General features: G+C 43.7%; 3 protein-coding genes and 1 long non-coding RNA gene across 6 annotated transcripts; 1 reads left to right on the top strand and 3 right to left on the bottom strand.

Moving 5' to 3' along the window:
* Positions 1–16,474: 16,474 nt before the first annotated feature.
* On the bottom strand, positions 16,475–17,570 carry LOC306806050. The gene is made up of 2 exons (XR_013775375.1): positions 17,426–17,570; positions 16,475–16,738 (listed from the first exon to the last, which is right to left on the bottom strand). It is a non-coding gene; the product is annotated as an uncharacterized lncRNA (long non-coding RNA).
* Positions 17,571–17,825: 255 nt separating this feature from the next.
* Positions 17,826–111,563, top strand: LOC306806153 (uncharacterized protein C1orf21). Of its 2 annotated transcripts, none has more exons than XM_079314620.1 (6): positions 17,826–17,963; positions 57,990–58,193; positions 72,964–73,058; positions 99,567–99,643; positions 103,068–103,128; positions 110,796–111,563. In XM_079314620.1, the coding sequence occupies exons 2-6, from the start codon at positions 58,100–58,102 to the stop codon at positions 110,832–110,834; spliced, it is 366 nt and encodes a 121-aa protein (XP_079170746.1). In that variant the 5' UTR covers positions 17,826–17,963; positions 57,990–58,099; the 3' UTR covers positions 110,835–111,563. The 2 variants fall into 2 exon arrangements, with proteins under 2 accessions (XP_079170746.1, XP_079170747.1); XM_079314621.1 differs by lacking the exon at positions 17,826–17,963 and adding an exon at positions 24,417–24,434.
* A 5,911-nt stretch (positions 111,564–117,474) lies between these two features.
* Positions 117,475–142,431, bottom strand: EDEM3 (ER degradation enhancing alpha-mannosidase like protein 3). Its single transcript, XM_079314596.1, has 20 exons — positions 142,150–142,431; positions 140,401–140,446; positions 137,376–137,476; positions 135,049–135,088; positions 134,487–134,599; positions 133,715–133,868; positions 133,098–133,232; positions 132,296–132,401; positions 131,692–131,789; positions 130,495–130,620; positions 129,703–129,786; positions 128,671–128,754; positions 128,359–128,483; positions 127,678–127,843; positions 125,335–125,489; positions 124,572–124,725; positions 123,895–124,089; positions 122,991–123,156; positions 122,419–122,604; positions 117,475–120,950 (listed from the first exon to the last, which is right to left on the bottom strand). The coding sequence occupies exons 1-20, from the start codon at positions 142,308–142,310 to the stop codon at positions 120,541–120,543; spliced, it is 2,805 nt and encodes a 934-aa protein (XP_079170722.1). The 5' UTR covers positions 142,311–142,431; the 3' UTR covers positions 117,475–120,540.
* A 1,488-nt stretch (positions 142,432–143,919) lies between these two features.
* NIBAN1 (niban apoptosis regulator 1) lies at positions 143,920–197,723 on the bottom strand. Of its 2 annotated transcripts, XM_079314594.1 has the most exons (14): positions 197,598–197,723; positions 172,121–172,251; positions 170,197–170,328; positions 169,357–169,471; positions 167,817–167,981; positions 156,233–156,348; positions 154,087–154,191; positions 153,831–153,993; positions 152,864–153,051; positions 152,455–152,616; positions 150,366–150,476; positions 149,694–149,801; positions 148,108–148,219; positions 143,920–147,152 (listed from the first exon to the last, which is right to left on the bottom strand). In XM_079314594.1, exons 1-14 carry the CDS (start codon positions 197,650–197,652, stop codon positions 145,531–145,533), a joined length of 3,285 nt encoding a protein of 1,094 aa, XP_079170720.1. In that variant the 5' UTR covers positions 197,653–197,723; the 3' UTR covers positions 143,920–145,530. The 2 variants fall into 2 exon arrangements, with proteins under 2 accessions (XP_079170720.1, XP_079170721.1); XM_079314595.1 differs by lacking the exon at positions 167,817–167,981 and having other exon boundaries at positions 197,598–197,719.
* Positions 197,724–217,447: the final 19,724 nt, after the last annotated feature.

Raw genomic sequence — 217,447 nt, forward strand, 5'->3', positions numbered from 1 at the left:
TTTATGATTCCTGCTTACCAGGCTTAGCCACAGGGACTAAGTGCCATGTTTGGAGTGCAGACTCTTCTGGCTGGTAGCCATGACTCCCACCAAGTATAATTTCTGACCATGTAATTCATCCTCCCTGAACAAAGTCAAAACCCAGTGAAGCAGGAAGGAATAGGAAGTGAATTGCAAAGCATTTTTGTGCACTCAGGCTTTGGTGTCCAGTGAGACCCTTGTTATGGTGTGATGAAATTTGCCAAGGGGTTTTCTGATGATGGAATATCTGTGGATGATAAAGCTGAAAGCCCCAACACACCAGAGGAGCTGTGTTTGTGTATGGACAGTGAAAACAGGTTTGCCACTTATTTTGCCTTGGTCTAAATGAAATCAAAATTAATGACATGGTCTCATCTCACCCTAAACTGGCTCCTAGTTAGCAGCTCTGAAAAATTCAGGAGAAAGTCTCTCTTCTGCCAATTACTGCTGCAGACAGCACCTCCAGCCCCTTCAATGTGCACAGCCCTAGCTCTTTGCTCCTCTGGCAGACACTGCCCACCCTGGACATTGCTGTGTAAAAATGAGATTTCTGTCTGCTGTATTGGTTAGATGCTTCCATGTGATAAAGGGAAAAGGCAAAATCCAGATCTCTTCATCATAGGAATAAACTGCTGGTTAGTGCCACGTGTAGCTTTAATAAATTCATTGCTGCAGTTAAAAATCTCTCCAACTGAGTGAGTTTGTGGTTAACAAGTTAAATTATAAAAATCTGTGCATTTCCACAGATGCAAATCAATAGTGGGACACTCTCCTGCTCCATGCTGCTCCTTGAGCACCTCTTGTGACAAAGAAGCTTTCTGCAGAGTTGCAAGAGCATATTGGGATGGACTGAAACATCCTCACTCACATTTTGTACTGGTGCCTGACAACAGTCAGGTCTTCAGCCATTTCATCCTCTCTCACACACTGCCTCAGCCTCCAATAAGAAAATATTGAAACCCTGGGATTTTTCAGACTTCTGTAGGCACTGAGAAATTGATCTCCCCAGGGTTCTGAGCACTGTGATTTCACCGTCCCAGAGAGACATCATGGAAAAAATGGTGCATGTCCCATCTCTGAATGGATTAAAATAGGCTTGGAGATACAAGGTAGGAGCAGAAGGTGGTGAACAGGCTCATGCACAAGTTCTTGGGTTTCCATTGGCACCCCTTGAGCAGAAGCCTTCCACAGCACAAGGAACTTCATGCCAAGCTCTTGCAATGACTGTTTTAACATCTCTCCACGCTGATCTGCACAAATGCAGGCAGTCAGAGCTGCTGGCAGGAAGGCATCCCTGCTCCCCTCACTGGGACCCAAGCAGGGCACCCCAGCCAGGATATGGGGAAGCCAGGGAAGGGTTTCTGCCAAGCTGTTTGCCAGCTGGTTGGCCCCCAGCACCTTCTAGAGCCTGGAGCTGCTGCTCCAGAGGGGCAGGACCTTGTACTTCTCGTGGAAACTTGTGTGACTCCTGCCAGCCCCTTTCTCCAGGCTGTTGAGGTGCCCATGGATGGCAGCACATCCATCTGAGCCCATCAGCCATTCCTCCCAGCTTTGGGCCACCTGCAGACTTGCTGAGGGTGCTCTCTGTCCCACCATCCACCACTCAGGTCAGGAAGGCAGAGCTCTGTGCAGCACATTGAAGGATTTCAGCATTCTTGGTGGCCCAGGTTGGTTCTGATGAGCCCAAGGTGGGGTTTCTGGATTTCTGGATTTCAGGAGCTCATCTTCCTTTCAAAAAGCTGCAGCAGGGGTAATGGGCACTAAACTGCCCTCACCAGCTGGTCAGGGACTTCCTTTGCACCACAGTGTCTTGTCCTCAGGTGGTGCCAGGAAAACTCCAGGCTATCAGGCACTTGTGGACATTATCAGTAACAAGGAAGGAGCAGCCTGCTGTGTTGACTTGGCATTAAGTGCTCCTCTACAGATTAAAGTAAGGGTTCCACTCAAAAACTGGATGAACTTGCAAGGGAACTGAAGCTGAAATAAAGTTGTGATAAGCCATGCCTTTGTCTAACTTTTGAGTGGGTGACTTTTTTCGGAGCTGCTAATAAAAGTAAGTTCAATGGCCTGTGGCTCACTTTCGGTGACTCCACTTAGGGACCAGTTAGCAACAGATCAATGTCAGGAGCAGCCAGCATGTGTCATTCCAGACACTTCATCCCCATGGAGATATCCTGCCAATGCCTTGTTTGCAGTGAGATCAATGACCTGGCAGCTCACCTTTAGGCTCCATGGGGAAGCAATTGCAGGAGGAAGCAGGGAAAGGCTGCTTTTGTCAAACAGGTTCTGGCAGCTTCCAAGTGCAGGTGAGAAGAAGGCTTTTCGCCTGTTTTCCTGTGGAAATGAGGCTGTTACCATCAGGCTGTGATCAACTTAATCCAAGGGAGCAACCAGGCTGCAGTAAAGAGCTTAAAAAAATAATAAAGTCCTCTAAACTGCATAAGAATAGAGAAGCACATAGAGAAAAGTGATGTTATTGGTGCTGCCAGAGAGGGGAAGACAGGGAGAACTCTTCTCCTAGACATTGCCTTCAGCAGATGCTGCTGGCCATGGATGTACTCACCAACTAATCCATGGGAATGAAACTCAAGGGAACAGCTTGTGCAGCCCTCTGGCTGGGTGAAGAGAGAACATTTTCTGTGTGGTCATGGGTGACATGAGAGAGAAACTGATGAAAAGAAAGATCCTGGAGAGGAGGAGAGCAGAACTGAAGCTGTTCTGAAGAGAGCAAAGCTCTGTATTTTAGGGCTTTGCTGGACCTGGGGCTATAGCAGTGCAAGAGGTGCAGAAGTGTGTGACTGTCTGCAAGAAACCAGGCTACATGAATTCCTTTTTATCATCTTGATGGCTTCCACAATAATTTTTGAGCCATAGATTAATGTTTTTGCAGAGAAAAGGATCAGAAAGCTGGGTGACTTGTTCATGGGTCTTCCTGAATCAGCAGAAATACATCTCACATCCAGTCCCACTTGGCAAACCAAGTTGTGTTTAGCCTGTAGCTAGAAATGTTTATAATTTGTTTTAATATTTATAATTTGTCCCTGAAAACTGCACTGTGCACGCCATGGGAAGTGTTCAGCTGGTGTCAGCTGAATTAAGGGAGATGGGCAATTATCCTGCAAGGAGCCTGTGGACTCAGGTATTGAAACACCCACCACTGATGCATGTGGCAGGCCCATGTGAAAGGCTCAGCTGCTTTTCAGTCTATTTTTACAACTCCTTGGGGTCAAATCATCCCTGCAAAGGAGGATTTAATGAGAAGAACTGACCCGTTCTGCTGCTCCTGCTGTTAGCAATGACATTTCATCCAGCTTGTCTTCTCCTCAGCAGACAGGTCAGGCCCATTTTGTGTAATGGGTGTTTCCATGAGATTGCCATGGCACCTCTGGGGGTTTCAAAGGCCTCTCAAGGAGAAGGATTTGCCTGGCACTTGTGTTCCCTGGCTAGCCAGCCTTGTCCCCTAATGGCATCAGTGCAACCAATCCACCAGCCACCCTTCTCTGCCTCAGCAGCCTGTGCCAGGAGAGGAGAGCAGGAACATTTCACCCAGCAAAACATGCCCAATTCAGCAAGTTCACCAGGTGGAGGTTTGCCAGCAGCTGGGTTTGTGGCAGCTTCTCAGGATCCCCAGCAGACAACTCAGTCTGAACCCAGTGATCCAAAACCCCAGGAGGAGTGAGAACATGCAGGCAGTGTCAGTCTGCCTTCAGCAGTGCCTAAGCCTTGGTCTGAGAGCTCTGGGGCTCCTCTTACAGCCAAGCATTTTGCAGCCACCACAGAAAAAGGATGGGGAGAAACAGGTTGTGATTCCAGCAAGCCCATGAACTTCTCCAGTCAACCACAGATAGGAGCATTTTTGACTCAGAGCTCCGAGCATCTGGAGGTATCCCTCCTTCTTCTGCCAGGAGAAAGATGTGCTTGTTAATAATGGGGGCTGGGGTAGGGTACACAGAATCACAATATCTTACAATCATTTAGCTTGGGAAAGACCTTTGAGCCCACCCAAACCAGCAGCTGCCCCAGCACTACCTGTCCACAATTAAAACATGTCCCCAAGTGCCACATCCATGGCTTTGAAATCTCTCCAGGGATGGAGACCCAGTAACTGCCCTGGGCAGACTGTACCAGTGCTTGACAAGTGTTTGGGCAAAGAAAATTATCCAATATCCAACCTAAAACTTTCCTGATGCAGCATGATCTATTTTCTCTTGTCCTATTGCTTCTTACTTGAGAGAAGAGATCAACACCCCCAAAATTGCCCCTAAGAACCTTCTAACCTTTCAGGACACTTGCATTTGAACCTCAGATGCATCTTGAGTTAAAAGGAGAATGTCCAGCACAAACCTTGAAACAGCTTGGCTTCCCTCAAATTCTGAGCTGAATTTTCCTACAACTGTGACTGATGCCATCAGCTCTCCATTTCAAATAGTTAATTTTGCTTTATGACATCAATCCCTTCAGTAATTTGTTTTCTGCCATTACTCCAAACAGCAATGATCAGAATATTTAAAATATTACACTGCTGCCTTTCTGTAATGGCCAACAAAAATTAAATCTGGGATACCAGAAGGTAATGACAAGGTTGGATGTTAGGGTCTTTTTGTGGTAGGCAGAGTTCTTATTCTTGGCCATGATTTGGTTTATATTAAGCAGAGAAAATGAAGTTTTATTATAAAGTTTGAAGGACTTGTGGTCCTGAAAGCTGAAAAGTTTCTTCTCCACCCTGAGAAAAGATTTTCTCCCCCAGTGTTTTGTGTTCCCTGCCCAAGCAGACGAATCTGAAGTTACCCAGACTGTGATCTTAGTGGGAGCAGATGGCAGCCCAAAAGCAACACTCATCCAGGGAGATGCACCTGAATAATTCCATTTTCTTTGGTACTATCTTTGCATTGCAAAATCGTCCAGTCTCATCTATCTGTGGTCTATGGCTTTACATGGCCCAGGTTTGTATCCTCTGAGTAATTACCAGGATTTGCTCTGTGAAGCAGAGGAGTTCTGGGCAGACATTTTAATTTCCATCAGCTGTCATACCCTGGGAAGATAATTAAGCACTCTTCATTTTCCATTTAAAATGATATACAAACGCCAGACATTAAACCCAGAGAGCTTTCCAAAAGGGAACATGTGGGTAGCTTCAAACTTTCCTTTGGCACCCAGCCACCAGCCAGGGTCAGCCCAAGTTCACTATTTCCCATTGTGTAAGGCTATTTGTTTAACATTTCTTTTGTCTGAAGTGGCCTTGTCAAATGATTTTCATTTTCATTTGGCCCTTCACTCCTATCTGAGCTGTCACTCCCATGGAAGCAGTTTGACTTTGACTTTAACAGGAGTGTAGGCATAAGTAGGCAAAGTTTTGAGAAACTCACATAATTTTGCAGCTTGAACATAAAGGTATCCCTAAAAAAATGGAATAGGCAGCCTCAGAATCTCATTGTGTAAAAATCCAAAGACACCTCCCAGGACCAAGGTTCAATAACATGCTTCACTCTGCTGTTGTAGACAGGCTGGCCCAGGTTCTGCAGCCAAACTTCAATCTCTGATTAAAGAAACAAGCCCCACATTGTTTGGAGTGAGGGACACATCCTTGTTCACATCCTGCCCTGCATGGCCCTGCTGAGTGGGGCTGGGACTCCCCCTCCTCCAGCACATGTGGTGGGTGCACGTCATCCCCGTGCCCTGGGGGCCCTGTGACACACAGCATCCCTGTGTCTGCTCTCTGGGATGCAAGGACATCCCCCAAAACAAATCAGTGTCATCTCCTGGCAGGTCTGTGCCCCGGGTTGTAGCTGCTGTTGCCATTCTGATTAATCCTCCTCTGCTGCAGCTGTATACAAGATTTCCAGCTGGCCACATGTGCTTGCTCACCAAGCTGATATTCAACCAGAATGGTGGCATTTTCTCTTATTTTAAACCTAAATTAAACACAATATGGAAAGGTGTAACGGGGTGGTGTTTTTTGCACCACTTAATTAGTGGCTTCTGTCTTCACTCAGAGCCAGGATTAAAAAACACACGAAGGAAACAAATTTTCTCATGTTCAGGCTTGGTTGTTTATTAAATCTTATCTAAAGTACAGAAAGTTCAGCAACACTTCTAGCCACCAGCTAAAAGTGAGCAAAATGTAGGAGAATCCAGTAGCTACAAGGTCTCTTAAAGCCAAGCAGTCCAATAGAGAATTAACACCCATATTATTTATATTTTTACCCAATAACCAAGCTCCTGTGACCCATAGTGCAGCACTAATTATCCAACCAGAAACTACCACCTGAAATCATGAAGAAGAAGGAGGAAGAACACCAAAAGGAGACACCACCCAAAATCCTCCATTTTGCCCCATACTTATTGCTAGATTATAAAACCTTGAATTTAAAACCCTTTACCATGTGAACTCACACACTTCTATTTAGCTACACACCCATGATTTTAACGCCATCACTCAAATTTGGAAGCCTTCTCCAAGGCCTTAGGTCAAAATAGTGTTCTCCAGCACAGAAAGCTCAAAAACCCCAGGTTCCTGGGATCCAACAGAAAAGAATGCTGTTAAGCACCTCAAAATTTCTGCTTCCTCCTTAGCATTTTCCCACTGCTAACAAAATTACATTTCTCTAATCATCTCCACTGTCCATACACCCCATTTGTGTCCTGGAAGCTGCCAAGGCTGTGTCTCATTTCAATTTCTTGATGGCCTTGCTCAAAGGCCAGTTGCCATTGTATGGAAGCCCAGTGTATTTAAAATAACCAATTACAGAAAATGACACGGTCCCAGCTGCCTTGCAGAAGGCTCCTTTGGCAGGAGTTAAACACTGCAGCAGGGGCTCACACAGGGCTGTCTTCTCATGGGCAAATGCACAGAACTTGAACTGATGCATGGGATGTAAACACCCCCAGTGGGATCCCCTGCCAGCCCTACACTACACACTGAAAGAATTAACAGCACTGAACGTGTCTCCAGGAGGCTCCAGGCAAGGGCCTGATCAGCACAGACATTCCATGAGCTGCTCTTTGCCTCAATATTGTCATCTCTGATATCCTTAGTGAACAGAAAATAATGCAAATTGCTTATAACCTTGCTTTACAATAAGGATGCTTTAGTTCTTTCCTGTTCCTATGTCACTGTCCAAATGATACATACCTAGCTATACAGTATAAATAAGAAAATTACTATCTTTGGCACCTATAATTGGAAATCCTCTTCCTCTAACAAAATGAGAAAATTCTGAAATGATACTCCATTATGTTAAAGAGATGTTGTTTCTACATTGCTGCAGTGGAAGACACTGGGAATTTCAAATTTGAGACTTAAATCAGGAATACATATTATTTCAATGAGATTTTTAAAAGACTTTTTTTAGTTACTCATGACACTGTGGAAGAGATTTGAACAATCCCTTCCCCACTCCAAATCCCAGTCACACCTTCCAGACATGATGTGGACTAACAAGGACGATTCAGATTTCAAAAAATGTGAAGATATCAGAAATTGTCATTGAAAATGAAAGGTTTTCTTCACTTTTTAACGGTGAAAATGAGATAATATGCTAAAGCAAATCTTTAATGTAGCACATTTTTCATATAACAATAAAAAACAGGCAGTAGTTTCCATCCCAGTGGAAGAAGTGCAGCTCTTTACACGGTGCTCTCCAGCAGGCTCCCTCTGTGTTAGCATGCACCACAAGCTGTTTTAATGCTTCTTAGCTTCAGCATTCCTACAAGGCACTGAAAACATCCAGCTTTCCATGAAACAAGTCTGTATTTTATGGAGGTAGCTCTCTGGAATATCCATTCTCCCCCTGCTATCAGGTAGGAAGTTTGGAAACCTCACCCTGCAAATGAGCCATAGCTGCTTTCAGACTCAGCCTGAGGTGCCCTGTCCTGAGGATTTACCCCTCACTTTCTGCTCTGCAACTCAGAAGAGCTGCTGTGAGGAGCATGGGTAAGTTCTTCCAGTGCTGGGTGATCCAAGCTTGGAGTTTTATTTTATTAAACATTCTTCATTTCTTCATTTCACTGTGAAATCCTGACACCAGCAAGATAACAGTTGCTGAATGAAGTCATTGCTGACAGGGAATTTTCATCCTGTGCCTAAGACATGGATTTTTCTTTAATTTAGAAATAAAGTTTTTCCACTATGTCTTTTTCACTAGCTCTTTCACTATGATGTCTTTCATGACATCAGTGTGGCTATTATCTAAAGAACTGAGTAGGACCATCAGATGCAGAGGTCAAAGTGTGTTTTGGTGGTTGAATACAAAGTTTGGAGTTAAGAGCTGAAATAATCTTCCTGGGAATTATTTGCCTGGGAAATATTTGAAAAGTGAAAAACTACCACAGAGGACTGATAAACTTGGTCCAGTGTAGATTAGCTTTCTGAAATTCATATGAATAATTTCTTTCTGCAGTTTTAGATTTCACCTAAATCTCTGCCACTATGCAAAAAAACTGAATGATAAAATCACTTAGGAGCACGACAGAGGACTATTTTGCCATCACTTTTAAAGATAAAAAGTATTAAAATATGTGAAGTAACATGAGCTTAAGCCCAGTAACATACAACAGACAGAGAATGGCAATGGTTACTGGCAGGAAATTGAGAATTTTCAGTACAAGAAGAACAACTTCTTTCTTGTGACCCTGTCTAGCAACCTCTGCAGTGAACAGAACTATTGATCCAGGGAGGATGTTTTGCTCAGAGGCTGGAATTCAGCTCTGCTCCTAGCCTGCTGCCCAGCAGGGCTCTAGCCAAGTGGAGATGATCTTGTTCAGTCTCTGTTTTCTGACAGATAAGCCCTGGCCCAGCCCAGGCATTGGTTTCCCTTTCAGCTGCACATGTACAGGGGCCTTTTTCTGCATCATTTCAAAAATGCAGTTCCTCTTTCTCACATTGATCCAGATTTCAGGCCAGCTTTCAGTTGCCTTTCAACCTCCTTATCATCTGCAGCTGAGTCATCTCCCATGCTTCCTGTAGTCTAGATTAATTCCTTCTTTGGCAGATGGGATTTCCACTCCCACTCTTCCTCCACAGTCATCTTGCTTTTCTGCCCTAGCTTTTCCGTCTCTAGCATGGCAATCAGGACACTTTTCTTCCTTGGACCAATTCTGAGAACAAATCCACTTCTGTTTACAGAATGCTGTGATGACTGCCACTGAAAACTGCAGTGTAACCAGCATAATCTATGATGTGCTCTCATCCACAAATAAAGAAATCCATTGTATTCCTCTTCCCAGCTAACTACACCCTAGGAATGGAGAATTACAGTCACACCAAAATTATGGCACAGATGCTGAAGGACAAGTATCAACTGTACCACACACAGGAGTGGTGTGGCAGGAAAAGGACAAAAATTGAGGTGTCCACATGGAGCTGAGGATTTGTGGGGCTCAACCTGAGCCCATGGAGAAGGAGGAGGAAGAGAAGGTGCTTAATGGACCAAGCACAGACATCTGGTTTCTGGGACAGAAGTACCAGTGATGGAGAATAAAGCTTGGAGGCTCTTTTAGCATCATTCAGGAAACAGCCTGAGATTTTAGTAGACAGCCCTGTAAGTGCCCTTCTCCACAGCCTTGGTCACACTTTGATGACAGAAAACAAACTCCTGGGGAAATCCACAGAGCTGTAGAGTGCTGAAGTTAATGAAAACATCATCCAGCTCTCCACCTGGCAATATTGACCCAATGGCTGATGGTGTTAAATAGACTCCTTTTCATTTGAAATGCAAACAGGTAAATATTAGTGCTGCCTCTAATAAGACTTGGAGAATGCACACTCCAACCCCTGCTCATCACTCCTAGGCACAGCCTGAGGGTACAGAGCAATAAAGAGGCTGTGCTCTGTCCCAGCTAACTTAGACCCAACTGGAAGAAAGCTGAAAACAGAAAGAGCTCTCAGCTTATGCTGGACACGAGCTCGTGCACTGGAAATTATTCCAGAATGCTCTGTATTCACATTTCATCTGTATTTTCTCAGCTCAGAGTAGGGCCTGAACAGCTCTTCCTGCAGTCACAGGCGAGTGAGGACACTGCAAGATGGATGTGCCTGAGGAACCTCCCTGTCCCTCCCTGTGGAGAATGGGACCAAAGGACACCTGAACTCCCTTGGCTTCCAGTGATGCTTTAATTTATTTTCACACCCACGCCAAACTCAAGAGGACAAAGTTCTGCACACTCTTTGTATACATTCTTTGCTATGAGTATGGACTCCTTCTTTGGAGAGCAAATAAAATATTTACAGTCTATAAATCTGGAAAAATTGTTTCTCGTTCAGCAGCCAGCAGATTGACTTCCCTAGCCTGCTGCAGGGCAAATTGAGTACCAGTCTCCAACTAATCTCCAAGCCTACAAGATTTATGTATTTTTAGAGTAAAGATTTTTGTGATTTACATATGATTTTTTTTTTTTCCAGAGAGGATACTGGGGGCTTCTCTTACAATGCAAACTATATTCTGCAACTATTGTTATGAGAGTCTTTTGTAATACAGCTCTGTAGGATGCAGACTTTCTTTTGTTTGCTTTATTTACATCTGCTGTGTTTTATGGGCTCTGCACCACTCACGTTTCTGAATCATTTGCAATGCTCCTCATGCCATTTTGGCTGAGAGGAGTGCTGGGTTTTACACAGAACCTTTACAAGCAGGACATGCATGTTGAGACAAATCATAAGGCTTGGGATTTGTATCTTCAAAGTCTTCTTCAAATCCTGTGAACCTGTCCTGGTGAATTTTGTGATAACAAATAATACAGGACTGCATATTGCTACTGCCCTTCACGTTTGAGAGTGGCCAGAATGTTTTTATACCATTTTAACCAGCCTCTCTATAGCCTCTCAATGGGAGGTATACATTTTTGAACTGGACATTGAACCTGAATTTCTAAGTCCACAACAGTCTCTATTGACCAGACATTATGATGGAAAGCACATTTTTTTCATTCTGCTTAAACAGGCATAAATAACACACGAACAATGTGCCACATATTAACACATTTCAATGGAAACTTATTTTGACTTGTCCCCAAACCACCTAAACTTACCTGGAATGAACTCCTAAGTGATTTGCAACTTTAAATCACCTTGAGTTTCTATTATGACTTTGTGGAAGACTTGCCTTTTAATGCCTCCTATTGCCATCCCAGTTCCTCTCTGTGTCTAACCTACAGAGATGATTAAGACAAAACTGCTGGCGATGCTGTTCCTGCCTTTTTGTAGGGAACATCCTTCATTCTACTAACTTTTTCCTTCTTCCTCACAGAGAAAACCTTTTGAACAGCCTAGGGAGGAAGGGAGTTTGTTCTGATAACCAACCAGAAAACCCTTTTTTTCAGTAGGTACTGCTGAAGTGGGAGCATTTCCACAGATCTGTAAGTTGAAAATTACAAGAAGGAAGAAGGACAGATAGACAATAACACAAGAGAGAAAGAAAGGCAAGACTTTTAATATGTTTATTGAGAGGAAGCTCCCAAAAATGGTGAGGAAATTATTGTCTTCCTAAACACCATCATATTGCCCCAAGGGTGGATTCACCTGATACATCAGGACATAGGTGCCTGTGCTTGTGCCAGTTATCCCAGCAAAACACAAACTTCTGGAAGGTCATTCACATAATTTCAACACAAACCAGCCTATGGAGGTTCTTATTTCCCTTCTCTGACTCTAAAGGGACCCATGGAGGACTTGCTGCAGCACAGGTATCTGACTCTGAGATCCTAACCACAGCTCTGCATCACCACCTATATGTAAAAGCTGTGATGAAAATGCATTTGTGATTAATCACATATCCTTAAAAGTTGTGAAATCCCATGAAATAGTTCCCTTATGAACCATAACCCACACTTCCTGCCAGCTTAATGTGTTCTGTAAAGGTGTGCAGCAGCAATTGCTCCAGAAGAGAGAGCTCAGTGTTTTGGAACAAGTTACTGTTTCTAAGGGAATCATAACTTTGCCTCGATTTGAATGCAATTAAATTCTCTGCCATAAGAGCAGCATAATGGCAAGAATATTTTTTCTTTATTTGCTCTGTTTGGAAATTAAAAGAGAATAACACACATTGGTGCACAAGGAAATAGACCTTCAATTCCATACAGGCAGCAGTACTATCAAGCCAGAGTGTTCTCCTTTTTGGTATGAGAAGGGATACAGGACAACCCTATTGTATATTTCTTTTTAATGCCCACTTCCAGTGCATAAAGAGGGGGAAGTTGTGGCAGAAGTTAGAACATGGACTCAGCCATGGCTTGTAGTTTTTCTTCTCAGCCCACTCTGGGCTTTAGGCTACTTATTGAGTCCCTTTTTGCCTGCCTGAGATGCTGAGACCTGAGACTTGATCTGATAAAAGCTGTGCACAGGTTTAACTTTGCACATGGCACACAGTATCTCGCTGTGATGCAGATAAATGCCCTGGGTAAAGCACAAATGATGACTTCATCCATGTCAGTTTTACTGCTCAAAGCCATCCTTCAACTAGTTATGAACTTAGAATGTTTGTTGGGGTTTTTTTTTGTGCATAAAATACATGGAAAAAAATCCCCAAATTCTTCATTACTGTTATAGTCACCATTTTTTTCTTTATGTTCTTGCAGGCATTGTTTTTATGGCCCCCTGAAAGAATGATTTACATAAAATTTAACAGTGTTTATCTCCTAATGTAGGAGATACAGTTGAGATCTTATCACAACAAGTAAGCTGCTGTTATTGTACTCTAGCACCCTGCCAAGGAACCATTACACAGCCAATCTCATCACCTATCACACCAACCCAATCCTTCCCAAATGACCAGAGAGCAAAGTGCAGCATCCCTGTAGGAAGGGTGGCTTCCCAGAAACACTTCCCAGTGGAGCAGGATCCCTGGAGGCATTTGCACACCCACACAGATGTGGTCTGTGACCACCAGCAGCTGCAGGGCTTGGCAGTGCAGAGCCCAAAGCAGCGTGGGACAGAGGGTGTCTGGCTGGGACAGGTTCTCCTTCTGTCACTTAAAACTGGGTTTTAACTTAAAACTATGTATATTCCCGAGGGAGGTGAGGAGTGAAAGTGGTTTGCAATCACCAGTGAGCAGTGTCCCTCCCAAAAGGAGATGCCCACCTTCCCCAGGAGGAAAAGGAGCAGCTCACACAAGGGATCTCTGTGTCATTTAGTGTCAGAATGAGCTGTGTTGAAGTATGAGAGGCTCAAAGAGAAAGTCGTGCAAGCCTTTCTGGTACAGAGAAACAAATGTGCAACCCAGGAGAAAATGTTCTTGTCTTTTTTGGTGCTAACTCAGCAATGAGCATAACTCAGCCTGTGCTTTGGATCCAATTCTGCACCTTGAAAGCCAGAGGGACCTTCTGCTGGTGGCCTGAGCAGGACCACAGTACCCAATCCTCACTTGCCACTCACTTCCCTGGGTTTTCAGACATATATTGTCTGTTTAGAGAAGTGGCATAATAAAAGGGGGAAGGGTTCTGGCAAACTGGACCTTCAGGCACAAGACAAATGAAAGTTGGTTTGGGAGTTGGATTTGATGATCCTTGTGGGCCTCTTCCAACTCGTGGTGTGGCATGATTCTGTGATTCTGTGATCTTTGCTGATTTATCTTATTACAGCACAGGCAGATGCCCTATGGTTCCAGTCCCAGCACAAAGCACACTTCAGGCTAAACCCCAGTGTACTGACTTTGGCAGTGTCTGTGCTGCATCCAAATGTTGAACAGATGACAATTAAAGTTCCTGCTTATTCTTGCCTCTCTCAGCCCTTGCCTGAAATTAACAGACAGCTTTGCTAAATTGTTAACCTGGAATTAGGACCTCAGGATTGCATGCTCTGCCATGGACCTTTTCTTCTTGTTTATATGGCTTCCAAAATGTGGGTGGTTTATTGGAGGGCTTATCTACCTATTCTGTCTAATCTTTCCTAATTGCAAGCTCAGGTATAAAGAGAATAATTGAATCTGCAGAGTAAATAAACAAGCACTGCACATAGTACTGGTATCAGTAAAGATTGCCTGAAAATTCCCAGCTGTATTTGTAGGTTTCTCCTACAGCTGGGCTTGCTTTGTGTCCCAGGGTTTTAATGTAGGCCCTGCTCTGTGATAATGAAATTGTGAAACAGAAAACTCTGGAGAAATATGCAGTGTTAAGTGATGCAGAATAATCTTTAACTCTTTTTAAATATTTAATTCCCCTTTTTGCCCTCTGAACAGGTGTAGTGTTGGGTGAGGTGAATGAGTGCAGTTCCTACTTCCAAGAGCATTATTTATTCAGACATAATTATTTATTGGTTAAAATGCATTCTCTTATATGCCCAGAATTTGCAATCCATGTTTTTCTATATTGCAGATTAACATCCATTTCCATTTTAATAATGACAGTGAATGCAACAAGCAGGGCCAGACTGCAAAACAAACATCAGCTAATTTGTAGTCTTTTAAATATGTAAAGCTACTCTTTGATGTTAATACACCATTAAAAAGGAGCTGGGATGTTCACAGTCTGTTCCTGTGTCACTTGTCAAGCAGCAGAACAGCTCAAAGAGCAGCTTGTTGGTTTGCAGCATCAAACTCACCTCAACAACTTTGGTATCCTGTAAAAAATGTTGGTACCTGACATCTTCAAATTTTATAGAACATGCAAAATCCATGGGAGAAAACTGCATCTGCAGAGCTTGTGCTCTTCTGTGTCCATTCTTCTTTCTCCAGTCCCTGGGGATGGAGGAATAACTACATCACCCTGGCACTGAGAGTCTATGCACAGTGACCACAGTTTCCAATTCTGGGAATTATGTTTAAAAAATCTTTGAATATCAGCACACTTAGGAAATAGTTCAATGTTTTGGGACTGCAATACTTAAAGTGAAAATGAATTTGTCATTGTGGGCTTTACTTTAGTCAGGATCGAGGTGATAACAATTAATCAAAATCCTTCAACTGTTCCTGGCAGCAGCTTGTGCAGCATTTTAGTTTTTCTTCTGGACTCCTGTTAATTGGGCAAAAATATGCAGCAATTTCACTTATTCTTCTATAGGGTGAGCAATTGTTTCTCCCATTTCAGAAGTGAAGAGCTTCACTGAAGTATGAGGAAATCATCAGTGCCTTTCAGAAAATAAAACAGGTAGCTTAGGAATTTGAAAGTTTTCAGCTTGAAACATAGACATTTGTGCTGACAGCAGCTACCTGATCCAAATAATGGTCCATTTTTCACCCATAACAAGTAGGACACAGGTACAATATGTACACTTTTGGCATAGGCAAGTGAACTGCATTCCCATTTTTAGGTGAAGGCAGACAGATTCTCATTAGCACTGCTGTATTGATATAACTGAGGCAACATGTGAGGCATGCACACACTGATTACACTGCAGTACTGTGATGAAAGCCAAATTTTTTCCCCCTCATAAATAGGTCAAATTGGTGCCTTTATACCACTATTTTACTTTCTATCTTAGGAGGCTTGTTCTTTTCTTTTGGCACAGAGGTGGAGCTACTTTCAAAAGAAAACAACCAGGTACAAGCCATTGACTTTTCATACTCAATTATATCCTCATCTTTCCTCTCTCCAGAGTTTTGAGGTGCTTATTATTACAAAAATAATGATAGTTTTATCTTTGCAGATATTTGTCTCTGGCTACTTTTAGTCCATGACTCTCCCAGATCCAAGTCAATTCATTCCCACATCAGCAGGTAAACCAATTTCTCTTCTCGTGTACAAAAAAGTCAGGGTGAAATTTGTCCTCTTCTTACAGGAGCAACACCCAACACTTGGTTTTGATATTAAACCCATAATTTATTTGTGAGTTAATAAAATAACACCTAGTTTGAGCATCACTAGGCAGGGACAGAGCAATAGGCACAGCTGATGGGTGCTACTCTTAGCACCAAAATTGTCCTAGATATCAGAAATTGTTTACACTGTTTATAATTTTTCAGCTTCTAAAAATAACTCTCGAGTAGGCACTGTCTCATCTCAGAAATGAGTAAAACAAACACCAGAAATCAGGCAAATAACTATTTTCTGCTTTTAGACATATCGTTAACTACATGAGAGTGGCAGACAATTACTCCATCAACAAATTTGTGCATAAGGAAATGGATTTTCATGTAAATAATTATTATGAATGTTAACTAGCTGCACACGTCATCAGGAAAACATCAGGGAGGTTTGTTTGTGGAGGCTAAACAAAATATGTTTGCTTCATGCTGTTCTTTTACAGTCATTTTTATTGGAAGCTTAGTTTACAGAGGCATAGCAATCATATATGCTTCACTAAAAGCACCAGGTTTCTTTGGAAACAGTATCAGGCTCTCTGCAGAAAAGCAAAGTTGGCCAAACTTCATAGTTATTAAGCTAGAGTTGAAAATATTCCCTCCTCTGGAATGTCTTGATGTTGTTGATGTGCACCTTTCTGGTAGTAATTTCCAGTGCAGTGAAAAATAATTAATTGCTATAAAGTTGAAGGTAGAAATGACTTCAAATGGGATCTTGCCAAGGATTTGGCAAACAAACTGTTATTTATTCCAACATTTTCATCATGATGAAGGAAAAATGTCCTTAGGTGAAAATGTATCTGCCTGGATTATTGGATGATACTAAAACTCTAAGTGATAAAAAGGATGTAGGCTTGCTGAAATCTTTCTAGTTCACATGGTGGCATTTCCTGGCAGGAACAGTCTGAAACAGCTTTTATAACTCAATCTTCAAAGAGGCCTCACCTTCATCTCCAGTTTTTCAGTTGTTTTCATGAAAAATTCTGCCTCTAAAAACAGAAAAACACGCGTTTCCAGTGAAAATTTGGGTGCATGGTGCCATAGAGCTGATAGGCATTGCATTCCTGGGAGAACAACTTCCATGCAAAGGAAGAGAAGCACTCTGCTGTCCCCCTGCAGAGTGGCAGGACACCAAAGGCACAGGGGGCTGTGTTTGAGATCCACATAAATACCCCCAAGGCAGGTGCCAAGAGGATGGTGCCAGACTCTTTTTGGTGGTGCTCAGTGACAGGATGAGGAGCAATGGACAAAAACTAAATCACAACAAGTTTAACAACATGGAACCATGGAATATCCTGAGTGGGAAGGGACCCACAGGGTTCATGGAGTCCAACCCTGTCCCTGCACAGACACCCCATCAATCCCACCCTGTGCATCCCTGGCAGTGCTGTCCAAACTCTCCTGGAGCTCTGGCAGCCTCGGGGCTGTGCCCATTCCCAGGGGAGCCTGGGCAGCTCCAAACACCCTCTGGGGCAGAACCTTTCCCTGATCTCCAGCCTGACCCTGCCCTGCCCAGCTCCAGCCATTCCCTGGGTCCTGTCCCTGGGCACAGAAAGCAGAGATTGGAGCTGCCTGTCCACTTTTATGGGGAAGAACTTCTTTCCACGGAGGGTGGCAGAGCCCTGAACAGCTGCCCAGGGAATGTTTGGAGCATCCGGCTCTGAAATACCCCAAACCCCCTGTGCCACCTGCAGGGTGACCCTGCCGTGGGGAGGGGTGGGACTGCATCATCTCCAGAGGCCGCTCCGAACCGATTCCAGATTTTGTGTTTGTGCATCTGTGACCTCACCGGGCATCTGGTGCCTCCCCGCTCAGAGCCCCTGACATCCCTGCGACACCGGGCATCCGTGCGGGGATGAGCAGTACCGGTACCGCCGGGATCCGTGTGCGGACGAGCAGTACCGGTACCGCCGGGATCCGTGTGCGGACGGGTAGCACCGGTCCCGCCGGGCCCGTGCGCGGATGAGCAGCACCAGCACCAGCACCGGTACCGGTACCGGCACCCCCGCAGCCCGCGGGACCGGCGGGCGGGCGGGCGGCTCCTCCCCGCGGTGACGGCCCCGCTCCGCCCCGCCTCGCCCCGCCCGCTCCCCGAGAGGCCGCTCGGCCCCGCTCGGCTCCGCTCCGCGCCCGCCGCTCGGCTCCGCTCCGCGCACCGCCGGGAGCCGCAGCCGCCCGCCCGGCCCGGGGGCCGCTCCGAGCACGGCTGCCGAGGTGAGCGCCCGGGGCAGCGGCCGGGGGAGGCTCCCATCGTCCGCGGGGCCGCTCCCGCCGCCGCCCCCCGCTCCCCTTTCCATCCCCTTATTTCTCGCATCCCGCCCCCCCCTCGCCGCCGGGCGATGTTTTATTCATGGCCCGGCGCGCTTTGTGCGGAGCGGGCCGGCGGGGAAATGGCTGCGGGTGGGCGGCTCGGAGCGCCCCCGGCCCGGCAGCGGCTCCGCGGGTCCTGCGAGCCGCTCTCCGGCGGGTGTGATGTGCGTGGCTGTATGTCGGTATTTGTGTCTGTTTATCCGCGTTCCCTTTCGATGTTCGGCAGCAGCGTATTGCAACACCGCCCGCTCGTTCGTCGGGCGGCACTTACACCGTCTCCGAGTTAACTGTAGATGTCAGGCTGTGCTTGCTCTGGGGTGATGTCACATCGGTAATAAGGCGCAGAAACGGGGATTCGGTGCGGGCAGAGCGTGATGGAGCCGGCCCGGAGGCAGCTGGCGCGGCAGAGCCGCGGAGCCGCTCCGCTGCCGGTGCGGGCCTGCTGCGGGGGCAGTGCCCGGCGCGGGCGGAGCGGGGCGGCACTGCCAGCCTTAGCCATTATTTGTGGGCAGCTGCCGACTCGGAGCTCCACGTATTTATGCCTGGAGCAGAGATACTTGGCTGGTTTTGCCTTACGAAGGTATTCAGGTGTGTTTTGGTTGGAGAGTTGGCTGATGCCTGTCTTGTCTGCTAGTTGTTCCATAAGGCAACCTCCCTGGGCATCATCGGTCCAGAGGAGGAATTCTGTTGTGTGCTCTGGAAAGCTGACTGTGATCAATAGGCAGTGTCACGTTAGCTCCTGATACCGCCTCTTGATCTCTCCCAAGCTGATCATGGACCAGTGAACTAAAGCTGAGAGATGCTGAAACACGTCCCTTGCCTTGTTCATTTCGCCAGTCGCCTGCCCTTCACTTTCTCTATGCCCTGGTTAGTTGCATTTCAGTGGAAAAATTCTGGTTCTCAGCCTGTTCAAAGAAATCTGTGTGTTTTGATTTTGCTTGTCTAACTTGCTGTTTAATAACAGCTGTGAAGGGGCTGGGGGTGTTTGCCCTTCCATACAAGTGAAGTTAACCGACACTGCTTGATGCTGTTTAACCTTATATTATCTTAGGTGTCATATGATGAGGCAGCTTGATTTGTTACAGGCTTTGTCATGATGCAATGCAATAATTATAAATCTTCTCATTGTCTGAAGAATCTTTAAATACTACTCTGTCTTGGGAGGTACATCATGCGTGTTTATTCCCAAGAGGCGCGGGCATGGATGAGCAGGGTTTGATATTAATCATCTTCATTTTGGGGTGGGAGGGTGGGAGCAGCTTGGCACAGGTGCTTCAGGTTGTAATTTATGGGTGTGATGTCATGTGCTAGATAAGCTTTCATAGGATCTGCCGTGTAAATTACGGCCTTTGTTTATAAGTGTGCACTGACATGTTTTGAAGATCCACGCTGTAGAGTTTGCTGGCGAGCTGCGAGCGAGATCCAGCAGGATGTGCTTCGGCTGCGCAGTGAGCTCGGTGTTGGGAACGTTCTGCTCTGCCTTGTGCTCGCAGCTCCAGGTGCCAGTGTGCTCCGAGCCATCCGCATGCGGCGATGTGCCTGCCTGCCAAAGCTGTGCCCTCGTGCTTTGCTTATTTTCTTCTGCCTCCGTGGTCTGGTTTGTTCCGATTTTTAGAAGGAGCGGGGTGCTGAAATGACTGATTTCAACTAATGTGTGCTGGAGGGAGCAGCTTGGTTATTTCAGGCTGCTGTTGTTATGCAATCAGATTAACAAAGGTTGAAATGATCATTCAGCTTTGGGTAAACACGATCTATAGAGCAGCGTGGATTAGGGCAGCTGTTTACATCGGGCAGATCTGCTGCACTTGGTCTGTTGCAAATACTGGATGGAAACACAAGGAGTGGACACAGTAATATACTAAGTAAATTTCTGGCAGTCTCTTTGGGATTATGATGTACTTGCTATCGATTGTCTGTGCTCCAGGAGTTCTGCAGTGCCTTAGGTGCTTCCTGCACACGTGGGCAAACTTACTTTGGGCTTCATTTAGTTGGCAATCCAAGACTTCATCAAAGGTCTGTGCACAGCTGGGGTGTCTGGGGTGCTGTGTGGGCTCTGGGCTACTGAAGCCCAGGGTTGGCTCCAGCAAGATGACCAGTGCTCAACTGGAAGCTTCCTAAATTAAACAAAAATACAATTCCAACCACATTTGCTGGAGCTGGCAGCCCCTCAGGCGGTCCATTATTAGTTGGCCATCTCTTGCTGTGGAGGTAGCGGTGCTGCAGGGGAGGTTTTCAGGGCTTGTCTCCCCGAATCTGCTTGTCTGTGCTGCAAAGGTTGGCACAGGCATCGCCACCGTGCTGGAGCTGAGACTGGGAGAGACAGAGCTGAGAGGGGAAGAGCAGGCTGGGATGTGGGGGAGCATCCCGAGTTTGGGGAGCAGAGGGAGGTGTTGGGCATGGACCTCTGTGTGTGTGTGTGCAGTGACTCACTGGGACCCCCGTGTGCAGCTGCTCTGGCAGTGCAGAGCACACACACGTGCTTGTTCTGCAAATGCAGCGTGTGATGGCATCCAGTGTTTGGGAAAGGAGGAATAAGGAGCTCCTGCAGTCAGTTCTTCAGAGGCCTTTGTGTTGGTGTGGAGCCTGAGCCTTCCAGTCTTCCTCTCATTCAGGGATAGGTAAGGGACCCTTGAGGGTGCTGCTTCTCCATCCTCTAGCAGGGGATGGAGCAAGACTACATTTTGAATACAAAACCACTCTGGATAGAGTTTATTGTTATTGTTGTTTATTTCCTCGCTGGCTGTGCTTAACTCTATATAAGCAGATACGTAATTGCAAAGGGATTTCACAGAAACTTGCAAATGTCTATCACTGTGCTACTGGCTGCTCTGTGTGCTGATTAACGTTTGTGATAAATATACACAAGCACATTTTGGGTACACTGGAATCTAAAGAGGTACTTCAGGGAACAGGTAATATTATTCAGGCTGTGGATGTTCAGAGGAGGCAGTGTGGAATGTGATATGCAATCAGTGATGTTAAGACTATTTCTTTTACTGGTACAGGTTTACTTCAGCTCTGATTTATTAGCAGGTTGGTCTATCATCTTCAATCTTGTGGATGAGGTAAGAGCAGTTATTCTGCGTCAGGTCTGTCTAGCTCAGTAGCTCTTCTGATGGGACACAGGTGCACAGGAAAACTGGACAGTGAAGTTCTGCTAAACCCTTGTAGCAGTCACCACTTTAGGAGACCTTTGGGCTGGCAGGTCCAGGGAGGCTTATGTGTCTAATAGCTTCTGAGAGATTATTTTCTCAAAAAAAGTCTTAATTAGTTTTGAAAAACTTCATGGCATTAGTGTTCATAACCTCCTGTGCTGGTGAACTTCTGGTAGAATTGTCGAGTCTGAGAAGGATTTTATTTTTTTCAGTTTGCCATTTGAAGTGCTTGTGATTTTATCTGAATCCTAGAAGAATATATTTATTTCTAGATTTTCATACAGAAATGAACTATATATGGAGATGTTAAGTGGTTTAGGAGGTACATGAAGATAGCTGCTTTATATTTGTAGTGAGGTATGATCCCAGCCTTGTTTGCAGTCACCTTTCATGCATAGGTACCATTATGGCTGTCATATTTAGGTGTCTGCATGCAAAAAAATGTTCAAATACAAGAAATGATTTCTGCAGCTGTGCATCCTGGACGTGGATTGGGGTGAGTCTTGATTCAGAAACACTCAGATGACAAAAGAGTTGCTGCAAACCAAGAAGCAACTTCAGCAACCTTGTTGGAAGATTTACCAAAGTAAATCTTAGCAGGGAGTCTGGTGCAGCATTTTTGGGGATGCATAAGAATGTGGAAAACAGAATTTGAAAGTTGTGTTAAAGAGCTTGAAGTGTAATACAGATTCCAGCAAGTGCCACATGATACAGAAAAAAGCAGTTCTGTACTGCTGAACTGTTCTATGGGTTGGCTTCTACCACCCCATCCTCGACCATTTCAGGAATAGATGGGATGTAACAAAGTTGTGGTTTAAATTCCATTTTTCTTTGTCTGGCAGGGAAGCAGGATCCTTTGGCTGTGAATTAACCTACAGTATTTGCTTTTGTGCTGGTGATTCAGGAGTCTGGATTACAGGAGCCCTCTGTGTCAGAGACTTCTGTATAATGGTGTTAAAGCCATGTTTGATTTATTAAAAGAAGCTCTTCAAAGGTTGGCAATTTAGAATCATACAATAAAAGAGTATCCCAAGCTGGAAGAAACCCATCAGGATCATTGAGTCCAAGCCTGTCCCTGCACAGACACCCCAGCAATCCCACCCTGTGCATCCCTGGGAGCATTGTCCAAATGCTCCTGGAGCTCTGGTAGCCTCAGGGCTGTGCCCATTCCCTTGGGAGCCTGGTCAGTGTCCTTATTGTGGTGGCTTCTGAAATCCTGATGATAAAAATGGGTAGAACTTTTGTGTTTTTAAAGCAAATAGAAATTCTTCGTCTTGTCATTTCTGCTGCTATTCCACCCTTAGGCCTGTAAACTTATGATTAAAGTGGGTGGAATTTCAGCCTGATGGTTTACGGGTGGGATAATAGTACAGACTGACCAGACAAACGTTTTGTTTTAAAAATAGAGAGGCTCACATAATGATGCTATACACAACAACAGTATATGGGTATGGTTGAGATCTCTGAAACACTGTTAATCCAACAGCATCCCTTGGTGTTACTTGCTTCAAAGAAAGATAATTGTGGAGTGAAGAGATGCCAGTGCCAAGTGAGTTAACTGGAGTATTGATCCAGTTTTGAGCAGACTTTAGGCAGGGCTCTGAGTTAGAAATTTGGAGAAATGGGTTTTTAAACCATTGTGAGATCCTAATTTGTTATCTGAATAAGAGAAAACCATTCTTCCTCCTTTTTTTTTTTTTTTTTTTTTTTTTGTGCGTGTGTATTTTGAGTTGTTTACAGAGATTCACGTCTTAATGTGTGGTATGTGCTTAGGAAATCTGAGGCCCCATTTTGGAGAATAAATAAAACAAACCAGTGAATGTGTCTGAAAGCGTCAGGATGAGATCAGAGGCTTTCTTCTTGCTATGAAAGTGGCCTCAGTTTCTTTCGCTTCTGTCTGTATCTCTAAGAGAAAAACACAGACTTCATCTGTCAAGTTAGGAAAAAGATAAAGAGCAAGTTCACTTCAAATATGCATTTAATAGGGAAAATTTCCCAGGATCTATATATACAGGTGGGCATTTTCCCAAAAGTATGTTAGGTGTTGAGGCCATAAAAATGCTGCTGCTAACCAAAATTCTAGCCCTGAATATATCTATAAATACCATAGCCTCACCCCTTTGGCTCTGTGAAATTATATGTAGCTGGAATAATTTCATACATCAGGACATAAAAGGACCTTGAGCTTGTGCTTTTATAATAAACAAGGAGAAGTTTATCTAGGTAGCCCAGTTTATTCACACAAAGACAGCTCTTTACTCTGGGAGGGGGAGGTTCTTACCTCTTAGACTTTCCTCCTTAGGATTTTTATCTCATCCTGTCTCAAGATTTTATTAATAAAAGCAAAACAACTTCTATGTTTATGCATTTAGGCAGACAGAGCTCTGCGTTTTGGAGTCGTGGCTAATTAGATTTGTGGAGCCTGTGCAGTTTTGGGTATTGGGCAGGGAGATTGTTTTTGCAGGAAGACACAGAGGAAGGAACACATTGCTCGTGTTCCTTTCTTACAGCGGCCGCAGCAGTTTTCATGCCCTGTGCACATTCATGATGTTAGTGTGCTGTTCCTGGGGAAGCAGGCTTGCTGAAGTTCACCTTTGTGCTTGGAGAATTCCTTTTAAATCGCTATTCAGTCAAGATCTGAGTAGCAGACATTTGCACTCCTTCAGTGGAAAACAGTCTGAGGGAAGAATCGGCTGGTAAAACAAAACAAATGCTTTCTTTCTAAGGGCTGGGAATGGGCTGTAAGCCCATATCTGCTTCAGTTTTGAGGCATGACTAAGATGTTTCTCTGTTCTGGCAATATCCACTTTGCATCCTGCTGCTCAATTTCATCTGGAGGCCTGCTCAGCCGGGCTGCATGTCGGAGGGAGCACAGCTGAGTGCAGGAGATGCAGTAAATGCACTGGCAGGCTGTGCAGGAGCTGCCCTTTTGTTCCTGCTGCCTGTGCCTGGCTCCAGGGCATTCTTTGGGTGTTCAGGATGTGCTTTGGGCTGCTGAGCATGGCCAGCCATGTGATGCTGAAGGACAGGCTGCTGCTCCTCTGCCTCCTCTGTGTGTGCAGTGCTTGTGGTCTGCTGGGTGCCCAGAGGCTCAGCTTTCCCTTCCCAGGCTTTATTTGTGCAGGAATCTGAAGCTGCTGAATAAGCCAGAGTGAATCCAGGGGAGCAGATCTGGCTCTCCCCTTTGTCTGCCACAAAAATGTGGAGAGGAGAAACTCCTGTGAGTACTTCAGGGAATTGTTTGATTAGTGGGTGAAAGGAAAGCCTGCCAGGATTTTATAATCCCATCTCTGTTCATTTTACCACTCAAAGGTCTAATGGATATAATTGTTTTTTCTTATGATATATGTTTATAAATTACTCCCTAGTTTTCAGGTGTGGAAGTCTACCAGCTTCTGAAATTGAAACCAAAAACTCATGATGAACAAACTCCTGAGATGATCTCTGTTTGATAGTAAGAGGGAGCTGTATTCTCAGCAGGACAGGCACTGGGGTGAGCAGCCCAGAATGTGGGGATGCTCTGCTCTGCTTCCCCAACAGGGACAGCACTCTGAGCTGCATTTTCCTCCAACCACTATTCTGCATCTTTGGTATTTTGGCAAGAGAAAAACTGTTTTCTGAAAAACAAACCTTAAAACATGGATTAAGAGATCTCAAGCTTAGTAACAGCATTTAGGAGAATAATAAATCTTCAGCCTTGTGAGGCTGCACTTAGTTGTACATTTATTTGGGGATTTTTTACAAGCATCATGGAAAATTATGCACTTGACTCTTCTCAGAGTTGCCGTGGGATTCAGGGGACCTAATTTCCCTAAGACTATGAAAATCCCAGGCTTTGCTGTGTAATTTTTGTTTGCCTTTACACTTCTTTGCTAGTCTCTTCTAGTGCCTTCTTTCATCCACAGCAAATGCTTGGGTGCTGCAACAGAAATAGTTTAAAAGCCAATGATTTGAGAGAAAAAGAGCTGGAGCTTCTTAGATGTCTGGGGACTGGATGAAGTAGGATTAATCTGGCATTAAGGCAGAAATTTGTGAGAGAAGCTCGGTCAAGTGACTGGCTGGAGAGAGGGGGGATTCATGAAGTCAAAGTCACTTGTTCAGCCAAAGGGGGATCAGGCTGATGTATTTCTGACAGGATGCTTTGCCTGGCCTCTCCCACAGACTCTGGGTAGCTGTCACATACTTTCTCTGCAATTGCTTGGCATTCTGAGAGATCATGCCTTAAAAACAGACTCTCAGAGTGAGCAGCTTTCCAGAAGGTCATTGGAAATTTAATGCTACAGTGTAATGAGGTTTGTGAGTCACCTGTAAAGAAAATAACAGTGCTGACGAGTTGCTTTTCAATTATTAATTCTTGTATAGTAAGTTGTTGGCCATTATGATGGGTTGTCTATGTAAAGTGGTTCCATAAAATGCAAATTATTAGCTTCTATGTGGGTCAGAAAACATTGCATACTTGGTGTAACTCTTGTAGTTAAATAGACTCCTTTGCTAAGCAAATAATTTAAGCACTGGTTACTCTCAACATTGTCAAAAACATACATGAGATCTTGCTGAATGTAAATAAAAGGGTTTCAGCTTCGAATGATGGCTGCAGGATTTGGCTTAAAAGCTATTTTTGGGCCAGGGGCACAGCCCAGAGCCGGGAGTAGTCTGTGGCTCTGCTCTGGAATGGCGTCAGGAGGGAGGGTGACTGAGTCAGGCCGGTGGCTCCAGAAGGGCGCTGATGATGGCAGCGGTGTGTCAGCAGCGCCCGGCCGTGCCCCCGCGCTGATTCAGCCCGGCTGGAGTGCGGGCTGTGCCCTCGCCCGTCCTCGCCTGGCCCGTCCCTGGGGCCCCGGGCTTGGGATCGCCTTCCTGCCACAGCCGCGGGGCTGGGGATGCGGGAGCCCAGTCAGCACACAGGGATGCTGCTGCCTGCTGAAAAGTTGGTCCAAGCCCTTGCAGGCCCTGCCCTGGCTTGGCTTTGTAGGCAGAACAGGTTGGGCAGCACAGGGGTAGGGAGGCTGCATGGAACAAAGGGGAGCTCACTGAAGATCTTACGTGTAACATGTCCAGGAGTCCTGTTTTTGTGGGATTTGTGATGCCCTCAGTGCATGAGGACACATTTCTTTGCTCCTGTTGTGATGAGTAAGGCGAGTAGTTATTTACTGCTGCTTTTTCCCTCCTACCTTCCCTCCAAAAGAAAGCCCAGGGTGCAAAGCCCCACAACTCTAAAGACCTGATTTTGGAGTAAAACACTAGATTCCAGGTGAAGGAATGATCTGGCTGTGATGGAGACTGATGACAATGCCTGCTCTCCTCTCTTCCCCCTGCTCTCCCAAGAGCTGCTGCTGTCCTGGGAGAGCACATGAAGAACCCACTTGCTCCTCTTGTCGTCACAGCCCTTATCTCTTTAGTGGAGTGCAAATAACCAGGATAATCGTCCTGTTCTCTATGTTTTGTGCCCTAAGCCAAATGCAGAAGAAACAACTCTTTTCTGGGGCATTTTTGCATCATCCTGTGCTTTGAAAAGGCACAAACAGGCTGTTGTTGGCCATGATCATCAGCTGCTTCCCAGTGCTGTCTGGCCAAACAAGTTCTGATGCAGTCCTGGCCAGAGGCAGAGGTGGGAGGGAAGATCCCAGGTGCATGTCATAGGGATAAGGAAATTATCCCCCAAAATCTATGGGCTTTCCTGGCATGTGTGGTCAGCTCTGCTTTTGATCTTGGTTGTGACTGAATATCCTCAGGAATAAAAACTACAAGTAAGAGTGGAGGCACCCCTGAAGACTTTTGGATTTCTGCTTCATGGTTGGTACCTAGTGAATGGCACTGTCTGGTTTGCTGATTAATTCTTTTAAGGGGTAAATTGGTCACCTCTCTGCTTTTTTAAGTGTTCAATTTCCCATTCTTCTTATCTATAATTTCCCATTCCTTACCTGCTGCCATCTCCCCTGACATGTCATGAACATGGCTGAATTTTTGTGTCAAAATAGTTTTATTGCCTTCAAAATACTAAGTGTGACTGGGTGTAAAAATGAAAGTAGCATGTGAGCTTCAGCCTGCTGCTTCAGTGCCAGTGAAATAATCCCTGTGACCTAGCATCCTTATCCATAAGGTCTTTTCCAAGTGCTGACTAAGCTGAGGTGCTGACTGTGAGAATGCTGACCAGAGTTGAGGTAGAAAAACCCCATCACTGGAGGAGTGCAGGGACCTTTCTGTATCATCAGACTGCAGGACTGGTTTTGGGCCTTGATTTAAATGTCAAAGGAGTGATGGAAGGCAGAAGATGGGAGTGACTTTGGCCCTTTAGGCAGAGTGTGCCTCTTGATGGTAGGGGCTGGAAGCTGTCTCCAGTTCCTCATCCCTACCTGGTCATTAGCCATGAGGTTGAGTAGATTGAAGGATTTGAGGTGCTCTAGGACTAAGTTTAATACTGATGGAAATTGCAGTGGGCTCAGGGGCAGCACCTTAGACTTTCAATTGTTTGTACTTACCTGGAAGCACAGGACTGCTGTGTGCATCTGTCTTGGCACTTCCCTGGTTTCTGTCCTGTTTGCTGCTTTGTTTTAGGGACTTTTGGGGAAAAAAGAGAACAAGCATACCCTGATAAAATGGCTTCAAAGGCTGTGATAAGGAGGAGAAAATGTAGGTGCTTCCAGATATTGCTGGAATAGTTGAAAAACGACGTGGGGTAGGGAATGGTGCCCTGGGATGGGATTTGGGAGCCCACAGCTGTTTTTCCCAGGGGACTGTGGAGCTGCTCTGATGGGAGTTGCCCATCCAGGCTCTCTGCACCCACAGCAGTGGCTTTGTGGTAAGACTGAGCTTGTTCTGTGCTTTGCTATCACAAAAATAAAATCAGGTCCTTTTTCTTGCTTTTGAAGCGGTTTTCGGTTTTGTTTTTGGTTTTTTGGTTTTTTTTTTTTTTTTTTCTTTTCCTGTGTGCATGGGTGGGTTTTTTTGTTTTGTTTGTGGGTTTTTTTGTTTTTTTTTTAAATCCAGAGTGAAATCTGGATTATTTTTCAAAATCCTTTGATCAACTTGAACCTCAGTAGCTTAATTCTGTTCTCATAACAGATTTGCTTGTCAAATGCTATTTTAAAGTTCAGAATTATGACAGAGTATTACTTCTTGCTGTCTCTGACAAGCACTAATGCTCAGAGTGCAGTCCTGAGGCTGGGGTGTGCATCCCTGTTTCCTGATGTTTTCCAGAGCTTCACCTGCCCCTGCAGGGTGAAGGCAGTGCTGATGGACTGCAGGGTTGTATTGCTAATAACTGTAAACAGCAATTCTGACTCATTGGTCATGGAAGACTAAACTGCAATCAAATATTGTGGCCGTGTTAATTTGCTTACAAATAGGAAAATTTGTGTAAATATCATTGCAGATGAGATTTATTTAGCACATGTCTTTCTGGTTGCCCTCTTTAGAAGGTGTATGGCTCCCCTGCACATCTGGCCTTTGGTTGTTTCCCAACTTCAGGTCCCCAGCACCTTCCTGCAGTCCCTGCCTACCTCATACAGACTTCTTTAGGTACCTTGGGCTCAGCATGCATTAAAAAATAGCTTCTAGGAAGAAGTAATGGTTGGGTTGGCCACCATGGTCCAGCAAAGGAGGTATTCACAGATATTCAGAGCATGGCCTGGGTTGGAGGGCACCTTCAAGACTTTATCATTCCAGCCCCTGGAATGGCACTAGATCAGGCTGCTCCAAGCCTCATCCAGCCTGGCCTTGGGTATTTCATGTTGGCTGGTTCTTCATTTTGGGGTAAAGGCAGAGCCTGAGCATGTTGTGTCTGGGTTGTCACCATCCAGAGCTGGTGTCAATAACCAGAAGAATGACATGGAGAGTGGGAGTATCATGTTTGTAAATGTAATAAGCAAGGATGTGGCAAGGTGGAGAGCTGAGATGAAATGTGAAGAGATAAACAGCTGATGGCATGAGGCTGGAAATGTGAGCAGGAGAAACTGAGGCATGGCTAACAGACCCAAAAAAAGGCTCTTGCTGTTGGAAAGGAAATTGTGTAAGGGCACACGTGTGCTTTGCATTGCTGTCTCAAGGTGTGTGGTTGGGGCAGAAGTGATGAAGTGCTTCTATCTCCTGTCCTTTATGCAGTGTGTGTTATGAATAAAAACTCTGAGTGAGTGCTCGGGGCCAGAGCTGATTTCTGTGCCATGGCTTTGTGTTGCTCTTCTTCACTGTGCCCCCTTCTCTTGTAATGAGTGACATACAGTTGGACTGGATCCAGACAGAAAATTTGTCACTCAAATTGTGCTGAACAGCACTATTAAGTATGGGCAAGGCAGAAGAGGAAAGATTCAGTTAGGGTTTTTCTTAAATTCTGAAATATTAAAGATCAGCCAAAAAGCTTGTAAATATTCCAGTTGTGAACTGCAGCGATTCTGCTTAATGTGCTTTACTGATCTTCCTGTCATCTCTTCCAGGGGGAAATGTTAATATTCCACTTAGGAGCAGTATTTCTTTTGATCTCTGGATGCACCCCTTGTTTGTTCCCTAAACCTTCTCTCTTTCTACCACAAACCACTTAGATAACTGGTATTACAGCAAAATAATCACCTCTTGTGTTAGTTCCCTGATTCTCAGTGGTGCTGGTTTGTTTTCTGGGATTTGATTGCAAGACAGACAAGTAAATCAGTAAGTAAAAGGCAAAACAACAGCAACAAGAAAAGGAAGAAATTGTATTTAATTAAAATCCATTTTACTCTGGCACCTTAACTGTAGCTAATGGAGTGTGTGTGTTTGGGAGAGAAGTGAGGGTATAGATGAAGTTTAATGGATGAGCCTTCCTTGTTAAACTTGGAATGGGGCTTGATGGAGGAAATCAGTCTCATTGTGGCATGGACACGTGTTGGGAAGGAGGGAGCACTGTGGGAATACAGTGATTGTGATCCCAGTAGCTTTGGATGGTTCAAGGCCCTGCTCTGCAGATGGAGGCTTGTTGTGGTTCCTGTTTTATGTCCCCAGCCGTGCTGTGTGGTGTTGCAGTGACCTGCCAAAGCAGAGCAGCATGAATTTCTGCAGGGTTTCGTGTTGCCACTTGTGCTGGCACAGGGGATGTTGGGCAGGAGAGGTGCTGGCAGGACACCAAGGAGCAAGAGCTGGCTTGTCAGCAGAGGTGATGGAGGGGAGCTGCTGCAGCAGGGCCTCGTGCCCAGGACACAGAGCCCCAGGGCTGCTTTGGGCAGGGAAGCTCGTGCACGTGGTATCTGCCAGGTCTTGGGCAACATCAAGTTGTTCCATGGGGGTCTTCTTTATTGGCTTAAAATTCAGAGGTGTTGCTAAAAAACTCTTAAGAAATTCCTCGGTTAATTTTGCTTCCAAGTCAAAAGGATGTTCTTCTGGAGATTCCTCTCACCAGCACTGGCATAATTTCCTGTTTCCTCTTCTTAAATTTCCCCTCACCACATTGCCAGTTGTGTTATGTTGGTACAAGGAAACCCCTGATGAGATCAAATGTTGTTCTGGGAGGTGCAGTCACGCCTTTCAGCAAGGAGATTGGTTTTCCAAAGCTCACAAGATGGGGAGAAGGGAAGGAACAAGGAGATGTATGGGAGAGCCCAGCAGTGGTGATGGTCAGTCCATGCTGACTTGCTGTGTTGCACTTCCTACAACTTTACTCTTGGAAGAGAAAGGAGTTGCCCCTGTACTTGAGTTGGAGGAGGAGGGATGTAACTCACATGGTTTCTGTGTTCCTACACATTTTCCCATGTGTCTGCTCTTGGTTTCCCTTGGGTAGAGGATGAAATGGACTTTGTGCACCAGATGTACTTGGGAATAACTGCACTGTCAACTCATCATTAAAGTCTTGGGTGGGCTTGTGGGGTCTGTGTAGGATGGCTGGAGGGATTGGAGGATTCCTCTGAAGGCTTCCTGAAGAAGGAATTGCTTCTTTGTTTTTGTACATCCCCAGCTGAGCTTTTTGGATAACTACAATTAGGGAAGGCAAAGGAATATAATGAAAGTTTGCTGTCAAATTTCAAAATTAAAAAGGCCTAAGAGCAGAGGGATGGAAAGGTGGAGCTTTTTTTCCTCAGCTGTGCTCCTTGTCCTTTGCTTTACTGTCTGTGAAATGGTGTAAAAATGCCAACCATCCCTGCTCAGCACAGGGGAATGAAGGGGCAAAGTGCCTTTCCCATTCATGAAAAGGAGCAACTCTTGGTTTGGGGGGAGGCTGCCTTTCATTTCTTTTGCATTGTTTTCTCATCTTCCTCTCCACTGTGTGCTGAAGGAAGTGCTGGTATTCCTGTAGTCTCTGAGGAATGATGGATTATCATCTGTTAAGGGACTGGCAGTCTAATTGAAATGGTGAATTTTGAGCAGGCTGTGGGTGCACTTGTTCCTTGTGTGCTGTTACTCAGGGTCTGTGGTGTACAAATGTTTGCCAGTAACAAAACTCATTTTCGTTTTTATAGACTTAATGATTTGTTTTGGTAAAACCCCCTTATTTTTAGTCTCCTTGAAACCACTATAAAAATTAATTTGCTTTTAGATTTGTCACTTTTTTCAAGATTGCATTTTTTCCCTCCAAAACCTGCAAGTAGCATTTTTCCTAGTGTTTTCTGCCTACTCAACAATGCACAACCAATCAGAATGTTTTTAGTCCTACTATAATTTGTATGGTAAATAAGCAGTTTATTCTGCTGTCCATCAGGTTCCTGCCTTAGGAGGACAGTATAAAATGACTGAAGTAATTGGGCAGTGACTCTGAGAGCAAAGGGTTTTTCATCTCCAGTCTCCTGAAGTGCCTCTGTGCAGATGTGGGAGCAGGGATGGAAGGAATGCACCAAAGGATCCCTAATCAGAGGTGCAAGTGACTGTACTGAAGATATATTTGTAACATTGGTATAATAATCTTTACCATAGCTTTTAAGTGCAATTGTAGAGTCAATAAAGTTTGAAAAGATGCCTAAGATAGTCCTGCTTCCCCCAGCACTGCCAAGCCCACCACTAACCTGTGTCCCCAAGTGTCACCTCTGCAAGTCTTGTGAATCCCCCCAGGGGTGGTGACTCCATCTCTGCCCTGGACAGCCTGTTCCAGTGCTTGACCACCCTTTGAGTAAAGAAATTTTCCCTAGTACTCAATCCAGTATTCCCAATCTGAGCCTCCCCTGGCACAGCTTGAGGCTGTTCCCCCTCATCCTGTCCCTGTTCCCTGGGAGCAGAGCCTGACCCCACCCAGCTGCATCCTCCTGCCAGGGGGTTTGCAGACCAGAAGGTAATAAGGGAAAATAAGAAAGCAATAGGGATAAATAAGAAGGTAATAGGGATAAGTAAGTAGCAGGAGCGTGCAGAGGCAGTAGGGCAGATTGCAGCATAGGGCAGGGCCCAGGTAAGTGCCCAGTGTTCCCTGATGACCCTGAAATTAGTTTTGGTGACAGACAGGGACATTATCTGTGATTCTGGGTTGGGTGCCTTCTGCAGGTTCTGAGTTAATTAGTGATTTGTGTGCAGATTGAATTGGCTGGCAGTAATTACAGTGGTGCCTGTGCTGAAGGAGAGTGTACAGGTCTGTCAGGATTTTGGGAGGGTGGATGTTGTGCAGACAGACCATGGCAGCAGGAAGCACTGGGTTTGGGTTGAGGTTTCTGCTTGGCACCAAAGCCTCACTTGCCCTACCTTACACTCTCCCCCCATTTTACATGTGTTAATTGGCTTTAGCCAAAGGATGTTGCTGCCAACATGTTACAAGTGGAAGCCAATGTAAACCACTCTGTAGCATTGTACATATTCAGGCACTTAGTCTGAAACACAACACAACAGTAGCAAATGTGCTGGAGCTCTCTCTGAAATTGTGGAAATCTGTCCTGGCTGTGGGTTTGGTGTCAGCTGTCACCCTGCTCTTGGTGGCTTTCTATTCTCCTTTGTCAGCTTTGTGAGGAAGCAAACTTGAAGCAGGAGGAGAAGGTAGGTGGAGACTGAGATTATTATTAAGCATTTCTAGATTAATTTCACTGACAAAATCGCTGCTTTATTTCTGTGGGAAGAACATTTGCCAGAACCTTGTCAAATTCTCCCAGAAAGGAGCTAGAGAATGTTAAGTAGAAACCCCACAGCATTTCACAGGAGTTTATTCTGTTGTTTCAGTAGTGACTCATCTCCAGAATGATCCATCCTCTTTGCCATGTATATGGGGAAAAAAAAAACCACTGACAAAGGTCTCAGAGCCATCTCGGAGCTATACAAAATGCAGTGTCCTGTTCAATTATTAGTTAAAGCATCTGAGTGTCTCAAGCTCTTAGTCAATTTTGGGAGTTATCCTGGCAAAAGATGGTTGCAGTCAAACCTGGTTCACCTTTTGCTAAACATGCCGAATTTTTAAATTTTAAGAGTGTGGGATGAGATAGAAGTGTTAAGTATAGACAGAGAAAGAAGTGGTAGATATGATTCTCTGAATGGACAGCATAGTTGTTTGTGAAACCTCAGGGATTGTTGGAACATCTCTTTTTGCTTTCTGCATATCCCATTTTTGGCTAAATGACCTGAAAATTAAAGATCAGCATTCCAGTGTGTTTGTTAAATGCTTTGCTTCCTGAGGTTGCTGTTCAGAAAGCTGAGGGCTCTCATCTCGATTTTCCTCCTGCCCCTACTCAGCATCCTCAAAAGGCAGCAGTGAGTACAAAAACAGGAAAGGGGAATGATAAAGTGTGGGAATCAAGGGAGTGCTGAGTTAGCAATGCCAGGAGGAAACAGCTCTAACAACAGTCTTGCTGCTGGTGAAAAATAAATGGAGGTGAACTGACTTAAAATACTTCTGAAAATGGGAGTTCTCTTTCTGGTCACATTTTTCTGTGACTTCTAACAATTTTTAATACAATAAAGTAGCAAGCACACCCGTTGTAGTGACTGGATGCTGGCATTAGTGTTTTAGCAAACACCTACACAGCATATATATGGACTAAATTATCTAAAGGGCTTGTTAGCATATCATCTGCATGCAGAAGAAAGTGGTGATGGTGATGGATGCTGCCTAGAAATTGTGTGAAGGACTCTGGCTCCTTCTTGCTTTCCTTTTTCTCTTCCTTGTTTTCTCCACAATAAAAATGCCCACTGCATTTGAGGAGGACTTTTTCTCTCTGTCATTTTTGTTGTTGTTTTGAAGGCCTTGAGACATCTCCCTGTATTTTATCATAGGAAAATTTTGTAAGGCATACAGCCAGTGCTTTTGTGAGGCAAAAAGCAAAACAGTGAAATAGTGGAGAGCAAAACCATCCAGCAGTGACAGTATTTGATCTACAGAACAAGCTATTTCTGAGAAAAGCTGGGTAATGCTTGACTTGGTTTTGTTTTGTTTTGCTTTGGTTTCTTGGCTTCCGAATCAGTGTTGAAAAATACCTGCCAACTGTAATTATTTTACTGGAAGTTTAATGCAAGGTCTAATTTTACTGGAAGCCTGGAGGAGAGGAGGAGACAGAGCTGCAGAATGGCATCTGATGTTAAGCAATGGTGATAGCAGGCTTATTTAAGATAAGTGAACTTGCTGTTAATAAAATAAACACACAGTGCTGCTTTTGGCCCACTGTGGGCCATGGAAGTGCTTGTGGCCAGCTGGTCACTTCACTACTGGACCAAAAGTCTTTGGTTATCTTTCCCCAGACCCTCTTGGCATGTGTGTAACTTTGAGCCCTCAAGCTTGTTGTGGTTGAAGTATGTGTGTGTTTGAAGTGGTTTGGCTGAAAAAATCAGTACTGTTCTGATAAGGAGATGGGAAATATTAAATTGCTTAAAATAGTAACTTTTCTCATGGGATTCAGGTTTTCTGTTAAAAACTCACTATTGTGCTGGTATTTCTCCAGGGATCAGGGAGCCTTTGAAGCAATTTCACAATTTAGGATGGGTTTGTTAAAGCTTTCTGGTCCAGCTTTTCTCTTAAGAAGGACAGAAAGTGAAGAGAAGAGAGAAAAAAGTGAATTTTCAGGTGGAATCAACATAAAGAGCAAACTGTCTGGGGGGGATCCAATTTCTTCCACATTGTGATGTTCCATGGTAGAGATTCCCTGATGTGCAGACACTGACATGTAGCTGTGTGAGACAGGTGAGTTACACCTGATGGCTTTGCATCCAGCAGAAACCCAGTGATTTATCTCTGGTCCCAAAAGGAATGATTTGAGAGAAAACATCTGGTGCTCTTAGAACTTGAGGTTGTTTGATACAATCCTGGTCATTCCTCTGGAGTTCTCCTCCCTCTGTTCAGGGTGAGCTGCATTCATCTTGTGTGTCACTCATTTATTTGTTTATTTATTGAATGGAAGATCAAATCCTCTTTTCAGGCCCCCCAAATCTTTCATTTAACTTTACTTGGCAGGTTATGTAGTATACTACTAACTTCTGGTTTTGCAACCCATCAAAAAGCATGTGAAGAGTTTTAACTGCAGAACTGATACATTTCTGAGATTGGAAAAGTGATAAAGGATTGGTGGTTCATATGTGCTTTATGGGAAGTGTTGTAAACCCCTGTTTACAACAGGGGTTGTGGCAGGAGCAGTTCACTTTGCTTTTTAATAGTTTAGGCAAAGTATTTGGGAAGAACTCAGTGGAAACTATTTTCATGTTGTTCTCAAAGGGAAAATAGAATCCATCCTGTGAGAATTGGGCAGGACAGTCACAGTGTTGGGCACAATGCAGTTTGTGAAAATGAAGAAGAATGAAGGGAAAGGATGAAGAGAAAAGGGGCTCTTCTCCCTCACCCACTTTCTCTTCAGGGAAAAAAGCCACCCAGACCCATAGGTTTTCTCAATATACTCATTGAGAATGAACTTGTAAAGCTGTCTATAAACCACAGGGTTTATGTGATTTGTCTGGTTAAGCAAATCAGCAGAATCTGCTGAGGCAGGGAGCCAGGGAGGGTATTGCTACCTTTCTTTTAAATTTCAGGTAGAACCTTAAAATTAGAGGTTGCTACAAGTCCTGCCAGCATGTTTCATATAATTTGATATTTACACAGAAAGCCTGTCTAGACTCTTCCCAGTTGTGTTTATTATGCACATTATCAATCCCTGCATATTTCTCCTTGTCACTTTGTGTATGTTAGGTTCTTCCTGATTTATCTTCATCTCCCTTTTCCCCATAAAACTCCCCTCAAAAGGCTTACTCCCCCTTTTCCATAAAACTGCTCCCATCAGGAGCCCAGCAGTGTCCTGAGCATTGGTTTAGTCTATGAGCATGGAATGTTGTAGCTGATGCTGCAGACTTGCTGCAGAGACCTCAGCTGAGTGGATCTGCTTCTGGAAACCATCTGGCATGGTCTGACAGATGTTGGGGGAATGGGAGAAGAATCAGATGAAGGTAAAACCTGTGGGTTGGGATAAGAATGGTTTAATACTTGAATTAAGCAATAACGATATTATTTGGATTATTATTGTTATGATGCAAAGGGAGGCCATTAAAGAAGGGAGTAAAGCCAGACAGATGAGTGATCCCAGTGCAGTCCCTCCCCACCCACCCACTGATGCCCAGCCTGTCCCCCAGCAGCCTCCATCTGCCCCTGTTCTCACAGTGGCTGTGACATCCCTTGGTGTGGAATGTCCCTCTGGCCAGGGGATCTGCTGTGCTGGCCATGCTCCATCCCAGCTTCTGGTGCAGCTCCTCGCTGGGACACTGCAGAGTCCTTGACTTGGGGTGAGCTCTGCTCAGCAACAGCTGAAGCAGCAGCATTATTCTCAGAATAATGAATCCAAACCTCAGCACTGTACCAGCTACACTGGGGAGAAAATTAACTCTCTCCCAGCCTAAAGCATCTTTCAAGCTGAGGGTGATTCATTGTGTTCACAGGCTGAGGGCTGGTCTATTTTAATCTGGAACCCACTGCAATTATGTTTAGCTGTCTCTTTGCATGTGTGTAAGATGGGAATTGTGGTACCCTCCATCTTCTGTGTGGTTCCCACAATGTTCTGAAAATTTGGCCTGGTTGCTGGAATGAGCAACATTTTATAGGGACCGGATGATAGTAGTTAGTGTTTATGGTTAAACCCAGTTTGAATTTTTTGTGCATATAGAAGTAACATTAGTTTGAGTAGGAATTGCAAATTTTCTCCTGTGTGACCTTCTGCTAGTGTTTGTTATTTTCTGTTTTCTGCTTTAATCACAGCCTTTTTGGGGGAGCCTGCTCTTGCTCCATGTTTGCAGTGTCCAGCACAGTGGGATTCTTTCTTGTGCTGCTCCTATGTACTACAGAAGTTGAAGTAATAATGAAATTGCATGCAGCTCTCTTTCCTCTCCTCCACAAGCTGCTTTAAATCGTTCAACTCCTCCTTTCTGATCTGCAGCCCTGTGAATTCTGCCTAGAATTGTTCTGAGCTTGTCACAGCTCTCTGCTGCCTGTTTGGTAACAAGGGACACTGTTTACTTACACACTGGTAAACCCTTTATGTTAAACAGGAGCAGAAGCTGTTTGCTGTGTTCTGAGGAATTCAAGAAATCCTGAACAGCAAGCAGCTTTAACTGTTTCTTTTCTAAATCCTGAAATATTTATTTACTTCTTGTTTTAATCTTGTAGAGACATCCTTCACAGAACATGTGTTTGAAAAAGAAGCAAATTTGAAATCTGTAGACAAGAGATTAGAAAGTCAAATCACAGTTTGGAAGGTAGATATATTTATTCTCTCTGTTCACACTTGTTTACAGTAGATGCAGCATTTGGTTTTGTTTTGGTTTCTTTCCCTATCCCTTGCTGCTTCTGGAAGTATTTTGCATATTTAATTAGCAGTTTCACATTTGAATGATTCCCTACCAAATTTTTGCTTCCTATTACCAGTCTCTTCTCTTCTGCTGTCATAGCCTTGGGTGCATTTTTTGTGGTCCTTGATGCCTTTGAAAGTCCTGGTTCCATCTGTGTAGGGACAGGTAGTTTATGGTAACTTGTTTATATTTATATATACTTGTTTATATGGTATTCTTGTTTATACCAGGGTGAGGATGCTTGGAGCATGAATCCATGTTCTCAGCTGTTCTGGTATTAAGATTTCCCAGTGCAGAGTGATAAATGTGTCATTGTGACCTGGATGTGCATCTCTGCATCTTCACCTGGAATCACAGCTCATGAAACTGAACTCATTGGTTTTAAAATGTATGTAATATATGGGGTGAGGAGTTGGTAAAGGATCCAACAAAATGTTTCCCCAGCTCTCTGCAGGAAAGGCATCTTCATAGTCATGGAAAATGTCTTGGTCAAAGCTGTCTTGTGTTTCTAGAGAAAAATTCCTGCAGAGGATGCAGAAACCTTCCTCTAATCCAAATCATCAGGATTCTGGATTTTAATTGTTATTTATCAGCAGGAGTACCCTGCAATAAAATCCTTCTGTAGATTTTAAGTTCATAAAAGGCAGACCACAGAGTTAAGATTGGCATTTTTCTCCTCCCTTGGATTTTAATGTTGCTGAATGATAATGGGATCCATTTTTAAACCTGCTTTTGCAGCCTGAAGCCATTTTTTTCCATTGAATTTCATGCAGGTAGACTACCTATAAATGCAATACTGTCATTAACGATATGAGTGGTGCCCTAAATATCTTCATACACAGTGTTTGCATGTCAGAAATGGTTAACCTTCATTTCAGAGGTCTGATGTTTCCTCAGCAAGAAAATAATTGAATATTATGGGAACATGCTCCTGCTAAATGCTGAAGGATGCCCTGTTGTAAGAGAAACTCAAGTGCATGTTAAACAACTGTAGGCAGCTCTATTTTGTAATTTAATAGAGGAGCTCATTTGAATGTTTTCCTGAGGGAATGCCACTTCAGTGAGTGTGTTGGTTTAGTAAGAGCTAAACCACTTGGATCAGAAGGGGAGCCCTGTGGGATGTTGTGCTGAGAGGGGATGTTGAACAGGGTGTGCGAGTATTTGAATTTTCTGGGTATGGATTTGCTGTCACAATCAAGTTTTGAATGAGGCAGAAGGTGAAGGTAATCCTTGGTTATGCCCAAAGCCCCTCTCCAGCTCTCCCTTAGGCACTGGGAAGCACTTTCCCCATTGAACTACTTCTTCTTTTCTTGCTTTTGCTTCTCTGAGCATTTGGGATACAGGAAATAATCAGCAACAAAATTTTTTTTTTGTTTGTTTTTTTTTCAAGCAAGTTAGAAAGTTATTAGCATTTTCCCCCTGTGCTTCATTGCCTGCAATCCAAATGCTGCTGTGGCAGATCATCCTGAATGGGCTCCTACCCCAGATTTGAAGGTGGCTCCAGGAATCTGAGATGTTAAATTTGCAATTTCAATTATCCTTGTCTGCACACAGCTTTTATTCTGTAGTTTGTCTAGCTGCTTCCTTTTTACAACTTGAACCTCTCTGGCTCTGCAGTTGAAGTTAAGGTGGTTTGGTAAAGGAGGTGAGAGTTGGTTTTGTGTTGGCTTTTTTCCTGAAATACAAATTATTTTAAAAAGTGGATGATGTGCTGGAAAGTGCTTGTATACCTCATGTACAATTGTATCTGTTTAAAGGACAGGTTAGTAATCTTTGCAGAATGACAGCTCACTACCTCAGCTCTGAAATAATTATTTCCTGTAAAAGTGCTTTTTTATTGCATTAGGAGGTTGTGCCCTTGCTTGTCAGCAGTGACCAGCCTTTCCATCATGGCACTCATGGCAGTTGTTGACTACATGATCTTTTGGTACCTTTTGGTTTATGTGAGATTATTCATGAGGCACAGTGAATGAACTGTGCTATTGTGATGCCTGGCAGGTATAATTTTTTTAAGATGTTATGTTAAAATGTATTTTACTGAGTCTGCTAAAATTTCTTTTTGTAATGGTTTACTATTTGCATTGCAGTAGCATTAAAACCTTTAACTGATGCTCCCAAATCTTTGCTTGCCTTCAGGAATATTCAGGATTGTACAAACTGAATAGGACATGATGCTTTTTCCCTGAAAAAATTCTGCTGCAAGCTTGTTTCTTGGCAGATAGCCAGCTTTTTCTTAAAATTTATACCTGCACTTAAACAGTGAAAAAAGTGACAAATCTTTCTTGATCTTTTTATCCAAGTACTTATTATATATTTTGTATAAAGCCCTTAGACTTCAAATGCAGCATATCTCCATTTTGAAGGATAAACCTCAGGTACTGTTTTTCCAAGTGCCATTAAAAGGAGCCATAAGTGAAGGCACCAGACATGCATAGAGTTCTGTAAGTACACCATCCCAAGGATAGCCAAATCCTTAGAGCTTTAAGCTCCTCTTTGATCCCAGGGATTAGTGGAGGTTTCTACTTCTGCATGGCAGATTTCTGGGCTGTTAGGGATGCCCAGAGGAGCTGTGTTTTCCAGGGAGATGAACCAAGTGGGATCAATATTGCTCCCAGTCCTCTCCAGTGGTTGGCAGAGCAGCTCCAGAGAGGTTTGAACATTCCAAGGTTTGAACATTGCACCTGTATCTGTTAATGCCAAGGGTTTATGATGCAGCTGTTGGTGGGGTTAATGACACTTTCAGGTGGCATTGATCAGATGTCACAGTCTTGGAGCAGAGGCTCTCTGAGAAAAACAGAGCTCTTCTTCACCTTGGGTGAAACATTTACAGGCTTTTTGGGTAATAAAAGGGAATACACAGTGAATGTTTAAGTCCTGGTGGAGTGATTCTCTTGCCCATGCAACAATAACCACATAATAACCACATCATAACTCATGCTGGGATAGGTGTGGTTAGTCTCACCTGTGAGGATGTTTCTAGAACAGGCTGATAATGAGGAAAGCTACAGAGAGAAAGGTTGCAGAGACACCAAAAGGGGATTTTCAGGTGGAAGGAGAAAGCTCAAAGGTGAAATAGTAAGAGATATTAGTGATATTTAGAAGGTAGATAGATGTTCTGTAGGCCAGTAACATCTGTATGTAAAAGAAGGACTGATTTGTATCATCCATTTACAGTCTAAAATCAGTATTTACAGTATAAATACTATAATGTACTTGTAGCATCTCTTCTGGTCACAGTCCTGAGCACTGCTGGTGTCATGTTTAGTGGAGTCAGGGTTCAGCTGTCTGGGTGAACTGTGCCTTCTCTCAAGCCAGAATATTTCAAATTGAAACCTTAACAATAAAATAGCATCAGGCTAAAGAAAAGCTCAAAGAATGGGAACTGTCTCAAAGGATTATCAAAAGCATCATGCAGTGTTGTCATGAGTCCTTTAGGAGCTTCAGAAGCAGTATGGATGTGCTCAGCTGTGGCAGGGCTGTGATGCCAGGCTGCCTCCATTCTCCTGGGCTGGCTGTGTGAGGATGAGCCAGGTAGGTTTCGTTACACAGGAGTTTTCATTTGGTCTCATTCAATGCTACAGTCACTCTTCATCTTCACTGCTCACCCCCAAGTCAGCATCCTTTGTCAGACACTTACTGGTGCTGTGGCTGCTGAAATGAGACAAGTTCCTCTGACAGCTGTGCCTGTTAAAACCCAGTTTTGTAAATAATTCACCTCTGCCAGAGCCTTACAGCCTGAGCAGCTACAGGTGTGAATCAAGGAGGCCCTTGGTGAGTATTTCAGCATTCTTCAGAAGGGCTGTTTTTGGCAGGGACTAAAGCAAAGGAAATCAAGGTTGTAAAGTATTATAACATATATAACAAATACTATAAAATGTTATAAAATATTATAACAATATATGACAATATTTGTACTTTGTCCTGCTTTAAAGTTTTTTTGTAGCGTGCAGCGTGAAAAGCTTTGCTTTGCATAATAAGAATATTGTCAGTGCATAACAAATGCATTGCTTTTAGTGAAAAACCCCAAGCCCACCCTGAACAAAACAATTTCCAAGTGATGTATTTTCATTGCAGATATGAAACTGATGCTCCTGGAGAGCTGTGTTTAAATTAAAACCTGTATTATTATTTGTTGCAGCCAAAGATGTTTGCTCTGTTGCAGGACACTTTGCTGTGACGTGGGAATCTGCTGCTCAGCCAGACACTGAAATCTTAACAATCCTTTGTATTTGTCATCTCCTGTTTGGAAAGACATGGAGAGCAGAGCCCCAGTAGGGTGCAGCCATTTCTTTGCTTGGCATCTGGAATTGTGCTGTGATTTCATGGCTTATTCTTAACCTGAGCCATCAGCACACAGCTCAGCAGAGGCTGCTGCTTGTTGCTGGGCATGGAGGAGAAATTAGTAAATCTGGATGCTGGGGCTGTTCCTGTCAGAAATGGAGTTGCCCAGGATTGCTGAAAATCCATCAGGAGTCATTGTGAATGCCTGGGCATGGTGTGTGTCACAAGGGTTATGGACCCTTCCTCTCCTGGGGCAGCTCTTCCCAGCTGCTTGGAGCCACAGAATACACTGCTTTAATTTAGATGTTCCACACAGTGTTGTTATTTAGTTATTTAGAGGGGGAGATCTCATTTGGATTAATATTAATCAAGACCACTTGAGGTTTAGGTTAAAGGCAATAAATAAATGCAGCTTTGCAAATACTTCCCGTGATTATCAACGGTTTTGGAAAATATTTTAAAAACCAGTGTTGGGATAATTAACTGGAAAGTAGTTTTAAAGCTTGCCTTGCAGCCTCTCTGGAAAGCAAATTTGATGTTTAAGAGGATGAGAGATTTTTCTGTGCTGGAAACCAGTTGGCAGAAGCTCTAGCACAAAGTGCTCTTAAATCTGTTTGAGCTGGGAGAGCCTGGCACCATGGGAGGACAAGGAGGCAAGGACTGGCATTTTTAGGAATCCTGGTTTTGAAATGCAAAGATGTGTGTATTGTTGCCTTCTAGATTATTTGTTTGGCTTTATAAGATATACATACATATATTTATATATATGTGTGTGTGTGTACACATACTTTTTAATATCTATCTGTAGGGGCAGATATACCTTTGTGACATTTCCATGCCAGAGGGAAGATGTAGGGGAGAACAGCAGCACATATTCAGAGGTACCCACAGCCTCTGCTCACTTGCTCATTCATGACTTTTCCTAGATTTGCCTCATTTACCTTGGGGAGTTGGGAGATACAAATTTTGCTCTCTGAACCAAGAAGGTATCTAGAGGAGCTGAAGGTGGTTGGGCTTTTCTCTATAGTAATTTGTTTGAAACATCTAATGAATTTCCATAAAATGTCTAAGGAGAGAGAGAAAAAAAGATCATGTAGGGTTTTACTCCAGAGGTTTTCTAGGCTAAAAAAGCAGTCCAAAAATACTCACTGAAAAAAGGAAATTCAAGTAACTCTTACTGTGAGATGAGTGAAACCTCAGCGTGTGGGACAACAGGAAATGATCCAAGTGGGAAGAGTGCATTGCCCTGAGTCTGGCGAGTGCAGGAAATGTGCCAGTCAGGGCTGTTTTTCAGCTCCCCTTGCTCTGCTGTTTTGATTGAGCCTCCTTGTACAAAATTCAATGCTGCTTTAGAGGGAAAGCACCCATTGACAGGGCAGCTCATGGAATGGGATGCTTGGGGTTGAGTTGAAGGCTCAATGAGGGGCTGTTGGCAAGGAGCTGTCAGGGAGCACAAGCTGACTGTGATGCTGCTCAGGAATACAAATGCTCCCCTCTTAGAGGTGCATGTGGAATCTCTCATGCTGAGCATGAAAATTTAATCTGGGTAAACAACATCCCCTGGTTGGTGGAAATGAGGGAAGAGGAGCTGGAGCTCATGGCTCTGTTAATAGTGCCCAAGCAGGGAGGGGTTCATGGGGCTTTCAGCAGAGATTGTGTGGGACAGGCATAATCTGCAGGAACTGCCTGGCAGGATATGCTGCCACATCATGACACCTCTCCAGAGTGTTTTCCAGACTGTTACAGCTCATCTTGCTACACAAATCTGTACAAATGTTTTGATGTAGTTGTTTCTTTTTAAGTGTTTTAACTCAGTATTCAGAATATCCTATGGTAAATAATGAAATTAAGAAATAAAGTATCACAGCGCTGATCTAGTTTTCTGTGTTATTTCTTGTCAGGTTTTCACAGAGTTTTCTGAATCCCAATGCAACATTGTCATTGAGTTCTCTACAGTAAAGCACACATCACAGTTGTACATTATTCCTTCTAATCTGTGTTACCTTGTGCTTGTCAAGATAAGTTTATTTCAAGTTCATGCAGCTTAATTGTCTGGCTGTTCTCCGTCCCCTTGGGATTTTGTCATGTTCTCTAGTCTTGCTGAATTTGCAGTTTATTACCACCTATCATCTATAGCTCTTCCTTGGCCACTCCTAGCAGAAAATGTGTTTTAGCCTGTATTCAAGGATGAGTGCTGGTGTAGGGTTTGGGGTGTTTTTTGGTCACTGCAGTTGATTGGAGTGGGATTAATGAGCACTAAACAGTGGCAGGGAGCTGTAGGACCACTCAGTCCCAGGTCAGGCTCTGGCTCTGGAGTGTTCCCAGAGGAGTTCTTTGCTTACACTGACATTCAGTGAAGCCTTTTGAGGGTGAACTTGCTCTTGTGAAGATTTCCCTCTTCCCTCTGGCAGGCCAGGTAACATTCTGAGGTTCCTTCCAAGCCACTTCCCAGACATCTCCAATAAAGCTCCTTCAAGCCACTGCCCCTGGCTTTTGAATGTTCAAGTAACATGACATTTTCTTTATCAAGCACACTGACTTCCCTGACTGAAACTTAAAATTTCTTGATTTAACGTCTTCCTCTAGTTGCTTTGAAACACTTACAATTAATTAATTCTGATTTCAAACAACATGTAAGGCAAATCAATCTGCAATTTTCAATATTTTTCTGGAGTGTTTCCCACTCTAGCTGGTTTGGATGGAAAATGAAATATTTTTCCCAGGTAAATTGTGAGTAAATCAATCATTTATGGCTTTATATCAGTCAATCAACCATGTTCTTGCTAAGTGGAGAGCAGGAAATTGTCAGGGGCACACCATGCACCTTGAGCTCTGTTTGTAATGCACCCATTAACTCCTCAGTGTGCACTGGGTGAGAAGTGACCAGGGCAGTGTATTTACCTCCTGTCTTTAGTTTGATTTGCTAAAATAAACAGAATTAATTGCTGCACTGAGCTGGCCTGTTCTGGAGCCACTTGGTTTGGTTCCCAGTTGTCTCATCCCATGTCATTGATATTCTGTGAGGGTGTGTGGTGGCTTGCAGGGAGAGAAAGAAGTTCTGGGGGAAATTGTCAGCCTGGGAAGCTAAGTTCCATGGTAAAAATACAAAAGTTTAGGATTTTATCATGTAAAATTGGATTACCTGCTCCTCTCCTTATGAATAAGTCTGCTGTGCTCTGAAATACTGGTCTTGGTTTTTGTACACTGATAAAAAAATCTGTTAGTGTCTCTCTCTGAGGCTGTACTTTGGCTTATATAAAATCAGATCCTTCCCTCCCCCATAAGGCACTTAAACAACCCTGAATGAAGATTAATGTTTCATTATACTTTTATCAGCTATTTTATAGACTGAAATGCAATAGTCACATGCAGACTGATCTTCTGTGTCAAGTAATAGCAAAAATCAATACTTGTGTTTTTCTTTTTAAACCAGTGTATCTACAGAAACACTCATTTGCATCGAGTAACCCCCTTGTTCTGTGGGGGGATCTGTGTGTAGCCCAGGCTGGAAATCCCAGCTTTAAGCCCTGGCATCTGTGAGCACCCACATCATTCCTCCTCCCACATTTTAACTTTGCATTATCATTTTTTCTTAGAATTCAGAGGCCTGTACAAGATCTTTTTATTGCCTAAAAAGAGAGGATTAACAGAGCTGTTGGGGTTGCAGCCTCTGTTCCAGCTGGTGCTGGCTGGCAAATACCCCAGGAATTGCTGGTCCTGATTTGGCATCTTGGCTGTATTTAAAGTTTGATCCCTGGGGCTTGCTTGGAAACTCACTTTTGGGAATGATTGGGAGGAGGTTGTTGGCTTTTGGGTGTGAAGGTCCAAGTGACTGCTTTGTGTAGATCCTGATGGTGATCAAGTCTGCCTTCCCCAGGTTTCTGCTGCTTTATTTCTTCTTTGGGTAGCTGCTGATTCCTATTATTTTTGCCTTGCATCCACAGCTGGCACAGGCTTAGCCCATCAAAAACCATCTGAGTAATGTGACTTAGATCAGCTGAGGACCATGGAGAAGACAAAGTTTTTATGTTTAATTTTTTTCCCCTTTATCCTTTCAACTTCTTTCACCCAACTGGAGGTCAGAATGAGGGAGTTGCTGGGCAATTTCTTCCCTTCTTCCATGGCATTTCTTTCCTTCCCAGGTGTTTTGGTGGGCTTTAGAGGGCCAGTCAGAGTGTTCCTGTCCTTGTTCTTTTTTAGCTTCAGGCTCTCACAATGACATTCTGGATTTAGCCTTTGGAGTTTTGAGGATGTCAACTTCACCTGGATGCAGTAAGGGTTTTTTATGGGCACTGACATATGTATTAAATGATTCACTGGAGATGAGAAAATAGTGTCTCTCTGTTATGTAATTTTTAATTATAAAACATGTAACTGAAGAGAAACAGAGTCAAGAGAGAATAATCCAGTTACTATTCCTGGGATGGATACTTCTCTGCTGTTGCTGTCATGAGGATTTTTTTTGCAGTGGAGTAAAGACACCTTTAAGTAGTCTGTTTAAAATATAATTGGTACATGCTCAGCTACAGATTTATAATTCAGTTGCACAGAATTTGCATGTAACATGGGGATGGAAAAATACAACAATAGTGACTGAAGGATTTATGGTATTTTGGTGCAATAGCTCTGGTTTATCAGTTGTCTGGCAGTGGATGATTTACAGGTGCTATAAATGACACCAGCATTTACAATTGTGTTGTTTTGAGTTAAATGCTGTTCCAGGGAACTGGCCACAGATAAATGGTTTTTCTTGCAAATAACATTGAATCAGTTTCCAGCTATGGGTTTGGGAGGGAGGTGCACAGTCTGCAGACCTTGCACAGGCACTGGTTTATACCTGGGGCCCTGCAGCTGCACTGTTACAGAGCTGGGTTTGTGTGGTACAATCACATTGCACAATTGACTCTCCCATTTTTCTTTTTATTCCTTCTTCTTAATATCCAATTCAATTTTTTTTTAACTTAGTCTCAGTATTGCTTTCCTAACATAATAAAACTGTATCTAAGAGAGCCAGCTAGATTCATAAACTTGTCTCTTTTTTCTAATTTTAAAAAGGAATCCTCCTCACACTTGACCCTAAAAGGGGAGGAGAAAGCCCATGAAGATACTGCAGAATTGACTCTCAGGAAAGCAGCTGCTATTTTCATGTGCAGAAAGCAGAATGTGGGAGTAAAGGGACCTTTGAGCTCCAGAGTGTCCAGCTGCTGGATGGCTGCCTTTAAACATGGGATGCAGATGTGTCCAAGTGTCTCTGTCCTGGGGAATCACAGACCCTGGACAGTGGAATAGCCCTGAGGAAGCTGCAGAGCTGGACATGGAGACTTCAAATTACTGCAGTTAGTCCTTGCTGGACATAAGGAGGGGAAAAACAACAAAATGAACGAATGGAGTTTAAGCAACACTGCATCACTTCCCAATTTAATAAATGTGACAGGGTTAAAAAAAGAGAGAGACAAGTCCCTGGGGAAGATCATAAAACCTTGACAGCTCTTTAGGGAGGTTTTCAGAAATACTGAGCTGATGCTGTGCTGTTGAATCACAGAATCAGAATGGTTTGTGTTGTAAGAGACTTTAAAGCTGATCTCATTCCATGCCCTGCCATGGGCAGGGACACCTTCCACTCTCCCAGGTGCTCAGAACCCATCCAGCCTGGCCTTTGAGTATAAGCACCTTTGAAATGTGATGGTTTTCATGCAGTTTCTGCCCAAATGATCAGCAGGTCAAAGTATGTGGAGTTTGAAGGCTGTTGAAGGTGTTAGCAGTTCTTGGTGGCTGTGAGTGGCTCACAGAGGTTCATGTGGCACTGTGTGATGACTGACACTGTATATTAGCTAAGGCCCTGATGTGTGGACATTGAATTGGAAAAAGAGGAGTGTAACAAAGTAATTGTAAGGTGAATCCTTGTGGGCAGAAGGAGGAGGACTCAGCTCCTAGAAGTTTGGCTCCATTGATCCCCATGAAACACGTGCACTCATGTTATCCTTGCTTTTCAAGTTGTCTTAGTCTATTGCAATCCATATTTCTGATTTCTTCAGGGGCCTTGTATTATTTTGTCCCACTCTCACAAATTGAACAGTGTTGCATTAACTCTTCTCCCCATCAGTTTTCATGAGAAAACTGCACAAGCATCTGCAGAGCTTCAGCATGTTTGGATGCCTGCTCTGGCCTATTTTGACCCGGGTTTTCCACATGAATTATGATCCTGCAGTCATTTGTATTGTTCTGACAGTACAATTCTTTAAAAAAAAATCCTATTACATTTCAATTCCTGCTGATTGTATTCAATAGTCTTTGGAAGCCTTTTCAATTATTTATAATACATTTTTTCTCTGCTCCTACAGCTGAGCAGAATGTGTATTTTTCCCTGCTCTGTATGGGTTTTCTCCTTGCTTTGACTGCTGTGAGGCTGTTTCCAGCTGGGCTTTCCCCCCCTGCTATTCATGTGTGGATTTGGCAGGAAAATGCCAGTGTGATCTGGCCAGGGGCTGTGAGAGGGCGTGGGAGAGCTCTCCACTTGTCCTTTCAGGACAAATTTCAGGATTGTTTGCTCCAGCCTGGCCCTGCTCAGTGATGCACCTTTCACCACTGCAGGACACAAGCCAGCAGTTCATGATCCTGCATCCACAGCTGGACTGGCCTGTGACCCCTGCTCCTTCCTCAGTGGTGACACTCCATGTGCTGTCTACAGGGGGTTGGAAGCAGGACTCTGAATAGTTTTGGGTGGTTCCTGGTTGCCAGGTCAGCTCCAGTTTCAGTTTTTTGGTGGTGAACAGCACAGATAAGTTTATACCCTTCATATATATATATGTAAGTTTATACCCTTCACTGTTCCTGCAGAGATGTGAAGACACACACTCTTTGCAAGGATGACTTGCATTATTTAATATCTTCTGCAGTTCCTGCAACCCTGCTGTGCATGCAGGAAACACTGGCCTGGTGTTTGCATGCATTGGTGCTGAATCTAACTCAATATCCTGCCAATATCTAACAACCTTTCCAAAAGGATGCTGTGTCCCTTTGCTTCAGGTCTGCAAGGGTTTTGCTGGGCTGGGATTTATGGGTGGGGTGTAATGCTGTCAGGGTGGTTCTTAAACCTCTTCATGTTCCAAAATTTGCTTTATCATTACTATTCTGCATGGTATTTGGTTTAAATAAATTCAAGTGGTATCCAGGAAAAGTTTGTACCATGAAACAGAAAGTTGTGCTTTATATACAGTTATTTTTAAATGATGGCTTTTGAGTTCAAACAGGTGCTTAAACCATGGCTCAAAGCTGAAGAGCACTATACAGGAGTATGAAATGCAGAGTAGAACCCAGCTCCCTATACACAGAAATTACTGTGGTCTCTTCTGGGAAATGTAACATTAAGTCAAAATACAGAGACAGGATGCTACCAGCTGGGATAAGATGTAGGCAATTGAAAAAAGATAGCAGCTGGTTTCTGTGTTTTAAATCCTAGCGAGGTCTGTTGCTGACTTGGCTGCTCCTTGTCATCAGTGGGAGGGGAGCTGTGCAGCCCTCCCTGCTCCTGTGCCATTGATCCACTTCTGCCCGAGCTGGTTGGGTGTGAGTTATAACTGTGATAACATGAACTGAAAATACTGCAATTGGTTTTGGCTAGTCTGCTGCTCATTTATTTATTTCATAGGCTGAAACATGATTTAGATGTTATTTTGTGAATGTCTAGGCTGGGTTATGGATGTATCTATTCAACATCTCACCATGGAATTGTAACTAGATGTTCTAAGACTTTTTTTTAAATAAAAAAAACAAAAACAAAAATGAGAAAGCCACTGTCCAAAGCTGGGACTGGAATAAACTCCTAAATCTGTGTTGAACATCAGAGATGTCCAGAAGCTCTCATGCCTGAGTACTGCATGGGGAGGTGGGATGAAGGTAGGGAATGGATCACTGCAGGTTTTGCAAGAGCAGAACCTGGCTCCTCTCTCTCCTGTGTTTTTCCAGCTCCCTGTTGTGGGCTGGAGGTTTCTGAAGCTGTGCTGCTCAGCTCAGAGCACTGTCTGCTTTCTCAGCTCCCCTCCCAGCTGGGGATTCTCAGGGATAACCTGTGGGATAGGGTATGAGATGGAATAGCACAGGCTCTTGGATTAAACCATACCAGCACACAGAAATCCTGTGTCTCCTCCTTGATGCTGAGGAGTTATCCTGCAAAGCAGGAGGGACAGTCAGTAGTGTCATTTTGGAAATGCAGATTGCAGTGTGCATCCCTTTCATTCCTGTTTGTGCCATTTCCTTGGGACTACAAACCCAGTAGAAATACTGAGCCCTATGCAGTTATTCAGAAGAGCCAAGAGTGAAGTGAGTGCTTTGTTAGCTCTCACCCTGAATTTTACCTGCTGATTTTTAGCCATATTTCAGCTGCTGGTTCAGCCATAGAGGAGGCAGACGTGCATGGAATGGGTGCCTGAGCTGGGATTGCTCTCAGAGCCTGGATGAGTCACCTCCTGTGGCTTTGAGCAGCATCTCTGCACTTACTCTGTCATTTAAGTGTTATCAGGTTAGTGAAGAAGGATTTCTTATTTCTCTAGCTCATCTGCAAGAAGAGGAGGCCCCTTGAAACTGCTCCATCCCCTAATTGCACAGCAGCAGCAGCAGCAGTGCATATGGCAAATGTTTCCTTGCTGACACATTAGCAGCAGGTCCCCAGCATCTCACCCCCTTGGCTGCTGCAGAGCTCACTTCTTCTGTGTTAAGTTTATCCTCAGTGGCACATAAAGTAGCTGCTGCTGTAGCTCTTGGGATGAGAAATGCCTTGGAAGTGAGGTGGGGGCAGGCTGTGGGCTCTGTGAGGATGCAGGGACATCCAGGGACATCCAGCCACCCCTCTCCAGCTTGCAGCTGTGTTCTTCCTCTCTGGGCAGCAATTTGCTCCAAACATGCTGTTTTGGCCAGGATGCAAGGAAAGGTCTCCAGGTGGAAGCTGGGAGCTCCCAGCATAACTGGAGAGTGTGTATTCAAGGCAGAGTCAAAGCAGGTGAGGTGGGATAATTCTGTGCTGGATTTTTGAGCAGAGAGCTGAGTTGCTGCTGTGTATGTATTCATCATTCACTGATGGAGCTGGAGATGCCAGGGTCTGTCATCTCATTTGTGGATATTTTTAAGGATTTTCTAGGGAATAACCAGTCATCTGACTGTGGGGCTTTTGGTTGTAGAGCTGTTAGGAAAATCAGTGGGTCTAAAGGGAGGTGAGACCCTGCAAATGTGCAATTACAGATAATTGCATTAGGACCCATCTCAGTGTGGTTATTTCTTTATGGTGGCACATAGAAAAGATTTAGAAGTAGTTTGGGAAGGAAATCAAAGGGAGAAAGAGCAAAAAATTAAGATTAGACATTCAAGTCTTAAAATTTCAGGTCTTTGCTACCACACTAGTGGGTGGTATTAGATCCTTGATGATTTTCCTGTTGAAATAAAGAAGTGTGTGCTTCACATTTTTAGGAGAGAGTTGTAAAACCACTGCTTTTTCTGGGAGAGGGACAGAGCTCAGCTCCAGGCCAGAGTCAGCATTGACATTTGGAGATGTATCCCCCAGCCCTGGTGGGAAAAGGAGAGGAATTCAGGAGAACAAGGCTGTTTTATCAGTGTGGTAATTACCCCTCAAGATTTTCCTCCAAAGCAGTGGGTCTTGTTGATGAAGTCTCTGCAGCTTCTACATCAATTATTTTAGTCTGATTTGACATGATGGTGGTGACTGCCTAGGTGCAGTGGTTTTATCTTTAAATTATTTTATGAAGGCAGAGCAAGGGGAGTGGGTCTTCAGAAGGGAAATGATGCTCAGAGCTGTGCTTAGAACATGCTAAATATTGTATAAATCTCTGTTCCTCTACCTCAAGGCCTTTTACTGTGTCCTGTGTCCTGCCTGTCTGTTAATTCTCATAGAAAGTGGTGGGGGAAGTAATTAAATATTAGAACTGCATTCTGTAATGGTGGTGGCAATGTTTGTATCACTACTCCTAAAGCATTTGAGGGTAAAAGAAATTCAGAATGAAATGTAATTAATTTTCTTTGAAAACAGCAAAAATGATAAGTTGTATGACTGACATCTCATGTGTGCTGGGCTTTTCATACTGATTTTATTTTAACTCCACCCTGTGTGAATGAAGAGGATGATTGCAATGCAAATCCCTTTCCCTTCCATATTTGTGTTTTTACTCTGTGATATTTGAAATATTTTTCTGTGGATTTACTGGTGGTATTTTTCCTAAGGAGTCTGAGGAAGGAGAAGATGCTCCTGGGAAGTATCATGTTGCTGTTGAGAGCTTTTCTGTTTGGAAATCACTTGTTGCTTTAACATATCAAAACCCTGTGTATTGGATCAGCAGAAATCCTGATTGCAAGCAAAAGAATTCTCATTCTGCTGTTCATTTAGCCCTTCTTGCTTAGCAAGTCAGTGGGATAATTTTCAATATAACTGCACTATTCATGCCAATTTGAATAATTTGAAAAAGGAAAAAGAGACCTTATATGAATTTTTTTTTTTTTTTTAGTATTTTTTCCTTTTGTCCTTAGGCCATTGGTGCACTTCAAAGGCAAAAGTGATATCTTTTTGTCTCCAAAATTGCCTTTTGGCTGTTGAATAAAACCCAAAGATCAATCTTTTTTGGTGGAGGGTAGTTGAGAAGAGATGTCACAGTGGAGAAGTCCCAGCAGCCTGTGTGCAGGACAAGTTTGGAATTAATTTCTGCATTCTTCTTTTTGTGAACAAAACCAAAATGGAAATCAAGCAGACTTACTTCTTATAGGAAAGAAATGTAATTAATAGCAGTAAGTCAAATCCTCAAGTTCTGCCTGGAACAGGTTGTTCATAGGAAAAGCCAGTGTGTTTTTTCTTTGTAGATTAGGGGTTTTTCATGGTTGCATGAAACTCATTGCTTTGATCTCTTGAGCATTGCGAAATTTTAACCTGATTTCCTGTGTGGTCAACATGGAAAGAAATTTGTAGATTTATCTGCAGCCTGAAGATGATGAAAGATCAGTTATCTCAATGCAATAAAGATGAAAACAAATACACCTGTTGTAATAGAAGAATTAGCATGCATTTGTTGTAGAACACTGGAAGTCCTCCATTTGTATGAAGTGTTTGTGAAAGCAAAAGGTGTTTTGTCAAGGATGCAGCCTTTGACCATCAGGAATAAGAGGTGAGGGCATAATGAGTGGATTAACAAAGTGTTGAAAGAGTTGGTAAAAGAAAAAACACATCATAGACATTGCTCAGAAGAAAGAAGAAAGGAATTGCTTAAAGTCTCCAAAGGTATTTTCTATTCCAAGAGCTGAGCTCCCCTGCTTTTAGCTTAGAAGAAACCTGGGGTACAAAGTACAGCATCTGAGAGTGTCTCCAGTGTTCTTCTGCCCCCCGTGCAAGATGTTAATCCTCAGCCTGCTGCATTGCACTTGGGGGTGGTGTAGACACTTTTGATCTGCCTCAGAGATTTTTCTCACTAGGTTTTTGCAGATTGGATCCTGCAAATTGCCTCTCAAATCTTGATAATTAGTGGTGGTGGGTGGTGAACGTGAACTGCAAATGGTTTGAGGTTTTCTTCTTTTTATTTTTGGCTTCTGAAAATCCGCGTGCCCCCAAAACGCTGTGGAAGACAAAAGGGAAAATTGCATTTGTGCAGAAGTGGGGGAGGAGGAGGAGGAACGGATGTGTTGCTCTGCTGCCATGTGAAGTGCTGTGTTTCACATCCCCAGAGCTTTGCCAGCCATCCCACCAAGTGAGGACCAGCACCTCTCTTCTGAGTGATTTCCAGACCTCATCCCTGGGAGCTCTGCTCCTCAGGCAGGGCAGGGTTCCCAGGCTGGAGAGCAGCGTGCTGCCCTGTACCTCCAATTTAATTTCATGAATGCTGCTTTACTCCCACTCTGTTCTCTGTTACATCCTGCACTGTCCCTGGGCTGTGTTTAGTTTTCTGTGTCCCACAGCACTGTGTTAGCAGCAGTCCAAGGAACATGCCTGGAAGTGTGTCACACTCACCTTGGAGTCAGTTTTCAGTAGCTTTCTCAGCCCAGTTTAAGGAGAAGTTTGCTGTCATAATCCAGCTATTAAATTGTATGGCTTTTTCAGGTGCTGCTGTGATTGTGGTTCTTTAATGTAAAAGGTGAAACTTCCAGTTCTTGTATCCCCATCTGTTTCCTTTAATCACAGCATGCCTTCAAATGTGACCATATTTTTAGAGGTTGATGTGTGCTACCAAAATGCTGCAGGAGAGATCCGACTGTGGATATTTTTTTCCTTTTCTCCCCCAAAGAGCTTTATCATTCTGCATTCCTGTTCTGTATCTCCTTGCTCCTGAATATTCCTGCAGCTCAATGGTCCTGGGACCATCACTGTCCTGGGCACAAATCAGTAATTAAGTATTTTGCAATTTGTTGTGCTGCATGTTGGCTGTATAAGGCTTCACAAAAAAAATCTCCTTCCTAAACCCAACCCACTGCTCCTTTGTGAAATACATTTGGGTTTTAATACTGAGCAGCTGTTTTCCCTTTTGTAAATGGTCCCTGCTGAGAGACGGAAAAAGAAACAGGAGAAATAATTGAAGATGGCAGGAGCATAATTCATTCAACAGGTACTTCTGTGCCTGCACTTCTGCTGCTCAGAGGTTCTGAGCTGTGGTAGGCATTAATTCCCCCACAACAGCCTCTCACCCAGGTCTCACCAAACACCTCCACATCCTTCCCAGGGTTACATCAAGCCTTCCCTTGCTCCTTTTCCCATAGCTGGCCACACCCTTTCCCCAGGAATAACACTACTGGTTGTATTTTAAATCAGAAATCAGGGTTTTCAGGCTCTGTCTACCTGGAGGCTCCTGCTTTTTTCTGAAGTCTGAAGCAAGGACTCTGTTGGTCATGTTTACCCCCTCATTTGCTTCAGCTGGTCCATTAAAAGCTCTTGTCTTTACATTTATGTCCTCTGGGAAAACAAGTCCCCCTTTCAGTTCCAGTCCAGTTCCCTCTCCCAGTCTGCTGTTTCTCCTCCATCTCCCACACCCCTGTGTGTCTTTACCTCTCTCCAAGCACAGCATGGCTGATGCTGTAAATCCCTTTGGATCCTTGTTTTCCCCAGCAGTGAGATGAAGATCTTAGTGCAGGACACAAGAGAGGATGAACTGTCAGTTGTGACCCTCTCTGAACTACAAACATTGAGGAATTTCCCTGGCTTTATACTGACTTTTCCTGTAAAATTTAGGTTTTTCTGGACGGGGGATGGGGGAGGAGTGGGATGTCATGTAACCATATAGGGTTAAAAAAATAGTTCCAGACAGGTGTGCTCAGTCCCTTCCCCTGACAGCATCAATGCCTGTGTAAGTTGCCCAAAACAGTGGCTGCCCCACCCCTGGAAGTGTCCATGGCTGGGTTGGATGGGGCTTGGAGCAGCCTGGGTTAGTGGAAGGTGTCCCTGCCCATGGCAGAGGTTGTAATAAGGTGAGCTTAAAGTTCCTTCCAAACCAAGCTTTTCTATGATTCTATACAATCCTGTGTTTTGGGGTGAGTAATTAGCTTTGTCTAAGGGGGAGGAGAAGGATGGGACAATGAGAAATTCAGGCTCAGGTGTGCATGTATAGGAGAAGGAAAAAGGAGCAGAGCATGTTGGAGGATGCACTGACCATAAAACTCTGCAGGGGTGACAGGGAGGGGTGACTGCTGGGAACAGGGATTATTAGCAGATGTACACTGTGTGTTCTGAACACCCTCTCCAAGTGGAGAGAAGCCCTGCTCCGTGCAGAGAAGGGGGAAGCTGGCTGTGAGTAGGAGTTAGAGGGGGTTCTGCATGCAGAGTCCTTCCCCTTGCCTGGTGAAAGCCACGGTCTGCTGTAGCTTTGGAATCCCTCTGGGCCTGGCTGCCACATCCTCATGTCTGTGGCTTTGGGGATGGGCAGGAAACTCCCTCTGGAGGCAGGAGCAGACCCCTCCTAGACCATGTGCAGCTGTGTCACTGAGCTGCCCTGGCATGGGGCAGGTGTGCTGAGTGCTCAGGGAAAGGAAACTCAGCATTTCCCTTGGAATTACACATTTCTGCTGGAGTGGATACTGCTGTGTCATAGAATAATTTGGGTTGGAAGGGACCTTAAGGATCATTTTGCTCCAGCACTCCTTATCCTAGGTAAGAGTGCTTGTCTGGTGTTACACAGAAACTTGGGGTCAGCGTGGAGCAAAATGAGCCACAGCCTTGTAAAGTACAGCTCAGAAGTAATGAATTAAGAAATTGTGTGTATGATCTTATACTATAGCTAAACTAAAAGAACTTGGCAAAAGGGGGAGTTTCTCACTTTTCTTTCTCCTGAAAAGTTTGTCTTGGTGGAAAGGCAAACCAGGTCATCTCACCAAACTTTGAGGTAGCTTTTGTTCCAGTGTAGAACCATTTAGCAATAAACAGTTCATGAATTTGAATTTCTTTTTGACCTAAAATATTGCAGTTCTTGATTAGATTTTTCATTCACCTTTTGTTTTATGTGACATCTGGAATGTTCAGGGAGTGTTATTCCATCCTAAAATGAGGATAATTGTCTTTTTGAGCAGTGGAGGTTTTATGGGTCGAGTAGCATAATGAATACATAGAGAAAAGATAATGCAGCTGACTATTGCCTTTCACATCTGGGAACATAAGATATTTAATTGATTCAGAGAGATTATTTTGTCCCAACATCTGCAATTAGCAGCTCTTAATCAGTAAAATGCTTTGTAAGAGATCTGGCTTGATGGATAGACTGGTAAAAGGAGCAGGAGGAGCAGATATTGACGGTTTCTTATCTCCTCTCCCAAAACCTTCTGTGTTCTGTGAGAATAGCTGGGTGGGAAACAGATCTGCATGCTGCTTTCTTCAAAGCATGGATTAAAGAATCAGGCTGGAGGAGGCTTTGAGTTCTACTGCTGTGCTCTGTCCCAGGGCAGGGTGGAGGTGCTTCATCCTGGTTTAAAGGACAGGTATCTGCCAATAAAGGCAGGAGCTTCTCTTTGAAATGGAGAATATAAACCCCCTCCCTCCAAATTATTATAATTTTGAAATCATGGGGCTCTCAGGCAAAGATATGGGAATTAGGAATAACAGTTCTTTACTAGGGAAATTAAAATAGAAATACAGTATTACAAAGAACAATCCCAACCCTGGCAGAGTCAGAATCCAAGCTGACACCCGTCAGTCAGTCAGGGTGGTGGCAGCAGTCCCATTCCATGGTGGCTGCATCCTCCTGCAGGGGCAGATGTGGTTCAGCTGGAGCAGTGCTCCTGGAGAAGGTGCAGTTTCCTCTGAAGGTCCAGGGATGATGTGGAAAGGTCTGGCTTTCCTCTGGAATCCAGTGTTAAGAAGGTACCTTGGTGTCCGAAATCTCATTTTTTCTCTGGGTAGGAAAGGCTTGGCTGCTCCCCCTGGCTGGAACATCTCCCAGTGGGATGATGGAATTTTATCAGTCATGCAGTGGGACTGAATGGGCCAGCAGCAGATGATATCTGCCTGGAGGGAGGATGGGCTGTGGAAAGATAAAGATGATTGCCCCAGCTGGTTTAAAGCTGGCCCATTAGCAGATAATATGTGCCAGGAGATCAGGGTCACTGCCCCACCAGCTCATCAGATGGGGACAGAATGCACATTGCTGGTTACATCCTGAATTGTATCCCAAGACATACCTTTATCATAACCTGCCTGTACCTGATGTTATGGAATATGGTTTTAGCAGCCTCAAGCCACAGAGGCTGTGCCCTTGTGCTCCTCCTGACAAACTCCATTTTTTATCTCCTTGAAGCTCCCCGTGTCGAGGGCACTTTGTGTGAATGTTTTCCTCTCTTTGGCTGTGTTTAGGTGGAAGGGCCGTGAGAGCTGAGCAGGAAGGTGGATTATTTCTGCAAGGATGAGCGGGCGTTGCTAGAGATGACCTGTGCTTCTCCAGCTGGAGCTGTCTGAATGAAGCTATGGGCTGTGCCTCCGCCAAGCATGTGTCTACTGTTCAAAACGAAGAGGAAACTCAGAAGGGCAAGAACTACCAGAACGGAGATGTGTTTGGGGGTGAGTGTTGCAGGATTGTCTTTCTCCCAGCACCAGGAATGTTCTGGAAGGTGTGTGAGGAAGTCTTAAACTTCCATGAAATATAAAGCAAAATGTGTGTTAAAATATATGACAGAGCAGTTGGCTCATCCAGGGGAGGGTAACGTGACACTTGAAACAGAAATTAAATCCGTGGTGAAAAAATAAAAATTTAAGTGATGTACAGTACTACACTGTCTTCACCTCCTCAAATCCTAGAATAATTCAAAGACAACAAGTTGCACAACCCCATTATGTATTAATATATGTGTCTCTGTTACATGTTTGTCATTGGGTACCAACATAGTTGACTCATTTCCTAAAAATAAAAATCTGTTCGGTAAGAAAAGGAAATCTTCACTTCTCTTGTCAATAAAACATTAGTTCTGAAGTCCTGTAGCAAACAGGGTTTGAAGGTTTGAAACTGGAAACAGGGATTCTGTGGTGCTGGGAAACTGGGAACATGGGATGAAAACTTCTGTTCCACTGTGAAGACTGGTCTGTCATCCAGCTCACGTGCATCAGGAGAGGTAAAGTGATAGGAGATAAAGTCATGGTCAGCTTCATGTTTTTTTGGGTTTTTTTTCCCCCCAGATTCTGTTAGTATACACAAAGTGCTTTTTACATAAAGATGTAGATGTTTAAATACAGATTTTTCAAATGCCAGGAATTATCTGAAAGACTGTTCAGAAATGAAAGTTTTAGATCTGCCCAGCTACCTGTCTGGAAGTTATGCCAGCTGTGAATAAGCTGCCTTGGTACTGAGTACACCAAACCTCCCTGGTGCTTTTTCCAGTTTTCTTGAGGGCTAGCTTGCTTTCCCAGTGGGTCCCAGAGTAAGAATTCCCAGAGGTGTTACCTGAAGAGAAAGTAGTTGTTGAAGAAACTTCAGGACTGTTCAGTATTCCTTCTAATCCCTGGGAGATGCTGGGCTTGGAATTGTGAGCTTTTGTTTAAAATAGGCTTTCAGTGCTGCCATAAGCAGAAAGAGGAATTTGAGGTTAAATTTTAGCTAATACTTAGTGAGGGAGCAATTTTTGGCAAAATGTGAGTCTCAGTCTCTTTTTTGTTTTTTTGGTGGTGGTTTAACCACGTGCTGTGGGCCAAAGACTGTAACTTTAACACAAGAAACTTAAAGTAGCTTCCGGAGTCAGAGGATCAAGAAGATTGAAGGGATTTTAAAAGGCTCCCATTTATAGAGCTGGACTGGTGTCAGCAGTATCATTTAGTTATTCTGGGATCCATTTGAGGGCTGTTAATGTTCCATATTTTGCTGTTGGGAGTAGTACCTGCTGTTAACCCTTTTCTGGCCCATTTTTCAGTTTAGGTGCAGGATTTGTCATTCCTAAAGATCTGAGTTGATGTTAATTTGAAACCCTGGTGTTCAAAATCGAGAAACTCATCATGAAACCCATGAATTCTGTAAGGACAGATCCTGGTAAATAAAACCAAAACATAAAATTTTCCACTCTATCCCAAACTGTGGAAGTCGTGCTGCATTTTGCTGTAATATATATTTAAATAATTGAGTTAGCAGGCCAATCAAAGGAGATGTTCTAGAGAAGATTGAATATAATATGATTATTATGTCTGTTGGTTTCTAATGACTTTAAAATCCCTCTAATAAGGATAGTCATAATAAATCTTCATTTATTCATCATTCCACTTCAAAGCTGATTTCCAGAGCAATACATAAGAAGTATAATATGTAAATACCAATGAAGAACAAAATGCCATGACAGAGCCTTGAGCATTGTTGATTTCATCATGTTTTAATAATATAACATCTCTTGTAGATTAATTTTATTTGTGCCTTTATAAAAAATTATGGGACGTTCATTTGGGGAGGAGGTTATTGAAGTAATTCTCTGTAAGAAAGTAAGTGGTAATGTGATTTGGGAAAAAAATATTCTGGAATCTGTTCATTAATCTGAGAAGCCTAATCCAGATGTTTCCATGGAGCTCCTGGATGCTTTGCAAGAGGGAGAGCAAACATGTCAGGCAGTAATTTTCTGACAAAATGGGAATATCATGGTGGGATTTCTGTTATTAGGAGCAGCTCCAGTTGCTAAACCTGTCTGAATAAAGTTGAATGCAAAGCACAATAGTTTATCAACCAGTTTATCTCAGAAGAGCTGGGAGAAGGCTAGGAAAGGAAATCTTCAGCAGTAAAGTATTGTAGTGAGGCTGAATAATTGATTGATGCACAAGGACAAGCTGAATGTGGTTCTTGGAGCAGGCTGGGCTGGTGGAGGGTGTGGAACTGGATGGGCTGTAAGGTCCCTCCCAGTCCCATTCTGGGATTCTGTATAGTATCTGATTGCTTCCCAAACTCTAGGGCAGTTTTCTTTCTCACAGTGATGTTTTCTTTCTTCCTGTGTGTTTTATGGGATTGTCTCCCTTCTGTTCATCCCTGTTTTGTGACAGGTGTTTCCTTCCTTGTCTCTGTCAAAGACAGCAGAACCCTGACTTAGTTTGAAGTAAATGCCAAATTGCTAAAATAACTGAAACCTTTAAAATATGTCTACTCTGTGCAGAAGGAGAACAGCAAGGAAGAATTTGGACTATGATTTACCATTCCTAAATATGCATTGTCGTCTCCAAAAATAGTGTGTCCAAACCTTTGTAGGGATTAGTTTGCTTTGAAGGCTCTTTCCTTAACAGGCCAGAAGTCAGACTGAAAACTTCAGTCTTGGGATGTTGCTCAGGACAATTCAAAATATCTCTAGGCTGGCAAGACTGTTCAGATGTTCTTAGTTAATATGAGGTAACTTCTGAACCCATCTTGTTCTGGCATGCAGAATTCTGGAGGTCATTTGGCCATTTCAAGTGGGGAAGTTTTCAGTTAAAATTTTCAGTCAGAAAAACACCTGAGAAGTGTTTCCAGTGAATAGCACCTGGCTGTTGTTCCACCATTATAACCCCTCTCCCTTCCCCTCAATTTTCAAGGGGGGGAAAAAAGCTAAAATTGGAAATGAGAATTTCTTTATTCCAGGAGTCAGTGTGGCTGTCCTCAGTGAACTGAAGCTGTTGGAATGCTGTAGCCTAGGCAGTGGAGCTTGTATCCTGTCAAGTGTGGATGTGTGCTGGGATCAGAAGGTCTCACTGCACCCAAGCACACATTTCCTTGGCCTGGCATGGAAGTGAGTGACCTGTAGGCACCCACTCTCTGAAAACTCAACCTAAAACCAAATATCACAGTGAGTTTCAAAGGAGGAGATTTTCATTGCTTAAATTCAAACTCTGGCTGAGCTCCTGAAAGGGAGAAAGGGGAAAGGGTTTCATGTTGTTCATGGTTTCAGCAGCTCATGTTGTAAGGTGGGTCTTGTTCCAGTGCTTGAAAGCTTGAGAAAAGCAGATGGGTGAGTGAGTGCCTTGCAGCAGAGGGTTGAGGTGCACGAGCATCTTCCAGACTGCCAGAGGGCAGGTTTAGATTGGGGTTTGTGAAGAAATCCTGCCCTGTGAGGATGGGCCCTGGCACAGGGTGCCCAGAGAAGCTGTGGCTGCCCCTGGATCCCTGGCAGTGTCCCAGGCCAGGCTGGACGGGGCTTGGAGCAACCTGGGACAGTGGAAGGTGTCCCTGCCATGGCAGGGGGGCACTGGATGGGCTTTAAGATCCCTTCCAACCCAAACCATTCTGAGATTCTCCTTCCTTGCCTTATTTAGCAATTTGTTGATAGCCTGCTTCTTATCTAAGTAAACAGGGGGCAGTCCTAAACAATTGTTTCAGGAAGTGAGAGAAACTAATAGAACCAAACCCTACCTACCCTGGTTATATTAATGTGGGAAATATAAAAAATTGCATGTGTAATCTGGGTTTATGATGTATTTGTGTAACTCAGAGAACATCCTTGGTAAGTCAATAATTTACTGGTTTTATTACCATAAGGAAGCAATAGAGTTTAAAGAAAATCAAAACAAAACCAAACCACGCCCTCAGGTTTTGTCTAGTTATGTATTCATGATCAATATGTGCAAAGAAAGTGTTTTCCACATGAATTAAAACTGTTTATTTTTACTTTTTGTGTATAGAAGTAGCTCATCTTTATAGCTCTTGGAAGAGGATGCTCTGGACTATGGGTTGGCTCTGAGTAGTAGCAAAACCAGCTCTTCCTCCCTCTCCAGCAAGGAAATATTTGATTGAAATAGTTCTCCCTTCTCCTACTCTTTTCCCCATTTTTTCCCCCCTTGGAAGTGCAGAAACACTGATCTGGTGCTCCTTGACTGTGGAAAGGCTCCTGCAGGCTCCAAGGGGGTCCCTTGCCTCTTTTGGCAAGATTGTTTTCAGTGTCTATATTCACTGATCCAGCAGTGAAGAAAACTAGTTCAGAAGTGATGGCAGAGTAGCTTTTTAGCTACCTGGGTGCTGGAAAATTACTTAATTGTAATGGTCCAGGCAGTAGAGTGTTTGAAGATATTTTTTAGTGCCTATTTGAAAAAAATAATCAGACCAAAAATGAGATACCTTTCCTGAATGGATTGAAGATCTTTGCCATGGAAAGGTTGCTGAGATATTCCTACCTCAAAGAGAGTTGGACTTGGGACAGGTGTCCATAAATTAATTAAACAGCCCTCACACTTTATAGTGACCTTCTTCTGTTGGTTAATCTTCTTGTACTGTTTTTACAACCCTTTGTCATGGTATTATATGAGGAAATTATTCTGCAAAGTAATTTTTCTTACTGGAAAGGAGCTGTTTTTATCCAGATCTTTGCAGTGCTGGGTTTGGAATGATATACACACAGCTGGACTTGGCACTTGGAGTGCCAAGGGGGGTTTTACAGTACAGAGACAGATGAGCCAAGGTGGAGAAACAGTTGCTATCCCTGGTTTAGGAGCAGAAATTAAGGATGGGCAGGTCATCACTTCCTTGCTACTTATTTTCATGTGAGCTTTCCCCTTCTGCCAGCTCTGTGTTGTCATCAGAGCACCCAGAGAGCTCCAGGGGACCCCAGATCTCTGCAGCCTGTGGAATGTGACAGACAGAAGGTGGTGTTATTCTCAGCAGTGACCTTTCCTCTCAGCTCAGCCCTGCAGAGCCCATCCCAGCCCTTGCAGATGCAGTGCAGGGGGTTTGCATTTCACAATTGCATTAGTGGGCTATAAATAGGGCCATGCATCCGCCTCTGGCACTGGCTAGAGAGGAGCCAGGATGTGTTTTCTGGCAGCCTTGGTGCTAAAGGAAATCCGTTTATTTTATGGCACAGGCGCACTCGCTTTCTCACTTAATCTTTTAAAGACAATCTCTGCCCTTCATTGCCTCTCTGTAGGTGCAAATGAGGAGAAACCATGGTCAAAATGCCATATACTTTCAATTACTGCAGTGTTCCCTTAGCCCTTTATTACTGGGCCACAAATTTGGAGAAATAAGAAACCAAGAGAAGACCCCAAAGTCTGAAATTTGGCCGGAAGAGACTCACTCTGGGGAATAATTCCCAATTCCCCAGGTAAGCCTGGTGTAGCTGTATGGGTGTGTATTCATTTCAGGCTGAAATTTTTAAGGCTGTAATTTTATAATAGGAAATATGTACTGTTAGAAATAGCTGTTAAATACAAAGAAATAGAAATAGCTGTTAGAGAAAAGGTACCTGACCAATAAGTATTTGTGTATCTTTGGCATACTCAGCCAAAGGTGCCTTTATAGGACAAAGTAAACACAGAAGGCATTTTTCCAGTAGGTAATTCTCCAAAACACTGTGCCATAGTGGGTATTTTAAATAATTATCACAACCAAGTGGTCTCTTTAGTCAGAGGCCCAAGACTGACAGTGCTCTGCCTGGAGCTAGCACCAGAAAAAAATGGGAAAAAATAGAAAATGTTAAGACTTCTGCCTCGTGTGCTTCTGGCTGAGTGGGTGTCATTATGCCCTGCCATGCACTTCTTCTCCTTACCTGTGTGAGTGGGGACTGTCACAGAAAGGATCAGGTTTAGGGTAGATTTAAATTCTGTCTTTCCTAAATGGAGGAACTGGGTGCATCTTGAGATCTTCTTAGGGTAAAAGTACATGTCTAATACAAGTGCTCTAAGCACATATTAATTAATTAATTTATTTAATCTATTAACAAGCTCTTCTGTTTTTTCAGATCATGAGTATTTTGTTGTTTTTTTTTTTTTTTTTTAATTGTGGCCCAAAGGGAAGAAAAAATGGCATGGAAAGTCTGCAACCAGAGTAAAATATTAATCTTTCCAATGGGTTAGTTTGGGAGCTGCTAGATGGTCTGTAAATAAAATAATGTTATTAACTTCTGTATCTTTTGCATCTGGAAATGTCTGCTGTATTTTATAAATCAAGTTTTTGTTAGATCTTCCCCTCTTGGTTTAAAGAAATACTGCCAGTGAGGAGATGTTACTGGTTCTGGGTTTTTATCCAGTCCCTTCCATATTGAAATTAATAAGAATGAAATAGCTGCTGATTTACAAACACTCTTTGAGGTTCATGAGCAGGGAAAATTTGATAGCATAATATTAATAGAAAAAAGTTACTATGCCAGAAAGGGTATGAAAATCCATTTCAAGTCATATGTTGCATGGCAACAATCTCATTTAATAGCTGACTGATTGAGAATGGCATTGCTTGTTAAGGAAAGAGGAATTGGCTTTTTTATTGACAGGGAAACTGAAGGCACCTCATCCTGTGTTTGCAGTAATAGGATGTGTGTAATTTCGAGGGTGTGGAGTGGCAATGATTCTTTTCCAGGGAGCACTTGGGGTGGCTCTGTTCAGGAGTGGTTTTGGGTGGGTGGGGCTGTGACTCCAGTGCTGCACCAGGGATGCTCACAGAAATGCCCAGTTGGGTATTTTTCCTGGAACTGAGTGGTCCCTGACAGGTTCTGTGCCAAAGTGAGGAATACAAGTGAGGAACACAGACAGATGGGGTCAGGGGGAGGGTCAGCAGAGACTGGGAGTTTCATTAATGACACTGAAAAACCTGCAAAGAATTAAATATGTTGTGCTTGGTGGTTTGTTTTTTTTTAACTTTCTGAGGGAGGATTTCAAACCAGAGCAGTGAAATGCAGTTGAAGGAGCCTTTCCAAGCTGGCTGTGCTGTGTTCAAGGCAGCCTGGATCCAGACACCCACCTGGAGGCTTCATATGAACAGTCATATTTTCAAGGCACAGACTCTTTGTTTTCCTCCTGTCCATTCCTTTAATTAATCTCTCTGCTGCTTGTTTCCTCTCCTGCTTTCATTTCTCAGTTTCATCTTTTTAGTGGGCTAGATAATTGCATTTGCTGGGTATCCTTCCTGCCAAGCTCTGTGGCTGTAATCTCCCCCACCTGAGAAATGGTTTCCTTTGAACAACCTGGAGTCTGCCTCAAAGTTATGTGTTAATTAAATGAAAACAAAAAAAGTAAAAAAAAGTGTCTGTGTGTGTATATATATTTATATATGTATATATGAATTATATAGTTTCAACAAGCAGAAATCTGGGTAGCTGAAAGATAGTTCTGAGTGCACACCACCAGCACTGTTCTTTGGCTTTGTAATTACAGAGGAGTGCACAAAAGTCTTTAATTATATGATCACATGGCAGGTTTTTTCAATACCATCTCACATATGGTGTTTCCTCAGATCTGGAACACAAAGACAGCATGAGCAAGGCAGAAATAGTGGGTTTAGCATTAACTGGATTTGGGGATGTTGAGGTTGTATTTTAAAATATTTCCTGAGATAATGAAATGGTCTCTGAGGCTGTGGTTCCTCTGACCTACCTACAGCCAAGGCAGACCTGGCAGATGCAGAGCAGTGAGCTTCTACCCCTGGTGTAAGTTTAATTAAAACAATATTTAATTCATAATGTGATAGAAAATTGTTTGTACAACTCCAGTTTCACGGGGCTTGCACTGTATGACAGCTCAAGTAGTCCTGGGGAACTTTTTGACCAAGAAGAAATCAAGTAGTAGAAGGAACCAAGAAGAAAAAACAAGTAGAGGAAACTAAGAAGAAACCAAGTAAATGATTTGGGCCTGCAGGAGGGAGGTTTGACAAAGTAGAAGGGAAGTTGCTAAATTTTTCCAGGTAGGCATCCCCCTTGAGGGAGTTAGTTTCATGGAGCCCTGGATATGCCATAGGGCTGCTGGATAGCTTAGAAAAGAGTGTCACTGAATGTCCTTCCAGTTGTGCAGGAATCCTCCATTTGGGGACTGATTTTTGTTACTCAAATGTCTCAATCCCTTTTTTCCCTCCAAAATCCAGCCCCAGTGGTCACACCTGCCTTAGGCAGAAGCAGTTGTTGGCATTCCTTGGGTACATGTAGGAAGAAGAAAAAGTGCTTGGGAGTTGTCTCTGCAGATGTGCTGTGATCTGTGTGATGTGTTGGTTTTTAAAGAGCTGTTCTATCAGAGAATTTGGATTTTGTTGGCAGAATTGGTGTGTTGTTCATGCACCTGTTTTCTGTTTAGTATCTGGTGGTGTCCACTGCCTTGACTCCCAGCAGTGGCTGTACTTTTAGATTGGATTAGGGTAAAGTAAATTAATTTGGGAAATCTGAGTGAGCATTTTCAGATAATCCTTTGAGAAAAATGGGTTGGCTTATTTCCTAAGCTATTTTTATTATTCTGTTCATGTTAGTAAAACCATGATCACTTGGATCACGAATTGCCTGTGGATTGATATCTTTGAGGGTTGGTAACAGAGAAAGACAACAGGCTGCTCACACAACACTGCATTACCTCCAGTGAAATTTCACTCCCAGCCCACATCCAAGTGGATCAGAAACCCACCCCCACAGCTGAGCAAATTCTTTAACCCTGTAGAACCAAATGAACCATAGAGCTGCTGCTTTCTGTGAGTACTTGAAGCTGGACCTAAGAAGATAACTTAGATTATTTTTTTTTTCTTCATTTTTTACTATTTAGTTCAAGAAATATTCACTTACAGGATTTTGCAACTACTTTCTCTGACTGGTGACGTTTTTGGGGATTATTTACATACATAACAGAGATGGAATAACCTAAGTAGCTCATCCCAGCCTTCCAGTCTTCCAGAGCAGCTGGACATGAACCAGTGGCACTCAGGTGTTGGGAACTGCAGCCACCCAAACAATTCCATTCTGCTCCTTGACTGTCCTGGTGCTCTGTGGTTTTGTTTTTTCCCCTGATGTGCAGCCTGGCTCTTTGATGATTTTTAAGTTCCCTTCCCACCCAAACCATTCTGGGATGTTTGGCATGTTCTGTACTCAGCATTTAAGTGACTCACCTGCTGTTCTATGTTTCAGTTAAATTGCATCAAAATCTCTTATGGTTCTTAACAAATATTTTTAGAAAAAGCAGTTCAGTCCTTCATCTAAATATAGATTTGAGCTTTCAAGCCTTTGGGAGAGGGGAGCACGTGAAGCTTTGATCCGTGGCATTCACAGCAGTAGCAGCACTTTGTGCACCTGGCAGAACTAAGTGCAGTGCAGAGGAATTTGTTAGACAGAAAGCTGCTATTTTACAGAACAGACCTGTGGTTCAGTATGGATGAAGGATAAATCTTGGCATGTGGTGTGATAGAAAGGCAAGAGAAACTGCAGAAGAATACGTGGCACAGGAAAATGAAGGTTGGTTTAGAAACTTCCCTCTTGGTACTATGACTAAAGTACCACTCACCTCCTGCCTGATACTTGATATCTTGCTAAAAATAGAGAAGAAGCTCACCCATCGTCCCTCTTGATGACAGGGGAACCAAATCTGGTCATCCTTAAATGTCTGAATTGGGAATGCAGAGTAAATCAGCATTCTGTTTATTTACTTATTTAAAGGCTTGCTGTTTAACCAGATATTTCTCTGAAAGTCACAGTGACTCTAGATATAGTTGACAAAGTTTTGCTTTTTTCTGGTGCTGTTCTGTGCTTTAAACTGAGCTAGAATTAGTGCATTGCCCATGTTCCTGTGCTAAAGGCACTCACAGCCGTGTCTGGAATTTCTGGAGACATTTCCTCATGGGAACCACCACAGGTTTGCACCCCCACCCAGTAATTGTTTCAATATTCTAAGTTGATACGCTCATTTATCACTGAAATTGTTATTAATGAGAGCTGTTTTTCTTTGTCACATTGCCATGGCAACTGGGTGACATGTTTGAGTGGAATTATCTGTTTCCAGATGGAGATCTTCATTCATAAGATTTGCCTGCTGAGAATTTTTTGCAGCATATTCAACTTCAAAATTCTTCCTCCCTATGCCTTTCTACAGTTTGGAGCTAGAAACATTCCTGCTTTCTGGTTTCTATCCTGTGATTTTGTGGTGGGTGTTATGCTTGCAATATTTCTGTCTTTTGTGGTTCATTTATGTTGTTTTTCTTTCCATTTAATTGAGTTGCTTTTCTTCAACTCAGGATTTGCTGTGACAGTCCTGTAAAGCCATTCCTCCCCCATATGAGTTACTGGAAATTTTCTCTTTTTATGTAATACGCCACACAATAGAAGATGAGACTTGATTTTGTTTTTACTCCTGAAAGGAGCATAAGGATGTATTTCTCTTTACATATGATATCTCACATTCTGAGTGATAGTGCCCTATTCTTTGTATCATATTCACTACTTGATTTTTGGTTCTGTACAAGAAAGAAGCATGAAAATGTTTCACTTTTCTTTTTGATATAAACTGTATTTAGAAAAAAGACCAAGGTAGATATACATAGAATACAGATTTTCTTTATCCTGAACTTCTTACAGTTTTAAAGATCTTGTTGGCTGCCAGACTTCATGAGATCCTACTGGATCTCAGTCAACATTTCAGGATTTCTCTGGATTTGTTTCTGATCACTTATACCAAAATGCTGAGTTTACTTCAGTAGAAATCAGAAGATAAAACTTAAAAGATGGTATCTGTCATCCTTTACTTCTTCAATTCTAGGTCACTCTTACCTTCCTGAGCAAAAGCAGGTCAGCAGTTTTTTGCACATACCTGCAGGAAAGGCATTAAGGGCCCATTCATCCAGCCTATCTTTAATCTAATTTTCATATTCACCTAAAACTATTAATGACCATACACCTCATGATCTGCTTCAAGCTCTGTGTGTTGCATAAACATTCCTTTTGCACTTGCAGTGCTTTCATCCTGCCAGTAACTTTAGAACAAGAGCAAGCTCATAAATAGCTCAGAATCTGTAGTTTCTGAACACCTTACCTTATGTGTAAGGTATCTATAGAAGACAAATTTTGTCTTCACCTAGTTAAAAAAGTGTATATATCATTGTGCCTTCCCAAAAATAGCATAATGCATTGCAATACCCATCTTCTGCAGGTAATGATTTATATTTAGTATATTTGAAATAAAGGATGTCTCACCTGTGAATAAGGTGTTACTTCTCTGTTACACCAGCAAGCAGTGTCCTCCCTAGCTATGTAATTCTGTATAATTACTTAGCTGTTCTTTTCCTTTGCAAAGTGGGATCACATCTATTTATATCTCCTTCTAGCAAGAGATTACTCAATACTAACAAATGTTACCAGTGTATTATATCATGTATATTATGCTCCTTGTTTTAAGGAAAGTATTTTGCCTGTGATAGGGAACTAGGAGAGCTTATGAGTAATGATGTTGCTTCAAACATAATGAATCTCTGATCTGCTCCATTTCTGTGTGTAGCTGATGAAGCAGTTGCTGATGGCTCAGTTATTAACCAGATGAAGCTGGTCCCTGCCTTTCCACAGCCCAGTGCTGCAATTCCTTTTGCTCTGCTGGTGGTGCTTGCTCAGAGCCCCTGGCATTGCTGGAGCTGGGAGCTGCCTGGCACTCTGGGCTGTTCATCACTCCTGGAGGCCCTGGAGCCTGAGTGCCAGCCCCTCAACCCCTTCCCCAGTGTCTCATCCCAGGAGATAACCTCCTGGCCTTTAAAGAGATCCTCACTTTAGATTGTGTCACAGCTTTATTGCTTTTCCAGATACAAGCAGAGATTTCTTCTGCTCCAACACATACAACCTATTAGAGCCAGGACATTTGTATTAATTTTGTAGGACACTTTCCATTACTAGGCTGGTTCTGCCAGCATCTTATGGGGCTTCCTAATTTTTTTTTAAATCTGTATCCACAGAATCACAGAATGGTTTGGATTGAAAGGGATCTTAAAAGCCCATCCAGTCCCACTCCTGCCATGGGCAGGGACACCTTCCACTAGCCCAGGTTGCTCCAAGCCCCATCCAACCTGCCTTTGGACACTGCCAGGGATCCAGGGGCAGCCACAGCTTCTCTGGGCACCCTGTGCCAGGGCCTCCCATCCTCTTCCCAATATCCCATCTCTTTCTTCATAACCTCTTTCTTCTCAATAATCCCTCTAGCCCTGCCCTCTGGCAGTGGGAAGCCATTCTCCTAAGGAGAAGTTGGATTTCTCCAAAGTAAGACTTGCTGTTTGCTGTGGTGCATTTAACTTGTCCAAAAAATGTTCTGAAAAAATAACAGGTTTATTTTTGGGAACTTTCTTGCTGCTGCATATCTTAGGCATAAATGCTCCAAGTGTCTGCACTTCTACAGTTGGTAGGATGGAGGGCAGAGTAACACCAGCTGTGCCAGAAATAATTAAATATTTATTGTATCATCAGGAAAGTATTGAAGTTAACTAACACTGGAGGAAATATCTCTAGAAATGTCATAAGAAATCTGTGCGAAGATTCAAACTGTGCAAACCAGTTCAGAGATACTTGATGCATCTGGCAAATGATACAGCATTTGAAGGATCTGTGCCCATGTCCCTTGTGATTTTAAAATTTTTGATCTCTAGGAAGACTCTGTCCTATGCACGTGTATGAAAATTTCACATGTCAGTGTGATTATTCTAACTGTCAGTCAGGGACTCTGGCTGCCCTGGCTGACTTGCTCCAAGAGATGATGTGTCCAAGGGAGCATCCCTCAGCTGCTGCCTGGATGTGTGTTTGATCACAATTAATCTCTTGGAATAAGCAGCAGACACATTTCAGGGTTATTTTTGCCGTGGAACACCAGCCCCTCCATACCTTCCTCATTGTCCACGAGGCTGGGCTGAGCTTCCTCTCTCCTGCAGTGCCCATGGACTGGCTGTGGGTTGGGAAATGCCCTTTGTGCTGCTTTCTCTTGCTCATCTGTTTCCCCATTCACTTCCTTGCATGCCTCTGTGGGAGTTTGATGCTTTTTCTGTGTGTGGGTTTTGTTGCTAATCACAACAGAGAGCACTGAGGAAGGGAGGAAAATATAAGTTAGGTAATTGCAGTCAATCAGCTACTTCTAATTCTCAGGTTTTATTGTGTTCAGCCCTTTTGGTCTTATGAATTGTCACCTCCAGACTGACTGAATTACACTGGAAAGAAAGAAAATAAAACCACCTCAGAGTTGTTCAGATTTACCAATCTGATAATATTGTCTTAAATTCTTCCACCTGATTTGAGGCTTTGCATCTGAGCTTCTATTTGATGGATTCAGTTTATTTGATCTCTATAATGTGAAAATATATAGATGTGGACTAGACCAAATGCAAAACCATGATGTATTTTTAAAAATAAGGCTTATTTTAAAAACAAGCCTTACTTTTCAAATCAAGGCTTATTTAACTTTTAGACTCAGTGGTTAACAGTTTCCTGAAAAAAAACTTTATCTAAATAGATTGATTCTTTTTTTTTTTAACAATACAGTAACCCAGAAAAATCTGTTTGTGCTTTGTTTTTGCCTTAGTATAAGTGAAATTGCTTGAAAACCCAAAGGAAAAGAGGAAAGTTTGTGCAGTGTCTTCTATTTTGCCATGGTTTTGCCCTTTATTCTGAGTGTACTGTGTCTCATTTCACTTTGTATTAATGTTTTCCACTTTTGTGGGATGAAGTTACCCTTCTGCATTTGTTTATTCTGGCTGGAGGAGGGTGGATGCACAAATCTGGGTGTTTTTCCCAATAGATTCACATGCTACAAAGATAACCAGAGCAAAATGTGACTGAGCAAGGGCAAGAACTGGATTCACAGGCTGCAGGGAAGAATAATTTTTCCTGAAATCCCATCTTGTCCTACCAAGGAAAAAATCCCTTGTTGAGCTTTGAGTTTACTGTACAGCACCTGGATGTTAGATAACATTTCCATACTGTCATTAGAGCTGGGAATTCTAGTATTTGAAGAGCTGATAAATACTAAGGACAAACCAAGAGTTTTACTTTTCTTTCTTATTTTCAGGCTGAATTTCTGTCTGGATAACATTTGTGTGCAGGAAAAATGTTGGTTGATGGGGAAAGTGGGAAGAGGAAGATAGTCAACATGGGGCCTTTTCTCCAGAAATCATTCTATGACTGTGCATTGTGTCAGTAGGAAAAACAAAATTTAAAAAAAGACAAAGTGGTTGTGATTTGGGTTGGGTTTTTTCCAGCTTCTAGTCTACATTTTCAGTAGCCTCCATCAGCTTTGGTGTCCAAGGAACACCCATGAGCAGCCTTCCCTCGAGTCACCACTGTACAGAGCTTGTTGGTCCACTGAGAATGAAAATCCAGGGAGGGTGCAGGAGCAAAGAACTTGTTTATATTGGACAGAAAACTAGGATTTGGGAGAGAGTACACACCAAACATCCCTGTTTCCTGGTGCCATAGCTATACTAGACCAGAGAGCTACTGAAATTCTTATTGAAGCTTCAGGCAGGAGAAAGTCCCTTTGTATAGTCACATGTAAGCCTTTGAAAAGATATACATGTAATTTTTAGTTGCTTTGCTTAACTAGGGTCTATTCTAGTCAGCTGTTTTGGTTTTAGTTTGGTTTTTATCCCAGCTGCTGAACTACACTGGTTCAAAAAATTTTTTTTTTCTTTTTTTTTTTTCTTGGTGCTCAGATGAGTATAGGATCAAACCAGTGGAAGAGGTCAAATACATGAAAAATGGGGGAGAAGATGATCAGAAAATAGCAGCCAGGAACCAAGAAAACTTGGTAAGGATTGAACTTATCACTTCTCTAATGAACTAACGTGGCTCTGCTTTTGTGATGGAACATGCAGCACCCTCCAGCTCCGGCTGATGCGTGGCAAGAGGATTTTCTCCAAAATGTCACAACTCCCTGCAAAGCTGTCATTGAAGGTGCAAAACACGACCTTTTCCTGCTTGTCTTTCTGAATTAGGCTCTACTTTATCTTGGAATGAGTGCCACCATGATTAAAAGTCACTCCCCTCCCTTGCAGATCCCAAAATACTCTTCATTTGGAAATGTGTGTGTCTGTGTTACAAACGAGCTGGAGTAAAACAGCCCTTCCCTGCCATTAAGAAAATGACCTACTTATGTAGATATTATTTGCTCTACACTTGCTGGTTTTCTGTATTTTGAAATTCCTAGGGAAGGCAATTTGGAACAGAAAAAAACAATACATTCATAACACAGCTGTCACCAAAATTGTGTGTGTTTCTTCTGCCCCGATTTGAGCACTTTGCCAGCTCATCCTTCCACTTAAGGGAAGGCAATCACAGGTAAACTCTTAAAACTACTTGAAATAGCTAAAATGCTGTTGAAGCAGCTTAAAAGTCACAGTTGAGTCACTTCTGGCATTTCTGAGAGTTTGTTTCTTCTCTTCTAGAGCTGAAGGACTGTAGGTTTTGTTAGTGGCTGGCTGGGGCTTTGCCCAGTCAAAGTGTTTGAAGACATCCCACAATTCTTGTAGCTGGCTGCAAGTTTTCACATCTGGTTCCACTCCTTCAGTGCAGCTTTTCTTCACATAGAATGGTTGGGTTTTCCTCCCTCCATCTGTAGGTCCAGAGGGGAAACAGCAGCAGCAGATTCCAGTGGAACCATGACCATTATCAGCAGCTGAGGATTTGCCTTTTGCCATTATTGGACACGCTGTTTGGGATTTTTTTACTTTTTGTGAAGATGTGAGCTCCAGCAGCCTGCCTACTTTATATTTCCTCTCCTAGACACACATACTTCACTCAGCTGCAGGTGGATTCCTGTAGCAAATGGGTTTATTTTGCTGCCCTGTCCTGTGGCTGAGCAGCAGGCAGGAAGATTTCTTCTTCAACCTCCAGGTCAGCTATTTGCTACCTGCAATTTTTGGGGTGGTGCAACTTCAGCTTGGAGCAGGATTTAGAGGGGTTTTTTGGAGGTTTTTAACAGATTGTTGGGGAGTCCTCTGAAGGGCCAGGAGTTGGAGTCAGTGATCCCTGAGAGTCCCTTTCAACTCTGGATATACTGTGATTCTACATTAGATTTTCAACTGGCCTTCAGCTGTAGTTAAATGAGAGTATTTGCAGGAGGTACCATGTCACTGGGATGACATTGAGGGAGAGCTCAGGAAAGCTCAGGTCTGCTGGAGTGACACACTTGCTGAAGGTCTATTCAAAACTAGCCCAAGCTGTTTTGCACTTTGGTTGGTGTAGCTGTCTTATAGCAGCCAAGTGTTCACCTGATTAAATGTAGGAAGAGCACAGTGCTTCTTGTTTCATTGTTGGTGGGTCATGTTTGATGGGAGCAGTGAGTTTGTTGGAAAATGGAACAATAAGGATTTGGAAGGCTGGTGTAGCTCTTCTATGTCATTTATCAGGAGAAAAAGAAAAGTCAGTAACACAAGAAAGTCCCCAGCCAGACAGGATGGATATGCATTAAAACAAAAACTGTCTTGCCCACGAAAAAGGCTTTATTTTCCTTTTCCTCATCTTACTATAAGGAGATTACCTTGTCTGTAATATATGCAGCTATTTAATCCTGGGAATTGTCAAGTCCTCATCACTTCTGGTTTTTTTTAAGGGGTTTCACTGTTTGAGTTCTCCTTAGTAAACATGTTTTAGCTTACTGCTTAGAAGATGGGTTAAGCCACCCATCACTGAGGCTTTAATTTCCTTAACGAGTGAGGAGTTGGCAAGCACTGACATAATCCCATCTTCTCATCAGCCATTTCCAGGCAACTGAAACTTTAGGAACCAGAAAAGGCTGTGGGAGAATGGCCTGGCCCTTTTTCCTCCTCTCTTGTTTCCTAATCCCACATTTCTTTATTGTCACAGGGCTGCAGATTCACATCCCCTTCAGACACAGAGCCCAGATGAGATGTGTAACCTCAGTGTCTGGGAGCTGCTCTGGGTGGGTTATCTTATCCCCTGATACTGGTGCTTGAATTATGTTATTCAGGTACTATTGAATTTTTCGATCCCTTTATCATCTCTGTTACTTTTTAAAGGTATTTTGAAGTCTTACTTAAAAAAAAAAAGATCTCAGCTCAAGTGAGATCTTTGCAGTTTAGGCTATTTGATGTGCTGCCATCTCTGCCTTGGGGGTGCAGTATTTCTGAGTCAGGGGGAAGGGAGGTCACCTGAGTAGATAAAGAGAATGGGAGGACGTGGCAGGACATTTTCTGGTGGAATTAGACAAGGGGAAAAAAAAAAACAAAATAAGAAAAGATAAACTAAGCTTTTTTTCCTCTGTATCCACAGGCCTGATTCACTTCTTTAGTCAGATTGTTTCTCCAGTTCTCCACCTGCCACTGGGTTCTCTCTGCTCCCAGTTTCAATCCATTTCGCCACATTCCTGGGGAAGGTTTTATGATAAGCCTTCTCCAAAACAAAGGGAGTTTTGCCAGTGTTGAATTTGCCACTCAGCAGATCTGGATGGGGTATTTTTGGTCCTAAGTATTAGCCAGAGCTAATGGTGGCTAGTCACATGGATTTGTCCCTTTGAAAGTTAAAATGCCAAAACTCAACAGTATTGATACTTTACAAGCAGGTATGACCAAAATAAATAACTCATTAATACAAACCTACTAACTTTTTTTTTTTGGAAAGGACTGTTTAGCTTTACCACCATGTGTTAAATATACAGAGTGCAATTATATAACAGCCTTATTAATACTCATAATAGGCAGATTTAATTGCCCTCATTTCCATACTCTCTCAGCACTCCTGGATTTCTATTGAAAAATATTTTTGCCAGAAAAGGTAAAATGAGAAGGTGTGTGGTATTCCTGCAGCTTAGCATTGCTTGGGCAAACTTCAGGATCTGGATTAATTTTCCTCTGAACTGGGCTGTCATAGTACAGATATCCCTGAAAATACCAAATCCCTAAAGCTTCATTTATTTTCTGTTGGGTGGTTATCTTGATATTTATTGCAGTTCAGGTTCTGGATATTTTTATAACTTTTATTCATCCTTTTCTCAGCTGCACTGGCACAAAAGGCCACTTACTGGAATTTTTATGCTTTGTTATCCAAACCCCAAAACAATTAGATATAATCCTGCATTTCATCGTGCAGCTCTGTAGTGAAATTGCATGTTAGAGCTTGAGATGAATTCCTGCTGGAGCTGGGAGAAAATTGCCTCTCTGTTGCTCTTGCTGCCTCTCACTCCACCTTTAATAACAATGTTTTGCTTTTTGTTTTACCCAATTTCCACAAATTTCCACTCCACTTACCTGCAAATGTGATTTTTGTCTCTCTTGAGCTTCTCAGCCCAGCTGCTGTTCTCCATTTATCACCCAGCTCCACATTACTTGGAATTGCAAACCCTCTCCTCTGTGACTCTGTATTCAACACCAGCTATCATTTTCTGTAGTGATGTGTTTAAAGTAGACAGTAATATCTGATAGATGAAGTGTGTGAAATTAAAAGCCTGGCAGAAAATGCAGAATGGAACACCCTAATAACCATATAAAATGTAATATGTGAAAGGGAAGACTCCTATTTAAATATATGTATTATACACAAGATGTAAAATGTGTGTTATAGATACATCAATCATAAATATTTTTGATTTGCAGTGCAAAGATTGGTATATGTCAAATTCCACATCAATTTAGGAAAATGCATTTTAATTCTATTACCATCCTGCCCAATCTAGGTGCTTAAAAAGCTAAGTAAACAAGGAATAAGCCAGCTGAAAGGGATAGAGTAGCCACCACTAAGTTTATTAGGGGTATTTGTGGTGTTTGCCTTTCTACAGATGTAAAATACCACAAGGGCAAATTCAAGCATAGAAATATAATTAATTTGGTACTTTAAAATACTTAAAGACTGTGCTGCATATTATTGCTAGGTAAGCTTTGAATTGCAGTGTTTTAAATGCATAACTGCATTTTTATTTCAGCACTGGTGCAGTACATTAGTGAAGAGCTTTGTTAAAACTGGAGTTAGCATGTATTAATGCATATTCCAGTGTGGAGATTTCTCTCTCTAATGTCCTAATTATTTATTTTAAACCATTGTGCCATGGCAGTGTTTCAGAACACACAATTTCAGGATAGAACTTGCTCATGCTCTACTTATAAGGGGAAAGAAACTAAAAATGCCTGAGAGCCTTCAAGCCCTTAGAGGAGGTTTTCCTGGGTTTTGTCTATGCTGGAGAGTTTGGGTGTGTTAAATCCATCACTGGCCCCTTGTTTGCTTTCCTTGCTGTGTGTGACATTTTCCAGGAGCCCTGTTCTACCAGCCCAGGGTCAGCTCCAGTACAAGTGCTGGGTAAACTTCATCATGTTGGTTCATTATCCATTGTAAAGGATGGGTATCTAGAAATGTATTTTCTGTATATGAAGGAGAGGCTATTAATTTCTCTGTATCTTGCCCCTCTATTTTCCCTTCTGCTTTCAGATCACAGAATCCCAGGTTGGTTTGGGTTGGAAGGACATTAAAACTCATCCAGGGCCACCCCCTGCCATGGGAGCACCTTCCACTATCCCACATTGCTCCAAGCCCCATCCAAACTGGCCTTGGGCATTTCCTGGGGTGGGACAACCTTTGCCAGGGCCTCATCACCCTCACAGGGAGGAGATTGTGCTCAGTAGCTCACCTAGCCCTGCCCTCTGTGAGTTTGAGGCCATTCCTCCTTGTCCAAATTCCCATCTCCACCTCTCTTGGAGCCTCTTTAGGTATGGAATACTAGTACACACAGATTTAGCATATATATATATATATAGTCTCAGCAAAATGCAGCTTGGGTCATTGTGGGAGGGGAAGAAGAAATAAAAGAAATTGAGATGCCCTTTCTCTTTGGTTCCTGGGGCATAGGAGTGCTGAAAGGACAAAGTGGGCATGACCAGAAGTGCATGGAGATGGGATAATGTGCAGAGATTCCTGTGCTGCTGGGAGCTGGGATGGAGCAGGGCTGCACAGCCAGCCTGCTCTCCCACGTTTTCCCACAGGGACAGGCATCCCCTTTGCCCAGATCTGTGTCAGCCAAACCCCAGGGCCCGGGGCAGCTCTGGGGAAACAGGTCCCACAGGTTCCTCATGTGCAGCTGCTCCACATCTGGACTCTTGAAGAAACAAACCACAAACAGAAGCTGCCACCGCAGAAAATGCAGCTCCAAAATGAGGGATGAGTGAAGCCAGGGATTAAAACTCAGCAGTAAGTAGGTGAGGAGGGGAGGGGCAGTACCCAGCTCCTTCTGCCCAGGGGGCAGGGTTCACTCTGGATAAAGCAGGTGGATGGGCTGGGCCCCCCTGGCCCCAGGCACCTGAGAGGGCAAACGTGGGGCTCCTCCATCAGAGCTGCTCTGAGCACTGCTGGAGAGAGAGAGCAAAGCAGGGCTGGGCCCCACCATGGGGGAAAACACCTGTATAGCTCTGGGTGCCTGCCACCCCATCCCTGGCACTGTCCAAGGCCAGGCTGGATTGCACCCAGGACAGTGGAAGGTGTCCCTGCCCATGGCAGGGGTGGCACTGGGGTGAGCTGTAAGGTCCTTTCCAGCCCAAACCTTTGTAGGATAATTAGAGAAATTTCACATTCTGCTTTTATAAGATGATACCTAGAAAACCCTCTGGGAATATATCTATTTTCTTCCAGTCTTTGTTGACAGGGCCAGGGTTGGCAGATTTCCTGCTGCATGCCATCTGAGGTTCCCTGTCTCAGAGAAATGAGAATTACAGAATCATCCTTTGGATTTCTCTTTTTTCCCCAAGAGTCTTGAGATCCTAAATGAATGCTGCCCTACCACTATCAGTACTAAGTAATTACAGCATTTCAATTTTCATAAGTCTGCCTTTCCAGTGTTTTTTGCAGCAGAAATAGAGGTGCACAGAAAGGACATTGTTACTGGAGCCAGTTATTTTAAACACTGTGCAATTAGCTAATTTCCATAATGCCCATTTCATTTCAAATTTGCATTGATATTCTTCAAAGATTGGTTTCTCATAATGAATTTATGACAGTTTTAGCTCATTCCACTAACGGGTCACTGCATATTATATAGACATCAAAGTAAACAACTGCACTGGATATTAATATTTTTCTTCTGGATTCAATTAATCTGGTTCTGGTGAATTCATTTTTCCTCCAGTATTTAATTCTGAAAATTTAGAAGATAAATGAACACCATTAATAAATATTTTTAGCAAGTCAGAAAAGCATACAAAAGTTGTTGTGCTCCAGGTGCATTTCTTCAAACCAGACCTTATTTCCTTGTCCCCCTTTGCTGAATAAATCTGCACAGTGCCCTATGGAGAGGTAGAATGATACAATTTTTCCAGTTCTTGATGAATGTGATTTTAAAGTAGAAAGCTTAAAAATATATTTTTCTTTCAAAGTGTATTAAAATCAATGTCTAGGAGCAGCATGAATTGTGGGTTTGATGGTGGAGAAAATGTAGCAGTGATGGGCAGCTCTCAGGAACAGCCCACATTGTTGGTGGAAAGGGTTCTTGCAAACCCTGCAGAGACATTCCCACTGTCACTGGTGGAAGGAGGTCATTTTCCATACAGGTTGTGTTATTTCCATGCCTGTGTCATTTTAACAGTGAGTTTTTGCCTGGGATTTCTCCCCCTCTCAGGGAAAGCTGAAGCTGTTGAGGAGGATGGACACAGAGCTGTTGGAACAGAGGAGTCAGCAGTCATGGCCAGGTGGCAAGTTCTTAGTTTGAGTTTCTTCCACAACTGTGAGGGCCAGGAACCTTCAGATTCTTTTTTATTCTTTCTATTTTATTTTATTTTTTAAAGAACACGAGCATCTCCACACTTGTGAAGCTTTAAGAAAGATGAGCTGTAAGTGTTGCAAGCTGTTGGCAAGAGAAGCTCTGCATCCTCTGTTTTGGTACTTGCTATTCTGCAATTGCCGTGTAGATATTAATAATTAATTCTGCTGTTTTGGAGCAGAGGATGAGGCAAGATACAGGCAGAATGGATAATGCAGAAATACCTGAAATCATCAGATAGAGACTAAAGCTGTAAATGCAGCTGCTGTGGCCTGAGAGTCCCAGTTTGGAGAGCTCCTGACCACTGGTGGGCTGTGACCTCCTGACCTCCTTGTGATAGAGGCAAAGGAGTTCAGCCTTTCATCTGTTCACATTTAATTATAGATAATTATGTGGGTCTGCTCACTCTGCTCAGGGACTCCTTGAGTCAAAGTGGTTGTGGAGGAAATGAAGGGTCTGGGATTTTCATATCTGCTGAGGTGCTAATTTCAGATTGTTGTGGAGCATGGAGATAACAACAAATTAATCCATAGGTACTTCATGAGATGTTTACCTGTACAGCCTTTGTGATCTCTCAGTTTTAGTCTGAATGCAGTATTGCATCTGGAAATTGGGGGAGGGATGTGCTGTTTTATAGACCCCAAACCAATACAAATGTGCTGTGGGAGGTGGTTAGTGGTGGCCTTGGCAGTGCTGAGTCAGTGGTTGGGTTAGTGAACTTAGGGGCATCTTCCAACCTTTGTGATTCTATGAATTTATTAATTTTGATGTTTTGAAGTTGAGGGGAAGCTCTTGGAGGGATGTGACTTTTGGGGCTGGTTTCAGGCAGATTCTTTATACAGTCGATGTGTTTTGGCTGGAACTTTTATTTTATTATTTTTATTATTGGCATTTTTTTCAGTAGAAAGTGTTTTCTTTTGCAAATTTCCCTAACTGATGTCTTTGAAGAGCAGTTAGAGGTGGTGAATTTGAAGCTGGTCAAATGAAAAATGGGAAGATCTCCAGCACCCAGTTTTGGGGATTTAACCATAAAATCTCAGAAGATTTGAGTTAAAGCAGTCCAGAACTGAGTCCAGCTGAGCTGGAAGTGCTTCATCCACCTCCAGGAATAAAGCTGAGTGTATCCATCCTTCTGCACTGTGTATTCCTACCCCAGGGTGGGAAGGGGCTCAGCCTCATCTGTTTTTTTTAGTATAATTGAGCTTCTGGACTTTGGCTGTTTCCCTTGGATTTTTGCTCACCAGGCAGCTAGGAGACTCAGTTGTGTGTTGGAAGGGATTTCTGCATTTCAGCTGGTGGAAAGAAGAGTAAGAATTGGACTGGGAGAAGAGGAAACAATGTAAAAATGTAACATTCAAGAACTCAGGGTTTCTTTGAGTAGGAAAAAGTCAGGGACAGAAAGAAAACCTCTATGGAAATAAGTTTATGGAAATAAGTTTATGCCAGTAAAGGCAAGTACTTCAATATTCTGAAAAATTCTGAGCAGATAATTCAGACTCTTGTGCATAGAGAATTTGGAATTACGTGTATGTTAAAAAAAATCTCCTGAATAATTCATGAATAATTTCTAATAGAAAACAGTGGTTTAAACTGATACCAAAGTAATACTGGCCTAAGAGTTAATATGCAATTTCCTGTTTGTTCTCACTGAGAAGAAAACCTATTTTTTTTTCATTTGGTCTGTGTGGACCATGCACTGTTCTATCTAATATGTTATCTTTCTATGGGATACCATCAAAGACAGGCAGCTTTAAAAAAAAAAAAAATTAAGCTAACAGATAATCTCTGCATGGGAACATAAAGCCAGTGCTTTTTAATAATGTAATCACATTATAATTGTGTGTGTGTATATATTTAAATGTAGTTTGTATTGCAGCAGCACCTGAAGGCAAGTGTTGGGAATCAGAAGCAGCTGCTGTGCCTGCAAACACAGCAAGAATGGGCTTGCATGTTACCAATTCCTCCCCAAAATTTCATCCAAATGAGTACTTTTATTCCAAAATCCTTGTGCTTCCAGGAGTGACCTCTGGGGAGTTTCCAAAGCCCAGGGTGTTAACAAAAGGCACAAACTGGTGAATGTTCATTGACACTGGGGTGGTGTGCTGTCCTCCTACCCCTACAGGAGAGAGGGACCTGGGACAAGGCTCTGGAGTGACAAAACTGAGGGGGAATGGCCTTAGACTGCCAGAGGGCAGTGTTGGGTTGGATATTAGGAAGAAATTTTTCCCTGGCACAGATTGCCCTGAAAAGCTTTAGCTGCCCCTGAATCCCTGGAAATGTCTCAGGCCACGTTGGATGGGCTTTGAGCAACCTGGGATAGTAGAAGGTGTCCCTGCCCATGGCAGGGGGTGGAATGAGATGGATTGTAAGGTGCCTTCCAGCCCAAACTCTGTAATTCTGTGGATATTTGGATGCTGGGCTCTGTGGTGTGGAGGGGCAGTTTGGGAGGGAGTGCCATCAGGCTGCCCTTGTCCCTTAGTTTTTCCTTTAGCCTTTCAAAGAAACAAAGCTGCAGTGAGAGAGAGGAGGGACAGGTTTGGCTTTCAGGTGTGGTGGAGCACACAGGGTGATTTGGTTGGAGCAATGCTGGTAGTGTGACACTTCTGAAAGGCTGTTGGTTTGCCAGGTTACCCTTTCCTTTTCATGGAATCATGGAGTCACAGACTGGTTTGGATGGGAAGGGACCTCAAAGGTTGTATAGTTCCACCTTCTGCCATGGGCAGGAACACCCTCCATTATCCCAGGTTGCTCCAAGCCCCATCCAACCTGGCCTGGGACACCTCTAGGGATGGGGTGTCAGCAGCTTCTCTGGCATCAGCAGCTTTTTTGTTGAGTAGGAGAGCATGTTCCCTTAGCCAAGCACTCACCTGAGCTAGGCACAGGAAATCTCAGCCATTCCAGGTGTATGCTGGGGCTCTGAAATAACCAACTTCAAGTTGCTTCACAGTGTCTGAGTCAAGGTCAAAACGTGCCTTATATTTTTTTTTTTTTTCCACAAGGGTTTGGCTGCACTCACAAGTTTAGCAGCTTGTATATTTGTGGGATTTGTTGCTGCTGGACATCTCCTGGCTCAGTCACTGTGTCCTGCCCAGCTTTCCCAAAGAATAACATCCGTATGGGAGCGCTGCCTCTGGAGTGTTTGCACTCATTTCCTTCCTGGGGAGAGCGTTCAGCCCTGGAGCAGGGCTCAGGTGACAGTGGCACATCTTTCCAGAGCACAGCTCCTTCTGAGCTGCTCGTGCACGGAGTTCTCTGCATCCTCTTTACTTTTCCTCATTAGCAAAGCAAGCAGAAATCTCTTCCCGAGCTCAGGCATCGCTCAGCCTGGCAGCAAACCCAGCCAGGGCTGGCCACCAGCCAAGCCTTCACTCACTGCAGCCTGCACGCCATGAAACTCCTAAGAACAGCCCTGGTCACCTTAAAAAAATAAATAAAAAAATAACAGCATCAAAAAATACCATTTGTGTGATCTTCATCCCTTCTGTAAAGCAGTGGAGTTTAGAGGGGATTTCCCCCCATGCCCATGTCTGTTGTTCCTCCCACAGTGAGCTGTCGCTAATGCTGAGAAATATTTTCAGCCTTAATGCAGTGAGTCAGGGCTTAGCTGTAAATTGGTCATGGGATGGGAGGGATTCAGGTTGTCTGGTTCCAGCCATTTCAGTAACATGAGCAATTTCTCAACTGGAGGTAATTAGACTCATAACTCTCTCTGAGATTATTTAAGGCGAGGATTAATTATAAAAGTTTCTCAGTGTTAGAACATGTTTCTTTAGTTAAAGTTTGGCGTGCTTTCATTTTATGATGAGCCTGTAAGAATGTTCCTCTGCTTAATATCTCTAAGTACACCATTCTGTCATGCTATGTAAATACCCTTATTTGTGGGTTTATCTAAACAAATCTGTTAAATGGGAAAAACACATAGAAGGCCTGAGTGTCAAGAGCCAATTCCAGGGCTCATGGAGTGGACTTGCATATTCCTTCTGGGCCTGGTTGGGTTTTAGTGACTGTTCTTTTGGCTGTACTTGATTTCTCACTTAAATAAACAAAATTCAGCTGTTTTTTCTATCTTCATTGAAAGATAAATGACCTAAGTGCCATGATGTGCTTCTCCTTCTGTCTCCTGGGCCAGCTCAGTGGGTTCCTGATGGAGCTGGGGATCCAGTCCCATGTTAAACTGCCTCCTTTGGTTATATTACCTTAAAAAATATGAAAAACTCTGAGATGTGAAGAGAAGCCAGTTCACATTAACCTCATCAGTCTAGAAAACCAGTTTAGAAATCCTAAATAAAGGTGGTTGGATGGGATTATGGAAGGCTTGGCTTGGCTTGATGGCATAGATTCACAAAAGGCTAGATGGGATGACACATCTTCCCTCTGTTCCTTATTTTCCTGGGGGTAAATTCCAGCCGATTCTCACAGCATAATAACAGAATATTTCCACTTAATATTTGAAAAACTTATCCAAATTTTCATTTCATTTACTTTTTTCTTCATTAACCTGTTTTCTTCTGATTAAGTCATAGCCAAATAGTGATGTCAATTTTTTTTTTAAATTTTTGCTATCCTATTTCTGTGAGTACTAGAAGATAAGAGATCCATATCTGTCTCTTTGGCTGCTGTGTTTGAAGCCTTTTTTTTCTAGAAAAACATTGCATTAGCCTGTCCTTAAGCTCCAGGAACAGAAAGTTGTTGGTGGGGGTTTTGCTTGTAATAAATTTAGTCTTAAATTCATGTCCTAGGTTAATGTTTTTAATAACCTGACACTCCAGATATCCCTTGCTTTATGGCCTGCACTTAATGACTCCTGCATTATGGATGCTGATCATTACTATGAGCATATGTTGTTGAATTGATTTTGTGAATGGTAGCATAGAGCATGAAGCAGAGTTCACTTAAGGAAATAACAGACTAAAATATTAACAAAGTGTTTTGTGTCACAGGGGGTGGCTTGTAATTCATTGGAACCCTTTTGTGATGTGGTGCTTCAGCATCACTCATCCTCCAGTCCCCAGTGTCCCCAAACTCAGTCCAGTTACCTTTGAGACAGATCCACTTTGAGTTTACAGGTGGTGACAGATTAATTTGGGAAGACAGATTGCAAACATGCATCATGGCCCTGGTCTGAGTCCTGGAAAAGTTATGTATGGCTGGTGCAGAATGATAAAAATCGTATCAGGGGAACAGCTTAATTAACTATTCTTGATTAAAGTAATACAGTATGTGAATTTAATAGCTTGCCTTCAAAAGCAGAATGTGAAATCACTTATTACTTTGGTGTATCTTGCTGGCAAATAGGGAGCTGCCAGCAGTTCTTCATGATTAATTGAGTTTAGGGGAACTTAACACTGGGATGGGAGATACCAAATAATTATTCTGCTCTTGCTTCAAGCTCATTGCCTTGCATGAATAAAGAAATTGTCAGGAGCAAAGTTGTGGGAGTGGACTAGGAAAAGGATTGAGAATCCATGGAATGGGATTGATAGCTAGGAATAGTGTTGATGGAGAAGGGAAGGCATGTTGGGATTGTCAAACTGTTCTAGCTACTGCATAAGCTAGTGCTTCCATGTTGATTATTTTATTATGGATATATCAATATATTATTGTATCCTGTTGGTTATTTCTGCCAGTGTACAGCCTAGGAGTTGGGCCTTCTTGGAATGATCTCCTAACTTTTTCAGGACATCTTTCCAAATTGTCAGGATAACTTTGAATCCTGCAAATCCGAGTCTTTCCTGGCCTGGTACTCTCTGGGGTTTTGGAAAGCAGTTGTAGTCTATTATTGTTCATCATCCCAGTCTCTGTGAAAATACAGCTCCAGGACAGATACCAGCAAAATTCTACTTGATGTATTCCTCCATTTAAACAATGTTCCATTGTAAAGTACCTTCTCAGCCAGCTTTGCACTTTGGTATTAGTCAAAGTTTAGATTGAGCCACTCTGATCAATTAGCACAGACATGTAAGTAGTGAACTTTTGACATATTATATCAAAATCAGCTTGGAGAAGGGTCTTCTATCCTCTTTAAGATAATATACAAATCCTGCTTTATATTTCAGTACTTTCAGTATATTTACACCTGAACCCATCTGGAGAACTTTCCTCATTCCAGTCATTGATAATTTTCAGGGCATTTTTTCACTTTAAATAGGTAAATATTCTAGCAGGAGAGCTGAGCATTGCTGGTGCTGTACAGTAGGGTGGGTGGAAATAGGATCTTCAAGCAGCTATCCTGGTTGGAGGCTGGGCATCTGCACGCTTGTGACTGAGCCAAGATGCAGAATTTGGGTTTGCTCCTCATTTTTTCCTGAACCAAGATGAAGAAATAGGGTTCCTAATGTTTTCCTAATTTGTTAGGTTTGTTCCTGGGATTTACCTTGACTAGTGTTGCTGCATGCTGGGTTCTGAATCACACAGCAAAGAGGTTTCCTTGAGAGATCCTCATTCCTCTGGTGTCCTTCTCCTGGGATCAGGGCTTACTGCAACAGGCTGGCTGAAATGAATAGGACTGCCTGTGGCTGAAGATACTGCACCCTACAGTAAGGAAATAAAATGCCCAAACTTCTTAAGGGCATGTCTGTGTCAACACATTTTCCTTGGAGATACATGTTGTTGGCAGAGGCTGCTGCTGCAATTGCCCCTCATTATAAGACACCATGTTTTGTATTTTATGAGTGCTTTGTAAAAATTAGCAACGTCCATTAATAATTTGGCCAGTGAACTGAAATTGCCTGACAATGCTGTTCTGTGCACACAGTGGGAAAATCAATCAGTTTAATCCAAGGTAAAGCTGTCTGGCTCTCCAGAGGAGGAGGCTGCCTTGGTTGCTGAGGGCTGGAAATCATTGCCTCGTGCTAATTGAGTAACATCCAGCAGTTGGGAGGCTGAATCTTCCAGACTGGTTTGACTTAGGGGGGCTGAGTACCTAAATGAAGTGTATTTGTCATGCTGCAGTCCTACAGGATTAGGAGTACTTGGATTTGTTTGATCCGATGCATTCCAGCAATATTAAGTAAGTTCATTTTTTATTGTCCTTTTCGCCTTGAATTTTTCTGGCTCTAAAAGTCCAGCATCTAAATTTTTGCAAACTGAGCTGTGATATGACAAGTATTTCTGGCCAGTATTTGTAGCTCTGGCAGGGCTTGAAGAATTCTTGGCTGGCTTTTACAGTAGGCTGATAGCTGAGACCAAATATAACGAGAAGCAGAGTACTGCTTGTAGAATTAAATCATATTATTACTTATTTTATTATTTTCTTGTCTGAAAATTCTGTTTTTTGTGATAAATAGTAATTCTACAGTGTTTAAGTCAATACTTCAATGTTAAAGAATTTTAAACAACACTTTGAAAGATCATTTAGTCTTTCACCAAGATAATTATGCTGGGAAATTTGCTTTCCTAATTCATTTGGGAAGTCCAGCTTATTGAATGTTTGGATGTAGGACTTATTCCTGATACATCTGTGGTTTCTCTTCAGTCTTCTTTGCTTAGTGTCAGACCTCTCTTAAATGGCCCTGAATAGTGGCTGCCCCACCCTGGAAGTGCCCAGGGTCAGGTTGGATGGGGCTGGGAGCAGCCTAGGGTGGTGAAGGTGTCCCTGCCCATGGCAGAGGGTGGGACAGAATGAGCTCTAAGGGGCCTTCTGACCCAAACCACTCCATGATTCCAAACTGGCTGTGAAGTTGCACTCTTAATGAGAGGGACCTGCTGAGAGGAAAGTAAATACCTTTAGATATTGGAAAATATCCTCAGAGCACATGTTGTGTTATTGCTGCTGGCCAGAGTTCCTGCTCAGCCCAGCAGAGCATGTGCTGAGTGTCCATGGTGGTGGCTGTGCAGCTCCCCAGGGCCAACGTGCCTGATACTAAAATTAATTGAAAGCCATTTTAAGCCCCAGGAATCTGGGGCTTAAACTAAACTCTGAATTTGAGGATTATGTACAGACTACCTAATAATCTAAGCATTTATCTTCGCAGATAAGCCTTGACAGCATCCTGAGCATTCCCTGCACCCAGCTGCAGAGTGAGCAGCTTGATGTGCCCTTTCACAAGGGAGGGGATGGGGAGAGAGCTGGGAGCCATCCCAGTCTGGGACTGCATGATCACAGATTGTCCCTTGGTGCTGCCAGGCAGCAGGGAAGTCCATGGGAGGGCAGGAGGAGAGAGTCCCTGGGCACAGGAGCTCAGGTTTGGGGCAGGAACTCAGGTGAGATGGCATGGCAAAGCCTTGCAATGGCTGAGGCAAAGCAGCAAGCCCTGTGCATAGTAACAGAAAGGATTTAATGACCCTAGAACTTAATTAGGACAGTGCAATGGTACCACCTGCTTATTTATAGCTGTAAGTTTAGACCATGTGTGACTCTTCATTGAGAAGGAAGAAGTACAGTAGCCTTGGCTGAACCTACATATTTCCTTCTGCTCATTACACTCAGATGATGGCTGTTGTTTAAGTGAAGTTTAAACATCATAAAATGTGCCCTCATCTTGTGATTCCCATCTGCTGTTCGCCCTTCCTTTCCCTGCTGAAGGTTGTTTCAGCAGTTTTGCCAACAGCACAGGATGCTGCTCCTGGGATGGGTTATTCTCCCATCTTCTCTGTTGGCTTTCCCTTACCCAGCTGTTCTAAACATAGTCCTTCCAGCATGGAGTCATTCCATGTTTTATAGCTCAAGGTGAGTCTTCAGCACATGCTGGAAGACCTGTGCAGGCCATGATTCAGGAGAGCAGCTGTCTTGGGCTGCAGTACAGGATGTGGCCAGCAATGTGGATTCTGTCCCCATCTGTTGAGCTGGGTGGGGCAGTGACCCTGATCTCCTGGCACATATTATCTGCTAATGGGCCAGCTTTAAACCAGCTGGGGCAATCATCTTTATCTTTCCACAGCCCATCCTCCCTCCAGGAGATATCATCTGCTGCTGGCCCATTCAGTCCCACTGCATGGCTGATAAAATTCCATCATCCCACTGGGAGATGCTCCAGCCAGGGAGAGCAGCCAAGCCTTTCCTACCCAGAGAAAAACTGACATTTTGGACACTAAGGGACCTTCTTTCCACTGGATTCCAGAGGAAAGCCAGACCTTTTCACATCATCCCTGCACCTTCAGAGGAAAAATTCCCCTTCTCCAGGAGCACTGCTCCAGCTGAACCACATCTGCCCCTGCAGGAGGATGCAGCCACCATGGAATGGGGCTGCTGCCACCACCCTGACTGACTGACGGGTGTCAGCTTGGATTCTGACTCTGCCAGTGTTGGGATTGTTCTTTGTAATACTGTATTTCTATTTTAATTTTCCTAGTAAAGAACTGTTATTCCTATTTCCCAAATCTTTTCCTGAGAGCCCCTTAATTTCAAAATTATAATAATTTGGAGGGAGGGGCTTTACATTCTTCATTTTAAAGAGAAGCTCCTGCCTTTATTGGCAGATACCTGTCCTTTAAAACAGGACAGCAGTGAAGAGCCTGTGCACCATAGACCTGCAGGGCATTTGAGCACCCCCATGATGTACAGCAGTCCTTGGAGTGCTTTGCAGATCCAGAGCAAAATGTGCCCAGGTTCAAATTTACTTCAGGAAAACTTAACAGTGAATTTAGGCCTATATTTTGTTAAGGACATACTCCACCACATCCTAAAGCCTGGGTGATGTGGGAAGCTGTGCTCTAACTGAGGAGTCAAGGAATTAGAGCAGTTCTGCATTTCACTGGTGGGCAGAACACAGGATCCTCACACACATTTTGTGTCTCCATTTTGCAGTCCTTCAGGTTGGGAAGTTCAGGGTTTGTCAGATTGTTAGATTTGGCTGCTAAATGCCAAGTGTGGTGTTTCCAGCTTTCTTTGTCAAGTTCCATGATCTGCTTGTTGTTGGTGTTTCTTACAGAGTTGAGGAGCCTGATGGAAGGTCAGGTGTGTTCCTTGCTGGGTCATGATGTTCTGGGTTTGGTCTCTAGTCTGGTTTTAAGAGTTTGTGAAGTGTGAGACAGAGAAATGACAAGAGAGGGATTCATATCATGAGTCTGTGCTGTGGGTTGTTCAAGAGGTGAAAGTTTTGTCAGAATGAAAGATGTAACCAGGTGCTTGAACATAGGTACAGGATCAGCAGAGAGCCTGATCACCATCTCTGCTGCTCTTCAGTTTGCAGAGAGATGAACAAGTGACAACTGCTGATCACAGCCAACTGATTTTGATTTCAAAATAGATTTTATTTCTAATGTGTTTAGTGGCAATCAGGAAAGATTCTTGTTCTGATGCATCTGCTGTGCTTTTATATGAATCACAGTGTTAAAAAAAGGCAGAGGGATTATGGGGCTTGGGTGACTTAAATAAAATCTATTTTTGCTGTTAGGATCATAGCATTGACATGGTATATGGTTTGAATTGAAGTTCTCATTATCACATTAAGATTCAACAAGGAGTTAATTAAGTGTAGGGAAGTAATTGAATGCTAATAGTGCAACATTGCAGTGGAAAATGAGTCCATATCTCTGTACTCAACTCTATTTTTCTCCTCACTTTAAGTACTGAGCCTGTGACCTCTCATTGGAGTGCACTGCTGACTCAGGCAGGGCTCTTCATATTTTGGACATGCTGGTCCATCATTTTTCAACATTCCTGTGATGGGACAACCCTGTTAAATTTTGGAGGTGCTTATCTTTTCACTCACCTCACTTGAAAAGAAAAATCAAGCTCGTGTTAAAACTTGGTGATTGTAAATGGCTGGAAACAAACTACAGACTTAGAAGCCAGTTTTGATTAGATAGCAAAATTGAAATTATTTAAGAACACCTGTTTTGCATGTTGCATGTGATTATGGTTAATTTTAAAAAGACCTGATGGACTGTGAGTCATGGAACATGTGGATTTTTTCCTTCCTGATGTTTCTGTTAGCACCAAATAATTTATTTTTTTTTATATTGTAAGCACTGAGGCAGAAAGACAGACCATTCCCACGAACTTTTTTGGCTTGAGAGAGCTCTTCAGCACTGTATCACAAATGTTTTGTAGCCATTAGAGAAAGTTAGCTTAGCTGATATCTCCTTCAACATTCTTTTACCTTACTTTTTTTGGGTATGAATGTATAGTTTACAGGTGTACACCACATCTGTTGTAGGTTAAACTTGTTTGAGGTAATGAATTAAAAGCAGGAATTTAAAAAAATATATATGGCAATGCACGTGATCCATCCTGACTTCAGAGGGGCTTGAAATACTGTGTCTGAAATTGGAAATATGCTTGGTAGGAAAGATGTGGGCAGATGGGGAAGAGCCAGAGGGGAGTGACAAGAATAGGACACTTAGCAAACGTGAGCTGTAATGGAAGATGGAAGGAATTGATTTGTTTAGCCTAAAAATACAGCAGGAAACGAGTCATCCAGTATAGGAAAGGTTGCTTTAAAAGGTACAACAATTGTTTTTTCTCCATGACTCCTGAGAGAGGCAGGAAGGCATCAGGCAAGGATTAAAGCTGGGTAGTAGGATAAACCTTTGAACTTTCAGGGAAGTGGTAAAATGAAAGACAGAGTGTTGGGAAAGCCTGTGGGATAGGAGTTTGGAGAACAGGTTAGACAGAAATCTGTTGAAGTGGTTTGGGTACATGCCCTGGGGTGGTGCAGTTGGGTGGTATTTTGAAATATCTTTTTTTTTGTTATGGTTGATACCAGGTGAAGATCTGAGGAGCCTGATCTGGTTGGGTTTCACTAAGCTATTTCATGTTCTGATCCAGGAGACATTGAAATGCTGTGGGTGATCCATCCCTGCCTGCCTGCTCTTGCTCAGAGGTGTCTCCTTTTCCATGACTCCCAAGGGAGCTGATGCTGTATCCCAGCCCTGGCTGGGCTCCTGGCCTCTAAATGTTGGACTTCACTATTTCCAGGCCTGTAATTCAATTTCAGCTAGCTCTTCTCCCATAATGGCTTTTGATGTCTTCTAATCTGCAGCACACTGAGCATGAGAGCTATATTTCTATATCCCCATTTTGCCAGCACTTAGGAGTTACATTTATTTATCTGCTCTTCTTCCAAGGAAACTTAGAGGAGATAAACACTTAAAACCCAGCCTCCATTACTGATTTAAATGGCTTATAAAATTTTTAAACCACTTATGATTGTCTTTCATGATGTATACAGTATCTCTTCTCAGTACTACTCTCAGATAAGTGTGTTAGGAGAGTCCAGGCAAAATCCATGCTTGTAGAGTTGAGGTTGAGGATTGGAAACACAGTTAGTGAGCAGACTACTAGAGTCTGTGAAACAATAATCAGTCTTTCTGCTGTTTGAAAGTAACTGCTAACTAAAACAAGGAGAAGATGGTACAAAATACACAGATCAGATATAAGACTTCTCCTGCAGTCCTAATATTACTTGTGTGCCTCATAGTACATATGTGATACTTAATAATATTCTAACTATTGTCCTTCAAAATGCACATTTTACCCTGGTGTGCTGGAATTTGCCATTTAGCAATATAGCCATATTGCCATATAGCAAGAGCTGTTACTTCATTCTCTCAGGTCTTAAATCTTATGCCTGGTGCAAATTTGAGAATTAATGCAAATAAAACAGATGTTGAGAGAAGCAAAATACAGACATTGAAAATATGTTCCAGCAATGGCATTTACATAATTGCAATTGTTGAAAATCTCGAAGTTGGAGCCTTGGACAGTGCTGGGAGAATGAGAGTTTATTGTAGGGAATTCTTGCTGGTTTGGAACACACAAACTCTTCTGAAGTGAGTGTATTTGTATTGCTGAGTAGCACCACTCTTGGTTTTCTGTTATCTCACTTCTCAGGGGTACCTCCTTCATAATTTCACTCTGCTTACACATGGCTTAGCAGTATCTTTTCATTTGCACCACATCTTTAATTAGGTCAGATTTTTCTCTTAGTTGTAAGCAACAAACCCAAAAGGACTTTGTCTTTCATTGTTTTCCCTTGTTCCATCCTCTGTAAATCCCAGGTTAGAACAAGTGGGGAAAAAGTATCTTCATAGAAATCACAGAGTGGTTTGGGTTAGAAGGGACCTTTAAGCTCATCTTATCCCACCCTCTGCCATGGGCAGGGACACCTTCCACCATCCCAGGTTGCTCCAAGCCCTGTCCAGTCTGGCCTTGGATTCTTCCAGGGATCCAGGGGCAGCCACAGCTCCTCTGGGCACCCTGTGCCAGGACCTCACTACCCTCACAGGGAACAATTCCTTCCCAATATCCAGTGTAAAGAGAAGCCATTCCCCCTTGTCCTGTCACTCTATCCCTTGTAAACAATCTCTCTCTGTCTTTCCTGTCAGCTCCTTCAGGCACTGCAAGGCCACAATTAAATCACCCTGAAGCTTCTCTTCTCAGGCTGAACCACCCCAATTCTCTCAGCCTTTCCTCATGGCCAAGCTGCTCCATCTTACCTGTATCCTGCTAAACTCCCTGTTCACACTTGATTAATGGGACACTGTCATTATCCTGACATCTAGAAGGATGTCAGTGCACTTTTTGGAACTGCTTGGCTGTAGTAAGAAAAATGTAATAAATATAGCCTGCCCAAACCTGCAGTGGACAGATCAAAGTGAGTGATCAGCATAACTCCATTCTCTGCAAGAGGAAGCACCATCACCATGGTGGTGTTTGCACATGGGGGGAACCAACTGCTATTTTTAACACCTCCTCAAAGTGGCTGTTTGATGGTCACCACCATTTCCATGAGCCCACCCCACAGTGTAACCCCAAATTTTGTATGAAGGCTGCAAGGGAGGATCTGTGTCAGTCTTGGTTGGTCTTGACAGCATGGGAAGGTTTTGCTTGCATGTGAAGTCATCTCTCAGGAAACTGATTTTACAAAGGGTTAAAGTAGAGCATGTTCCAAAAACAGGCTGGAAAAGACCAGTTTTGGCTCTAGAAAAGCAGCTTAAGAAATTGCTACAGCTGCTGTAAATGTAGACCCAGCTATTTAAGCACCTCCTTCTCTAGCTGTGCTCTCTCATATATTTTTGGAGGGTGTAAAACTCTTCAGAGCCATCCCAGTAAAAAGTTTGGCAGAAGTGTGGTGGCTATAACCCTGCTGCCATTCCAGCAAGGTGTGTGGAAGCAGGAATCCTGTGACACCCTGCCTCCTTCTCACACCATCTGTCCCTGGCTGGGAATGTTTCCCAGGCTTTACCCACTCCTGTTGTTTCATGCTCATTGAGAGCTCTCTCTGTGTTACTGCTCTTGATGGAAAACTGCCTTCAGGAGACACATGAGGGATTGGGAGCATGAGTAATATCTACATTTACTATAAATAAGTGTGTTTTTGTAAAAGCTGGTTGAGTGAGAGAGACAGAATAGTTGATGACACAGGCTTAATAAGCAGAAAATTAATTTTTGAGCCAGGTTTTGTTATCTAGGGTGGCTCTAGGATCTGGAAGAGCAACATACCTGCAGGAGTGCAAGGTTGCCAAGTGCTTTTTGTTGCCAAATGCTCTCTGAAGTTTCCTCAAGAGTCAGCCTAGTCTTTCACGTCATCAGTGATGGAGTTTTTCACTTTTTTCTATCTATTTTTTATTTTAGATAAAGATTCAACCAGTCTGATGTACCACAGGCACTGCAGGTTGGGTGTATTAATGAGAGCTGGAGAGCAGGTCGCTTTTCTGCCTGTAGCATTTTATTTGCAGTATTTTGGATCTCTGTTGATGCAGCTGTTCTTCATGCTCCAAGGCACCTTGCCCCCTGGATTCCTGGGGCATACAGCTGTGAGGGACAGTTTGCAGCCTCCTGCCAAGTTGTTTGTAGGGGAATGTTCCCACCTTCATGCTGCAGATCCCTTCCCTGGCAGACAGTCCCTTCTCTGCTGCCTGCCTGTGTTCTCTGGGTTTATTACATGCTTGGGCAGGGCTCCTGCTGCAGGAGCAGGGTAATTTCCCATGTGACCTGAAACTGCCTGCACTTTGGAGACAAGTGTTCTGGCTTTATTTATCTCTGCTGTGCTCGTGTTCTTACCCTGGCTGACCTTTCAGAGCGCTGCAGAGGCTGAAGGAACCAGAAAACCCTGATTGCCAGGGCAGCATCATCCTCACATTTCACAGCACAGGCATTTCACCAGTGATAGCACCTCTTGTTTTCTCTAGGGGACACCTTGGGGTTTATCAGTCTGCATGCAGAAAGGAACTTTGAGATAGAAATCCACATTTTATTTTTCTGGACCTTAGTGTATAGAACCACAAGGATTCATCCACATGTGGGTGGATAAAAGCCCAGAGCTCTGAAAGGGAGCAGGGTGACAAGGTGCAGGGAAGAGTTTCTCTGCAGGATTTATTGGTAGTACTTATTTATCACGTATGTGCCTGATTTGTAATTCATCTATGTACTGGCTCTAATTTCCTGTTGTCAGGCCAGCTTGTTCCCATGTCTGCTTTTCACACAAAGCCCTGGTGTTTGGCTACTCAACAGAATTATTTGGAATTACTGTAACTAATTAGTCCAGACTTTCTAGTATTGACTGGGAAAAAAGATGAGGAGGATGTTTTGAAAGTTGTAGCCATTAGACTTAGTAAATACATGTTCTGTGAAAACTCTTCAGTGGTGGGAATTGCCCTCCTGTTTTTATCCCCTGCTCCTCAATGATATCCTCCATCAAATCTCAAAGGCCACTGACTTGGGCTGAGGGTGAACTATATTTAGGTACTGCAGGAGAACTCACTCCAGAGGGAGTTTTTTCCTTCCTCTTCCTTTTTGTTTTCTTCTTTTTTTCCCCCTGACTTTACACTTTCATCTGGATTTTTCTGATTTTTGAGCTCTTGCAGCTTGAGTTGAGTGTAAAGGGCGTGTTAGATGTTCTTCTGAAAAGAATCCCTTCATAGTTTTTAACATCTCAAAAGCATTTAAAAAGAGTTATAAATATGTTACTGCACCTCTGTGTGCCCCTATGACTTAAATAAACACTGAAAGCAGCATTCCTTAATTTAGCAGCAATGGAAGCCTTTTGATGGGCTGCAGAAAGGTGCTCAGGATTTACACATTTCTCATTTTTACCTTTTTTATCCCATTTTGAGTAATTTGGTGGGGGTGGGGGGTGCTCTACCAATGCTGCTCTTCCATATTGCATTCCAGGAGCTGGAGCTGCTGCAGCAGAATTCCCCAGTAATTGCCCTGGGAAGGAGGAGCTCCATTAAGTGGCTGCTTTCAGGATGAGGTCTGCCCTCTGGAACATGTTTGGATCCCTGATGAAAGCAGAGGATTTCCCCTGCCAAGCCTGGGTGACACTCCTGTGTCAGTGCAGACTCACTGCATGATGCTGGCTGGGTCTGCAGAATCAGGATTTTTATAAAATGAATGAAATGAGTGCCAGGCACTGTGTCTGCTGCTGCCTTCCCTTTGCATGCCTCAATGGCCTCAGTCTTTCCCATTGCTGCTTGGGGATAAAACTCAACAAAACCTGCTCAGAAGTGTGGTTTTTTTCAGGGGTTGGTTATACTTTATCACAGAACTAAAAGCTGAGGTTGGAAGAGACCTCTGGATGTGACCTCTGGATGTGACCTCTGGATGTCACCTGCTCCAGCCCTGACTCAGGCAGGGCTGTCTAGAGCCTCCTGCCCAGACTCCTTTGTAGACATCTCCAAGGATGGAGATACTGGCAGGGATGGGGCAGCTCCTTCCTGCAGGGCTGAGGAGATACTGGCCTGACACAGCAAGAGTATTTATTAAAACATTCTGTTTAGGACAGGGTTTTTATCATGAGCTGTGCCCTCGAGCTGCACCAAATGCACAAACAGCAGCCAAGGATGCAGCAGGACAGCCAGGGCATGTGGTGACAATGTTTTTCTTAGATGTCACTTTTCTGGCCTGGTGCCTGTGCACATTCTGGCAGGGGTGATGTGATTCCTCTGATGAAATTGCAGCTAAGAGTAATCTTTAACTAGTATCTGAGATTTATCCATATTTGAATTGTCCCTTCATTTAAAGTCACCCTAAATAACATTTTCAGGTGGTTTTGCTTCCAGATAGAGAGAGGAAAAAAGAGAGGCTCTCTTCCTGCCAAAAAATGAGCCTTCCACATATAAAGCAGGGAAACTCCAGTAAAATCTCATAGCTCAGTGCTTCTCCCTTGTTCATGCTGATGGATCCAGACAGCCCATGTGAGGTATTGCTACCTGAGGCTGGTGCTTGTGACTGAGTGAGGTTAAAAAGGAGTGAGGTTATGGGCTGGCATTATGAAATTTTGCATCTCATCATTCAGTCCATTTCTAACTGATGCATTTGGTTCCTTCTTTTCAAGTACAATTATTTTAAGGAATATTTTATGGTATAAAAAGAAAACAAATACTTCATTTTTCCTCTAAGTGACTTTAATGATGATTTCCTTGGGTTTAGAAAGCAGTTTAAAGGTGCTGTTGGGTCCTTTGAAGAAAAGTGTCATCTTGATATAAATCAGGAATATTATTTTAGAAGGACTATTAGCAGTTTACCTGAGTCAATCTGTGGCAGCGTTATGAAGAAAAGCAAAATACTTCAAATGAAGTTCACATATCTCTAGAAATGGGTTCATCAGAGGGGAGACATCAAGGGAAATGTTGACAGATATTTAATTATAATGGCAGTAGTGGCTGTTGCTGTGTTAATAGCATCTGGCAGCAGAGTCACTGCCATCTGTTAGTGCCCTGAAATCCTGGAGCTGGTGCATCCTTTATGGAGGAATTAACAATAATTAACAAATCTATCACATGAAATCACCTTGATTGGATGACAGCCTTACCTTGATAATGATTAATTGCAAAATAATGTGGAATAAAATGTCCACTATTCTACTTTTTTGTTACTGCTGGGATTTCCTTTCAAGCCTGTGGTGTGAGGCAGTATTTACTGTATTTATTGTAAATAGTCCTTATAAGCAGAGCTGGATTAAAAACAAACTTCTGCATATTCATTTCACTTTGCAGCAGATTAGGTTTCTAAAACCAGTTGTGGTTCTGTTGGTGCATGGTAACTTATTTAATGTTAAATAAGGGAGAAAATGAGGTTGGACAGCAAGAAGTGACCCTTCAGCCAAAGTCAAGTCAGTCTGGAAGAACAATCTGAATGCATTAAAGCATTTCAAGCTATTTTTGTTAGCCTAGTATTAGAAGCCAAGCCATTAATTTCTGATGAGTCAGTTTGTCTTCAATATGATGAGGAAAAAAATATTCTATTTGTTTGCATTTGGAAGAATTATTTTTGAATATCTATTTTTATCCAAGCCAATATTTCGATCAGTGCAATGAAATATCACTGCCATAAATAAGAGTTATAAACAAAGCAATGAGCCAATTTGAAACCTGGTTGGGTTTTATTTTCTCTTAACTCTTCCTTTCCTGTCTGTTCCTGCTGAGCAACAGATGGAGAAGGTAACATACTCTGTGCTTAAACAGGAGAATTGTAACAGATAATTGAGGTGTGGTAATTATCAGGAGCAATAGGAGGGAAAGAGTAAACTCTGGAGTCTCAAAGTCAACTGCACAGGAATTATAAGATGCTTTGAAAAAGGTGATTTTGCCTTTTGTTGTGCTGTTCTGTTGTGGTACCACGGGATCTGAGCAGGCAGTGGCTGGTGGGGTGTGGCAAACACAGCCTTGCTCAGGCTTGGAAGAGGGGCTTGTTTCTCCCTCACTGCTGTTTTCATGCAAGGCACTGTTCCCTGGTTAGGAGGATTAGAAGATATGTATTAAACAGTGTTAAATATGCTGAGGCAGTTGATGTTTATAGCCCTTGTAGAATTATTCATTAAAATATTAACTGCTAGACAGTCTCCTTTTTATTTATTTATTTTTTTAAATTCAGTGATTTAGTAGCCCTTCCCAAAATCTTGTAGCGTGATCCAAAGACTAAATAAGGCTAAATAAAACCACCAAAATTACCCACAAAAACACTGATTTCTTGCATTTCTGTTTCTTAAATTGCCATGGGTGTGACATGTAAGAAGCACAGAGGGATTTGTGGAGCAGATGAGCTCTAAGATTTGACTCAGACCTCTCCCATCTGCAGCAGCAGCTCTCCCTAACACATGGCACTGGGAAGATCTGGAAGGGACTGTGTCCCTCTGAAGGATTTTGGAGATAATAGATATGTGTGTGCACTGAGTTTTGGGTTACAGAAGCTCATCACATGATGAGAGGGTCTTACCAAGCAGAGCTGGCTCTCAACTCTCTCTTTCCCCTCCCCATCTTTTTAAAGATGTTTTAATGGTTCTGCTCCTCTGCAAAGGATGGGTTGTGTTCTTGTCTATAAACACAGACTGGTTTGACTTGGAAGGAACCTTAGAGCCCATCCCTGAGCACCCCTCATTTTCCATGGACTGCTGGACAACTGCCAGCCCATGGAGTTTGATCCTTGGATTTCATCCAGTGCCCCAGAGGCAATTCTGCATGCCACCAAGCCCAGGGTGTTTAAAAATTGCCCACTTGGGGTAATTTCATCTCTTGTGCTGCCTTTAATTTCATTTTTGCTGAGCTTTTCTCATTCAGTTGTGCAGGCAGAAGGAGCCTGGAGCCAGCCAAGTGTGACACCCTGGTGACAAATGTCACCCTCTGTGTGCTTAATAAATACTGATGCTCTCTCTGCTGTGTGCTTTTTGTGTGTTTCAGGAAAAAAGTGCCAGTTCAAATGCAAGACTCAAATCTAACAAAGAGCTCCCAGGATTAGTACATCAACCCAGAGCAAAGTAAGTTCAATTTCTGTTAAGTCATAATACAAATAAACACAAGCAGTGTCTGTGAGGTTCACAATTACTGTGCAGCAAAGACCAAATGATGACTCCAGCAGCTCTGGTCGTGCTGAGCTGGGTACTGGAGGTGAGATCACCTGTGTCCCAGGACTGGGAAGCATCCTCTCCTTTGCACAGCAAAGATGCAGGACTTGAAAAAAGCTGAGATGCATCCTCTTGTGTCTGACACAAGACCTTGTGCTATTTCTCAGCTTTCTATACAACTTACACAGAGCAAACTTCTCTGTATCCACCAGTGTTCCTAAACACATCGGGGTCAGTGCCAGGGAGATTTTTGCTGGCTCCTGGTTTGGATTGGCAGCTGTTCTGCCTGGGTCTGGGAGTGGTCAGGGTGTTAGAATAAAGGTTGTTGTGTGGCTGTGAGTTCTTCCCTGCTTGGTTGGCAGTTCTGTGCCCATGCTCTGCCTGGGGCCAGTCAGTGTTACATGAAATATTTGCCTCTTGTGGCAGCAGAGCTGGTTATTGATAGTAGTAACTCACTTCTTTTCTAACTCAGTGTTACATTTTAATCACCAGTTGGCTGAGAAATAACAGATTACACAGAGCCACATATTGGGTTCATGAAGAACAAGTGATAAAGGTTTGTGATTTGGGTTTTGAGCACCAGTGGAAATGCTGCTCCTTGTGCCCTGCCCTCAGGGCACTTACTGACTTAAACTTGCTCCTGTCAAGTGCCTTGAGCATGATTTCAGGTCTGGAAACTTTAGTTATTTCCTAATCAGCTGACAGTGTAATTCAGCCTCTTTTCAAAGGGAAAGGCTGAGTGCTTTGGATGTAATTGCAAAGAAATCAATGGTAGGGAGGTGGAGGTAGCAGCACTCTTCAGCAAAGCTGTGCTTCATTATTGTGGCTCAGTCCTTCCCAGCAGGGTCTGAGATGTATTTAAGATGTTCTAACATGAGGCTAATTACTCTGAGATAGAAAAGGTCTGGGCTTTTGGTACATCCACAGCAGAGGAATTGCATGGGGTCAGGACTTCCATTCCTTCATAAAACTCTAATTTGAAAAGTCCCTGCAGAAATCAGAACTGACCAAAAATCCTATTCTTTATATTGCATTGACAGAGACAATATTTCTGTCACAGGCCTGCAAAAATAAGGAAATTTCCCAGGGAGGTGCAGAATGTAACATAAGGTTGTTGGGTGGATCCTCCAGTGTTTGCCCAAGGCTCTGCTGTTTGCCCAGCCACTGCATTTCTGTTTATAAAGTGGCTACATGTGTTTGAGTTGCTAATTGCCAAGTCAGCAAACAGCTGTTATAATGTGCAGTATTTATGATGTGTAATGTTGTAATGTACAGTATTTTATTTTTTTTTATAACGTTTATGATCTAAAAACAATGACAATTCTGACTGCAGGGTGGAAAAGCTGTAAGAGCAGAAATTAATAGATGGATCATTAGATGCATCTTACAGTACTGTTCTGGTACAAGGGATATTAATACTAAATGGAACATGGACTAAGTACCAAATTATAAATTTTTCTACAGTATTTTGATGTCAGCTGAAAAGCAAGATTGTGAGGGCTCTTCCCCCTGCAGGAGGATTTAGATTTTTGCATCCAGAGCCCTGGGCTCCAAACCCAGAGGATGTGGGGAGGCAGCAGTGGCTTTGTGGTCCTTCCTCTTACACCCAGTCCTGGTACCTGCCACACCTTTGGGGCACCCCCTGCACCCTGCCCAGCCTCAGAGGCACCTGCTCTGTCTGTTCATCACCAAACTCACCCCACTGGCACCTTGAATGATCCAACACACCCACAAAGTGCCCTGGGACAAGTTCACAGCTCAGGGAGTGACAGCAGCCTGAAGCATAAAATGGAAGTGGTTATTTCAGAGCAGTTTTAACCCTGAAAAAATCAGCTAACCCAACCTCCCTGCCAATGGTAAGCACCCCTGCCACTAGACCAGATCTGTAGGATTATCCTATGGGAATTTCAGGAATATGACTACACAATGCTCCTTTTTTTCCCCCCTGCCTTCTTTTATTTTCTTATGAGTTAATGGTTGGGGGTAGTCACTACAGTATTATCTCATTTATTAGAAACTGGATATATGATGTTGTAAAGGCAAGACTGTTTCCAAGCACTTGCCTACTCAGAAAGGGCTGCACTGCCCTAAAATCCCTCTCCAAGGCACCTGAATGTGCAGGTGATGGGGTCAGCTGTCCCAAAAAAACATCTCTTCCCCATCTGAGGTGGGAACCTGAGGAGCAGACAGCTGGGGACAGGAACTCCCTGAGCCACTGAAAGGTGAATTGTTCCTGCTCCTGAATTGCCAGCTTTAGGTTTTAATGCCATTTCTGAGCCCTCCTCTTTGGACTGAGCTTCATTTATGTGCCACATAAGCAGATCTTTGTATACATTCATCCATAGCAGGGAAGCTCAATGCTGAGCTTTGTGGGGAGTGCAGCCCCTTGTTGGGCACTCAGGGAGAGCATTAACTCATTGCAGCTGAAAGGATCCCTCTGAGGAAGAGGGGATGGGTGGGAACTCAGCTTTCTGTGCTGGGCAAAATCTCCAAGAGCTGTGTGTCCTTCTGGTTGGCATCATTGTTGCCACTGGCTCCAGTCCCCATCCTCCCTTTCCTGCATCTTTTTGTGCTGCACATGGAGTCCCTGGCACATTTCCCCAGCTGCCTGTGTGTACTCATGCAGGAGGGAGACTCTCAGCATCCCTTAGCACAAATAGGCACCCCAAATACCACCTGCCATCCAACCTCACCCTTGGCTCCTCATTCTTTCTGTGGTTTTAGCCTGCAGGTTCCCCATGGGGAAGGACCTGTTGTGACCATCAGTGTTTGATAGACAATAAAAGAGAGTATTTTCCAGCCCTCTTTACTAATGAAGAATCATATCACTGAGCTTCTTGGTGCTGAAGAATTAGTTGAAATGAAGGGTCTGGAGCCCCAGGAGCAGCTGAAGGAGCTGGGAAAGGGGCTCAGCCTGGAGAAAAGGAGGCTCAAGGGGGATCTTTTGGCTCTGCACAGCTCCCTGACAGGAGGGGCAGCAGTTTTCAGCCTCTCCTCCCCCATAACAAGGGGCAGGACAAGAGGGGACAGTCCTTCCCATCACACTGTGGGTGTCTCATTCTGTGGTGGTGAGTTGGCAGTCCTGGAAAACCTCCTGTCCTGATCCCAGTTACCACCCAGGGTGTTGCACATGTACACAGAACTAAATGCAGTGGTTTTTTTGTGGGCAAATAAAAAATAGGAGAAAAAAAGATTAAAAATTGCCATTGTAGATGAAAGTGTAAAGTGATTTATTTTTACAGTGGTGGAAGCTGACAGCTGGGCCCCTCAACAACCCTGGGCTGTTTTATAATGGAAAGAATCCTGTTGGTACTGATTCTGTTCCTTTGCCTTCCAGCATGCACATCTCTGAAAGCCAACAAGAATTCTTCAGAATGCTTGATGAAAAGATTGAAAAGGTAAGACACAGTCATGTAAACATCCAGGCTGCTCCAGGGGTGGACACAGCTTTCCCATCTCTGGACAGTGACCAGGGGTCTGGCCCAAGATTTTCCTTGCAGCTGCTGGTTAGATGGTTCAAGTGCAGAGGGCAGGCAGGCAGAGAGTTCACAGGAGGTACTGAGAGAATCCTTTGTTTTATGGGAATGGGATTAATGGCAGGCTCACTCAGATGTTCAGGGTATTCATGCTGGATAAAGGTGAAGAGCAAAGTGGGATTTTACATCATTGCTGATTTGATCTTCCATCTCCCTGGGAGACAGCTGGAATCTGGATGCTGGTAGGAGCTGGGATACCCCAGGAATTTCTTGCTAAATGTCCTCAAAGTAGCCACTGGCTGCAAGGGATGGTGTGGCTGTAAATATGAATAACCCTGCCCTGGGCTGTGCCAGTGCAATAATGGTGCTGGAGATGTTTTGAAGAAGAGGATGAGTAATTCTTTGCATATCAGCTGTCCTGAGAGCAGCTTTTGTGTGTTTCAGAAACCTTTTAAATGACACCCTTGTTTCTTTGTGAGACAGCAGTTGAAGCAGCTGGAGCACAGCTCATGCTGGGAGTGGCTGAAGGAGATGGGAGGACTGATGTTCACACACCAATTTACTCTTTACACTGCCTATTTTGGAGTTGTGCATCTTGTTTAATACTTTATATTAAATATTTGCTTCCTCAGTAGCAGTACACTAATTTGTACTCCCACTTTCAGACTGGATATGAGGAAGCATTGTGGAAAGGGAAGTCATACATTGGAACAGGCTTCCCAGAGAGCTCTCAGTGTTCAGGAGACATTTGGACAATACCCTGAACAACATGCTGTAATTTCTGGTCAGCCCTGAAGTGCTCGAGCAGTTGATGACTGTAGGTCCCCTCCAACTGAAATACTTCTATTCTATTCTATTCTATTCTATTCTATTCTATTCTATTCTATTCTATTCTATTCTATTCTATTCTATTCTATTCTATTCTATTCTATTCTATTCTATTCTATTCTATTCTATTCTATTCTATCCCATCCCATCCCATCCCATCCCATCCCATCCCATCCCATCCCATCCCATCCCATCCCATCCCATCCCATCCCATCCCATCCCATCCCATCCCATCCCATCCCATCCCATCCCATCCCATCCCATCCCATCCCATCCCATCCCATCCCATCCCATCCCATCCCATCCCATCCCATCCCATCCCATCCCATCCCATCCCATCCCATCCCATCCCATCCCATCCCATCCCATCCCATCCCATTCTTCTTTTCTGTTCTATTTTATTCAATTAAGTTGTCACGTTGGGTTGAAGAGTAGAAGGGAAGTTTTTGCTTGCATGGGTCTGAACTTCTGCTGTTTTTGCCAGCACTGCTGGTCCTGGGAGTCAGAGTGCTACAGTGGGTGAATCTCATATTTGTCCCAAACAACACATTTGTTACTTTCCTCTTAAACAATAGAAATTATGAGAACAAAAGAAGACATAAAGGGGAAGAATAAAAGTGAGGAGTTCATAGATTCCCGAGAGGAATATTTCTGTACCCAGTATTTCAGAGGGGTGAGATTTTGTGTAACCTAATGCATTTAAAAGTAGAATTTCTACATATGCATAGTATAACTTTATCTCCTTTGAATAAATGCATGTGAATATTCAGATGCTTTTCCTGGACATCATCACCTTCCATAATGTTGAGCACAGAATCTCCAGTGAAATGGGTTTTCCAAAGGTGTATCTTATCTGCAGACCAGACAATGCCATCAGGCTGTATCTAATTATGAATTTTGGTTAATTTTAACCCTCATTTCCCAGCTGCCACACTGAGGTGCAGCTGAGCTATCCAGATCCACTCTGAGATGTTCCCAGATGATCTCCAGGGGTAACTTATCTTGGGGATAATTTACCTTTGGGATCAGGAGATTGTCTGTTCAGAGGAAATCCACAGTTTATCCGTCAGAGAGACCAAGTTGCTGACAGCTGATGGGATTGGCAGGAGCTAACACGCAGCTGAATGTGGGATTTGTGTTCCCTGGGGACCTCCTGTGCCTGAGGAAATAATCTTCATAAAAGAAATTTTGGGTTTTTTTTTAATTCATCTTCGCTTGCAACACATTTTTTTCTAGGTGTTGTCACAAATGCCAGAAAGATTGGAAAATACAGGGGGTTTTGTCTGATCTGTAAATAGTATTTCAGTCCCTTCCCCAGGGAGATGGAGGACAGCAGTCAAACATTTAGAATTGTATCAGTGGCAGCTCACCAGTGGCAGTGAAATGTCTGTGGGTGTGTGGGGTGCTGGTGTGGCTGCTGAGGTCCCAAACCTCAGCTGTGGTGTTCCCCTGTTACCTGGCTGCTGGGTTTGTGATGGAGATGCTGCTCTGCTCCCTGGGCTGTGCTGCAGGAGCTCCAGCCAGCAGCAAACCTCCCTCAGCTGGGATCCCAGGGGATGGTCACCAAATCCCAGTGACTCACAACAGCCCTGAGCATCAGGGAGAAGCATTCCATGGGTGCCTGGACCTGGCACAGCCATTCCAGGGACAGGGAGGGCAGCTGAAATAAAACTCCTGCAGCCAAAGAGGGAAATGGAAGTGGGAAAGAACATGGGCTGGTGTTTTGTCAGCTGCAAACAGAAAGTATTTGTGAGTCCTGGAGATCAAAAAAAGCCTTATTGAAACAGTCTGGGGAGTTTCTTTGAAGTCCTGCTCCCAGAAGAGCATTCCTGGCTCCACTGCGTCCTGCAGATGTCACCCAAAGGTGAAAAACAGAAAGTCATGAAGCATGGAGCTTCTGTCTACCAAAATCCAGTGTCAAAACACTGTGAGTTGTTCAGAGGGGGACATCTGCTCTGTCTCTGATGGGTCTGTCCCTGCTAGAGAAGCTGGAGCTGAGCTGGCAGATACAGAACTGCCTGTGATGGTGGGAATGCCATTCAGGGGTTTGCTGGAAAGAAGAAATACTGAATGGGGGCTGGGGTGGGAGTGACTGAGAATGTGAAAACCTCAGATGAATGCTTAGATACTGGTTGTGCTGGAGTCAACCCAGTCCTTTCAGAACCACCAGGATTTGAGGTAAAAATGCTCCCAGGGCCCAGAGTTACAGGTTAGATGGAGGCTGGGAGCAGCTGGGGGAGAGCTGAGCAGTGAGCAGCACAAGGAAGCTGCATTGCTGTACTGCTGTGGCTGCAGTTGGAATATCCTGAGCTGGCAGAGACCCTCAGGGACCGTGGAGTCCAGCTCACAGGACAGCCCCTGCCATTGCCTCAAAGTGTTGTCCAAACAATTTCTGACCTGTGGCAGACCATGGAGAGGAGAGCAGAGGGGAGGACCAAGGACTGTGTGCAGCACAGGCCCTGAGTGGGGGCAGAGCAGGCTCAGAAATGTTTCCAACATCTGCAGTGAGTCCTCCTGGGGCTCCCCACTCACTCAGTTGTTGTGAGTAGAGCCACAGGCTTTGCCTTGGGAGACAAAAAGCACTTTTGCTGCAGAGTTCAGGGGGAAATGGAGCAGAGACAGGCACTGGGAAGGAGGCAGCTCCTCTGCTGTCAGCCTTATCATCATTTATTGAAAATTAGCCTGAAATCACTGAAATATATTCCAGTGGAGGATGAGCAACAGGTAATAGCAGCAATTAAGCTCGAGGAGAGCATTCCCTGGAGTAAATTAGAAAGATGTGGGTCAGGAGTACAAGTGATTTGCTTGACCTGAGAGATGAAGGCAGAAATACACAGAAATGTGGCTTTGGAAACCAGAGAAGGAAGCAGAGAGTGACTGAAAAGTCCTCCTAAGGCAAACTCTGCTGCTTCTGCATAAATCTGAGATCTGCTGTGCCCAGCAGAGGAGAAATGGGCTCCACTGGCTGCAGCCAGGACTGGGACAATCACTGCACTCCTGTGGTGGGATAAATCTGGTTTTGAGCTATCAGCTCTGATTAAGAAGATGGAAACATGTCCTGCTATCAGGCCATTTGTGTTGGTATTCAGGCGGGTAAATTAATGACCTGGGCTCTCTCTAATCTGAGAGATCAAGGACTAATTTAGTCAGATGTTGCATGTGGACTTGAAAAGATTTGCTGTGAAACACACAATGAAGAATTAACCTGTCTCTCCTAAAGTCTGGTTGTTTACTTCTTACTACATCTCAGATTTATTTGGACCCTGATTCCACAGGGCTCCATGTAAATTTCACATTACCCCCTGAAAAGAAATGGCAGCACAGAAAGGACATAGACCTGGAGAGGGACTTGGGACAAGAGCCTGGAGTACCTTTTGACAAGGGGAAATGGAAGGGTTGGATGAGATATTGGGAAGAAATTATTCCCTGTGAGGGTGGAGAGTCCCTGGCACAGGGTGCCCAGAGAAGCTGTGGCTGCTCCTGGATCCCTGGCAGTGCCCAAGGCCAGGCTGGATGGGGCTTGGAGCAACCTGGGCTAGTGGAAGGTGTCCCTGCCCATGGCAGGGGGTGGAACAGGATGGGCTTTAAGGTCCCTTCCAGCCCAAACCCTTCTGGGATTCCATGAATTGTACGGGGTGGCTCAGAGCAGAGTTGATCCTGGGCACAGCCCTGGGAGCTCAAACCCATTGCCTTGAAGGGGCCCTGTCTCACCAGGGCTTGCATGAAATAAATAGAATAAAAATTAAAAGCTGTAACATATGAAGCATTGACTGTGAACAATTTGCCCATTTAGTGCTTGCTAGCAAATATATCTTGTTGATGGCTGTCCTGGAAAATAGTTTTAAAAACAGCTGCTGTCTCTGAATCCTACATGGAGCAGTACAATGATCTGGAGGAATTGTCTCCTTGAAGTGTATGTTACTGGTGGAGGCTGTGGTAGAGTGTGTAGGCAAAAAGGCTCAGGGGTAATGGAACAATTGACAAGCAATTCCTGGAATTACATCTGGGGATTGCAAAGAGAAGCACCTCTGGCTGTGTGGTTCAGAAGGGACCATGGCAAAACCATCCTGGGCAGCTGTACCAGAGGAAAACCATCATTGTTCCCATCATCATAAACTGCCTCCTAAATGGCTACAGAGGTTTGTAGAAACTAATCCCAGTGCAAACGTGCTGATGGACAGAGGTGTGATCAGAGAATGTGCAGATGTGCTGCTGTGAGCTCTGCTGGGTACCCTGAGCCCATGGGGGATGTCAGTGTGGCTCAGTTGAGCCCAGTGCTGGTGCTGGGGTGGCTGTGCAGGGATTGCCCCTCCACCCTGCTCACCTGGTGCCCGGGAGGATGCTCAGAGCTCCTGCATCCCTGGCAGGGATGGACACAGAGCAGCTCCTTGTGTGGATGGGAGTGCCCTTGGCAGCCCAGCCTGGGCAGGGCACGGTGATTAGGCTGGAACTCATTAGCAAAGTGCATTGCTCTTAATGACTGCATTGATTTTACCCCAGCAGAACGAGCAGCAGAAATTAGCACAGTGCACAATGACTTAGTGCCGCCTCCCGGCGTTCTCCGTCCTTTCTGGGAGCACTGTCAACAAAACCAGGCTGATGAAAAGGGTTCCCAGGGCTGCCCAGCCCCTCAAAGGGGCCACTGTCCCCAGGGAGAAAGGGCTGCTTGGTGCTTGTCCTTCTCCTGTCTCCTTTACCTCCCCTGCTTCCTCCATCCTCATCCTCCCGTCCCTGCCCAGCCCAGTCCTCAGCACAAGGGGCCATTGAGCCAGGCACTGTTGTTTAATGGGGAAAAGGCCTTTTTCCTGCCATTCTTTTCTTTTTATTCCCTAAAAGGATGTCATGAGCCTGATGCATCCTCTGGAGGGGCATCAGGAGGGGAGCACTTCAGAGATGCAGCAAGGGGAGGCATGGGGATTAGTCCTTTCTGGTTTGGGTGCAGGCAGCAGGGAAAGAACATCAGGCTGCTTTTTAATTTACCTTAAATTTCCTTTGGAAACACTCATGGTGTTGTGTGGACATCTGCAAAAGCTGACAGTTGCATTTTGAGTCTGCAGAGGTGGGAGATGGGCTTCCTGAGGAGTTGGCATATATTACAGTTCTCATTTTCCTCAGCATAGTTCATTTGCACTTTCAATCATTAAAACTTCTCAAAAATCATAGAACTGGATGGGACCCACTGGAGTCATTGAGTCCAGCTTTTAAGTGAAGTGGCCCATGCAAGATTGAATCCACAACTTAGTCCATGGGTAGCCCACCCATTCCTGTTAGTAGCCACCTGCTCTGTGCCTCTGGCTCCCCTGGGCAGAAGTTGACTGCCAGTCATGGAGTCCCAGAATTAGAGTGGTTTGGGTTGGAAGGGACCTTTAAAGGGCACCTGGCCCAGCCCCTGCAGTGAGCAGGGACACTTCCACTAGGGCAGAGTGGTTTCTGCAGGCTCTTAGCTGGGCATTTCCCATGGGGTGTTCCCTTCAGGATACCTGCCCATCTCAGGCACAGCAGCTTCTCAGTGATCAAGGGATCATCCTGTGAAACATCCTCTGAAGCAACCAACAGGCCAAAAATGGGCATGTTAAAGTATTTTACTGGATAGTGGCTGAAGCTGCCTTCCCTCCCCTGCCTCTCTGCCCAGGCATAGCCCTTGTCTTGGATTTCTGGTACAGCATGGGAGGCTGTGACAACAGGGCACTTTATTCCTTCTGTGATCTTCCTGAGCAGTGCTACCCTTGTTATTGCTGCCTGTTCTGGTTTGAAGGACAGGAGTCTGCCAATAAAGGCAGGAACTTCTCTTTGAAATGGAGAATATAAACCCCCTCCCTCCAAATTATTATAATAATGTTGAAATTAAAGGGCTGTCAGGCAAAGATATGGTGTGCAGCCCAGCTGTGTGTCCCAGATAAACTGATCACTGTTAAGAAACATCTCTCCATTTTGTTTCTTGTTTCTGGCTCTCCTTCTCCAGGTGCTCAGGTGCCTCAGTGCACAGGAACAGTGGGAAATAGTCCAGAGATCTTGGATCCTGCATTTGGGGCTCTTGCTGGGTGCAAGTACTCAGGGTGAATTGTACTGAACAGCTCAGCTCCAGCTGGTTTTGTGCAGGGAAACAAAGGCAGTGGCTCCCAGCAGGTCCTTTCCTGGTGCTCTGCAAGAGCTGGGCAGGGAGGGGTGGGATGTGCCTTCTCCAGCCCATCCCAAGGGGAATACCCAGGGAAATGGTGCTCCACACCTGTGTCTGGGATGGGACAGAAGGCATAACATGACTGCTCTGATAAGAAACCCATGTTTTGTGAAGCTTAGGCTGAATCCCCTGCAGTACAAGCATCATTTCAATATGAATGGCATCTTTTGCTCTGAGGTTAAACTTCTGCTGGGGTTATCAGATGAGGGATTCTTGTTCACAGCAGCTGCCTTGTGTTGCTCACAGGATTATGTGCTTTGTTGCTTTTGCCTCAGAGATTATCCTTTCACAACAAATCTCGGGGCTGTGTCCATCAAGGTGGATCTTTACATAAAGCAGGTTTGTAAATCAGTTTGTTGGACTCCCCCTGAAATTCAGTATGTGGGGGAGGATGTTTATGAGATTAATAGTGACAGAAAGGGAGGTGACTCCTGTCCTGGTTTCCCACAAATTCCCTGTGTCTCAGGTTTCTACCCAGCTCTGAGCTTAACCCCCCAGGCTCAGAGAGCTGCTGTCAGTGAGTGTTCCCTGGGTTTATTCCTGTGTTGTCTCTGTACCAACTGCCTGGCCTTTGTCCCTGCAGGGTCGTGACTACTGTTCAGAGGAGGAGGATGTCACATAGTGCCAGCCCTGCCTCGCCCAGGAGCACCTCCAGTGTAAATAGATCCAACCCAGCCTCTGGATACAACCTTTGGGACGTTTGCTCGAGTGAACAGCACTCCATAACAGAAGAAGACCATTTCCACATTATATGCTCCATTCAGTTACAGTGTTTCCTAATGAACACGAGGAATATTGCTAAGAACTCCTAAGGAACTGTTTTCGTTGCTGCTAGTTAAAACTTGTTGCAACTTCTCACTTTTTTCTGTGTCCAGATACGCAGCAGATCCTTAAAAGTTAATCCAAAAGACCTTGTTGATTTTATTGAGGCTTCTGGCCTATTTTCTATCAGATGAGGTAGTGTTAAACCAAACTTCCATAAGTGAACATCCAAGCATCTAAGAACCACCCCTGAGCTGTGTGTCCATCCGTGCTGGGGCCAGAGTGCTTTTTAGTGCTGGTGATTCCAAGCTTTGGAGATGGGATGTTTTTGCTATGGCAGGCCTTGTTTCTCAGCTGAGAAGAAGCTGAGAAACTATAATCCTTTAAAAGCATGTTATCACTGAAATACTGGAAGTGATACAGGAGCAGGAACTTGTATTTTAAGAGGAAAACAGTTTCATTTAAAAGGTATCTTAATCAAGGACTAAGCTTGCAGTATTGGCTTTGCTAAGCACGAATGGGAGTGTGATCACAATCATTTTGAATCTCTTTTTTTCTAAGAAAATAAACATTTTACTGTTTTTATGTATTCTTGTCTTTTACCATTCCTACAACATGATGTTTTAAGAGTCTGGGGACAAGGAAGACCAAACCTCTCCTCTGCCTTGATGTGTCCCATGGATCTGATCTCTTAAAGCAGCTCTGTGCCAACTGGGGGGGATGTGTTGTGTGTCCTGTAGAGTTTATTTTTCCATATTAAATGGAGAGGATATTACCTTCTCAAAAGCAGATGTAATATTTTTAACAAATGCTGTCACGAGTTAAAAAAAAAAAAAAAAAAAAAAAAAGGAAAAAAATACAGCTTTTGTATTTATTATTTCAAAGAAGATTGTTACCTGTGCTGATATTTGTCCCTTCTGAGGGCAGGGTTTGCACTGCCTCCAGTGGGGAAGCTTTGTCAGGGTAGTTTGCTGTCACTGTGTTGCTTTTATTTGTGGGATGGGTGTGACCCGACTGAGGGTGCATTGACAGTATCTCCTAGGATGTGGCTGACACTTGAGTGGGACACTCAGCCCAAATATTATCCATTTTTCACTGGGCTTTCTAAAAACCAGATCCCTCTAAAGTCCCTCAAAGATCACCTGTGACCTCTGCCAATCTCTCAGTTACTGCAGAGTTTCTTGACTAAAGAGGTTTCCTGGATGTTTGCTCTGAGAGGGGCTGGACAACCCACATCAGAAGGTTTCCAGCAATCCCCAGCTCCCTCCTGCTGCCATTCCTGCACTGGATTTACCTTTGCCTTTTGGGCAGGGGATGAGCAGTGGGGCCAGACCTGGGAGTTGATGTATTGCTGAAGGGGTGACTGAGCCCATCCAGCAGGAGCAGCTTTCCAGCAGCTGTGAGGCTGCAATTCAGCCTCTTTCCCAGAGGCTGTAGCTGTTTCTGGGCTCTGCAGGCTCCCCTGGCCCCATGGCAGTCAGTCTGAGCCCAGTGTTGCTGGATTCCAGGGTTCAGACAACACAAGAGCTCCCCATGTAAGAGCTCAGTGTCAGGATCCTGAATTTGGCATATTCAGCTTCATCCTATTAATGGTTAACAACCACCAGCCAGCTCTGATTTCCCTCAATCCTTGCTCATTTGAGGAGCTGCATTGGCCAGCAGCCCCTCCCAAGAGTTTCTGTGTCTCCCTCCATCCCATCCTGTTCCTGGGCTGTGGCACTTCTCAGCCATGGGGTTTTGTGATGAATTCTTCAACGTGATGGCACTCTCCTCCTGGATATGATTTTTTTCCATAATTTATGCCAACTTTTGAGCAGGTATGCTTGGGACAGTCAAGAAACTGTGCATTTCAATTATTTAAAACACTTTAATTAATTAAGAGTCCTGGGGCTTGCTCCCACAAACTCTTTTCTGCAGAGCAGTTTGGAAGCTGTCATAGTAGTGGAGTGATGGGGCTGGGTCTGTTCTTTTGAAATGTTTCCTTGTCCAGGTGCTGAACATCTTGTGTGTAAATGTCCCCACACAAACACTGTTAGACACATCATGGTCTTTCTTTCAGCCACCTCCTAGTTTTAACAATTCTTTTATTTAATATTCTTGCTGCTGCTTGCTGGCACTGGAGACCTGCACTTCAGTGGAGGTTTTGTGAGAGGAAAAGCAATTCCCATCTTACCTGTGCAAGGAAATTCCTATATTCCAGCCAGCAGCAGGTGCTTTAGAGTTCTGGATGAATTCCAGCCTGCTGGATCTGTAGATGGCAATATGTGTGAAGGATGTCTAGGCTGTCCTGCTCCTGGCTGGGAGGCACTGGGGTGGGCAGGAGGTTTGGAGCCTGCTGTAATTCTTCCATCTTGGCAAAATCCTGGCAGGTTTTGTTAGAAGTGAGTCTAAATATATGTGGCAGCTGAAGGTCTGTAATAATATAAGCAGATTACTCTGGCTGAAAATGCATCTCTTCTTGGAGCTCTACCTCCCATTGCTTTGCTCTGCTCAAGTACATTCAGTGGCCTGGAAAAGAGGAGGCTGGGAAGAGAAGGAAAACTTGCTCCTATCTGGATTCTGTAAATGGGATTTCAAGGTTCTTCTCAAAAGAAGTGCCAGGGAAGTGATTTGAGGCCCAAACTTCTCTTTAGGAGGCTGATGCAGTATTTCCTGAGCTCCACATCATATTCTGGGATTTTGGAGAAAATTGTGGTGAAGGGGTTTTGCAATCAACCTTTCCTTGAAGTGCTTTCTCCTTTGTCCAGAGCCCTTTGAGTGGTGCTGGTTTTCCTCCTTGGAGCCTGCCCAGGCACTGGGAGGGGAACTGGGGCCCAGCCTTGGGCTGTGTTGTATCTCTTGCTTAATTACTGGTGAGCTCCACTTTACCTGTGCCCCCTCCCAGCCCCTTCCACTCCCCAAATAACATTAATTTCTTCCCCTGCATTCAGTCAGAGGTTTGATTCCTTTGCATTGGGCCTGCCAGGATCCAGCAGAGGCATCTCTGTGTCTCAGCCCTTTGTGGCCATGGATGTCAGCTGCAGGCTGGCTCACTGCTCCTCTCCATGCCCTTGTAGACAGCAGGAGCAGCAGTGCTTGAACTAGAGGTGAATCAGGAGAATCAGCCTGGAGATAAATATTCTCTTCTCAGCTATTTTGGGTTTATCAGGTCTTTAAAACAGTAATTTCCTGCCACTTTCATTTTGGAGTTAGCAGTGACTCAACTCCAGATCAGCCTGGCTGACACACCAGACCTTCAGGATAGGAAAGGCTGGGTGATGTGTGTCTGTCAAAGAGCAAATGTCATCTGGGCTTTGCACAAAAAGGGTGATTTCCATTCCACCATGGTGCTGGGACCCTGGCACAGGGTGCCCAGAGAAGCTGTGACTGCCCCTGGATCCCTGAAGTGTCCAAGGCCAGGCTGGACAGGGTTTGGAACAATCTGGGGTAGTGGGAGGTGGGGAGGTGACAGCACTTGCACTCTGGAAAACCAAAAGCTTTGATCTCGGCCAAGGTCACTGTGTGGTACAGGCAATTTTTAGGGTGTTCACTGAGAAAGCAGAGATTTGTGGCACTTCTGCCAATGTGCCTTTATGGAAGATGCTTTTGGGAGAACTGAACACTGCAAGACCTTGCTTTGGGTCCTGGTACTGCTGGGGCAACTCTCCTTTTTCTGGCTGAAATCTCTCTCTGTTTAATTTAATTCTGTAGGTGTTTGGGGAAGAGGAGACAGGAACTGCAGGGATGGCTTTGGAAGGGCACCTTATTTGCTTTGCTCTTGGGGAGATCAGACATCCAAAAAGTTGGGTAAGCACTGAGTGCAATTCCTGTTATTGTTACTGTGCTGTTGTGGCAAAGGGTAAGAAGCCCCAGCTCAGGGTACTTCAAGGTGGGAAAGTTGATAGAACTCAAAGATGTTCATGTCCCTGATTTATAAAAAAAATCATATTGTTTTCTTTCAATTTAGCTACACACATCTCCCCTTGACATCCAGGGAAATGCTCACTTTGGGTTTGAAGATGGGAGAGGCACCATCATCATCCTCAGGATCATCATCTTCATCATCAACTCATGTGGGACTGTGAACCTCCTTCATTAAAGCCAACTCCAACACCAACCTCATGGACACCCATGGCAGCAAATGGCAAAGTCTGATTCTTCCCTCTTGAAATGAGTCCCTTTCTCCACCCTGCTGCTCTGCCATCCTGGATGGAGCCTGTAAGCTTGGAACAGTCATCCTTCATCCCTGCAGAATGGCCCCTGCTAGAGCCTTGGAGGTGGAGTTCAACAAAAAAATTTATATATTTAATTATTTTAATATATATATTAAATTACATTTTGAGACAAGAAGTTCTCAAGAGCAGTTGCTGCAAGAAGCTAGAAAGCTCCATGTGGGAACAGAGCATATTCCTGGGCTTTTGGCATTCTGCTTTTGTGTCTATTAATAATCCCCCGGAGTGAGTCATATGGAGCTGCATTTATTCACTGACTCGGAGAGAGCTGCTACCCAAAATAGCAGCTCTGTAATTTTTTATGATGCTGTAATGCCAGTGCAGTGAAGATTGACATCATTTGAGGGAGATGCTCCAGCCTGGCAGTCAGAAGAGCCGTGTCCAGCCCCACGAGGAGCGTGGGGAGCCACGTGCTCTGTTACATAAAAGCACTGAGAGCCAGCACGGGGCAGAGATGCATTTTCTTGTCCTCACCTGAGCATCTTTTGCCTGGATTTTTCTCCCTTTAGGCCTTTCTAAGCTTCTTTGCTCATTCTCTTCCATCATGAGGAACACTAGGCCAGAGGATGATGAGGAAATGGCTTTTGCTGTGGAGGGGAGCCTCAAGCACATCTCAAACCTGCCTGCCAGGAGGTCCATAGGGAAATCCTGAAATGCATCAAGTTCAGCAGCACCAGCTGACCCTTTTTCTCACATTGCAGCTCTGTGTCCCTCCCTGAACCCTGAGCATCCCCTGGGCCAAGTGCCCAAAATCCACTGGCTCCTCCCCAGCCTGGTGTTCCTGACTGGCAGCTCCAGGCTAAGGGCAGAGAAACCCTGGGGTAGGGCTTGGGTTGGGTTTTTTAAGGGTGAATCTGGTTTTCTGGATTGCTTCTCATTCTCTGCCCTGCACTGCTGCCATCTGGCAGCCAGTGCAGCATCTGAGACAGCCCAGGGTGGCTCCACTGCTCCCCAAAATACCTGATGTAACGGTGAGTACCACACAGGCTTTTGGGCACAATTTTGGCCCAGCCCATCACTCTGCACTCTCCACAAAGCATTAGGAAAGATGAATTTGCCTGTGCTGGCATTAATAGCCTGGGTGAACTTCCAACAGTGTTTTATAGGCTCCATTCCAGCTGGAAACATTTATTAACATTACCTTTTCATGGAGCACTTTGGCAGAAAATGGAACTCCTGCCACAGCAGCTTTGAGCTGATGGGATGAGCAGCAGCAGCAGCTGAATTTTGGTCAGAGCAGCTCAAGTCCTTTGGGTGAAGGTGTCACACCTTTGGGTGACCTGCATGGAAAATGGAAATGTAACAATTAAGCAACAGGCCCTCAATAATAAACCTACTGGAATAAATTAATAAATATAGTTTTAATAGGAGGGGTGAGAACTTGGTGCCTCCCTTGTCCCTCAGGCATCATCCATGCAAGGAGCAGCCCAGGGGAGTCAGGAACCAGTTCAGACACAGAAATAAACACTTCAGCAGCCCTGATTTATTATAAAATAAATAAGGGAGGGGCACAACCCACCCTGGCTGTCAGTACTGTTTCACTTTTGCCTTTGAAGCAATCACATCCCTCTGCCTGCATGGGCAGCACCTCTGACAATTCTTGAACTGGGTGTACAGCACTGGCAGTGTCCCTTGATCCTTGAAGGAGGCAGAAAGGGCCTTTGCTCCAAAATACTCCAGTCCCTAAATCCTGATATTCCCAGAGCACAGGAAACAGTAGGTTGAAGGAATTTAGCACTTTCCTAGCAAGGCTGGACATGATTGCTACTTCATCTCATAAACACTGCTCAGCTCTTGAACAAGGACTTGAATAGAGGGCTCTTGCATCCTAATCCTAATTTTCTTAATCCTAACTTCCAGGGAAGAAAAATTTACAGGATTAGAGGTGATGGAGGAAAGCTTATAACAGGAAGGATGAGGAATACACCCCTCCAAGACTCACCTCATCAGGCCCAAGTGAGACCTGTTTTTTTGATTCTAAATAAAATAGGTACAGCAGTCAAAATGAACTTTTGAGGGTCTGGATTCTAGATTTTAAAAATAAACCAAGTCACAGAGAGGTTGAAATAGTCCAGTTAGGTCTGGTTGTTGAGAGTCTGTCCAGTTTCAGTTCTAGATTGAAAAGGTGGTGTTTTTTAGGTTATTACAATACCTCTGGTTGAGCCAACTTCCCAGGGAAAAACTCCAGGCTTCTCCAGGGTGGCACCACAAACCTGCTGTAATACTGAGGCTGCCAGGGAAGGAAAATTGCCAGCAGCAATGCAGAAATGAGCATCAGCTCAGCACAGCTTGACCAGAATATTTACATTTTATTAAATCTTTACAATCAGCAGTTATAATCAAGTACACAATTATGTACACGGATTATGTACATTTTAGCCCAGACTTTTACATCACAGTACATAGTTGCCCTTAAGAATGTTGTGTACACTTGCCACCAGAGAGTAAAACCCAACAACAGTATTGCAGCACCTGTTATTAGACATCTTCCATAAGAAAATATACGGCTGTAAATTGGTCTGGCTAAAAAAAAAAAGAAAACAAACCAAAAAAATCTTATAAAATCTGCACATACAATTTTCATTCACAGAATGGTTTGTCTTCTATGTTCTGACAGATGCCTGTTGCATAAGATGTCCTGTTTTTCACCTCTCAGCACACACTCACTGGTGCCTACTCAGGGACACTGGCAGGAGGAGGAGAACCAGAGCTGGGCACATTCTCAGACTTCATTAAGAAACAATAAATGTAAACAATTAAGAAGATTCCTGTAAGATCAAATGAGAAATTAATTGGCTGATCTGAATTACATGGCATGGAGTAAGTGCTAGTTGCAGCTGTGATTCCTGAATTCTTCAGTGTTCAATACATACAAAGAAATGTACAATGCTATACACAAAGGGTGATTTCTGATTAATGATCTATATTCCATATGCAGGGAGCAGACTTCCAAACATTTGGGAAGAACACTCTCTGCCCCTTTCCAAAAGGGGCTTTCTTTTTGATGAATACATTCTTTTTGCTTTTTATGATGATAGTAACAGAAAACTGAATTCTTTCCAGAATGATATGAACAGGTTAAACTAAAGCCTATGTACTCATAAGGAAACACAATGTGAAAGTCACCTGAATAAAAACTGCCCCCCCCCAATTTAATCCTATTTCCCAAAAGGTCAACCTTGCCTGATTCAGTTCTGTAAACAAAGCTATGGCTCTCATGATGGTTTCAAAGGTGAAGCAGAAGCAAATTAATAAAAACCACTTCAAAAGGAAGGAGGCAGCAGTTATCTGAGGTAGGCCACCACCAAAATGCTGCCCCCTAAATCCACATGGAGTTTGGGATCCCTGAAAGGTAATGCCTGCTGCTCTACTAACAGGTGGAGAAAGAAGTTACTAAAAATGAGCTGGTGATGGCAAGGAAAGTTAACCTTTTAATACAATTTGACATCTACACCTACATCTGCAAGTAAAAAAAAAGAAAACCTTTAGCTGCTATATTGAGATAGTAATGACCAGAGGCCTCTAGGATATAAAAATAACTCTATTTCCACCAAAAGAGCTATCAAGAAGGAAGATGATGTTCATGTCAAAAAGCATGGGAACAAAGATGCTCCTCTTGTGGCACTGAGCACTGACAGATCAGCATAATTCTCTGAGTGAAAACGTTTGATCTGCACCTCATGGTTTGATCCTGCACTTGGTCGTGTCCTGGCACTCCCAGGGCTCCAAGGAACCAAGGACACTCACAAGACTCCCATGGTCAACTGCTTTTTATGAACTCATGTAACAAAACCCATAAATAAAAACATTCCCAACTGAAAACCCCCAGCTGCTTCAAGTCTAAACCTCCAGACTTTGCCCAGTCACTTGTGCAAAGGAATGACAACTCCATTTAAGAGCTAATTTCTTTCAAAGGACACTTATACACTATTCATCCTCGAATTCCCTCCTACCCTGGTGATTTAAAGTTCTGGATGATATTTAGATGGATTGCCATGCTCTCAAAAGGTGCCTGTGCATTCTGAGACTTTTGAAAGCAAGTGTGGCTGAGTACATGGATCCAGCATTGCCTGGGATTGCTCTGCTCACTGTACAGAGTATAAATACAGAGTATGGCTGTGCTAATTAACAGTTGCATATTCAGCACGTGTAATTTCACCAGCTAAACCAAAGGTGCAGTCCAGAGTGGGGCTTCCTGTTTATTTACTCCTTTGCAATGATGAACATAAACCTGCATTTTTAGCCTGGTGCAGCATATAGGCAGTGTTTAGTCTAGAATATAAAACCATTTTTTAAACCACAATTCACTAAAAGCAGTTTATATAAATCAAGTTAATTAGTTTTTGGCAGTTTCTTTGGACACAGTCAAAATGCTCTGTGTTGTTTAAACTTCCCCATTTTTAATTAAATATAATGTGGATAACAAATTCTGACTTCCACTTACCTGTAACAAACTCCAGAGCCCAGAATAACATCCCTGGACTCTGAACTATCAACATAACAGCCAGAATTGTTGCTCTTTCTCACTGGCCCCAGCCTCCCTGCCTGAAACTCCACATACACCAGTTGTGCATAAAAAGAACAACGGAGTCAAGTTGTTGGAAGTGCAAACTTGTAGAAAAAGGTCTTGTTACAGCTGATGGAGCTGTGTCCTTTCAGAGACTCCTTCAGATTGGAGCAGATTGGAGTTTTTCCACCTGGGAGGCCAAGGGAAACACCTGGGACTCAACACCTGCCTTGTCTGCATCCCCTCAGCCTCCAGCAGGACCTTCCCACACCTTCTGCTGGTGGCCCCACAGCTGGCCCAGCCTCCCTGAGGGGACTGCTCACACTCTGCCTTTGGCTTGTACAATTCCTCCAGCTGGAAGCAGCAGGAAGGGAACTCCCAGGTGCCCATGTGGTTCCTCGTGGTAAGGGGTGCAAGGAATGATGAGCAGCACTGTGATAGCTCAGACAAAACCAGACTGTTTCCAGCTGTGCAAACACCTGGAAACAATTCCCCTGCTGCTGTAAGGAAGGCTTTCAGCTGGGGAGGGGTGAATAAGAACTATTCCATAGTCTGTCACCCCACCCTGCTCAACTCCTGCTTCCCAGAGCCCCAGGAGTGCCCCTGGAGCCTGGAAGGCACAAGTCAGGCTTGTCCCTCCCTGGGGCCACACGTTTGATTGCACGTTCCCATTTTTAAACAGGAAAAATTAAAACATACAAAGAGCCTGTGCTGGAATTCTATGTTGTTTCCCAGGTGATGCCTGGTTGCTCATCCCAATACTGAATATGTTTTCTTGGATATCTGGGCCTCACTTCTACCCAAAGAGGTCTCCATTTGTTTATTAACAAATAAGTTATTATTACAAGTCATAGCTCATCCTTTTCCATCATTTCAAATGCTTCTATATCTTCATTCCAGTCTGCTAATATAGATTCCATAGGCTGGACTTTACCATCCCAGTGAGCTTTGGAATTGGCCTCTGTCTGGGTGTTTTGTTCCTGAGGCTGGCTGTCCCCTGGTGAACATGCTGGCTCTGGAGCACTGCCCTCTGTGGGTCCAGAGGCATGGGGATCCTCATCTGCCATGGGAACAGTGGCACTGTCTGTGCTGCCAGGTGACAAAGGATCAGGGTCACCAACACCAGAGCTCTCTCCTCCTCCTTCGGGCTCCTCACTGACTGCTTCAGCATCCTGAGATTCTGAAGGGGCTTCCTCAGAATTTGGTTTGTGTGAATCATTTTCAGATGATTTCTGGTCCATATTCTCCATTTCCAGGTCTTTGAAAGAGAAGGAGAAAAGAAAAAAAAAAAAGTTAAAACAACAGTAAGAATGCAACATTTTATTATGTATTCCAAAATCAAGGTCACTTCCCATGGCCTTATTATCTTCAAGGAAGAGCAGACTTTCCAGTGATGTGGAAATTTAATAGTACTGAGGAATATATTTTGCAGAGGGATAGGAGGAAGCCTTTTAAACATATTTTAAATGAGGGCAAACAATACATTGAGGCTCATTTTGGTTCTCAGACTTGAGGAGTGACTTGTGGGTCAGTGCCAGTTACCCTCCTTCAGCCTTAAGCAAACACCCACTGCGTGCACTGGGCTTTAATGCTGGATTGTGAAGCACTCCCAGATCCACCAGGATCCCACATCTGAGCACATGGAGTCAGGCAGTTTCCCAAGTTTACTGAACTGTGCATTTGAGAGAGCCAAAGCCAGAGCCTCCCCACTCCAAGCAAGTAACACAGGTCTCCCATGTCCCAGCTTAGCTCCCAACAACTGCCCAATTTAGTCATGCACATTTCTCTGGGTTTGATGGTTACAGCTGTAAGAAGGACACTGATATTTCAGGATTTTTAGGGAATTTGACTGCACATGCCACTGTTGACATGGGATACTTACTGCTATCAATAATGTAGTTTGGAATCATTTTACCTTTAAAGATTGTTGCTGGGATTCCAAATGGAAGCACAAGGAGGGGGAAGAAGCAGATATGGATTACAAACTCTCAAAGGCAGAGCTATCTTGTATTTAGCATTTTGTCAGTGCACTTAAGAGTTATAAACAGGAGGGATTTTTAAGTTAGGGAGAAATAAGACAAAATTTTGGCATATCTCCTTTGCAAATAGCCTGATTTTCTACAGAGGCTTGTTCTTACCTACTCTGCCTGGACACAGCAGTGCTACAAGGAAAGCTTACAAGAGGAAAAACTGGAATTTTTTGCTGCATTCAAACATTTCAACTGGGAATGTATTAGCTTGCAATTTTCTTGCATTATACAAGAACACCCATGAAACATCTGAGGTCAGCAACCTTATTTCTCATGTTAACCACTTCTCCTTAGACAGGCAAAAGTAGTTCTAGCACTTTTGTCTCTCTCCTTTTGGGTGCCAGCAATGTTACTGGGGATCTTGGTGAGGGAGAGATGTTCACAATGTAGGGCACTGGAAACATGCTGTTCCTGATGCTACTTCAAAGCAGCTGATGACAAAAAGGGTTCAAAAGGAATCCAAAAGGCTGGATTTTCTCCTAAGCCAAAGTGACATTTAGGAACAGCATTTCTGGATGTTACTGTGGATATCAGTGGTATCTTTCAGATAATGGCTTGCTTAATAAAAAACTAATTCCAGTGTCAAACAGAAAACCACAGCACCTCTGGGCTGCAGTGCAAATCACTCCTGTCCATTTTCCACTGTGCCATGGCACAGATGGGAGCTAGATTTACACAAATCACCTCTAACCTTACCTCTGTCTTTTGCTTTATCAGAAAGGAGCACCTCCACGGCCTCATACTCCCGGATGGCATCCAGGATGATGTTCCCTTCCTTGTTGAAGAGGAAGAGCATGGGAATGGTGATGTCATCTGTGTTCTTGCCATCCCCAGCCATTTGGAAGAGAGGGGCTGTGTCACTGCTGCTGCCCTCGTTGTCATCTAGGCAGAGCACACCATAGAAGGGCAAACTTCCTGTTAGATCAGCTGAACTTGGAGCAGCCTCCCCTGCCCAGTCACTTCACAGCAAACCCCAGCCTGGGGTGTTTTCCTCCACCTTTCACTTCTATCCCCATTCTTCCTCAGTCAGTTAGTACTGACAGCATCCTGCAATCCTTAAAGTAACAACTTTTAATCTGCAAAAACATTGACAACCCCCCCATCCCAATTTGTGTCACAAAGAACCAGAAAAACCCCAAACATCTCTTGATCTTCTGAAAGCACAGTTGCTGTGCTTCTCAGCTCAAAGCTTGTCAGCTTTCCTGTATCTTCAAATCTGTAAAATTAGGTTACATTGACACAAATTAAGAATTTGGAATTGTATTTACCAATGACAATGCCTCCTATTGCTCCAGCTTTCTGAATGTTTCGAGCCTTTTCAGCAAACATGCACTGGCCTCTCTGCATCAAAGCAATTTTCTCTTTCACTGCCTCAGGATTAGTGATCTCTGAGCATCCATTATATGGCTTAATGGTTGCAACGAATCCTCTTGTCTGTTTGAAAAAAGCAAAAATAAAGAGAGAGTTGGAGCACTATGGTCATGCTTGTGAAAGATTCCAAAGTATTTTTGTTCCTTCAGTCACTCTAATGCATTTACTGTTGTCTTGTGTCAGTGCAGACAATCTGTGCCCTGAAACTGGAGCTCTAGAAGCAAAGAATGACTGAATTAAAATCTAATTCTTATAATCAGTGTCGTTTGTCTACACCTGGAAATATTGTCTCTGGAAACTTTTCTCCTGTGAACTGCTAGTCTGGAACTCCTCTTTGGGGCTGCAAGATGGGTTTTTGTACTGGTTCCCATAGGGACCCCTGCCTCTGTGGTACTGCCCTCTTCCATCTACACAGAGCCTTCTAGAAAAGCTTTTGTTAGAAAAACTTGCTCTAATTGTAAAAAGCTTCTGCCAGCTCCTGGGTGACATGGGAGGGAAACATCCCCTAAATCACCATCTCCTTAGCTGTGCACTGCAGACTGGATAAGCTTGCTTTGCAACTCATGCTGTGCATGTGTTTTAAATCCTAAACCATGACTGATGACTCAGGAGCAGAGCACAGACAGATAAACCACTCAACCCCACGACTGTCACTGCTGTCATTGTCACCACTGTCATTTTAACCACTGTAATTAAAAGATCACCTGGAGGATTAGCTGGATGTCCTCAAAAAACAACAGTACTGTAAAGCTGAGGCTTGTGCAACAGGAAAATGAACAGACACACCCACAACTCACATACCCCAGCTTTGTGTTTGGACAAGTCCATCCCAAACTGTGCTGGCCCAGCAGTCAAGACCACCCTGCCAAAGAAGGGATGGGAGACAATCTGGACAGCACGAGGAGGGAGCTGCTGCTCCTTCTGCTGCTGGCTGGAGAGCTCAATCATTTCCTGCATGAACCGTAAGCCATCCTCAGCATCCAGGGAACTTGCTGCCTGCAGAGAAAAGAATCTATAAACAATTTCATCTTAAATGTCTGAGGAACTTGAGGGAAAAGAAACTGAAGTTGTGTTTGCTTGGACCATTGCTACAAAGACTTTAACACAAAGGGTGGATGCTCACTTCCACTCATGCACCATTTCACAAAAGGTTTCACACAGGAGACTTTAAATATACAAATACATAGTCCTGATAAAAAGATGGAAGTATCTCATGCTGAAAGCAGGGTTTCTAGCCAAGATGCTGTTGGTTACATCACTTCAATGTGAGCAGCCTCCACCTAATTTAGTGGAAGATTAATTAAGAGTGTTGCTGAGGCAAAATACTAACAAGCATCAGCCTGCTAAACACAGCTACAATATCCAGCTCTGCCTCCTTCCACAGGGTGGCTGTCCCTCCTGAAGCTCCAGGTGTCAAGTATTGCTAGGAGGACTTTGCTGAGAGCTCTAAAATATAAAATCCTGCCAGGTTGTCTTACTTGCACTGCATGCTGCACTAATTGTACTCGTCCATCCTTCAGATGGATCAAACTGACTCCCATCTTCTTCAGGATCTCCAAGTGCTCAGGATTACTGGCCATGAAATCTCTGGCTCTCAGTGGTGGTTTTGGTCCACTTCCCAAACTCTCTTCTCTGCCAAAAGACATCAGAGATCAAAGCTTTAAAAACCAGATTATTCTGGAAACAACTCTAGGTTATCCCTGCCATCACAAGATTGGAATTCTTGGTACACTGAGTGCAAGCTTCAGTGGAATGTAACTTCTCAATCAAGTTATCTTTTTTTAAAGTTGTCTATATCATCAATAATTTTCTAGGGCAAAACCTTTCCCACAGTACTGATAACAAAACTGCAATATACTGTCTTTCATTTGTAAATAGTCTGCATTATTGCAACACTGACCAAACCTAGTTTGCCCCATACAGCTGCCACTCAGTCACTTTTAGTCAAGAAATACAAATAGAAGAGGTGGTCCTCAGCCTTAACACTGCCCTAAATTCCTCAACACAGGTGCAGTTGTGTGGCAGCATTATTTCCTTACTACAAAGAAGACTTTCAGAACTGTCCAGGAGACTGCAGAAATTAATTTTACAAAAGAGAGACACACTTCCTGCAATACTCCAAGGGGGAGCTGCAGCCAGGTATGCAGCTCCTTCAGCTTTGAAACACTTGCTAATTTCAGGTGGAAAGAAACTCCTGCACTGAGTCCTGTGCTAACAAAAGGAAAGGAAGTGTCCATTTACGCTCTGGAAATGCCCCGGGGACAGCTCTTATCCACCACGTTTTTCAGAGGCTCCCGGATGCTTTGTGCAAACATGGGGTCGTTGGGGAAGAGGATCTGGGTGTTTGGACAGGTCCAGTCAAAGTTGCTGTCATCCAGCTCTGTGTACTCTGTGCTCTAAAATGAAACATAAAGAGTAAAAAATGCAGGTTGTATTTTTACATAAAAAACATCAACAGATAAGCCTAACTTAAGTAATCTGTGTTCTGGAAACATGTGGCAGCTGAATGCAAGAGATGGAAGCCAGTGTACTGCAACCCTCTGGAAAAATGAATACAACACCCATTCTAATTTGTAATTTACTAAATTTTTATACAGTTTTTAGATTTGTTTTTGCAGAAAACAGTTAATCCTCTGCTGGCAGACAGTACTTCTCAAGCCTGATCATGACAAAGCCAGTGCCCTGTATTTTATGTGCTGGATAAGTAAAGGGAGTAGTTCTGTTTTCACCTGATACTGGCTTTACAGCTGCAGGCTTTAGCTCGCTCTTACCAAAATGTCAATCTTTTCATGTGAACAAAAGATTCTCCTCCTCAAGAGCCACGCAGACTGGCAAGTCTGGGTGAGCAAGGATGAATCTCTATAGAATTCAAAAAGAAGGCAGAGTGAACATCTGCACAGATTACTGGTTTGTAACATGTGAAACCATGTGGAACACATCTGATGGTTTGGAGCCTCATTTAGCATGCTCTTAGCTTAGCAAATAACTGGTTATAGATAACTGGAAAGCTCATTTTATAAGTCATAGAAATCAATGTAGTATTTATCTACCTGAAAAGACTCACCTTGTCTTTTGCTCCTGTTTGCAACATACTGGTCAAAGAAAAATCAAGTATTTAAAGGCTCCCTAAAACCCAAGACCTCTAAGGGGCTGTTACTAAGACATGACCTTTCTTGTTTATGAGAGCAAATACAAACAGGATGTTGGGTTGACAGTACCCAGTATGTCTCTCTCAGTTTGTTTTAATAGCACTGTATTTATGTTAAAAATCATTTACACATTCCATCTGTTCAGATAAAATTCCATAAAAGAGGAACACCCAACGTCACAGGCTTTCAGCCACCTGACACCATTTTCAATGGGTTTTTCTTGCTTGGATTATGCCCATTTGCATCTTTGACTCAAAGAGTTTAAAAATATGCAATTGAGCACTTTATTCTATCCTCTCTATTGCCTTTCATTAACATTTGCAGTTGCCAAGAGAATAAACCAAGTTAGGCCAGCACTTAACACAGCACCAACTGTGGGAACCCTGCCTATCTCAAAGGTATTAAATTCTTATATTGGGAAAAAAGTTACATAAAATGCTCCTTCAAACCCTTCAGGAAATGTCTTGCTTAGCTGAGAAAACAGCCTGTTTCCAAAACTCAAAGAGGAAAAATAAATTCTCAGGGAATTAACATTTCAGAGAGGATGTAGGACTTCCACCCAGAAGGACCATTTAACACCAAACCCATGACCCATTAAAACATAACCAGTATTTGAAATTAAGATCAAATAACTAAAAAATTGTCACTGCTTAATGCTAAAGTCCATCAAACAGGGTGATTTTTCCAGGATAGATGGCTTGACACACAATATAATCACCTTCCTCTGATCCAGGCATTATTGTAAAACTCTTAGAAAATGTTAAAAATAGAGGCACAAATAAGAATATTTGTGTCCTTGATGTCTCATCCACCATTTCTCTTTCTCTTTTTCTTTTTCCTTATTGCCTTACAGACAAATTATGTCACCTTACTGACCACAAAGTCAAAAAAAGTGAGGATTTATGATGCCCATGGCACAGCTGTATTACTCCAGGTTAGTTTGGAAGGTTAAGTAATTTATAAACCCACAAGTGTTCTCATATTTATGCAATATGTGCGTGGACTAAAGTGATTAAACATCCCAAATCTGTCTGCAGCTGTATCTTGTCAAATTAACACCACAGCTGTCTCAGAAAACCTCTCAAAATTTGTTCATGAGCTAAAAACAAACAAAAAAACCGTAGCTTTTAGAAAAAATAATAAAAAATAAAGATGGTGACAAAAATATCCTACTGTGTTATCTTCCAATTTATACAGAAGTGGGAAATTATTTTATTTTTAAATCTTGCTAATAATTCCTCTCTTTTATCTCAAGGTTCAGCAGTGCAAAACCCAGTCATTATTCCTACTCTTGGGACTGGCACTATTTATATGATGAAATAGTACCAATGAAACAATGTGTTCAAACTATGATCTTTCCTGGTTTTATTTCCATTTTCCCTCAATAGAAGGAAGTGTATCACAGAAACTGATTTAGACTGGAGCTGTTACATACTGTATTTTTTTTAGAGATGGTTTGGTTTGTAGTGGAGAGCCAGAGTGGCAACAGATGAGCTTCTGTAGTGAAGATATAATCTTCAATGTCAAAAATCATGTCCTCCTTATCAGCAAACAGCAGGTACAGATATTTAAACATCTCAGCCAGGAAAAATGAATCCATCCTGTGGAGAAAAGAGGGATGTCCTTTAGGGAGGTCTCATTTCCAGAACATCAGCAAAATAAATATTCCTAGTGCTCCATCTCTGAAGACTTCATGACTATTACTGCTGGACATAATTCCATTAGCATTCCTTCCACTTGGAAGAAGCTGTGTTTGGAGGGAAATGATTCAGCACATTCAGTACCAAACAGCATTAAAGAAAAAACAAATAAACCTCCTGACAAATGTACAGATTTGAAGTATATTTAGTTTGAATGTAATTCATCTCTTGCTCTCAAACAAATGAAATGTTAATAAACTGAAAATATTCTTACAGAGCACCCTATAACCCCACTGAAACAGTTTACACATCTTTTCAATGCATTTACAATTCAGTACAATTACAAATGGGTAATTTAAAACTTGGTTATCAGACTGAAGACAGCTTCTCAAATATCAATTAATTCAATTACACAGGGAAATTTGATATTTTTTCTGTATTTTTTATATTTTAGAAAATAACTGTGCAAACTTTACCTGTCTTCATGACTTCCTGTACGAACATCCTTCATTGCAGCAAACCCACAGGGAACTCTGGCATACTTGTTCAAGTTTTCAATGAGGGTTTTTCCTACTTCTAGGTAGTAAGGGTCTCCTGTAGCCTATGAAATTAAACAAAAAAAGAAATAAATTCCACAACCATTACATCTTGTTTATATCCTAAACTGTCTGCAGTGGATAAGTTAAGCTGGAGATATGCTACTCAATTCTCTATTGAAATAGAACAGCAGTAAAATTCTAGGTGGAGGAAAAAGTGCTCAAAGGTCAGAGGAATGAACATGACTGTACCTTATACAAGAAGTAAGTGCTTTCAGCAAATTCAGGCCTCAGAGGATGCTGAGCCCAGTGAACTCTGAAGTCTGTTGTGAATGCCTGAGGATGAAAAAGAACAGAAAAAAATAAATGCAGGAATGCAAACCAAACCCAGATTTATCTGAATTCTATCTCTACTGTATAACCAGCCTAGCTTTGATAAACACCATTTTTGCAAACATACCTACCACCTGACACCTCCAGTACAGTCTAGTGTCACTGCACACTGACAGATGGCTAAGCAGCTGTTTCTAAATTAATACCACAGGCAAGAAGATATCTGAAAATTTCCTAGTCTATCTATTCACTCTTAATGTGCACTGGGAAAACCCACTTCTGTCATATATTCACTATTATTTCATACTGAGGTTTAAACAAGTCTTTGTGTAGGGGATGGTCTGTTGACTTAAATGCAACTACCTGACCTTTTTGAAGTTTCCTTCCTAAGTACAAAACACAAAAAAACCGATCAAAAAACCCATAAAGAGCCAAATTATACCATTTTAAAAGCCCTCAAAAATAAAAAAATCATTCCAGTGCTTAGTATTCTTTGTGCTCAATAACCACACTAGGTGAATGTGTTGTTAATTAAAATGTTCTCTAACAGAAACAAGATTACACTAGATGAAAGTCAAAATTAAACCTGGAGTCAGAAGCCTTCAAATATAACTTGGGTCATCCCAGATTAAAGACATACAATTCAGCAGGTAAACAAGACTTTCTGTGCACAATGGACTTGCTCAAAGACTTGCAGCATCTGCAGTAAGTTTGTATGCTGACTTTCAAAGAAATTATACAAAATTTCAGAACATTCTCTCAGCTGTCAGACATGCAGAACTGCAAATCACATAAGAATGCTGTGGAAATGAGGCTTTGATTTTAATAACATATGTACCTGCTGGTTTTTTCAAATGGACACCTGCAACTGCTCAAATTGTGCTAAGAATCAGTTTACACATTCAAAAATACAAATCTTTGATTTACAAAATCAAAAATCTACTGCCTTACCTCTGGAAGAAAGTTATGCTTTTTTATAACCTGATACAGCATCTCATGTGTTTCAATAGCAGGTCTAATATCACCCTTCAACACCTAAAATTAAAAAACAAAAGTAACATTAATTCACCAAGCACAGGAATAATACTCAAGGTTAAAAACACTCATGCTGTGCTCATGTAAAGCTACAGAGCAGTCACTACATCCTGTAATCATTAATCCCTATCAGTGTAAGTCACAGAAAGCTCCTTGAGAGTTTAAGCAAAATCAGTGAACTCATTAAAATTATTGTATATATAGAACAAGGACCTTTGATATTTACAGAGAACTGGGGTGAAAATGTGATTTAGTTTGTCTTAAAGATGTCAATGGCACACACTAGAAAATTGGTTACTAGTAAAAAGGCAGCTTAATTGGAGTATTCTCATGACTAGGAGTGAAGGAAGCAAATTACATTAACATAATTTTTCTGACACTCAACCCAGCCAGAAAAGCACATTAACTTGCATCATAGCATGGAAGTGACTGGAAGACTAAGGACAGAAACCATGGAATCCCAGAATGGTTTAGGTTGGAAGAGACCTTAAAGCCCATCCAGTACCACCCCCTGCCATGGGCAGGGACACCTTCCACTAGCCCAGGTTGCTCCAAGCCCCATCCAGCCTGGCCTTGGACACTGCCAGGGATGTTCCCTCAGTATTTCAGAAAATCAAATTACTAAGCTTGACTTGAAAATCATATATTCAAGCCAGTAAATAATTTCCTTGTTACTAAAACCATCTCTTCATGGGTTTTACACCTTACCTGCAATCCAGGGAAGAAAGCAAGTAGAGAATCCATCCAGGTCCGAGCATTTAGCATTGGTTTATGAATGTGAACATCAAGGAGAAGAGGTGGCTGGCTGATGTATCTCATGATGGCATCATAGTGCTGTCAAACATCAGGAAAAGGAGGAGCTTGTGTATCAATTCATTTCCCAAAAAAGAAATGGATCACCAGACTGGCATTGTATTTGAATGGAAAAGCCAGTATTACATTTAGCAGTGCCATTAATCTCCAGTTTTGCAAATTAAAACCAAGTGTAGTAAATACTGAAAAGATTCACAACATTACACTTGCAAAATTTACCACATTTCCAAGGAATACACATGCACAAGAGTATATCCAGCAACTATGTGATAAACTAGGAACTATCACAGTTAAGGCACATTTGTTTTGGCTGAATTTTAAGGCATGCTCTAAAGAAAGCTGTAATTGCTTTCTCTGAACAACAGAATTCCAAAGCATATGGATCTCAGGAGAAAAGGAGGTTAAAAAACCCAAACAAGCAGTTGGACCAGATGGCTCAGAAGAACTTTTAAACCCACCAGGTCACTTGCCACACTGCTGATTTCCAACCCTGAAAAAATCATGCTATATGATACAAAATCATTTTATCATCTAAGATGTTTTTAATGGATATTGCTATTTTCAAAAGAAATAATACTTTTATGAAGGAATTATGATGCTGACCAAGTTGCTCAGTAATTTATGAATTACAAAAAAAAAAAAAAATCTATGTGGTTTTCTGCTAAATACAACTTGTATACTTAAATGTATCCTGGGCCTGAGGATCTGCAGTGCACCTTGACGTTTTTGTTGCTCCAGGACAGAATGCAACTGTAGAATGGCTTGGAAAGAGAGGCCCTTACATTTTTTTACAGAAACATTTGCAGTATTGCACTCTCCCATATGATCTGGAAATACAGCTTCTCCAATACCAGAACATGGATAAAGTCCTATGAGGTTCTGATTTTTACTGGATGGGGTTAAAATAATTACTCAGGTGACAGCTAATCACCCAAGATTTGCAAAAACCCTCAGTAACAAGAGCTGGCACTAAACACAGCAGAAGTCACAGACACTCTGCTAAAGATCCCTTCTCAGGCTAACAGCTGACAACACAATTACTATGAAATTTGTATTGCAGAAGGCACAAACCTGATCAAGGTGTTAACTTACCGTGTTAAATCTTTCCAGGAAACTGTCATCTCCCAGCAAGACATAGGCTTTTAATAAATATTCATAGTATGAATCTATTCCTGCTCCAACTCCACTATCTAGGAACAGGCAAAAATAAAAAGGTGAGTTTACTTTAAGTAGCAATATGGGTATTTTCCACATTTTCCCAGTTTGATTTTAAAGGCTCTTCCAATGAAAGGAAAAGCCTCCTTTCACTGGAATTAAGGCACAGATGGAAGCAGACACAATACTGTGTGTCTATGCCAAAGGCTTTGCACTACCAATGCACATAATAATATGGACAGACATGTATTGAAGACACTTCACAGGACATCACTTCTCCTGTCCTGTTTATATTTCTCCTATGTATTTATAGCAAAGTGTTTGAACATTCATCCCAAGGTGTTAAAGAGGATCAGGCAACACTCTGCCATGAAATAAACCAGTTTCTCTACCAGAGAGGGCTTTGCTGCCTCGGAGCAGAGCCAGGCTTTGGGGCAGCAGGTTTGCCCATGGCCTATCCCATTAACATCTTTCAGCAGCCCAGCTAAGCTGCTGGGTGGCCCAGAGCAGCCATGCTCCCTGCCTGGGGGTCAGAGCCCACCTTTGCGGACCCAGTCCCCGGTGTGGATGTTAATGGTGACCCCCACTAGGTTGCTGCTGCGCTGCCTCTTCTCCCAGATAAAATCCAGAGCCTTCCGGGCATATTCCTGCAACAACAACAGCAGGTAATGAGGGAAACTCACACACTGAATGTATTCCTGCAACAACAACAGCAGGGAATGAGGGAAACTCACACACTGAATGTATTCCTGCAACAACAACAGCAGGGAATGAGGGAAACTCACACACTGAATGTATTCCTGCAACAACAACAGCAGGTAATGAGGGAAACTCACACACTGAATGTATTCCTGCAACAACAACAGCAGGGAATGAGGGAAACTCACACACTGAATGTATTCCTGCAACAACAACAGCAGGTAATGAGGGAAACTCACACACTGAATGTATTCCTGCAACAACAACCACAGGGAATGAGGGAAACTCACACACTGAACTCTGTGATTTTGTATTTTTCAATTAAGATGATAGGAAAGGAATAGATGTTTCATGTCTAACAATTTCAGAACTCCTTCTAATCTTCAGAATTTATCTTGTTTACTTCTGTATTACTCTAACTACTTTCAGCCAATATTATTTCCTGTGATTTAAAGAATTATTTTAAAAAATCAAACCTTGGAAGAAAGCCCACAAACACTACAAATCTCAAGATATACAAATGTTTTTGTGCAGCATAGCTAAGACATCCCTTTTAGAACTCAGAATTGCTTCTCCAAAATTACAAAATGAAAACAGAATGCTAAAGACCTAAGGCAAAAAATAAGGTATTGTGGAAAGCAAACCTCAAATATAGATGTTCCTGTGAATCTGCTTAAAGCTGCAAACTCAAGGATCAAGGTACCAGCACAAGCTGTACAGGTATCACTTTCTGTTCCTGTTCGTGCTTCTGGATGTCTTACACCAAATTTTAAGTTAACCTATAGAAAAACAGAGATTAACATCTTTGCTTTTTCTCACTGAAAGAATTCACATTCCTATGATTATATAGCAAGTATATAATCTATGCTCTTTCTAAAGACAAGAAAAACCAGATCCCTTTGGGTTTGCTCTGCCAACTTCGACATGCACAGAGAACTATCCACAAATACTCAGAATCTCAACCCTCTCAAACAAGAACCTGTTGCCTGGTTCACTAGATATTTGAATAAGAGAATACACTCTAAAAACCTAATCTGAGCAATTTTTAGCAACAAATCAGGAACTCAGAACATCACAAGTGCTCCTGGAAATTTAGTTTCATAAACATCTCAGTAGTCCTGGCTCCTGAGAGTACCTGCAATTTATCACTTTCCATTTTCTTTCCACTTAGTATAGAAATAATTTTGGAAACAGATATAAAATCAAAACAACAGAAATCTTCATTACAGCTGTAATCCTGCATTACAGAAACAGAACTTACTCTTGGATAAGGGAGACCACTAGTGGTGTTAAAAGCAGGTAAAAGCTTGTAGCCCAGTTCCTTTGCCATGTGCAGGAGTTCACCATTGTACCACTGCATATATTCACCTTTTTCTTTCAGCATAATTGCCACTGAGTGTCCGCCTAGGAGACCTCTAAACACAAGAGAAATTATCCACATCTCAAAAGGTATGTTCATCTGAGCAGCAAGGACAACTCTATAATTTTGATGATATGTACATAACTGTAGCCCTAGTTTTCAGACTGCTGATGCAAGTCCCATTAAAATCAAGGTAACCAATGTTTTGGAAGCAATTCTTGTTTATCACTGGAATTGCTGATTCATCAATATTAGACAGTAATAGCAACCAAGACCTCTAAAATGGCATAAAATAACTGAAAATTACATGCTCTGAACCATTGAGCCCCAATGGTCCCTTCCAAGCTGAAATCACCTATGGCCCCAGATATCAAAATTTGGTAAATCAAGTATTGACCAGAGCCATTTGCAAGCCTGCTTCTCTTAAGCAAACCCACTGCTCCCCCAGCATGCTCATGGGGTTCTCAATCAGCAAAGCTGTGCCTGCAGCAGTGACATGGGGGACAGCTTGATCCAGTACACTGCAGCAAGTCCTGCCTTGCATTTTAAAACCTCTCAGGTAAACTGACAAAGGCACAGCTGTTTCAAACAGGTGGAACAGCACAGAAAGCTGTCTTAACAACACTGACTAAAATCCACATTTTTAGGAGTTTTGAAAACAAAAGTTACTCACCCAAGGACTCTTATGTTGGTTTCAAAGACAGACACAACTATGTCATTATCTAAATTAACATCCTTTATTACTTTTTTTACAGCTTCTTCAAACTCTTTGGTTTTATTTAACACCTGGAATACAACAGTGAGCAGGTGTTCAGTCCCAATATAGCTAATGCAGTCACAGTGTATTTGTATACAGGATATTTCAGTGTACACAAAGCTACCCAAGAAATATGTACATACAATTAAAACCAGAAATACATCAGTGGTTATTAAGAGCTGCCCACCACTAACTGAGCCTCTTGTTTTGGACTATAAGGGAAAGCAAATTCTTTCGTGTTAAATTAGAGGGGGAAAAAAAGTATGAATGAAATGTGAAGGAACTGTTGTAGTTTTATTACAACCAACACCAAACTCCATCCTCACAGCACTTCCAAAGTCCCCATAAGTAACAGTCACTTCAAACAGAGCCAGAGAACAATGGTCATGAAAAAGAAATCTAAAAGTCCAAGCATCAGAATACAATCTTTGTTTTATCAAAGCTTATCAACAGATAAAGCTTATCAACAGAAACTTACCACAAGAGTGTCCAAGGTATCAATTAAGGTCAGTGAAAACCTGTAAAAGAAAATTTAAAACATATTTACTACAGATATATATGTGTAGAAATTAAGTGATTTTTAATAGTAACTGATACCAGGGAAGAAAATAAATTCTCACAGACCACCAGCTACAAAAAATTAATTAGTTTCTCCCCTTTGCTACAGACCAGAATAGGAGCTGACAAAGAAGCTATGATTACAAATATATTTATTTACTGCAAAGATTTCTAACTTCTGGTAAGTAAACTTAATTTTTATTTCTGGTCTCAAATCAAATCTATTAAGAAATCCAGCATAAAATTTAAGTCTTTTTCCAGCCTCTGTTTCACTTGTTTTTTCAAAAAAAGGAAAAATGTTGAGATCAAAAGCCATTCCAAGCCAAATTTCTCCAACCAGAAATTGTGCCAACACTAGCAAGTGGTAGGCTTAAAATAAAGAACTACTTTATTGACTCAAAAATAAAAGAACTATTTTAGCAGTGTCCAAGGCTGGGCTGGTCAGAGCTTGGAGCCACCTGGGCTAGTGGAAGGTGTCCTGCCCACAGCAGGGGGTGGCACTAGATGGGTTTTAAGGTCCCTTCCAACCCAAACCAGGGTGGGATTCTGTGATTATTCTGTGAGAAGAGAGCATCAAGTCAGCTCCACAGTGTGAAACAGGAACATCCTAATGAGGATCAGAGGTTTTCTCCAGGGCTGCTCTATCCCAAGCTGAGGGGACCTTTCCCCATGCCAGGAACTGTATCTATAATTGTATCCTAAATATGTCTAACTCCAACCACTGCTCCTATGCTGAGACAGAGCCAGAACAGGGAATAGAATTTACAGAACATGATGGGTTAGAACTGAACACTTTGGAACAGTTAACACTGCTGACTGAGGAGCACACACCAAGGACTTCAGTAACTGCCCAAGGTCTGAAACCTTTTAGGCAACGTGTGACAACCAAAATTTGAATTAAGTGTTCCTATATTATAATTCTCTTTAATTTGTAAAGACAGAACATTCTGTGAGTGCTGTTTTATAGGAGACAGAGATTAACTAATGACTATGCACAACTGCCTAACAAATCCATAACTTTTCCCATACAAAAGGAGAGAAATTATGCATTTCACATCTATATGGAAGGCTCCTAAGTTCTCCAGGGAAACAGAACTGACTCAGTAGCATCACCCTGTCATTTTGTCATTGTAAAGACTGGCAGAGAACACAACTGATGAGGCAGCTGGCAAGAATAATAAGAAATCTTCTACATAATAATGTAACTAATTATAAGGTACAGGATAAAGCCTGTATACAGAAAAACAAACACATACAATATTTTAATGCATCTAAGGGGCTGAAAGGTATTTTACTCAAATGCTAGTATGTTACTTTTAAAAAAGGTCATTAAAAAGAATGCATGACCAGGATTCAAAACACATTTTCTTGACACTTTTCATCAGCTGTATCTTTGGATACCTCCAAGACAGCAGGATTAAATGGAAATCCCTAGGCTAAAGAACATTTGTACATAACAAAACATAGTCAAAATAACATGCTCAATATCCTAGAGACAATTAGAAGCAGTATTTAAGAAAATGATTTCAACTGTGATTAACACAATTGTGCTTAGAGACATTAAACACCCAATATTAAAAAAAACCAGCTATTTGTTATGAAATAATTTGATCTATAAACTGCACATGTTCAAAGGTATCAATTACAAAAGCATTTAGACTAGGTTAATTTTGCCTTTGATAATTCCATTTAACATGGAAAAAAACAGTCCTTGAATCTACATTTTGCTAGCCAAAGGATCAGTATTTTGTACTATCAGTACAATTTGTACTATTTTGTACTCTTAAAAGAAAGAACAGAAAATATTTCCATGTCTGAAATAATGTTTTATACTTTGGCAAAAGCCTCAGGCTATCATACACATGATAAACATTTGACTGCTTGTTTTCAGAAAACTTTCAACTTAAAAAAAAACCACTTTAAATATCACTTATTAGGCCAGCATCATGGATAGGAGTTTATTGTTTTGTTCAGCTGATCATTAAACCTCATAACCTGTACTACTAATATTATGTCAGCCCACATTTGGAAGGCTTTCCTATGGAAAATACTTGGAGAATGGCTTAAAAAATTATCAATTCTCTTCTTCTAATTAAGGCACATTTTCACATCAGTTAACTCCATAACAATAAAGATACTTCTTACGAGTGCAAGTTTCTGGCCATATCAACTGAACAAACAAGTTTTATGGGCTGCCAATTGTACTTGTGCTCCTAGATGTTTACAGAGACCATTTCAGACACTAACTTTCCCAAGGCATCATCCACATCCCCTCGACTCGGCTCCTGACCCCGCACTCGTCCACGGCACGTTAAAGGCATGAGTTCATCGGCTGGATACGCGTGCTCCTGTTGGGAACAAAACAGCAATCAGTGCCACTGCCACAGCTGCTCCTGGGAGCACGAGAAAGGAATCCTCATCATGCTGCTCTTCACAAAAACTGCATCTCACAGGCCTGCAGGTGGGAAGGGATCTCTGCCTGAGCAGGGCCACCAGCTGCCCAGTACCATGTCCAGACAACTCCTGAGGATTTCCAAGGAGGGACACTGTGGCCTCTCTGGCACCTGTGCCCATTTCCTGTGAGCACAGCTGAGAAGAGCTTGGCTCTGTCTTCTTGTTAAATTCCCTGGAGCTTTCCTTCTCCAGGCTGAACAGCTCCAGCTCCCTCAGCCTTTCTTTACAGGAAAGATGCTCCAGCCTCTCCATCACCTTGGTGGCCCTTCACTGTGCACAATGAACTCACCTGGCTGAGGGTGACACTCACTGACAAGCAAGAAAACTCAGAAGTCCAAACAAAAAAAACTGGTGAAGTACTACATAAGTCTCTAACAAGACTAAGCTTTTTACAAATATAACTGACACCAATGCAACAAATATAATACTGACATCAACTATGATGAATCTTAAATATATCTAATTCCAACAAACACAAAAGTGCCTCCTTAGAAGCTCAACACAAGTGGGTTGGGATGGAGCTTTTCTCTTGATTTCAGCAGGAAACTGGCTGCTGTACTGAGGTCTCCAATTTGACTTTTAGTGAAGAACTAACGTGGGAGGATAAAAACCTTCAATTGCTGCACTGAAATTGCAAATAAACACATTCAAAATATTTCCAAATATATGGTACAAAAATAATCTGTATTCAAGCATGAGATAAAAATAAAAAAAGGAACATTCCTCTATAAATAAACAGCTTGTACAACTTCTTTTGAAACTGATGGTTTGTTTTCCTGTATACCACCCTCCTGAGTGTTTTGGTCTTTGCTCAACTCTTTGTACTCCCCAAGTTTAACTACAAAAGGCAGAATCTAGATCATTTTAGTACAGCTCAAATGTTCTGAATATCTCTGCAAAGCATTCAGAAAAACAGATTAAAGAAGTACACAGCAAAAGCAATGTCAAAACTGAGATCTCTGGCTTAAATTTTGAATAAGTGATAAAAAATTTGGAAAAATAAACTTTTAGCTTTACAAATAAAGAACTAGAAGCATTTTGAAAAATAAAGTTCACTTATTCTCTGCCTGCAGCAGAGAATAAGCAGCTATTGGATTGAATTATTTCCCAACTTCTCACTGGCCTCAAGTGATTGACATTTTCACATGTTCTAACAGCCAAGAAAAATATCCCCATTATTACAAATATGGTTAAAGGACTGAAAAAACTCCTCAGTTTTTTCTCAAAGCTTCTGTTAACAACCTCAAAAATAAAAAAATAAAAAAAGGTCAGGGGGTTTCCCTTGCAATCAAATATGAATTTTCAGTCTTCTAAATACGCATGTCTAAAGTACGTATTAATAGAAACAGAAAATCAAAACTCTTCAGCTGGCTGTTTCAATAACACCTGCAAAAATACTTCATTTTCCTGCTGTCAGAATCAAGTTTGATACTCTAATCTTTTCTTCAACTTTAAACAAGCAAGTCACATTTCTCTGTTTGTTTAGTGTTCCAGCATACGTGGCATATAAATATCCTTTTGGCTTCAAAGTTTCCAGGATAGCTGAAGTTTTTCCTCTCCTTCAAACAAAATTATCTTGCTTCAGATGTGGCAAGACCCATACCAGTTGCCAGTTTATCACACAATGAATAGTAGAAGCACAGATCCTTGTAATATTTTATCCAGTTTTGCCAAATACATAAGTATTCCATTGAGGGAATCCAAGCCAAGTATTTTTCATGGAACCAGATTACAAAAATTACAACCAAAAGCCTGATGTTTAACTGCTAAAGGTTTCAAAAGTACAGAGCTTAAGTTAAAAGGAGAAGCTGCACCCCTTTGAAAATCCTCCTGCTTGGCTTTCTGTCCACTCTACAGTCCTATCTCCATGCTGTATAAAGTCTTAACTCCTGAGATTTTAAGCCTGAATTACATATTAAAGTTTAAATCATAATACAGAACCTGGGACATGTGGCAAGATGCTGCCACGAAACAGCAGTTTGTGCTGCAGGAACTGATGCAACTTGAGAGGGGTTTCTGCAACAGCCACAAGGAATGTGCAAGAATGTCCACATGAAGCCAGTAAGAATTAATCTTTTATATTTATCTTAGCCACATCTACACTTTCTCCTCAGAAATATTCTTAGAGAATATTTGAAAGTAATTATTATTTGAAGAAGTCCATTCCAAGTAACTGTTTATTCTTAAGCTTTTCTAAACCAAGCCAGACCAGAGTGTGTGGAATGGCTCAGAGATGCAGAAAGGGAGGACACCTGCACAGGAATCACAAGTCAGAGCAAAGAAACCACAGCCAGCATGGTCTATGGTCATATGACAGTATGACAGTATATCTGGAATGCCTGGATATGGCACCAGATCCCCTTTCTCTTCTAAAAACAGTCTGTAGAATACCCAAACTGCACTGAAGAAATATTAAATGTCATTATACCTACAAAATAAATAAGATGAATTTGTGTTCTCCAGAATCTGATGCCTACAGACAGCTTTTCTCGAGCTACCTTTTCCTGGAATTTCAAACCAAACACTCTACTGTTGATAGGCTGACATGAGATAAACTGGTTTGGGAAAGATCAGGCACAGATTAGGAGAGTTACCACAAGCAATTCTCAGTTACCACTCTAAAAGCGATCACAACCCTCCTGAAAGTACTATTTGTTATGGTCTTTTTAAAGGCTTTACAGGTGCTGTTATTTATCTTAGCTCTGTTTTCACCCCTCCTTCCTGGATATTTCTATAGAACATCATGTACTGTAGGTTACTTTCTCCCCCACGTCAGCAACAACTCCTCTGAAAAACATCAAACAACTATTGGACTTACCATATAATTGCTATATGCATGATCAAACATTTCAAGCACTTGATTTCTAAAAAAGAAAAAAGAAAAAGCATTAGTGGTCTGTCTCCCCATGGCCTTTAATACACCACCTCACATGTATCACACTTTAATATCTGAATGTCAGGCACAAGTAACATATTCTACTCAATTAAGTGAAATATAGAATAATATTTTTTCTTGATTCAGCTACTCTTGTCCACTCCACAAAGGAAAGATGCTTTCTTTACCTAACATGAAATTATTCGTGGATCGCTTGGCAAGCAAATACTAAAGAAAACTCTTACACTTATTTCACATATTTGAAAGGACAAAAATGCTTCTAATATATAAAAACTCCCCCAAAAAACACATGCTTTTTTTAAGACACAGCACTACTTCTGATCACTCCTAACTGTTTCATTAAAGAGCCCTGCAAGGAAAAAAGGATGCTAATTCCTACCATCAACATAAATCACAATCTCTGCTGATAAGACCAAACAAAAAGGAGCCAAGAACACCACAATTATATTGTAAATATCCAATTTAGTTAAATGACTTGGAAATTCAAGAAGTAGTTTTAACTCATCAAGTACATTAAGGCATCAAAAGAGCAGAGGATGGTGCTTCTCCCAGGTGCCTCTCAGGCTGCAGCAGGCAAAACCCCAGATAAACACACAAACCTGCCAGGTGATGCAGCACACAGAAAACTCCTTAAAACTTACATTTACAGGAAAACACAAACTTTGCCTGCACATGCCTGGGGTATCAGATGATATTCTGAGTGTAATGCAAAAAGCTTAAAACAAATTGGGGAATGAAATTTCAACTCCTTGTGTAGCCTCATGAAGAAAACTTATAAAAGACTGCACACGCAAATTATCCTGAGAACCCAAGATGGAACATCCCAGTAACTGTAAATACTGGAGTTAAATATCAACTTATACCCGACAGCTGGACTTGATCTTGGAGGCTTTTTCCAACCTTAACAACTCTGGGACTAACAACTGTGAGAGTATCCACACACATCTCCAGCAGACCTTTTGCATTATTGTTCTGTACAACAGACCACTGGATGGGAAGAGGATGATGAAACTGCCCCAGTAACACACTAAGACAAAATACCTTCGACTGCAAATTTGTTTAAAGAAACCCCACTCCAGGCAGGTAAATGCATGTCCATATACGTTGCAGCATTTACCCTTTAACGAATAACTACAATAAAAGAATCAGCCTCTAACATATACATGCACTGAGGACCGAAGCAGTTTAGGTTACATACAGGAACTAGGCAGAACACAAGTAAACATTTACCTTTTTTATGACTCCCGCACTCTCACACAGGCACGGCCATAATCAAACCAAGAGTGGGGATTCAGACTTACCTTTGACCACTTTCACCCCTAGCTCCACGCAAGCCCCGGCCGAGCCTTCCAAGGCGAGCTCCCAAGCAGAGCAGAGCTCCAACTCGCCCAGCACAGGAGCTCGATGGCACAGCGCAGGAGGGGCGGCGTGTCCCCGGGAGCCGGGTGACCCGGCCAGAACACCGCAGGGTCCGGCACAGGCAGCTCCAACACGGCTGGGCGCCGATGCCACGCGTCCCCGGAGCGTTCGGGGACAGCGAGGGGCAGGGGACGCCGTCCCGAAGCCACCCAGCCCAGCCCAGCCCAACCCGGGGGCAGCGCACACCCCCTGCCCAGCACGGCGCGGCCCGGCTCGCCGCCTTCCCTCCCCTCCCGCCGTCCCTGCGCTCACCCCAGCCGGCGCTTCTCCTCCCTGCTCATGGCCCCGGCGCCCGGGGCGGCCGCCAGCACGGAGGAGGCGGAGAGCAGGCCAAGGGCCAGGAGCTTCCAGGGCCTCCTCCAGCGGGGCCCCCGCTCCCCGGCGCGGCAGCCCGGAGCTGCGCTGAGGGCCATGGCGGCCGGCCGGGTGCCCGCTAGTCCCGCTGCGGGCCCATCGCCGCTCCCGCGGCTCCCGGGGCAGGAAGGGCCCGGCCCTGCCCCTCCGCGCGCGCCCGCGGGGGCGTAGCCAAGGAAACGGCCTCGCGCCACCGCCGCTTCCGGCACCGCCCCCCCCGGCGCGCGCCGCCGGGCCAATGGGGGAGCGCGGCGCGGGGGTCACGTGCGCCGGGAAGCGAACGCGTAACGAGAGGGTCGACGTGGACAAAGGGCGGGGGACCACAGCTCCCGGCATGCCCCGCGCCGCGCTCGCGCACGGCTCCCGGCGTGCCCCGCCCGCCGCGCTCCCTCAGGCGCTGCCCGGAGCGGCTCCGAGCGCGGAGCGTGCCCAGAAATCATGGAGTGCCTTGGGACGGAGGAGACCGTCTGCAGATCGGCTCATCACGTGCAGGGGCGTGATTAGAGCCCTGTCCAGCCTGGCCTTGCACACTCCCAGCGATCCTGGGCTAGCCACGGCTTCTCTGGGCACACTATCACCGGCCCTCACCCCCCTCACCGCGAGGAACTTCGTCCTAAATATCCAATGTAACCCTTAGTTTGAAGCCATTCCCCTCAAGCTGTCACTCCCATAGACACTCCCCCTCCGCGCTGCCCGCAGGCTCCCCTCGGGCAGCGGAAGGAAACGCTTCAGTCACTGCCCGCTGCATAAGGAACATTTCTTTAATAATAAATCACACACTGGCAAAAGCAGCCTCCCAGCAATGGAAGGGAAGAGCGTCTTTATTTCCATGACAAGCGTTTGTACAAAATTCCAAGCAAATACAATGTGTTTCGTGTCCCGGCCTTTAAAGAGTGGAAACCCCATGGAATTCCACAGCCCGGCCCGCTCCCATCTCGGGCCATGAGCCGCGAGAGGAGATTTATTCCGGCTCCCAGTTAGTGAAGGAACCTGCAAGAATAAAGCCACAAAAATGACGGGATGGGCGCGTTATTATAATTCCTGATCAGTGGTCCCACATCCCTTGTGGATTGTTGAGCTCTTCAAACCAAGCTGTCGCTTCTAACCAGCTGCGGTAAAGACTAGAAAAGCACTACTTTAACCATTTGCAAACGGGCAGAAAATGCGCAAAACCAGGGGGAAAAAAGTCCCCTGGCCATGAGGAACCGCAATTTAAATTGCAGAACCAGGCAATGTACAAGCTGAATCTTCCCCATCCTTACCCATCTCACTGGTAAAAAACATCTGTGCAGCTGCATTCAGCAATGCAACTCGTGTCACAGGAAAATATTACCCAGATCTAGGCCTGACACAGAAATAACTCCAAAATTACCATTATGGAAATACTTATGCAAAATGTCTCAGTGCAGATGTACCTAATTCATATTAGAATGTTAGTTTCCTTTTGCAGGAGGCTGCAGTCTTTTTTGTTGCCATGCTGGTTCTCTTTCATACCAAAAAAGTATTAAAAACCCATAATGTCCCCTAATTTTAGCTTAAAAAGGCTGCTTGCTGCTGCTTAACTCTAGAGCACTTAGTAAATTTGAAGTCACTTAGTACCAATTAAAAATAGTTAATGATTTCTAAAAGTGAAGCAGCTGACAGTGAAATAACCAATGATTTGTAAAAAAAAAAACCACTGGCAGTGGTTTGTATGTTTAAAATCAGTATTTTTGCATTAAATATAAGGAGGAAACAAGTCAAAGTATTTCTGCAAGGAAAACATTTGTGACCTTCACGTTTCCAATACCACAATACAGCTTCTAGAATAAATAGGAACTGCATTTATTTTACTGCAGTGACAGAGCTGTTAATCCAGTTACTCAACAAGGTTCCTTCCTCACACAGTAATATTTGCCTGTTCCTCTAGTGTCAATTTTCTGTTAGTATTAAAGAATATTTTGATAGCATTAAAAGACTTTGCACAGTTTGCTGAAGTTAAATGCTAACACATATTGTGCTCCCGGGACTTTGTTATTTTTTCCTGTGTCTTTATGGGCATAAATCCTTCAGTCCTTGCTGTAATTATAATTAATCTTTGCTGTCCTGTACTGTATGACATTCAGAAACAGGCTCAAAACACTGGGCCAGAATTTCAAGGCCTTAAACTGACCTCTAAAGTGAGGTCTTGCATTTGAAAGGCCAATTTACTAAAATACTGGGTTTTGTCTCCAAGCTTTTCCGTGCCAGCTGAGATGGAAACAACGCACTTAAGCAACTCTGCACCAAGATCGTGGCTTGATACTGTCTCATTTCAATAACTGCTTTTGTAATGTGATTCTGTCTGCCAAAATCTCAGCACCTGTATAACAACCTCTGGCTGCCTGTCACTTCAGTTAGCATCTGCATTAGAAATTATATGCAATGATTCTGATATTTCACAATTGTTGCCACTTACTACATCATTTCCACACCTAAAGAAGGTCTACAGACCTGAGTAACTTAGTGGGAATGGGAATGGCAGGATTCAATATTCTGTATGAATTTTATGGTGGAATTTAAACCAGAGAAATGCTATCTAATGGTTATAGTTATTGTAAACATTCTCTTCTCTCCCTTCCATAAAACAAAACAAAACAAAATAGCCATAAAGTGCTCTGGAAGGCTAAATAACCCTGAAGTGCAGAGTGGGACTGAGAAACCTGCTCCCAAACTTTCCCCTTTTTAAATACAGCAATAAGAGGAAAAAAAAATTAAAAATCAGAATATTTGTTTGTCTTTGATATCTGCCAAAACCTGAAAATAATTAAGTAATCAGTTTGCAGAGTTTGCACAGTGTGGCTTTTCAGTAATCTACTAAATCAACTATTGGGTTCTGCTTACTACTAAAAATGCTTTTATTTCCTGTATACTGCATGCAAATTCTAAAAGCACCCTGGAGTAGGTATGTACCAACCACCAGAATCAGAGCAGTACTGGTCAAAACCACGCATTTAAAAATCAAGAGGATCCCTAAGAAGTTGTTAAGTTGATGATAGTTGGGTGTTTGAAGTATTCAGTGGTCACATTTCCAGACTTCTTCTCTAGCTTTAAAAGGGAGCAGATTTGAAGTGACAGATGAGGTTCCTCAGCAGTAATCTGGTTTTAACCATAAAGAAACCCATCACCCATCCCTCAGGAAGGGATTCGTGCAGGAGCTGGAGACACCCACAACAAAGCGCATTTCCTCCAGCCCCGACCTGGGTAAGTATTCACAATGGAACGGGGATTACTGGTGCTGCAGGGCTGTGAAAGCTGCTTTTACTCCTCGGAGTTTTTCTGCGTAGAGCCGGCCTCTCGCTGCTCTTCTGGGAGAAGGGTTTTTCCTGCTGTGCCCGGGATCCCCGCGTGTGCAGATGGCTCTGGCTCGCCAGGATCCGTGTGCGCCCCGGGCTGCCCCGGGCGCTGCTGCGGCACCAGCGACACCGGCTCCAGCAGTCCTGGGCCCGGGTTGGCGCTATCCAGGATGGGCACGTCCCCCGTGCCTCCATCTGCAGCAGGGCTCGGAAAGGAGCTCTGTGTGCCAGCCTCCCCCGAGACAGCGAGGCTGTTCCCTGTTCCTTCCTCCCCGCACAGCCTTTGGTCTTGCACCGCATTTCCCGTGTGCTCCTCTGGCTGCAGCCTCTCACCTGGTTCGCTCTCCACCTGTGCCTTTGCAGGCGGAGCCGAGCTCTCCACCAGCCACGGTGCTTGTGCGCCCCTGGGCACGCTCTCTACACTCCTGACATCTGTCCCCAGGCTGCCCGAGGACGGGCGCTCCTCCTGCAGCTCCACACATTCTCCTGCATCTTCACTCCTCATCTGCTGGCTCACCTCAATTCCTGCCACGGTCACTTCGCTCAACTCGTAGTTCCCATTGTGGTGCTCCTGCAGCTTCAGCAGCTCGCCCTCACAGACCTCCTTGATGTTCTCAGCTGGAGTATCTGCTGGGATCTCAACTGTCAACATCAGCAAACTCCTAATCTCGTTCACATCATCAGGGGATTTGCAACTCTTACAACTCTTTTCTTCCGACTGGCTTTCTTTTTCAGGACTATCCCCAAACCCTGCTTTCCCTCTCTTTTCGTCCTGGGAGACAATCTTTGTCTCAGTGCTCTCATCACTTTCTTTTTCACTATTCCCTTCAAACCCTGTTTCTATTGCATTTTCACTCTGAGATAGTTTTTCCATTATTTCATTTTCTCCCTTGCTTTTGTTTTCCACACTCCCTAAGATCTCTGTACCTGTAACACTCTCAGGTGGGCAAGTGAGCTTTATCTCAGAAACCTTTTCCTGTGCTGTGCTTGCTTTCTCAGTGCCGCTGACAGTCACAGCAGCCATGACTGTTTGACTCTCTGAAGTCACCTCTTCCTCTGCTGCTCCTTCAGGTACCTTAAGTTCTATTTGAGGGCTGCCTTCAAAATTTTTTACTGCAGTGTCAGTCTCAGAAGCTACTTTTTCCTCCAGAGCTTTTTGTTGTGCCTTGAGTTCTCCCTCAGTGCTCACTACACATTCATTCTCCAACATGCTTTTTCCCTCTGCAACTCCTTGTTCACTGTGGCCAGCCGAAGGGGACTCCTGTTTGTCACCAATGTCTGTAACAGCCACTGCTTCCCTCCTGCTGGCCTGATCACCAGCTGCACTAACAGAGGTGCCTGCCTCTTTGTCTGGTGACTTTCCCTCATCAGCATCCTTCTCCCACACGATTTTCCCGAGCATTTTGTCGCCGTGGCTCTCGGTGTCCGACCCCTCGGCTGGGGCAGCCGTGGGCACCTTGGTGGGGGTGCCCTGTGCAGATCCCACGGGGGTCCTCAGCTCCGTCAGGCTGGACACGCTCTCGCAGGGCACCTTCAGGCTGTCCTCAAACAGGTTGTGCTTCCTCAGCACGGCGGCTTCTTCGATCACTGAATAAAACAGAAACACCAAATGCTTTGGGAAGGCTGACACAGGCACAGGGAGGATCATACACAGCTTTCCCAAGTTTATGTTGTATGTGTCAGTATTAAAGACAACACTAATGCTCATTTTCAACTTCCTTTTAGGTCACATTTTTTTTCTGGGGATGGGGATTTTATTTTTTGAATAACGGCACTTTAGTATTGACTGAAGCAGAAAACCCAACATGCACAAGGGTAATGCTTCAGTGCAGAAGGATTTACATTGAATATGCCAATAAAAGTCTGCTGGTAATTATTATACTGCTGTTTTGGAACAGGAGTGCCTATAGTCTGTGAAAACACCCTGTGCAGTACATCTGCTTGTCTTTTATCCAGGGCATAGACAGACAGGCACATAGAGAGAGGTATTTTATGAATGTATATGTATATATATAAAATGTCTATTAAGAATAGCTTCATTTCTGACACAGAAGCAGAGACATTTGCAAGGAGTACTGCACTGGCATCAGTGGGTACTGGAAACTGCATCTAGCAGTTCATTTCATTTGAGGAAATTAATCTCTGCTGCCTTAAGTCTTTGCAATTCTCTTAATCTTGCAATTGGCATAGTCTTGCCATTTAGTCATCATCAAATCTTTACAAGTAAGGACAGATTTCCCTCTTTGGCCCAAGGAATCGATATAAAGTGAAGTTGCCATAATTACATTTTGTTAGAAAAAGGCTTGTGCCAAGCCATCACTCTTGATTCCCATGGGTTTAGTAAAGCTGTCCCATAACTCAGATTTTAGGGCTTGCAACGCATCTTCAGCGAGGCAAATGAAAAAACACTGTAGAAATGTAACCACTCATGTTGAGAAAGTGGGACAGGAACAGCCAGGTGAGGACTCTGGGAAGTTCTGAAGGAACAGCTCATGGACCACAGGCTGCAAAGTTATTCCTGTCACCTCAAGAACATTCTCACCTTTCAGGGCCTCTTCAAGCAGAGTCTGATATAAAATCTCTTCATACACGTTCTCTACTTGGATCACACTTGTGTAATCAGCAAAAATGTACTGCTCGTATCTCTGCAGCTCCTGTGCAGGCAGGGAAGAAAGGAACAGATGGAGAAAACTGAGGGATTCTGAGTCCTGCTGCAGGTCTTGCTGCACTCCATGGCAGCTCCTGGGGTGCACTGTTTGAACTATGACTCCACGAGCTACGTGTGTCCACAATCAATTATGTACTTATCAAACAGTGCTCCTGCAGTGCAACCACAGCTAAAAGCACTACAGATCACTGCCTGCTGGAACAAACAGCTGCTGAGGAAATGCCTCACAACTTGTTTGTCCAAGGAGGCAAATCCACAGCACACAGGAGATGTGGGATTGGGTTTTGTTTTTCTAATAGGTGTGTAACACTTTGAGCTCACTGATTTATACCCAACAGGATAACTGAATCATTATCATCAAGCAGCTGCTTAGTGGTCTATAAAAAGTAAATTAAATGACCTCTGCCCACTTCTAGAAGAGGCACCTACATAAATCACCTGGAGCTTTTCAAGTGAAAGGTCAGGACGTGGTGGGGCCTGTCAGTTGTGCCACACTTTGGCTTCTAGAACTGGCTGCTCATTTCTGCAGAGGCACAAATACAAAAGGCTGGTGGGAAACAAAACAGAAAGGGCTTGTGCAAGTTTTCTCCACCACTGCTTCCTCTGTGACAGAGACATGAGGCCTTCACACATATTCCAGGTGATAAAATGCTTGTACCTGTGCATCTTCACTCAAAGACTTTCAAGTGTAATTTGGCAAAACACTTGGTTTTAAACTTGTTTTTGAAACTGAAACAAGCTGGGTATAACCAAGAGCAGCACGCTGGGGGTGAGAGCTCAAAGCCAAGGGGAGCAGGTGAACATCCATGGGAACAGAAGGGCAGGAGGCCCTTGGATGGCTTGGGGCAGTCCCCTTTCAGCAGGCACAGGACAAGGCAGGAGGATGCCCAGGGCTTTCAGAGGGTTCAGACTATTCATTTTGAGCCCAGGTGAACAGAATTCCAACCAGCCCCTGCTGCAGCCACAGGGATACCATCTCCAGCACACTGATGTTTGCTGACTGAACATGCCCTGTCTGGTTAGGGGAACAGAGATGGTCTCTGTGATTATTTCCTGACTGTTGTGCAACACAGACAGCAAGGGCTGTCTTTTACTGAAGGAGCTAAGCACAGGCTGGGTTGGACGTGCCTCTGAGTGCTGCTGCAGAGGAATGAACACAAAGCCCATCTCATCCCTGCATCCCAGCTGTACAGAAGAACTCAATGCCAGGGACTTCACATCTCTAGGGAAGGAACCAGGGATGGGCAAAGGACTTCAGCTGCCTTTGAGAATGAAATCTTCCTTGGGTTCCACACCCACCCAACCCATGAAGTGGCAAATGTAAGGGCTGAGCAGGCAGGAAATCTGTGCAGCTCTCCAAGAGAAAACAGCCTGACAGTGTTAAGAAATTCCTGCCAAGGTGCTGTTCCTCCCCTGCCTTTCATTATTGTTTTTTGAGGTTTTTAGTCACAGACACCTACTGGTTTGAATGTTGAAGCCAGTGTCCTCTGCATTGTGGGCAAGGTAATCTGCACCAGTGCCTCCTGGAATATCTTCTTGCGGATGGTACTGCTGTCGTAATCATATTGCTGCCAAAACACACCAGAAAGAAACAAGCCCACGCACGCCTGGGGTTATTCACCACTCCCACAGGGAACTGGTTCCTGTCAGCCTGTAGCTGCTGCATCACAGGTGCACAGGGGCTTGAATGGCCACACAGGTTAGTCCAGCTTCTACAAAATCACTCTAAAATCTCCTGTTCCGGGATCTCTTTCACTTTTTTAACTCTTAGGCCAGAAGCAGCCCTTGATTGCTCTCCCCAGGTGTTTCAGCACTGCCCTTTCTGAGAGTAATGAATCCTAGCAGCAGGCTAATCATAAAGTTAACTTAAAATTATTTATCCAGATCCACAGCACAGTAATAATATGATTTACTTAAAATTAAAGGGACTGCACATGCAAATACTTCTATAAGTGTTTGCCCAGAACTAGGTTTTATCCCTCAGATGGGCAGCATTGCTAAGTGCCACCAAATCAATATTTTCAGCTGGATGGTAAAAAGCTTATCTTCTTTCAAATACTAAGGTACATTCATATAAAATATATTTTCTTTTTCCAAAAGTGCAGCCTGCAAATGTGCTACATGACATTTACCTTCAGCACTCTCAGCTTGACTTTTTCAATGGTTGTTGCAACTTTGGCTGAGTCTGCCTGGCGGCTTGGAGAGAACAGCTGCTCAAAAGTATAAACTGCATTTTCCATCAGCTAAAAATAGTAATTAAAAAAATCTGTTAAAGATCAGTAACATCCAATTCATGCAAACATGATAAGTGTAACTTAATTTATATTGTGTTTCTGAGAAGGTGCTCTGAAGAGCACTGAAATGCTGCAATAAATAAATAAAATTAAAGTTGTAGTATCATTATCATGCTGTCCCAGCTTTCTTGTACAGATTTGATCTCATGTCACCACCCTAACTGATGGTGACAGAGCCAAAATGTAGAATTGATTATCTGTCTATACAGACCACAGTCAAAATTCATTATCCCTAACAAGACTCCCATTGACTTCTATCATTAATCATTAATAATAAAAGGTATTTAATAATCCTGCACATAATTTTCAGTGGCTTTCATTACAAATAATAATCAGCAAAAATCACACAGAGCACAATCATTTCTCACAGAATTATGTTAAGAAGGCATTTACCATATTTTCAGCTTATCATTAAGAATATTACACCCCTAGTCTGAAGATATTTGAGACAAACAGTTCTTCAAGCAGTAATTGAGTCTATTTAATGAGACTTTTCCTTTTCTTTAGCTGTTCCCATTCAAATTTTAACATTTTCTTACTGGAGAAGAAGAGGGAGTGTGCAGGGAGGGCATTCCTTCAGCCAGTTGAGCACCGTGCTCCAGATTTCCTGACGTTGGCCACTAGAGGATGCCAAGCTCCCAAGGCAAAGAATCCTGCTCCCCCTCCACCCCAGATACATCTTAGCCAAATACTACACCAACACAGGTATGTCTGATTTTACTTATTTATGGAATAAATGTCCATTTGCAAAAAGGGAAAGTACACACTATTTTTATGAGGAAAACACCAGCCTTTTAAAGAGGAAGATGCAACAAGAGAATGTTTAGAACAATTCGTGCTATAATTTAACTAATTTCTTGTTAATTTTGACTCATGTTCTGTTCAGAAAAAAATGACCTCTTGGTTTATATGGGGTTTATTTTCTGTCTACTTCTTTTTCTTTACTCATGGTCTTCACTGAGTGAAAGACACTTTATTTGGCAGTATTTTGGAATGGTCCCCCCTGAAAGACCCAGACATGAAATCAGAATTTTATTTCTGAGTAATTCCTTGGCTGCTGGTCCTGGCTGTACTCAGAAGAGCTGCTTTTAGGAAAACCCTGTCTCAGCACTATCCTAGACACTTGTTTTCCATATTCATAACTTCCACTCCATAGATCTGGACTAGCTCCATTTCACAAGATTACTGAGCAGACTAGTAAATTTCCCAAATACAGATTAAAATCACAGGGTTCAATTTAGAGCTCCAAGGCCAAATGTGCCTCGTGATCTGGCAACTGAAATCAGTGTGCTGGCCAGCTCCTCAGAGACTTCTGGCCAGGCATCCAAGGGAACCCAGGCAAAGCAGATTTTTAGCCCACACCAACACACACAAGAGGGGACAAAGAGGTGGAGTTCAGTTTTCATCTGGAATTATATTGTCACCTCCACCAGTCTCCTGAAAAGTGAGGCTGGATAAAGCACCTACACCCTGAGATGTTATCTGTCTCTGAGTTTCTAACATTAATTGCTTCATATTGGTGAGAAAAGCAACTACCAAGGAGGAGACATTCCATTTTGGTGAAATACATTTAAGACCCTTCCTGAAAAACTGAGCCTTGAGAAAGGGAATCAGGTGAATTTTAGCCACCCCATTAGTTCCATACACAACTTTCTTGGGTGCTGAGACACTGGGAATTCAGTACCTGAAAGTTCAGAGGAACAGATGATCCATCCAAAATTTTCATGCCTTGCTGAATGACTCTCACACTCAGTCTCACAAATGTGTCAAGCAGCTTCTACCTGGTTTTCCCAGGTTTTGTTATCTGTACCTTGCCTGAGAGACACTCTGGGGCTCTTTCACAGCTTTTATCAAAATTACTTTGAAGGAGATTGGCAGGACAAACCTAACCTGTTCTCCCAGGAGGAAAAACTGGATCTTACAGTACCTCTTGCATGAAGTTCTGCGTTCTCTGAATCACAAAATCGATGTGATAGACCTTGAAGCGATTCTTGAGGTCCTGCAGGAACTCCTGGAGCAGGTTCACTTTCAGATAGCAGGGCTCCATTTTCACTGAGTTGGAGGGCAGGGTCATGAGCTGATCCACATTCTGCATTCCCATGCAGGTTTTGAGAGAAAGCAACCAGAGGTGAATTTTTAACAGAGAATATAACAGTTTGGCTTTAACCCAAATTCTGGTACCTGCACTCCAGTTGCACAAATACCACAAGACTTTCTAAATGACAAAACCAAGTGCTCGTGTGCTTCCACCTGGGAAAGCAAATCCTGCTGCCAGCCAAGGTCTAGCCAGAATGTCCTTGTGTTGATATAAAGGCTCCAGCTGTGTTTTGTCTTACCTCCTTTAGCCTGGTCATGTCATTGCTCTTCTGGAAGTCCTGGATGATTTCATTCACTTCCTTATCAAAAAGCGAGCGCACTTCCATGAATCCAGAACTGATGGGGCCCATGAGCTCCTCCAGGATGGAGGTGAGAAATGGCTGGATATTCTCTGTGCAGCACTTCTGGGCAGGCTCAGAAACACTGGCTGGATCACACAGGGCAACAGTTGTATTTAGAGACAGAGAAAGAAGTCATTGGAAATCATCTCTTTACAGCTAATTCAACAGTTTTGTATTTTTCCCTGGAGTCACACCTCCACAAAGGTGATGAGGGTGTGAAAGGAGCTCACAGCTTTATGAGTGACAGTGGAAACTCTTGTCCCAAGCCTCACCTAAGCACACACTGATGACTGGGGGCACTGTGAGGGTGGAGGAAAGGGCAGCTCTGAGTATGATTATGATTACCAGCTATTTATTTATTTGCCAGCTTAAGCAACACCAACAACATTTTGCCTGCTCTTTACATTTCCTTTTATATTCAAAACAAAATTATGATTACTTCACCTTAATTAAAAAACACCTAAGAAGCATTTGGCTTAAATATTCTTGGGAAGCCCATGGACTTGTTACATAACCAGAAACTGGTTTTGTGGTGCCTTCCTGGAGATCAGGTCTTTTAATTATGCTCATGTGACCTGTATCTTCACTACCTAAGACTGCTCAAGTGAAAATGAAAGCAGAATGAGCAACTCTGATCAGGATACTCAAAAGCTGTCAGCTCCAATTGGAGAAGACCAGTTATTTTCACAGATACAGTGGCCACAGGTATCAGTTCCCATCAAAGGTAGCAGAGACTTATTTGTGTTCTGAAAACTGGTGTCTTTGGTTGGATTTCTCAAAACACATAAGGATTTCAAAACAAGCACATCTGATAATCTGGAAACATTGGAGAATTTCCCCAAAGCACAGCTGTTCCTCCACTAACCTTTGATTTTTCCAGCTAAGAAATTCTTGGAGTTCAGAATCTGATCCATGTCTGAACGAATGGTGCCTTCAAGAGTTTTTGCAAATTCTCTACATTCTTCTTTCAAGGTACTTAATCCTTCTGCCACCTGCTGCTGGACTAAGCCATAGGTTTCCTCTACAATCTGGACCCAAATCAAATGGAGAAGCAGAGATCAGCATCAGCACCCAGGAGAGCTGCTATGAGCAACAGCTACCCTGCAAGTGCCAATCCTTACCCCAAACCAGGCTCGTTTCCTGTCATTCCTCTTGCCCTTCATTTTAGGCAGGATCATTGTCTGGAGGTTAGGCAGCAGCTCCTCCATCACCAGGTTGCTCAGGATCTGTATGGTCAGGAGATGAAAAATGACAAGTTCTCACCCTGCTCCTCACCTGAAGGCTGCAGCACAGAGTGATGAGTGCAGGCAGTGGCTCAGCTATTCCAGCTGCCAGGAATTACTGAGGCTTTGCACTCTCTCTGCCTAGATCTGAACTGCAACTCCTTCCTTACCTGTCCCACTCAAATGCACCAAATTAATGTGCAATACAGAGTGCAAAAAACACTCCTCAACTTTACATTTCCTCATGCCAGGGCTTCTTCATTCATGTCAGTGTTTCCAGACACTGCACCTCATGTATTACAGCTGCCAGAGGGATCTGAGGCATGCACCAACACCAGCAGAGGGAAATGGTAGGAACTAGAGCAGCACAAGTAAAGAAGGACTCTGACTGCAGCCCAGTGTAAACCAGGGCATAAACAGCTCCTGCAGAAATACAGCACCCAATACCCAGCTGTAATACACCTCTTATATACCTCAAATATGCAATACACTTTTATTGTAGTTTCATTTAAGTACTTATAGATAATGCCACAGCAGCGCTTCAGATTCAGCTCTGCTGACTCAAATGTCTGTCAAAACCATTCTCTAATTCAGGTCCTAAACTAATGGCTCCCTTAAAAAAGATCTTGTGAATAACCCAAACTATCACAAATAATAAATGTGACAACAAATCAGATAGATTTAAGAGCCAAGGGAAAGGCATGAAGCTGTATCGGGGGAGGGTTAGGTTGGCTGTGAGGGAAAGGTTCTTCCCCCAGAGAGGTGACCAGGATCCCCAGGGAACGGGCACAGCCCTGAGGCTGCCAGAGCTCCAGGAACATTTGGACAACACTCCCAGGGATTCTGTGATCCCACAGTTTTATATTGTGAAGAATCTTGAGCTCTCTGGGAGCCTTTTCAAGGCATTGGTGGGTGTTCCCTCAGGTGCCTGGGCTCATGCTCCCACCCCAGCCATGCTGCAGCCCCAGGGTGCTCTGACACTGTGGGGACTCGGCCACCACAAATGAGGGTCAGCAAATGCATTCCTTGGCATTCTGCAGGGACTTTTACAGCAACAAATTTCAGCCTGCTTGCTCCAAACCACTCACTTGGCTTGGATATTTGCCTAAAATAATTATTATGTTTGGTCCAAGCAGGCCATGAGAACACACTATACTTAAAGAATGAATTATTGCTAAGAAGATAATAGTGGAACTAGGCTGGATGTCTTCTGATTACAGCTCTCTTGAGGCATATGGGCTATGAGTAAGTTTTTGGCAAGCAATAGGAAAAATAAAACATAAAATGAAACTAGCACTATAAGAGCTCCATAACATGAGGGAGGAGGAGAGAAAAGAAAAACCCTCATGTAATTCCTTAAAGTAAAGAATTTATTATCAGGTGTTATGAGGGAACTTCAATCACTGATATGATAGCAGCAGGAAAGACATTGTTTATAGATTGTTCTCCAGATTTCACATTTTTCCACATTTCAAAGGTAGGCTTCTTCTAAAACAATTATCTGGTTCCTTAAAACAAACCACTCTCCTTAAGGTTTTTTACATTTTCCCAAAGGAAAGCCAGATTTTATCAAGGAAAACAGCCAGCAGTTGGCACAAAAGTAAACAAGTAAACATTGCTGCTGAGTCCTCAGTGTTTGGGGGAAAAAAAATAAATCAGGGTGTAAATAATGCCCTAAAGTCATGTGGAGTGATGCCAGTGGGGTTGTGGGGTAATCTCAGCTACCAGAAGTGCTCTAAAGCCAGATGCCCAAGTGTGGACCCAGACCCTGGGCTTAACATTTCATTTCTGCAGTACTGAAGCACACAGATTTTTTTGTGTTTGAGTGTAACTGCTACTATGCAAGACTCTGTTTCAGAAATTTTTATTAAGAAAGAGTTATCACTTACATATGAGTAAGAGATGTCTTAAAATCTCAGGTATTTCTATCTACTAAATTTTCTATTTTAAGATGCCCTTTTTTGCCAAGGGAATTTACAGTCTTCCCTATCTCAGAGCTGCCATCCCCAAATCCAAAAACCCCACCAGGAATGTATTCTTTTACCTCTTTTTCATTGCCAGTTGTCATTTCCCACGGGCCATAGTGGCCTTTCTCCTGCCTGAAGAACTGAATGGCCTCTAAGAACGCCTCCACTTCATACGTGGTCTGTTTGAGAAAGTCTGGAGAAAACAAACAGTGACAGAAAGGATTTACCCAGAAATAATCATTACAAATAACCATCATTTTCTGATCCATTTCCCACTCCACATGCACACAGCAGTAGTATTTTTAAATAATTTACTAAGCCTGAATGCCTGGAGACCTTGGGCATTCACTAAGATTTAGAAGGACATTAACAGAGGAAAGCTCATCCCTTTCCATTACACCTGTGAGCAATGTAAGGGGGCACAAAGGTTGGGAATTCTTCCTCTTTAGTTTGGATAAATTGCTAAATCCTGAGTTAACACTCCCCAGTGATGCTTTAATTCCTATGTTTTGTTAAGAAACTGATATCAAGATGGTTTTTCATGGATATACAACAAAACAGACCTCAACAAAGAAAGCACCATGCTTGTACCAGTTAAGAACAAAAACTCCTGACAAGATCATGCTGATTTCCCTAAATATTTCAGGAATGTTCAACCAGAGCTCTGGAATATCTGGTTATTGTGCAAGGCCACTTCTGCCAGATGGGAGCTCTTCCCAAGAACAGTGTGGTGCCTGGGGGCACCTTGGACTCAAAACTGAAGCAGAGTAGCTGCTTGGCAAACCTGAGTGATAAAAACACCCCCAAACACTTCAGGGATTGAAGTGCTGTGTCTTCACTATCAGAGAGTCAGGATTATTATCTTGTGGGAAAACAAAGCCACAAAGGCTTATTTGTCCCCTCTCCAAGATTATCTACTGCAGCCTTGAGCAGCTGAAGTCCTGTTGTGCACTCTGAGAACAAAGGAGGGAAGAACAGGAATGCTGATTCTCTCAGTGGGAATTATGCTGCTGTAGAAGGTACTGACACATACAAACAATTGTGATGAGAAGAGTCAGGAGTAAATTCTCAAGCCTTGCTTGTCAAGCAACACTTCTTTGGGCTTGTTCATGAAACTGCAAAGAGAGAAGCTTTACAGGAGCCTTGTATAAAGGCCAAAGGCAATGCAGGGATTAGAGAAATTATGGGAAACGTGGAGGATTAACACCACAGTAATGCCTGAAATATCTCCTCCATGCACTTTAACAAAAACAAAAGCTACAGAAACCTACAATTAACTTCATCAGGGCTTCATCCTTGAAGCTTGAAAACTGCTTGAAAACTGCATAGTTTCAGATCTGCTCAGAGCCCAAATGTCAAAATTTGCCCTTTCAGGGTTTTGCCTGGCTGGAATGACTGCAGCAAGGTTTGTTAAACACACTGAGGGGCACTAAACACTCTCTCAGTGCCACTCTCTTGATACTATTCCTCATCTGCAGATATTTGGAGATCCAAAGACATCACACAAATGCTCCAAGCTCATACAATGATCAAACAAAAAAAATCAGGTAAGATCCCAACTCTACCTTCACTGCTGCCTCCAGGATTTATAGCATTTGTCATGGCAAGTCACAAACCAGGGTGCTAAAATTTCAGTATTAGTTTTAAGTCAGGCTGTTGAGTGCTGAGAGAACATCCTTTGACCACAGTTTTAATGAAAGAATGGAGTGTTCCACCTGAGAAGCTGAGGTGAAGCATTGCATTCAAAAACTTTTGTTCTCCCAAAATAAAACTCAAAATATTTTGATGAGAAGAGGGCCTGGTTTGGCTGCAGGGAGGGAAAACTGCAGCTCCCACAGCCCTCCAATCATGACTCACATGTTTTCCTCCTTCACAGCTGTGCTCCCTCCTAGCCCAAAGGGACAAGAGACCATACAAGAGGCTGATCTTGGACCTGCTGAGACGGTGATGCACCAGTGCTGACAGGAGTCTGCCCTCTAAGATCATCAAGTTTTAAATCCATGCTCAAGGGAGTATTCTCTCTCTGTTCTGACTGTCCCCAAGCCCATACTGCAGTGGGTGCTAAAAATCCATGAGTGATTCATTTGAATAGCTCATGGGAAAAACATCAAGCTGTAAGTGCCATAAAATCCCAATCCCACATTCTTTCCTATGCCAGTAAACACAGGACACGAACACAGTCATGGCAGTCTTGCTACAAAAAACAACTCCGAGCAGAAAGAAAGCTTTATCCTTCAAGGCTGCTACAATTGCTCAATTTAGACAATTTCATTCTCACTTTCCATAGGAGGAAAGGATGGCCTCGGGGGTGAGGCTTTGAACAAGTGGATCCATGCAGAGTGGGGCTGTGCAGAAGCTGCTGGCCAGGCACAGGAGACAGAACCACATTCACGGACGGGGCTCAAGAGAAGGGGATTGTGCCCAGCTGGAAGAGCTGCCAGGCACATCCTGCACGGCCCCACGGGGCAGAGCCAGGGCTGTGTCCATGGCATGCAGCAGCCCCTGGAGAGGCTGGAGCAGGGCAGGGACTGGCAGCCCAGGCAGGCCAGGGAACAAGGCTGGGCTGTTGGGCAGCTGCGTGCGAGGAGCGGCTGGGCTGTGCCTGCAGCTGCAAACAGGGCAGTGCCAGAGCCCAGCACTGCCAGGGAGCACAGCCCACGGGGGAGGGCACCAGGGCTGCTCCCCTCCTAAAGCCCAGCCTGACTGATCCCTGTGTCCTGCTGCTTGTGTGGAGGGGAGCAGCTTAGGGCAGCGTGCTGTACTATTCCTTACCCAAACCCCACTCAGAGCCAGGAAGGCTACTGTGTTCTCCAGGAAAAGGTTTTACAGGTACCCAGACTGATACTATGTGCTTAATCCCAAGCATCTTCTCCAGATGCTAATGAATATCCCTTATATGTGGAGATTAAAATAAAATTCTGTTTGTTCTGTACAATTTTTTAAAAAAGAAAACTTACCTAGAGACTCTACATATCCAAGCATAGAGCCCAATTTCAATAAAAGATATTGCTAACCACAGATTGCTTTTACAAATGCAAGAATAACTGCTATAAAGCTCTGTTTGACTTTGGGAGATGGAAGCACCATGACTTCATAATCTCCCCACACTTGCATATGTCTCAATGGCATGGCTCAGTTTGTTCAGGACTGCAGAAGGCTTTCTGGGAGGGAAGGAACTTCCCTGCAGTGAATAATTTCTCTTTTAAAAAACATCATTATGCCAAACCTTGACTCATCCAAATGATACCCAGAGGAGCAGGCTACTGGACACCCTGTGAGAGCACCTGCACCTGGTGCAGAAGAATTAACTCAGAGGGTCCTGCTCCCAGTCCCAGCTGTCTCCCATGCCTGGGCTGCCCTGGCAGTCTCCTGACAGGGTGCCCTGGGCTATGAGCTGCTCCTCCTGTCCCTTGGCAGGTGAATGTCTGGGGAGTGATGAGCAAATCTTCATTCCCACAGTCCTGTGGGCTCTGCCAGCCCTGTCCCTGGCAGGACAGCTGCACCCTTGGGGATGGAGATGGCTAAAGCCCCTGAGGACAGGCTGTCCATTTGTGACTCACCAGCACATCCCATGTGTCCAACAACAGCAGCAGGAATTTACTGCCTCATGGATTTGGTCACATCCACAGCCACAGATCAACTGGTGCTACACCAGCCAGAACACTGGAGAGCTTTGTGCAAGAATTCTACAGATGAGCCTTGTGACCAGAGAGGGTGAGTGTTCCAGCTGCCTCTGGCTCTAACTGGATTTCCAGCAAATCCAGATAATATGAAATTATATTATCATATAATAATATGATAATATGAAATCTGCATTTGAAAACTCCAGTTCAAACTGTGCATCTGTCTGTACTGCACACCACTGCCTTGGGGCTGCTGGTGAGAAGGTTCAATCACTCAGATGATTATTTTTTCTTAATTATAAGCGAAGGAAGATGCCTTTATAACACTGGCATAGCTGCTAAAAAGTGATTATTTCAACATTCCATTTAAACTGTCCCTCTGAACAGTACCTGTCCCTAATGGCACTTGGGGACATGGTCTGGCTGAGTTCATGGTTGAACTCAGCTGCAGTCCAGTGACAGTGAAGGGCTCTACTGACTGTGGATAAAGTGCTTTACCAAAGTGAGCTCCACCACGAGGAATAACCTCAGCCTTTTGGCTGACATTTCACACAAAGACATAGCTGAACAAGTGTTAAACTAGAATCCAGCAGTCTGAGCTCACAGAGCCCAGGTTTTAATTAAAGAAATGCTGACTCTCACATAACGCCCTTCATCTGACCACCAAAACTCAGCAGCAATCCACCCTGGCTTCATCTGCTTCCTGCAGCATCCCAGCCAGACTCTGCACTCAGGGAATGTAATTGATATGATCCTGCAATTCTTCCTGCAGGTAACTAGTTGATGTTACAGCAATGTGGCACCCAGTGCTGGCTGTTTTTGTAGGAGATGGTCACACCAGGGCCCACGGGGCTCAGGCTCACCAGCCTCAGGAACTGCAGCTCTCTCCAGTGTCTCTTCCCAACACAAGAGATTCACAACCAATACAAAAAACTCAGGACTTTTTAATTCCCTCCTACAAGACAGCAGGGCCCAAAAATACTACTTAAATTGACAGAATTTGGACAAAGAGTGGAGAAGGCAGGAGAACAATCACTGGAAGGAGATGAAGATCACAAAGGAGTCTCCAGTCTGGTGGCCTTTCACTGAGGAGGAGAATGTCACTTACTATTAATTTTTCAAATATGATAAATGAATAAAAACTGCATTTGATTTTAGGTGATCTCACAGTATTATTTCCTTGCTTCCTCATCTATTTGATGGAGAGTGGCTCTGGTGAAGGCAGTGCCAAAACATCTCTCAAAACTTCTTCTTGTTGGTCACTTTATAAATCTCAGTACAGGTATTGGTGCAGGCCCTTCTTTCTTGTGGTGTTACAAATGGATAGCAGGAGGCAGATAAACAAATATATGGAATTTGAAGTGCAGTCTCAAAAGCTGGTGATTCCCTTCTTATTTCCACTAGACAATGCTGCCCTCAAGAGAATAGATTTCATGCTAAGAAATGCAAATTTTCCCAATTTTCTCATCCTTCCAAGTCATTCCCCTCTCACCTTGGCATCTGTTTCTTTTGTAGATATATTTAGACTTGCTTTTCCCCTGCTTTCTACTATACACACTCTGTAATTTAAAAAATTATCAATTTCTATTTTTTTAAATTTAGTTCTTTTAAAACAAAATCTGGTTAAAAAAAGAGGAAAATACACATCCCTGAAGTGACTAAAGAGACAGGATAATGGTACTGGTACTTCAAAGATAGTGCTCCCACTCTGCCATCCCCCAAGGATTTGGGGTGGAGGCAGCTGGAGACCATCAGGAAACAAGAGATATTCCTGCAGAGAAGGAATCACTCTGCCAACCTTCCAGCACCACAATGTCTTTAAAATAAAAATAAATGAGCATGACAAAAAATTATTTCCCTTTCTAAGAGCTCTTGTGAGCTCCAACAGGTTTTAAGAGCTGCTCTTTATAGATACCACAGACAGCTGGTGAAAGGCCCTGGCCATCAGCTCCAACAAAATTAAACTGTGGAAATTCTGTCTCCAAAAAATAAGCAATGGTCCCAACCCACTGGGATGGCAGGTAAGAAAAGGAAAAAGCTTTGAACATGGGGAGAAGAGAAAAGCTCAGAACTGCACCTCAGGAAAAGGGAGGTTACCTGGGTCTGAAAATGACCCTCAAATAAAAGGACACACATTTTACCCTCACAAAATGCTGTCCTGTGTTGTGAGCATCCAAAGTGAGATATGTATGGTGCTGTGGGCCTGAGAGGCATCACCCTCCCAGCTCTGGGGATTTCCTGAGAGCAGTGTGCTGTCACATTATCCACAGAGCATGTGGTGTGAAGCTGCTAACCACCAACAAAAGCTCGATGAGCTCACTCCCAAGCATGACACAGCCCTGGAAGGATATGCTGTATTTATAGCTAATAAAGCTTTGCAGCACAACTTCCTTCTGTGCCACCAAACCAACACTGAGCAGGGTTAACTGCTTGGTTATCAGCACCCAGATTAAAGCTGTTCAAAGCAGACAGGGCACAATGAACCCCCAGTGGGGGGACCAGCAGCTGTGGGCTTCATAATCCAAAAAAATTAATGAACACTGCATCAACACACACAAGGGATCACAGTATCACTTATTTCTGAGATTTTTCTAAGTGCTTTCCAAAGCAGCTGTACTCCTATATTCCTGGAGCAGGTGGGAATTTGGAGAAGAAAAGGGTGAATTTATTTTGGTCTTTCAGTGCCTAGAGGAGCTCCAGGAGAGCTGGAGAGGGACTCTGCACCAGGGGTGGAGTGACAGGACACAGGGAATGGCTTCCCACTGCCAGAGGGCAGGGTTAGATGGAACATTGGGTGGAAATTGTTCCCTGTGAGGGTGGAGGGCCCTGGCACAGGGTACCCAGAGAAGCTGTGGCTGCCCCTGGATCCCTGAAGTGCCCAAGGCCAGGCTGGATGGGGCTTGGAATGACCTGGGACAGTGGAAGGTGTCCCTGCCCATGGCAGGAGGTTCCTTCCCACCCAAACCATTCCAGGATTCTGTGATTTCTCTGCTGCAGAACCTTGATGCTGGAGTCTGAGCACCACCTTACTCTGCACAAATGAGTCTCCACAGCTCCTAAAACATGCTGGGGTGGTGGGTTCAGGGCAGTGGCTCCCCTGCACCACCCCATGCTTGGTAGTGTGTAAGAAGATAACCAGCCTAAGGAGAGAAGGAGAATGGAATGGCAATTATGATTTTAGCACATTCATCATCTTGATGTTTCAGAATGAATGTCACTCCTACAGACTGAAAATCCTCACCACAGTGCAGGAAACCAGACTGGCAGGAAAGGCAAAAGCCATGCTGATTGAATGAACTCATGCTGTAGAGCAAAATCATCCTTGAAAGAGGAGAAATAGTCTTACTTCAAGCAAAATATTCTAAATTATACAAAAAAAAATTTTCTCTATCATGTCCTAAAAGTTTTAGTGAGTTGTTTTTAACACCCCACAAGCCTCATCAAAGGTATTTCTAGTGAAATGGCTTTGTCTGTTATGACAGCATTAATATTCCTATGGACATTTACACATCAGTTTGAAAAGTCTCTTTGGAACTCATGTGATGGAAAAGAACTGCCACAGTCTCAGCCATTCATGTGGATCACAGGTGGTCTTATCTCATTAACCAAAGGGGATTTAATTAACTCAAGTACAGCAGCTGCTTGAGACAAGCCAAGACTGAAGCCTTGGTAGATGAAGGGGTAAATATTATTTCCATTTGTACATTTTCCCACCCCAGATTACTACACAAAGCTTCCAGAAGGCCTCACTTTCATCCCAGTGCACAAGGACATTTTTCTCTAATGTCATAAAAAGCAATTTCCTCCTCAGTTGTCCTTTAATTGCTCCCCCCACATCCACTGGAAACAGGCAACAAGAAAATCCTTCCCTTCATCTTCCTCTCTGGGGAAGAAAGGCCACCCTGCCTGAGGCATGAGGACTCAAAAACCCTTCCAAAGTGATGTCTGGACTCCTGACAGCTGCTCTGCTGTGTATATAGAGATATACAGATACATCCATCCCTCAGCTCAAGGATTTTGTGTCAGCTTCTCAACCTTCATCAATGCTTTTGGATTTATTCTGAATTCTAGTCCAAGAGTTGCTAAGTCCTACACAGGTACTATAGACATGTAATATAGAAAATTTATGAGAAAAACTACTGTCAGATAAATTCAGAGCTGAAAAAGGAAATGCAGACACCAATAATGGCAACCCTGAAAGTCAGAGATGGAGGAAAAAAATCTGCCCTGCACGAGCTCTCCTCTTTCTCTCTTGCCTGATGTATTTCTTTACTAGACTTCTTTCATATATTTATTGCTCAAAGTAGTTTTTGTTGTTGTTTCTGTTGAAATTGGAGATGACAGGATATGGTTTTGAAAGTCCCTCAGCTTCCTGTGTCAGGGGGGTGATTGTCAAGATGCGGACGTGAAATCAAACCAGACGAAAAAAAATAAATTCATGAAGTGAAACTCTGTGTCTCACAGAATGAGCTACTTGTCACTTCCTTCCCATCATGCAGACTTCCCTCTATCCCAGCACCAAGTGGTCAGGCTTCTCCACTTCCAACAGCAAATACTAAGTGAAACACATATAGGAAGCAAGAAGACCTCCTAAAAAACCCAAGTAATTCAAGAAGTTTTTCAGTCTGATGTTCAAGGCATGCAAACATAAAGGATTAAAACCTGGGGAATAGCTAACATTAGAGCTCTGTGAATATTTTGAGCCTTTCCCTCACTGCTGCCATTGTGGGACTGATGGAACATCCCCACTGGGGGTTGGTGGACATTTCAGCAGCAGATTTGCCCCAAACCTGAGGTGTGCACTTCTCAGAATTTCACTAAGGAAACAGGGAGCAAGGTGGAACCAGGTAAGTCCAGGCTGTGGATCCAAGTGGATCATGGAGATAAGGCAAACCAAAGAATCCCATACTGCACCCACTGGGCTGTCAGGGCTCCTCTGCTGCTCCCTGGGTACTAATCAGCCCTATTCACACCACCTCACAAATTAAAACACAAAAAGCATTTGATCTTCATGTTCCATTGCTGGTGAAGGAGATGATTGTCTCCTCAAAGCCCTCATCACCAAGCCCTCATCAATGATATAAAGGGCAAAGACAAGAGGAAAGCCGAGATGGGAACAACACAACCCACGCTCCAAACATCTGAATGCCATTTCCCAGTGGTGCTCACGAAATCCAAATGCTTTTGCTGTGCCCAGAAATGCCAGAAGCACAGGCTGGGCTGGGTATTTGCACAGAGAGGCTCTGGGGACAGGAAGCAGCTGAATGCCAGGGCGGCTCCCAGCGCTGATTCACTCCAGCTTTCCGTGTTTAATCTGCTTCCTGGGAGAAGGAAAACACACTGCAGCCACAAACTCCAGCTCCTTGGCTAAAGCCCAGGGCAATGCATTCCTTCCCAGGAGTGGCAGATCACAGCAGGGACAGAAAGGCTACTTCTGATCAGATGTGACATTTCGTTTTGTCCTGCTCTTGCCAAATCTGCCTGGTAAATGGGAACTAGGCACTTTGGGAAAAGGTGGAGTGAGCATTGCTTTGATCCATGCTCCTTATCCCACTAAATTATATTTCACAATCAAACATGAAGGATTTTTCATAGCTCTTTTCTCTTTTCAACCATTTTTAATAAAAGAGCACAGTCAAATTTCCTACTGCAATCCTTACTACCCATTGTTTTGCTGCACATAGCTGAAACTTTGTTAGATTGCTCACACACCTGTTTTTGCCAGCAGAAATGTTTGCAAAAAAGACTTTAAAAAAGTACTAATAACCAAATATTTTTCAGTGTTGTGCAAATGAATAGGAATCAATATGAAGCCCTTGGGAAAAAAACTTCTCTCCAAGGGCAGAGTTCAGGTTACTGGGGTGCTTGTCAGTGACAATTTTTCCACTTGCAGCACCTAGATTCTCCAAGAAATAAAAGGGCTCCTGCTTCCCTGATAGCTGGTAAAACTCTTTTCCTGGTACAACAGTAGGTCCTAACCCAGACTTTCTTTATCTGCTTCTCACCCTGTTGGGCAGAAGAGTAAGGATGAGCCTTGAAGCATTGTCTGTCAGATAAAAACTGGACCACAGGAAAAGCTGAGAGGGATAAATCCTGGAACAGATACATAAATGAGCAATAGCTAAGCCATATGAAATATAATGAAGTGCAGACTTGCAGGCTTTGGAGATGGAAAAGACTTCTTAAGGTCATCTAAATCCATCTTCTGCCAGTCCAGGATTGGCCCCTAGAGTGATGTGCTGAACTTTAAGGAAAAACCAGGCTGCCAAAAGCTTTGTGAAACCCATTACACTTGTTCCAGGAGAGAAACTAAAATCCCCAAACATCATGAACAGGCTTCAAGTCATGGAGTGCCAGGAAAACTTGATTGTGTCCCCATCTCCCTACCAAACCTCAGTGAGGAGCTAAGTCCAGAGTGTCATGGCACTTGGATAGCATTGGGAATGGGGACTGTGTACCTCCTGGATAGTATTGGGAATGGGGATTGTGCATCACCTTGGCAGCACTGGGACCAGGAGTTGGACTCCATGAACCTTGTGGGTACTTTCCAATTCAGGATATTCCATTATTCCTGACTCTATAGCTGTGGTGCATTAGCCAGCTTGAAAAAGCAGGTTAATAAACACCTCTTTAGGAGGATCACCACACAATTTCCAAGGCAATTCCAATGTTTTCTCCCCAAGCTCACACCCACTGCACTCCAATCCCTGCTTAAGTGTTTTCCCAGCACAGCAAGCAGCAGGGCTGTGTTGATTTATTCCTCAGGGTGCTGAAGCCAAGCATCTTTCGTGAGTAACTTGCATTTTCCTGCAGCTGTTCCAGCATTCCTGGGTGGGTGACACTGTCCCAGGCTGAGCCCTTCCTGCACTCAGCATGGTTGGAATGTCCCACACAGTCCCCATCCTGCACTCACCATGGTTGGAATGCCTCACTGTTAGAGATGGGTAATGTGATGGTTGGCCCTCACAATTAAGAGATGAATATTATGTGTATCTTAAGAGAAGTTTTGTAGATGTATAACCATGTTATTGTAATATATCCTCCCACAGCCCTCTTTCCCTTTCTCCTTGTATTGTTGTCACAGGATGGCTTTGGTGGACAGGGCATTTGGGGAGGGCTGGCTTACTACACCTCCAGTCAAGATATAAGAAAGTAATATCCAGCAATGGATGGCAGACAAAGAGCTGACTGACAAGACTTTGGGAAGGGCTAAGAATATAAAAACCAGAGTATCCATTTTGTAAACGAGCACATGGCCACCAGCAACAGGGACTCCCAGCACTGCTCCTTCTCCTTATTCAGCCTTTTGTTGTACTTTTGTTAAGGTTTAATAAACTTTTGAACTTCTAAAAGTGAACGTCATTTCTTACATTCACGCAGTCCTCATCCTGAACTCACCATGGTTGGGATGTCCCACACTGTCCCCATCCTGAACTCACCATGGTTGGGATGTCCCACACAGTCCCATTCTGCACTCACCATGGTTGGAATGGCCGGAATATCCCACGCAATCCCCATGCACTCACCGTGGTTGCAGTGCACTCACCGTAGCTGCAGTGCTGCAGTGTCCCCATGCACTCACCGTGGCTGCAGTGCTGCAGTGTCCCCATGCACTCACCGTGGCTGCAGTGCACTCACCATGGTTGCAGTGCTGCAGTGTCCCCATGCACTCACCGTGGCTGCAGTGCTGCAGTGTCCCCATGCACTCACCATGGTTGCAGTGCTGCAGTGTCCCCATGCACTCACCGTGGTTGCAGTGCTGCAGTGTCCCCATGCACTCACCATGGCTGCAGTGCTGCAGTGTCCCCATGCACTCACCATGGCTGCAGTGCTGCAGTGTCCCCATGCACTCACCGTGGCTGCAGTGCACTCACCATGGTTGCAGTGCTGCAGTGTCCCCATGCACTCACCATGGCTGCAGTGCTGCAGTGTCCCCATGCACTCACCGTGGCTGCAGTGCTGCAGTGTCCCCATGCACTCACCGTGGTTGCAGTGCACTCACCGTGGCTGCAGTGCTGCAGTGTCCCCATGCACTCACCGTGGTTGCAGTGCCGCACGCAGTCCCCCAGCACGGCGCTGAAGCGGCTCTGTGCCGCTGCCTCTGGGCAGCAGTAGTAGCTGTGCCTGCAGAAGGGCTGCCACAGGTACACCGGGAACTCCTTTGGGAGAGGGACGAAGGCTGCAGCCGCCTCCTCGCTGGAGCCTGCACAGAAACACCCGTCTGAGAGCTGCAGGCTTCCTCTGTGCCAGAGCTCTGGAGCAGGGTGATCTCCCTCCCAGCCCAGGGGACAGGGCACAGAGGGCAGGGGGACAGCTGGGATGGGCACACTCAGCTGGCATCTACCACCTCTCTGTGTTACACCACAGCAACTTGATGGCTCTTGCTTTGTACTCAAGGTGCCAAAAATCTGGTTTTGGCAAAATTTCAGAGAAACTACATCACTGGATTGTAGCTGCTAGGGAAATGGCTTTCATGGCAGATAAATAAATTAGAGGGGAGCTTTGATCTGTTCCACATAAAGACCATTTAAGAGCATATGGACTTTCTTATAGAACCAAACTGCATTTAACAGATAGTGTTGGAACAGCAGTGTTTTCCCTGGTTCCAGGATTTCCACACACAACTGCCCTTAAAACTGTCATTTCAAGCCTTTGCAGGTGATGTAAAGAAAGCACCAAGTACCTCCAGCTCCCACCTGTCCCAGGTTCCTGCACACAGGAGATGCTGGACAGCACATTTAGGGATGACCAAACCCAAACTGGAGTCACTGATATGCACTGAGAATCCAGACACAAAAGCTTCATCTTGGAGGGTCTTCAGCACCACACAGGCAGGGAGAAGGACCATGAAGATGAAGTGATTATCCTTTTGAAGGGAGAGCCATGGGAAGCTCCAGATGACTCAACCCCAACTGGAGGAGCTGTGTGGACACCTCCCAGCCACTCTGACCACCCTGTGCCTTGTGAGAGGGCACCTAACTTTTAAATGCTAAGGATTTAAAGGACTCAAAAAATAAATCCTTGTCTTCAAGTTGCCCTTAAACCTTTTTGTTATGTGGCATCCCATTCTCCAAATCTGACTCTGTGAGATTTGCAATGTGAGACTGCTTCCATAAAACCTGAATTTTCTCCATCTTGGTGGAGTGGGGGCAGGCAGGACCACAGCAGTTCCTGGCTCAGAAACAACAAACTCAGGAGCAGCCACCTTCCTGCCCTCTCTGTGGGACATATTATCAGCTGTGAGTCAACACAGACAGCTGGCATCTAAAAATGGAAACAAATAAACCAGGAATATTAACAAACCCCGGGAACAATGGTTCTGTGGTTCCTGCCCTGCTTCTGCACAGCTTCCAGCAGCTTTGTGCTGGGATGCTGGGAAGAAAGGGAGCCAGCATTTCTCTGAATGTTGGCTTACAGCATCTGCTTTGTTCACCCACTCTGGAGCTGTGCTTGAGCTTGGGAAAAGGGCTGTGGGCATCTCCTGCTACCCCATTTTAAATTGGAGACTGAAAGCCTTTCCAGAACAGACTAAGGAACAGAGCCTGGGCTTTGGTACTTTGGCTTTGAGCAGGACTTACCAAGAGGGTCTGGAAAATGTTTATCAGACAGTAAATTGTAATCTTCTTCTGAAGTCAGAACTTTGCCTCCTGCAGGAATAATGTGATATTTAGGGCTGGCTCCCTTCTGGTAGGCCTGGAAAATCAATAGAGAGGAAGTATTGTCAAACAGAGATTTAAGGAGAGAGAAAACATAAAATACACAATTCACTGGCAAAACCAGGAGCTGACTCCGTGATCCTTGTGGGTCCCTTCCATCTCAGGATATCCTGTGATCCTAATGCATGGGGATATTGCCCAAAGGGACAATCTTTTTGTCAGGCTGCATTTTGGAAATTTTCCCATGGCATGTGAAATCTAAAGCATGGTTAAATGTAAAAAACATGTTTGAAAATATCCTCTCAGTGTTTATCTGCTGTGGTGAGGAGTCAGGGATGGAAGGGAGGGAAAAAGGATGGGATTTTCTCCTGAGCCCAATTTGTTGGATTTGTCAGGCAGGACTAGTTTGACTATGGCAAAAACCTGCATTGTAGTCAGCCTGGAGCCACCCAAACCCTGCTGCTTCAGATCCAACTGCAGCAGCACAGGGATGGATCACAGGGATGCAGAGATGCAAAGTGTTCTGGGACAGACACAGCAAGGTTCAAGTGCTGTTAAAAGGATTTGTTAGTTCCTGCTGATGTATCTGTCCAAGGCAGGGCACTTGGCAGCACCCTCAGCATCCCTGTGGGGCTTCCACTGGAGCCACCCTGACGAGGACAAGGTTTCACCTCCTACTGCTGGAGGCAAGGCAGCAGCAGCAAATCCACTTGCTGCTGGTTTGTCTGGTGGTGTACAAGCAGATCCAGGAGCAGCACTCACCTCTTTGGTCTCAAAGCAATCCACAGTGTAGTCATTCTTGATCACGACGTATCTGTCCTTCCACTTCTTCAGGTCCTCAGCGAAGTGCAGCAGCTCTGCTTCATACAGAACTGTCCCAGCTTCCCCTGCTGGCTGCAGGGACAATTGGTGACATTTGAGACTCCTCTGCACTGCTGACCACCTTGAAGCTTTTATTTCTACGTTTCCATAACGCTGCTCTGAGGGCTTTTGAGCCTCCAAATGCAATTCGGAGTCATAAATATCTCTGATTTCAGAAGGTTCTACAGACACAAGCAAATTCTTGTAGCTGAGGTGAGGAGGCAGCAGAAGAGCTCTGCCTTCCAAAACACTGACAGATTTCTGAGACAGAGATTTATTTACCTTTCAGCTGACATGCTGAATGCAAGATGAGAATCCTACAGTGGTTTGGGTTGGAAGGGACCTTAAAGATCATCTAGTTCCAACCCCTGCAGGATGACTTGGAGTTCACTACCTCCCATTTTCCACTACATAATATAAATATATCATTGATATGAAAAGCAGGATTTTATTATAATAAAGTCAATTGTTTCCCATTTCTTTGAAACACTTTTGCATCTGTGCTGTAGCAACTGATGTGCACCTTTCTGAAAGATACAGATCTTCTATTGTCCCACCTCACTGCTTTACCTACTCATTTCAAGAGCATTGGAAATCCACAATTTCCAGTATGTTCAGAACATTTAAATATTTTTCTTCTTAATTTAGGAGCTGGTTGTCTTGGGTCGCAATACAGGATGTGGCCAGCAATGTGGATTCTATCACCATCTGTTGAGTCAGGTGGGGCAGTGACCCTGATCTCCTGGCACATATTATCTGCTAATGGGCCAGCTTTAAACCAGCTGGGGCAATCATCTTTATCTTTCCACAGCCCATCCTCCCTCCAGGAGATATCATCTGCTGCTGGCCCATTCAGTCCCACTGCATGGCTGATAAAATTCCATCATCCCACTGGGAGATGCTCCAGCCAGGGGGAGCAGCCAAGCCTTTCCTACCCAGAGAAAAACTGACATTTTGGACACCAAGGGACCTTCTTTCCACTGGATTCCAGAGGAAAGCCAGACCTTTCCACATCATCCCTGCACCTTCAGAGGAAACTGCACCTTCTCCAGGAGCACTGCTCCAGCTGAACCACATCTGCCACTGCAGGAGGATGCAGCCACCATTGAATGGGACTGCTGCCACCACCCTGACTGACTGACGGGTGTCAGCTTGGATTCTGACTCTGGCACTGTTTGGGATTGTTCTCTGTAATACTGTATTTCTATTTTAATTTTCCTAGTAAAGAACTGTTATTCCTAATTTTCCCATATCTTTGCCTGAGAGCCCCATGATTTCAAAATTATAATAATTTGGAGGGAGGGGGTTTACATTCTCGATTTTAAAGAGAGGCTTCTGCCTTTGTTAGCAGACACCAGTCCTTCAAACCAGAACATTGGTTCTCTGCATTCTCCTCTAATAAAGAGACTTTTGTCTCTCTTTTTGGCTCCCTTCTAATAAAAGACAGCTTTCCATAGTTCACTCCACAAAGGGAATTATTGCCATCTTCTCTAAAGAACTCTGAGCCACAGATGATAGGATTAATTAAGTTTCCTACATAATTTCTTCCCTGCAAGTATGATCTCTGCCCCTGGATTTTGCAGAACCTTGCAACCAGCAAGAAGGAACCAGTTTTATCCAAATATCCAACTCATTGTACCACAAACTCATGTCATGGTTCTCCTTGTGCCGTGTTAAAAATAAAGATGAATTTTCAAAAATAAAGCATCAAACCTGCACCCAGATGCCAATTTTCCACCCCAAACCAAAATGACCCAAACCCACCACCTGTACACCAAACTGCAGTGTGCCCTTGGGTCGCAGAGAGGAAAGCAGTGTCCCCTACCCTGGTTTTCAGGAGGCGGGACTGGGAGTGGCGGGGCTGCTCCAGCTCCTCCTGCACGTGCCTGCAGAAAGCCACGGCGTGCTGCCGGCGGTAGTGGGGGCTGAAGTTCTTGATGGTGGCCTCTGTTTTCCCTGAGGTGAAACACAGATTTGCATGTATTTTATATGCATGGCTTCACAAACTGTAACACAGAAGCAAGGCACTTCTCATCAGTGACCTGAACTCTTTGGAGAAGAGGCAGTTCCAGGGTCACCTGGGAGTGACCTTCCAGGACCTGAAGGGAGCCCACAGGAAAGATGGGGGAGACTCTGGACAAGGGATGGAGTGACAGGATGGTGTCCCATTGACAGAAAGTAGGGTTAGATTGGATACAGGGGAGGAATTGTTCCCTGTGAGGGTGGTGAGCCCCCAGCACAGGGTGCCCATAGAAGCTGTGGCTGCCCATAGATCCCTGGCAGTGTCCAAGGCCAAGGATGGGGCTTGGAGCAACCTGGGATAGTGGAAGGTGTCCCTGCCTAGGGCAAGGAGTGGAACTGGATGGGCTTAAAAGTCCATCTAACCCAAACCATCCCATGACTCCATGAGGAGACCTCCTGAGTGTACCAAGGACCACTTGCTGCACAGGTCAGGAAACCCTTGGAGATGCACTCAGAGGGAATTTCTCCTGGAAAACACTGGGTTTGGAACTTTGTTTTTTCTTCCAAGAGCCAGCAAAGAATTCCCCAAATCCATTTTCCTAAGGAAAGATGCTCTCTGCCTCTCCCTGGGACACGCTGCCCCAGAGCCAAGGGTAGTCAAGGGGTGAAAGGGTTTTCAAAGAGAGCCAGTAGCACTGCTAGTGCTCAGCCACAGGAGCCAATTTTATCACTTACTGAGATTCTAAAGCTGACTCAGAGCACTACAAAAGATTCTTCTAGGCTTGAGCACTACAGTCTCATCTTTGTTTTAATGTAAACATATCCTCAGTCACGCTGCAATAAACACTAATCTGGCATTGTCTCGCTGTGATCAAGATCTCATGGGTAACAGCAACAGCAATAAACACATTCTTCTTTTCTTCTCAGAGTCTCACTTCTGAGAATCTTAAAATAATTTACAGCAATTAACTCATTAACCCTACCAAAGAAATAATGGTGCTTTGCAGATAGGGAATTGAAGCTAAATTAAAGCCATGTGCATATATGTGACTGAAAGTGTCTGTAGCAATGCAAAAACCAGAACCTAGCCTATGATCTAGAGAGCATCCCAAACATCCTGGGTACCAGAGAGATCCCTTTCTTCTTGGCATTAGGCAGCTCCATGCCAAAGGGCTTTTTCTAAACACACAACAGAGAAATGCAATTTCACATCTCAAGCAACTTTGATGTTTCCAAAATTTAATTTTGTTCTTCTTGAGGGGGAAAAACATCGTATTTTCTGTGTAAGAAAAAAATGGTAATCCTGAACTAAGACCTCTTAATGCCTTAATATGGACTCCTAGACCAGGACTGGCACACAGCATTCCTGAAATGGAATTCCTGGAAGTGTTCAAGGCCAGGGCAAAGAGCAGTCTGGTTTAGTGGAAGGTGTCACTGCCCATGGCAGGGCATGGGACTGGATGGGTTTGAAGATCCCTCCCAACCCAAACCATTGTGGGATTCTATAAATTATTCCCTGATTTCCTAACACAGATGTGCATGAGAGGACAAACCCACATGCCAGCTCCTCTGCTTCTGCAGGTGAGTTTCCAGTGTGATGCAGAATCAGATGCATCCCCCAAGTTCAGGGGCAATGCAAACACCTCTGTTCCACCACTTATGTAAGTCTCTCACAGAATTACTGGTGAGACAGCACCCAGTGACAATCTGGACTCCAAATCTTCAGTTTTAAGACAGATTTTTACAGGATGTGCTTGGCTATAATAGCAGGATATGGTGCTGCTAAAGCAGAATATCCCAGCCCTACAAAAACTAGCCTGCTTTGGGCAGAGGCATAGACTTATTCTCCAAATAAGGACAAAGTTTCCCCAAACCTTTGTAGCATTTTTCCCTCCTGGTCCCAGCCAGCAGGAGGATGTTGTTGGCCCCAGCCCCAGTACAGTTTCCTGCTCAGGGTTTGCCCCTATTTTGCACTGTGGCTTTTTCTCTTCCAGCTCTCATCATCCTCTTAATCTGTTAGAGAGGGCTCTGGGACACTGCATCTCACTTGAATACTGCCTGCATCCTGCAGTAAAAGTTTGTGAAGGAAATGGGACAAAGAATAAAATTCTGGTGTTGGGAAAAAACTTGCAACAATCAGAGGAAATACCTGTAATTTTGGCAAAGTCTTTCAATTAAGGCTAAATAGCCTCAGAAGTGTCATTCTTCACTGTCAGTACTGCTTAGATCAGCTTAAAGCCCAATTACTGAAGGGAAAGGAACTTTGCAATTCACAACATACATGTCAGAAATAGGACAGTGATGATGTTATTTTTATGTGCAGACTATATTTGTGACAAACCAAAACATGAATCAAGAGGAAAATGTTTCTGGCTGTTTCTTCCAATCTTTTCACTACTTGTTGCAAAGGAGATTTGCATTAAAAATACTCCTCCCTCTTAAAATTAGAAGAAAGGTTTATTTAAAGAGATTGTGAGTGGCACCATATGAGGGCCTGGCCTTGCAGGGCTCAGTTGAACAGGAATTACAGTGGTGGGAAGGTGGGAAGAGAAGCAGACAGACTCTTGATCCACTGTGTTCTTCAATGGATTTTAAACTCTTTTGGTTTACAGAAAATAGAAATATGCTATCTGAAAATAAACATGATGGAAACAGTCCTGAGTAACAGAAACTCTTCCCATGAAATGATAACATGGGGCAACTGGAGATAAAATACTCCAGGGCAGTTGAAGAATGAGTTCCCCTAATTCTTTTCCAAATTTAGTGTGGCTGGCTTAGTCAGAGCTGTTTATATGGAGCACAGCCAGTGCTCCCTCTTGGCTGGTCTGGCAATGGCACAGCTCCAGCTCATACAAATGGGATCTGAATCCCAGCAGCTGGGATGTTTATCCTAGGAGAATGAGGAGTCTGATCAGCTCCAGGAGGAGCCTGCATGCAGCCTCCTGCTCCTGTGCTGGGCCAGGAGTTGGATTCAGTGATTGATCCCTGTGGGTCGCTTCCAACGTGGGATATTCTGTGATTCCATGAGACAAAATTACCAACAGGAAAAGACAACTGTGATGGAGGTGGAAGGATTTCCATCAAATTAGCATGGCAAGGTCTGTTCCTCTTTTGCTGAGGGTTTAGATCCTGCTCCAGAACAAACTTCACTAATGCTTCATGATGCACCTCCCACTCCACAGATCTGCCCATGCACATGGCCACAAAACTTTAGCACGAGTTCTGTTAAGACTAAAAACAAAGTCACTGCACTGAGAAAGAGGAGACATCTACATGTTGCCCTCCTGGAAATCAGTAATCACAACCAGATTTTTTTTTCCCTTGCTTTTTCCCTTCCTTTGACCTTCTTAATTGTGTCACCCATGTTGGACACTCGTATGTCAGTCCAAGTCATTGGGCCCACAGAATGGCCTCAAATGCCCAACTTTATAGTGAAGGTTTCACTCCTTTTAATGAAATAACTGCCATACAGCTTTTTCAGCAAGTTCTCCCAGGAATGAAGTCCTGCTGGGCTAGCCACCAGCTCCAGTGCAGCCTATCTGGCTTGTCCTGCCACATCTCCCTGCTCCCAACATGTTGCCACGTGGCCAGTCCAGGTGCAGGTCAGGAAAAGTCAGGAAAAAAAGTCAGCAAACAATAACTTTTTGGCTGGCATACAAGAGTTATTGCTCACACTCCCAGAACTTCAGCCATTTGGAAGTTAAGAATGGAAAAGAGGGAAGGACTTGCCATAAAAGCTATTTCACTTAAATATCAGTGTTTGGCAGTAAGATGACCCTTCCAAGAGTAGGAAAAATGTTCACAATCCTTCCCCTTCACAGCCTGCACTCAGCACCTTTTGGAAAGGGTTTTCCAAATATACCATGATCAGTGATATGAATCTCTTTGGAGGTCTGGGGACTTATGTATTTTGATGTACCACCATTTAAGCCCCAGGGAGCATGAATGTAAAGGAAGTAGATGATTTGCTGTATTAAAACAAATCCTGGACAAAATAAAACCTAAAAGAAAAAGGCACTGTGTGCACTGAGTGTCAGTACACCCAGCACTTCAAACAAGTAAAGCTGTGAGACAGAACAGGAACAAATCACTTTGTCTTATTTCCTTCACCAGGCCATGAGCAAAGATGTCAGACAACAATCTAAAATGATCAGATGATCATACCCACACAGTGATTTACAAGCCAGGATGTAACCCACAACTGGGGACATGCTTTTAAATGATAAACTAGAAACCAGTTGATCTATATATACTGTGTGCCTTAATGCAAGTTGAGCTTCACAATTACTACTGTCCATCCATCCATCCATTTTTCAATGCATAAACGCAGTCTTATTCTCACAGCCCATCAAGGTAGCAGCAAAATGAGTTAACAAAATAATTCCAGTGTTCAGCTCGTGGGCTGACTTCATCCCAAGTCCATGAAAAACACAACTCTGATTGAGATAAACTGAAATTGCAGATGCTCTACATAAGCCCTGAAAGCTAGATGTCAGTACTGGAGCTCTGAAATGGGCTGGATGCTCAACAGGAAGAGAAGAAAGCAGCCACTCACCATAAAAACTGCTTTTCCTCAATCATCATTCACTGGAAATATCATTATCAGTTGTTAAATGCATCTGGTAACCAGAAAACCTGTGGAAGTGATTCTGTTTGGCATATCCTGACAGTGCCCACCACCTTCCAGTGATACAGATATAGATACATCTCTGGGATACAGAACAGTGTAGTGGGATTTACAAGTGATTCCCTCTTTCCTACATCCTCCTTGTGCAGTATTTACAATACCACCCAGAAGTGTTTCTGTTCAAGTGCTCCCTGACTTTATCTAGGAAGGCAATGTAAACTACTCTCTTTGTTGTTGAAAGCAGAACTCATTTTGATCTTTATTTGTAGAAATAGTATTTTAATTATTCTGAGTCATGACTTTGTTATGACAAGAAGGAACGGCAGACACAAATCCCAGGTTCTGATTTGGCTGGATCCCTTCTCACAGGTTTGTTTGCACTCAGCCAAACCCAGCAGCTCTGGTGGAGCCACACCTCTTTCCCATGCAGGAACATGTGGTTTGCACCTGGTAAAATACTGAAACCAATTATTTATCCCAGCTTTGGTTTATATCAATGGAGACTGCTCTCAGTATAAACTTACAGTTCTGTAACTCCAGTGGTGTGCACACACCCTCAAATCACCTGTTTGCCATGCTGGCAAAATCCCTGCTAGTCACTCAGAGCAGAGGAGTGGATAACACCCATCACACCTTGGAGAGCCCTTTCTACAATTTGCTCTATACTTTGCTCTTCCTCAAGTGCTCTGCTACAGGAAGCTGAATTTCATACTGAGATGGACAATTATCCCATAGATTCCCATAGGTTTTCACACTTGTATTGTTCCCAGGCTGCTTTAGGAGCATCTCACATTCAGAGGGAGCAGATTGAGCTGAGTGACACCTCATGCACTCAATAAAAACTGCTTGTTTTGGGAAGAGTAGCTCGTGATCTAACTATGGAGCTTGCTGGTTTAAGTTAATTCTGAATGCTGCCTGATTATTGAAAATGAAAAACAAACAGAGTGGCTCTTGTGTCAAACTCAGAGACTCATTCCTGCAGCCTGCTCCCACTGCCCAATCCTTATTTATGGGAGAAAGAAGATTTCACAAGGTGCCTTTGCACTTCTGTCAGGTTAAAAAATCCTAATAATCATGAATTACATAAAGGCCAGTGCTTGTGGTTAATCAGGCTGAAACAAGCTATGGGTTTTATTAACACTGTGTCAGATAAGCTTATCTCAAAGGCTGCTGAAATCTACCCTTTCTTAGTAATGGTGTTAGAAGCAGCAAGGCTCTGTCTAAAAACAATTACTCATGGCCAGATTCTGTAGGTGTAGAAGAAGAGGTTACAGGCAACCTTGCCCCTGGAAAGTCATAGCTGTACTAATTACCAAAGAAGAGGAACAGCCTTGCCCTTAATGGGTTGTAGCTGATTAATAAAGGTAACTGTGGTGAAAGAGGTGGGTTGGAGGGTTAGGGGATGTTGGAGGCAGAGGATCTGGGGAAAGAGGACCTTGGGGAGGTGGAGGAGCCCTGAGGAAGAAGGAAAGATCCAGAGAGACACACAGAGGAGTGAAACAAGAGAGTTTCTGCAGTAACTGATGTGCTGAGAGGTCAGTGTGGCTCTGATGGAGCCAGAGCTGCAGCTGGAGCCTGCAGCCAGAGCTGGGCTGGCTGGAAGGTGTGTTCAGAGCCTGCCAGCCAATACTGCAGGCAGGGGCCAGCAGGGAACAGCAGCACAGCCTGCACTGCACCCTGCAGCAGGAGCTGCCAGAGCCAGAGTCAGGATGGCAAGGCTGTAAAGAAAAATAAACCAGACCCTTTTCATGTTGAATGAGAGTCTGTGTCTTGGCTCATTTCTACCTCTAATGAGGGGTCTGCTGCAACAAGATTCAACTGGAGTAAGGTCTGACAAAACTTTATTTATAAGCTTTCACAGCACCAGAAGGACTTGGGGCTTAATAACCAAATGAACCCTATCTAATTCCTGGAGGGGGTCACATGAAATTAAACTATGATCTGTAGTAATAAATGTGGTGAAGGTATATGTTTTTCAAGTTTTGGGTTTTTTTTCATCTCCCTGAGCTACAATTCCAGATGCTTGTGGGGACACAGACACCAGGCATGTCCTGAGCAGCTTTCTCCAATCCAGATCTCAGCACCACATTACATGTCATGGGAGGTCACACAAAAATGTTTCTTAGGAATATTGAAACAGCATTCCAAAAATGTAAGCCAATGCTACATCACCCTTTAAATCAGGATGATGCATTCCCCCTTCCCTCCCTTTTGGGTGACAGTTACCTCACTGCCCAACCATCCACAAGGCAAAAAACCAAAAAGACACAGATAGCAGAAATAACCATCCTCATGGTGTTATTTGAAGCTTTTTTTTGAATGTATGTGTATATGTATGTATTTATACAGACACACACACCTTCAAAAAATTATTTCCATGCATTGCTTGGCATATGGCCACACAGATCTGGGACATACCAATTTCTTCTTTCTTAATTACTTTGCCAAATTATACTACATTTCATGGCTCCAAAATTATTCCAAGGAGTGCATGACATTGACCAAAGCTATGAGTACACACACATCTTTGCATGAGGGGGTTTCATTTATGCTGAGGTTTCCTCACCTTAGTCATTCCCTCTATTCCCTCACCATTCCAACTCCTTTCACCATCAGCCCAGAGTACTATTCCATGGCAGGATTTTATTCCATTTCTCTTCAACAAACACACAAACTCCACAAAACAAAATAACAAAATGAGAATAATGGTCACTTTTTTTTCTTACAATTTTCCTCATCAATTCTAAGGCATTTGCTTCTATTCTGGCTCCTGTATACATTGAAAATTAGTAAATAGCATAATTTTCAAAGGATTTTTTTTGCTTTGCTTGTGCCAACACCTCCTTGCCTTGGCCCTCTGTAGGGCAGCACCTGTGAAAGGGCATTTTGAGGGGGACAAAGAGCCAACTCTTTGGGAAAAACAATAATTAATTTTATTCCCCTTTTAAAAGGGACAAAAATTTATACATGCATATATATAATAATAAGCTTCTAATAAAACTTTATAATACACAAAGAGGAATTTTAAATTTTTTTTACTCGACTTCACATTTTACATTGAGCCTGAACAACAAAAATGAAACATTTTTCCTTTGCAGTGCATATTTAGTCATTTGTTCAAGCTCTCACTAGTTTCATGCTATAATACTGGAATGTGACTGCAGGAAAATGTAACATTGGGCAGAGGATGGGAGAACTTACTCAATAAAACTTAGAAGTTCAAGTGAAGCTTATAAAATCTCTTTAATCTGTTATGCATTTTGTTGTTATAAAGCTTATAAAATCTCTTTAATCTGGCTTATATTTTGTTATACAGCAGGGTGATACAAGGGGATCACCTTCTGATGTCACATGGACTTTGTTGGCCATGCAGATGCTCCAGCAGGAATTGTTCAAGGCTGACACAGCCTACAAGGCAAAAATGTTCCACAGCACTACACTGTGGTTAATCCTTCAAAGCCTAAGCTAAGACAAGCTAGACAACCTCTCCTTGCTGGTAGTCTGTTCTCATGTTCAGAAAAATAACATCATAGCTCTAAAAACGTTTGCTAAATCTGGACTTATTCACTCTGCAGGAGAGACTCATCCTGTGGGAAAAGTTTCTTCACACACTGCTAAAAAACCATCAATTATGGTAGAATTTAGAAGGCAAGTGTATAATTATTGCATGAAGCTGCTCACCCAACCCTGTGTAGGACAGTTTTTTCTGTGCTTATTACAGATGGGGAAGGGAATCTAAAGAAGCAGAGAAAATGAGGCAAATGAAAACAAAATAAGTGGGAAAAGACCACAGAAGATGGGAGGCTGCCTGGGGCTTCCTGACATGGGAGACCTGCCAGTGGCCTCCCTTCTCCCATTCAAAGGACATAATCAAGATTCCAGTATTTCCAAAGCACTGTAAAAGAATGAAACAAAGTGATCTCAACATTCTGGGGTTTTTCTTTGGTAAAGCTAAAAGGACCCATTAAACTTCATTAATTGTTCCTTACTTGGCAGAGCTCACACCTTTGATTCCTTCTAAATTAAAGCTGGGACCTTACTAATAAAAATACACTTTCTGCTACCAAATGGAGAAGAACTCCTGAAATTTTATCCTGAGAAGAAGTCAAGTAAAAATCCAAAAAAGCCCCAACTTGCTGCAGCACTATCAAAGATGAAGGATTGCCTTTACATTCCCCAGGTTTGCTGTTCCTACCACCCACCAATGCCAGCAGCCCACATCACCAGAGGCAGAAATACTCCCAAGTGACAAGGGCACAGGTTAAGGAAAAAGGGAAAACAAAGCACTGTGTTCACAAAGAATTTGATGTAAATGCCACAGAGGACACACATAAAGGAACACTTCTCTTACAGCCTCTCCTGTGCAAATGTGGGGGTTTGAGGCCTCTTTGTTCTGGCACACTCTTCAAAAGTATTTATTTTCTTTTTCAGGATGCTATTTTTAACCACAACTCAGAGAAAGGCCAGAGCCTGGGAGAGTCTGCAGCCCCCAGACAGGCACAGCCAGTGTCACTTGCTGTGACAGAAGGTGGTGACACAGAGCTCTGCAGCTCCCCATTCCCTTGTTCCTCCATGGGGCTGGTTTCATCACTTTTATTCAGTGACATCAGTTCAGGGGGTTCCTCCAGCCACCTGCTGTGCCAAGTGCTGTGCATTATTCTTCTTCCTCCTGGACCACTTTCAGTTCCCCAGACACTCATGAAAGCATCACTGAGAGGACAGTATTACCACTGGTGTTTGTTTTATCCATTTCTAAGAGGATTCCCAGGAAGAAGCTCCACTCAGCTACTGTCCCTCTCACTAAACCTGTGCTCGAGGCTCCTGGGCTGCTCTGCTCTTCCACCCCAATGTTTCAAACCTCCTTCCTTCTTGAAAAAAAAAAAAAAAAGGAGATAAGTTGCCTCATTTCCTCTCCATTTATCTTTCATGTTCAAAAGGGCTTGTGACAACATGACTTGAAAGGAAAAAACCAAATCCAAACCACCTTTTCCCTGTGCTGTGTTTGTACAGTCTGGGCTCAGAAAGGCAGCTGGGCAGGTTATTATTAAGAGGAGGAAATTAGTTCCTGAGAATATATTGGGAAATGGATTGTGAGAGCTCTCCTGCTGGTTCACAGTGACCCTGCACCTCTGGAGACCATGTACAGACACTCCACACTGACCTGCCTGCACACCAGGACCAGCCAGGAGATGTTCAAGGCTTGGGGTTACACCCATGGTGGATATAAACTTCAGCCAGTGCATTCAACAGCTTGCTTCCATCTCTCCTGCCTTTGTATGACTGGTTATGGGGCTCCAGTTCTGTCTCAGCTCTTCCATCAAAGGTTTCCATGAAGTTCTCCCCATCAATCCAATCTGAGCTCCTGCCACTCTGGATGCTGATACATTCTCTCTTTCTGGAGAAGAGTCTGTTTCACTTGTATGCATCAAAACTTAAATTCTTCCTCTTTCTGTGTTTTGCAAAAGGCCTTATTTATGGCACCAAGAAAAAAGCAGCCCTAAGAATGCAATGTGCATTGAGCTGTGTGATAAGGGTTTTATTTGACAATTTATGTATATCAGATCACATTTTCACTTTGTGAATGCAGAAGTAATCACTAGTAATGTGACTTTAAACATATTTAGCCCCTGTCTAACAATGCTCATTTTGAGTCTCATCCAAATGAGAAATCCTCCAAAGACTGCCTGCATTTCCTCACTAGAGCTACATTTCAAGCCATGTTTGCATTCTTTAAGGGTTGGTTAAAGGCAGCCTGTGGCTTTCTGAGAAACAGGGAAAACCACATAAACCCATTTTCTATCTTCATTTGGGTTGACAGGACTTGACCAGCCTGATGAGATGAAAGATGAGCCCTGAATTTCTATGAAACATTTTCTCACTTAACAGCATCCAGCATGGCTTCAAAACACCCTGAAGAGCTCCAGAATGCACAGCAACCTTTCAGAGACTTTTCTGCCCCTTATTGCTACTCCCAAAGACCTTTACTACACAATCAATCACCCCTTCAATGAGATGCTACCCAGGCTGTGTGCTGCTCACACAGCAGAATTTTTGGCTACCCTGGGACAGTTTCTCTGCTGTTTGCCCTTCAAGCATCTCTGAGCCAACCGTTTCACCAACTGTTTCACCACAGGTTTTGCATAAACCCAGCAAATTCACACAAACAGGCAGGATCTTGGTTAGGGAAAAGCAGAGCAGTGAAAAGAGCAATAGAACAAGAACAAGCCAGGAATTCTGGAAAAGTGTATTCACAAGACTCACCAATATGTTTCATGGGGTTTTTATAATTTCCAGTGAAAAGACACATAGACAGTGTTGAAAAAAAAAATGCATCTTATTGTCTGTGCTCTGCTCTGAGCTTTACTAGCAAAAGTGCACCAAACCTTCATAAACAAGTCAGTCAGGCTGGACCTTCTGGCTCCAGAGGTTTGGGCTTAAATGGGGTCAGGATTGTTTTTTTTCCAGTCTCAGAAATGCTGAGGTCAAGACAACAAAGCACAGGTCTCAGGTTTAACATCCTGGTTTGCAATTCTGCTAGCAGGCAGATCCCTCTGAGGGACATGTGCCTCAGCCAACAGCCACAAATCCACAGTTCAGGAGATGACAGTCTTCTTACAGCCCCTTCCGAGCAAGAAATGAGGTCAGGTCCTTCTGCTTCTTTTAAATCTTAATCTGAGTGTTCCTCTGATTTGTAAAATACCATTATCTTGAAATTGAAAGAAAACACAGAAATGTAGTCAAGACACACTCACAATACAGAAGCAAAACCTCCTTGAGCCAGCAAACATGGCTTGTTTTTTAAAAAATGATACTTAAAAGATAACAGAAATCTCTTAAGAAATCTCTTAAACTTTAGATCCACTTTTTTTTGCAAATCTGCTCAGGCAAACTCATTTTTTAAACATACACTCTTCTTTGCTTCTCTACTGTATATAAATTGCATATATTCTGATTAACATTATTCAGCCCAGAATAATGACACATCAGAGAGATGCCTAATAAGCTCATCTTTAAACTCTGGAGAACTTAAAAAAAAAGATCCCAAACATCTTTTATGAATATAGGATGGTGTCTGCTGACAAATACATGGCACAATCCATTTTTTTGTGGTTGCAAACAAGAACCACATGAAGGAATGTTATGGGCTTGTCTTTGCATTATTCAGGATGATAGGACTTCTGAAGGAAAGTGTGAAACTGTGAAGATAAAAGAAAATAAATCAAACACAATACGGTAAAGAAAATACAGAATATAAGGAAAACTGCATTTTACCAGCAGTGGGTATTTCACTGGAAGATTCCATAAGGTTTTCTGAATCAAACAGCTGCTACAAGAAGCAACAATGAATCAAAACACTTGGACTTACAACGAGAATTGACAAAGAAATATTTTCAGTTACTATAACCATATTGTTTTAGACTTACTTCAGACAAAAGCTATTTCAACAGGAAAACCTGTCTTAGCCAACAGCTGGAAAGCTCATAGCCTTATTCTGGAAGGAAGGGGGACTGCTCCTTTTTACAGATGTCTCCATTCTCATCATCCAAACAGAGCTAAATCTCTGTTTGGAGAGATGGGCCCCATCTGAAATGCAGCTCTCACATCCTCCCAGGCTGTGCACACTCACTGCTGGCACAGGCTCAGCCAAGAGAACCAAACACAGCAGGCACAGAAACTCAACACTGAGCAGCATCCTCAGACTGAGCCTGCTTGGGGCAGCCCCTCAGCAGAGCTCCAGACACCCAGCTGTCAGAGAGGCTGGGTTTTATTGAAAGGCAGCTCTTCTGCAGATGCTAACAATCAAACCCAGCCAGTGCTCCCTTCCCCTGCTCAGCCCCAACACCCTGTGAGATCCAGCTTTAGGAGCACCCCCCAAGGCAAGCGTGAATTTGGTTTATGGTCACAAAAGTAACACCTGCCAGTGCCAAGTGCTAAGGAAAGAGCAACTTTTCAGTTGACCACACTTCCTGCTGCCTGAATATTTAAGGCACCAAAAGGAAAAGCCATGTAGCAAGAGCTGAGAAACTAACAAACCACAAAGTCTTGTTCAAAATTACTAGGTAGGATTTTACACTCCTAGCAACACATTGGTGTGGGATGTTTCTTAAGCTGTAACTCCTTTGTCTCCCACTGAGGTATCAGCTTTAGTCACCCCCATTCTGGTATGGGATCTGTTGAGCTGCTTCATGTTTTTTCCATTTGTAGAGGAGGGTGGTGCTGAGCTCAGATGGGGCCTTCCTCCTTCATTCACTTGAACTCAGCTTCTTCCTCAAACAAACCCAGTGCTGCCTCAGATTTTGATGTCACTGCTACGTGGCCACAGCTCCCAAGGGATCACCAGGAACACACCAATCCCAGTCTCCAAAGTCTTCCCCAGAAGCAGATACCAGGTGTGTGTCACATCAAACACAGGCTCAGGTTTCTTCTGGGCACTCTTCCCCACCACTGCTTCCCTTGGGTTGGTAGGACACCATGGAAACACAGAATACTAGAATCATTCAGGTTGAAAACCCTCCCAGACCACTGAGTCTAAGCTGAGCCTGATCCCCACAGTGTCACCAGCCCAGAGCATTGAGTGCCATGTCCATTGCTGGGACTCCTCCAGGCATGGAGACTCCAAACCTTCCTGGGCAGCCCTGACAATGTCTCACCACCCTTTCTATGATGTCAAATCTCTCCTGGCACAGCTTGAGGCCATTTCCCCTTGTCCTGTTGACAGCACAGCTTTGATCCAGAGGAAGTGTCCAAGGCCAGGGTGGACAGAGCTTGGAGCAACCTGGAATAGTGGGAGGTGTCCCTGCCCATGGCAGGGGTGGAACAAGATGAGCTTTAAAGATCTCTTTCAATCCAAGCCATTCTGTGAGTGACCTGTTCTCCAAAAGCTCCACAAAAGCCACCATCAGCTTTGATCAGCTGACAGTCTGGAACATTCAGAGGCTCCTCCTTGCAGACACATCAGATGCAGCCCTGACATCCCTTCCTCAGCACACTCACAAACCATCACACACTCCTCACATCACTACTTCTGCTGCTACTTCCTGGGCTCAGAAAAAAGACTGATGGAGCACAAGCAGCAAATACCATCTTTAACCTCATATTGTACCTGTCCTATTCACTGCAGAGCTCCAAAAGTTTGTGGCATAGTGAGCTGGAAATAGCAGGAACTTGATTTGTATTTAAAAGCAGGTAAATAGCACCCCAGAGAACCAGATCTATGTCTACTGCAGAATGTAAAGCTGATAAAACGTGTCATTTAAAGGAGAAGCTCACACATGGCTCCTGCCACCTTCTTTTCCTGATTTAGAGAAGTGCTGAGTGCCTGAGCACAGCAACAACCTGGCTGGAAATTTGGGGAGAGCATCAAAATCATCAGTTCCCAAAAAATTAGGTACCAGGTTTGTCAAGCCCCAGATGAACAGCCATAACTCTTGGTGCATGAAATCAAACAGCAGCAAGACCAGCTGAGCTTTGTAGCTTGGCAGGTGTACAGGAAATCTCAGAAGGAAAGAAAAAAACCCAAGCAATGAATCTGGGGCTTCCCACTGAATGAAGCAGAAGAAAGACACACCAAAGATACGCCTTTGTACCCTGCTCTCCTTCAAGCATCAGCAGTGAGTTCAGGGCTTCAGACCCATGGAGTTTTCCACTCACACTTAAGCCTATAAGGTACAAAGCTGTGTTTGCTTTGCCCACAGCATGAACAGCTGCTGGTAGCCATGGGCTTTGCAGCTTTCTCTAGCTTGCACAGAGGGCAAAATATGGCAACAGCAGGGTTCAGTCCAGCAGGAGAACATGGGCAGTGGCTGGAAACCTCCTTTCCCACTCACCTCCAGTTTCCCTTATTCTACCTCTATGGACCCCAAACCCTTCCCTTCCCTGTTGGCCATGCCTGAGCTGCTCAGAACATCCAAAGAGAGGAAAACATGTTTTCTTTAGCTTAATTCACAAAAAAACCCATCAAAAACTCACACCACCCCCCACAAAAAAATCCCCCAAACCAATAAACAAACCAACCAAAGCCAAAACCAACCAAACAAAAAACCCCCCAAAACAAAAGCTCTCATCCATTTTAGCTGCAGTTTTCTCAAAATGGCAATCTGGCACAGATGCTCAGCATAGAAACTTTAGTCTGGGTAGCTGAAGGCTGGCAAAATCTCATCTGCAACTGCAAACATTGGGAAGTGTCTGGAAGACTGAATTACAGTGATATTACTTTACAGAATATCCTTAAAAAGCAAAAAAGCCTTTTTGTCCTTTCTTTTGCACAGACCCTGCCATTAAATCTTTGCCTGGGGATGATGAAAACTTGCCTTTTCTCTGGTGTGGCCACTACAATATTGGAATATCAAGTGAAAATACATCAAGATCCTCTGTGTCATGCTCAGTAAAAGCAAGCTGGTCTTTAGAAAATGTTCACCCAAGGTATTTAACATCCCAAATCCTGCTCCAGGACTGGTGTCTCCAGTTACCAACATCACAATGCCCTGAAGAGAATCACAGCACAAACAGCAAATGTGGTTTCATGCAGAGGAAGGGAAATACCATGTAAAACTTTAGAAATGCCTTCCTGAGCCAGGAGATGAGTAGGGCTGAGGGAGATGGATACTGAGTGGCAGGATGGTGCTGGCATTGTCTGTAAATTTGAAGCAGCAAAACCTGTGTACTTCTGAATAGAGCAAGGAGAATCTCCTTGGCAGGCAGCATTTCCAGATATATTACATGAGCATAATTTTTTTTTAGCTGAGGTCCCAAACACAACAAACCAAAAATCAGTAGTAAATGGGCTATTCCAGGAAACCAGCAGGGACCTGGTATGCTTGGCCAGAGGTGGCTCTGAGCTCTGCAAAACCTGCAGCACCCTTCACATGGAACATCAACCTCTGGGGGAAACCACAGATGGTTTTATGACACACAGAAGCTGTAGGTATTTTTTCCTAAGGTTGGATGTAAAGGCATTTAGTGACTGAGAAAGCTGGGATTGTTTAGCCTGGGGAAAAGAAGGCTTCAATGGAGACTGTTGAAGCCTTTCAGAACTTTAGTGGGGGCTTACAAAAAATGCAGGACAGGGCAGATAGTGACAGAACAAGGAGAAGTGTTTCTAAACTGCCAGAGGGCATGGTTAGATGGGATATTGGGAAGAAATTCTTCATTTTAAGTGTGGGGAAGCCCTGGCACACGGTGCCTAGAGAACCTGTGTCTGCCCTGGATCCCTAGCAGTGTCCAAGGCCAGGTTGGACAGGGCTTGGAACCACCTGGGATAGTGGAAAGTGTCCCTGTCCATGGCAGGGGCTGGAATGGGATGGGCTTTCATTTCCCTTCCCACCCAGACCATTCTATGATTCTAGGATTCCATGGTCCTGGGCACTTCAGGATCCAGCTGGTCCCCAGCATGGGTGTCAGTGACTGACCCTGCCTGCTGGGATCCATCAGCAGGTGCTGCTGGTGCTGTCCCTGCTCCAAGGGCTGGCACAGGCTGCTCCTTCTGATCCTGCCACAGCTCGTCCTGTGTCTTCCGCTCCCTGGACCTCTGCTTTAGCTTTGCCTGCTTACACAGTGAAGAACCAGGAATAGTATTACCTTATCATGTCTGTGCCACACTCCCTGTGGGGAACACCACACCCCCCCACACAACACATGGAATTGAGGTGCAAATGACCTTTTCTGCAGGGTACCTGCTGCAATGATGAGAACCAAACCCAAATCATACCCTGACCCTAGAACCACAACATGGAATAAACCTGGAAAAACACCAGCATTTTGGGAAGCCATGAGCAGACTTAGTGTTCCCAAAGATCTCCTCACAAGCTGTCTGTGGTTTGAAAAGGCCTTGCTGGTGCTGGTGGTGTTGGGGAGAGCCCACACCAGGCTCTGCCGTGGGCAGCTTTTCTGGCAGAAACCACCACCAGGAGGATGCTCCTCACCCACCTTTTCAGCAGTGACACCTAAAACCCAACCTGGAGAGCAGCTGACACAGCCACTTGGCAAAAAGCTCCAAAGCAGAATTCCTTCTGGAGGACAGATCACAGCTTGCTCCTGGGAAGGTAGAGACAGTGGGCAGCAAGCCAAAAACCTGCTGCCCCTTTCCACCAGGGTGGAGAGGCTGCAGCCCACAGCTGCCTCTGTGACAGCCCTGAAGCAGCGTGGCTTTGGGCAGATCTAGAGCAGCACATGCTGCTGCTCCGGCCCAGGGCTGGCACAGCCAGGACCCTCTGAGTGCCACCAGGCACTGGCAGCAGCACCCAGCCAGCTCCTATGGCTGTAAAGTGTAGCTGTAGGGATGTAGGGGTGTGGTTGTAGGGGTGTAGGCTGTACAGGTGTAGCTGTAGGGGGTGTAGGCTGTAGGGGGTGTAGATGTAGCAGTTTGGGCTGTAGGGGTTTAGGCTGTAACAGTGGAGCTGTAGCAGTGTAGCTGTAGCCATATAGGCTGTAACAGTGTAGCTGTAGCAATGTAGCTATAGCCATATAGGCTGTAACAGTGTAGCTGTAGCAATGTAGCTGTAGCCATATAGGCTGTTGGGATGTAGGATGTAACAGTGTAGCTGTAGCCATTTAGGCTGTTGGGATGTAGGCTGAAACAGTGTAGCTGTAGCAGTCTAGGCTGTAGGGGTGTAGCTGGGGGGGGTGTAGACTGTAGGGCTGTAGGCTGGTATAGGCTGTAACAGTGTAGCTGTAGCAGTGTGGGAGTGTAGCTGTAGCCATATAGGCTGTTGGGATGTAGGCTGTAGTGGTGCCTCCCCTGTTCCCACCCCAAAAACCACCTGGGCCACACAGGGCACCCAGCAGGAGTGCACAGAAGCACTGGCTGTCCTGCAACAACCTGGGCTCATCCCTGGCACTGCCACTCCTCAGAACCACGGGGTGCAGGGCATGGCACAGCTACAGGTGTAGAACAGGTCTCATTGCAAACAGCACCCAAAAGGTCACTTGAATCACCAGTTTCGGCTTAAAGTATTTACTCAGAAAATAACTACTCTGCTCCTGATCTCACTCGTTCCCTAGAAGAATTTAAACCCAACAAAAACTATCTGCATACTTTTGCAAAGTATACTGCTTTTAACCTCTTACTCATGTATTCAGGAGAGCCCAAGAGTCAGCCCTGCTTTTGTTTTCTGCTTCCTGCACTGTAGCTAAGACAACTCCCTAGCTTTGAAAAACATGCAATAAAAAAGATGCAATAACTACATAACAACTTTGCTGGTATTACAAGGACCAAAATATTTTGGCTTAAAGCTTCAGTACTAGTCAAAGTGTAAGAGCAACTGCTTGGTCAGAGCTATTAACAAATACCACAGAAGCATGAAAATTAAAGGCTTATGAATTCAAGATATAACAATTAAATACTTAGAGAAACAAAGTGACTAAAGTCTTAGGTTATCCATACCAAAATAAGCTTCAATGTAGAATCAGCAGCAAACATTTTTTATATAGATAAGATTAATAGAAAGACACAGAACAAAGATTTTAGGACCCAAGCAGGAGAACGCCTTCTTCACAGAAGTTTCAGCCATTTGCACAAGCTTTAATCTTGCTTTGATGTAAGAACTGGCCTTGTTTCATCACTCTCCTTTAACTGCAAAAGCAAGTAAAATACTTGCAAGTATGTTCAAAAACTTGAAACAACTTTTAATTGTTCTCTAAATGTGAAGAGAACAGTGTGGTTATTCCATGCAAAGAGAAGAGCTGTACTTTAAAAGCACATTCCTAATGAATATCATCCTTCCCACCTAGACACTGGCTCTGCAGCTGCCACTGCCGAAAGGCACCACCAACAAAGATGCTTTCATCATCCCAGAGCTTGCTTTTTCTCCCTTTCATACCAATAAAATGTCTATCAGATGCAAAGATTGTCTTACAATTTGTGGCCAAGCTGCAGTAATTTAAGAACTTCCAGTATTCAAGATTTCAGAGCACACCAAGTACAAAGGCACAGCACACTCAGAGTGTGTCTCTCAATTACAGATTTGGGGCAGGCATGAGCCTGTTTCTCACTTTTACTATTGAGGTAGTCTTTCCACTCATCCCTCTGCCTAATTCAACACTGTACATAGTTTCTGCTATAGTGACAACAAAAGCATGAAAAATGCCACGACTTCCCCTACAACCCTGTGGTTTCCCTTCCCTCACACTACCCAAAAAAAGACCACATTTCATCTTTCAGACCCAGTGATGCAGCACGTCATTTTAAGGGTAGTTCTTGTATCTGGGTCGCTTTGGTAAAGGGCTTGAGATGATGCTGCTGAACAGGCACAGAAACTAATGCAGCTCTGGGACACAAATTGGGTAACTGGGATTTCTGTGTTTAGCAAAACCTCAAGCCATATACAGAAGGTAAATGGGGTGTGATCACTGACAATACTTCTATTGACAAACTAATGAAGGAAAACTGAAAAAAATAACCTGCTGCTTTGATTAGGGAAATGTTGACACGGCCTGTTGCAAGATAACATGGCTGGAAAACTTCCAAAATTGCTCATGGAGTTTTTGAGAGAAGTTAATAACAGACTATTTGAGCAATGGAAATGGAACAGAGAAGTTATATCCTGCCTTAGTCTCCCAAAGCTGAACTTGAAAGTTACCAAGGACAGTAAATTCTGTTCACGTGGGTGGCAAATTCCTTTTCCATCAATCACACCCCTGGATGCCTTTTGCTTGCATACAGTCAAAAGGTAAGAAAAAGCACTTGGCCCCTTGAATTAAAGACTATAAAACCCAAAGAGAAGCTTCCTCTCCTTTCCAGCACAGGCAGGCACCATTTATCAAAACTATGGGATGAAAATCTGCTACTGGCTCCAAAAGCAACAATCTCTCTGAGCACTAAAACTTCTCACAAAACAAGTAAAGCCAAAAGGATTTTCCTTTTAAAATCTCATTTCTTACAGTGTTCAAGAACTTGGAAACTTTGCAAGGTGAATATAGTAGAAACTTACATGCTGATTGAAATCTGAATTTCCTGTGCTCTTCACTTCTTCCTTCCATGGGTATTTATCCCTATTTGGATTGGACTAGATGGTACTATCATGAATTCTGCATTTAACTCATGCTTCTGAATGAAAATATTATCCTGCCTCTTCCTTAGATTTTGGGAATTGGAGATAAATCCAATCAGCTTTTACCAAATGCAGCCTCTAAGAGCTACTAGATGTAGAATTTGGTTGGAATGACCTTAAAGCCCATCACATTCCACCCCCTGCCAGGAGAGGGACACCTTCCACTAGAGCAGAAGGTTGCTCCAGGCCTGGGACACTTCCTCTGTATGATGCCACAGCCATGCTCAACTACAGAAAATGGAAAAGAGAATTTCTGGAACATGGAACAACCCAGTTTGGAACAGGCTGGGAGCAAAGACAGGGAGTGCAGCAAGACTTGCACAGAACCCTGCTGTACTTGCAGTCACACACCAAATTAAAACCATAAGGATGACAGTTTAAAGCAGAAAATCCAACATCCAGCCTGAGTGCCTGTCCAAAAAAAGGCCAGCTTTTCCACAATTAATTCCAAGTCATTCTTCCATCCTGCAGCACTCCTCCTGCCAGCTCTGTGCACACTGGCTGAGACTTTCACTCCAGATCTGCATCAGGCACTCGGGTTCTGTCCCTCTGAGTTGGTGGGACTCATCTCTGTACCACCACTGGAATTTATTTAGCTGGTTTCCTGGAAAGCTAACAACTCATTTCCTATCTTGTCTTTCAAGTAAAGACAAAGCAGTCTCCTCTTCAGCCTCCAAAATGGGACAGGAGTCTCTCTGCTTTTTCAAGTACACTACATCTTGTAGGTGCTACAGCATGTGATCATGGTGTAAAAGCCTGACTTAATTAACACCACTGAAATTCCTAAGTAAAAACAATGGCTAGAAAGAAATTTCTTATTAAGCAATAGCTTTCACTGCCACCTCAAAAGAACAACATCTAGAAGATCTACCTGAAAAAACTTCCTAAATCATGGGAAAATCCACAGGGTGCATCCTGGGTGCTGCAGGGTCACAGCCACTGTGTCCTGCACTGGGGGATCCCACCTGCCTGGGGGAGGAAAGAGATGGGGGAAAAGAGAAGGAAGAAAGTGCATTAAACAAATAAATCCAAAGCAAATGACTGCAAAGCCTCATCCTCTGCACACATGTCTGTTTATAGAAATGGGTAGCCAGGACATGGTCAAGCATATCTTAAAGAAAAAACAGCCTCCAGAGAAGTTCAATTTTTCATAGGCTGAACTGTTTTGGAGATGCACATGTTGAAATTAGTGGTGTTAGATGCTTGAAATGTTTCCACTCCTGCGAATTTTAAAAATATTAGTCCCAACACACAACACATGACAGAGCAGAGCATGGTCACCTGCTAATTCCACTGCTGAGACTGCAGAAATGGAAAGTCATCAAGACTCTTTGCCTACTGTAAGACCCTCATCCTTGATTGCTTCCTGTCTGCTAATAGAGACACTAAGCAACACTTTTCCATCAGCAATGATGATACTTCTGGCACAGTCTCTCAGGACATACCACTAAGCTCCAGCAGGCACTTTCAGCTGATTCCTGAATTTCATAATTGCACCTCAAGACCATAACTTCCCAACACCACCCTGGACCACTCCCTCTTGGGCGTAGCACTCCTTGAGCATCATTAGACAATTCACCCAACAAACAACTCCCATCATAAGCTTAGCCCATGCCTCATCAAACTGAGAGCACAAATTTTTTTAATAAACTTTTTTCACATGACCAATTCCCAGTCTCCTAATTATTACTACCATGTTTTAAACTCTGTTTCACTCACATCCTGAATAATCCCCATGCAGGATTATCTCTGCCACAAGTCTTTTTCGAGGTCCCAGTCCAAAACCTAGAGGAATTACTATAAAATTTTAGTTTCATTTTGGGGGGCTTCAAAATCATTTTACTGCTTACAATGTGTATGCATTTAAAATATCTTATGGATTTAAATGGTGGAAAAATTCATTTTTCCATAAATCTGGTTAGAAAAACAGGCTTGTGCTGCACAGCACAGAAAGACACCTTCTAAGCTGCTAAGTTTTCCAGACTAGTCATGCTGCAGTGCACTTGGCTTGGCTTTCTCCCTAAATATCCCCCACACACCTTCTCCCAGAGGACACAACTGTCCCCACTGCTCACAGGAGTCCCTGCTGACTCATTTTTCCATTATTTCACTATGACATTCGTTTCCTTCAGGTAGGAGTAAGGAATAGCAAGTCTTGACATTTTATTCACAATTTCATCCCCCAACAATGAGAATATTCATTAATTTCTACTCGACAAAGACAAAAGATGTCGTGATGGCTTGAAAAATGTAACTTCATGAGATATATACAGAGATTTTCTGAGTGTAAAAATTGTTTTGCAAAGCATTTTTATCCCCAACTAAGAATTTAAGCAGTTGATTGAAATTTCACAAGGAAGATCCCTGCCCTTGCAGTTTCAAACACAGCTTCAATTTCCCTGTGAGGAGCACCTGGAAAATCACACATTGGCATTGTCTGTTCTCTTCTTAGGCATTGTTTGCAGCAGGGGATGCACATTACCAGGTCAATAATTACATCTGCTTGCCCATGTTTTGCCCTGTGTACAACCACACACAATGCGAGTTGGATGGTTCAGTCCTGCCACATTTTCCCCAAGAGCACAGAAGCTGGAAGCAGTTCCAGGTGGAAATCCCAGGCTTTGCCTTCAGTAACTGAGATGCTGAGTGGAGTGCCTTCCTGGTTTTCTCTGGGATTTGTTTCTGCAGCTGGTCTGACAAGGCTCACCCCCATTCCCCCACGGGAATCCACAGACAGCAAAGCAGCTCCCAGGCTCTACCAGGGGTGCCCGTGCTGAGGGCAGGTTCTTGAGGGGTTATAGAGGCACCTCTTTACTGGGTTTGCATATTTTCAACATAATTTTACATCTCACATAGTTCTTGTCCTCATTTGGTTCTCCTCTCATCCCACAAGCAATGTGAGCAGACAGACTTTGAGAAGTCAGAAAACCTGTTGAACTCTACCTGTGCTGGTGTAGAAGCTGTAACATGGAATTGTGGAATATCCAGAGTTGGAACAGACCTACAGGAATAATCAAATCCAAACCCTGCCCTGCACAGGACATCCACCACCTTTAATGCTCAGCCCCTCATTTCCATTCATTACATTGTGCTTTAGCTTAAATATTGTCTAAGTAAACTACAAGGCTTTATAATCCATTTAATTTCAGACAAATTAAATTATCATTACGGCAACAAGAAATTAAATTACACCATCATGAAAACAACTATGAACTACACCAAGCTCTCACTTGAAGTAATGCTCAGGATTTCCTGTCTGGAGGCTACTGGTATTTGGGCCAATATGAGGGAGCATCTCAAAATGCAGAAAGTTTGGAGAGCATTGCTGTCTCCCCATTTTCCTCCCTCACCAGTGCTGTCCCATTCCAGCACCTATGGACTGACAATTTTGCTGATAAAAAGAGTTTCCTTTTTACTGAGGACACCCTGCATCCTCTGTGGAGGAAAAGAACTCCAAAAACCACCATCCCACTAGAAAAACCCACCTAAGCTTCATGAGGCCAGCTAAAAAACACACTGCTTATTCAAGCTACAGACTTGTGGTCTCTCCTGGAATGAGGGGAGCTCACCACTAAGCTCCTGTGCAAATAACCCAGGTGTGTGAGGTAGGCAAGGCTTGGCTCTTGCAGACTCCAGCCTAACATCAGCAATAGGTTTGGTGAGCTGCACTCTGTCTCCATTTAAGATGCTCTTCACAATTCTTTTTCCTCCTTGGAAGTGCTAATTCACAGGCAGCCTCTGTATAAAGTGTCTCAGTAATTATTTTTCCAAGCAGGAGCTTCAAGTGGGGGATCCTCACAGCATGAACAGCAGAGCTGAGCCAAGGGATGAGTACAGGATTTTAATTCCTTCTTCCACATGACTTCCCTCTGGCTCTTGCCTGTGCAGAGATGTGATGGGCAAACAAGAGTGTGACTGGAGAGCTGCAGAGCTCTCAGCATGACCAAGGTACCCTCCCTGTGAGCTGCAGGCCAGTCTCAGACACACACACCCAGCCCTACTTCACACACAGGGATGGATTCCCAACCTTTCACCAGCAGCTTCCAGTTCTAACTCTAGATGACAGGACAAAGACCTGCATCATTTCCCCTAAACTAATAAACTCCCTGAATTTCCTTTTTTTCCCCCCAGTAAATAGACATCAACCTTTTCAGGTGCTCACAACTCAAGGACCAGAAACTTTAAATGCTCAACTGTGAAAATGCAATTTTGGCTGCAGCGTGGGGATGAATGTAAAGAAAAATAGAAATCCAGGGGGACTGCACTCTCATGGCTCTGATGGAACTTGAAACCACCCTCAATGGGGCAGGAGAAGCTGACAGTACTGATGGTACAGTGTCAAAAAATCTCACTGTGTGAGGCCAGTAGCTCTGCTGACTGCTTTTTTGGTAAAAGCCATTTAATAACTGGACATCCTTCCCAATATGGGAATCTCTTGAAAGACCCACTGTGATTTCAAAGGAGTCCTAACAGAGGAGTGGCTCAATGTTTGCACTCCCTCTGCACCACAAAAAAATCCCAAAGCAAAGAAATCCAAGGACCAGCTGGGCTGTGGGCACCACCCAGGAGTCCCCATCCAACCCAGATCCACAGCACAGTTTGATCTCCCAGCCCACAAGACAGAGGGCTTTAGCAGGCTCTGCATGCATCATACATCAAGTGCTAGAAATGGGCTTCCTTTTCTTATGCAAACTTTTATCCCACTTGTAAATCTTCAGCCTTAAAATTTGCTTTGCAAATACTCTATCTGCTGTCTGAGCGATAAGCAGCACAGGTAGGAGTAAACTGTGCTTCATACTGAACTATTCAAGTAAGAAAAAGACTCCCTAAACCCCAGAATTACACTCTTTTCCTTCATAGTTTAATAGCAGTATGTATAATATAAACCCCCTTTTTTTTTTTGTTTGCTCTCTCTCTCCTAACATTGTAATGGGATAAAGAACTGCCCTTACACAGTCAGGCTGTGTGAGGTACCCACTTTTTTAGCTCGGTACCCACCTAGCAGCGTTGCCACTGCCTCCAGCGGGTTTGGCACAGCATCAGCCCCTGCGGCGCTGGATTGGCACTGGCAAGCCCGGTGCCAAGGGAGCTGCCGGCTCTGGAGAACCGGGACCCGTCACACGGGCAGGCTCACCGCGGCGCTCCAACTCCCCCGATCTGACTACTTATAATTCCCTCACTGCAAACTTCTAAAGCATTCCCCTTAACAAAGTGCTCCAAGTTCCATCGGACGCTGGGGATCAGCTCAACCCGCGCCGTCCCGGGGACGCCCGGGATGCGCGGGGCTCCCGGAGCGCTGCCAGCGGCTTTCCCGGGATACCCGGAGCGCTTCCAGCGGCTTTCCCGAGCCCTGGGTACCCCGAGCGCTGCCAGTGGTTTTCCCGGGGCACCCGGAGCACTGCCAGCGGCTTTCCCAAACCCGGGGTACCCGGAGCGCTTCCAGCGGCTTTCCCGGAGCTCCCGGAGTACTTCCAGCGGCTTTCCCGATCCCGGGGTACCCGAAGCGCTTCCAGCGGTTTTCCCGGGGTACCTGGAGCGCTTCCAGCGGCTTTTCCGGGGTACCCCGAGCGCTGCCAGCGGCTTTCCCAATCCCGGGGCTCCCGGAGCGCTACCAGCGGTTTTCCCGGGGCTCCCGGAGCGCTGCCGGCCGTACCCCAGCCCCGTACCTCGGATGTAGGCGCACTTGCTGTCGTCCAGCTGCGCGGAGGCGGAGGCGCCCATGGCTCGGTGCGGGCACCGTGCGAGCCCGAGCCCGGAGCGCTCCCGCCGAGCCCGGAGCGCTCCCGCCGCTTCCTCCGCAGGCACCGCCCCCGCCCCGGCCCGGCCCTGCCCCGCCCCGGCCCAGCAGCGACCGGCGGGGACCCGGCTTAGACTCGGCTCAGACCCGGCCCGGACCCAGGGCCGCCCCCGCCCCGCGGGGCTCTGAGCCCCAGGCACGCCTGTCCCGGCTGCTCCTGGTGCCTCCGCTCTGCCCTGCCCCACTGTCGGTGGTCACTACAAAATCCACATCCCCTTGGAGACGCGGCTAGAGCCTCCAGAGTTCCCCCAGAGGCCACGCTAAAGACCGTGCCAGAGTGAAGGCACAGCTGAACAGGACCAAAATGCCTTTCCTGGAGGTGTCCCGGACACAGCCGGCTCTGCCGCTGGGTAATGGGTGCGGTGCTTTAGGCAGTGCTGAGGTCATGGTCAAACTCGATGATTTTAGAGGTCTATTCCAGCGCTGATGATTCTATGATTCTTTGATAAAGGCTCTGGCACAGGGTGCCCAGAGAAGCTGTGGCTGCCCTGGATCCCTGGCAGTGTCCAAGGCCGGGCTGGATGTGGCTTGGAGCAACCTGGGCTAGTGGAAGGTGTCCCTGTCCATAGCAGGGGGTGGAATGAGATGATTATAAAGTCCCTTCCAACCCAACCCATTCCATCCTTCTGTGATTCTGTGATTTATGGCTCAGTCTTCAGGGCCACATTGTTCCACTCTTCCCAGGAATATTGCAAACTGCCATTATATGTTTGATTCCAGGATGAAGAGTAAACCTACACAAGCAAGCACTAAACTACACATCCCTTCAGTAAATATTGTCCAGTGATTGAAACAACTTCCCAGAACACCAGTCTGCAGATCATCAGCACAGCAATGAAAGACAGTTTGGAACACATATCTGAATTCTCTTGCCCCTGAATAATAATTTCACATCATACCCAGATGTGACTTTCCGAAGTATTTCCTTCTTTCTTGCTATTTTTATAACATTAACCCAGCTGACTGGCCATGGGCAGGGTGCCATCCCTTATTGTGCCTCGTACGTTTTGTATGGAGCTGATGAGTTACAAAGAATATGGATTTTGCTGACACGCTGGAGGTTCACAGTGACTGGAAGTTACACATTTCACCATTAAATACTTCTCATTCAGCTTGTATACATCTGCCACTCACTGTGAAATTGCTTCCACATAGTTCAGTTTTGCTGGACTATGCTGTGAGGTTGGTAGATTTATCACTATGCCACGCAGCTGATCACAGAATGGTGAAATATTTCGGGGTTGAATCTTTTTAAACCAACTCTCAACTTGATCAAATTTGAAATATTGCAGGTGATATGTGACACTGAGTTCAGTATTGTGCTAAACAACCTCTTTCCTTCCAAAAATTCATGTTCTCTGGGCACACACTGGTTGTATCTAAGTGTGATGCAGCAATTGTTTCACCACCTTGAGGAGAGCAGGCTCATCCAGAGCATCACTGAGCCAGCACCTCACAAGTCTATAGAGACCCCAGCTGAGCTAAAAATTTAATCAACAGCACTTCTAGAGGTCAAATGTGAACCAGGCTCTGTTTTAAGTATATTTGGTTGTTGGGCTCTGCCTGAGAGCTCTTGGCAAGGTGGCTGCTGTGGTTTGCTCACTGCATCTCTGTGAGCTGTGTGAGCAGACACCAGTGAGGAAATAGTGGTTACTGGTGTGCATTTTGAAGGCATTAATTCAGAGGATAATTCAGGCTCTGCTCAGAACAGTGCATCTTTCATCAGATGTAGCTGAGGAGCTTTTCATGTCACATGTAATGGGCAAGTCAGCTCCAGGAGTCTGGAGAGATAAACCTTGGAGAATTCATGAGCCATGAAGTGGATTACAGTTCTATGCCTTCATTTAGTAGATGAAAATATGCCAAATCCCAGAAGTTTCATACCCCAGAACAGATGCCAGAATGTGCACTGAGTGTCTAATTACAGCTAGGATAGGAACAAAATGAGAACTGAGGAGTTTATTTAGTTGTTCTATACTTTGGTACTACCTGATCCCCAAGATCCCCAGGCATTTCATAAACTCTTGCTAATTAAAGACTGATTCATTTTTTAAGATAGGGAAATGCTGTGTTATAATGGCAAAGCTTGTGTCTTTATCATCTTAAAAAGACACCATGAGAAATGTGAGCAAAATCAGGAACAGATAAATGATCCTATTTATGTACTGCTTAAAACAAAAGCCATCCTCAAGATAAGAAATTTGCCACATTAAATTTTAAGATGATGTAACACCTGCACTGCAGCTATTGATGATAAAGTAATACAATCAAAACAAAAATACCACCAGAGCCAAAGCAAGTATTTTCCCACCTTTTCTCATATGAAATCTTGGTCTTTAAGGGTTCTGTTTATCTTTACACACCCCCAAATTCCTTCTCTGAACAACTGTTTTGTATTATATCCTAAAGGGCAAAATGAAAGGGAATTCCTGAGTGAAGAGGATCAGGATAAGCCCTGCTTATCAAAGGGATGAAGATCTCCCTCTGCTGCCTCTGTGAGTTCCCTTGTGGCACAGTGACATGGAGAGAGAGGTGGTTTCTTGCTTCACCACAGTCCACATGCTCTGGACCCATGAGGCTGCCAGTGGAAGTGCTGGGAGCTCTGGTACCCAAAAAGTGCAGTGCACTGTCACTGCTGTATTCTGCTTTGGGAGGGAGGGAGGGAAGGAATGAGAGAGAAGGAGGCTGTCTCCACCATCTCATCTGTTTGATCTCCCACTGTGGTGAAACACTGCTGTGCCCCAGACATGACAAGATCCATTCCCAGCGCCACGGGCACACCATGGAATGAACTTCCAGAGGCTGTTAGTCAAACACACAGTCCTTAACACAGCCACAGGGCTGACAATCTGCAGAGGTATCATCAGAGGGACTGAAAAAATCTTGGCCACCTGGCTGGCTGCTCCTCCTTGTGTGATCACAAAGGGGACCAGAAGCTGCATAAGAGCACTTGGCTGTGCCCCTCGTTCCAGAGGTTCACCCTGTGTGTGCTCCCCCACTGCCCTCTTGGTTGCCTCAGAGATGGTTTGTTATCAAACAGAAGCACTAGAAAAGGTGTGTGGAATCCATTGGGAGAGTTGATTCATTACCCAAAACTACCTTCTAGTATTTCTCCAAGGGAAAGGAGCCATTTTAAGGCCACTGACTTTGTAGGCAGGATAACAATGTGCTGTTGACACGGCCAGCTGCAAATGTAATGAAACTGTAATGAATAAATAATAGTTATCTGTTGCTAGAGGAAACAATCATTATTGTCTGAAGGTCAAAATCAGGTTGCAGACAGTGTGAGAGATGTGTGACAAAATAAAAACAATCCTTTTCTCAGGACAGACTGTTGGCTGAAGTATATACTGAATCCTTTCCCTGTAAGTAAAATTAAAATGTTATTCTCATGAGTTATTTTCAAAAGGTTAGAAGGAGGTCTTAAAATCTAGCTGCAGAGGATACTCTAAGAGAATCACAGCTGTTCTGGCTGGAAAATCAAAAATAACATTTTGATAAAATAGCCTTAAAAAAAAAAAGTTGAGTTGCTTGTGCTTTAGCTACTGCCCTAATTCTGAGAGACCACCCAGCATGGAGCATTGAAAACCCATATACAGAAGAGTGGATTTTTACAGGTTCCTAATCCCAGAATCATAAAACAACCCACGTTTGGAAGGGACCTCAAAAGATCCTTGAAGTTCTCCTGGGAAAGGAGTCTAAGGAGATTATCTAACATCCCATGCCCCATTGCATCTTGAGAACTTCAGCAACAGACAATCTGCTACGCCCCTGAGGATGTTTTGCCAGTGAATTGCTGTTCTTGCTATAGAAAGCATCTTTCTTATACCAAGATAAAATGAAAGAGCATGGTGTGAAGACAGTATATGATGTGCTGCTTCATATATGAACTGAATGTTCCAGAAAAGAGGTAAAAATCGTGTTTATGGTCATTATTCAAATGAAGAAATCAGATAAAACCCCTTATTTTTGTAACTGAAAAGTATAGGTGGCAGTCTGAACCACTCATAAGGAGGGAAAGCAAGGCAAAGGAATAGTTCAATAGCAAGTGGTGATAAAATTATTTAATTTTATCTGTGGTCCTACCTTTCAAAGGTTATGTAGATCAAAATATAATCAAGCTGCTGAGTGCACAGTTGGTTGCAAATTGTTTAGATATGTCAATATTGCCCACAGAATTGAATGTGATACATAATCTGGGAGGTTTCTGAAACTCCTGCAATAGAATGTGCTGATAAAGCATTCATGGTGACATGGCAGAGTTCTGTAGCTCTCTACTTGCATTTGGTATATATATATACACAAACATAGCCCTAGCCCATAGCAGAGCTCAGCTAGACATTAGCATTGCTACCAATTGAGAATTTCCATCCTCAATATCCAAACAACACATATCTTGTGCCTCAAATGCTAAATACTCTTGAGTGGAAAGGTAGAAAACTTGAGGTTAAAAAACTTTTTTTTCTTAATTGTCCAAGAGTGGGTGGTGATGAAAACTTCCCAGTAATGACAACGAGAAGCTTCTCTCTCTTCTGACACCTGAGATTCTGGAGTGGGAGGATTCCAGCAGCTGGGCCTTTAAGACACAGGTAAGCATAACAAAAGAATGCTGCTTCCCTAGAATTCCTTCTCAAAATAGAGGGGAACAGCAGCTCCCATGGTACTCACCCAGAGAGCTCTGTTCTTTGGTTTCTGTCCACAAGGGCCCTTCAGTGGCTCTCAGGTTCCCAGTTCTCAGGGAGTACAACCAAACACTTGCAAATCTATTCTGAGCAAGTGATACTCTTTACAACCAAATACACAATCTGTTAGTACTTAGGGCACATTACAAACTTGCATGTCAAGACTGCTTTTTAAAAGAGATTCTAAAACTGATTTATTACGAATAAACAGATTGTCCCAAGTACAGCTCCAGGCAGCAGCTGTGGAGAAGGGAAAGCACTGCACACCTGGAGGGAAAAAATCCTCTCAGATAAGTAACCTCACAAGAACAAGAGACTCTGCCTTACCTTGATGTGAAGTAATTTCTCTTCAAGCCCTGTGGTGAAAAGTTGCCTTGGAGTTGTCTCCCCCCCTCCCCAGTTTTTCTGGGGGAGTGCTGCTGGCCCTGTCATTGCCATGTCAAGAACCTGATGGGAACACTTTCAAGCTTCTTTGTTCTTTTGATGTCAGCCTTGTGGCTCTTTGAAGTTGGAGTCTCCTTCTGTGAGGCTGGGGGGCAATGCTGGATCTAGAAGAACAGGAAAGTAGAGAGGAACAGCAAACCCAGCGCCCCTGGGAATTGGTAAGGAGTGAAATGGATTGTGAGGACGTGCCATGGGGCTGAGGGCATCTGGGACAAGAGTGAAAACTCTGGATAGGGATGCAAAACTCAGTCTTTAAGATATGGTTCTGGATTTTTTTCCTACAAAGTAAAGAATCCTAGAGTTAAAAATCAGCTCCAGCTGTGGCACACTCCATTTGCCTGCCCCAGTGGCCCAGAAATTACATGGTTTTGTATATATGTAAATTAAAATAAAATACGTGCTTGGAACGTTCCTGCTTTGAAATACACAAAACATATTTGGTAAATTCAAACAGCATTTCCTTCTCTGCTTAGTCACTAGTTATGAAATCTGTTAATGATGAATGAGGTGCTCATTCCTGCTCAGCTGCCCTTGGAGGCTGTATTTTAATTAGTTGGGACATTCATGTCAAAACAACTAATGCACAGGCCCTCATAAATTCATTGTTGAAGTTCCTCATTGTCAAACAAGACTCATAGGTTTGTTTCCTGACTGAAAATAGAGGTGGTGCCCAGAATCCAGTGAATAAAGCACAGCTGAGTGCCCTTCCCACTGCCCAGTGCTCCCACGGCCACACAGCAGCAAACAAGGCACAGCCCAATCTGCTGATCTCAGCGGAAAATCCAGAATAAAAAGCCATCTGTTGGAGATCCACTGGGTTCTTTACTGCTTCAAATGGGCAGCCACACCTGCCTGGGAACACCAAAACCTTCCTAAGAGGTAGAAATAAGTTTATAAGGAGGGATTTGCAGGAGGCAGCCTGGTAAGAGGGGAGGGCTGAGGCATTTCACTGCCTCTGAACAGTCTAGTGAGGCAAGATGCCAAATCCAGAAATAAACCAGAAATTTTCCCATCTTAACCAAGGAAATCATAGTGACTCTGCTTAGAGGAGTAAGAAATTCTACTTCCAATTGATTATCAAAGATGTGACTGAAATTTCTTCCCAAGTGAGCTGCTCTTCCTGTATTATTCACAACTCCTCAGAAGTCCAGCAGGCATAGGCTGCAGAAACTAAATGATCCTGCAGACATGATTAATGAAGGGGAAGACTAAATCCCCACGACATCTGGATTTGCTTCTTCTGGCCACAGATGGTTTTGGTTGCTTTTTATTCCAAGTATATTCGTTAGGACCAAGCATGGGGTTTAAACACAGCTTTCTGTTCCAAGCCTCCATTTTCCATGGAGAAGCTTCTCCTCAGGACCCTATCCAGGGAGGCATTTGTAACAAATAAAGTGGGATTTGCTAAACCATCCTGCACACTGAAGGGGCTGCAAGAGTTCAAAAGGAGACACACAAAGGAAAAAAGAATAGTTTGGGGGTTTGATGTATTTTCTGTCTCTCTCTGAAGTGATTGTCTCGTCTGCTTCATTTTCGTTCCAGATAATTTTATAAAAACCTTATCCCTCCGAGGTTTTGAACTTGGAGTGGATGGATCACAAAGTGCTTACAAGTTTTTCTGTTCACTTAGTGTAGATGCTGAGAGGACAAGTCCATCCACCCCAGGCTGGTTCCTGGGCTGGGAAAGCCACCCAGCAAGCAGCCTCCCAGCAATCCCACACTCATCCCTGGATCCTGCCAGCCTCCTGCTCCCCTCCAGCCCACCTGCACTAACCCAAAGGGTGCCTGGACAGAAGGGGGACATCACCTCCTCAGCAGCACCAGCACATCCTCATGGTGGAGCAGCCAGCAAACACCTTGCCATTTAATTATGACCATGACTTATTTGTGTGATAAAATATGGACACGAGGTCTTTCAGTATCCCCTAGGAGTGCAGATGTAGTTAACTGGTGTATGACTGATTTAACTCTATCAAATCACTAGTAATTCTGTGGTTTTTTCAATGCATTTTAAATGCCAATGTTTATTTGGCTGTTATAGGAAAGCATACTTATTAAAAAACTTGCTTTCAGACACATCCACCATCACAGTCCCAGCTGTTTTGCTGTGCAGTAGTGAACACACTGTCATATTTACTGCATTAAAACCACTCTCTGCAGATCAAAAGAGATTATTTTATTGCTTTTTGATGATATTTAGCAGAAACCTATATTCTCCTGGTTACCTACACAGTTCAACTTTACCAGACTGGTTTTGACCACAGTTAGTTGCACTAATGTTTGTAAGTGAAATGCAATTATTGCTTTTCCTTCCTTCTCTATTTCATAATAAAGTTAGTATTTCCATAGACACTAAAATCCTCATTTTCCTGACATGAGAGAAAATAACAACATTCTTCTGTTATCCCAACTTTGAAACATGATGATTAAAATAATTATAATAGATCACAGAAAAATACAATTTGGAAGGGACTTCAGGAGCCCATCTGCTCCAAACTTTTGCTGGAAGCAGGATTTTTGTGTTGGGCTGTCCAGGGCTCTGTCAAGCCAAACCTTGAATATTTCCAGTGAGGGAAATTTTACCACTTCCCTGGCAACCTAGTGCAATGTTTAATTGTTCTCACAGTGATTTTCTTCCGCTTAAACCCAGACAGAATTTCTCCTTGGGGCAAGTTGTTTGTATTAACCTTAATGTGCTTTCCCTTGATGTGTTCAGATGTACAAATTAGCTCTTGCCTGTGTAAATAATCAGCAGAAGAAGCAGCAGTGGCCTTGCTTCATTTCTGATGGCACAAGGGATGTTTAGCAGTTGAACTACCTTAAGGGTGGCTTTGGCCACACCTTGCAGTAAGTACTGGATAGAACTAGGGGCTCTTTCAGTATTCTGCCAAGGACCAGAGAGCCCAGGAACACAGAAGTGGGCAGGAGGCTGAAACTGGGGGGTGTTGATGTTCTCCAACAACCACTCAGCCTGTTTTAAAATGAAGTTTTTCGAGCATTTTGTCTGTATAGAATAATTGAGCTGCAAGAATCCCTGCTGTGGACTGAAAGCAGTGTGCAAACCAAACCTCCGAGTCTTGCCAACAATTACCTTTTACTTGGCAGGCTGCCCAGAAATAAAATCTTGCAAAATTTTAGTCTCCATTTCTCTGGTATATTTCTGTAGCTATTTAAACAACCAATAAAATAAGGGAGAAAAAAAAAGATTATAAAAATGTTTAGATTATGGACTAAGCATACATAATGGTCTGGCTATGGTTCCCTTCTCTTTCCCCAAATACCTAAAGAATAACAAGAGGAAATACTAAAAAGAACCAGCAATTTAAACAAAAGCTGTGAGGTCAAACTCTCCCTTGCTCCTCCTTCCTTCTCTTTATCGCTGGTCTCCACTTGGCTGCTGGCTCCCAGCTGAAGGCACTGGCTGTATTGTTAGTCCATGGACAAGAACAATACACCCAACAAAGGTTGGGGGAGCTCAGGGGTAACTTGAGCCTTTCCAGAGTTTTGCCTTGTGCAAAGAGAAAATTGTCTGAAAAGAAGGAAACATAAACTGAAGTTCATGTGAAATCATAGAACCATGGGATGGTTTGGACAGGGAGAAACTTTAAACCCATAAAGTGCCACCCTCTGCTGTGGGCAGAGACACCTTCCCCTAGCCCAAGTTGCTCCAAGCCCTGTCCAACTTTGCCTTGGACACTTCCAGGGATGGAGAGAATTTATGCCCAATATCCCATCTAACCCTGCCCTCTGGCAGTGGGAAGCCAACCCTTGTCCCAAGTCCCTCTCCAGCTCTCCTGGAGCCCCTTTAGGCACTGGAAGGGGCTCTGAGGTCTCCCTGGAGCCTTCTCTTCTCCTGGTGAACATCCCCAGCTCTCCAGCCTGGCTCCAGCCCTGGGAGCATCTCCACGGCCTCCTCAGGCTCCAAGAGCCCCACATCTTCCCTGTGCTGTGGTCTCAGAGCTGGATGCAGTGCTTCAGGTGGAGCCCACAAAGCACCAGCCCCAAGTGTGGTCACAATGGATGAGCTGCCACTCATCTGTCACTAGACTGTCACATTAGTGTCACTGGAATGAGCTGCCCAAAGCACAGCTGTGTCTGTGCCAGATGTGTCTGCAAAGAAGAGTGCAGAGGAGCAACTTGGCAGGGCTGTAAGTGCAGCTCTGGGTGGGGCAGCAGGGCAGGAAAGGCACCAAGAGGGGCTATGACCCTTCTCACTAGTGGTGCACAGGGCTCCACTGACAGTAAGCTCTCACAGCAGTGGAACAGGATTGGAGTTGGAATCTCCAGTTTAAAGAGAACCCAGTGGCAGCTTGGCCTCAAGGGAGCACCTGCAGCAGCAGGTGAAGGGCAGCCACCAAGTGGGAAGGTGTTTAGGAAGAAAACTCTGATTGAGGACAGGATGGGGAGAACTGGCTGCCACTCAGTGCAGTTCTATGGAAAAAGACTTAGTGCATCCTGACAGTGCTCCAGTGTCCAGGCTTTGGAATGTTTCTGCTGTCTGCAAAAGCCTTGCATGGCTACAGCCCTGAAAATAAACTCAGCCCAAGCTGTAGGTTCATTCACATTCTGGGAGCACAGGCAAGCAGCACTAACTGCAACAATGTGGAGGCTGTATAAGGGGATTTTCTCCTTTAACAAGGAACTGGTTCAGTGTGGAGGCTGGTATCCACAGCTGGGATTGAGGTAGTGGTGTGACACGAGAAATAAAGGAAGCTGTTCACTTCCTACCCAGTCTGCTCTCACACATCTAATTAGAGACACTGGTAAAGGTTGTACTCCTCACTGACTGAAGGCTGGAATTGCTGACATGAGTGACAGCAGTCAGATTTTCGCTCACATTGAATGCGCTAGCTACCAAAACCACGGATGCTCACCTGGCCACTCTAACTCTCTGAGGTTATGCAAAATACAACCTCAACCAAAACTTTAAACCAGCTCTTCTCTCCCTGTTTTAATGAGATGTTTTCACACCAGAAATTACTCCTTACTGTTGGGCGCCCTCTCCTGCACATTCACCTCTGCAGCTGTTCTGGTGACAGAGAATTCCTCTTCCTCCTTCTCTTCCTCCTCCTCTTCCTCCTCTGGTAAAATCCTTCCATACAGAAGTTCCTCCTGACCCCACACACCTCCCTGTTTTTCAGACACCCAACTTGTGGCCACTCACTACACTGCAGAAAGCTCCCAGGCAATCTTAGCTTTGCTAGTAAAGAGTTACCAGTCACTTAGTTTTCTTTACAAAGCAAAATAATTTCAAGTATCCTCAACTTAAAATCATAGAATCTCAGACAGGTTTGGGTTGGGAGAGACCTTAAGGACCATCTTGTTCCACTCTCTGCCATGGGTGGAACCTTCCACAGAGATCCACCCACATCTTGAGTGATGAACTGACCCAAAGCCTCATGCCCTGTTCCCTGTGCTGTTGGTGGGAAGGAGGGAGGGGATGGGGAAAAAAAAGGTGTTTTAAGGGCTTATTTCACTTCTCATTATCCCCCTCTAACTTGGCTGGTAATAAATTCACTTTGTATCTTTGAGCCTGTTTTGCCCTTGGAGTGTTGTCTCCCTGTCCTTAACTCATGTACTCTTTGTTAATTTTTTCTCTCCTTTGCCCAGCTGTGGCAGGGGAGGTGAGTGGGTGGCTTTTGTAGGTGCCTGGTGTTTGGCCAGTGTCCAACCACAACACCCCATCATGCCCCTTCCAGCCTTCTTGCTCCCTGCAGTGAGGCTGTAACATGTCAGTGATGATCCCTGCACTCTGGAGAGGCAAGAAGAAGCAGGAGGTTTGGTGTGTCAGTTCCAAATCTGACTGTTCTGGCCAGAAGGGAGTTCAGAGGGGTGGGATGTGGCCTTTGCTCCTGGCAGCAGCAGCTCAGCTCATCCAGCTGAGACTGTCACAATCATCACCAGCAGCTCTGGAAATTTACTCCAGGTATGACTCCTCTTGCCCTGCTGTGACAGAGAATAACCCATCTTTCCATCTGGAGAAGAAAATCTAGATTCCAGCTCCTGCAAAAGGCAAAACACAGGACACAAATCCTGAGAAATTCAAGAATTTCTACCAGGAAATAATGTGGTGCTAACACTGAATCATCACACTTCTACATCCTCCTCTCATGGGCTGATTACCAAACCACTTTCTCTCCTGCTTCCTGCCTTCTTATTCTATTTTACACTTTGTCAAGTTGTTCACACGACTTCCTCACCCCCACTCTGTGTTCCAAGACTCCTCTTTATCATATTTTCCTAGTTTATCATCAAAAAAACTGCCAGAAACGAAGAGAAATTATGTCCTAGAGAACACCAGACAGTGCTTTGACTTTTGGCCAGTGTTCTGCTACAACATTTATGGTATTTGATGCATAGAAGACTTTTTATTGTAGCTTGGGGATGAGGAGTAGATGCCTGTTTTCTGTAAAATTTCATAGATAGTTGCTGTTCATGGTTTGTAGGTGCCTTTGATAAATTCTTCTGCAGGGTGGCCTGTTTGAGTCTTCTCTGATCAATGGCTACACAACACTACTGTCATTTATTTCACAAGAAAGGACATTAAAAATTTGAGTTCAGTTGCTTTGCGAAATCAGGTGTGTACTCTACAGTCTCTACAGTCTAACACTTTTGTATCCCTGACTTGTTTTAGATAGATTATTTTTTTTCCTCTGTTCCTGCTGGAGGTGTTCAGGGGGATACATGCCAGGAAGTCTGTGAAAGTTGTTCCTCCTCTTGTGGACCTTGTGGATTTAGGTCTCCCCTCCCCATGCACACCAACCACCAGACTTCTGCAAAATCAACCACTGAAAGCAGTGGTAAAAGGAACTCACCAGGTATGATGAATTGAAACTGCCTCCTGTGATATTTACTTCAGCATACCTGTTCCTGGAACACAACACGTTCTCTAAAGGACACAGAAGTATGGAACAAAGCTCCAAAAATGCCTACTTGTTTATGGGAGTCAAAGCTTTGGTATCTATTGACAGTTTCATCCCACTGCCCCTTACCTTATCACTAGAGATGCCTGGAACTCCTTTCAAACAGTACTATTTAAATTACTTCAGAGGTTTGAAGTAGGCTTGTTTTAACTTTTTTTTCCAAGGCAATGTTTTTTAGTGTTGCTAAATTATCACCAAAAAAACTGATTTTTTTTTTTTTTTTTTTTTTTTTTTTTTTTTTTTTTTTTTTTTGTGGCTCCTGGAAAAACAAAGACATTAGATTGAATTTAAGAGGAAGTTTTTTAAGTGGGGGTGGTGAGGCCCTGGCACAGCAGAGAAGCTGTGGGTGCCCCATCTCTGGAAGGGTGCAAGACCAGCTTGGATGGGGCTGGGAGCAGCCTGGGGTAGTGGAAGTTGTCCCTGCCCTTGGCAGAGGATGGGACTGGGTTAGCTTTAAGGTCTCTTCCACCCAAGCCAGTCTGGGATTCTCTGACCAGAGCTATCTTGCCAGCTTAGCCAGTTCAGAGAACAGAGGAGGCAATGCAGAACACCTGAAGTGGGTACAAAAAAGGCTTCTCTGAGCAGTAGTCACCCTTGAGAATCCTCCTGTTGTACACTCATCATAATGTCTGTCATTCCCAGTCACACCAGCCACATAATAGAGTTCTTCAATGCTTCTAATTTTTATTGTCATTGTGCTCCCACTGTAATGTTAATTAGATTAAACCAGACTCCCACTGAGGCTGTAACAATGATAAACACTGTAGTAATCTGTCAGCTCTCTCTGAAACCACTTTCCACAGCTTTGGAAATGTGCTGCTCCAACAGACCACACTGCTGTGTATTGTAAATAATCTGCTTTGATCACACTTGCTCATGTACATTGTAATAATCAACACTGAAAAAATAAACTTCTAATGACTCACAGCCTGAGGCACATTATTGATCTTTCCAATCAGCTACTATGAAGGGGGTCATGGAAGCAGAATGTGTAAATGCTGCCATTTTTAACTGTACAAGACAAATATTGTGAGGAGAGATTTCCTGCCAGAAATCTAACATAACTGCACATTAATACTCATAATTTTCTTTGTCTGGAAAGACTGGCTTATTCCATCTTTCCCTCTTTGCCTGCAATAGGTTCAGGCTTTTCCACTGATTGTTTTAAAGATAGCAGTAAATTCTGACAACCCTTAACATAGACACTCAGTTCTGTGGGATTTTGCTTCCAGGCCATAAACTCTTAAATCCATATTCTGACAGATTTCTTCGGAGGAACAAAGAACAGTGTAGGAATAAGGCCTGAACTGCTTTTCTTGTCTTGTAGTACAGAGACACTCGGCAACAAAGCTCCCCTCATTATAGACCCTGTGGAGAATTAGGACTTCACAAATCCAGGTTCTTTACAGTGCTGTGGAAACCATTATTACAGATGGTTCTGTACTTCTCACTAGCCCAGTGCCTCATTTCAGTGAATCCCAAAAGGTTAAGTGTTCTGTATTCAGTGTGTGTGTGTGTGTGCTGATGTATGGACATCTGCTGTATCCATAAACCAACATTACATCCCATTCCTCCTCCTGCTGCAAATCTGAAGCAGATGTGTGAGGCTGCAGAGACTAGGTGTAGGCTCTATTTCTCAAAACTGTGCTCTTGCTGCTGTTTGGAAGGCAGCAATTTGCCAAAGAGCAGAACCACAGACTTTAGAAGCAAGTAACACACAGCCACAATCTCACTTTTCCATCCCTTAGCCTGAAAATAATCAAAGAAGAGTGGAAATAGAATCCAAAATGAGAAATTATTTCTTTTTTAGACCTCTATCCTTACATAATGCCTGCCCCAAGCACCTACCAAAGTCCACTGCAGATCCCTAATAAGGCTGGCAACTGTGATCTTGGAAACTCCAACTGCAAACTCCTACTTAATTTGTTGGGCTGGAATGTTCAATATGCTCCAGCACACCCAAATAAATCAGAGCTCACCTCTGCAGAACCCAAGCCCAAGGGCTGTCCAGGCTGGAGCAGCAAAGTCAGGGAGCTCCCACCATTTAGAGAGCAGAGCTGTGTTATGAAGAAATGGGCACAGCTGCTTTGGTGAGTCACATGTGGGTTTGGAGCCAGCACCCAGCTGGCAAACCCCTATTTTCCATCATTTCTTGAGGTCACTGCTGAAACTCAAGCAATGGAAAAAAAAAACAACAGATGAGTTAAAAGCAAACCTCCCTAAATTATATCTGAAACACCTAGGTCAGGGATAGTCTTGCACAGCTTAAGCAGCCTCTGGAAAGTGTGGCACAATCATCCACTGAGCTTCTCCACTCAGGGAAACAGTCGGGTTGAGGATTGCAGGCTTTGACCAGCTACAAAACAAGGTAATTCTGTGCTACAGGAAATCTTCTAAAATAAGATATCAAATATAGAAGAAATAGTCCTTCATTCCTGTAACTGATGCTTAAGCCAAGAATCATTAAAACTTATCCTGACTTTTTTGTCCATGATTTTTTCTCTTTTTCCTTCTCCTTCTGCCCTCTTCTCTTTTTGCCTTCTCCTTGTCTCTTTAAAAATATGCCTTTGGTTGCTGCTTTTTAAATTTTGAGTACTACTTGTAAAGATCAACACAACAGACCAAGTCATCCTCACACTTATTTACCTTTTGCATAATTTCAGTGCAAGCATTAAGCCTCCAATGATTTCAGCAAAGGTTCTTGGTTGGGCCATTCACTGGAAGAAAAATAAATCTGTTTATGCCGGGGAAAAAAAAAGTCTGATTGTATCTATCTCATATTCCACTAGAGGGCACCAGATAATTATCTTAAATATCACCCAGGCAGCTGTTGTGTACAGGCTGTTAATTGCACCTAATTAGAGATCAAGACATGCATTAATCAACTACAGGTCAGGCCTCAATACAGAAACACTCACTGGCACTGTTTCCATCTACAATCAGCTTCCAGCTCCTATCTGGATCCCAAGAAGTTGTGTGCAGGTATTGCTTCTTCCTCCTAGTATTCTCCTATTTCTAACCTTCCTGCTGTGCTGTCTTGTATCACACACCTAAAATATTGCACATATTTAAAATATTGCCCACAGCCATAGGATGAGAACACCCATTCCAGATTTTTTTCCAGGGCACAGCACATTTTTTTTTCACCACAAATGAAAAGTTCAGCAGTGCAAGAGCTTTACTTTGGTTTAGTGTCAGCCTGTTAATCCCACAAACACCTTATATGCCTCATAAATCTTTGACTTCATCTTTGCAACACTTTCTATGTATATATTTATTTACTGACTATTTCCAAACATTATATACAGAGCTTCCCTTCATTTAGCAGGCTTTAATTACCTGTGTTTCTTTACTGCAGAGAGCAGGATGTTGCTGAATGACAGATTAAAAAGTTGTAAAAAAGGTTCAATCATGTCCCTATCTCAATTCAAACTACCTCTGCTAGGCACCAGAGCTGGAGCATTCTGCTTTCTTTGTCCTGACACTACTTAGACCCTTCTGAAAGGATGTGCAAAATCTTATGAGGAAGCAAGGTAAAAAACAAGATTTCTTTCCCTCAATCCACTTACTATAATACAAGTAGCAAACAAGGCATTACAATGAAAATCAGCTGCAGTTTGATACCTGAGCTGGGTTCTGTCTTACTCACTGCCCCCTTTGCAGAGCACAGAATCAGCATCTTCTTGCCTTCCCCTAGTTACTCATCATGAGATCACACTCTTTTACCTTTATCTCTGGGCCCTGGATTTCTGGGAATTAAAGAAATTAACTTATCTTTTTCAGCCTGAATTTGGAATACCCATCCCAGGGGAGAGGGGAGTGACCATACACACAGCACTCCAGGGAGAAGGCAGCTGTGTGTTCAGTGTGCTACTCCTATCCTGTGGACCAAGCTGGCCATATTTCATGGCTGTGACATCTCTCCTGTGTCAGGGTACATGGGTGGCTCTGAACCCTGGCACAAAGGTGTCACTTTGGGCAGACAAACAGATACTCTCTCCTCAGCTCTGCTTTTCTCTGGCAGCACATGCAAGCAGAAACAATGATTACCTTTGGTTTTGTAGTGGCTGAACAACATGTTTTAGATTATGGAATTAATTCTCTTACTGCTTTAAAGGGATAAAGGTAAAGCCTCAAATAAAAACCCCAACAAATGAAAATATTTGTAATAAGGTAATTATCTGATTAAATGATTACATGCTGTCATCTTACACCTGCCAATACACTGTCTGAAATATCAAATGCAGAATTAATACCAGCCATTAAGTGCATGCTACCCCTCTCCAAAAGTCCAATTAAGCATGTGTTTGCAAACGATGCCACTAATTATCCACCTCCTCTATTTCAGTCAAATGTCTTAATGTGCCTTGGAGACATTGCCAAAGCTAAAGGAGATATAAAATGTCTTAAGGAACCAACACTCTAAAAACATTGTGAATTTCTGAGCATAGGCCCTAAGGCTATAGATTTTGTAAATACATTTTTTTCAGTCTAAGTGAGTTTGGGGTTGAAGAATGTGAATTTCAGATACTTTTTCAGTTGCACGGCCATTTCTGTGATTTGAGGGTGTGAACTATCCTTTGTTTATTAAACTGGCAAAACCCTTTGATCACTGCCTGAAACTTTTATGAAGCAGATAATATTATCTTGCAGCTACTCCTTGAATTCTTGGCCAGTTTTGATCTCTGCTTTATCTTTGCTGATACAATCACTTTCTGAACCATGGAGTTGAATGCTGCTATGAAAACACTTCTGCATTACTACCAATCACTGTCCTGCTATTGTTCCCCTGCTGTGGCTGTGGGATTGTTTGGCTTGTGCTGACACTGGAATGCCTTCTGCCCCTGAGGCTGCCAAAGATTTTGGGCTATATTGCAAGTTTAAAGTTGAGATATTTGAGATATTTTTTTCCCTGCCTTCCTATAAGCAATTTGCATCAAAGAACTTTGCCTGTCAGTGTTCCCATCAAAGGTTGAAGATTTGATGTTCCAGCTTGCTCACCACCTGAGCAGGGCATTTCTCCATTAAAACTCTACTGAGATCAAGTACATTGAAATTTTTGGGATACACTGGAGGGGTAAAAACAAGTCTTTGATCCTTCCTAAATGAGATCCACTCTTTCAGTACCTGATCCCATCTCTACTACTCCCAGCTCATTCTGGATTTACCAGCTGCTGTTTTAGCAGTAACTTTCCCTCTAGGATCACCACTGACTGTCCAAATGCTGGCTGCACACTGGTTTTAAGTGACTTTTTTGAAAGCAAGTACTTAATAGTGGCAGGGTCTGAATACTTAAGAGCCTGTAATGTCTCATGCCAAACTTCTAGAGGAACACAGCCAATAGAATCCCTAATTTGTACATTTTGATCCTTGAGCAACATGGATTGTGTTACAATTCACATTTATTCATGCTACTTCTGTGAGTAATTAATCTGCCCCAACTCTCTCCCTCTCACTTATTTTGTCTACAAGGCCCCAAATAAAGCCATAATCTGCAAACTTCTGCAGTTTTATCACTGGAGTATCATCTTGCATTATGATTCAGAAAAAGGCTTTTTCCCCTTGATTGTCACTGGACATTCTTACCAGACTGCTGCAGCTCTGGCAGGAAAAAGAGGAACATCACAGTTAAAACCACAATACCAACTTGTGCTGAGCAATCTTGTTTAATTTCCCTTCTTTCCCATTCACAATATCAAACATTTTTCATTAGACATGACACATGCTTTATTTTTAAAGAATCTAAACCTTAAACTGTGGCAAAGCCATTGGTCCTGAGGCAGTGTTGGTTCAGCAGAACAACCTCTGTGCCTTTTCCTCCTGCCCTGCACACAGTTTGTATCCTACACAAAGGGTAAATGCCTCAGAATTCCATCCTGCTCTGTTTGACTGGGACACTCAGCATAGGAAAATTATTATTTTACTACTGCTAGAGCAGACCTTACCTCATCCTACCAATGCCCATTTAGATTTCCTTTGCTATAATTTATTTATACCCTTATCTTGCTTTCCTGTAATGTACCACAGTGGAGTAATGCACCAACATGGACATTTTCTCCTAGTTTTTCCCATCTTTTGCCTCCTATTTACAGTTCTCTGCCTCCAGATTTTAAAAACATGAGTATTTTCTCTTCCTTTCCTCCACACGATGGTTACTGAAAGTAAGTGAACTGGTGACTTTCAGTCACTTTAACAGGTAATAAATATTTCACCTGGAAGGACGACATGGAAACAAAATGTCTCAGTTGACTGGAGTAATTTTCTTTACTATTACTTTGCTTCTGTAAGGGGCAGAAGAAATGTTTCCATTGCAGCAAAACAGTGGAGAGCAGGAGCTGATGGAAGCTCTCTCAGCTCTCATGCTGCATGGTTTTGCTACCTGCTGCAGAGAACAGAAATGCTGCCAACACAGAGCATTGCATTGTATTGAAATACAATATTATCCATCTCCCAGACTTTCTTGTGTGCACCCAAATGCAGAATCACAGGTAGATATTCTTAGAATTACAGTGAGCTGGACACCTTCAGTGCAGCTTAAAAGTGTTGAATTTCTTTTTGTGTCTCTTTCAGCAAAAGGTGCCTAGAAATCGCTTGTTAATTTACATGCCAGTGTATAGTTTTGCATTTTACCAGATTTCTTCCTGTGAGGGTGGGGAGGTCCTGGCACAGGGTGCCCAGAGAAGCTGTGAATGCCCCTGGATCCCTGAAGTGTCCAAGGTTGGATGGGGCTTGGAGCAACCTGGGATGGTGGAAGGTGTCCCTGCCCATGGCAGGGGGTTGGAACAAGATGAATTTAAGGTCCCTTCCAACCTAAACCATTCTTGGATTCTGTGATTTCAACTCACTTTGCACTCCATCTGCCTTTGGAGATCAGCCTTCCCGACAACTGCATGCTCTCTTTTTGCAAAATCTTATTTTTGCAGCATTAAACTTTTCTCACAAAGAACAAATTTTACTTGCAATGGTACATTAGTATCAGAACTTCTCCACGCACCTCAGTGCTGCAGGCAATTAACAAGTGAAGCAATTTTTACCAAAGGGCACTTCTGGTACCACAATAACTTGACAGAAAACATTTTCCTTTCCTTGGCACTGATGAAACTTCAGGAAAATTTCAGTCATTGGTTCTGACTAGTGTCATTCTAAAGAGAGGAATGTATGACAATCTCTTATTCCATCCTGTACCAGCTTTGAATTTTAATATTAAAAGAGCTCAACAGAACCCAGTTCAGAAAAACAGTACTTTAAGAAACCAAATGAAGAATAAGGACTGTTAAATCCTGTCCACAGCTGAGTCCCTCTAAGATTTATATGCGACATTTGATCACATTTAGAATACAGAGATGTTATCCCAGACTAACTTGTCAATGCCTTGTAAGGATCAATTACAGATTATAGACTGCAGTATTGGTCATAGTGAGGGAGTGGAAACTACTCCATAAAAATACTTAGGAATAACCTGGCTTGGGCTAGAATTTCTCAAAAATATGTGAAGTTTTGCAGGGAGAGGTGAAGGTCCAAACCAGGACTTTAAAAATACTCTAATTATGACAACACTAACTATAACACTCAAGGAAAGCTTACAATACTTCCCCCTGAATTGCCTGAAATACTCCGTACAGAACAATCGGGGCTGGAAATCAAACACGGCGGGCACCGTATGCCACCCT

This window comes from Erithacus rubecula (genome assembly GCF_903797595.1).
Source record: "Erithacus rubecula genome assembly, chromosome: 10".
Lineage (NCBI taxonomy): Eukaryota > Metazoa > Chordata > Aves > Passeriformes > Muscicapidae > Erithacus > Erithacus rubecula.

Excerpts from the sequence above, each read along its gene's own strand:
- LOC306806153 (XM_079314620.1), top strand. The coding sequence starts at position 58,100 with ATGGGCTGTGCCTCCGCCAAGCATGTGTCTACTGTTCAAAACGAAGAG. Across the intron at positions 58,194-72,963 it reads GAACGGAGATGTGTTTGGGG|ATGAGTATAGGATCAAACCA; the intron begins GTGAGTGTTGCA and ends CTTGGTGCTCAG. Across the intron at positions 103,129-110,795 it reads TTGATGAAAAGATTGAAAAG|GGTCGTGACTACTGTTCAGA; the intron begins GTAAGACACAGT and ends TTGTCCCTGCAG.
- EDEM3 (XM_079314596.1), bottom strand. The coding sequence starts at position 142,310 with ATGGCCCTCAGCGCAGCTCCGGGCTGCCGCGCCGGGGAGCGGGGGCCC. Across the intron at positions 128,484-128,670 it reads GCACTTACTTCTTGTATAAG|GCTACAGGAGACCCTTACTA; the intron begins GTACAGTCATGT and ends TTAATTTCATAG. Across the intron at positions 125,490-127,677 it reads CCATCTCTAAAAAAAATACA|AGCACAGAGTACACAGAGCT; the intron begins GTATGTAACAGC and ends GTTTCATTTTAG.
- NIBAN1 (XM_079314594.1), bottom strand. The coding sequence starts at position 197,652 with ATGGGCGCCTCCGCCTCCGCGCAGCTGGACGACAGCAAGTGCGCCTAC. Across the intron at positions 153,994-154,086 it reads GGAAACGAGCCTGGTTTGGG|ATTGTAGAGGAAACCTATGG; the intron begins GTAAGGATTGGC and ends ATTTGGGTCCAG. Across the intron at positions 148,220-149,693 it reads TGGCTTCAACATTCAAACCA|GAGCTGCAGAGATACGAGCA; the intron begins GTAGGTGTCTGT and ends CTGCCTGCACAG.